The sequence below is a fragment of the Salmo salar genome, chromosome ssa10, assembly GCF_905237065.1.
Source record: "Salmo salar chromosome ssa10, Ssal_v3.1, whole genome shotgun sequence".
In the NCBI taxonomy this organism is placed as follows: Eukaryota; Metazoa; Chordata; class Actinopteri; order Salmoniformes; family Salmonidae; genus Salmo; species Salmo salar.
In genome coordinates, this window is record NC_059451.1 from 32435009 (window position 1) to 32697219 (window position 262211).

Consider the following 262211-nt stretch of genomic DNA (forward strand, 5'->3'; position numbering starts at 1 on the left):
CATGACTGGGAATACAGATATGCATCTGTTGGTCACAGATAACTTTTAAAAAAAAGGTATGGGCGTGGATCAGAAAACCAGTCAGTATCTGGTGTGACCACAATTTGCCTCATGCAGGGGAATGTTCTCCCACTCCTCTTCAATGGCTGTGCGAAGTTTCTGGATATTGGCAGGAACTGGAACATGCTGTCATGCATGTCGATCTGTATATTCAAATTGATAAAATGCAATTGTGTTCGTTGTCCGGAGCTTATTATTTAATATTTTTATTCAACCTTTATTTATACAGGTTTTTCTCATTGAGATATATATATGCATAAACAAACTTCAAATAAACTGCCTGCATCTAGAAAATGCTGATTTAAGACTTTCAGAATAGAGGTTCTCTCAGTTACAATCTGTGTGTCTACCAACAATTTTTGGGAAGCTGTGTATCTTTTATGCACTCCAAACCTTTCACTAATTGCCAAAATTTGGATGGATTATTTACATTTTGTGAAGTTGATTTAAGGTAGTGGTCTGCTTTTAGTTTTCGGTTCATAGCCACACCCAGATTTCAAAGATGTTTAAAAGCCACCCAATCATCCTCCGAACCAGACCCTCTTGCTTTAGCCCACATAGCATTTAATTCCCTTATGATTTTAGTAAACTCATCTGTAAACCAAGGGGTCTCTCTACCCTTAATCCTGAACTTTTTGAAAGGGGCATGCCTATTGCATAAATCCTGGAATGCGTTGTGGAAATAAGAAAAGGCACATAGGCATTAGCACAGTGATCACTTATGTCATTTGCAAAAATACCAGAAGCATTCAAATGATGAGGTGTATTGGTTAAGATCAAATCAAAGAGGATTCCAGAGAATACTTTATATTTAACCTAGTTACACTGTTGTCAATCTGATCGAGATTATAGGAACTGCATAGAATTTTGAGTTGATCAGAACTAGATGTTAATCAATCCTGATTCAGATCACCCATCAAGACAAACTCAGAGTTGACATGCTGCGATAACAATTCGAAAATACAATCCAGAGAGCCAGCAGTAACAGATCTAGGTCTAACAACAAGATTCAACAATATTTAAAGATGAGCCAAGGTTCAAAGACAGATATTCAAATTGCTTAGGTTTAGTAACAGTCAGAACGACCGCCTAGAACTTGTCTTTTACGTACACAGCAACACCACCACCCTTAGATTTACCATCTGCACGAAAAACTTTGTAACCATTTATGCCAATATTTTTGTCTGTAATAGATTTTTTTGAGCCAGCTTTCAGAAAGCATCAATACGTCAGGGTCGGCAGTTTTTATGCATATATTCACAAAATCAAGCTTCAGCAGGAAACTTCTTACATTCATATGCAGAAACTTCAGGCCACTCTAACTACTTAATTTGGCAGGGGTCAAAACGTCAGGACCTGGGTCAGCTGGCACATTTCCAGACAGTAGAAGCAGGAAGATAATGGCAAGTCTAGATCGGGGGTTACAACATTTGGATTTATAGACAGCACTTGAACGACAATCCACAGTCACCAGTCTTTAACGCCACATATTTCAGGATATGTGTAAAGTCCAGAGACATGGTTAAGTACCAAGATAACAGTGCAAGAGTCCGATTTCTCCCATGTTGTTTGGGAGAAATGTTCAGAGTTACATGTGGTCTGCAGCTGTGAGGCCGGTCGACAGTACGTACTGCCAAATGATCTAAAATGAGGTTGGAGGCGGTTTATGGTATCGAAATAAACATTAAATTCTTTGGCAACAGCTCTAGTGGACATTCTTGCAGTCAGCATGCCAATTGCACGCTCCTTCAAAACTTGAGACATCTGTGTTGTATGACAAAACTGCACATTTTAGAGTGACCTTTTATTGTCCCAAGCACAAGGTGCACCTGTGTTATGATCATGCTGTTTAATCAGCTTCTTGATATGCCACACCGGTCAGGTGGATGGATTATCTTGGCAAAGGAGAAATGCTCACTAACAGGGATGGTAACACATCTCTGCACAACTTTTTAGAGAAATAAGCTTTTTGTGCAAATGGAACATTTCTGGGATCTTTTATTTCAGCTCATAAAACATGGGACCAACACTTTACATGTTGAGTTTATATTTTTGTTCAGTGTAAATAACATTCCCACCCTAAGTATCAACAGTCAATCCAGTAGGGGCTGGAAACTATAGAGAGTTTTGATTGTTCAATAGCAACGGAATGTGGCGGAGTGCACAACAAAAGTTGAGAAGGGAGCAACTGCAGCCCACAATTCAGGGTGTTCCTGCATCTGCAGGAACCCCTCTTTATACTTCTATGGCCAATTCTTAAACTATGACTCCAGTACATAGGCGGGAGGCAGGGGCGCTACTCTACAGTAGATGGCGGTAATGCACCATAACATTGGATGCCAACCACAGATAAACCCCACAAAAGAAGAAGAGGCGGGGTATGGGGGGTGATAAGTGCCAGAATTAATCCTTGTGAAGATTCTGATACCTCTCACCACGTCACCTAATGTCTTCCTAGTGCCATAAAATACCGCCATGAATTAACATGGACTGTCAATGGAGACAAGTTTCAAACTGCCGACGCGTTCACGTCATTTTCATGTCACGTGACATGTACGTTAGGTAGACGTAGTGTTCATGTCGTTTAACGTGGCACTGACACGTCACGTGTCAGTTTCCTTGTAAGTTTATTATGAAAGATCATACCATGAATGCATTAAAAACATCTACATGTACATGATTTTGTAAAGATATGATATTGCCAAAGTAATCTAATCAATTTCATTTGTCAATTTAGCTAAAATAGGCCTATCACCTCAAAACAAAAATGATTAGGCTAGTTGATATCGCAGCCAGCGACCATTACTGTGTAGATATGCCTATTTCTCACATCAATACAGACACTAGGGCTTCTTTGTTGGAGGGAGGCCTACTCAGAAATAAGAGGTAGCCTAGGTCTCTAGTGGTGCATTCAAAACAACTCGGAACTCGGCAATCTCTGACTTCCGACTTCAGTGCGTTCAAGAAAACTTTTATTTTTTACGGTCATCCAACTCGGAATTCTAATTAAAAAAACTCTGCCATCTTTCTCTGACCTGAAAATCACTTATGTCAAGATTTGACCTCGTTTTTTCCCCCAGTTCCCCAGATTAACAAACAATCACTGTCACCATGCAATCCTTAGGCTATACATTTCTGTGGAGATGTGTTATGGTTAAAAGCAGGGCTCAAATTGATGGGGTATGTGAGGATAGAGGCCTAACCCTTGTTATAGAGACAGTAAAAAAGCATATGCTACCCCTTGTTTGCTTAGCCTTAGAAAAACAACGGTCCAGATTATATAAAGCGCTCTAGGCTATAACAACGATTAACTCCACGATTATTTCCGCACAGTCTACTAGCCTATTGAAGGTCTTGCTCAGCCTCAACATCACAGGAAAATGTGGTAGGTTTACTAAATGCTCCGCAATTTAGAATATTAGTGGTAGGCTTTGCCTACCACAAAATACCAAAAAGATAGAATCGGTATGGGTCTATGCATAGACCAAACAACTTAACAGATAAAAACGTTTTTATTCAGGAGAATTCCATTGAATCAGGCTATTCATTTCAGTGCAGTTGCGTTCTTACGCATAACTTTAGCCTAAATGGAACCGAAAACACCCCAGCCTGTTTTGATCACAGATCATGATGAACATTTCAGCTGTTTGAAATTGATTTAGCCCACAATCGCCTACAGATTTTATACACATGAAGACCTATATTTAATCTGGATTTGACAAATAATAGCCTGACTAGGATCCTGACTTTTCCCCACGTTATATTTGTTACCAATTAGGTTAAATGTAGTCCTATTAATAAGCTTTTGTTTTCCTATTCATTTGCATAGGCTAACCATTGCGATTAATGTTATTTACCATCTTCTGCTTTTTATGAATAAACATGCATCAGGGTAAAATATAATATAACATTAATGTTACTTACCTTACAGATCAAAGTCAGCTAATTTCCAAATCACGTCTAAAGTGGTTTGAACTATGAAATCTCAACACGAGGTAGAGAAGTCACCTCCCAGACAATCACTGGTACGGCTGATTAGCTGTCCAATGTAAAGTATCTACAATACCGGTCAAAAGGTTTGAGAACACCTACTCATTCAAGGTTTTTTTAAATTTATTTTTACTATTTTCTACATTGTAGAATAATAGTGAAGACATTAAAACTATGAAATAACACATATGGAATCATATAGTAACCAAAAAAGTGTTAGCCATCCCATCTGATTTGGGCTTAGCGGGACTATCATTTGTTTTTCAAAAGGACAATGACCCAACATACCTCCAGGCTGTGTAAGGGCTATTTTACCAAGAAGGAGAGTGATGAGTGCTGCATCAGATGACCTGGCCTCCACAATCTCCTGACTTCAACCCAATTGAGATGGTTAAAGAAAGTCAGACCGCAGAGTGAAGGAAAAGCAGCCAACAAGTGCTCAGCATATGTAGGAACTCCTTCAAGAGTGTTGGAAAAGCATTCCAGGTGAAGCTGGTTGAGAGAATGCCAAGAGTGTGCAAAGCTGTCATCAAGGCAAAGGGTGGCTATTTGAAGAATCTCAAATATATTTGATTTGTTTAACAGTTTTTTGGTTACTACATGATTCCATGTGTTATTCCAATTTGTAAGTAGCTCTGGATAAGAGCGTCTGCTAAATGACGTAAATGTAAAAATGTCTAAGTGTTGATGTCTTCACTATTATTCTACAATGTAGAAAATAGTACAAATAAATAAAAACCCTTGAATGAGTAGGTGTTCTAAAACTTTTGACCGGTAGTGTAGAAAAGTGAACTTAAGTGGGACCACTCTACTACTCTTCTCAAATCACCGTAGTACGCTACTCTCTTCCCCCAATTGGAACCATCGACACGGCTGGCTAGCCTATCTTCAAAGAATCAAACTTCCAGAGCGAGCTCTGTAGTTCTGTTCAGGACTACAAGACGGGTCGCTGGATGCCGGGCGACGATAGAGGAGACAAACAGTAGAAGAGACAGGTGGGTACCCCTTTTGGACAATCAGAGCATTACCAGCGTGCCGCGGAAAGGCCCAAACACCCTTTCCAAGAAGGCCTGGTTCTAACATAAATCCACGAAGAACCAAGGCATTTACACGTAAATACATTCATAGTTTCTTACTCCATAACAGGCGGCGGTTCGTGTGCAAAGTATATGATTACTGTGAGAGTAGTTTCTAAATGTACCAAAGTATTACGTCTCTGTCCCTCTCTCTTTCTCTTTTGTTAACAAGCCGCCATATCGTGTCAATCCGCTAAGGACCTGTTTCCAGTGGTGGAAAAAGTACCCAATTGTCATACTTGAGTAAAAGTATAGATACCTTAATAGAAAGTATCTCAAGTAAAAGTCACCCAGTAAAATACTACTTGAGTAAAAGTCTAAAAGTATTTGGTTTTAAATATACTTAAGTTTCGAAAGTAAATGTAATCACTAAAATATACTTAAGTATCAAAAATAAAAGTATACATCATTTCAAATTCCTTATATTAAGCAAAGCACACTGCACCATTTTCTTGTTAAATGTTTTTACGGATAGCCAGGGGCACACTCCCAACACTCAGACATTATTTACAAAAGATGCATTTCTGTTTAGTGAGTCCGCCAGACCATAGGCAGTAGAGAAAAACTATTTACAACGCTTATTGAGAACGGCCAGTTTCAAATGACGCAACAATCAGCATTTGAGCTGGCCACACTTTTTTCAGAAACGATTTACATGAACACAGTCCTTACAAAGTTATGTCCAGAATGTGAGCAGTTTATTTTTGGATGCAATGTTCAGATATTCACAGAGGTATCTACAGCATAACAATCATCCTAACCGGAAAAATGTAGGCTACATTTGTCCTAGCGCTAACTGAGGAACGATTGACGCAACACAAGCGGTCATATTTTCTAACTCTCGGCTGACATAAACTACAATATTAATTAGCTAATAGCAATTACTATGTATAATTAATCACATCACGGGTGAGCTCACCGTTGATCAAAATAATTGAGTAAAACACTTTCTAGAAATCAAAAGTAATCCGACGATGATTACTTTCAGCGTGCAGTCATGCTTTTTTTTCCTCACAGAAACCAAAGACATTAAGACAAGATGAATTTGGTCTGTTTATAGTATGCATGTTGAAGAGGTGTGTCGTCTACCATCGTTCACATCCCACCATTCACTGCCTGAAGTAAAAAAAAAAAAATTGTGAACCCTTACTCACCTCATTTTGTTATAGCATCTTTGGTCCGACAGACGATTACGTGAAACCCAGAATGCATTGTGTCAACAAACATGGCTCCACACACATGTAATTAGCTTAGCTGGAATTAGCTTAGCTCATCATAATCAGTACAACCTTCAAAAAGTATTTTACACACACACACACTATGTGCCCATTACAATCTATACAAGAATCGGAATGCATGATTTATCATCGGTAATTGAAAAACATGAGAATAATACAGTAAATATATCAATAACTACCACACAAAACATTTTCTGATAGTGATTTATTGATACAAATGACACGTGCAGGCAGTCAATCATGTAACCTCTCACTCCCACTCTGAGCCATTCAGGGTTGTTGTTTATGTATGTAGCTAATGAGCTAAGCTGTAGCATTAGCAATGTCTTTCAAAAGGAGAAATTCTGACAATGCGTGTCAAAGTCAGGAATCAGATTCGGACAGTGAGGAGCTGCCGCCCCCCCCCCAGCCATTGAGAACCCTGAATCTGAGGACCCCTTGACAAAGTTCCAGTTCCCATTGAAGATGCTGGTGGTGATGGAGGCAGACCGACAGTGGATGAAGTACAGGAGTTCTGTGGTAGCTGGAAGGCTGCCAGCCATTTCACCCCTCCTGGCCCTGCTGTTTGCTTTGATGAGTCCCAGTCTGGAGTACAACGCCCCTTGCCATTGCCATCTGAGGCAGAGTGCTTCAAGTTGTTTCTGACAGAGGAGCTGGTGGGAGACATAGTAGAGGAGACCAATCACTATGCCTTGGAGCTATAGGAGAAGAGAGAGCCAGGAGTGGGGGGACAACCACCATTAGTGAAATGTATACCTTCCTGGTGACAGTCCTTCTCATGGGGATAGTAAAGAACTCCCTAAGAGAATACTGGAGCAGAGATCCTATGTTTGCAACTCCCTTCTTTGCCACCCTCTTTTCCCAAGACTGCATTTCATCAACAATGCTACTGCCATCCTAAATGACCCGTTATACAAAATAGGAAATGACAACAGCTGGCAGTAAAGTGGCATGACAAACATGACACCCATGTCCTCTCCACTGTCCATACAGCAACCAAGTCGGCCACAGGGAAGGTGGACCACCTGACGGGAGAGAGAAAGATCAAACCTGACTGCGTGCTTGACTATAACCTCAAAATGGGGGAAGTGGATAAGGAAATACAACAAGCCAATACTTCTCTGATTAGCATTTAGCATTGTTTTACAGAGCTAATAGAAGAATGTAACTAGCTACATAAGCACGATTGAATATAACAACATAAAGGTTATGAAATTAGTAATGTTACCTCGCGTGTCCACGGTTATAAGGAATATATACAAATATATTATGCTCCATACTGAGTGAGCTACAGTAGAAACGATATAACACGACATATAGAAACTATTATAATGTAATAAGGCTTACTTTGATAGAAACACAGTCTGGATTTGAACATGGGTGTCTGTAGTGACGCCTCTAGCACTGAGACGCTGTTCCTTACAGCTGCGCCACTTGGGAGTCATAAGGCCAGAGTAGCTTCAAAATACAACACATGCTAATACTTCTCTGACGCAATTAGCATTGTTTTCCTGAGCTAATAGAAGAATGTAGCTAGCTACCTAAGCGTTGAGTATAACACCATAAAGGTTATAAAATGAGTAACGTTACCTTGCATGTCTGCAGTTATAAGCAATATACACATAAATATTATGCTACAGTAGAAACTATTATAACGTAATAAGGCACTTACTTTGATAGAAACGCACACATCTCCAAAGTTATTATTGGTAACGAAGGCAACAGATGGAAAATGTGAACACGTGTGTGCAGGACGGGAGATGAGCAAATGTCTGCAGACTTGAACTGCACTAACAATTAGGAAGATTTTGGGGAATTTTGTCCGGGTCAGAAATGACAAAAAAAATGAATGAATTAAAAATGACTACTTTTATGTGAATGAATGAGGCAGAACACACCTCAACTCCAACTGTTCTTAGAAAATAAAACTTGTTAGAAAATGATTTTGAAATAGACAAATTGAAAACAGCCTATAAATAAAAACAGGCTGTTTGCCTTGGTTTGAGGGCAGCGCGGATTAAACGTACTGTTGCGTAACAATCACATTCTGGAATGGAGAGAACGTTCTAACATCACGTGCATAAAAAAACTCATGCTGCGGCGACGGTTAGAGATATTTGGAACTCATGCATGAAAGGGTTTAAGTAGTACTTTAAAGTATTTTTACACCACTGCCTTTTCTAATGTATCAAGTGTATATGTTTATCCTGTGTTATCATTTAGTTAACTAGTAAATAAATAATTAAACCAATTTGTGTAGTACTAACTCATAAGTAAGGCTGGGATTTTTGCAGATGCAGGAGGTTACGACTGTTCAGAATGATGATGAGGTTATGATTAATACGTTGACTGTTTTATGGATGTGATAGGTAAAGGCCTTTAGAGTTTAATTTGGGTAACTCTTTAAACAACCACTCTCGTGGTGCCGCAAATCCTAACGAGTTAATTGTTACATGATTAATTTAAATCGGGTAACAATTAGACATAGTTAGTTGATTAGATAAACAACAGTCATCAGATTAATGAAAGTAAAGACAGCTCCATTCCACAGAGGGTTCTACATGGAACCAAAAATACTTCTACCTGGAATTAAAAAGTGTTCTCCTTTGGTGACAGCCAAAGAACCCCGTTGGAACCCCTTTCTCAAAGAGTGTACTCAACAAGTTTAGCCTGTTAAGTTTACACCATTTAATTATGTACTCAAACATCTGCCTGGTATTCCATCACTATCTCCTTTGCCATCTTCTCATGTTTTTTCATGGAACTCCATCCATACACGACTGAAGCATCTTGTTAACATTTCAGGCCTTGGATGGATAATGTTGCAATGGGATGGCCACAGAGGTATGCATGTACAGTCCTTTTCAGTGTGGCGGCAAATTCATTGAATAGGAGAAGAGGATGTTGTTGCTTGTGGAAAGAGAGCAATGTGGGTAGAACAGCTACAGTGACACTGATTGGTTGCTCTGGCTCATCACTTCTTGACTAAAAGAAAGATAGATTTATAAATTAGTTAGACCATGCCATAGTTCAACAGCTGAAAAGCCTTCATTAACATACTCCCAGATATAGCAAGACATTCAGTGTTCACTGAATGAAGTAGCCTACCCATCCCCATTTATAATTTAATTCATCAATGAAATAAATGATACTATAGCACATTCAATTACATTATTATTGTAGACTATAGGCCACTCCTCTACCTACCTTGTACAATACTGTAATCATTGAATGAAGTAGCAAGACATTCAGTATTCACTGAATGAAGTTGCCTACCCAGCCACATTTCCAATTTAATTTATCAATTAGATAAATAAAACAAACACATATAGTTACATTATTGTAGAATAGGCTATTCCTGTATCCACACTATATTAGGATACCATTATGATTTCATTGGTCTTGTCAGGCATGATTTTAAGGTCTTCGATCGAAGTTGTATGTTATACCTCGTTCCCTTCAGTGAAAAGTAGTTCTGCATCCCCCATTCAATTCAGTTTGAGAGTGAATGTGTAGGCCTAGTGACAATTACGTTATTATTGTACACTAGCCTACTCCCCTCTCGACACAGTAAATAATATTGCCTATGTGCTTTTGACAATGCGTTATCAACTCGTTATCAAGAAAAAGTAAAAAAAAATAAACCAAATTTGCCTTAACACAGTAGACCAATTGGATCAAGGACATCTTGGTAATTCTTTTCATTGTCTCTAAGGAAAGTATCTGGGGCAGACACTTGAAAATCGCGTCTGCTGCTTGTAAAAAATAATAATAATAATAATAATAATAATAATAATATCTGTGTCACCACTGAGCTCTCAAATACTGTGCCTGTCTCTCACTCTATGAACTGTCACTGCTATCTGGATTCCTTGGGACGTTCCTACCCTGAACCCTAAACCTTAACCAACACTAAACTTAACCATTTTACATTTATACTTGATTGAGGAATGGACATCCCAAAGATCCTGAAATAGCACGGACCCTTTGGGAAAGCCTATGAACTCCTCTATTTGACTGAAAGCCATGGACACAACTCTGACCACGACTCCATTTTGTTGCTCCCAGCCTATAGACAGAAACTAAAACAGGAAACGGCCGTGCTCAGGTCTGTTCAACGCTGGTCGACCAATCAGATTCCACGCTTCAAGATTGCTTCGATCACGTTGACTGGGATATGCTCCGCATAACGTTGGACAAAAACATTGATGAATACACTGATTTGGTGAGCGAGTTTATTAGCAAGTGCATCGGTGATGTTGTACCCACAGCGACTTAAAACCTTCCCCAACCAGAAACCGTGGATTGATGGCAGCATTCGCGCAAAACTGAAAGTGCAAACCACTGCTTTTAATCAGGGCAAGGCGACCGGAAACATGACCGAATACAAACAGTGTAGCTATTCCCTCCGCAAGGCAATCAAACTAGCTAAGCGTCAGTATAGAGACAAAGTAGAGTCACAATTCAACGGCTCAGTCACGAGAGGTATGTGGCAGGGTCTACAGCCAATCACGGACTACAAAAAGAAAACCAGCCCCGTTGCGGACCACGATGTCTTGCTCCCAGACAAACTAAACAACTTCTTTGCTCGCTTTGAGGACAATACAATGCCACCGACACGGCCCGCTACCAAAACCTGTGGGCTCTCCACTGCAGCCAACGTGAGTAAAACATTTAAACGTGTTAACCCTCACAAGGCTGCCGGCCCAGACGGCATCCCTAGCCGCGTCCTCAGAGCATGCGCAGACCAGCTGGCTGGTGTGTTTACGGACATATTCAATCAATCCTTATCCCAGTCTGCTGTTCCCACATGCTTCAAGAGGGCCACTTTTGTTCCTGTTCCCAAGAAAGCTAAGGTAACTGAACTAAATGACTATCGCCCCATAGCACTCACTTCAGTCATCATGAAGTGCTTTGAGAGACTAGTCAAGGACCATATCACCTCCACCCTACCTGACACCCTAGACCCACTCCAATTTGCTTACTGCCCCAATAGGTCCGCAGACGACACAATCACAATCACACTGCCCTAACCCATCTGGACAAGAGGAATACCAAGAATGCTGTTCATCGACTACAGCTCAGAATTTAAACACCATAGTACCCTCTAAACTCATCATTAAGCTCGAGACCCTGGGTCTACAAAGACCAAAGTCTAGCAACATGTCGGAGGAGATAGCAAAAGCTCAGGTTGCCCAGGCCGGCGGAGATACAATCTTCGGCAAAATCATTCGCAAGGAGATTCCTGCAAAAATATAAATATAAAATATGAGGATCTGCCTTTTTACTGAAGTTGCTGGGAAATGACTAACAACACAGCTCTTAGCTCCCTCTGTAGATGCCTACTGGACAACTTATTTGTATTGCTCTTAAATCTTTTTAATGAATTTTAATCTTAACACTTTGTTCTAGCTAGCAATTTGTGTAGGTAGCTATCAAGTAAACACAATGATGGTCTCGACCCCACCCTGTGCAACTGGGTCCTGGACTTCCTGACGGGCCACCCCCAGGTGGTGAGGGTAGGAAACAACATCTCCACCCCGCTGATCCTCAACACTGGGGCCACACAAGGGTGCGTTCTCAGCCCTCTCCTGTACTCCCTGTTCACCCATGACTGCGTGGCCATGCACGCCTCCAACTCAATCATCAAGTTTGCAGATGACACTACAGTGGTAGGCTTGATTACCAACAACGACAAGACGGCCTACAGGGAGGAGGTGAGGGCCCTCGGAGTGTGGTGTCAGGAAAATAACCTCACACTCAATGTCAACAAAACAAAGGAGATGATCGTGGACTTCAGGAAACAGCAGAGGGAGCACTCCCCTATCCACATCGACGGAACAGTAGTGGAGAAGGTGGAAAGTTTTAAGTTCCTTGGCGTACACATCATGGACAAACTGAAATGGAATGCACCCACACAGACAGCATGGTGAAGAAGGCTCAGCGGCGCCTCTTCAACCTCAGGAGGCTGAAGAAATTTGGCTTGTCACCAAAAACACACAAACTTTTACTGATGCACAATTGAGAGCATCCTGTCGGGCTGTATCACCGCCTGGTACAGCAACTGCTCCGCCCACAACTGTAAGGCTCTCCAGAGGGTAGTGAGGTCTGCACAATGCATCACCGGGGGCAAACTACCTGCCCTCTAGGACACCTACACCACCCGATGTCACAGGAAGGCCAAAAAGATCATCAAGGACAACAACCACCCGAGCCAATGCCTGTTCACCCCGCTATCATCCAGAAGGCGAGGTCAGTACAGGTGTATCAAAGCTGGGAGAGAGAGACTGAAAAACAACTTCTATCTCAAGGCCATCAGACTGCCATCACTAACATTGAGTGACTGCTGCCAACATACTGACTCAAATCTCTAGCCACTTTAATAATTAAAAATTTGATATAATAAATGTATCACTAGCCACTTTAATCAATGCCACTTTATATAATGTTTACATACCCTACATTTCTCATATGTATATACTGTACCATCTACTGCATCTTGCCTATGCCGTTCGGACATCGCTCATCCATATATTTGTATGTACATATTCTTATTCATTCCTTTACACTTGTGTGTATAAGGTAGTTGTTGTGAAATTGTTAGATTACTTGTTAGATATTACTGCATGGTCGGAACTAGAAGCACAAGCATTTTGCTGAACTCGCATTAACATCTGTTAACCATGTGTATGTGACCATTTTTTTTTTTATTTGATTCATTGGTTGTCTGATGTAGACTACTGGGAACTGGTAACAACACAGTCTGTGATTGGCTAACAACATTTAGATCTGTATACAGCGAGATATGATAACATACCATGCCATGAGGTGCTGAGGGAAAGACAGATAACCTATAGATTGGACATAATATTTTCTAGGCAAATAGCGATAACAGAAATACACAAGCCGTAGGCTACACTATAGCTCAAAGTGGCTACTTTGGAATGTCAGCTTGCATGGAAAAAAACTGTACAGTTCTAACATTTATGGTTTAATTAATATAAATATAAAAACTATGCCCCTTATGACTTTCATTGACACGCAGGCGTCACGCAGACGTTAGTAGGGCGTTGGCATGATGACATGTTAGTTACACGCAGGCATTAGTAAGGCATTGGTGTCATGTCATGTCATTCAGTCCCGGGGTCCCGTGTGGCTCAGTTGGTAGAGCATGGTGTTTGCAACGCCAGGGTTGTGGGTTCGATTCCCACGGGGGACCAGTACGGAGAAAAAAATGTATCAAATGTATGCATTCACTACTGTAAATTGCTCTGGATAAGAGCGTCTGCTAAATGACTAAAATGTAAATGTAAAATGTGACATCCACACTGTGGCAGGGTTGCCTACGCTTAATTCTGGCACATATCACCCCCCATAGCAGGGCGACAACAGTAGCTAGCTATAGGTAGTGTCTTTTGCCCATGCCTGTCGGGCACTGTTCTCCCGCAGGAACGCCACAAATTGCGGGCTGCAGTTGCACACTATTGCAAAAGTTCAGCTATCCCCAACTTTGGTCCTGCCCTGTACATGCTCACATCGCCCAATGGTCCCCGCCAAGTCGCTTCCCTCCGCTGAAAATGAATGAGGCTCCGTTGTTTCATCTCCCCCAACGCGTTAAAAGGATCTCTGACAATAATACAAAAAAGTGTTGTGGTGCTGCCACACTTGAATGAAAAGTGCTGTGGCAAATGCTTCCTCGGCACACGTGTTCCGGCTGCCCGGCGTTGAAGTGGCTATTATGTATACAGGTCAGATTAAGAATAATCTGTGAAATAACGCCATAGAAATAGTGATAGGTTCACACGCCATAAACATGTCCAGCGATTCATGGTGATTACTTTAAAGCGGGCAACCCAATTCATGAAATATATTAATAGCCAGTGGCGATTTTAGCATGTAAATCTTGGTGGGGCAAAAAAAAAAAAAGTGCGATGCATGCCAGCAAAGCCACTACACAACACTAAACAATACATGAATTGCACTATAACGGTGACAAACGGTGCCCTCAAACTGTTAGGGTCTACATAAAGCTGTCCAAACAGCAGTCCCAACACCTTACCACTGCTACACCTGGCTTTCAGCGGAGCCTTGTCTGTCAGCGTAACAGTTCATTCAGCCTCATTTACTGCCTTGTAAAAAAACATAGCTGATATGACTGACTTGCTTAAATAAATGTGGTTTCTACTGACATTTGAGATGTACAAACTATGGCATAAGGGTCGACAAGCGGGTAAGAGGCAATACATAATTTCGTTTAAGACAATGAGTGAGCGATGGCGGATGTAGTCAATATAACTATTTGCTCAGCACTTTTGAAATGTACAGCAACGGAATTCAGAACATGGGCCGTTCTTAGTGTACTATTTTCAGTAGCACTGTCAAATGTGTACAAAAAAAGTTTGCAAACAAGCACACACCTGAAAATAGACCAAATTAATAGGGTGAGGCACATGGGCTACAAACAGCTTACTACACAACATACACTTAGTATTACTTTCTTAGCTACAGTATTCATATCTCTCTGGCATCCTACATCATTTATGAAGCAGCATAAGACATTTTTGGACTCACATTGTTGTGATGTGCTTGGACAGGAAAGTGACGCGGCCGTCCTTCGTGTGCAAATTTTGTCATCAAAGTGAAAGATGCCGGATTTCCAATGACGAGCTGAATGACTCTTCAACGCTTATTTTCACAGTCATAGCTCGTTTTTACCGAGTTCCCAGTTGTCTTGAACTCACAGTTAGCCACTGATGCCTTCCAAACCACTCATTGTTGAATTTGCGATTTCCAACCTGTTGCGTAATGTTTCTGTCCAATGGCCGATGAGCACCAATACGTTTTATCTCTAATTTCTCTTCATATGACAAAGATTGAAAATGATTTGACAGTAGATTGCCGACTTGATTCATGGTGATGACTGCTAGCTTGCTAGCTAAGATTTTGAAAGGACGAAGTTGACATGATCAGTCCAATCAAAGCTACAGTGGATATAACGTGATTTGATGTCATTCTCTGTGGCCAATGACCTTGAGCCTTCTTGGATGGGCTCTTCTAATATAACTCTATGGCAGAACCCATGGGGCTAACATTTTCGAGGTCTAACATTAGACAATGGGGTGACATACTGTCCCATGAGTGACAGAAACCTGAGCCAATCATGACAGAAAACTGAGCCAATCAGGCGCAACGCTCTGTATTTTCTGCTGGCCAGCCCCACCACCACAGAAAGCACTGAGCTAGGCTGAAACGCCTCGGCTTTATTAACTCAATTACATGTTGTTTTTTTACATTGTTTGCACACTGATATGTGACACGTATTAATGCCAAAATAACAAGCAAAACAGGCAAGCCCCCCCAAAAAATATATTATTATTATTATTTTTTTTTTCCTAAAATGAATGATGGTTCGCCACTGGAAATAGCACACACAGGGAAGAACAGAAACGTGCCCGCACATTCTTACAGTCAACAAACGAATATAAAGAGCGTCACAGTTTCCCTTCATGTTGTCCTACTCAACCTCAATATTTTAACAGTTACTCTGCTATGCGCTTGTCACAGCAAACTACAAGTCTCACTTATTCAAATTATGGATTTATTGTTGAAAGTAAAATTACCCAAATGAGGACTTTCATCCCGATAAAATAAATGTTTCTTAAAATATTTGAAAGAAAATATTTAGTAATATGATTAGCATGTGCAGGCTACAGTTGCCTATAAATAAATAGATGTGGTTTCTCAGTTGCACGAGCTCATGATAAAAGCCTGCACGAGTGATCGAGCCCATCAACCCTGATATGAATTCCCCACAGACGATGAGCAGACTCCCCTCTGTCAGCTGATGGGAGCCAATCCATGGCCCCTGATCGTCACTAGGTGGGTCTGTGTTTAAAACACAACGCAATGCCCTGATGCCAACGCATTGTCTAACCACTTGAGCCTCGAGTTCAATCCTCTGTCATTGGTGAAAGCGCGCGATGACAATGCACCGCTAGGGGACCACAGTTTACGCACTGGCACCTTCAGTGGGACATCGACTGTGAAGAGCTTCTGTCCACTGGTAACGCGATGGAGAACTCAAGCGTGGTGGTCACGGTTGTTCCAACTGCTGGCCAAACAGAATTCCTCAACTTCACCATGAATGACACCCTCTCCCGACTCTCAGAAAGCTTCTCCGAGGAACTCGCCATGGCAGGATTACGCGTAACGAACGACCCGGTATCTCTGAAAGCCAGCACTCTCAGCACTGCCTTTGCTGCTGGGCTTCGGGCTAAACTGCCGCCGACGGAACCCGCTCACCTGGTGGTTGCCTTTTGGGATTCCCCGCTAAGTCACGGAATCAATGTGTTTGTGGGGATTGTCCTGTGCTTCACCATGCTGGGGCTAGGGTGTACGGTAGACGTTAGCCAGCTTGGGGATCATATCCGCAGACCCATCGGGGTGCTGCTGGCGCTGGTGTGTCAGTTCGTCATCATGCCCCTGGTCGCCTTCCTGCTAGCTTTGGCATTCTCGCTCGACGACGTGGCGGCTATGGCCGTGCTACTGTGTGGCTGCTGTCCAGGAGGAAACCTATCCAACATTATGTCCTTATTAGTGAACGGGGAAATGAATCTCAGGTAACTCAAGAAATTACAACCGAACAAAACTAATTTATCCCACCTTAGACGTGGACTATAAAATGCACTTCAAGTAAAACTATCACAATTTATAGCCCACTTTTAGATGGAAAACTATATCTATAATGATTTATTCAAGATACCTATAACTCCAAGTTTAGGGACAATAAGTACGATATTACTTGGGATCTTCTGCATAGGCCTTTTGGTTGAATTTTACGCAAGAGAATTAGAATGGAATTTTACGCACGGTCATATCTCCAGAATCTACAGCATACTGTTGGGACTTATGGTCCAAATTGCTTTAGCAGCACATCTTGAATTGATTTAAACACATCGCTATTTATTATACAGAAAATGGTGCCATTGCTTGGGGAAATAAGGATCCATCACTTAGGCCTATACTAGCCTATTCGTTAAACGTCAACCATTCTAAAATACTATTCGTGTATACTACTGGTCACTCTGCTTTTACGTTTGGGGTCTCAAATTAAGTTAGTGTGATGTTGTCTTTCACCTTCCTCTCTCCAGCATTATCATGACCATCTCCTCCACGGTCCTAGCACTGGTGCTGATGCCGCTGTGTCTGTGGATATACAGCCGCGCCTGGATCAACACCCCCGTGGTCAACCTGATGCCGTTCGGCGCGATCATCCTCACCCTCTGTAGCACCCTCATACCCATCGGCCTGGGGGTCGTGCTCCGGTACCGCTACAACCGGGCGGCCGACATTGTTTTAAAGGTTACTATTGGGCCGTCTTAAATAACGGTGGGGTATAGAAGAAGGTTTGGATACAGGGTGACTGGGTCAATGTGGTATTGCTTTTTTAGTACTTTTTATATAGCAGGGCCTGCCTAATAGAAATTATTGATGAACTTAGTGTTACGTCATATTTCAAAACTAAACTCTAAAAAGGAAATGGCAATTTAGAATTACATAACTGATTCTAATTCTCACCTTAAGAATGAAATACATGATAAAAATAGTATATATTTTTTTATTAAACGGGGTATTTTTTCTAGTAAAATAAATTACATTTTTTATAATAGTCAGTTGTAGACCTTTTGACTGTGTGTCATCACTAGTGTGACATTGTGCATATTGTGTAATTTTTTATGTCTAGCTTTCTGTTGAGACAAAGTTAACATCAGAGGCAGAGATGCACTGTACTGTCAGGGAGAGCCCTTCCCTTCAGATTAACTTATCTAAAGGAAGCTCAGCCAGGAGAGGGAGAGGCATGGGATGTGTGACAGAATCATAGAACTGGATGAGAAATCCAGAGGGGAAGGGATACATGAAATCAGATAGATTTAAGTGGACCATGCTTACTTGTGGCTTTCCCTTGGTCCTTTATAATATTGGTTCTGTTTGAATATCCTGAAAATGAGTCCATTGTTCCTTCCCTCTCCACCTTCCTAAAACAATCTGGATATAGAGAAGTCCTGTCATAAAACCTGTGTTGACCCCGTGGGGTATGTTTCCCCAGGTGTCCCTGTGGTCTCTGCTGGTGACCCTGGTGATGCTGTTCATCATGACAGGAGCCATGTTGGGGCCAGAGCTGCTGGCCACCATCCCTCCATCTGTCTACGTGGTGGCTGTCCTGATGCCTGCCTGTGGCTACGCTGCAGGCTACGGCCTGGCCACCCTCTTCGATCTCCCGCCCAACATCCGCAGGACCGTGTCACTAGAGACCGGGTGCCAGAACGTGCAGCTCTGCACAGCCATCCTGAAGATGGCCTTCCCACCACAGCTGATGGGGGGCATGTATATGTTCCCTCTGCTCTACGCCCTCTTCCAGGCAGCCGAGGCTGGCATCTTCATCCTGGCCTACCGGATGTACAGGAAAGAGGTTCTACACAAACCAGACACAAACCCACTGGGGGACAATGGGGATATTGGATATAATAGGTTTGAAGATGAAGATATGGGCTTTGACACTTCTTACGGGGCGGTGACCACAAGTGACCCAAATCTCATCATGTTAGAGCCTTGTCCAGATGCTACTCCTGTTTAGTGTGCATGATACAATGATGGCCCACCGTGGGTGATGTCGTGCATACATAATGACATTCAGGTCTGCTTATGACATCTCTATAAAAAATCATTGTCATGTCAGCAATCTTTGACTGCAGGGCAGCTACCCTGTGTGTGTGTGTACGTCTCAGAAAAGAACACTCAAGATTATGGAGGGAGTGAAAGTTACAAAATATAATTGAAGCAAGCATAAGCCATATGACCATGAAAAAATATGAAAAGGTTCATTGAAGTAAAAAATGCCAGTATATCTGAGCTTACTTCAATTTATTGTGTATGAATGAAAATGGCTGTGAAAATGGAAATCATCAAAAATAATCTCTAAATTCATCCACTCTCACATCACAGATGCAGTACAACATTGTTTCACAAAGGTGTCATCATCTCACTTGCTTGTAAAGTGTACCATGATCATCTGATCTATATGATCTAAACATTGTCAATTATTATTTAGCATTCAAAGCAAGTGTTAATGTCCACTTGTTTTTGGTTCTTTTGGTGCCTATGGTTTCAGTTCAAGAGACAAATCATGCAGTACAATCCTTCAACAGAGCCTAATATAACTACTCCATATAACCATATGTACGATGACAAACTGTCTGTAAAATGTACAACTGTGTATATGTTTATCAATGTATATTAAAATAGATAGGAGAAAAAAAATCTACTGACACTTCTGCATTCCGTCATCTTGTGACGTTTCATGTTATTTGCGGCTTCAGAGTGATTGATTTTTGAGGCTAATTAGGAGGACTGCCACACCTGATTACAATGAATGAAATCGTGTGTCGTCAATCTATTTAAATTTGTCAACCAAACCACCCGAGTTGGCTTAGCAAAAATGGCTACATATTTAGATAGGTCAATCGACAACTATTTATATTCTTCCTACAACCCTTACTCTGGCAGGTATCCAAAACCAAAAGGTGTGGGCTGGAGAAACAAAAACGATTTGGCCAACTATGCCGACACAGAGGCGTACATTGATAACCACCATCGCGCGCAATTTAAATTCCTCTTATCCCAAATAAACCCCAATCTTACACCGAGGCTACGGAAAGCAAACACCAAAGACGTCGCGGTGCAGGTCAATCCGAAGAAGGATGTTTCTGTGCAGTGTTCCCTCGGCCCACGGACCCTCATAGCCAGAAAGCGAGACACTTTGCGCAAGAGAAGACAAGAGGAGACCCAGACACCCGGTAGTCCAGGGAGCTCTGTGGGAGGCGTGCGTTACCCTCGCACTCTGGCAGTCTACTCCCCTATCGCGTCTAGGAGACTTGCATCCTTTCTAGAATATGACAAAGTTGAGTCGAGACAAGCACAGACCGGTGACCCACCTGAAACCGTTAAGATTGGGAAAAAGGATGAAGGTGAGAAGTCTGAGGACAAAACAGAAAAGGCAAAAGACGAAAATACTTGGCCACATACAAAAGCTAGTAATACTGACCAATCAGTTATGACCGAGGGCGTCAAAGCCAATCAGGATGGTTCGGAAGTCAAGGCCCGCGTGAGGTTTCAGGTTAGCGCCATACTCTCACACTAGTCACCCTGGCTGAAACAGACCCACACACTTCTTTACATTGACAGTCATTTTGAAGGTGGAAGCTGTGTAGAACGTCGTTGTCAACGTTTAGATGGAACAATATGGAAACTAGACTATTTCCACAATTTCTTTCCCATAGGGGATTTTAGATATATGCTGTTTCACGTAAGCATACCGTGGCGTGACGTTTAGATAACCATGTAAATCTCTTGGCAAGATGATTTATCAATAGTCGCTCTTTTCTAATTCGAAAATGCTAATTACGTCAAAGTTGACGTCATGCAAAACTACAAATCCCTGCCAACTCCTGCATGTCATTTCTAGCTGACACCTTTGGTAACGGGTATAGCGTCAATTTAAAACTTGCACAAGAAAGTTCAGAATTGTACATTTCTAAAGCAATTTAGCCAATTTATTCATTACTACATTTGGCAACCATTAGATGGTTAAGCCAGAGATTCTTACCTTTCCCTCAATTCAGTGGTCTTGTCCAGATCATGGCATCTGTAATTTTTTGCTAGCCACATTAGCAGCTAATTAGCGTTTCATTTTGGGTGTGAATATATTGTCACATTGTCCGAGAGATTTACACCTATCAAAACTGCATGCCAGGGTAAGTCTACACGGCCCTTATTTTAAGTGTTTCTAAAATCCCCTTTGGGGAAAAAACGATTGGAAACATTTCCCTGTTTGACCGCTAGGTTTTATAGGTATTATGACACCTATTGTGGTACTCTATGCCATCCCCAGTTTTTGGAGCAGAAGTATGGGTACTATCACTGCAGAGACTGTAACCTGCGTTGGGAGAGTGCATATGTTTGGTGCGTCCATGGAACGAGCAAGGTATAGTACGCTGGTCTATTCACTCCCTGTACTATGTTATTAATCTGGTAGTGCCTCTAATCAAGTCTTGTCTTTTTCAGGTCTACTTCAAGCAGTTCTGTAGAACATGCCAGAAGTCCTTCAACCCCTACCGTGTTGAGGACATAACCTGTCAGGTAAGAATCTAGGCTTCTGTACTATACATTGTTAAACTGACATACAAACCATAACTTGACACTATAGACTTGGGTCCTCCACTTATCTATATCCACTGTGTCCACAGACTTGCAACAAGGCGCGCTGCATGTGCCAAGTGACCCCACGCCACGTTGACCCCAAACGCCCCCACAGACAGGATCTGTGTGGCAGGTGCAAGGGCAAGAGGCTTTCCTGTGACCTCACCTTCAGTTTCAAATACATAATCTAGCAGGAACCTGCACATTAACCCCTCCCCTCCCCATCACAGCCAACTTAAGTCCTGCAGGAAGTCCTTCGGCGCAGAGAAGCTCTCATGCACATTTAATGAGGCTCTGGGATGTGGGCTAATACTTGAGATTTTTATTTTCTGTTGCCTTTATTTGAGTTACGAAGGAGATTGCACGAAAACACTACTTGATGTTAAATAAAATGGCAATACCCAGCAGTCTACATTCTCTGGCATTCTCTCTCACCAAATGTCTAGGATAACTGATTTGAAATATTGACTACATACTCAAATCAAATTGTCACATGCTTTGTAAACTGGTGTAGACAAAGTGAAAGGCTTACAGGCCCTTCCCAGCAGTGCAAAGGAAAGAAACAAAGTAACTTTGCTATTGATGTGCAGGGGAACAAGGTAATTGATTAAGAAGCACTGCATGAATGTGGACACCTGCTCATTTTAAAATCATGGGTGGTGATGTACTGCACCTTACGGTCAGTTGCCATACCAAGTAATTGTGCAGCCAGTCAAGATGTTCAATGGTAAAGCTGTAGACTTGAGGGCCCATGCCCAAACTTCTCAGCCTCCCGAAGGGATAAAGGCATTGTGGACCGTGAACTTGACACTTTCCTGTAGTCCACGATCAGCTCCTTTGAGTTTGTCCTGGCATGCGGGGACTAAGCACACCGGATGCATTTCCTAACCTCACCACCGGGGAGGGCCTGTCAGGAGATTCAGTCCCAGGGTCCTGAGCTTAGAGAGCTGTAGTCAACAGCATATGTGTTCCTTGGGTCCAGGGTGTCTGTGTTGAGCCATGATCAGCCTTTTAAAGCATTTCATGGCTACAGATGTGGTTTAGATGCTAATCTGACTGTCAGTGGTGCACGCTTGTAGAACGTCTGCCATTAACTAAAATTGCAAATTCAGGCAATGGTCTCTTGAATTGGAACTAAAGCATGGTCTTTGGTTGTAGAGAACTGACAAGCCGTGCCTCTAGGGTAGCTAACTGGACATGACTAGTGACGTCAGAGGCGTATAGGTTCTTTATGCCTGACTTACCAGCCATTATAAACCCATTGCTGAGGAGTGTGAGGTTACTGGAGCTCTGCAGCATGGTTCAAGCTTAACTCTGCTGCCAATGTACTGAATGTAGCCTTTCACGGTACAACTTACTACTCAGTCTGTTGGCTTCTCACCCAAACATGCTGGTGTGGATAGTGTAGCCCTCTATTGTTGTCAGAAAACAATAGAAATTCATATCAGGTTTTTATTTATCCAGAGAGAAGGCTGGTATGTGAGATGACAAAAAAAAAGAAAAGTAATCCAGTAATGCACCTCTACAATTATTTTCCAAGTAAATAATATATCCATTCAAATGCAATAGACAAGTTCTCTCTGTGAGGAATGAGTACAGTGATCGTTTACAATGTGCCATGACAAGTTTCCTGCAACACTTTCAAACATCTAGTTCATGCCCTGCAATTCGGCAGGCAGCAAGCAGTGCCTTTTCAGAAGCAAAAGCACAGCTTTAATGACAGCAGTTTCCCCTCAGAGCACAGGGCCATGGCACACCACCAGTGCAGCTGTGCACCGCTGGGATCTGCTAATATGGACGAACACGGGCCTCAATTTCCCCTCATAAGGCTTTTTAGCGTGACCTGTGCTGGGGTACAGGGCCAACATGGACATCACAGTGGAGAGAAGGAATGCATATGACTGGGCTGGTCCAACAGGAAGCAGAATCTACACTAGCAAGCGCCTTTAACCAGTTCCTCTGACCCCTAAGCACATGAACCGGGCCAGTCTGGGAGATTCTTTAAGTTTGTGTGACAGGATTATAATAGCGGCGTGGGTCATTAGTTACTCAGTATCTGCTCTGGGTTCTCTCTTCTCGCATTAGCTTCATACATCTAATTCAGATTAACAGTGCATTTCACAAAAGTACAAGAAAAAAAAATACTGTTTTTTCACTATACATTTTCTAAAATATATACAGAGTAAAATAAGTTAATGTTTCCATAATGAGTTGTAGCCAGTCTCCACTTCTGTGCAATTATATGCATGTGTGCGTGCGAGTGTGTACAAGAATATATATCTCACACAGCCTAAAGTCTCTACAGGCAGCTACTTATTTGGTTACAGAGTGAGATTCATTAGAAGACCTGTTGAAGATGATGCTCGTCTCCAATGCAAGTCAAACTTAATGCAGGTCAATAAACAGATACATGTATCTTTTTACAGTCCCTGTGGTGAACAGCTCCCCTAGGATTACAATTACATGTTAAATATCCTTACATTTACAACCTAGGATGTTAGCTCTAATAAAAAATAGTACATTTGTCAAAAAAATATTCTTGCAGTGCTTTTCTCTTTCAAGCATGCATTTGAACACTTTTTGTGTGTTTGTTTCTGAATCCTGACAGGGATTGCCTGTCCTCTCACACACCCATCCGGTTTCCTTCCGGACTGACTAAGTCTCTTATGCTCCAACTCTACTGCTATGAGAACACCACATCGTCTCCCTGACCGAACCCCAGGCCCCATCCAGTCTCCTGAAAGGGCCTGAGGCTGCCACTGGCCAATATGGGAGGCCCATCAGGTAATTTCCGCCAAAACGCTTCCAGTTTAGCATTATCATCCTCCTTCCCGGGCCAGTCGTCACATAATACCACGACTTATTGCAGCTGAATTTTGCAAGTTGGCTTATTCTGGGAAAACAGATATTAGCTTGAAGTATTTGATATATGTAATATATATTAATATGAGTCAGTTATTCCCACACATCCTTTAGCCCTTATAGGTGGAGTCTGTTCTGTCCTCCCCTGACACACCTTCCCAGCCTCCAGAGCAGATGGGAACTGTGAGTGGTACGAGGGGTTGCTCTAGTCCAGTCAAGTCCAGGCTTTGTGCCTGAAGCCTTACAGTCCAGTGGTCTGGGGGGCCTGGCAGGCCTGAGCCTGGCTCAGAGCCTCTCTGATCTGCAGGTTGAGCTCCATGAGGCGCCCGTTGGCCTGGGACAGGTCCCTGCTGGGTCCCACCACAGCCAGGCAGCCCGTCTGGCCCAGCGTCTGCTGACGGAAATAGATGTGCAGTAGAGTCTGGACTGCGTCGTCTGACTCGTTCCCAAAGATGTCGTTAGGCCACAGAGACCTAGTGGAGAGGGAGGAGAAGGGCATCAGCGCTGAGGTTTAAGAGCAGATACAGGACTGTAGACTAGACACATGACAAGCCTGTGTAGTCTATACATTGAGGAATAGCTGTGGGATACAAGATATGTTGTTTCTTTACCTGAAGGTTTTGACCTGTGTGAGGGCGGAGCCGAAGTCTCTGGCCCTCAGGGTCTCGATCAGTGATTGGATGGCCGTCTCAGTGCTGGTCTGGGAGGCATCAGACACACCCACATCCTCCTGTCCATCAACCCCAGACTCTGCCTGCTTCAAACAGCTCTCCAGGATTGCCAGCTCCTCTGACATGTTGGTCACCTTGGAGACACACACACACAAAGTTCAGATAACCGCAGAGATAATCTCATGTGTGTTTGTGCACGTCAAAGTCTGTGCAGCAATGCAGTTAGTATTGACGTGTGATTAACTGGAATAGCTGACCCTCTCTGCATGTGAGAAAAGAGTCAAATCTCATTCAGGGATTTAATGAGATTAAAGCCATAAGACAGCAGGGCTAGATAGCAAGGCTACCCCTCAGCAGAACATCCAGGCACTGTGTCAGTGCTTGTCTGTCTGCAAAATTGTGTGTGAGAGAGATAGAAAAAGAGCATATACACAGAGGCATCTTTTAAAATGTTAACATTCAATCTTAAGGACACATTTGTACGTAATCATTTACAATAACAGCTCACGACTTTACAGAACGACTATTGCTGTTACAGTATCTTTAAATTCCAAAACGCATGTGTGTGATATGTACAAGAAATTAGTTTAATTTAGCGTGTGCATTGTCACTGCTGGTTTCCCTGCCAGGGAAGATGGGAGAAATGCAGGCGGCCTCCGTGTCTCTCATGCTTTCCTGAACCAACCTGAAGCCCAATTAAAGAACTCTTCGGGGAAGGGAAAGTAAAATAACAACCCACCATCTCCATCCCTGTGTTGACCTCACACACACGGCATGATGGGTATGACCTGAAAGGCTCCAAGCATGCTTGAGTGGGTGACTTAACAATGTTTCTTTTAGGCTTGTCATTTAAATAAATGACCTAAACTGATTCCTATTACCACAGCTTCTTCTAAAACCACCCAGCTTTAATGTTCCACTACCCATACCCTGTCGAGTAAAGTGTTTGGGTGTAAACCCCCCCCAGCCTCACCTCTGCTTCTCTCTTGATGGTGTCCACACGACTGATGAGCTTACAGTAGGCCTGGAAGAGCAGCAGCAGCTGGAAGTGCAGCTTATAGAGCCTGCGACACAGCTCCAGCTCCTACAGAGAGACCAGAGACGGTCAACACACCTCTCACACACCCACACACTATAGCCACACAGGCCTCTGGGCAGAGCAGATGGATATCCTGGGTTATCAAGAGTGGGAGGAGATGAAATGGTTAAAGAGGCCCAGTGTGGAGTGGAGCGATGGTCCCTACAGAGACCGGATAACCTGACGAGGCCCAGAGCCATAGGTGAGGGTCTAGCTAGCACTATTAACCAGCTATTAACCAACCACAGGCTGCCATCATTAGCCACGGAGGACTGGGTTATATACCGACCATCACTACCTGTCTGTCTGGCCCCCTATGGTTAAGGTACAGTATGTCCAAGCACAGAAATATACTGACCAAATATGTGACTGGAATTATCAAACATTGTCCCTAATCCAGGAAAATATGATGGAAAAATGGGAATTTGAACAGAAATGGGAATGGAGCAATAAGCATGCAAAATGAAGGTAGACTAAACATGGCTTCACAGGTCTCTCTCTCCGTCCTCTCCTCCCCATAACCCAGGGCAACATCCCCCTCAAATCAGGTAGACAACTACTACAATGATTGAGAGATTTTACATCTGCTGTCAAATCAGAAGGGAAGAGGGAGGGGTTAAGAGATTGATTCAGTCAAAGGCGAAGCCAAAAGTAACGCATAAATAACGATGATAAACAGTATGATTTGGGTAGATGTGGACTGTAGCCGAGTTATATGAGAGAGGGGTGGAGACAGAGTGGGAGGGCCCAGGCCGTTGTTGGTTGACGACGGCAACAGGTACATATGGAGAGGGATGAGATGATAAGCGTGTTGTCCGGACATCATGATTATATTAGAGTCTAGAATACTTAGAGAACCACTTACTGCTAGTTTTTCCATTTGCTAAGCAAGAGGGTGAGCAGGTCACAAAAACAACAAACAAAACAGGAAGAGAGAAAGACCAAGAATTAGTGAGCTTTCACATCGCAACTCTGATACAGTGACCTGACAGGAGAGGAGTGGAGGGGTAACAACCACTCCATCCTAACACCTGTTCTCAGGTCAGGGGGGCTCAGTCCCAACAATGGTTCTTAGAGAACACAGCAGTGTAGAAATACAGAGACAGAAAACAAAGAAGGATGTAGACAGAGCGAGAGAAGGGGGACAGAGAATCTGAAGAGAAGAGGGAGGGGGTGATGTAGAAGAGAACGGTGAATGAGTATGTGCTCCTCTGCTTGTCACAGTACAACAGAGCTTTAGTCCGGAATAGCTCCTCTTTCACAGCCAAGTATGTCCTCTGACCTGAAAGAAAGGGGGAGAGGGAGGGGAGCAAGCAGAAATCTATAACCTCCAGCAGTGTGGTCAGAATACTAAACAATATTAGGGGACAGGGGGAGACCACGCAGTTGAGGCACCCGGCTGACCTCAGATCAGCTACAGTGCATTCGGAAAGTATTCAGACCCCTTGACTTTTTCACAATGTGTTACATTACAGCCTTATTCTAAAATTGATTAAATTGTTTCTCCCCCCTCAATCAATCTACAAACAATAACCTATAATGACAAAGCAAAAACTAAGACAAAATATTTTAGCAAATAAATATGACATTTCCATAAGTATTCAGACCCTTTACGCAGTACTTTGTTGCAGCAATTATAGCCTAGAGTCTTCTTGGGTATGACGCTACAAGCTGGCACACCAGTATTTGGGGATTTCCTCCCATTCTTCTCTGCAGATCCTCTCAAGCTCTGTCAGGTTGGATGGGGAGCGTTGCTGCACAGCTATTTTCAGGTCTCTTCAGAGATGTTTGATCGGGTTCAAGTCCGGGCTCTGGTTGGGCTACTCAAGGACATTCAGAGACTTGTCCCGAAGCCACTCCTGTGTCATCTTGGCTGTGTGCTTAGGGTCATTGTCCTGTTCGATGGTGAACCTTTGCCCCAGTCTGAGGCCCTGAGCGCTCTGGAGCAGGTTTTCATCAAGGATCTCTGTACTTTGCTCCGTTCATCTTTCCCTCAATACTGACTAGTCTCCCAGTCCCTGTCACTGAAAAACATCCCTACAGCATGATGCTGCCACCACCATGCTTCACCATAGGGATGGTGCCAGGTTTCCTCCAGACGTGACGCTTAGCATTCAGGCCAAAGATTTCAATCTTGGTTTAATCAGACCAGAGAATCTTGTTGCTCATGATCTGAGAGTCCTTTAGGTGCCTTTTGGCAAACTCCAAGCTGGTTGTCATGTGCCTTTTACTGAGGAGTGGCTTCCATCTGGGCACTCTACCATAAAGGCCTGATTGGTGGAGTGCTGCAGAGATGGTTATCCTTCTGGAAGGTTCTCCCATCTCCACAGAGGAACTCTGGAGCTCTGTCAGAGTGACCATCGTGTTCTTGGTCACCTCCCTGACCAAGGCCCTTCTCCCCCGATTGCTCAGTTTGGCTGGGCTACCAGCTCTAGGAAGAGTCTTGGTGGTTCTAAACTTCTTCCATTTAAGAACGATGGAGTCCACTGTGTTCTTGGGGACCTTCAATGCTGCAGAAATGTTTTGGTACCCTTCCCCAGATCTGTGCCTCGACACAATCCTGTCTCGGAGCTCTACGTACAATTCCTTCAACCTCCTGGCTTGGTTTTTGCTCTGACATGCACTGTCAACTGTGGGACCTTCTATAGACAAGTGTGTGCCTTTCCAAATCATGTCTAATCAATTGAATTTACCACAGGTGGACTCCCATCAAGTTGTAGAAACATCTCAAGGATGATCAATGGAAACAGGATGCACCGGAGCTCAATTTCAAGTCTCATAGCAAAGAGTCTGAATACTTATGTAAATAAGGTATTTCTGTTTTGGATTTTTTTTTACATTTACAAACATTTCTAAAAACCTGTTTTAGCTTCATCACTTAGGAGAATTGTGTGTAGATTGATGAGGGAACCATTTTTAAATACATTTTAGAATAAGGGTGTAACGTAACAAAATGTACATCTACTATGATGAGCTGAAGTAATACTGGCTTTAGGAACAGTGGACAGACCAGGGTTAAGTGGCCAAAGGATGTGTAAGAGACTTTTTGTCTCCTTTGAGGCTCTAATTATGTCAATGAGCTTGTAGGAAATTAAAACATTTTGTTGAGGATGAGGGGATATAAATGTATTTTCTCAAATAAAATGTTTCAATAGGCATGTTCCCATGCTTATCGAGTGTTTGATTGCATTAGAAAAGGCACACATGAAAACAAAACAGACTTTGTAGTCACATTTTTCTACACATGTAACAATGCTGTGTTCAGATGTGTGTGGGTTAGTCATACCTGTGCCTGAGTGTTGGGTCGTTGGTTGCCATCTTTGTCGCCAAACGTCTTCCTGCAGTTCTCCAGCCACTGTGGGCATTGGATAAGGGAGGAAGGGAGTGATTGATAGCAGTCTATGCAAGTCTACTTTTCTTTGAACTGTGTGTGTGTAGGGGTTGGGGGGGTAGATTCAATAAGAGCGCTGTACTTAGCGAATTAAAGAGGGTCTGTTCTAGTGCAGCGGGGCGGAGATCAATCCTCAAGGGACCGCACCAATATCATTCAATTAGCACCCCAGCATCCCCAAGCCCTCTCTGCATCCCTCTCTCTCTCGCAATCACATCTGTCCTCTTTACCCCTTCCTCCCCATCTCTCCTTCCTCCCCTCCTATCCGTCCCTCTAACTGATTTAGGAGCGCCGGGGAATATTTTTAGCCCGTCAGCAGGGGATGTCGCTAGCAATGTGGATGCTAAATCCACTCATTCTCCCTGTGATACAATGGCTGATGAGACACCCAACCCATTTACCTCCTTATGACTCAGTTCATGTGTACTGTTGTGTTCTCTCAGCCTCCTCCTCCCTGATCTGGAGGGGAAATGATGTGTAATCTAGAGCCTTCCTCGCTAGGAATGAGAGGCCATTGAAGTACCACCAGTGGTTTGGTGCAGGGATGGTCTGAGTACAGATATGTGGTATGATCATTAGCCATAATTGGATGGAATAAGGATGTGGGATTGTGTGATCTAGGGCTTCAGGAAACAGTTGGTAAGAGTGTACTGTAGCTAGGGATGAGAGTATGTACTGTATAGCAGCTGTAAATGAGGATGAGATGGAGAGCTCACCTCCTCGGCCGCCTCCCTCTTGCCATTGTAGGTGTCCAGGTGTTCCTGCAACTCCAGCACACTAAACTTCAGAGTCTCCAGCAGTCCACATGAGACCAACTACGACACAAACAGACCCGACAACACATATTCAATAAATATAGTACCTAACTTCCAAGTTGGACCAAACTTTTTTATAACAGTAGCTAGGTTTCTATCCAATTGGTAACAGATTTTCATGCGAATATTCTAAAATCTGCATAAAGAAAATGTGCATTTTCACTCCAGTGGTGTTTCCACCAAACTGATTTGTTGCGTAGAAAAATCAGTCCGTGATGTAGAGCACACAAAATGTAATTTCACACTTAAGTGTATTGTATAAAAATTGAAAGTTCAATGTGTTTCCATCCATTTTAAACTTCACATAGAATTGTGAGATAAAGATCTGTCATTCTCATTCAAAGCAAGTGTAAGAAGTGGTAGATCTGTTCTATGTGCGTTGTTTCTATGCTTTTGTGTCTTTTACTTTCGGTTTTGTACATCAGCTTCAAACAGCTGAAAATACAATATTTTTGGTTATTGAAAATATATTTCACAGTGGTACAATGATTCTCTACACTATACTTGCTTGATTTGTCACAAACTGAAATTAGGCTAACTATTACAGTTTTAGCAACAAGGAAATGGAGGAGCGATTTCTGCATATTCCACCTTTAATTGACCACAAAACAAACTTTTAGCAATGGCCCTCTCAATCTCTGGTTAAATGGAAAAACAGTCCATAAGCGGAGAAGGATCTGGAAAGATTCTACATGAAAGAATGGCCCAGATCCCTTCCAATGTGTTCTCCAATCTTTTAAAGCATTTAAGAAAAAGGTTCAATATCTAGGTTTCCATCCAATTGCAGACTGATTTTCATTACAATATTAAAAATTCTGCTTAAAGAAAATATGCACATTTACCCAGCAGTGTTGTTTCCACCAAACTCGCTTACGTTTTGATGTACCGAATAAAAGTCTCAAGTTCAATGAGTTTCCATCCATTTTCAACTCTGACAGTTTTGTAACAAAAAAAAATTGTCAAGCATTGATCATCAAGTCATCAGAATAAGACCCTTAATATTTATTGGCAAGGGGCATCAATCTCATCACCGTGCACTTTCACCACCCCTGTGAAGTTCATCATAACTTATTTAAACTGTAGCCTGATAAACTACATGGTTTCCCGAGTCGTAGTGGAAGGACCACACAGCATTTCATCGCGTGACAACTTTACTTGGATATGATGGTTTTTATATCAATATTTGCGCATAATGGCGTTCCATCACCATTTCTCACATAATTAATTTGACCCCCAAAAAATATCACAATGTCGAACGAACAAATTCTGTCGGCATTTATAAAATGTTACAGAAACTTAATGTTTCAATCATATTGTGATTAGGGTTGCAAAGGGTCGGAAACTTTCAGGTAAATTTCAAGAATTTCCCGGAACTTTTCCATGGAAGTTAAGCCCTGGAATTTGGGGAATTTCACTTCAATTTATAAAAACAAGTTAGCTTATAAACAGTTAATCTTTTTTGTGGCATACACTTAAGGCAATTCCAGGTCTTGTGGCATATTTTGGTTAAACTATCCCCAATTCAAAGGAATTGCAACCCTCTGCATGCACAGTGCATTCTTCCATCACATGTACAGCTGATTCTCAAGATCTTGCACACTAATGAGATGCTATTGAGCCCACACTATTACACTGTCTGGGCCAAGGGCTACATGCTTTCTGAAAAGTTTTGATTACAATACTGGGTGGGGTAAAGATGATTTCTTTTAAACAGGTGAATAGTAGCCTACAGCAAAGTGTGTTTAAATCATTTCTGCTAGTTAGTTTTTGCTAACATGTGGGTTTTAGCTTGCTTGAGCCTGCTAAATGCGGAGTATTAATTCACCTGTTTCCATACATTTGAAGTCAGAAGTTTACATACACTTAGGTTGGAGTCATTAAAACTAGTTTTTCAACCACTCCACAAATGTCTTATTAACAAACTATAGTTTTGGCAAGTCGGTTAGGACATCTACTTTCTGCATGACAAGTAATTTTTTCCAACAATTGTTTACAGACAGATTATTTCACTTATAACTCACTGTATCACAATTCCAGTGGGTCAGAAGTTTACATACACTAAGTTGACTGTGCCTTTAAACAGCTTGCAAAATTCCAGAAAATTATGTCATGGCTTTAGAAGCTCTGATGGGCTAATTGACATCATTTGAGTCAATTGGAGGTGTACCTGTGAATGTATTTCAAGGCCTACCTTCATACTCAGTGCCTCTTTGCTTGACATCATGGGAAAATCAAAAGAAATCAGCCAAGACCTCAGGAAAAAAATTGTAGACCTCCACAAGTCTGGTTCATCCTTGGGAGAAATTTCCGAAACGCCTGAAGGTACCACGTTCATCTGTACAAACAATAGTTTGCAAGCATAAACACCATGAGACCACGCAGCTGTCCTACCGCTCAGGAAGGAGACACGTTCTGTCTCCTAGAGATGAACATACTTTGGTGCAAAAAGTGCAAATCAATCCCAGAACAACAGCAAAGGACCTTGTGAAGATGCAGGATGAAACAGGTACAAAAGTATCTTTATCCACAGTAAAACAAGTCCTATATCGACATAGCCTGAAAGGCCGCTCAGCAAGGAAGAAGCCACTGCTCCAAAACCGCCATAAAAAAAAGCCAGACTATGGTTTGCAACTGCACATGGGGACAAAGATCATACTTTTTGGAGAAATGTCCTCTGGTCTGATGAAACAAAAATACAACAACTGTTTGGCCATAATGACCATCGTTATGTTTGGAGGAAAAAGGGGGAGGCTTGCAAGCCGAACAACACCATCCCAACCGTGAAGCACAGGGGTGGCAGCATCATGTTGTGGGGGTGCTTTGCTGCAGGAGGGACTCGTGCACTTCACAAAACAGATGGCATCATGAGGCAGGAATATTATGTGGATATATTGAAGCAACATCAAGACATCAGTGAGGAAGTTAAAGCTTGGTCGCAAATGGGTCTTCCAAATGGACAATGACCCCAAGCATACTTCCAAAGTTGTGGTAAAATGGCTTAAGGACAACAAAGTAAAGGTATTGGAGTGGCCATCACAAAGCCCTGACCTCAATCCTATATAAAATTTGTGGGCAGAAGTGGAAAAGCATGTGCAAGCAAGGAGGCCTACAAACCTGACTCAGTTACACCAGCTCTGTCGGAGGAATGGGCCAAAATTCACCCAACGTATTGTGGAAAGCTTGTGGAAGGCTACCCGAAACATTTGACCCAAGTTAAACAATGTAATTGAGTGTATGTAAACTTCTGACCCACTGGGGATGTGATGAAAGAAATACAAACTGAAATAAATCACTCTACTATTATTCTGACATTTCACATTCTTAAAATAAAGTGGTGATCCTAACTGACCTAAGACAGGGAATTTTTACTAGGATTAAATGTCAGGAATTGTGAAAAACGGAATTTAAATGTATTTGGCTAAGGTGTATGTAAACTTCCAACTTCAACTGTACATGTTTTATTTTCAAACATGTATCTTACAAAGGAGTTGTTTAAACTAACTGCTTATCTATTTATTTGTACATGCAATTTAATATATATATTTTTTTACACATTTATTTCCTAATCTTTACAGTAAAATGCCATGGGCACTATCTGATGTGTGGAGACATTTCACTGTAGCTAATGTAGAAGGAACAGCTGTGTACATTTGCAAATACTGTGCCAAGTTATATGTGAAGAATGCAACAAAGACGCAGAATCTGTCCAAGTGCATAAAGTTCCCTCAGTGCTCACAACAAGCAACCTCTGACAAATGTTCCTCTACTTCTATTCAAGGTGAACATGTTGAATCAGACAACTTATCGATAGCAACAGCTCATGGTCCTGGAATCAGAAGTTTTTTTGACTCAATGGAGGAACGTAGTCAGAGAAATGCTGATGAATGTCTTGCTCAAGCTGTGTATGCAACTGGTTCACCTCTGATGCTCACTGGCAATGTGTATTGGAAGAGATTTCTGAATGTTCTTCGCCCAGCATGCACCCCTGCAACCAGACATGCTTTATCTACTCATTTGCTGGATGCAGAGTTCAACAGAGTTCAAGTGAAGGTCAAGCAAATCATAGAGAAAGCAGACTGTATTGCAATCATCTCTGATGGCTGGTCGAATGTTCGTAGGCAAGGAATAATGAACTACATCATCTCCACCCCTCAACCAGTATTCTACAAGAGCACAGACACAAGGGACAACAGACACACCAGTCTCTACATTGCAGATGAGCTGAACAACAGAAGTTATTTGCACTGGTGACAGACAATGCTGCGAACATGAAGGCTGCTTGGTCTAAAGTGGAGGATTCCTACCCTCACATCACACCCATTGGCTGTGCTGCTCATGCATTGAATCTGCTCCTCAAGGACATCGTGGCACTGAAAACAATGGATACACTCTACAAGAGACCCAAGGAAATGGTTAGGTGTGTGAAGGGTCATCAAGTTATAGCAGCAATCTACCTCACCAAGCAAAGTGAGAAGAATAAGAGCACCACATTGAAGCTGCCCAGCAACAACCGTTGGGGTGGTGTTGTCATCATGTTTGACAATCTCCTGGAGGGGAAGGAGTGTGTCCAAAAAAATGGCCATATCACAGTCTGCCGATATGGACCGCACCATCAAGAGGATCTTCCTGGATGATGTATTTTGGGAAAGAGTGGAAAGCAGCCTGAAACCTATAGCATTAGCCATTGCACGGGGATTGAGGGAGACAATGCCATCCTGTCTTATGTTCAGAATCTGCTTGCAGATGTAAGAGAAGAAATCCATACTGCCCTGCCCACTTCACGGTTGCTCCAAGCAGAGGAAACTGCAGTTCTGAAATGCATCAAGACTTTTGCCGAAAGCCCATTCACGCCGCAGCGTACATGTTGGACCCCAAGTATGCTGGCAAGAGCATCCTGTCTGGTGCAGAGATCAACAAGGCCTATGGTGTCATCACCACCGTGTCTTGCCACCTTGGCCTGGATGAGGGCAAGGTTCTTGGCAGTCTGGCGACGTACACTTCCAAGCAAGGGCTTTGGGATGGAGATGCAATATGGCAGTCGTGCCAACATATCTCATCAGCCACCTGGTGGAAGGGACTTTGTGGATCTGAGGCTCTTTCCCCTGTTGCCTCCATCATCCTCCAAATCCCACCAACATCAGCCGCCTCAGAGTGAAACTGGTCCTTGTTTGGGAACACACACACCAAAGCACACAACAGGCTGACCAATACAAGGGTTGAAAAATTGGTGGCCATCTGGGCAAATTTGAGGCTTTTTGAGCCTGACAACGAGCCATCCTCAACAAGGTTGGAAAGTAACAGTGAAGATGAGGCCTCAGAGTCTGATGTTCAAGAGGTGGACATTGAGGAGGTCCAGGGAGAAGAGATGGAAGCCTGAGAGGAAGACAACCAAAGCTTTAGTTTCTAGACTGTCATTTTACAGATGTATGTTGAAAACGTTTTTGGGAGATGTGATGGATCATCCAATATTCCTTTTATTTTCTTTTGTTGTTCAGTGAAATCATCCCAAGTGAAGAGTCGACTCATTTAATTAAAGTTAAATTCATAACTAAATCGATTTTTTTACATTTCTATTGGAAGGATTTAATAATTAGCAATTATGTCTAGTTATGATGAGGTAAAAGGTTTATGCTTCTGTCTCCATACGATATGGTAAATATATCCAATGCAAAAAACATCTACATTTAAATGGTATTAATATAATTTGCATATTTTTCCATTAATTCCCACAGAATGTTTCCACCTCTGAATATTCCCCAAAATGTGCAACCCTAGTTGTGATTATATATATATATTTTTTATGGTATTACTTAACTGTGGATGGAAACATGGTTAGTGCTGTTATCCTCGCAAGGGGAAGGTGCTGAAAACAGGGGATCCAATCATTTTTACTGCCATCTTTGAGATGTTTTTATTTTACTTGTTAAACAAAATCTTTCGCTAAGCAATTGTATAAGTATAAATAATGTTTTTTTAAATGTTGAGCATACAATATAACTCAGTATTCATATTATATATTTTATACAGTATTTTTTGCTCCTCTTTATCAAGGTATCCAATAATTCGGGACCCCACTGTAACATAGAAATGCAGTGAAATAAGGGTTTGTCACAATTTTGGACAAATCCGTCAAGACACGAACCATGAGAAAGGGTTAAAAATTATACGTATACACGTAGATAAACGGCAGAAAAACCGGCAGATTATTATCAATGACATTTCAACAGCTGTTAATAGGTTGTCCACCGCAGGAAATCCTCACCGGTACCCTAGTTTATAGAAAGACCCTTATACTGTCCATCATGCAATATGCATAACATGAAATTGCATGCATAACAAGCATGGCTAATTAATAACTACTGCCATTGCTAAAAATATCTTAACAAGCATGCGACAATTGGCTTTGTCATCGTTCCTTTTGAAACCAGAGAGATGGTGCAATATAATCTTTAGATTATTAAGGAAGTTGTAATCTTTGGGTTGTCAGGGAAGACTCACCGTCTCAGCGTCCAGCAGCACCGTGGGGCACTGGGAGCGTGAGGTCATGACCTCTAGGGAGCTGAGGAACTGGTTCCCCATTCGCTGCAGCCTCTCTCCCAGAAAACGCACTGACGAGTGTGTGATGGCGCCAAACTTCCTCTGCATGCTCTATAGAGAATAACACAATCAACAGAGCAAACACACACACGGCCAATACACAGAGTGTACAAAACATTAACAACATCGTCCTAATATTGACTTGCACCCCATTTGCCCTCAATTCGTCGGGGCATGGACTCTACAAGGTGTCGAAAGCGTTCCACAGGGATGCTGGCCCATGTTGACTCCAATGCATTGGGTGGACCATTGTTGTTACACACAGGAAACTGTTGAGCCTGAAAAACCCCGTTCAAAGGCACTTCAATCTTTTGTCTTGCCCATTCACCTTCTGAATGGCACACATACACAATCCATGTCGACAATTGTCTCAAGGCTTAAAAATCGAACATTTCTCCTCACCTTCACCTACACTGATTGAAGTGGATTTAACAAGTTAAATCAATAAAGGATCATAGCTTTCACCTGGTAAGACTGTCATAGAAAGCTGTTCTTAATGTTTTGTATACACAGTACAAATCATAAAAACACAAAACATAAATAAACACAGAAAACATACACTAAATATATCCCGCTCCTCTCTCACCTTAAATAGTCGGGAGAACACATGGAAGGTGTACACAGCAGAGGACCCATCCGTGTCCGACAACATCTGGTTGACATGGACACGCCAGGCATCCTCCTCGTCCTCATAGGCAACAGGCTGGAATGCTGCCAGGATGGCAGAGAGGAAGGGAGAAGGGGGAGGAGAGGCCTGGATCTCTGGGAAACCATCCTGATCGCCCTCATCTTGACTGAAAACACACAGGATCAGTTTCAGTACTACTGACATACACACACACACACACACAGGATTCACCTCATTCTGAATGTACACACACACCCCCTAGCTCTGGCTACAACCAAAACAACATCACTCTCTCTATACATCGCTCTCATCCTCTCACTGCAGATGTTTTTGCTGCAGTGTTGTTTCAGCAGAGATCTACTGCAGAGCCAGACACATGGTGCTTTACCATCTTAACACATACACACACACACACACACACACACACACACACACACTGATACTCACAGGCCTGTGGGACCAAACAGCCTGATGAAGCAGACAGAGTAGAAGTATCTGATACCTGCGCTGCCGAGCGCTGTGGAGGACACAGTCTTCGTCCTCATCCTCACCTTAACTAGCGCCTCTCTCTCCCTCCCTCTCTCTGCAGCACGGTAACACTGCATCTCTCTGCCAGCCTGCCTAGAACACTGCACTACCGTACCATCCCAAACATGACTAGAGCAGAGCTCTGAGCCCAGAATCTGACACACACATACGCAGCAACACAGAGCAAGGCCCCAACCTCACCGGAGGAAGCTCAACATACAGCCTTCTACTGATTTAAGCTTTCTGCCTAGCACACACATCATACGCACATCATGCAGGCGCAGCAGAGCCCTTTTGTTTTCCGGGGGAGGATCATTTGGAGCACTGCCATTCCCTCTAGCGATCTATCAAACTGCCTGGGTTTTGGAGAGAGGGAACATTCATTTAAGCACGTGTGTGTACTGAATGAACAAGCAAGAAGTGTGTGCACGGTTTCTACATCTCAAGTTGAATACAGTTGATTTGTAGCTGTACTGTGACCAGTGTCCTCTAACCAGAGTTTGCCCACCTTGATGAGTGTGTATATAAAAAGGCAAAGAGAAGCCTGAGCTGGCCCACCTTCAGAGAGATGCCCTCAGCTCCCACCCAGCCCAAATGGGAGTAGAGCCAGTGATGTGGTCACCCATTATAGCAGCTCCAACACACACACACACACACACACACACACACACACACACACACACACCTTTAGCACATAGCAAATATTGTATGTGTCACAGTACCCAGATCCACAACACACACAGGTTGGGAGCACCACAGGGTCAGCCGCAGAGCAATTCCCCGGAGCAGATTAGGGGGTAAAGTGCCTTGCTTAAGGGCACATCGGCAGTAGGTGGCACCTGAAATATTTATGCCAGCATTACTCCAGTTGCTGGCTCACTCCCCACAGATTCCGTTTGTCAATATGGTTGTCCACATGCAAGTATGAACTGAAAACAGGTATGCAAATGTGACCAGAATTTCAATATAGAGACAGGGTCTATGTATACCTGCCAATACGTAATGGATCATTTATACACCTGAAGACATACAAACTGATATCTGACTAGATGCCACAACCACTGCACCTTTGGCCACTGGTACAGGTCCTGGTACAGGTCCTCTGATATTGGAGAGTAAAGTTAGCAGAGTAAAGCAGTCTTACCTGGACATATCAGAGAAGTCGGCCTCCTCCTCCTCACAGCGTTCATCCAGCTCCTTCAGCGCCAGCGTCACATCCTCCTCACACACAGAGCCACAGGGGCTGTCTGGGATGGGGGGCAGCAGGGGCAGGGTCGTAGGGGAGTCCCCCTCCTCACAGAGGGACCCCGGCGGGGTGTCTATGGTCGGCAGGCGAGGGGGGGCCGTGTCCAGGTTGTCATGAGGGTCCTGAGAGTCTGTGAGGTCAAACAGCTCAGGGGGGTCCGGGGGCAGTGCGGGGGCACTGCTGCCAAACCCTGTGTCTGTGCTCACACTGCTGCTCAGCTCGTCTGCCGCAGTCATGCTGACCCCATCCTGCACAACACAGCCAGCAGGAGTTGTTCAGGAGCAGGTTAAAAATATAGTATAAACAGTGGTTCTCAAACCTCTCCTCAGGGACACCCAGGGGTTTCACACTTTTGTTGTAGCCATGAATTAGCTCACCTGATTTACCTATTCAAGGCCTTGCTATATAGTTGACATCAGGTGTGCTAGCTCTGGAATAGATCAAATACATGGACCGGCTGGTGCTCCCCGAGGAGAGGTTTGGACCGGCTGGTGCTCCCCGAGGAGAGGTTTGAGAACCACTGTACTATATAACACTACTCACACAAAATGACTCATTCTCTTGAGACCCTACGGTTGCCACAGCAACAGCCCTTATGAGAATCTCCCTAAGAATATCTACTTAACCTTTATCTATGCCTGAAGTAGAAACATTACTGGCTTCCTCAATATATAACATTAAAGAATACACTATTATTCTTAGCTATAGAAGAGGGAGCGGAGTCTTGGTCAGCATAATTCAAAAGATGGATATTCACCTCACAGTTCATACTCTAAGTTTGTGACTCTCTAGAGAAAGGCAAATCAATAAACAGAAGGGCCAATATCACTCTATGGAGCTGGCCTGCCATTAAGAGAGGCCCTCAGGGTAATAACACACTGACGTGACCAGACGACAGGCTGAGAGCTAAAAGGCCTTCAGATAGATGAGATGTGTTGCACTCTGACGCAGTCCAAGCCGTTTGGATGGATCAAACGACTGAATTATGGATCACAATGAATGACTAGAGTAGTTAAGAAAAAGACTAAACGAGAAGGTTAACTTTGTGAAACAAATCATCATTTTGGTCAATAAAAGGTTTTGACTAGGTTTTGTTTAATCGTAAATTACAATTGTAAGAAACGTAGCAGCTAGCTGCTAAGCACAGTAATACTGGAAACTGTCAAATGTAACAGTTGAACATAAATCCACATCAGTGACTGCGGTGCTGTGTGACAGGGCAGTAATCTGCATTACCCCACAGTGATAGTCATATTACAGGAAACAAGTCAACACTTTTCATGCAAGACACATCCACAGAGGGAGGAGTGGGGAGTGCAGGGGGAGGAGTGGGGAGTGCAGGGGGAGGAGTGGGGAGTGCAGGGGGAGGAGTGGGGAGTACAGGGGGAGGAGTGCGGGAGTGGGGAGGAGTGGGGAGTGCAGGGGGAGGAGTGGGGAGTACAGGGGGAGGAGTGGGGAGTGGGGATACAGGGAGAGGAGTGCAGGAGTACAGGGGGAGGAGTGGGGAGTACAGGGGGAGGAGTGCAGGAGTACAGGGGGAGGAGTGCAGGAGTGGGGAGTACAGGGGGAGGAGTGCAGGAGTGGGGAGTACAGGGGGAGGAGTGCAGGAGTGGGGAGTACAGGGGGAGGAGTGGGGAGTGCAGGAGTGGGGAGTACAGGGGAGGAGTGGGGAGTGCAGGAGTGGGGAGTACAGGGGGAGGAGTGGGGAGTGCAGGAGTGGGGAGTACAGGGGAGGAGTGGGGAGTGCAGGAGTGGGGAGTACAGGGGGAGGAGTGGGGAGTGCAGGAGTGGGGAGTACAGGGGGATCTAGAACATCTAATTGAAAGGACTTGTCTTTCCTCTATTTAAGAGTCTAATGCATTAAGGAGAAGAGAGAGTGTGGCAGGCTGCCAGTGTGTTCCGGTGGCTATTTTACGGAACACTTTTAGGAGTGGGTGGACGTCTGGGCCGTCGTGGAGGGATGAGTAATAGTATTAATGGTTTTATCCGGGGCTCATTACACTAAGACCTGAGCCTGTGATGGAGAGATGTCCTTGGGCTGATATTGAGATGATAGGTATAAGAAGGGACAGGAACGAGCTCATACGGAAGCTCCATTCACATTACTGGGGAAAAGACGGGGTGTTATTTCTCACAGAACGGCCCCCATTGAACATTCCCCGTCTCAGTTTCGTTCACACAATCACCAGGAGTAGGTCTGTATCACTGTGTATGAGACAATCAATTCAAAATGGGCTCTCCGGGGACAAACATGAGCAGCATAAACTATCAATACAAAACCTAGACAGAACTATACATTGTGTGGAAGACTTGTTGAGCAAGAGTGCATCCTCACCATGGTTACACAGGTTAGTAGTGGTAGATAATGGATAATAATTGAAGCTGTTAGTGACTGCATGTTAGTGTGGTTTACCTGATTGTGTTCCCTGGTTAACTGTGCTCACTGGTTTAATCTAATGCATGTTTCTGTGTTGCTTCACAATGCTCTCTAATGGAGTGGACGTAACTAGCTCATACTCACACATGGGTCTGCCACACAGAGTAGGACGCTGGCGTCCAGTGCTCACTAATTTAACAGTGAGTTCAGTTGAGTGTTCAGGTTCCAAATTGAGAGGTGACGTTTCGCCTGACCTGAGGTGAGCATTGACAATCTCTCCCACAATCACACATTTAACCCCACAAACCAGCCAATCAGAGGAGCAAAAGCTAGCCCACCACAGCACCCACACACCCAGAGCAGCACGACAAGTGGAGAGAAAGAGATGGAGACGGAGGGAGATGTGAACAGAGAGAGTGCCCCCTACTGCACACCAGGTACAGCTCTTTCCCTAGAGGCAGACAGAGAGAGGAGGCCGCCGCCAACTGTGTGTGAAACATGAGCGAGACAGAGAGCGCAGCAGAGGTAAAAAGAGGTTTAAAGAGGAGAATAAGGAGCTAGAAAGAGCCGGAGCACCACAATTTTGTTGTCCCGATTGGTCACACCTCAGGCAGCTGGATGGAGTCAGAGCAGGCCATCTCCAGTGCAGGGCTGTTCAGCAGGGCTGTGGTCTCCTCTGACAGGGCACTGCTGGACGACTCCTGGGACTGCTGCAGAGAGTCCACATGATTGGACGTGGCATCATCCATAGCAGAGTCACAGTTCATCTGGAGTGAGGGGAGGGAGAGAGAATAAAAAACATGGTTCAACTTCTCCATTTAGAACTACAGTATCAGTCAAGAGTGGACCAAGCTGTCATCAAGGCAAAGGGTGGCTACTTTGAAGAATCTCAAATATATTTTCATTTGTTTAACACTTTTTTGGTTACTACATGATTCCATGTGTTATTTCATAGTTTTGATGTCTTCACTATTATTCTACAATGTAGAAAAATAGTAAAAAATTAAGAAAAACCCTGGAATGAGTAGGTGTCCGAACCTTTGACTGATACTGTAGATAGTGAATACAAAATGAAACCCCCTAATGAAATATCTCCATATTATCTGGTCCTCTGCATCTCCAGGATATCTGCTGGTGTACTGTTTAGTTTAGAATAACATGTTCTAAAAACATGCTATATTCCAGACATTATTACAATATCTCTTTGTTATTTGATCATTCTGTCCGCAAATGATATGCTGCATGCTCATAGTAGCATTGTTTAAAAGTTAATACAGATATGTCTCTGAAGCTAAACATGTTCAAGTCTTTGGGTCACTAGAGGCATTCTCACTTGCACAGAGCACAATCAAGAGCAGAGGAGAGCATAGACGGCTCTAGAATAACAGCTTGGGAAGACTGCTCTAAAATGGCTAGTCAGCCAAAGCAAAGAGGAGTTTGAGAAAGGCAGCCAGAGGTTTGGGTTATTGGGATCATGCTCACAAAGGAACATGCTGTTAATTTGATGCCAGTTGTAACTTGACTAAATCCGTTTCATTGACATGTCATGCTATGGACTCCTTTCAGTTTCATCTTTATGTAGCTAATCTCCCAGCTATAGTGTATGTGAATGAGTTGTCTGACCTAAACATATCAGTTATAGTGTATGTGAATGAGTCGTCTGACCTAAACATATCAGTTATAGTGTATGTGAATGAGTTTTCTGACCTAAACATATCAGTTATAGTGTACGTGAATGAGTTTTCTGACCTAAACATATCAGTTATAGTGTATGTGAATGAGTTGTCTGACCTAAACATATCAGTTATAGTGTATGTGAATGAGTTGTCTGACCTAAACATATCAGTTATAGTGTACGTGAATGAGTTGTCTGACCTAAACATATCAGTTATAGTGTACGTGAATGAGTTGTCTGACCTAAACATATCAGTTATAGTGTATGTGAATGAGTTGTCTGACCTAAACATATCAGTTATAGTGTATGTGAATGAGTTGTCTGACCTAAACATATCAGTTATAGTGTATGTGAATGAGTTGTCTGACCTAAACATATCAGTTATAGTGTATGTGAATGAGTCGTCTGACCTAAACATATCAGTTATAGTGTACGTGAATGAGTTGTCTGACCTAAACATATCAGTTATAGTGTATGTGAATGAGTTGTCTGACCTAAACATATCAGTTATAGTGTACGTGAATGAGTTGTCTGACCTAAACATATCAGTTATAGTGTATGTGAATGAGTTGTCTGACCTAAACATATCAGTTATAGTGTACGTGAATGAGTTGTCTGACCTAAACATATCAGTTATAGTGTATGTGAATGAGTCGTCTGACCTAAACATATCAGTTATAGTGTATGTGAATGAGTCGTCTGACCTAAACATATCAGTTATAGTGTATGTGAATGAGTTGTCTGACCTAAACATATCAGTTATAGTGTATGTGAATGAGTTTTCTGACCTAAACATATCAGTTATAGTGTATGTGAATGAGTTTTCTGACCTAAACATATCAGTTATAGTGTATGTGAATGAGTTTTCTGACCTAAACATATCAGTTATAGTGTACGTGAATGAGTTGTCTGACCTAAACATATCAGTTATAGTGTATGTGAATGAGTTTTCTGACCTAAACATATCAGTTATAGTGTATGTGAATGAGTTGTCTGACCTAAACATATCAGTTATAGTGTACGTGAATGAGTTGTCTGACCTAAACATATCAGTTATAGTGTATGTGAATGAGTTTTCTGATCTAAACTTATCAGAAACCTGAACTGACTTTCAGTAGTATAGTTTGGGTCTGTACTTTACTTACCTAACAAACAAACTTATGGGGGAAGGGGTACTGGTATGTGGGTAAGGAATAAAATGAGGGTAGCAGGTCTAGGATTGGGGGTGAAATAGTGACCGTTAACAGCGGAAGCAAGTGTCTAGCCCCCGCCCATACCAGGCACAGTAGTAGCTCTGCAGTAGCGCTGCTCAGTGAGCGGGCAGACATGGACACACACACACACACACACACAATGCCAGCGGGCTGTGTGAGGAGCATGGAGCGGGCGGGCGGGGGACAGGGCCACCCTTGTGTTGGGTGAGACTTACTAGGCCAGAGCGGGTGAGAATCTGGCTAGCGCTCAGTACCTCCTCCTCAGACGACTCGTCCGTGTCCTCCTGGTTGGTGAGGTTGAGGCTGGGCGTGCTCCCGGTGTACTGGCACTCCTGCAGGGACGGCGTGTCCCCGTCTCCCTCCCCCTTGTCCATGCTGTCCAGGGAGCGCCGACGCACACCCCAGTTGAAGTTGTCCATGCTCTCCCCCTGTAGGACACCCAAGGAAACAGCAGTCAGATACCAGTAGAACTAATTTAAGTTTGAGATAGCTGAGAAAATGTGGATGAATCACAATAGCACAAGACCAAACACAAGAAAACAACAATGTATGCCACTAACACATGACATCTAAAGAGCTGTGTCTGCAGTAATGGGAAGTGGAGGACATGACACCTATTCTTTCAGGCTGTTTGACCTAATCACTTCACGTGCAGACTACATTGATCATGAACCCAAAAAAAGCATTTGTGGCATGCTTCATTGGCTGTCTGTTTCTAGGCCGACAAAACAGGTGCTTCTACAGGGTGACAACAATCACATGACTGACAGAGGGACAGAGGGACACCAGGGCACTTAGGATGGCAGCTTTAAAAAGCTCTTTCTGGCCCAAAACGTACCTGGAACTCCTTGTGGCGGGGAAAGAGGAAAGGTAACAAGTGGGTTAGAACGACTAGTAGGGACAGTTACAGGACAACATGGAAGAAAAGTCATACCAAGACCAGTACAAACACACAGATGTTAAAACACAAGCTCAGACGTACTTCAGCGCACACACACTGAATGAAACCATTTATTGTCACCAAACAACATGATCCGAAATGATGGTGTAATAGCAGAGAGACTATTGTAAATGATCCTATACAAGACATTAAAAAGTGTGTGAGTACAGATGGCTTCTCCTACTGTACAGTGAATCACCCCTCACCTCAGCATCCTCCAGCTCCACATCCAGGAAATCAAAGTCCTTGAAGACTCCAAACTGCTGCTCACTTCCTGCATCTTCTCCCTGCATATCCTCCTCCCTCACCACCTCCTCCACCGTGGGGATCAGACTGGTCTGCTGGTCACTTGAGTCCAGGTCCTCGTTGGACGAGAACACCACCTAAAACATACACAGAGAAAGATATAACAGTTATGATAAATGCGTTCAATAAACACATGGAGGGATGGCTGGGATATATTCTGTTGACGTAGATCACTAATCACTAGTCATGCTCGCTCACAGTTTGACATGCCAGGTGTCTTACAGAAGGATTCTTGGGAATGCCAGACTCGGGACCACACAGAGAAAGAACGTTCATGAGCTTCTCTCTGGTTCTCCTCTGAAATAAGACGACACAATTAAATATTAACTAACAAATAAAGACATTTAAACATATCAAACCTCATTGTAACATATCTATTGGCTGTAAGTACCTGAGAGAGTTGAGGCCTCTTCCAGCTGACAGGCACCAGGCCATTGGAGTTGGATCCAGAAGAGGTGGAGGATGTGCTCCGGGTCACAGCAATGACCTGCGGCTTCCCATTCCGCCCTGCAGCTGTGCGCTGGTCCCCATACTTATGCCCTATGATGGGCGTCTGGGGGTTAAAGGTTACACCAGTTAATCTAGATTGTACAGATGTGATAATTTTGTTTAAAAAGGTAGGGCTAAAGGTAAAAGGTGAGTGAAAGAAAAATGGAAAGAGTGAAAAATAGAATTTAAAAAAAGAATTGGAGAATGACGAAAAGATGACAAGAGGACAGAGGTCGGGACAGAGCTTTTAAAAATTGTATTTAACAGTATTTTACCATGTTAGTTTCGTTGAAATAAAAACATTTTACAAGGGAGACCTGGCCAAACTAGCAGCACAAAGTTTCATACAAAGACATGTTACAACATAAAACAAAGCACTACAGTTTATAAACACATTGAGCAGGCAAGACTTCACCTCTGAGATGTCGAAGTGGAAGTCCAGCGTCTTGCCGGGTAGCTCTTTAGAGGAGTTGATGAAGATGCGAGTGAAGGCGATCTCTGGGGATCCAGAGGACTCGGAGCTGTAGGAGCGCTGCACCTCGTCTGGCACCACCAGGCTGGCCGACCGAGACACCACCAGCTTCAGGATGTTCTGGGCCTCTTTCCAGTACGGGCTCTGGGGAACACACAGGATCCAAACACAGAGGTGGCGTTGGTTAAATTGTCAATAAGACAGGATTTCATGTTTTTAAAAATGGGTAAAAGCACACCTCCGTTCTAGGGAAGGTTAAATAAAATTTGATTGGTCACAGACATATTCAGCAGATGTTATTGCGGGTGTAGCGAAATGCTTGTGTTCCTGGCTCCAACAGTGCAGTAGTATCTAACAATACATACACATCTAAAAGTAAAAGAATGGAATTAAGAAATATATAAATATTAGATAGAACAATGTCGGAGTGGCATTGACTAAAATACAGAGGAGAATACAGTATATACATATGAGATGAGTAAAGCAATATGTAAACATTATTTAAAACATTAAAGTGACTAGTGTTCCATTATTAAAGTGGCCAGTGATTCCATGTCTACGTATATAGGGCAGCAGCCTCTAAGGTGCAGGGTTAAGTAACCGGGTGGAAGCCGGCTAGTGATGGCTTTTTAACAGTCTGATGGCCTTGAGTTAGAAGCTGTTTTTCAGTTTCTCGGTCCCAGCTTTGATGCACCTGTACTGACCTTGCCTTCTGGATGATAGCGGGGTGAACAGGCAGTGGCTCGGGTGGTTGATGTCCTTGATGATATTTTTGTCCTTCCTGTGACATCGGGTGCTGTAGGTGTCCTGGAGGGCAGGTAGTTTGCCCCCGGGCAGACCGCACCACCCTCTGGAGAGCCCTGCGGTTTTGGGCAGTGCAGTTGCCATACCAGGCGGTGATACAGCCCAACAGGATGCTCTCAATTGTGCATCTGTGAAAGTTTATGAGGGTTTTAGGTGACAAGCCAAATTTCTTCAGTCTCCTGGCGCTGTTGCGCCTTCTTCACCACACTGTCTGTGTGGGTGGACCATTTCAGATCATCAGTGACGTGTACGCCGAGGAACTTAAAACTTTCCACCTTCTCCACTGCGGTCCCGTCGATGTGGATAGGGGGGTGCTCCCTCTGCTGTTTCCTGAAGTCCACGATCAGCTCCTTTGTTTTGTTGATGTTGAGTGAGAGGTTATTTCCTGGCACCACTCTCCCAGGGACCTCACCACCTCATTGTAGGCTGTCTCGTTGTTGTTGGTGATCTGGCCTATGACTGTTGTGTCGTTTGCATACTTGATGATTGAGTTGGAGGCGGGCGTGGCCACGCAGTCATGGGTGAACAGGGAGTACAGGAAGGGGCTGATCATGCACCCTTGTGGGGGCTCTGTGTTGAGGATCAGCGAAGTGGAGGTGTTGTTTCCTACCTTAAGAAATGTATTATCTTTCACCTTAAACTATCCGATTCTAAGCCTATCCACAGATGTGAAGGAACACATTGTCTAGTCAGTGATCCTACTCGGACCAGGTGGCCATCCCTTACAAGCAACCTTGAAAAAACTGAAAAGTCTTTATTCAAACACACACACACTAAAGAAATAATCTACTTGGAGAGAGCTCGTAAAAGGCTCCTCCATAAATAACTGTGGCTGGCTGGCTGCGTCCAAATGGTCTTAGATCCATGACCCGCTTTAATATACTATTCTTTAAGTGCATCACTCTGTAGAGGGAGTCATTCTGGCTTTCTCCCTCACACATTCACACCAAAGGCTCCATCTGCTGAAATGAATGAGCCACGTGACAACCATACGGTGTCAGACAGCTTTATTTCTGTATTGGCCAATCCCCATTTATTATTTTCTCTCTCAATCCTTTTAGAGATGAGAGGCCTTAAGAGCGTCAGAGTGCTGAGCTGAATTGTAAAAAGAGAAACCAGGTCTCACCTGGACATATTTGCTGATGATCTTCATGATCTCCAGGTTGAACTGTTTAACGGGCGCAGCAGACAGGTCAATGTGACTCAGCAGGCTGTAGATGATCTGTAGCAGGGACTGCTGCATGCTGGGTAGGCCCTTCTCCAGCAACTGAGGGTGAGAGGGGAAGGGTTAGGAATAGGCTCTCAACTGCCATCATGGGTTGGACGTTGGACATCTGCTTACCAGCTGATCAGTAACTAACACTGCTGACCTGTCATAATAACAAAAACAAGCTACTGTAAATGTAAATTAACCAGAGGCTCTAGACTGACTATGCAAATAAGTTGGCAGCTTTGACTCTCCTCATTACTTCTATTAAGGCTGGTGTTGCGAGTGCTTACCTCGGCCAGGTATGTGACCAGATTGAAGGTGATCTCAGCAAAGGCGTCATGTAGGTAACGACACACCACGTTGATCCAGTTGGTGCAGTCTCTGGAGTAGCTGTGTGTGCTGTACAGGCTCATCATGTGGGCCAGGTTAGACAGGGTGGCTGACTTCTCCTCGGCACACACCTTGGCTATCTTATCAGCCGTCTCCTTGCAGAACGGAGTGGGGCTGTCAAAGTGCTGGATGAGGTGAGGCAGCAGGCACAGGATGTTTAGAGGAAAACCTACAAGGAGACGGCAACAGACGACATCAGGATCAAGTGAATCTCGATCTCCTGAGCTAACACAGGAAGAGAAACAGGTCTAGACCCATAAGCAAGCCCCAGCAAGTCCTAGGGGGTATTAGCAGCATTTACCAAGCATGAAGCCAGGAACTTGTGCTAGATAAAAAGCAATAAGGTCAATACCTGCTCTCTTACCTGCCACCTGGGAGGGGTCGACCAGTGTGTGGCGGGAGACACTGATGAGCTTGTTGAGCAGGTGGATGGTGAGCTCCTGGGTGGAGGCTGAGGTGAAGCCCTTGAGGAAGAGCTGCAGCAGACCAGGGAAGCTGTACCATTTCAGCTTGGCCTGCACTGTTTCCAGCCTCTCCCTGCTGTCTGTGTTCTCCAGGGGCAGCTGGCCCAGTAGCTTGTTGAGCAGCCGCAGGGCCAGCAGGTACTCAAACTCATAGTCCGACTCCAGGAGGGAGGCTGCTATCCAGAACACCGTGGCCATCAGGTTGGTGGGGTCCACAGGAGGGATGGCCTCCCCCCCAGGACCCCCTCCTCCACCCTCCCGCAATGATGACAAGCTCTGCGTTCGGGCTAGGTTGCCATGGCTGCCACCCAGCCGATCGGCGATATCTAGGGTGTTGCTGCGGCGACGGTCACCCTTGCGTTCGCCCATGAGGCTGGCGCGGAGGGAGTTGCTGCGGGCGTGGCCGTGGGGGTAGTGACCGTGGTGGAACAGACCCCCGCTACTCAGGTTCAGCTGACCCGTGCTCTTCCTATTGGCTGCAAACTTAGCCCCCAGCAGGTGCTCGTGGGCAGAAGCCCTGCAGAATAAGAAATTACAATCTGAGTATTTCACTAGTACTGGGTTTTAGACAGTCTCAAAGATGTGTGTGTTGAGAAAGTGTGAATGCACGATTGTGTTTACTGAGAGAAAGCGTCGAAGAAGGGCATGGATATATCAGATATTGAATTGGTCAGTGCTTACTTTGCCAAGGCAGTGAGGAGGTCATAATTCTTTACGGTGTCAGCGAGAGTGTCAATCCCCGACTCCAGAGTCAACAGCAGCTCGATAACAAAGCCCTGAGACAGAGGAGCAGAGGTCAACCACCCAGACAGATGGACCCCTGATACTGCAGTACCCAGTGGTTGCTGCTTCGTAACGGAGCTGCTGATCCACACTGATCCCAGGTCAGAGTGGCTGATCCCTCTGGAGCATAGTGCCTGTTCAAACTGCGACACTCTGATCTGAGATCAGAAGTTAGTGATAAAAGTAATAGAGCAGACAGCCCAAAGGACATATTTAAAGGTGGTTATCTTGATACAGGTGGGGGTATAGCTCACCTGCGCCTCCTCTCCAGGGTCGCCCACTGTCTCTACAAGACGTGAGAGGACATCAGAGAGCGTGGCGGCTGTGAGGGGTTGTTTGAGAGCCCTGAAGATCTGGAAGGAGCGCCCAGCATAGTGACGAGACGAGCACGACAGAGCAGTCTGCAACGCTACCTCACTGAGCAACTGCTCCAGCTGGAAACCTGATTAACAAACACACACAGATATATTTAATATCAAAATGCAGAGATGTTACAGACACATAAGAACAGAGATATTTCATGCTAATCAACAATGGTGAATAGAAATATATTTTTGTGGAGTGCTAACAAATGTGGACAGGACAGTCAGTCGTTGAAAGACCATACAGTAGAAGAAGATAAGGAACAGCATTAAAAAACACACTGACCTGACTGGGACTGTTTGAAGACTGTCACTACATGTCTGAGGAACACACACAGCTGGTCAGCACTCTTTATGTTGGGGTTCTTGGGCGACACGTCCTCATGGTTCCACAGGGGCCCCCGCTTCCTGCAGGACAAGACAGAATCAGGACAGGAAACTAGGGAAGTCAGACCTATCATCATACAACACATCCAACTCTGATATTCTCATCCCAAATTGTAAAAATAAATTGTATTGGCACACGCAAACACATGCAATTCGAGAAATACCCCATCCTTTCAGACATGGCTGCAAGCGTGAGACCAGATACATGGATTAGATGAAGTTAGTCATGAGGGTACATCACACGAAACAAATAACTGATATATACAGCTATGACACAGACTTCCACATACAGTATAAACAGAATACATCAATTTCCAAGTACATGCAGTCTCGGGTACTCACCTGGAGGTGACAAACTCAATGAGGGCCTTGACCTTCTCATCCTGCTCGGCGATGACGTCCACCTCGTTAATTAGGGTGGGTGTGAGGTGAGGCAGGGGGGTTCCTCCTGTACCCAAGCTGATGCTGGACGAAGTGGAGCTGGAGCTCAGGCCTGAGTCGGTCATAGGAGACGGCTGATAGTCTGGCACAACGTCGCACATTCCTGCATGAATAACACACACACAAGCACATGAGAACAGCGATTCATGGCTGACGAATCGCTATAAACTTGAAATAAACACAAGTCTATGAGATTTCACATAGTGATCTGTGAAGACAGGAGAGCAAATGAGGACATGGATCTCTGCTGCCCCCTCCTGATCTTATTGGGCAATACAGAATTAGGCAAAGGGATATTTCTGCCCTTTAGTTAAGCTACTCAGATCGTTGCAGGGCGCTACTGACCTGTGAGGTTGAAGCCGTGGGGCGGTGGCTTCACCGTCAGCACCTTGGGGTCGTTGTACTCTCGGTTGCGCAGCAGCACAGAGGCCAGGGATTGAACGCTGCTGTTAGTTCCCTGAACGACCAGCAGGTGAAGCAGGAGGCGTTTGCAGTGCTCGTAGACCTCAGGGTGCTGGTGGTCAAACCCTGGTAGGAGAAACAAAGGACTGATATGAAAAACCTATTCCATAAACATTAACACTGGCAAATGAAGAGTTTGTTTTGCCTGCAAATTAAGTGTCTAAGGACAAGTATACATCACTCAAGTTGTAATCAGCCAGCTGTAAAGAGGTTAGTTACCTATGAAGATGGAGTGCAGCAGGAGGTGAAGGTAGGCGCTCCACTCCACTTTGACCCCATGGTCCACTATGAGGTCAGTCAGTAGGATGACAGCTATGTTACACCTGAGATACACCACACCAGAGAGTCAGCTGGGTCAGGGAAGAGGTCATACAGACAGGTCAAGTGGAGGGGGTAGGGGTTACCTGTGAATGGGTACTCCAGGGGTGTTGGTCTCTGGCAGGTAGTCCACCAGAGGGGACCAGCAGCCCCCTGTCGGAGGAAAGGGGAGGGGCTCGGGACGGTTGTGGTCCATCACCTTCAGACGCCAGTTAGCATACAGCGGCATGGAGTCACCTGGAGGAAACAGGGCATTATCACACCTGTGGCAACACAGATGTGTGTAAGTATAAAGCAGAAAGTAGAGTAGTATGGCTGGGTAGAGGGTCTCTTACCCTTCTCCTCCTCATAGGATCCTCCAGAGCTGCTGCTGTAGCGAGACTCCAGTCGGTGGTGCTGACGGTTCAGGTTGCTGTTCAGACCACTGTAGATGTCCAGATGGGTGGAACTGCAGACAACAGAGAGAGACAGCTGTAGTCTCACAGGTCGGTCGGTCTGTATCTGTGTGTGATCTCATACCTGTCGTCCATGTTGGGGTCTTTGTTCTTGCTGCTGTCATGGTGCGCTTCGGGTCCTGGCACCATGGTGTTACTGCTGGAGGTGGTTCCTGTGGACAGAGATGGGGAAAGGCATCTAGGAACTATGGCAACAAGGTTTAGGAAGAACATGACAATGTTATGACATCATACATACAATCCACAAGTCCATGAGGAAGTAGATAGGGGAATAAGTACCCTAGAAACATCAAGCATCTGTGTTTTGTATCACAGGACAGTAGGCTATAAAAAAGAGGAGGTACATGTTTCGAAGACAGTGGACAGTGTGATATATACCTGCTGAGGTGACGGAGGGGATCTTGTAGCTGGAGGTGATGCGGTAGTAGGGAGGGTTGTCCATGTGAGTGACAGCAGAGCTCACTGGGTCTGTCAGGTCCAGCTCACACATCAGCTCCTCCAGCAGCTGCATAGTCTTATCCCTGCCCAGGTACACCACCACCCGCTTCACCTGAGGACACACACACACACACGTTTTAACAAACATTTCAGGTGACTGAATAATTATTGGATATGCGAGGTGTGTGATGAGGGAGAGAGGATAGTGTGTGTAAACTGGACTTACATAGGGCAGGAAGCTGGGCTCACTGTTGACCCCTGACATGCTGATGAGGAAATGCAGGATGATCTTCAGGTTCTTTGGCCAGCTGTCTGCCAGGGTGGTCCACACGTTCTCTATCTCTGACCACGCAAACTCATCCCCGTACTGCATACACAAGAGCAATACAGTTGAAACTCTACCATTTATCAGCAACAGAGTAAATGTCATGTGTGTGGTAGGTTGCGGTCGTACCTTGGCAGTCATGTACATGAGGTTGTTGAGCACCATGGTGGTGGCGTGCGGGGAGCCCCAGCCCTCCCCTCGGAGCCAACGGCGGCTGTTGACCATCATATCACGCTCGTGGGCGTCCTCCTCATCCTCACAGATGGGGGTCTCGTCATGTCGCCGTGGCGATGGCTTTAAGTCCACCAGCTCCACGTTGTTCATCCAGGGCAGGAGGTAGTGCAGCATCACCTGGCGACCACCAGGGTGTGCTGTCTGGATACGCTGGCTCACCTCTGGGGTAGAAAACAGCACCGTCACCACATCAATAACACGTCAAATCTGTACCAAATGCCAAAGATATGGCTACAGACCAGAATCTCAAAAGACAGACCATTCCCCTTATAGAGGACTACTTGAACCAGGATGGCATTTAAGATTAGCCTAATGAGACAGATGACTATGTGACAGTGTGTGATGTGTAACGGTGCAGACCTGAGAAGATGGGCAGGGTGAGCTCTGGGTATGTCCTGGCCAGCTCCTCAGACAGCTGGTAGTAGGAGACGGAGTAGAGGTGTGGCAGCGGGGAGGGAGGGCTCAGGATCCCATCTGTTCTCTGGATCTCCAGTTTATGAGCGTAACGGAAGAGCTTGGGCTCCAAGATCTGGGGAACCACCACACAGAGAAAAATCCCATTAAGTACATACTGGACTAAAACCAGCTGACACAGAGCAGTAAATAAACATGGTGTCCAGGAATGTGTCACACGAACCTGCAGCAGCTGCATGGCCACCTCATAGATATCTCTGGATGAATCAGCCGCCTTGAACAGGATCAGATTCAGTAGCACCACAGTGTCAAACTGGTAATCCCTGTAGACCATACGATATCAATCACATTAGAAGATTATGGATTACAGCATTTCAGTTAACACACAGAAAAACAAACATGCACTATAAAATCGGCGAAATAAATCCGGACGTGCCTGTTGTGAAAGACGTTGGCGATGGCCCTGAAGCAGCCGGAAGCCACGCGCCGTGAGCCAGTGTAGCAGCGGTCCACAGCCCAGAACATCAGGTTACTCTGGTCTGGGTTCAGCTCCAACAGCAGCATCACCGCTTCACAGCCCAACTGGTGCACCTGCAGGGGAAGACCAAGACACCATCAGGGACCATCAGCACAAGCCCTTAATATACACTGCACTCAGTGAGGCACCACAAGAGTCAAGCCATTTCCTTTCCTTCATCCGCACCACTAAATAATTAAACCGTGAAAGTTTTAGTCTTATACTGTTTTACAATCAAATCAGATGAAGGACAGTAGCTGGTAATAAAGGGATAGTTTAAGCGCAGCAGTGAGGCTGCAGTGTATAAGGCCTCTTACTTTCCTGTCCTGAGAGTCCAGGATGTTGTCCAGCCACTTGTAGAGATAACCGTCAGAGGAGAGGCCAACGTTATCAGCCACTGGACCACAGCACAACACTGCAGACATGGCCTACAAGGTAAACACACCCACAGTAGACAAACATTCACCACATCCTGACTCAGACGTGTGTATAGTGTTTAGAGTGCGTGTGAACAGCTGGTTGTACCTTGAGAGCACAGTACTGGTGTCGGTTGATCTGCATGTTGCGGTCACTGTACCGGTCCAGTGGGGTGAACATGATGCTGAAGGGCCCAGCCCAGTGGCTGAACAACATGAACAGACTGTGTCTTAGAGACTGCTGGGGGAAGATGGTCCTCCTCTGGTGCACTGGTGGGAATACACACACACACACACACAGATGTCTAACAAATACCGACAACACACACACATATACAGAATTGTACAGTTTGTAGTATTTGTGTGTAGTACCTGGGACGTTCTGAATGATGTTGGCCACCAGAGCACTGAAGTGGCAACGGATGTCCTTCAGTGTGTCTGAGTCTTTGTCGTTCTCAGCCTCTAGCAGCTGTCTCGTCAGATCCACATACTCCAACAGTACTGAGTTCAGAGAGTGACTCTCCCCGTCCAGACCTCCACTTGCCCTGCACACACAGGGGGTACACGATAGGGGTCAGTAAATTCAAAGATGGAAGGTCCATGATTCTTTACTAGGATACTATACTCTATAACCATATGTAGTTCTATCTCTATTAGGGCATCTGGCATGGTTTCCACTGACGTCTGACTGATGACACCAGCATCAGCCAGCAGCTCAAAGATCCGGACCAGCTGGACCCTCAAGATGTCACGACGCCTGCGTCGCTTCATGTTCTGCAACAGAGAAGAGTCACTACTGAGCAGGGTGAGTGTTGTAGGTAGTACAGTGTTTTGATGTTAGATACATGACTGAGATGTGAGTGGTCAGTGAGCTGCACCCACCTCAGGTCTCCTCTCCAGAGCCTCCTTAATGATGGGGTTCAGTTCCTCTATCAACTCTCTGAAAGACAATAGAAGTTAAACTACTGGGCAAACACTCATACATGCCCACACACACTTACTTACCCATTACATACTGTACCTACTAACCAAATAACCCTAAACTAGGCAATATCAAAATTTGCAAATTCAACCAGGCAACTCAAACAACAAAAAACATGACTACCAGCCACATAGACACAGGGCAGCTCCCTCACCTGAAGGCCACGGGGCTGGTCCTGCCAAACCCCAGGACAAGAGACTCTGTGATGTCCATGCTCTCAGAGCGCATCATCGGGACAACGTGTTTGAACAGGGACGAGGGGGACGGAGTGCCAATAATCTGGATACACACAAAGGTCACAAATCGATATGACAACTCAAATCATTTTTAAATCTATAACTAAAGGAAATAAACATGGCATAGGAATATCATTGACAGCACCGACGTAAAACTTTGCAAAACGTTTACATGTTTGGGAGATAGTTGGTCACTGCGGGGTCATGCCCTCTGACCTTTGAGTCGTAGCTGTAGCCGCTGTCTGGCGTGGACGCCAGCGTCTCAGGCGGGGAGCAGCGGATGGAGCCAGAGGTGGAGGAAGAGGAGGAGTTGGGGGAGGAAGTGGCGGAGCTACAACAGAGGATCAGATAGTTCCTCCACAGGCCCACGTACGAGTCACCACTGCTGCTCAGGCTGTTCAGCTTCTTAGCATTTATAGGGCTGCTGCAGGGGCACAGGTCAAACAATAACAGGCAGGTGGTATTAGAATGTTACTGAAATAATATCCATGTGTGCCACATACACACATTATAAAAGACCGGCAGCAACTGTCGTCTTCACGGGGCTCATATCCATAAACAGCTGAGAGCTAGATCTATTAGAATGATGTTACCCACAATCACACGCCGAGGCTCCAGTGATGGTGTTCACCGTACGATCCCCATAGACCAAACGGTGACATCATCCAGCACTCTAATGAGCAGACTGCAACCACATCCATTCTAAGTGCTTTTTAACGACCTCAAATGTAACACACACACACACACACACACACACACACACACACACACACACACACACACCACATTAACAGAGAAAGGCCTAGAGACATACTTGATATCCACTTGTGGAGAGAGCAGCTGCAGGCGCGTGTAGGCGAACATCCAGGCGTAGTTGAGTGCGGTGGGGCAGTGCTTGGGCAGGTGCTCCTGGCGCAGGTAGCTGGACAGGCTGATGACCCAGGGGTCCTGGCCCTGCGTCACGTGGGCAAACACCCAGATGTGCGATGGGCTGACCACATCAAATTGGTGGCTGATGGGAGATGAGCTCCAGTCTGCCAGCGTCTGCAGGTCGATACCACTGGGGCAGTATAGCAGGTTGGTCTGCAGGGGAGAGGGGAGGGTCAGGGTGTGTGTGCGCTGTATTAAACAACAGCTTTGCCATTCTTACCTGGTCAGCTCCTGTGAGATGGATGAAGCTCTCCAGCACAGAGGCACTTTGTCTGTCCATCACATCTATGGCCAACTCCTCATCTCCCTGAGAGCGACAGACAGAAACCATGAATGTGAGTCTCTTGCACCTAACTTGAGAAACACTGCATCTCATTTTTGTCACTTTTAGATCCCAGTCTATCAGCGAGTTGGTAGTTACCTTGGCGATGCCCAGAGCGGTGTGCAGGGCTCGGACCTCTTTGAGGACATTAACAGCCAGCCTCCGGGTGGCAGGGCGGCAGCTGCACAGCACCACCAGTGCCAGGCCCTCCACCACGTGCAGCACCCCCCACAGAGGAGAGCGTTCCAGGGGCAGAGACGGCCCGCTGCCAGGGCCCTGCTGGAGCACACACACACAGAGTTACTTTCTTACACAAACCCAAGTCAAAATACACAATAACCCAACTACTACAGTACAGAGCAAGGAGTTCCAGACCCTTCCCTGTACAGAGTTAAAAACACACAGAGCAGACCAAAATATAGCAGGACAAAAAGAGATGCTATAGCTATCCACTCTCCACCCACCTTGTTGCTGGTCTGGACTGCCTGCCTCCACTGGCTGATGAGCTGCAGCAGCATCTTGATGGCGTTGTCCAGCAGCGTGGGGTGAATGTCAGTGACCTCACGCACAATGAAGTAGACAAAGCCAGAGAGCACGTCCTCCCTCCACTCTGGGAAGTCCACCATCAGGGCCTGCAGGGTGGTGAAGGCCAGGCCACGCAGCTCCTCGTCCATGTGGATGGTCAGCCTGAGGAGGAGAGCACACAGGGGTCAAACAATCACAGAGCTTTTTAAAGACACAGCTTTTGAAGTCCTTCCTAGTGATGCTGAAAATAAAAGCCCCATTGCTTTGTTCATCAATTAGTCCCAGACAGAGGTGGTGCATGTGAAGGAGTGGGGTCGTTACTTGGCCAGCAGCTCGATCAGGTCCTGTCTGCTCATGCCATCTGGGATCAGCCTGGGGATGGCCGCCACACACGTACGGAATAGATCAATCTTCGGCTTCCTTTCCCCCCTGCAACGCAACACAGTTAAAAAACATGTAAAGGACACTCATGTTATGGGTCACATATGTTTTAAGTCAGAGAGGCACTTACGTGATCATGTCCTCAGGCTCCTTATTGGACATCTGGACGTTGGTCATGCTCATGGAGCGCCCCACCTCCTTGTCCAGGTGACGCAGCATGTTGTCCAGGGCCTTCCTCACTGCTGGGTAGTACAGTGACATGCCTACACACACACACACATTACGCTCACACTACACATTTCACCCTAAAATGACCCACTACCATAAGCTTATTAATTTATTTGAGAAATGAATTTGACAGGGAGAGAGGACAATCAACATCAATGTAAAATTGCCGGAGTTAGCAACAAAGCTAGTCATATCGGAGTGATATAGCCCGTTGTGACGGGAAAGGAGCTCAGAGGTGGTGACCTACCGATGACCTTGGCCTCCTCGTCAGTGAGGGTGGTGGCGAGGAAGATCTTCTTGATCCGCAGGGTGTTTCCTGAGGGCATGATGGCCCCTGTGGTGGGCATGGGCGGCTCCCCGTCTTTCTGCTGCAAACTGTCAGCTATCACCAGGAAGGCCCTCAGGCCAATATTCATCCTCTAAGAGAGACAGCAAGAGAGCATGAGCGAGATAGAGGCAGGAAGGGACGGTCAGAGAATGAAGAGTGCAATCACAATGAGCGTATGATTGGATCATTAATGTCTCTCGGCTATCTCTTACTTCTGGATTGATGGTGAATGTCTTGTGAGATTTGCCCACACACAGGAGGTCATAAATGATCTCCTTCATAGCAAAATCCAGCCTTTCCTGTGAAATGAGCCACAACAAACCAATAATCACTAATCATAGGTAAGACACAAGCCACTACCTGCCGTTTAGAGGAATTATACGGGAATCACTACTCCAGCATGGCCTCATAAGACATACCTGAGCTATAAACTGGATGATCTTGACGAAGATATTGAGGGGCGTGTCACGGGGCACCACGCTACGGGAGCCTTTGGGGAAAAGCGCTGAAACGATGCTAAGCAGCCGGCTGCAGCAAACAGGAGAAGATTCAAGGGTTAAACTGGGATGTTCACCGAGGAGACTGTAGACTAGACCAGTTCTGAGTGTAGATAGAATTCTAATTCTGGTTCTGCTAAAGGAGAGATGTGGGCACTTGCTTTGTTCTATATGGTGATTTAGGTGCTGTCTGGATGACTTTCATTTCACAGTGTCAGTTCATGCAGAGATGGTGTGGAGTGGGCCCACAGCCTGTTCTGTCCGGGCTGGTACTGACCTCTGTGTGACGGTGTTGCTCTCACACTTGATCCTGATGATGTAGACCCACAGCAGTCTGTAGAGTGACTCCAGTGCCACACGGGACATTTTGGGATCTTTGTTCTAAAGGGCCAGAGACAGAAAACTTTCTTCACCCACCTGTCTTCTCACTGTGACAGATTCAAGTCTGGTGTGGGGCATGCCACATAAGCAGGGATCTGACACACAAACCATTCACTTAGATCTACTGTACGGAATTATGCAATTTATACGGCCCGTTTCATTTATAGAGATGTTTGAGATGTCCGAACTGTGATTTGATGAGTCTACTTTAGATCTAAAATAAACTACTGATGTATGAGATTGTTGAAATGACTTAAGCTTGCCAAAAAATACATTTGTTCAAGAGTGACTCTGCCTATGTATAAATGTACAGCATGTTATGCTAGCTGTAGTTTGTGACGCATGTTATGCTACAGTTGAAGTCGGAAGTTTACATACACTTACGTTGGAGTCATTAAAACTCGTTTTTCAACCACTTCACAAATTTCTTGTCAACAAACTATAGTTTTGGCAAGTCGGTTAGGACATCTACTTTGTGCATGACACAAGTAATTTTTCCAAGAATTGTTTAGACAGATTATTTCACTGTATCACAATTCCAGTGGGTTTAATTCCATAAGTTTAGATACACTAAGTTGACTGTGCCTTTTAACAGCTTGGAAAATTACAGAAAATGATGTCATGGCTTTAGAAGCTTCTGATAGGCTAATTGACATCATTTGAGTCAATTTGAGGTGTACCTGTGGATGTATTTCAAGGCCTACCTTCAAACTCAGTGCCTCTTTGCTTGACATCATGGGAAAATCAAAAGAAATCAGCCAAGACCTCAGAATAAAATTCTAGACCTCCACAAGTCTGGTTCATCCTTGGTAGCAATTTCCAAATGCCTGAAGGTACCACGTTAATCTGTACAAACAATAGTACGCAAGTATAAATACCATGGGACCACACAGCCGTCATACCGCTCAGGAAGGAGATGCGTTCTGTCTCCTAGAGATGAACGTACATTGGTGCGAAAAGTACAAATCAATCCCAGAACAGCAGCAAAGGACCTTGTGAAGATGCTGGAGGAAACGGGTACAAAAGCATCTATATCCACAGTAAAACGAGTTCTATATCGACATAACCTGAAAGGCCGTTCAGCAAGGAAGAAGCCACTGCTCCAAAACCGCCATAAAAAAGCCAGACTACGGTTTGCAACTGCACATGGGGACAAAGATCGTACTTTTTGGAGAAATGTCCTCTGGTCTGACGAAACAAAAATAGAACTGTTTGACCATAATGACCATTGTAATGTTTGGAGGAAAAAGGGGGAGGCTTGCAAGCTGAAGAACACCATCCCAACCGTGAAGCATGGGGTGGCAGCATCATGTTGTGGGGGTGCTTTGCTGCAGGAAGGATTGGTGCACTTCACAAAACAGATGGCATCATGAGGTAGGAAAATTATGTGGATATATTGAAGCAACATCTCAAGACATCAGTGAGGAAGTTAAAGCTTGGTCGCAAATGGGTCTTCCAAATGGACAATGACCCCAAGCATACTTCCAAAGTTGTGGCAAAACGGCTTAAGGACAACAAAGTCAAGGTATTGGAATGGCCATCACAAAGCCCTGACCTCAATCCTATGGAAAGTTTGTTGGCTGAACTGAAAAAGCATGTGCGAGCAAGGAGGCCTACAAACCTGACCCAGTTACACCAGGTCTGTCAGGAGGAATGGGCCAAAATTCACCCAACTTATTGTGGGAAGCTTGTGGAAGGCTACCCGAAACATTTGACCCAAGTTAAACAATTGAAAGGCAATGCTACCAAATACTAATTGAGTGTATGTAAACTTCTGACCCACTGGGAATGTGATGAAAGAAATAAAAGCTGAAATAAATCACTCTACTATTATTCTGACATTTCACATTCTTAAAATAAAGTGGTGATCCTAACTGACCTAAGACAGGGAATTTTTACTAGGATTAAATGTCAGGAATTGTGCTAAACTGAGTTTAAATGTATTTGGTTAAGGTGTATGTAAACTTCCCACTTCAACTGTAAGTGTCGTTTGTGATGCATGTTACGCGAGCTGTAGTTTGTGATGCATGCTACGCGAGCTGTAGTTTGTGATGCATGCTACGCGAGCTGTAGTTTGTGATGCATGCTACGCGAGCTGTAGTTTGTGATGCATGCTACGCTAGCTGTAGTTTGTGATGTATGTTACGCTAGCTGTAGTTTGTGATTATGTTACGCTAGCTGTAGTTTGTGATTATGTTACGCTAGCTGTAGTTTGTGATTATGTTACGCTAGCTGTAGTTTGTGATTATGTTACGCTAGCTGTAGTTTGTGATTATGTTACGCTAGCTGTAGTTTGTGATTATGTTACGCTAGCTGTAGTTTGTGATTATGTTACGCTAGCTGTAGTTTGTGATTATGTTATGCTAGCTGTAGTTTGTGATTATGTTATGCTAGCTGTAGTTTTTGATTATGTTATGCTAGCTGTAGTTTTTGATTATGTTATGCTAGCTGTAGTTTTTGATGTTCCAACCTCCAGGGAATGTTTGTACAGCTGAGCATTCCCAAAAATCTGTGACTAAAGGTGCAATTACACAGTGCTGCCCATCAAATCCATGCACACAACATTCGCTCCAATATCAACACAGCTGACAGCCATACAAAGGATTCTTTCTGCAATAACCTTCCCACCCATCAGTGGGCCATGGAGCTGCGAGGGTGCCACACACAGCAGCATGTTAACACCAATGATAAGAGAATTGGGTGTAACTCGGGACTATTACAGCACACAAAATGCTGCAGTACTCTATGGGTCTCCAAAAATAAACTACAAAATCCATTTGGAACGAGTCCTCAGATCTACCAACAACCCATTCCTTGTAACTGGCTTCAAACCCCTCAAGGAGTAAGGTAGGTATCTGAGAATGTGTGTCCGCTTGATGCACCAGCGCGATGCTCTAACCACTACTACAACACACACACACACACACACACACACACACACACACACACACACACACAAAACAGCAAAGCCATAAACCACCGGTAAAGACAAAGCAGCAAAGCACAAGCCAACATTGCATCTCAAAGAAATGTGTGGCTAATAGCCAAGTGTCCAACCACTACTTTCTCTGTAATCTTCACTCAATAAGTTCCACTTTAAGAGGACTATCAGACTCCAGAGCCTCGTTGCCCCTGGCTTAGTAGCTGCATCCTCTCTGACCTCCAGGACGAGGTCAGATGACCTCTTGGATGGTGTCATGCCACCATACAGACACCAGACAAACTCACCTGCAGTGTCTCAATCTGCTTTCGGATGCTGTTGTTAGACGGCATCTGGAGCGAGTGAAAACGTGAGAAAACGACAGGAGACACTGAGTGTGAGGATGTGGGGAGGTAGACATGCAGGTTAAAGAGAACAGAGCGACAAAATATAATAGAAACACAAAAATGACAAGGGCGACAAAAAAATAAACGAACTCCCTCCTAACTGACTTCGATCCACTTGAATCAGTCTCATATTAGACACAGAAGTAAGATGCAAAGTATGAAATGCAAAAGTAACATTGACACATAAAAGAATTCATCAATGTTCTATAAAGACTAATATAGCCCAAATGAAATTGTTTACATTTCAACATACTTTTTGAAAGTGAAGAAATGAAAGATGTGCAATCGAAGGCAAGTGAAATTGACAGGTAAGGGAGAAAACACAAAGCAGGCCAAGGTGAAGCGAGTAAAACGTAAGTAGATCGTGCGAGGACAGGGACAGTGAAAGGAGACCAGGTAGGAAAAATATAACACACAATCTACTAGGCTCAGAAATCTGAGCAGGTACTAGTCTGATACACTGTACCAAAGGTATCATTTTAACCCATTGAGTTTTGATCTCCTTAAGGCACAAAACTGAATGGATTTAAACCAGCATTTGAACTGATCATCAAAACAAGGACAGGGTTAAAATGGCCCAGTGGACAATAAGAGCTAAATCACACACTCAAACAAATCTCCACCAGAATCATGGTTCCACCACAAAAACAAGGGAGCTTACATAAGCACCAAATAGGCTTAGGGGGTTAATTAAAAACTATGGAATCAAAGGGAATCTAATCTCTCACAGGGAATCAAAAGCAACTGAATCACCACATGACTGTGATCAGAGTAAGTTCAACAAAAGAGTCATCATAGAATCACCACCACAAGAGCAAAGGGAATTATAGCTCATGTCCACCATGGAATCAATTCAGAGTTGAGGAGAGAGGAGACATTCACACAACACATCTCGGCTGAATTAGCTTGAGGACGGTACAGGAGAGGAGCATGATTGATTGGCTTGATCGGTTTGTGATTGGTTTGCGGGGGGTTGTCGGACAGGGGAGGAGGAAAATATGATCGTTAAGGCACACCCTTTAAACCAAAAACACCTCATGGAGTTGTGGTGTGCAGGGGATATCTAACGTCTCACTATGACAATTAACAACATACCTGGTGAAGAACATTATGCTAGAGCAGTAAGGTTTCAGTCATAGTAACAGTGATAAATGATACAACTTGGTATGTAATAAACATCTTGAATATTTTTCAAAGGAGGCTCATAGCACTTACTACTGCCTAAAGGATAGTAGATCATCTATTTTCATAATACAGTCTTTAGAAAATTATACTCAATTACATGTCCCACTTTTAAACATTAGGGAATCCACTGGCTTTAAAATATAAAACTAAGTGTCCTATTAAATGTGAAATTGGCATGGAAGTCTGCATTTTCCTTCATAGGCCAGTATACTAGGAGTTAGGTAACTGGTTTAGGTGATTGTGCTGTGTACCTTCAGGTGAGAGAGGCAGTTTGTGAGGAAGATGTGCCAGTTATTGAGGAAGAACAGCTTCTGACTGACACACAGCAGGCACGTCACCAGAGGATACAGAGCCTGAAAGAGAGAACACACGTCAACCACAAAAGAGAGGGGAAGGAAACGAGAGGAGAAAGAGAGAGAAGTGGGAAAGAGGGAGATGGTGTGAGGAGATTAAGAGTTAACAAGTTGATGTCATAAAAAGAGGGAAACGAGACATAGCAGAGAGAAGTGGGAGGGAAGGTCCAGATAATAGTGTGAGAAAAGAGACGTTACCAAAGAGTGCTTCTTTCTGGAGCTAAGGTCAAAGGTTGTCTGGTAGAGCATCTCCACAAAGTTCTTGAGGCACGGCACATTGACTTCATTCTTGACCGCCTGCAGGGAGGGAAGGAGCGAGGAAGGAAGGAAGGTGTCACCACTAAGCTCATTCAATATGTGCGACCGAAATGGTACCCTAATCCCTAAATAGTGCACTACTTTTCACCAGGGGCCATATATAGGGAATCAGGTGCCATTTCAGATGCATCCAATGACATTAGCCAATCGAAGGTGCTTTTTATGGAAGCTAACACAGAGGAATCTCTTATACAGAAAGGCTCTATCCTACTATTAACTTCCCATGTTTTGTGTTGTCGTTTGGGTGGTACTCACAGCAGCAACAGGGATGAGGATCTCAACAAACAGGCCAGCCAATGCATGCTTTATGTCCTTATCCTTCACCTCCAGGAAATACTGGGCACACTCCTGAGGAACACAGACGCATACCAACATGGATGACAACAGTGACACATACAGTGGGGGAAAAAAGTATTTGATCCCCTGCTGATTTTGTACGTTTGCCCACTGACAAAGAAATGACCAGTCTATAATTTTAATCGTAGGTTTATTTGAACAGTGAGAGACAGAATAACAACAAAAAAATCCAGAAAAACATGTCAAAAATTTTATAAATTGATTTGCATTTTAATGAGGGAAATAAGTATTTGACCCCCTCTCAATCAGAAAGATTTGTGGCTCCCAGGTGTCTTTTATACAGGTAACGAGCTGAGATTAGGAGCACACTCTTAAAGGGAGTGCTGTGAAGGACTGAAATCCTGCAGCGCCCGCAAGGTCCCCCTACTCAAGAAAGCACATATACATGCCCGTCTGAAGTTTGCCAATGAACATCTGAATGATTCAGAGGACAACTGGGTGAAAGTGTTGTGGTCAGATGAGACCAAAATGGAGCTCTTTGGCATCAACTCAACTCGCCGTGTTTGGAGGAGGAGGAATGCTGCCTATGACCCCAAGAACACCATCCCCACCATCAAACATGGAGGTGAAATGAAAATGAAATGTATGCATTCACTACTGTAAGTCGCTCTGGATAAGAGCGTCTGTTAAAATGACTAAAATGTAAAAAATGTAAAAATGAAACATTAGGCTTTGGGGGTGTTTCTCTGCTAAGGGGACAGGACAACTTCCCCGCATCAAAGGGACGATGGACGGGGCCATGTACCGTCAAATCTTGGGTGAGAACCTCCTTCCCTCAGCCAGGGCATTGAAAATGGGTCGTGGATGGGTATTCCAGCATGACAATGACCCAAAACACACAGGCCAAGGCAACAAAGGAGTGGCTCAAGAAGAAGCACATTAAGGTCCTGGAGTGGCCTAGCCAGTCTCCAGACCTTAATCCCATAGAAAATCTGTGGAGGGAGCTGAAGGTTCGAGTTGCCAAACGTCAGCCTCGAAACCTTAATGACTCGGAGAAGATCTGCAAAGAGGAGTGGGACAAAATCCCTCCTGAGATGTGTGCAAACATGGTGGCCAACGACAAGAAACGTCTGACCTCTGTGATTGCCAACAAGGGTTTTGCCACCAAGTACTAAGTCATGTTTTGCAGAGGGGTCAAATACTTATTTCCCTCATTAAAATGCAAATCAATTTATAACATTTCTGACATGCTGGACATCTGGATTTTTGTTGTTGTTATTCTGTCTCTCACTGTTCAAATAAACCTACCATTAAAATTATAGACTGATCATTTCTTTGTTAGTGGGCAAACGTACAAAATCAGCAGGGGATCAAATACTTTTTCCCCCCTCACTGTACATAAACAAACCAAATAGACAAAGGGAAAAACAATAGACCATGCAACAGTTTGTCACATATGGGCAGAAACCAACAGACGTAAAGGGAATGTGGTGGCACAAATAAACTACGGCAGAATACCCAACATGTTCCATCAGCATGCTGGGAAATCAGGGCTTGTTGTTGTTGTCATATTGAGTGAGCTTTTTACTGCCGTATTGAGCTTAACGAAAAGGCCTTGCTCCGTTCAGTGCTCTTGGCACAGTGATCTGCTATCTGATCGTTACTCATCTGGCTTTATGAGGCTCTGCTACAGAGAGCTGCTGAGCTCAAACAAAGTGGCTGCAGTAAAACATCCATTCTGGGTGTAGTTCAGCAGAGAGCCATTAAATCCCTATACGCAGCCACTCAGACAATCAGATATACAGTACTGTACAGTCTGGGCATCAAATAGACTAGATACACGCCTGTTGCTTGGACACGTCAGGGTTATATTCACTAAAAATGAGGTTTTGAAACAGGGAGGGACTACCTGAACTTGTCCAATAACAAATGCTTATTGTCTTATTTAGGTACGGTTTGCCAAGGTGTGCTCTACCCAGGATAACTGACCTGCATGAACTGGAAGGAGGCCTCGAAGTCCTCCACGGGGTACATCTTGACCCTGAAGAACTTCATGCCCATGATGAGGCTGATGATGCTCTGGACCACGTAGGGGCTCTGCTCCTTCTGCCTCAGCTCCTTCAGCTCCGTGATGAACTTCTTACGCACCGCCTGGAACCTGGAGACACACACACACATTTTGACTAAGTCTTCCATAAGGAGCGGGCTCGTTTTTAATATATAGTTTAGGAGTAATAGGAGTGACATGTTGAGTTATTTGGACTGTGTTAAGATGACTTGAACTAGGAACAATCTAAGGAGAAAACGCTTACTTTGACTGTGTGAGTACTCCGATGACCTCAGCATACAGGTCTGCGATGATGTGCACATTGCCAGTGTTGGGGCCAGAGCACCTGCCAATCAGAACACATCCATGATCCACTCACACTCAGAAACAGCTCTCATGATTTGTTAACACAGGGTATGAAGACACTGACCGTGAAATATCAGACCTGCTGAGGAGCAGCTGAACAAACAAACCCATTAAAGGTAATATCATCCCAAACAGTGTGATAAAAGTTATGGCCGATCAAACATCCATCTCTGTAAAACCCCAAGCATGTAGCTGCATACTGTAGGGTTGAAGCAGCTGAGTGAAGGTTTACTCAAGTTGTCTAACAAGTGGCGATTGTCTTTTCTTTAAGTGACATTAATATGTGGACAGACCATAAAGTCACACATTGGTCATAAAAAACAGTCTATTCAAACACCCATAAAGTAATGAGTGAATCAACTGCATAGCCAAAAGCCCTCTGGAATATTCTGTGTGCTAGACTATAGTATAGTATGTATATTAATGGTGTGTGTGTTTGTTTACACTCACCCCTCTTTGTGTTTAAAGTGCTTGAATGCCAGGTTCAGAACTTCATGTACTAAAGTATCTGGCACGGGGTGAAGAGGAATCTGTGACGTAAACATGAAAACATCACATCATATTAGGCACATCAACACTTCCTTCATGCTGTCTCTCTCCCTTTACTACCATCCTCCCTGTTGGAGCCAAGGACAACCAAACCCTGAGATCACTGAAGGTTTGTTCTAAGAGAGAGTGGTTTGGATCTGGATAGTCTGGGGTCGGTCTAGATGCTGTAGGTTCAGGATGACAGCTCGGTATGCCTTGGTATGCTGGCATTGCAGTGACAGTGCATGCTGTCCACCACACTGAGGAAGAGGACTCATCTAACAGACCAGACACAGACCAGACAAACAAACAAACAAACAAACAGGCAGAAGTAATGTTACACAGGACTCACCTGTTTTAAAACTTCTACTGAAACTAAACAGAATATGAAATCTATGGCTAAGTCCCTCCGCTCCAATAGGTAGTCTTTATCCCGATGCTGTTCATCCCTAGAGAGAGAGAGAGAGCGTTAGGACAGATTGTGGGAGGTGAGGGGAGGACAGGAGAGAGGGATGAGCAGATTAGGAGGAGTATCGTACCCTTTGGACTTGGTGCTGGAGCGAGGTCTGTACTCATAAGACTCATCCTCAGTGCCACTCTGCCGCCGGTACCAGTCAAAGAGTGTACGCAGCAGGGAGGGCAAACAGTGTTCCGCTACGGAGCTCATAGAGCTTATTAACTGTGAAAAGAACACATACACATTACAATAGCTAGTTATTACAGCTTACAGGTAAAACATCCATCCAGCATCATGAGAATGTACATAAAACATGAACAATACAAACAAATCCTCACCAGAACAATCATCTTAAGCACCAATATTACACACATACTGAGGTTCTATATTTGATGTAAAAGGCTCCACTGTAAGGAGAGATGAGGAGAAAAGAGGATGCAGGGATTGGGAAGAATATCTAGGAAGAAGTGGAGCGGGGGGGGGGACCGAATCACTGGGTGACATACAATAGAGAACAGGATGTATTGATTGGGACTGTAAGTGCGGTGTTTGATGACATGTCGAGCACAGTGAGGTCCTATCCTGTTGAGCGGCTAGCGCTAAACCCGCCATAGCACAGGGCTCTGCAGTGCTATACAGTCAGAATGTGGGCCGACCAACAAACAGGCTCTGTTAGAAACACCTCATCAGCACTTTGATCATCAGAATTGCAACCTCATACTGTGAATGTATTATCTATTAACATCACCTTTGCAGACTAAAAATGGTAGGGGTATATTGCCATAATGCTAGCAATAAATATGTTTCTTCTTCAACTACATGCACCAGAGCAAACAAAAAGTCAAGCTATGCATGTCAAGTGTATAGTTTTTACAGTCAGTCAATCTGCAGTGGGATACAGTAAGTAGTCTTCTACACAATGAATGGCGTGTGTCTGAATTGTATGTGTGTGTTGAAGGACAGTGTGGTGTGCTGAGGGTGCTGGGTAATGGATGCTGGGAGGGAGAGTTATGCAACTGCTCTCTGTGCCCTCCCGGCGCCAGGCGGACAGGCTCCAGCACCCAACACTGATTCACTGCTAAGGATGACACAGCGATTCTGCTCCCGCTCCCTGTATGCTCGTCCTACCGCACTCAGTCACAATGGAGGCAGCAGGATCTATAGCACCATATCCTCATTGGCTTTGTGTTGTGCTGAACAAAGCACTCTGCAGCAGCTCCATTGTTCAGAGTTCTGCAGGCACCAGTCAGAGATGAGGGACGGATGGATGGGCCATTGAGTGGGGATTGATTGGGTGAAGCGGGGGAATTCAACTACTGTATGGATGGGAGGTGGGGGAGAGAGTACATAATAACAATGCATGTGCACACACACACACACACACACACACTAGAACTCACCTGATCAAATTGTGCATCTTCCCCTCTCTGGAGGGATCGGGACAAGAGTTTCTCCTGAGGGAAAGAAAGACAGAAACAGGGCTGTCAGTCAAGTAAGTACTCAATAGAAAAATATAATAGGACCCCTACGTCATTCATATCAGCAGACCAGTGGATGTGGGGCCAGGTGAAACAGGAGAGGAGATAGCTGACCACTGGACAAACACCAACCAGGGAGAGGAAACAAAGGGGTGAGAGACAGAGGAGGTGGCAGCAGAAGAGGGGAGCACTCGGGGAGATGAATAGAGATGAATGGAGAGCTGAATGGAGGGAGAGAGTGGTCCAGAGGGGAGGGGAGGAGGGGTGGCATTTAATGACATGTTTACTCCCCCTTCCAAACACACACCCTCCCAGCAGCCCCTAGCGAGGGCAAGGGATTGTACCTCCCACGGAGTCTTGATATGAGTAAAAAAAAGCTCACTATTCCAAGAAAATAACATCCCCCCATTCTGGGAAATCACACTGGAATGCATGTGTCTCATTTTTCACACCCACACAGGCCTGTGCACATGCGCACACACACACACCCCTCTAAGTTTAAGGAGAAGTCTGTTTACAGAATGAATACAGGCAGTCACTAGAAACATTTGACCTGTAACCTCTTTGGCCTTTAAGCCAAATAATGCTATGTAGCAACCAGGACCTAGGAACTCAGGACAGGGCTAGTGAGCTAATAGCGTTTCATTCCAAATCAACCGCTAGGCTAGCCCCTACAACTTGGCACTTCATGTAGATCTGAAAGGTAATAGCATATGGTAATATTAGTCAGAATATTGCTTACACCTAATCATTTATTTCAGTCAAGTGCCTAGGATTCAGGGCTAGGGGTTGATTTGGTCTTACTTGCGTCCCCCCTGCCTCTCGGATCACAGCAACTCACCAGCGGTTCGGCCATCACCACCTCAATCTTCTTCTCAGCCAGCACAGCAAACTCAGCAAAAAGGCTCTTGATGACAAACTCCCCGGGCTTGAGCTCGGGGTCGATGATGATGCTCGACATGGCGGCGGCGTTGCGCTTCTCCCAAGTCAGGGGGGCCACGGAGGGGGCGCGGCGTCTACTCAGGCTGTTGACAGGGGCTGAGGCTGCAGGGAGGGAGAGAGAGGGAGAGGACCGAGGTCAGATTAGGACTGTCCCCGACAATTTTTTTTATCTTGGTCGACCCGAAAGTAGTCTGTTCTTTCGACCAATCAATTGGTCAAATTTTTTTACTTAATTATTTTTCTATATGTAGACAAACCCTATGTTTTGAATAAAATCAACTATATGTAGGCTACTGAGCTTGTCTGATGATATGCACTGCGATTAAAAATGAACACACAAATTACTAAAGAGGGAGCCAGAAATAAATATAGTCTAACCAGAAGAAATAAACATGTTCCCGACCTTCCTGTTGTTGCTGGCCTTCACATTTTCTGCTGTTACGCTCATGAAGTTAACCGGTAATTCGCTACACCAGTGGTCGACAACCTTTTCCATTTGGAGTGCCAAGTTATTCAACCATTTCTACTGATCTGAGTGTCAGTTATGATTTTCATATGCACATTTTCCTAGAACAGTTTCATTTCATTTATAATAAAGTCTTCATATGATTGATATGATCAGGGTGATTCTCTGATCCACCTCTACACAGACGACACCATTCTGTATACTTCTGGCCCTTCTTTGGACACTGTGTTAACTAACCTCCAGACGAGCTTCAACGCCATGCAACACTCCTTCCATGGCCTCCAACTGCTCTTAAAATGCTAGTAAAACCAAATGCATGCTTTTCAACCGTTAGCTGCCTGCAACAGCCCGCCAGTCCAGCATCACTACCCTGGACGGTTCTGACTTAGAATATGTGGACAACTACAAATACCTAGGTGTCTGGTTAGACTGTAAGCTCTCCTTCCAGACTCATATTAAACATCTCCAATCCAAAATTAAATCTAGAATCGGCTAGCTATTTCGCAACAAACCCTCCTTCACTCACGCCGCCAAACATACCCTAGTAAAACTGACTATCCTACCGATCCTCGATGATGTAATTTACAAAATAGCTTTCAATACTCTACTCAGCAAACTGGATGCAGTCTATCACAGTGCCATCCGTTTTGTTACCAAAGCCCCTTATACCACCCACCACTGCGACCTGTATGCTCTAGTCGGCTGGCCCTCACCACATATTCGTCGCCAGACCCACTAGCTCCAGGTCATCTATAAGTCGATGCTAGGTAAAGCTCTGCCTTATCTCAGCTCACTGGTCACGATAACACCCACTCGTAGCACGCGCTCCAGCAGGTATATCTCACTGAACATCCCAAAAGCCAACACCTCCTTTGGCCGCCTTTCCTTCCAGTTCTCTGCTGCCAATGACTGGAACGAATTACAGAAATCTCTGAAGTTGGCGACATATCTCCCTCACTAACTTTAAACATCCGCTATCTGAGCAGCTAACCGATCGCTGCAGCTGTAAATAGCCCATCCAATCTACCTTCCTCATCCCCATATTGTTTTTATTTACTTTTCTGCTCTTTTGCACACCAGTATTTCTACTTGCACATCATCATCTGCTCATCTATCACTCCAGTGTTAATTTGCTAAACTCTAATTACTTCGCCACTATGGCCTATTTATTACCTTACCTCCTCATGCCATTTGCACACACTGTATATTGACTTTCTTTTTTTCTATTGTGTTATTGACTGTACGCTTGTTTATTCCATGTGTAACTCTGTTGTTGTTTGTGTCGCAGTGCTTTGCTTTATCTTGGCCAGGTCGCAGTTGTAAATGAGAACTTGTTCTCAACTAGCCTACCTGGTTAAATAAAGGTGAAATAAAAAAATAAAATGTCTCAAAATCAATGTCTAAATTAAATTTAAAAGCAACTTTTATTGCAATTGCCAATATGTAAAAAAATCCTACATAAAGCCAACAAATAAAAACATTGCAGCCTGCAGGTAGGAAATATCCTGATGAAAATAAATATCCTGTCAATCACATTGGCTATGCATGGCCTGTCTGCAAGGAACTTGAAAGATCGTATCAACTATTGTATTAACTTGGTCCAGCCTGAAGCTCCTCCGAGCAAACTTGCAACATTGTATAACATATTCTGGGTACTCAAGAGTTTCCCCTTGCCATTGAGCTGCAGACAGACAGCTGTATGCTGTTTTGCACAATGGATAAGAAGAAATCAGGCAGGCCTATTTTATGACGTTTCCACCGGAGCAGAGCATGCAATTTTCTCCCCCTTTCATGCTTAGTGGTAATTGAAAGGGAGAGAGCTGGAAAGGTTTTTCAAATTGACAATAGTTCCTCAATGTAAAAACAGACTTTGTTAACTTACAGTTTGAGGTGAAGAAAACATTTGAGAAGCTCCACGGTGATGGTGAGTTAAGACAATCAGAAATAGTATCAGATCCCCAAATGGACACATTTAGAAGTCTACATTTGCACGGAGGCCAGGTAGACTAGTCCTACTCCTATATGCTTAATCAAGATTGACAGGAGCGCTCAAAACAAACTTTAATCTCCTAAATGGAATGAAATAAACCAAAACTTTTTCCTCACAGTATAGCCTAGGTTGTGCTCTCTGCAAACAACGTGTCCACTCCAACAATGACAACTGTAAGACTGTAATAATAATATATTGAATGCATTAACAGAAATGACCACAACCAAACAAGCATTGTAGATTATAAATGGGAATAAATGGTAAATTGCCTACTGGTGTGCCATCCCCGCAGCCTCAGCAATGGACTAGTCCACTCAGACAGATGTTAATCAGACTTGTCTCGTGTGCCATCATCTTTTACATATATTTGCCACTGCTCCACAAAAAAATTAATCTTGGCCGACCAAGAGCCTCTTGACCAAACAATCGACCTGTGAACTAAATGGGGTCAGCCCTAGGTCAGATGCACTTTGGCTATTCGAACAGTTATAACAGAGACCGTCACAGCCTTAGTCAGAGACCAACCCTCACATGACGAGGTCAGGGGTCAGCTATAATCCAAGCAGATAGAAAAATCAACCTCAAAGAGGAGCTATGCTAGTATGTCAGTTGGTGCACAGTGAAAAAAATGAACACATTCCTAGCCTATACCCTAGTCGTAGCTTGATTTCATTAGCAAATCGCCAAACTAACTGCAAGCCATGAGGACATCTTGAAAATTCTGAGTTGGATAAAAGTTATTTAGCATGGGCCTCACTGGACTACACCCCTAAAACCCACTGAACAGACTAAGAGCAACAATATCATCTCAGATTCACACACAGTTATGTAAAGATGAATATTAAGGTCAGGTGATCACACCACAGCAGAAAGAGAGAAGTGATATACAGTTAAAACACACTCGGCTGGATGCAGAAAGGTGAATCTGTGCACAGAAGCTCTCAATATTTACACAAGCTTCCTGTAACATATACCTAAAGGGGTCAGCATAGAAACTCACCTCAAGAGAGAGGAGTGTGTGCATGTGGGAGCTTGTGGATGGTTGGTACATGCACGTTTAAATAGTGAATATACCCATGGTGTCCATTCGTTAAGCCTTCATTTGATCTGTGCTGATGGTTTCCCTAGAAACAGGTGAAAACAAACAACCACATCATTCAAAACAGAATCCTCTCCTGTGTCCATCAATAAAACATGGAGCAACACTGAACATTCACTGACATACCAGGACAGCTTGTGCCAACACAGACAACCTTTAACACACAAACTGATAGAATACACACAGGATGGTGGGAAAGAAAGCTTCCCATTCTGAAGGTTATAAACAGACCAACGGCCTGTTTGCTGCTGGACTCGAACACAGTCTGCTCTGCCAGGAAAGAGGGGACTCTGGGACGGACAGCCACTCGTCAGCTGACCCCCGACCTTCCTCCTCCCAGGAAACATATTACTGTTTCTTCCTGTAACCATGGGAACACTAATGTGTTCCCAAAACTTCAAACAATAGCAAGGAGTAAAATGGCACGCAGTAAAAATGTAGGAGTTTTTCAGAAGAGGAGGAAAGATGTTAACACCCAGCAACGCCCCCATTTAAACCCTACTGAACAAACAGACACACAGCTTAGGCTTAACTCAGATGGTTGCGTAATAGGCTCGAACTAAAGTGTTTTTGTTTCAGAGTTGGGTGGTATTTTAATTAGCAGCCACACAAGTTAGTCCACTGGTACAGTAACAGCCACAAAGAGCTAGAGGTGGCACCGTTATTAGCAGAACAAACAGAAATTGGACATTTCTAATGGTTCAGCAAGCGCAGCGGCACCGCAGCCAACATAGACACAGTGCTGTATGTAAAAGGATTCAGAGTCGGGGACAGCACAGTGTTGGGGTGAATGGGGGTATAATTTTGGGGTGCATCAGTTGTGCGTAGTTAAAATGTTGTTCTGCAGCACAGAGCCTTTCAAACATTCCCTCTTTGTTTACCGTGTTCCACCAACACCCCCTTTCTCCCCTGATGATGTCACATAGCCAACTCCCTACAGCCAATGACTGTCCTGTGGCCTCAGCCTCCCTCGCTCTTCTCCCTTCACTCTAATTCTCTCCCTCCCCTTCTCGCTCTCCCTCTCGCCTTGGGCCAGCTGGGCTGCTGACTGCCTGGCTCACAGAAATTAGGAACAAACATTGTTGTGCATTTCCACTCAACAACAGGGTGAAGAAAAACATGCAAGGCATCCTTTCCCTGGCCAGGTCTCTGCCCTGCTCTGCCCATCTTCCCCCTCTCTCAATGGGGAGTCATTTGTGACGTGCAACATCTCTCCCTTCTGGGGATAGGCATGGTAATTAGAATATCCGAATGGACGTTAGTATTAGAATACTTGCAAGAATATTCATTTGAGGAAACATAGGCCTATTTTAACAATGAACAGGCTTTGTCTCAAATACAATTATGTGACATTGCTACACACAAGGATACCGTGACATTTAAAATACTTAATTTAATAAAACAACAAAGTTCTGAATGTAGTTATGACGTGTGCCCCATACAATCACACCCCCTATAGCCTCCACAGGTTCCACACCTGGAGCTTGTTGTTGACACTACAGTCAGAGTCTCCATGTGGAGCTTGTTGTTGACACTACAGTCAGAGGCTCCATGTGGAGCTTGTTGTTGACACTACAGTCAGAGGCTCCATGTGGAGCTTGTTGTTGACACTACAGTCAGAGGCTCCATGTGGAGCTTGTTGTTGACACTACAGTCAGAGGCTCCATGTGGAGCTTGTTGTTGACACTACAGTCAGAGGCTCCATGTGGAGCTTGTTGTTGACACTACAGTCAGAGGCTCCATGTGGAGCTTGTTGTTGACACTACAGTCAGAGGCTCCATGTGGAGCTTGTTGTTGACACTACAGTCAGAGGCTCCATGTGGAGCTTGTTGTTGACACTACAGTCAGAGGCTCCATGTGGAGCTTGTTGTTGACACTACAGTCAGAGGCTCCATGTGGAGCAAGGAGAAGTGGGAGATGTAATTAAAAGGACAGAATTAAGTTTGCCAAATGAAAAGCAGGCTACAACAAGCAACCGACGGGTAGGCTGTTTAACATGCCCATCGCACCGTATCTCCCGAGAACAACAGGATAAACAAAGTTAAAAACTATTCCCACCATCCCCCCAAAATGTATTATATTATTTGATTAAGGAATTTCCCCAACTAACCCCATTGCAAACACCAGAGCTGCTTCCACTTGCTGCCTGGCCTGTCAATATACCTACTTACTACTGTACTGAATCCCTCAACACCCCATTCAAATCTGAATGCAAACATGACCTTGTGATGGCAAGTAAACAACTAGGCCCTGCCCAGACTGCCCTGTTATCTTGCTAAGAGGAGGACGTTCTAAAGAGGAACGACTCTGTGGTATGTATCTGCAAGACTAATAAATGTGATGCACCTGCACAAACACTAACCACTCACCTGTTAGCAAGATCATTCTCTACCTTCTAGCCACACACAAAAGCTATGCTTGCATTCATTTGTCAAATTATCAAGCAACAAAAATATTTTCTGTCTCAATAGCTGATAAATGAATGGGCTAAATATTCTGTAGGTACCTACTGAAAGCCCTCCAGCGAGAGTCTAGTAGCTACGGTTCTGTGAGTGGAGATGAACCAGGCCACATGTACTCCATGCCGAGCGTGACAGAGGTCCAGAACTACCACTGCGACAGAGAAGAGCCCATGCCTGCAATTAAAACAGAGCACCCAGTGGGATTACACAACTATTAGAGCCTGTGACTCCACCTCGTCACAGTACAAATAGAGCCCTCCCTAAGGCCTCTCACTTCCGCCCTCAGGACAACCAGGAACAATGGAATGTGTATGTGTTTGACTGCATGAGAGCTAAATGTTTACACTTACAGTACATTTCTAACAACGTGTCTGAACATGTGCAGATTCCAATCCGTGCCTACTGCCCTCATTCAGTTCCAAATAATACAATCCACAAATCAGATACAACACCGCAGTAAATCTGTGCAATTACTCTCACCACACAAGCAAAGTAACATTACTAAAAAGCATTCACAGTGTTTAAAAGGGACATGAATAATTCTGGTGTAACAAGCAGACTGATGGCAGGGTTATCTGTACTGAGGCTAGATTATAAACCTGCCAGTGCCTAGCAGGTTTGATCACAGAGCCATCTTGTTATAATGAGTGTTTTGGCTGAACACTTGTGACTGCAGAGGAGCTGAGGACAGGCTGAGCAGGACAGAGTACACAGGGGGCTGGAACATTCTGGAACATCAAATATAGGGGGAAAAGAATGAAAGAAAAAGGAAGAGAGCGCGGGAGATTAAAGTTTTGGCAGAGTAGCATAGTGACAGTTGCTGAAACTAGGCCTTACTCCTCATTGTTCTTACTGAGAGGTCCAATGACGAAGAGTTGGCAGCCAACAGAGGGGGGACAGAGGGGAGAGGGGGCATTCATTAGAGAAAGAGAGGCAAAGGGAGAAAAAAAATGTTTACCCAACGGTCAGCTTGCTTTTCTACTGATCATTTTACAAGGAGTCAGCAGCTAGCTACTGAGGCAGACTGAATTACCGACCGTTAGAGGTGACCTCTTCAGTTTACAATTAGGGTGCTAGTAGCAGTGTGGCAATCGAAAATAAAGCACCACTAATTTTGCTTGAACATGACACACAACATAAATTAATCGATCAGAAATAGGTTACTAAAATGATAAATTCACTGGGCCACAGATCCTGTGGAAGTATTAGGTAAATATTATGAGACTAAGGCAGAATAGGTTTAGTCATAGTCAAAACGGTCATCACTGTTCCAGAAAACGGACTATTTCCAATGTGTTTATTTCTTGATAATCAAAATAACAGATGTATTGAAGCAAACACACCGCTTCAGTAATGGCCCTCACTGTAACCTTCCAGTAGTCTGGACGATGAGTAAGGTCAAAAGGATGGAGTACAGGCACTCTGATGTGATCTGTGCTGTATACCAATAATAAATGGGAGTCAATGAGAAGACCGATCAATGAGGAAACATTAGCCATCCCAGGGGATGACAGAGAGCGACCGAGATATTTTATTAGTAATAAAATAGTAATAACACCTGTGGGGTGAGGGGCATTCCTCTTACCAAACCACCTGACATTTGTTTTGGAGGTGTTCAGAACAAGGTTAAGGGTAGAGAAAGCTTGTTGGACACTAAGAAAGCTTTGTTGTAGCGCATTTGACACAAAATCCAGGGAGGGGCCAGCTGAGTGTAAGACTATCATCTGCATATAAATGGATGAGAGAGCTTCCTACTGCCTGAGCTATGTTGTTAATGAAAATTGAGAAGAGCGTGGGGCCTAGGATCGAGCCTTGGGGTACTCTCTTGGTGACAGGCAGTGGCTGAGACAGCAGATTTGCTCACTTTATACACTAAACTCTGAGGTAGTTAGTAAACTGACCCCTCAGAGACACCAATACATCCCACGAGAAAGGAATTGTCTACCGTATCAAAAGCTTTGGCCAAGTAAATAAAAATATATGCACAATATTGCTTAGAATCAAGGGCAATGTTGACATCATTGAGGACCTTTTAGGTTGCTGTGACACATCCATAACTGGAGTTAAACCAGAGATACAGACAGAGCGCTACCAAGATACAGACAGAGCGAGAGCCAGAGTAGGGTTTGGCAGTTTCCAGATTTTCATACAGTCTCTGTACCATACAGGGGTATACAGTACTACCAGAAGTGCACATAAGAGGGTAAATGTCTCAACGGATCCAAAAAGTTGGACCCATTCACGAAGTGGACCTGGGGCTTTCCCACCTGGACCCGATATGCATAAATTATTTATTCAAATATAGAGAACTGTTCTGAACAGAGCCGAGGACAACCAACACCGTTCCATATAGACCTGGTCAGCTCCAGACCCGGTCCGATACAAGTGAGGAAAGCAGCAGAAAAGGCATTTGAGCTACTTTATTAACCGGAACTGATAAAGCAGAGAAAGAGATGCTGCTCCAGCAGTCGGGGGAGGGGCCGTACTGTGAGAAAGTGACATGGGGAGCAGGGAGGGAGAGACAGCAACCAAGCCGACTCGCGCTATAGTAGGTTATTTATAAAATATATGTTTACGTAGTACCTGTCTTGACTGCATCAAACCGGGAGAAGCTAGTTAGCCTAGCTAACGTTAGCTAGGCTAACTGAGGCTGCAGTGCACGCGCATTCACATCCTACAGATACAAATAACAACCACTCCATTCAGAATATTAAGTAGGAGCCTACATGTTGGCTGTTAGGCTATAATGACCATCCTTTTCCTTTAACTTTTAATTCCATCTTCCATTGACTAGATCGGTCCTAACTTCAGCCACAAACAGAGGCTCTGACTGTAGCCTATTGCCACTTATTATTGGCCAACAACAACAAGTTACAAGCATCACTCTCATGAAACGTAAGAGCAGCAGCATAAATGACTCTCTCTCACGGTTAGGCATTGGCGATATGCCAGGGGATTTCAAAATACAGACCGTCTGATTTTCAAGATCCCTGTTCCCTGAATTGTTGTGTGCTTAAAAAAAGTATTCACAGATCCACCTGTACCCGGGACCCGAGTGCACCCAGATGCATAATTGTAAATGTCACGGGTTGGATCTGATTGTCACAGGTATGTGTAATTTTAACTGAGTTGTCTGAAGGGCCTGCACAGATCCGAACGTAGCTGCTGTGTGTGAGCGGCTATATTAAACTCTAACATCATCCTCAGCTCTGGCATCTTCCCCAATATTTGGAACCCAGGAATGATCACCCCAATCCACAAAAGTGGACATAAATTTGACCCCAATAACTACTGTGGGATATTCATCAACAGCAACCTTGGGAAAATCCTCTGCATTATCATTAACAGCAGACTCGTACATTTCCTCAGTGAAAACAATGTACTGAGTAAATGTCAAATTGGCCTTTGACCAAATTACCGTACAACAGACCACGTATTTCACCCTGCACAAATTAATTGACAAACAAACCAAAACAAAGGCAAAGTCTTCTCATGCTTTGTTGATTTCAACAAAGCTTTCAACTCAAATTGGCACGAGGGTCTGCTATACAAATTGATGGAAAGTGGTGTTGGGGGAAAAACACATTATAAAATCCATGTACACAAACAAGTGCGAGGTTAAAGTTGGCAAAAAACACATTTCTTTCCACAGGGCCGCAGGGTGAGACAGGGATGCAGCTTAAGGCCCACCCTCTTCAACATATATATCAAAGAATTGGCGAGGGCACTAGAACAGTATGCAGCACCCGGCCTCACCCTACTAGAATCTGAAGTCAAATGTCTACTCTTTACTGATGATCTGGTGCTTCTGTCCCCAACCAAGGAGGGCCGACAGCAGCACCTATATCTTCTGCCCAGAATCTGTCAGACCTGGGCCCTGACAGTAAATCACAGTAAAACAAAAATAATGGTGTTCCAAATAAGGTCCAGTTCCCAGGACCACAAATACAAAAATGTAATCTAGACTCTGTTGCCCTAAAGCACACAAAAAAACTATACATACCTCGGCCTAAAACATCACGGCCACTCCAATACCTTGAATTTGTTGTCCTTAAGCCATTTTGCCACAACTTTGAAAGTATGTTTGGGGTCATTGTCCATTTGGAAGATCCAATTGCGACCAAGCTTTAACTTCCTGACTGAGGTCTTGAGATGTTGCTTCAATATATCCACATATTTTTCCTACCTCATTATGCCATCTATTTTGTGAAGTGCACGAGTCCCTCCTGCAGCAAAGCACCTCCCTCTTTTTCCTCCATACATAACGATGTTCATTTTGGCCAAGGACATTTCTCCAAAAAGTACGATCTTTGTCCCCATGTGCAGTTGCAAACAGTAGTCTGTCTTTTTTATGGCGGTTTTGGAGCAGTAGTTTCTTCCTTGCTTAACGGCCTTTCAGGTTATGTCGATATAGGACTCGTTTTACTGTGGATATCGATACTTTTGTACCCGTTTCCTCCAGCATCTTCACAAGGTCCTTTGCTGTTGTTCTGGGGTTGATTTGCACTTTTCGCACCAAAGTACGTTCATCTCTAGGAGACAGAACGCATCTCCTTCCTGAGCGGTATGACGGCTGCGCGGTCCGATGGTTTTTATACTTGCGTACTATTGTTTATACAGATGAACGCGGTACCTTCAGGCGTTTGGAAATTGCTGATTTCTTTTGATTTTCCCATGATGTTATGCAAAGAGGCACCGGGTTTGAAAGTAGGCCTTGAAATACATCCACAGGTACACCTCCAATTGACTCAAATGATGTCAATTAGCCTATCAGAAGCTTCTAAAGCCATGACATCATTTTCTGGAATTTTCCAAGCTGTTAAAAGGCACAGTCAACTTAGTGTATGTAAACTTCTGACCCACTGGAATTGTGACACAGTGAATTATAAGTGAAATAATCTGTCCGTAAACAATTGTTGGAAAAATGACTTCTGTCATGCACAAAGTAGATGTCCTAACCAACTTGCCAAAACTATAGTTTGTTAACAAGAAATTTGTGAAGTGGTTGAAAAATGAGTTTTAATGACTCCAACGTAAGTGTATGTAAACCTCTGACTTCAACTGTATCTGGGGCAGTGAGAAGAGTGGCAGAACAGGCACAGGCTATGTTCCCAACAACCAATATAGTTCTGTCCAGCATTCTACCATGAAAAGACTTCCCAGGACAGTTGATGGACAATATAAATCAACAGATGACTGTGGACTGTGCCTCACCACCCCACTCTGACATGTCAACACTTATACCATAATGTACATCTTGATCAGGACAGTACCCGGACCCAGCCCATCACAACACACCATGTATCATTCAGACCATCAGCCTACATATGCTGAGGTAACCTCTGGCAAAATACACCAAGAACTAAAAGAGATGGGAGAGGTGTGCCAACTACTGCATCTAATATGCAGACTACTGCTCTAGACAGACCCTAAATTCACACACACACAGTTGACGATTGCACAATCTTATTCCATTCTTATTCATTTGTTTACAACTATTCTTTATTTTATTGGCACTGGTATTATAATAATAAGTAATGGTAAGGGGTGGCAGGTAACCTAGTGGTTAGAGCGTTGGGCCAGTAACCGAACGGTTGCTGGATCGAATCCCTGAGCTGACAAGGTAAAAATCTGTTGTTCTGCCCCTGAACAAGGCAGTTAAGGACGTCATTGTAAATAAGAATTTGTTCTTAACTGACTTGCCTAGTTAAATAAAAGGTTCAATTAAAAAAAGTGTGTGTATAGATTTATTCTTTTTTTTTTCAATGTATTTTACTCAAACCAGTGAATATCACTTATTATAAATGAGATCATTAACTATCAGCTCTCTTCACATTTTGGTTATAAAACAACAAATCCAGAATTGATTAAAAACATCAAGGACATCATAATCCTACTGGAAACATGGTGTGGTGGAGACATAGATACTCAGTGTCCCTCAGGCTATAGAGAAAGTTTACTGCCATTAATCAAACATAAAAATGTTAAACGGGGCCGGGACTCTGATGGAAATATTTGGCATAAGCAAGAAAAAAGGTACTAACCACATTTGGCTAAAACTTAAAGGTACAATCTATTGTGACAATGACGTATACATATATGCAGCTAATTCTCCTCCTTCAGATTCATCATATGATGATCCGTTTTTTGACAATCTCCATACAGAAATCATTCCATTTCAGGCAGAGGGTAAAGTGCTTCTTTGTGGAGATTTCAATGCAAGAACAGGTTCTGAGCCTGACTACACTGATGAGGGAGGTAACCACCACATATTTGGACACCCCTCCTTGTACAGTAGCCCTATTATAAATAATAGAAACAGTCCTGACCAAATACTGAACAAAAATGGGAAGGAGTTAGTGCATCTCTGTCGAGCCTTAGGCCTGTACATGCTTAATGGTAGAATCAGAGGGGACTCTTTAGGTCGGTTTACTTACTGCTCAGCTCTTGGGACAAGTGTAGTCGATTATGCCATCACTGACATCGACCCCTCCTCCATTAGTGCATTCACTGGCAGACCACAGACACCATTGTCAGATCAATGTGTTTCTGAAGAAAATAACCGGCAATACTCAAAGGAAAATAGCCAAATAAACTCTACAACATAAACCAATCGTGCAGATGGGCTCAAAACAGTGCAGAGAGATTCATTGAAACATTGAACTCAAATGAATTGATGAACTCTATACAGTTCTTCGATAACTCACAATACTAAAACAATGAAGCTGTCAATTCAGCTACTCATAACATCAACTGCATATTCAAAAAAGCAGCATCAAAAGCAAATTTGAGAAAACCAAAGAAATGCAACATCAGAAACAAAATGTTTCTGAAAAATGGTTTTACAACGAATGTAAAACAATTAGAAAACACCTAAAACAAATGTCAAATGAAAAACATAAGCAGCAAAACAACCCAGAGCTACGCTATGAATACTCCCAAACAGCATAAACATACACTGAAACGCAAGAAATTGAATTATACCAACAAGACACTAGATGAAATTGAAAACGGAATTGACCAAAATCAGTTATGGGACATGTGGAACAATTTAAGCACGACAAAGCCACAAGAATTAGCCATACAAGATGAAGGAATTTGGAAAACCTATTTTGATAATCTATACAAAAACATCCCACAAAAAGAACAGAACCAATTAGAAATTCAAGAAAATGTAACATCCTTGAATCAGTCATTAAAAACAACCAAAATCCATTAGATTACCCAATAACCCAACAAGAACTAAGCAAAATCTTTGTTTGCTTTATTGACTTTAAAAAAGCATTTGATTCTATTTGGCACGAAGGACTATTCTACAAAATTCTCCAAGCGGGCTTGGTGGTAAGGTGTATGACAAGTGTGCAATAAAAACCAAAAACCAAAGAACAGAATTATTTTCACAACGTCGAGGTGTGATTCAAGGCTGCAGTTTGAGTCCAAATCTTTTAAAAAACCCAGATGTCGGAAACACAAATATCAATTTACCCTGAACAACACCATAATTAAACACACTAAAATGTACTTGTACCTTGGTCTGACCATATATGCATCGGGAAACTTTAATATGGCAGTGAATGCACTCAGAGAAAAAGCCTGCAGAGCATTGTATGCAATAAAAATATTATTTAAAATCAACATCCCAATTAGAATTTGGACCAAAATATCTGACAGTGTAATCCTACCAATAGCTCTTTATGGAAGTGAGGTTTGGGGGCCACTCAGTACACTGGACTTCAAAATGTGGGACAAATATCCTATTGAAGCCCTACATGCAGAATTCTGTCGGAAAATTCTACAAGTCCAGAGAAATACACCAACTAATGCATGTAGGGCAGAATTGGGCCGCTTTCCAGTGGTAATGAAAATAGAGAAAAGATCATAACATTTTTGGCTACATCTAAATTCAAGTCCAAATTCAAGTCTGCAATTTACAGCACTTCAAACCCAAGAGCTGAGCCCAGAAACGAGCCCTCTGTCAGCTGGTGTTGGACCTCACCAACCAAGCTGACACCAGCACTGCTTCAAAAGAAAGAATTTCAATTAACAAAATCATGAACCAATCAAAGGACTCATTAACAACATTGGAAAAACGAAACAAAATCCAAAGCCGACAAAATTGCTGTCTGACCCTAAACAGAGAATATGAATTGGCTGATTATCTCTACTCTGTCAGAGATACGAAGCAGAGACAGATCCTTACCAAGTACAGGCTGAGTGACCACCGATTGGCAATAGAAACCAGCAGACATAAAAAGACATGGCTCCCCAAAGAGGAGTGTGTATGTGGTCACTGCACGACAGAAAAACATGCACTTTCTCCTTTACTGTGAGAAATATTCCTCACCAAGAGATTCCTTATTCAGAGAAATTACTACATTTATTCAAAATGTCAACTTATTAAACCCAGAGGAAAAACTAAAAATACTCATGGGCGAAGGAGCAATGGCTCCTCTTGCAGCCAAATATGTATTGGCCTGAGAGACTGAATAATAACATATGTATAGTAAACAGTAACTTACTTATTATTACTATTATTGTTATTGCTATTACTAGAGAGCGACAGAGCGAGAGCGACAGAGCGAGAGACACAGAAAGAGCGACAGAGACACAGAAAGAGCGACAGAGACACAGAAAGAGCGACAGAGCGCGACAGAGAGAGCGCGAGAGCGAGCGACAGAGCGAGCGCGCCAGAGAGCGACACACAGAGCGAGCGCGCCAGAGAGCGACACACAGAGCGAGCGCGCCAGAGAGCGACACACAGAGCGAGCGCGCCAGAGAGCGACACACAGAGCGAGCGCGCCAGAGAGCGACACAGAGCGAGCGCGCCAGAGAGCGACACAGAGCGAGCGCGAGAGCGACACAGAGAGCGCGAGAGCGACACAGAGTGCGCGACAGAGACACAGAGCGACAGAGAGCGACAGAGAGAGCGAGCGCGTCAGAGACACAGAGAGCGAGCGCGCGAGAGACACAGAGAGCGAGCGCGCGAGAGACACAGAGAGCGAGCGTGCGAGAGACACAGAGAGCGAGCGTGCGAGAGACACAGAGAGCGAGCGCGCGAGAGACAGAGAGCGAGCGCGCGAGAGACACAGAGAGCGAGCGCGCGAGAGACACAGAGAGCGAGCGCGCGAGAGACACAGAGAGCGAGCGCACGAGAGACAGAGAGCGAGCGCGCGAGAGACACAGAGAGCGAGCGCGCGAGAGACACAGAGCGAGCGCGTGAGAGACAGAGCGAGCGTGCGAGAGACACAGAGAGCGAGCGTGCGAGAGACACAGAGAGCGAGCGCGCGAGCGACAGAGAGCGCGACAGAGAGAGCGACAGAGCGAGAGACACAGAAAGAGCGACAGAGAGCGAGAGCGACAGAGCGCGAGCACGACAGAGAGAGCGCGAGAGCGAGCGACAGAGCGAGCGCGCCAGAGAGCGACACACAGAGCGAGCGCGCCAGAGAGCGACACACAGAGCGAGCGCGCCAGAGAGCGACACACAGAGCGAGCGCGCCAGAGAGCGACACACAGAGCGAGCGCGCCAGAGAGCGACACACAGAGCGAGCGCGCCAGAGAGCGACACACAGAGCGAGCGCGCCAGAGAGCGACACAGAGCGAGCGCGCCAGAGAGCGACACAGAAGCGCGAGCGCCAGAGAGCGACACAGAGCAGAGCGCCAGAGAGCGACACAGAGAGCGAGCGCGCCAGAGAGCGACACAGAGGCAGAGCGCGAGAGCGACACAGAGAGCGCGAGAGCGACACAGAGAGCGCGACAGAGACACAGAGAGCGAGCGACGAGAGACAGAAGCGACAGAGAGCGACAGAGAGCACAGAGAGCGACAGAGACACGGAGCGACAGAGAGCGAGCGAAGAGAGACACAGAGAGCGAGCGTGCGAGAGACACAGAGAGCGAGCGCGCGAGAGACACAGAGAGCGAGCGAGCGAGAGACACAGAGAGCGAGCGCGCGAGAGAGCGACAGAGAGAGCGAGCGACAGAGAGAGACAGTAGAGAGAGCGCGAGAAAGAGAGCGACAGAGAGAGCGAGAGAGCGAGAGACAGAGAGAGGGAGAAGAGAGAGACAGAGAGAGGAAGAGAGGGGAGAGAGAGGCAGAGAGAGAGAAAGAGAGAGCCAGTAGAGGGGAGAGAGCCAGTAGAGAGAGGGAAAGAGAGAGCCAGTAGAGAGAGGGAGAAAGAGAGAAGAGAGAGAGGGGAGAAAGAGAGAGCCAGTAGAGAGAGGGGAGAAAGAGAGAGCCAGTAGAGAGAGGGAGAAAGAGAGGCCAGAGAGAGAGGGGAGAAAGAGAGAGCCAGTAGAGAGAGGACAAAGAGAGAGCCAGTAGAGAGAGGGGAGAAAGAGAGAGCCAGTAGAGAGAGGGGAGAAAGAGAGAGCCAGTAGAGAGAGGGGAGAAAGAGAGAGCCAGTAGAGAGAGGGGAGAAAGAGAGAGCCAGTAGAGAGAGGGGAGAAAGAGAGAGCCAGTAGAGAGAGGGGAGAAAGAGAGAGCCAGTAGAGAGAGGGGAGAAAGAGAGAGCCAGTAGAGAGAGGGGAGAAAGAGAGAGCCAGTAGAGAGAGGGGAGAAAGAGAGAGCCAGTAGAGAGAGGGGGAGAAAGAGAGAGCCAGTAGAGAGAGGGGAGAAAGAGAGAGCCAGTAGAGAGAGGGGAGAAAGAGAGAGCCAGTAGAGAGAGGGGAGAAAGAGAGAGCCAGTAGAGAGAGGGGAGAAAGAGAGAGCCAGTAGAGAGAGGGGAGAAAGAGAGAGCCAGTAGAGAGAGGGGAGAAAGAGAGAGCCAGTAGAGAGGGGAGAAAGAGAGAGCCCGCTCCACTCCTACCTGCACATAGATCAAACAAGACCGGATGGGCACACCTGGACCAAACCCCTCCCCCCCATCTGTCTACCACTGTACCTAGACCCTTCCCTACTTCCCCCTTTCTGCTCTGATTAAACCATTGTGTGGCCATCCAAGAGAACAAGCAGTATTAAATGGGTATCATTAATGTATTTATGCGTGTGGTAAATCCACGAGAGTGTGAGGTAGATAAGCGTGTTGTTGGCCAGGTGTGGCATGTAAACATCACGTGCTGGTGTGAGGACTGTCACAAGGGTACTCACAGCTGCCGCTCCACGACTTGAGCAGAGACTTGATGCTGATCTCAAAGAAGAGTGAATCCTGCAGGCTCAGCATGACGCCACTAAGGGTTGTGGGATGTTAAAAAGGGTACCCCAAAAACACACTCCTCTTTCCCAAAACACACACCTCTCGTCCTGAGCCAGAAGCCCAGGTCTACTCTCCAGAGAAGCTGGATATAGGAGTCATGGTGAACAATAGAAAACACCCCAGTCAGCCGCTGTGTGCAGAGAGGCCCTTGGGAAAGTGTCAGGCTGTTAGATGTTTCAGAGTAAAACAGAGACACAGATAAGGAGCCTCACGGCTCTCTAGAGCTGCATTCCATCCAAACGCACGCTGGCGAGCCAATCCACTGAGTCCCTCATCCTGCTCCCAGCAGACACAACACAGAGGTGAATGAACACCGCAGGAAAACTTTCCTCTCAGTGTGAGGGAGGAACGGCAGCAGAGCAGCGACTCTTCTCGTGTCCCAGCCTGCTACTGCTAGCACTGTTGGCTAGTCTCCCTCCGTCGCCCTCTCCCTCTCCATTGGCTCGCGGACAACCCCTCCCTTCTGTAACTAGCTCCTGTTCGCTGACCGATGCTTGCTGACGCCCTCTCTTCAATAGCTGGGTGAGGGGGGCTGGGGTGGAGGTGATGTCATCAAAATGCTGCGAGTGTTCCCTGGATATGGTCCAGCGCGGCTAACATGTCATTAGAGCTGCTTTCGCGCTCCCTCTCCACTGGCCTATCAAAACTACACTTCCTGTTCTCTCCACAGCAATACTGATGCGTCATCCCCGACTGCAGTATGAGGGAGAGGAAGAACCAGAGTGAGGAAGAGAGGGAGGGAGGAACTGGAAGAATGAGGTTGATACATCAGAGCAGCATAGAACCAAAAAGCAACACCTCTATTCAAACTACATTCAGCAGCTTTCCAACAAAACAGGAAATTATTTTTGAACACAAAAAATTAAAAGTTCCATCTATAAAAATGTATTTTGAACACACAGAGTAGTTATTAAAATGTTACTATCATGACAACACTAACGATAAGATAGCAAGATGTCAAGATAGCGAGTAGTATCCCAATATATATCGTATCGGCAGCTAAGTATCGTGATAATATCATATCTTGAGGCCCCTGGCCATTCCCCACCCTCGGTACTACAGTATTCTAAAATGATAAGTATGAGGTTTTGGTGCCGTGATGTTACCATGGCACCGGTATACCATACAACACTAGTAGCTATGCTGCTGGACATGAGGCTCCATACTGGAGCAGTCACCTTTCACCGGCCTGGGGCACAGAACACGGCCACCCAGTCACCTTTCACCGGCCTGGGGCACAGAACACGGCCACCCAGTCACCTTTCACCGGCCTGGGGCAGAACAGCCACACAGTCACCTTTCACCGGCCTGGGGCACAGAACACGGCCACCCAGTCACCTTTCACCGGCCTGGGGCACAGAACACGGCCACCCAGTCACCTTTCACCGGCCTGGCGCACAGAACACGGCCACACGGCCACCCACTGCAGCTGCTGCTCTCATCCACAAAGAGCACTGCATGATGGGTAGGTAGTAAGATACTTAAATCTGTTTGAGTCGACAACAAACTGACACACCCATAGAAGTCATAGGATTACATCATAGTTTTTGTCCAGCAACAGCCATCAGTCAGACACACACACCCACACACACCCACATTACTGGCGACAAACACCCAGTGTGTGTTTGTGTCTCCTTTTAAACCCTGCTTGCAGACTGAAAGCAAACCACATGACATCAACTGACGTGGTCATAGACAGGATTAATTTTGTTCACAAAACATTCCAGAAAAACAGATAAGATTAACACTAACAAAACCTCCGTTTTTCTCAGGTGGTAGCTCTTCTTTCTCTGTCTCTCACAACACAAGTTCAGCAAATCAAACCAGGGCTCAGTATCGTGAACAAACACTCCACAAAGGCCTGCTTTGTCACACCCTGCCTGCCCTACAGTACACTTACCAGGCATTCGTGAGCCTCATGATGGAAGGAGCAGTAAAGTGCACTGAATTACTTTGCCATTTAAACCAATATGCCTACAGTGGGAAGGACAGTTTTTGTGTATTGCTGACCATGATTGACCGCATGTGGCTGTGCCATAATGTGGCCTCGGTCCAAACCCCAACATACTAAGCTCTGCTGCAACTCAGTTTCTCTCTCAGAAGCAACGTTCCTTAACCAAACTCCTAACACACCTGATCATGTGTAGTCTCTCTCTCACACAATCTCTGTTTAGAGTAAACACTGCTCATTCCTTCAGGAACGCAGTACAACATACAACAGGATCAGCTCTCTCAGGTTAGATCAAACAGTACAAACTGTCCAATGCAGAACAGGACATAAAGAGCACTGGGCCCCGAGCAAAAATGTCAATTTAACTAAGCTATGATCGCTTGAAATGTTCACATTATAGCAATCGACTGATACAGGCCTATCTGTACTAGTGCTCAAGGCCCAATTGAAAAAAACCACTGGGTCCAGGTAGAGGCAGGCTCAGTGTTCAGTAGGCGGAGGGATGCCCTGACAGCGGCTGATTGACAGTTGGCCATCCTGACTGGCTCTAATGAGGCCACAGTGAGGACGGAGAATGCATTTCCTGTCCATAGCGTTCTGCACAAAGTGGGGGGGGGGAGAACAACAAATCAATAGGAGCTGTAATTCAATCCCTGACCCCCCCCCGGGCCGCAGAGGTCAATGCATCAGATGAAAAATCAGGCAGCTCTCTGCAGCCCGGCCCAGGCCCTGTCCAGGTCTACCATCCTAGAGCCAGGAGCCTATCAATGCCATTAATAACACCGTTCAGCAGGAACAACATTCATCCCCAATACATCAAGGTAAAAGAGGCAAGGTTCTCATTGATTTTGCTTGAACTCTTTGAGCTAAGCAGTTAGCCAGCTAGCGCTGCAGTATTGTTGTGAGGAGTGTCTTCAATAACATGTCTAATAATGCTCACTAGAAGCATTCAGAACAGACTTCAACCACCGACAGCTCCTTCACACCACTTCAACATATCCTGTCTCTCCTCCACCATGCTGGACCTAGCTTGCCCAGCTTTGACTATCAGGTGCACAGAGCAGAGTCAGGGGAGAGCCACTTTAAGGTCACCACAGCACAGCGAGATCCTCCCTACAATTACTAGCAGAGAGTTGCTGCCAGCCAGCCAATTAAGAATGAAACCTCATCTTCACACACACAGCCCCTCGCTAAGGCAATTTCATTTATCATAACCTCATTTTCACAGGCACTAGCTTCGATATGCTTTATGTTTTCCATTGTCAAGCATTTGATGGGTGAGTTATTTGGGAGTCTAAGAGTTCCAAGTGATTCATAGAACAATTTGTGCCCTCTGCTATGATCCAGTTTTCCCATAAGAGTTGTGCATCAGGCTCTGTGCTGGCTGGCTCAGGTAATTGTTTTTCACTGCTAGTGCCTTGTGTCTGCAGCACTGCTCCCTATCCAACCAGGCTGAAGCAGTCTGTGTAAATTCACTTCACCTGCTGTAGTTCACTAACCAAAATGGACTTTTCTAACTCAAGGTGTCATGTCATAGCTGACACCTCATTCTTTCTGCAGACATCTTTCAACCTTAATAAACCTTTTAAATATTTGCTCCAAATTAAGAGTTCATATTTTACCGTAATACTGTTACCAAACTTCGCATCTACACAGTTCTTCCAGTAAACGTGTTTGTGTCATTTGTGTAAATTGTTTAAAGTAGTCAATGTGCATAGAGTTGGATGGTCGTCAAACTTAGAAATCAATGGTTTTTGTTCAGCATTCATGTTAAAGTAAAGAAATTAGAGTCATAGAGTAATTCTGTTACTGTGGAATGTCCAGATACCAGAGTTAGGCTACAAACTGTATAAAAAGTCACATAATTAGATCAATACCTAACTATTCACATCACATACATCTCCACATACAAAATTACCCCACACGCCAGTGTTTAGTCACATTCATGAACACACCCTAAGTTCAGAGGAAAACCTGCGGCGCCCTTTAACAAAATACGTCTCAGTCAAATCATGCCCTGAAATCAGCTGCACTCACATCCGCCACTGGGTGATGTCATTGTGTGCTTGAATTACAAATGAGAGAGAGAGAGAGAGAGAGAGAGAGAGCAAGAGAGCACCAAATCAAAAAGCCAACGCAGGCAGGGCAGGCCATGGCAGACAAGATGAGAGCCTGAGGGCGTGGCACTGAATCATGTGGAAAGGGTGCGAGGCAGGACCTGTCCCAAACTGCAGAAAGAACAGCTTAAAAAACATTTCAATGTCACTTTCATTCTTTAAGATACACCACAAATCACTCACGCCTTCCTCAACATTACACGCAACATTATCACCTTCCTCAACATCAAAGGACGGTGTTATTTTCAAATACAGCAGAAGGCAGTGTCCTGGTTGAATAGAATGAAATGTTTAATTCAGAAGGGTTTCTCAGAGCCATAATTTGGGAGGGGTGTTCATCTGGGCCACCCACGTTCCACACAGGAAAGCCCCGGAGAAGGGAAGGTGGGTAACCTTCAACCAGGCAAAGTGCAACCCAATCATGTTCCACTGTGCTCTTGGCATGGACATGTTTGTGCAACTCAGTGACTTTGTCAAATCTAACCTGAATAGAGCCACCTCATTGTACTACATTAGGGATGTCAGTATTAACAGTGTTGAGTTCAGTCAGTAAGACACTCATATGTTCACCCCGTCTTGCTACTGCTGCTACAGTGATTAGCTTTTTGTGTCGTCTCGTAGACAAGTAAGCAATCTCTAAACACGTGGGTCAAAACTGCTGTTTCCTGGTGTGTCTGAAGGTAATGCAGTGTGGGACTGTATTAAGGTGTATCAGGCTGTCAGTGTGGACTAGCTGTAATGCTCTTTCAGAGGGACCATTGGTTGGTGAGTTGGTTCAGCCATGTTTCAGGGACTAGCAAACAGAGAGCGAGCCTGTTCTGACAAGCAGGACCGAGGACAAAGCCATGCTGATAGACTGACGAGTCATCACCCTGCTGACGATGGAAACAGGCTGGCACACACACATAACGAGTGGCCTGTTGAGTTCTTGACTATAAACTGAGATTAGACAGGCCCTCCATTTTGAATCCAATAGTAAAGTATTTTTGTGAACATTTATTTAATGGCCCTTGAGAAACAAAAACGTTGTAAAATGCCTATTCCAAGACATACTGGAACATTGGAGCATCAACTCCCCTACCATAGATCACTGCTGACGTGTACTACCTTCAAGCAAAAAACTCCCAACTAGCAACTCATGTTCCATTTCAGAATGTACAACACCACTCAGCAACGTTGTGAAAGCATATTCAACCCTCCTGTTAACTTTCACGGTGTCTTTCAAAACAGAGCTGTCAGGCTGTAATACCATGTGGTCATAGCAGTATGCGTGAGCATGCTGCGTATGTGGATTGTTACTAGTGAAGAGGGAAAGAAATCTATACAGTTAACGTTACATATTAGGATATTATTTGACAATCTATCGTATTGACAATATTGCAATGTTATTTTTGCAGCAATTGGCTGTACCTGCACCAAAAGTCATAGCTTATTTAAAAATAAGATGGAGAACAAGGAGCCAATTTGTTTTCAGCACTTATTTCTATAGCTGATCAAAAGTCATTTTCTCATGGCTCTCTCTTGTCCGTCTGTAGTGGACATATGCTGAGCAATATGTTTGGAACATAAAAACGCAATTAAAAAAAAATAATCACAGTATTGAATCGCAATACATATAGAATCGTGAGAACCGCAATACATAATGTACCGGCACCTGATTATCGTGATAATGTATGGTGAGGTCCTTGGAAATGACCAGCCATAAGTGTCAATGTTCCAGATGCCTCACTACAAGCACACTAATGTTAACTCTCACACACACACACACAAGACAAGTAGCCTTACTTCACCTGAGAGTACAACACACCCTCCACACTATATTCCTGGGGTTATTTCATGTGATCATGTCTCATTGGTATCACGGTAGAAGGTTAGTGCAGCGGGTGACGTTACAGTTTACCTGCTACAAGGCCAAGATTATACTAGTTACTACCAGTGGAGAGCATCACACCTTTTATGGGCTCAACGTTTCACTTTAGTATTTGACACAGTAACAAAATATTCAGCAAGTTGATCGAGTGTTAAGTGTTGACTACAGCACACCACCTCAAGTACTTGCACTACAGAGCTACTCGTTAAACATGAATGTAAATCTCTCTGTAGCCTAGATAAGTATAGGTGAGTCATCGTAAGAGAGTGGGCTCCTCCTGCCCAGTGTCAGCCAGTCGGGTCAGTACCTTTGATGTGGTTGGAGCGGATGGGTCTGGTAGTGGAGTTATTCACCAGACCCTGCTGGTCCTCCTCGGTCGTCTGGCCAATGGCCAGCAGGCGCTTCATCCGCAGCAGACGGGGAGCTGTCTCCCGGGGCAACGCCCCCCCAGACTCCACCGCCCCTACATCCCCCGATATGACAGCCGGGACCAGACTCCTCAGAAACTCCATGTCTGTCAGTATTAACGCTAGCCCACTCAGTCAAACCCCCAGTCCAAATTCACACAGTCAGTCACTGTGTCACCCTGAGCCATTTTCCCACACAGAACAGCTACCTGGCTGTTTTCCACTGACAGCCAGGGTACAGTCACAACCCCTCTGTCTGTCTGCTGCGTAGCTGTACAGTCAGTGATAATCAGGCCTCAGAAGCGACACGATCTGTCTGGCCTATTGAAACTCAGTGCTGAGAAGTACCATCAGTCTGTCGTATCCCCCTACAGTGAATATTCAGAATGGGAGAATCTTCTTGCTCAGCCAGAAACAGTACCTGTCTGCTCACAGAGGGAGAAAGAAAACACATTGCACTCCTGCCCAGCAGTGATGCAATCCGGAGTGGGCGGAGCCAGGCAGGTCAGGGGCGGGACCAGAACATGTTCCATAGGAGAAAATGCACGCCTGGGCCCCCAGCCAATTAAAACCGAGACAACACCGGCCCACCCTGCCTGGGTTTACCTCTCTTAGAAGAGCATGAGGATAGCGAGAGAGAAGGAAGAGAGAAGGTGAATGAAGGTGAAAGTTTAAGGGGTGACTCTACCCTCCGGCCCGTCTGTGTATACCAATAACCCTTATCGCCCAGGGAACTGTGACATACGGTACCAGATATACACTCTCACACTCCAATTACCCATCAAACCCCCTCCCTCCCACAATGCCTTCACTGTCTTATTTTGTATGATGTAGTAAATCTGTGAGATGTAGAGTGAATGAGGGATGTGCTTGTGCCAGACAGGGTGATATTACTGTGCTTTGCTTGGCTGCTCAGCTCGTACCTGAATGACCAAACTCCTCTAAAAACAGAACGCCCACTCTCAAGCTGAGAGAACACACACCAAACTATGCAGTATAGGCTACTAAATATGCATGTGAACATGCATCCAACATAAAAACAAAGCTATATTTGCACTCAATAAAAATTGCCTTAACATGAGTTATGTAGTCCATTTAGAGAGCATTTACTAAGAAAGGCAATTTTCTGCTGATTCATCATCACCATACATATGGTGAGTGCTTTAGTTTAGCCAACAGTGTGAATCGATATGATGGAACCACTCCCTCTGAGCACCCTCTACAAACCTGATTTGAGAACAGCGAACAACCTTAAGTTATCATAGAATCAGAATTCCTCTGTTCTGAGAGCTGTGCAGTAGACCGGAACAGAGACTACTGGTGGAGGTTAACTGAGGACAGCTGTATTTGTGTACAGTAGGCTCTGGGAGGAGGAGTTTAGAGTTCTGGCACAGTAGGAAGTAAAGATAACCTGCAACTCCCCTTACTTTCACCAGCGAAACTGCAACAGGGACTGATGTTACGCAAACAAATATATGCCACCAAACTGATGCAAACCATATCCAATTTAAAAACACTGCAGTTCAGCCACACTGTGTGTGTGTCCAACAGAAAGCTCCCTCTTAGAGGAAGTGCTCGCACCCCTTGCTGCAGCATGTGAACGTGTCAGTGAAATGTAATGTTTCAGTGCCACCCCAGTGTACAGCACATGATGGTGAGAGAGGCAGAAGACTATAAAAATCTAAACAAACCTCAGTCAAAACACTTTTTAACCATTTATTTCTTCCATTTTGGTTTTCAATTACACTCAGTATTAAATAACTAATTTGGCCGTGTAAGCATAAATCAGCAGTGTGGCATGGATACAGACAAATAAAAGACAGTACAGGCCACAACCTGCCCTATGTTTGCAGTCTGTTGCAGCAGCCCTGCCCTCTAGAGGCCAGCCTGCAGAGTGCACTGCCAGCACAAAGAGCACTGTTCAGAGGTGATGAAGAAGCCTTTTTGTGGAGTTTATCCCTCTCAAGGCCCTGTCTATTCCCTTTAAGAAGAGCAACCCCTGCATGGTGAGTGGAAACATGCTGAAATCACACATACCTGGACTTCACAATATCTATGTTGCATTGATGTGACTAGGGATTATGTAAAACAGTATTCTATTGATTTCAGTCCAACCAAGTGATTCATTCACAGAATAATTTAACTCTCAATCCCCACCAAAAACTGGTGACCCAGCCAAAGGGAGTCATGGATTATAGGGATAATTGTGTTTTAATATTGTTGTTCTAATCTAGATAATACTATGTCACCAAAACAGATACACTGCCTTCCTCCACATTTTGTTGTTACAACCTGAATTCAGAATAGGTTTAATTGACCCCCGCCATCTACACACAATACTCCATGATGACAGTGGTTATATTTTTGGTTAAAATGTTAGTACATTTATTGAAAATGAAACAGAAATATCTAATAAGTATTCACACCCCCGAGTCAATACATGTTAGAATCACCTTTGGCAGTGATTACAGCTGTGGGTCTTTCTGGGTAAGTCTCTAAGAGCTCTGTAACTGTTTTAAAGTCAACATTGGCCTCATGGTGAAATCCCTGAGCGGTTTGCTTCCTCTCCGACAACTAGGAAGGTTGCCTGTATCTGTAGTGACTGGGTGTACTGATACACCAATCAAATTGTAATAAATAACTTCACCATGCTCAAAGGGATAATCCATTTCTGCTTCATGTGGAAATGTACTTTTTGTCCAACAGCCACTGTGGGAAGTAGATTTATTTTTTAACTACCAGCCACTCAGAATTTTTAACTAGACAAAATCGTTTTTGCCATAATTACACCAAAAATAAAATGAGCATACTTTGTTTTTAAAACAAAAATAAGTATTACGTGTAAGTAGTAAATGGGGTATATTGCTTAAATTTCATTTTACGTTTGTGACCTGCGTCTATTGACCAATGTATTTAGGTACAATAAGTAAAAACAAACTGTTGATTCTTGATGTTTGTGGAACAAAGTGCCTACCCTGCCAAAAGGCTGTGTGATATTGTATTTCAGGGCTCTACGCTGATTTTAATTATTATTATTTTTTACAAGGAGTACATGACGTGCTCCTAAGTAAAGAAGAACACAAATAAATCTAGAACAATCAAAGTATATGACTAATACTTATTTGAGATGATTTATTTCGATTTTAAGGGATGCTGCAGCCTCCCTAGTGTCTGTGGCTGTGTATGCATCTTATTTATCACGAGTACAGCATACAGATTCTCCACTCAAAATGCTCTGTAAGACAGTGCATGAGCTTCTGCTGCAGCATCTTGTGGTTCTTAAAAGATAACTGAACTCAAAAATACAAGATCAAATCATGACATCAGTGATCTTCATGTCGGAAAGTCAGAGCTCTAGAAAGTGGCCCGAGATTCCGAGTTGGATGACAGTTCACCCAAGTGGTCCGAGTTCCCAGTTGTTTTGAACTCTGCATCAAACAGCAAGGCATGGCAGGCTCCATTAGTGTGTTACACACACACACACACCACTTTCCAATGAGCTGGAGGCCGTATGCATTTTGAAAACATACTTAATTGTTTGAAACCTGAACATTTGAATACATATGGAGGCATGTCTTACCTTGCTTCAAAGTAGCCTATTAGATCTCTTTCTAAATTTCTAACACATTTTAATCTCGGTCACATGAAACCACTCATTTGCAACGCCCTTTTGACAACGGTGTTCTCTCGCTAATTGCATTATGGAACATTTATTTGCATGTAGCCTACTGCCTCGTGTGCATTACTGCGCTTAAATGTGAAGAAATACAGATCCTGCACATAACGGCCATTATGGGCGGGTATTCCAACGTAATCTTCATTTTTTGCTGTTGCCTAAGTTTTAACTTGGACCTATTTGTATGTATACAATCCTTTATGACCATATGTACCTCTGATTAATTATGACTGACTATGCACAAAAGGGCATTTAAATTGTTTCTACACCCACCATGCGTCATGTACATAACCGTCATGCGAGGTGAAATGTGTATATTTGGGGATGTGACAACTCCGTCTGTTTGACCAGATGAAGATCCGTTTCTGATCTAAAGGTTGTCAATAAAGCAGTGAATTAGGAGCGTAAACTGCAGGCCTTCCTGTTCTTTTTAAGAAATAGTTTATCAACATTTTAAGCTAAACGTTCTGATCTGTTGCATCAGACTGACTGATTTTTTACGTGTTTTATTTTTTTATGTAGCCTAGGCCTATTGGTTGTATGAATTCGGGCTCCATCATCCCAAAACTGTCCCAGTGTGTTTGAAATAGGCTATTTATTTCTCGACAAGCTGACCAATAGAATAAGTAGCCTAAACTTTTGTACTAGTAAATTGACATAGGCAAGTGATTTTACTGTTCGTTACTCATCTTGATGGCTGAGGAAAATGTTAAATGTGGACACTTATTCTAACAACCTCAAAGTGCACATCAGAATTCTTAAGGACCCAGGAAGGACCACACATCGTTGCATCCTCGACTTACATGTTCTGTTGATATGAAACCCCATAATGTAAATGTGATTTCTGTCATTCTGAGCAGCGTGGGCGGACACCCTAATCAGGTTACGCATCCAATACATATGGGTCCGGTACATTTCTCAAACGGAAACCCTGGCTTGCCACAACAAAAGGGGTTGAATACTTATTGACTCAAGACATTTCAGCTATCATTTTTTATTATTTTGTAAAAACATAATTCCACTGACATTATGGGGTATTGTGTGTAAGCCAGTGACGAGAGAGAGAGAGAGAGAGAGAGCTGAGTGAACACACAAACACAAATATTTGATTATTGTGGATAGTCAGGTTAATATAAATAGTTTGAAACATTTACATGCTTTCAAGAAGAACGATTTCAATGATAATCCTGTTTATATGGGCACATCTGAAATCAGGCAACTGGTGGGACTTTTGATAAATGCAGAAAATCAGCAATCAAAATAAACGTTCTACCACAGTGACCATATTATTTTTGGAAAGACTTTTTGATTCGGAGTTCAGACATATAAAGTTTGAACGCAAAAAATAAGTTTCTCTGAACTCATTTCACTCGCGCATAAGAAAGTGAGGCTTGTGCCTACCGGTGCTGGCACATGTGCAGATCAAATACACGGCTGGAACACAGGTTCAACTCTTTACATGTCCTATTCATTTAAAAGACTACTTAGAAAACCAGGTGTTTCAATCGGCGTAGGCTTACTTCGATTATGACCTTACACCGATTAAGATATGTAGAGTAAGGTGTTTACATGACTAATGTCATACTCGGCCTTCTGCCATAATCAGTTTAACATCAAATTATTAGTGTGCATGTAAACATACTCCGTGAGATGGTCATCACTGGACCAGGGCAGTGCAATGGCCAGTGGAGGCGGCTGTGGTCCGGAAGGGGCCAGGTCACTGGTGCCGCCCCGTTAGAACAACAGCCTAGCGCAGGAGGCCCAGATCCCAATCAGCCCAGGAATGTGGAAGAGGAAGCTCAGGGAACAATGCGCTCTGGGTACCGCCCCGACGCTGCTCTGGCCCTGTTCTGTTCTCACGCCCCAGAAAAAAGGAAAACTGCCAGAGCTGGGACAAAGAGGCAACGTTCAGACTGTACAGCGACCAAACAGTTACACTTGCAGACAGACACGAGGTCAGTCACTGAGTGGAGTCCTGATGGTGACCCTCCTGTTGTGTGTGAGTGAAGCTGTGCTCCCACGTGACAGAAACCCAGCCAGCTAGTCCACCTGAACTCATCTCAAACAGACAGAGTAGGTCTGGATAAGGACAGAGGCTGTACGCCCTCCCGTGGTCTGGACAAACACTACATGGGTTTAGAAAGGATGTTAGAGTGTTGCGCAGTGAGAAAACATTGTCTGCCATCTGACAGGACACACCTTATTTGACTGTCAGCAGTGCATCCCCTCCCACAACGGCGGCATTTTTCCAATGCCCTTGGCCTTGCCCCTTCACCTGGCTAGCATTGCCCCCTTCAGTTTTTCACAGGTGTGAAAGGACTATGGAGCTTCCTTTTATCCATCATTGCCTCCAAATATCCAGATCTTTCATATCTCTGAACACAGAAGGGGTCATTGAACCCATGCAGTCACCATATTGATAAACAGAGCTCTCCCCTGATTGACAGTTGTGTGGTCCGCCCACAGGCAACATTGTTGTCATTGCTGGGGAATGTGAGAACGTGACCCTGACAAACCCCCGGGTCCCAATCACACACTGTTCGGTCTTGGCCAATCCCCACTCAGAACTGACAAGTGGGCTTCACTTACCAGCTAGAGACCAGAGTACACAGCCCTCAAACTGGTAGATCCATGTGAAAAGAACAAAATGAGGAAAATGTCAGCTCTGCTACATTATGTTGCTGCTTGCTCAAGAACCACTGAACGAGTGCAATCTAGGTCCAAATTATTTTATTGATATGCTGCAGAAACCAATATGTTCCTCTCTGTCCTGCAGAGACATGCCCTTGCATACCTTGCAGTGGGTTTCCATTGCCATCAGACAGGCCTGACAATGCACACTTAGCCTGAAAGGCCCCTTTCAACAAGTTTCACTGATCTATCAAACAGAGAAACATAATACACACAACAAAGGAAAATGATACAAAGAACATAATTCCTTTCTTTGTTTGGTCTATCTAATGTGGTGAAGTGCATCAGTGTCAGACTGAGAAGAAACCGTTCTCATTTCACACAGCTGACAGACAACACCTAGCTAGCTCACAGACTGTAGTCTAGACCACCCCAGTGAGGTTGACAAGAGATTCTCAGGAAGAACTCAAAATGGCTGCCAAACAAAGAGCCCCCAAAAAATTGAAATAGACCTCCATTTCCAATACAGGCTACATACAGTATTAGAAATGCCAGAGGATTAAAAAGCAGCCATAATATTCTTTCCTAGTTCCCACACTGCTTAGCACAGAGCTCCTGTAACAGTTATTTAACAAAACCAGTGCGAACAGCTCCTCATAAGCCAGTGTGACGTTACGTACCTTATACCCATAGAGCAGAGGCTCTACTCGGGCAGTCAGGAAGGAGAGGTCCCACAACTTCAGTGCACAAGAATCTGAAACACAAACCATTCCATTAGTTACCACACCAGTCAATCAATCATGCACTTACAGAGGAAGCATCCCATCATCTCCTATCAGGGCCTAGTCCCTACCATAGTCCCCATCCCTGTGGGATTGGGGTAACCTTTCAGGGACAGTAGCGCATAGGGCCTCCCAGTAACAGTCAAGCTCCACAGGTCAGGATACTGCCAGTGCCCGGGTCGAGCCAGTGCGGTGCTATGCTGGGTCAGTCAATGGCAGAGCCAGGAATAGAACCTCCTCCTGAGTATTGAGCAGAGCAGTAATCTGAAGATTACCCACTCCATCCAAGAGGCAGTTACATAAAAGTGATCAGAGTCATCACAACACCGTACTAACACAGTTTCCATCCAGCAATTATAAACGCTGAAGTGAGTGAGCTCACATTAAAGCACCAGCCCAACTCATATAGGCTGCTACTGTAGTCACATTGTTGCCACCTGTGTCATGTACCCCAGGGTAAAAAGTAAGTTGTACACTCTGTGCAGTATAAAGTGAAACTACAAATACCAGTATACATAAGGCCATCATACAACCTGTTAAAAACAAAAGATGGAATAAGGCACTGAAATAACAGCATGAAACCGTGACAAAGACGAATCAGGACAGCAGAAAAGGGCTGGACATAGCAGCCATCCCAGTGAGATAGATATACAGCGTCATGATCTAACAGAGAGAAGATGAGCAGACCAATGAGTCACTGACCAAACATACCAGTCAGTCAGAGAGAGAGAAAGAGAAATAAGCTGTCCTCTAGGCTGAACAGAGGACAGTGTGAGAACAGGTCAGCACAGACGTTCAATGGAAACAGTTGGAACACCCGTTACGCCACAAAACCACAGCAGTATACAACAGGCAGCAATACAAACACGCCCACGCACAGTTACACACGCACAGTGGAATGATGCCACTTTCTGACAGACAATTGCTTCACACACATACATACTTGTGAATAACAGATCTAACTTCCTGTTACAACTGAAACAGAAACTCCAGAAACAAAATGTGTGACCAGACAAACAAGTGGAGCAGAAAACAAGCCCACGAGGGCCCATTTGACCTCCTAGACTGGAGGCTGTATAGCAACACAGCCAGCAACACAGCCAGCCAGCCGCAGACTAAGCTCCCACTCTATATATAGACCCACAAGCAGCATAAGTAGAGTTAGTCATGCATTTCGCAGGTAAGGAAATAATGACCACGGACATTTACGGAACTAGACACTAGTTGTGAGACGTGCTTAAAATGTTGAACATACTTTTGTGGGTCGAGTAAGAAGCCTGAACAAAGGCCAACACAGTCAGCTGTACCAACCTGAAACAAACACCCCAGGGTTTTCTAGGTCAGACAGGATGCTGATCTCATCTACAGGTGGATAGAAGGTACTGTATCATCCCAAACTCAGTTAATGTTGTCACGATACCAGAATTTTTACTTCGATAGAGATACCAGGTTTAGTATCGCGATACCAAAACTGTACAAAGGTTATAACATAAAAAAAAAAGGAATTAAATTAGCCAAAGAATGGCACTTGATCCAGACAGATAAGCGAATCCACTGCCCTGTTCAATTGTTGGGCATCTGTAGTTCAACAGCGTTACATTTGACATTTTTTTCGTACATTTTTCAGAGACATCCATGTATGCATTAATGAATCAATTACAATTTGTTTTTACCAAACTATATAAACATAAGGGTAATACTTTATTGGAATGGTAAATCTATTGATAAACTGGGTAAATCAAAGCCTCTTCACAATACAGGTGAATGCATATGCAATAGGAGTGTGTGCATGCTAGTGGCCTTCACGGATCCACCTGGACCCAAATACCCGAGACCCGATCCAGCACCCAAGTGGGTTTGAATCCAGAATTCTAAATAACTTCACAGATCTGGGTCGGATCTGATATGATTGTCACGGGTGTGTCTAATTTTAACTGACTTGTCCAGAAGCCCGTGCATTTCCGAACGCGACAGCTGCAGTAGAGAAAGAGAGAGATATTGTATAATTTATGCTGCTGCGGTCTTGCTTTTCACAAGAGTGGAGCGTGGCGTGTTAAGCTTGCTGTTGGCCAATCATAAGCCATCAAAGCGGCAATAGGCTACAGTCATAGAGCCTCGCTCCGTGTGTGGCAAAAGTTAGGCGATATCTAAACCAATGGAAGATGGAATTAAATTGACAACTAAAAGAAGGATAGGCTATAATGACCAACATGTAGGCTCCTACTAAATATATTCTGGAGTTATTTGTAATTGTAGGATCAGAAACCGCATACACTGCAGCCTCAGTTAACCTAGCTAATGTTCCCTAGCTTACCTAGCTTTTCGTACCGGTTTGATGCAGTCCAAGACAGGTATTACGTAATCATATTTGATGATAAATATCCTAGCTATGGCAGCTCACTCAGTACGGCCCCTCCCCAGCCTGCTAGAGCGGCACGTTTGTCCCTCTCGCTCTTTATCACCTGACTAATAAAGTAGCTTAAAAATACATTTTCTGCTGCTTTCCTCAATCGGATCGGACCTGGATCCGACCAGGATTATACGGAACGGGTCTAGTAGTCCTCAGGTCCATTCGGAACCGGTCTCTATATAGAAACAAATATTTATGCTTATCGGGTCCGGGTGGGAAAGCCCCAGGTCCATTTTGGAGCGGGGCTAACTTTCTGGACCCGTGAAGACCTCCAGAGCATGCATTGATTTATTGAGCTTGTTTTAGAGGATTTCTTGGGGCTACACATGACAAACGATCCATTTCCTTCCCATTTGGGACTTATTTTATTGTACTGATCAACAACATTTGCATAGAATAAGCTTATTTTATAAAAGTGCACGCTGTCTCTTTAACCAATAATGATGTCATTCACAAGGCAAGAGGGGGCGGCCTGTTGGAGCCCTATTCAAAGAAAAGAAAATGTCATTTGTCACATGCGCCAAATACAACAGGTGTAGACCTTACAGTGAAATCCGTACTTACAAGCCCTTAACTCTATTTCTTGAACTGCAAAAAATAAAGCAGAAATAAAATCAAAAAGTAAAACAAATTAACAATAGCAGCGAGAACAGTCTATGACTTGGGTGACTGACAATTCTTTTGACCTTCCTCTGACAGTGCCTAGTATAGAGGTCCTGGATGGCAGGAAGCTTGGCCGTAAGATGTACTGGGCCATAAGCACTACCCTCTGTAGCGCCTTAGGGTCGGATGCCGAGCAGTTGCCATACCAGGCCGTGATGCAACCGGTCAGGATGCTCTCGATATTGCATCTGTAGAACTTTTTGAGGCTCTGGGGACCCATGCCAAATCTTTTCAGTTTCCTGAAGGGGAAAAGGTGTTGTCGTGCCGTCTTCACAACTATCTTGGTGTGTTTGGACCATGATAGTTTGTTGGTGATGTAGACACCAAAGGAACTTGAAACTCTTGACCCACTCCACTACAGCCCTGTCGATGTGAATGGGGGGGGGGGTGTTCGGCCCACCTTTTCCTGTAGTCCACAATCAGCTCCTTTGTCTTGCTCACATTGAGGGAGAGGTTACCTTCGCTTTCTTGGGCACAGGGACTATGGTGGTCTGCTTGAAACATGTACTGTACACTACCGTTCACAAGTTTGGGGTCACTTAGAAATGTCCTTATTTTTTAAAGAAAAACACATTTTTTGGCCGTTAAAATAACATCAAGTTGATCAGAAATACATTGTAGACATTGTTAAATGTTGTAAATGACTATTGTAGTTGGAAACGGCAGATTTTTTATGGAATATCTACATAGGCGTACAGAGGCCCATTATCAGCAACCATCACTCCTGTGTTCCAATGGCATGTTGTGTTAGCTAATCCAAGTTTATCATTTTAAAAAGGCTAATTGATCATTACAAAACCCTTTTGCAATTATGTTAGCACAGCTGAAAACTGTTGTTCTGATTAAATAAGCAATACAACTGGCCTTCTTTAGACTAGTTGAGTATCTGGAGCATCAAATCACATTTTATTTGTCACATACACATGTTAGCAGATGTTAATGCGAGTGTAGTGAAATGCTTGTGCTTCTAGTTCCGACAACGCAGTAATATCCAACGAGTAATCTAACCTAACAATTCCACAACAATTACCTTATACACACACACACAAAGTGTAAAGGAATGAATAAGAATATGAACATAAAAAAAATATATGAATGAGTAATGGTATAGAACGGCATAGGCAAGATGAAGTGGATGGTATAGAGTACAGTATATACATATGAGATCAGTAATGTAGGGTATGAAAACATAAAAGTGGCATTTTTTAAAGTGACTAGTGATACATTACATCAAGATGGCAAGATGCAGTAGATGGTATACAGTATATACATACGAGATGAGTAATGTAGGGTATGGAAACATAAGAAGTGGCATTGTTTAAAGTAGCTAGTGATACATTTATTACATACATTTTTCCATTATTAAAGTGGCTGGAGTTGAGTCAGTATGTTGGCAGCAGCCACTCAATGTTAGTGATGGCTGTTCAACAGCCTGATGGCCTTGAGATAAACAGCTTCTTTCAGTCTCTCGGTCCCTGCTTTGATGCACCTGTACTGACCTCGCCTTCTGGATGATAGCAGGGTGAACAGGCAGTGGCTCGGGTGGTTGTTGTCCTTGATGATCTTTTTGGCCTTCCTGTGACATCAGGTGGTGTAGGTGTCCTAGAGAGCAAGTCATTTGCCCCCAATGATGCGTTGTGCAGACCTCACTACCCTCTGGAGAGCCTTACGGTTATGGGCAGAGTTGCCGTACCAGGCAGTGATACAGCCCGACAGGATGCTCTCGATTGTGCAGCTGTAAAAGTTTGTAAGTGTTTTTGATGACAAGCCGAATTTCTTCAGCTTCCTGAGGTTGAAGAGGCGCTGCTGCGCCTTCTTCACCACTCTGTCTGTGTGGTTGGACCTTTTCAGTTTGTCCGTGATGTGTACGCCGAGGAACTTAAAACTTTCTGCCCTGTCCACTACTGTCCCGTCGATGTGGATAGGGGGGTGCTCCCTCTGCCGTTTCCTGAAGTCCACGATCATCTCCTTTGTTTTGTTGACGTTGAGTGTGAGGTTATTTTCCTGACAACACACTCCGAGTTGCCCTCACCTCCTCCCTGTAGGCCGTCTCGTCGATGTTGGTAACTGTAGACCCTGCCACATACCTCTCGTGTCTGAGCCGTTGAACAGCATTCTCACATAGGTATTCCTCTTGTCCAGACTTAGGGCAGTGTGCAGTGTGATTGCGTCGTCTGTGGACCTATTGGGGCGGTAAGCAAATTGGAGTGGGTCTAGGGTGTCAGGTAGGGTGGAGGTGACATGGTCCTTGACTAGTCTCTCAAAGCACTTCATGATGTCGGAAGTGAGTGCTACGGGGCGGTAGTCATTTAGCTTTCTTGGGAACAGGAACAACGGGAACGGGAACAGGCCCTCTTGAAGCATGTGGGGACAGCAGACTGGGATAAGGATTGATTGAATATGTCCGTAAACACACCAGCCAGCTGGTCTGCGCATACTCTGAGGACGTCGTCTGAGCCTGCAGCCTTGCGAGGGTTGACACGTTTAAATGTTTTGCTCACGTCGGCTGCAGTGAAGGAGAGCCCACAGGTTTTGGTAGCGGGGCGCGTCAGTGGCACTGCATTGTCCTCAAAGCGAGCAAATAAGTTGTTTAGTCTGTCTGCAAGACATCCTGGTCCGCAACGGGGCTGGTTTTCTTTTTGTAGTCCATGATTGGCTGTAGACCCTGCCACATACCTCTCGTGTCTGAGCCATTGAATTGCGACTCTACTTTGTCTCTATACTGACGCTTAGCTTGTTTGATTGCCTTGCGGAGGGAATAGCTACACTGTTTGTATACGGTCATGTTTCTGGTCGCCTCGCCCTGATTAAAAGCAGTGGTTCGCGCTTTCAGTTTCACGAGAATGCTGCCATCAATCCACGGTTTCTGATTTGGGAATGTTTTAATAGACGCTGTGGGTACGACATCGCCGATGCACTTAATAATAAACCCACTCACCGAATCAGCGTATTCATCAATGTTGTTGCTTGCCGCAATGCGGAACATATACCAGTCCACGTGATCGAAGCAATCTTGAAGCGTGGAATCCGATTGGTCGGACCAGCGTTGAACAGACCTGAGTGCGGAAGCTTCCCGTTTTAGTTTCTGTCTATAGGCTGGAAGCAACAAAATGGAGTCATGGTCAGCTTTTCCGAAAGGAGGGCGGGGGAGGGCCTTATATGCGTCGCGGAAGTTAGAATAACAATGATCTAGGGTTTTGCCAGCCCTGGTAGCGCAATCGATATGCTGATAGAATTTAGGGAGCCTTGTTGTCAGATTAGCCTTGTTAAAATCCCCAGCTACAATAAATGCAGCCTCAGGATATGTGGTTTCCAGTTTCACATCGAGTCAAATGAAGTTGGTTCAGGGCCATCGATGTGTCTGCTTGGGGGGGATATATGCGGCTGTGATTATAATCGAAGAGAATTCTCTAGGTAGATAATGTGGTCGGCATTTGATTGTGAGGAATTCTAAGTCAGGTGAACAAAAGGACTTGAGTTCCTGTATGTTGTTATGCTCACACCACGTCTCGTTAATCATAAAGCATACACCCCCGCCCTTCTTCTTACCAGAAAGATGCTTGTTTCTGTCGGCGCGATGCGTGAAGAAACCAGCTGCCTGTACCGACTCCGATAGCGTGTCTCGAGTGAGCCATGTTTCCGGGAAACAAAGAACGTTACAGTCTCTGATGTCTCTCTGGAAGGCTACCCTTGCATGGATTTCGTCTACCTTGTTGTCAAGACTGGACATTGGTGAGTAGTACGCTCGGGAGCGGTGCGCGATGTGCCCGTCTACGGAGCCTGACCAGTAGACCGCTCCGTCTGCCCCTCCTACGGCGTCGTTGTTTTGGGTCGCCGGCTGGGATCCGATCCCTTGTCCTGGGTGGTAGTCCAAACAGACGATCCGCTTCGGGAAAGTCGTATTCCTGGTCGTAATGTTGGTGAGTTGACGTTGCTCTTATATCCAATAGTTCCTCCCGACTGTATGTAATAAAACCTAAGATTACCTGGGGTAACAATGTAAGAAATAACACATAAAAACAAAATACTGCATAGTTTCCTAGGAACACGAAGCGAGGCGGCCATCTCTGTCGGCACCGGAAGTTAGCATTTGTGGGTTCGATTACAGGCTCAAAATGGCCAGAAACAAAGAACTTTCTTCTGAAACTCGTCAGTCAATCTTGAAGCGTGGAATCCTGAAAAATGAAGGCTATTCCAATGCGAGATTTTGCCAAGAAACTGAAGATCTCGTATAACGCTGTGTACTACTCCCTTCAGAGAACAGCGCAAACTGTCTCTAACCAGTTTGAGAAACGGACGCCTCACAAGTCCTCAACTGGTAACTTCATTAAATAGTACTCGCAAAACACCAGTCTCAACGTCAACAGTGAGTGATTGCCACAAATAAAATTGTGTTTCAGTATAATTTTTGTTGAAGAAATTAACACTGGCTGATAGATTTGATCTGTGATACACATTCAACAGAAGTACCGAAAGTAACAAATTCTAGTACCGAACCGTTTTTCATGTTCTAGTATCAAAAGTTTTGTGCAACACTAGATCTCAGCATTGGTGCACAGTCACAACTGGGACGAATACAGCAAAAAGGACAAAATAAGAACTAACTACATCTTGTTCACCAGCACCAAATGAAAGGCTTTTCTCCTGCGTAATCACAACCTTCCTATGGAGCAGAACACTAGATTCTCCTGACAGATAAGGCCTTCATGCAACTGCCCTATCAGGGCCACTTGTTTGCGAAAGCTCTTCCTCACAACCAGTTTGATTTCTAAAGAGAGCTCATGTGAAACCTAGTACACAGCCCCTGATAGCTCCAGTCCAAACACACAGGCAGACTCTGTATGAGGTGAGAGAGAGGAACAGAGCTGGCTTTCCTTGGGCCGAGGACCGGGTGGTTTCTTTGGTGAAGTCAGTCCCAAACATCAATTATCCTGCTCCAAACCAGTTCTCCCTACCCAAAGCCAAAAATAATATGCCTCAGCAAGGCCCCATTATAGGCTATTTCTAGATGAACTCAATTCACATTTGTGTATTACAGAACACAGCCTTTGAATGCATCCAAAGACAAAGGATTGCTCATTTCAGGAAAACTATAACTAAAGGATGGGGGCTTGTCTGATGAACAGCTATTTAACCTTTTTTCAAAGTTGCTTAGTGGGAGTAGCTTTACATTTGCCGCCGGATAATGACTGCAGCAGTTCAGGTTAATAATTTAGCACCAAGCAAACAGACACCACCAACCTTCTCAGTTAGGTTTAGCAGATAATTTGACAAGAGATCCAGTCTCACCATCACCAGGCAGGCAAATTAAGGCTGTAATTCAGTTGGTAATAAAAATATAGCCGTATAGTTCACACAGGAAATCCAGGGTTTCCTGTAAGTGCTCTTGATAAGGCAGTAGGTGAAATGTTGAGGTCGTAGATCAGCCAGATGCAGGTGTTACAGAGTCAACAACAAGCAAGGCAAGATAACGATATTTGTGCAGCCGTGAACTCCAAGAAGGTAAACACTGGGAAGCCTCATTTGTTTTACCAGATGGCAGAGGTGCAAAAGAGTCAGTCAGTTGGTCAATACAGGGACAAAGCAGTAAGAGAGGAAAGCGACAACAGTGTCAGTCTGATGGGACAGGAGAAACAGTGAGGCACCAGACTCATTAAGAGAAATGCTAGACTGCACAGCTCTTATAAATCCAACCACCACACTATGCAGTGATAAAGAGTGACCAATGGCCCTCCTCTGGCTTATCCTGAGAAGAGAGACATCCATGGTTTGACAGGGGAACCGCTCAGAGACCAGCTCCATCCCTTCACTCAATGACATTAATGTCTTCCAGGATTAACCCAAAAACACACATTCCCCGGAATTATGCCCTGGGTAATTGCAGATAGATGCCCCTCTGCAATTTAGAAGGATTCCCTGCCGTTCCTATGCAGAGGCCCAGTGGGTGCGTGCACAGCGCAAACACATCTGTACAGCAATCAGAGGCTTATCCCTGCAGGGCGAGGTCGAGAGGATCAGTCAACCACACAGAGACATGTATGGATTGGGGCAGAGAGGGGGGTCCATCACTTTCTTAAATGTGACCACAACAAACCAGCCTCCTGTCCTGACCATGACAGTGATCTAACCCATTTTATTCAACAATTTAACATAAGATGTAAGCATCACCGTCATAATTTTATGCAAGATGTAGTCTAAGCACATAGTCATCTAAATATTGCAATGATAAGCAAAACATGTTTTTTTAAAAAGCTGCTTTAATACTTTGACCCTTACATTGAACACTAGGATGTTACATGTTAACAGTGGAATGGTCAACATTGGCTGACCTGGTGAATGAAAATGTCACACTCAAATTCACCCTTTGCATCTGTCTGCTGGCCGCTGACGTAATGTTATATGTTTACGCAACAACGCAAAAAGCACCAAAGTCCTTGGATCAAGTGGTAACTGATTATTCAGAGCATGTACCCCAAGCTTTTATTATCTTTTTTTTTTTTTTTTTTTCAATGCGCATGTGTTCATCTAAATTGAAAAATGTAGGCGCACAAAGAAATTTAGGAGCACAATGAAAAAGATTTGAGGTAATACAGCTAGAATCCTTTTTCTAGGTGCACTGGTGCTCCTAAATTAATATGCGAGTAAAATGGTCACACTGTAGAGCCCTGACCCATGTGGGAGTGACACACAGACTTTTCTCCAGATGAGAAGTGCATTGCAAAGGCCCCAGGGTCTGAAATAGTTCAGCCCTCTCCACCTCCTGGTTCATTGCAGACTGACCAGATTTCTCTGTGTGTCTGTGTTCCCATTTTACAGCTACAGAAAACAAGAACAAACAGCTACAGAAAACAAGAACAAACTCCTCATTGTGTGTCTATTCTCCCTTTGCTGTACAAACACACCAAAAGAGAGAGGCAGTGGACAGGCTATTGCCAACATATTGTGATTGATCTTTACTGAGCAGTGTGTGTACTGCCACCGTTTTCACAGACGCTGTAAGGATGTGGCCTAATTTAAGAGGGGGACAAAAGCAGCTGCTAAACAGGACAAATGCAATTTGGCCTTTGCCGTAATTACACACAGAATAAAGAGTGCCCAGTAGCAATGAATGTTAGCAATTACAGTGCTGATTGGTGGTTAACTTTAAATCTAGCGCCTACAGAACGAGGTAGAGTGAACAAACACCCAGCAATGATATTTGAGAATCCAATATTTTGGGGGAGAATTCCTTTCCTGGTTGTTGGGCTATATAGGTAATGGAGACAACTTTGGGGTACATTGGCATGACAAAGACAACTAACGTCCAAGTAAGTAAGGTACAGCTGTATAATATGCAAGTGTATATGGATATTTGCTGATTAACCTCACTCAGTAACGTTAGTTGTATCATAGTATTAGACTACCTGCCAAATCAGGTGTAAAGTCAAATCAATGCAGGATCTTTGACCATGCTGTAACTTGCCTCGTCTGTGTAACTGCAGCTTGCCTCCTCAAAAACGAATTTCAGTGGCATAACATTGTGACAGTAACACCTACGACGTAAATCAACGGATAGACACAGTGGCAAAACAAAAGACGCAAGGGGGGTTATATCAAATTATTGGTACTGTACATGAGCCAAGAACAGTTAGCTTGCTAGAATTGCCATTGTGCCGTGTCTTCAATATCGCCAACGTCGTAGCTAGCAAGCGAGTTGGTCACGTTAGATAACTAGCTAGCTAGCCAGCCTAGTTTCCTTTATTAATTGGCTGTCTAGCTAGAGCTGGTTAATGTAAACTAGTTAGCTAACTGACAACAACAACGGTAACATTCATTTGGCTTCCTTAGTGTCCAGTATTTGAGTACTTCTGGGTTTGCCAAATCCTGACATGGTTAGCTAATAACACATAGCTAGCTAGATAGATATCTAACGTTACCCAACTATGCTAGCTAGTATCGAAGCAATTCCATAGCTTATCAATTTGTCCGAAACGGCAAACTACTCGCTACAAAAAGCTAGGTTTGTTAACTTTAATAAATTAGCTATTTGGTGGGACCGAGTATTTCAAATCTCGGCCGAGCTTACCTTTTTTAAACTACGCGTAGCTTGTTTGCTAGCAATCCAACTCCTCTGGCATGCTACAATTATAGCTTTTTCCAACAGTGTCAGTGAAACTTCGCTGGGATCGCAAATTAGATATTTCAGTATGTGTCCTCACCTTCCTTTCCCATCCGTTCTTTTTTTTTTTATAACGCTCTTTAATTTTTTTCCAAAGATCTAAACCCGTCTAATAGCAAATATCCTCTTTGACAGATTGGTAAACAATTTTGTGGTTTGTGTTGTCTGATATGAGCGTACCACTGTCAAAATGTTGGCAATTTGCCCCGCCCTTTGCATTATATGATTGGTTCAAATTGTTTACACCTACATTGTATAAATTATTTTATTTGTTGTTCAGACTCTGGCAATCTTACGCCTCTGCATTGATTGGATGGCGTTCCGATGAGTAGACTGGACGCGGTAAGGTGCTTTTCACATTGACACCTTGATCACACATACAGTGTCCCGCTTCAATCACACCGACAGGGTTATTACGCAAAATGGTATGCAGCATCATCTGGATATGTGTGCAACAAAAGTTCAACATTCACCTTCTGCTACCATTTCTGTCAAGCCATCTAAGCATACAGTTTGATGCATACATTTGATAGGCACTGCAACTGCCTCTGCAATGCAATTGTGCAAGGCAAACGCAGCTTTCCATTGGAAATTAATGTACTTCTGGTGTACCAAAATACAGTAACACTATCGGTGTGATCAAGATCCTCCCCCATCCTCCAAGCCCACCCAACGCCATCCGACCTTAAACTTCAGGACCTTTAATCATATGATTTTTGTAAAGTTCATCTAGGTGAAAATCAGATTTTTTTCAAAATGTGAGACTCTTTAAAAGCTTTGGTCACCGACTCAACAAAAATTATTTGCTCAAACGAGCCCAACTATTTCAATCTGGAGCAAGTGTTGGTCTTGAGGCGTTGTTGTGTCTGGACCGGGCCTGCTAGTTGTTAGAGCCGAGGGTTGCACCGAGGGTCAGGATAAAGATGAGTCTGTGATGGTAGGAGTGACATTTTTTGGAAAAAGTGGGCCCTTGCCTTTTGGCTTATCCATTTGTGGTTTCAGGGTGGTTAAAAACAGAGTTGGCTGCTGTGGAATCAGTGAAGGTAACCAGAAGTGGTCTTGTGATAATTGTTTGTGTTTCTGCTGATCAGAGGGTACAGGCGCTGCACATTAAACAAATGGGGACAAGAGATGCGAGTTGTTTTGCACTCAAGAAAAGGGCACCATTGAAAGGAGTGATTACATGGTAGCGGTAAATGTGAAACTTGACCAACCGAAGGGGAAGATTCCCAGTGTTTGTCATGCACATCGTTTGTTGTGACTTAGACAGGATGGCGTAAGTGGTGAAACAGAAGAGTTGTGTGTTCTTTTGTGTTTTGATGTTGAGCAGTTGCTGGACAAAGTGATGTTAGAGTATTTAAGTTACCCTGTAGGAACCTTTGTGCCGAATACATTACGTTGTTACAGGTGTCAAGCTTATGGGCATGTGGAAGCAGTGTGTAGGAGGTTCCTAGGTGTTAGAAGTGTGCAGAAGGGCATGAGACAAAGGAATGTGTAACATTGGGGAAAGTAGTGGTATGTGTTAATTAAAGGGGTGCCCATGGGGCTGGGGATCAGAAATGTCCAGTGTGAGAGAGGCAGGTTGAGGTTTCCAGGGTTAGAGTAGCACAGAAGTTGTCATATGCTGAGGCAGTGAAGAAAGTAGAGGAAGATGGGGCAAGGGGGAGGGATCCTGAGAGGAGTGGTGTGAGTAGTAGATCTGTACCAGTACAGAGGGATAGGCCAACAAGTGACATATGCTTCAGTAAGATTGGATTTTTTTGTATTTATTGCAATGGTTATTGTAAGTCGCAGAAAATTGAGGTTGTGGTGGCAGCTGCAGAGAAGTATTTGGGTGTACGAGACTTGACGTCAGAAGAGTTACAGGGTGTGTTGATTGGTGGTGTCCCATCGTTTCAGGCTGTTGGCCTGAGGTAGGACTATATATATTTAAATAGTGGTTGGGTGGTGAGTGTGTAGTGTTAGATGTTAGGGTATTTGTTGATTTAGTTGAATTATTTATTTATTTGTTTTCAAGCCATGCATAAAGGAAGTATACTCCAGTCTAGTAGGTGGCAGTAATGCAACATTTATTGGATGTCAACCGCCGTTAAACCTCATCGAAGAAGACTGGGCACGCTTCTTTACGCGTGACGTCTACACTCAGGTTTTGCGTAAGGCAATCGCCTTCTGATTACAACAGCTTCCCTGCTTTGAGGCAGAAAGCTTGGAGGTCATTTTTGAAGTTTCCCCTGTTACACATGCACATAACCTCGAAATAATGGTGTAGCAAATTTTTGGCCGTACCTCAATTTCTTTTCTAGTCATGTCACAAACGTCAATGGGATTCACTGATCTCCAACAACAACAACAAGGGGCTCAGGTACAGTAACTAGCTAGCAGTAGTTAACTAACCGCTAGTTAGCTTTCTGCGGATTAGCTTGCTAGTTAAAGTAAGAGCTTGCCAAACAAACCGTTTTTTCCAAGCTAGCTACAACAGCACTTTCTAGTCGTTAACTCAAACATGAGTAATTAGCAAGTTAATCAAGTAGTACTGTAGTAATACTATCGTCGATAACGCTACTACGCGAGGCAAATTATTTTGCTATCTAACGTTAACTGCTAAAGTTCGCATTTCAACTACTCCACTCACTACAGTACGACTGGCGTGTATGTAGTGCAGTGGAAAAATAGAACACGACAGAGTTGAGTTTAATCTGCTATATATGTTATCTAACTAATTAAAATTGCTACAATTCTGTACCCTGTATAACAGAGTCAAGTTGGGGCACCCTACATTCCCACGGAGGAGGAGAAGAGAGTGTTTCGGGAATGTAACCAAGAGAGCTTCTGGTACAGATGTAAGTCATGTTACAACAAGCTTGTGTTCCAAATAGCACCCTATTCCCAAGCCCTAATCATGACTCTGTTTCATTACATTACACATAAGTAATTGGACGAAGGCGTCTTCTGTACAGGGAGTTTTAAGAGCGTGACGCTCTGTCTAAAAAATTAACACATATTGCTTGCAATATGTTTCTGGAAGCATAAAAGCCAATTTATGCTTGCTCTGGCAATGCAATATGGAAGGTCCATACCAAGCATTTGACGCAATCGCGGTGCCTCCGGAGGTTTGTAGAGGCCAAATCGAGCAGCTACTGCATGCGCTGTGCGTCACAAATGTTGTAACGAAGCAGAGGGCTCTGTATTAGAGCTCTGCTACCCGACTCGACAGGCCCCGATGTTATAAATGGGGGGTTAAGGCTGGGTATCACTGAATTGATCACTAACATTCTGAAGCTGAGCTGCATTTACGGCCTCTGCAGAAGTCAGGGCATTCATACTTGTGCTTTGCGGAGCAGCGCAGAGCTGTTGTGAAAGAAGTTGGTGTTTTTTCAGTAACTCACACCCCCACCTACCATCACCCAATCATGTCAATGCAGAGCTATACAGAGCCTGCTGCATTGTTAAACAATTTTGGAGGTGCACAGCGATGTGGTACGGCACTCAATTTGGACTCTGTATGCATCCGGAGGCTACGCAATTGTCACACCCTCCATACTCAGCCTCCGACCACATTCTTGGATCAAGCATAATTTGGCTTTAAGATCATAACATGGTGTCAGAAGTGCTTAAAACGTCAAATATACTGAACAAAAATATAAACGCAACATGCAACAATTTCAAAGGTTTTGCTGAGTTACAGTTCATATAAGGAAATCAGTCAATTTAAATAAATTAATTAGGCCCTAATCTATCGATTGCACATGACTGGGCATGGGCACATGACTGGGCATGGGCCTATGTCCTCCCAGGCCCCCCCAGCCCACAGGATCCCACATGTGAAGCCGGATGTAGAGGTCCTGGAATACGACTTTCCCGAAGCGGATCCTTTGTTTGGACCACCACCCAGGACATTGGATCTAATCCGGGAGGCATCCCCAAAACAACGTCACCGCAGGAGAGGTAGACGGAGCAGCCTCCTGGTCAGACTTCGAAGGCGTGCACACCACCCACCGCTTCCGAATATATTACTCACCATTGTCCAGTCTCTAGACAACAAGGTGGATGAAATTAGGGCTAGGGTTGCCTTCCAGAGACATCAGAGATTGTAACATTCTTTGTTTCACGGAACCATGGCTCTCTCGGGATATGTTGTCGAAGTCGGTACAGCCGACAGGTTTCTTCATGCTTCGCACCAACAAAAACAAACACCATGATTAACGACTCATGGTGTAATCATAACAACATACAGGAACTCAACTCCTTTTGTTCACCTGACCTAGAATTCCTTACAATCAAATGCCGACCACATTATCTCCCAAAAATTATTTGTCACGGCCGTGTATTACCCCCCCCCCCCCCCAAGCAGATGCCTCCACGGCCCTCAAGGAACTTCATTGGACTCTATGTAAATTGCAAACCATATATCCTGAGGCTGCATGTATTGTAGCTGGAGATTTTAACAAAGCTAATTTGAGAACAAGGCTACCTAAATTCTATCAGCACATTGACTGTAGCACTTGTGCGGGCAATACACTGGACCACTCCTACACTAACTTCCGCAATGCATACAAGGACCTCCCCCGCCCTCACTTCGGCAAATCCGACCACAACTCCATTTTGCTCCTACTGTCCTATAGGCAGAAACTCAAACAGGATATACTTGTAACTAGAACCATTAAACATTGGTCTGATCAATCGTTATCCACGCTTCAAGATTGTTTTGATCACGCGGACTGGGAAATGTTCCGGGAAGCCTCAGAGAATAACATCGATTTATACCCCGACTCGGTGAGTGAGTTTATAAGGAAGTGCATTGGAAATGTTGTATCCACTGTGACTATTAAAACCTACCCTAACCAGGAACCATGGATAGATGGCGGCATTTGCGCAAAACTGAAAGCGTGAACCACTGCATTCAACCATGGAAAGTTGCCTGGGGATATGGCTGAATACAGTGTAGTTATTCCCTCCAAGGAAATCAAACAAGTGAAATGTCAGTTTAGGGACAAAGTGAAGTCACAATTCAACGGCTCAGTCACAAGACGCATGTGGTAGGGTCTACAGGCAATTACGGACTACAAAAAGAAAACCAGCCACGTCACGGACACCGTCTTGCTTCCAGACAAACTAAACACCTTCTTTGCCCTCTTTGAGGATAATACAGTGCCACTGACGCGGCCCGCTACCAAGAACTACTGGCCTCTCCTTCTCCGTGGCCAACGGGAGTAAGACATTTAAACGTGTTAACCCTTGCAGGGCTGCTGGTCCAGACTGCATTCCTAGCCGCGTCCTCAGAGCTTGGACATATTCAATCGCTCCCTATCCCAGTCTGCTGTCCCCACATGCTTCCTGTACCCAAGAAGGCAAAGGTAACTGAACTAAATGACTATCACCCCGTAGCACTCACTTCTGTCATCATGAAGTGCTTTGAGAGACTGGTCAAGGATCATATAACCTTCACCTTACCTGCCACCCTAGACCCACTTCAGTTTGCCAACAGCCCCAACAGGTCCACAGACAATGCAATCGCCTGCACACTGCCCTATCCTCTTCTGGACAAGAGGAATACCTATGTAAGAATGCTGTTCATTGACTACAGCTCAGCATTCAACACCATAGTACCCTCCAAGCTCATTAAGCTTGAGGCCCTGGGTTTCAAACCCGCCCTGTGCAATTGGGTCCTAGACTTCCTGACTGGCGGACCCCAGGTGGTGAAGGTAGGAAACAACATCTCCACTTCGCTGATCCTCAACACTGGTGCACCACATGGGTGCATGCCCCTCCTGTACTCCCTGTTCAGCCATGACTGTGTGGCCATGCACCTAAAACCCTCACTAACTTTTACAGGTGCACAATTGAGAGCATCCTGTCGGGCTGTATCATGGCAACTGCACCACCTCCAACCGCAGGGCTCTCCAGAGGTTGGTGCGGTCTGCACAACGCATCACCGGGGGCAAACTACCTGCCTTCCAGGACACCTACAGCGCCCGATGTCCCAGGAAGGCCAAAAAGATCAAGGACAACAACCACCCGAGCCACTGCCTGTTCACCCTGCTACTGTAACCGGTGTGAAATGGCTAGTTAGTTAACAGTGGTGCGCGCTAATAGCGTTTCAATCAGTGACGTCACTCGCTCTGAGACTTGAAGTAGGGTTTCCCCTTGCGTTGCAAGGGCCGTGGCTTTTGTGGCGCGATGGGTAACGATGCTTCGTGGGTGTCAGTTGTTGATGTGTGCAAGGGTCCCTGGTTCGAGCCCGTGTTGGGGCGAAGAGAGGGACGGAACCTACACAGTTACACTACCATCCAGAAGACGAGGTCCGTACAGGTGCATCAAAGCTGGGACAGAGAGACTGAAAAACAGCTTCTAACGCAAGGCCATCAGATTGTTAAACAGCCATCACTAGCACAGAGAGGCTGCTGCCTACATACAGATTTGAAATCATTGGCCACTTTAATAAATGGATCACTAGTCACTTTAAATAATAGCACTTTAATGTTTACATATATTACATTACTCATGTATATACTGTATTTTATACCATCTATTGCATCTTGCCTATGCCGCTCGGCCATCTCTCATCCATATATTTATATGTACATATTCTTATTCCATCCTTTTACATTTGTGTGTATAAGGTAGTTGTTGTGGAATTGTTAGATTACTTGTTAGATATTACTGCACTGTCGGAACTATAAGCACAAGCATTTCGCTACACTCACATTAACATTTACTAACCATGTGTATGTGACCAATAAAATGTTATTTGATTCAGAAATTACCATTACATCTTTGCCAAAAGCTCTGGGGGTCATTCCTGTAGTCAGTATGCCAATTGCATGCTCCCTTAAATTGAGACAATTTATTGTGTGACAAAACTGCACATTTTAGAGTGGCCTTTTATTGTCCCTAGCACAAGGTGCATTTGTGTATATAAAATGGGAGAGATTATTTCCCCCAAACAGTTGCTTGAGTTTTGTCGGAGTTTAGAGTGACCAAAAGTAGCTAATGGCTCTCTCTTGTCTTTGTTCGTTGAGCAGAGCCAGAGATACTTTTTAAGGATATGGTAATCTCCATTGGAATATACTTTTTATGGAGCTGGTAATCTCCATTGGAATAGTATTAACGCCCATCGTGTACATCGCCCATGCAACGTCAATGGACCGGGCGGTGCACTCTGGGTGATTCTGTGACAAGGAGAGCTCTCCTTCAAGGAGGAAATGGGAGTCAATTAGGCGATAGCTCTTAAAAAAGAAATACAACATTACACATTTTCCCAAGATGTGAAATAATTAACCTGGGATCTGTTTTATTGTATAGCTTTGGAATTGTGACATTACGTACTTTCGAGGAAAATAGACATTTCTCAACTCATACCCTGATTTTGAGAAGGGATTATGTGACGATTAGTTTAGCGACCGTGTGACGCAGCATGACAACATGAACGTGATTGGTCAACAGTCCGTGGGGCATTATGCTTTCCTCCATTCATGGCCCAATGGGATTCCTATCTCCTTTCTCTAATATCTCTGGCAGAGCTGCTCAAGCGCAGTGATCGTGTGACAGAGGGGGACAGTTAATAGTTTTACTAACGGAGGAATTACTTCGTGATTTCGGCTTTTGGGCAGAAGCAATCGGGCCTGTATAGGGCAGGGCCTGAACGTCGCGAGTGTGGCTGAAATAAGTATGAATGCTCTTACTTCTGCGGAGGCAGCATCGCAGTAAATGCTGTACGGCCACTGCAGATGTCGGATTGACCATGCGGAGTCGTTAACGCCTCAAGCCTCGTTTTAAATTACCCATAAATACTAGGATGACATACATTTCAATGGAGACGTCCACAGCGGAGTGAAAGCGCAACGCCCTCTTGCGGTTGAAGTCTCCGTCGCGAGACAGACACTGCATACTTGGACATTTCTTCTGACTTTGCCTCGTCTTCAGTCCAGCCAGTCTGCCAAAGAACAGGGAGTTACCAAAACAGAGGAGATAAATGTGGTTTTCGGTGATGGCTTCATGGTATAGTTGTAGTAACCTGTAAACAATTACCCATAACAATAAGTGAGTACTATTTGAATAGTAATGTTAAATAATACACATAGGCTGTTAAGCTAATTATATTATGACTGTTGCCTCCCGTTTAAGTTTGATGGTAATGACTTTTTTAATGATAATTGTTAGGTGGAGAGGTTGGTAGCTATAATGCTATTTTCAACCTAGCCTAGCTTTTAGCTAGCTATCTGCTCTGCAGTGCAAGCTAGCTTGACTTCGTTAGATAAACAAGTTGGGGAAAAAGTAACTAAACAAAACATTTAACATCTGAAACAATATATTTATCCTGTCTTGAATGAAAAGGTCATTTTGCAATCTCCCAAAATAAATGTGATCTCTGACAAGAGACAGGCTCTCCATCTTGCATTACAAACACTACACTTGTCGGTTCAGTAGCTGGGCAAGACTCCGTGAAGATGACGTACAGTAGGGCGTAATGAAATGCTTCACGATGTGAACGGGTCAACTTTCTAGAAGCATTAGACCAGAACCAAGATACTGTTAGACGTCTAAGTTTGAAAATGTGTTATAAAGAGAAAGCTATTTTGTAGTTTTACATTATGCCCGTTCACAAAAAAAAATCTAATTTCAAATCCATTGCCTTCACAAAAAGGTAGAAAAATAAAACAAATTAAAATAACCATGGTTTTCAAACCACTCAGCATATAGGTCACTGAAGGTAAAATTCCAGCTCATCACTACAGAATTAGGACAACATTTTTCAGCACTAATGTTAAGGGTGCCGCACTAGACAGGTGTGTTCAATATTTCAACTTGTGCCTTGTTGTGGTACAAAGGAAGTACCCACACAGACTCCAACAAGCTAGCATTTAGCGATTTTGAAAAGCGAAGCACATGTGCGTCAAGTATGGAAAATGTGGGCTAGACATCCAGCAAAACAAAATGCATATGCAACTGGTGGACACAGGGTATGACATGCTTACCAGACCACGTTACAAAATAAATGTACACGTTATTCATTCAACTGCTTGCGGGCGTTTGCGTTGCAAGGTACTAAAATCGAACTTGGTTCTATTTTAGACGCTTGATGCGCTGCAAGTCCCGTCTCTCCCATCTACTCATTGGTTTTTACAAGCATATAGCCACATGTGTGATTGAAAGATTAATGAGGTCCACACTAGTTGGTGGCAGTAATGCACCTTAAAACGTCTTAAGGCTAGGGGGCACCATTTTCACTTCCGGATGAAAAGTGTGCCCAAAGTAAACTGCCTGCTACTCAGGCCCAGAAGCTAGGATATGCATATAATTGGTGGATTTGGATAGGAAACACTCTTAACCTCTATGGGCTAGGTGGGACGCTAGCGTGCCACCCGTGGTGCACTCCATCAACAGCAGGTGCATTTCAAGAGCGGCAAATTTGAATCCAAATAAATGTCAAAATTCAAATTTTTCAAAAATACAACTATTTTACACCATTTGAAAGATAAACATCTCCTTAATCTAACCACGTTTTACGATTTCAAAAAGGTTTTACGGCGAAAGCATAAATTTAGAGTATGTTAGGACAGTACATTTACAAGAGTTGTGTGTAATGTTTTGTCAAGTCAAAGACAGGGTCACCAAAACCATAAAACCAGCTAAAATGATGCACTAACCTTTTACAATCTCCATCAGATGACACTCCTAGGACATTGTTAGACAATGCATGCATTTTTAGTTCTATCAAGTTCATATTTATATCCAAAAACAGCGTTTTACTATGGCATTGATGTTGAGGAAATCGTTTCCCTCCAATAACCGGCAGTCAAGTCAGCGTCACAAATTAAATAATTAAAATTAGAAAACATTGGTAAAATATTATATTGTCATTTAAAGAATTATAGATTTACATCTCTTGAACGCAATCAACTTGCCAGATTTAAAAATAACCTTACTGGGAAATCACACTTTGCAATAATCTGAGCACTGCGCCCAGAAAAATACACGTTGCGATACAGACTAGACGTCATGTTGGGGAGATCTAAAATCGAAAATACTATGTAAATAATCCATTACCTTTGATTCTCTTCATCAGATGTCACTTCCAGGTATCACAGGTCCATAACGAATGTAGTTTTGTTCAAAAAAGCTCATCATTTATCTCCAAAAATCTCCGTCTTGTTAGCACATGATCTAAGCCAGCCGGACTTCTCGTCATGAACGAGGGGAAAAAATATATTTCAGTTCGTTCAAACATGTCAAACGTTGTATAGCATAAATCATTAGGGCCTTTTTTAACCAGAACATGAATAATATTCAAGGTGGACGAATGCATACTCTTTTATAACGTATTGGAACGAGGGTACCCAACATGAACTCGCGCGCCAGGTGTCTAATGGGACATCATCGTTCCATGGCTCTTGTTCGGTCAGATCTCCCTCCAGAAGACTCAAAACACTTTGTAAAGGCTGGTGACATCTAGTGGAAGCAATAGGAAGTGCCAAAATATTCCTCAGCCCCTGTGTTTTTCAATGGGATAGGTTTAAAGTCAATACAACACATCAGGTATCCACTTCCTGTCAGAAAATGTCTCAGGGTTTTGCCTGCCAAATGAGTTCTGTTATACTCACAGACACCATTCAAACAGTTTTAGAAACTTTAGGGTGTTTTCTATCCATATATAATAAGTATATGCATATTCTAGTTACTGGGTAGGATTAGTAACCAGATTAAATCGGGTACTTTTTTTTTATCCAGACGTGCAAATGCTGCCCCCTAGCCCTAACAGGTTAAGTTTCTAAATCTGTTTGAATAATGTCTGTGAGTGTAACAGGAACTGATTTGGCAGGTGAAACCCCGAGCACAATCTATCCAGGGATTTTTTTTTTTTTTTTTTTAGGTCAATCTGTTTTCCATTGGTTTTCTATGGTAAGCCCGTTTTAATAGAAATATGCTTGCAGTTCCTATAGCTTCCACTGGATGTCAAGTCTTTAGAAATTGGTTGATGTTTTCCTTAGAGAAATGAAGAAGTACGGCTTTTCAGAACGAGGGTCCAGCCGAGTGGACTCTACTGTTTTGATGCGCGCTCCAGGTCACGCGCTTCACGTTTTTATCCGGTATTGAACACAGTTTATCCCGTCTTAAATTTTATAGATTATTTACGTTTTAAAATACCTAAAGTTGGATTAGGAATGTTGTTTGAAATGTTTGGACAGCGTTTACAGGTAATTTATTAGATATTTTGTAGTCATGCTGGGCGAGTTGGAACCGGTGTTTTTCTGAATCAAACACGCCAAATAAATGGACATTTTGGAGATATAACGACGGAATTAATCGAACAAAAGGACCATTTGTGATGTTTATGGGACATATTGGAGTACCAACAGAAGAAGTTCTTCAAAGGCATGAATTATATGGTTATTTCTGAGTTTTGTGTCGCGCCTGGCGGGTTGAAATATGATTGTCATGTGTTTGTTTGTTTGGGGTGCTGTCCTCAGATAATCGCATGGTTTGCTTTCGCTGTAAAGCTTTTTTGAAATCTGACACGGTGGCTAGATTAACAAGAAGTTAAGCTTTAATTTGGTGTATTGCACTTGTGTATGAAAGTTAAATATTAAACAAAAATTTAATTTCGCGCTCTGCATTTTCACCGGATGTTATCAAATCGATCCCGTTAACGGGATTTGATCCATAAGAATGAAAGATGGTTGCCAATAGCCATATAAAGAAGAATGATCAATGAGAGATTCATCAAAGAAAACAAAACAAACTAGGTTTTCCCTTTTATCTCTGGATTAATTGTCGGAATAGCGAACACATGATTTTGTGTGACTCAAAATGGGTAAAGATTCTACAAAGATCCAGATGGGGGGGGGAAAAAGGACCATATGCATTTCAAGTAAAATAACAACCCAATGTTTATATCTCAGGACAAATTAGCTAGCAACAGCAAGCTAGCTAAATGTCCTTGAATGTTAAATATGTTGGTTTTGTTATTTCAACCTGCGTGTCATGAACGCGTTTATTGGGGATAGACAAAATCAACATGCGCATGATGGTGGATGCACGCGCAGAGCTGGTTTGCCTCATGTAAGGACCTTATCGTTCATATCAGCAATAAATCATTTTCAAAAAACCAAAAAGGTTAAATTGAAGCACACTTTTTTATAGGGTTAGTGTTCCCGAACCGCCATATTTCCATGTTACAGCACTTGTTTACGGAAAACAGACGGAAGACAGAGTGGACTACCTGTGCTTATTTAGCTCTCTGCGTCTCTGAATACGGAAGATGGACGCCACGAAGGTGTTGTCACTGAAAAATACTGTGTGTGCAACTTAAAAACGGTGTACAGGAAGTGAGTGTTTTGCATTTGTGAAATTATTTGAGGGATTTATGTTTCTAGAACCGTACCGCAATTGATAATCGATTGACATTTAGATGGAGTATATGGCTGTTTTGGCTTCCAGAGCCAATTCGCCCATTAAACAGAACATGTAAGGTTGTTGGACTATAAAGAGTAACGTTAGGCTCCTATACTCCAAAATTGGGCTACCTATTCCCTAAATTATAGGACTTGGTCAAAAGGAGCATTTGCACTATAAAGGGAACATTGTGCCATTTGTGACACATATCTGGGGTGTATTCATTACGCTGATTCTGTTGCAAAACATTTCTTAAACAGAAACGAACAGGGCGGGACTTAACTGAATTTCTCCAATAGAAACTCTTGTTTTAGTGTCAATTTTGGGGGGGCTAATCATTACACCCAGGGGTTAAATTGATCCGGGTCCGAGACACAACACCTGTGGTCCAAATGAGAGCCAGGTGGAGCTAAGACCAGGTACCTTTTGTTATTTGAATGATCTAATGAAACATTTTTGTCCAGATGTAATTTTCCACACGTAAGCAATTGCAAAAAAAAATGTAATAGTTTACCTATTTAATTGTTCAGCATGTCACATTCTATGCGAGAAAATAATATTCCTCTTGAGGCCCATTCAAATTACAAGTGCCTTACAGGGAGAGAGATGTGCATGCCCAGTCATTGTAGCCTACAACATAATTATTGCAGTTGCGGGAAACACCTTTTAAGCAGTCTTGATGACCACTGTTAAAAGAGGATCACTGAGTTTTCTAGTGTTACTAGGCTCCACTTATTTCTCAAATCCAAGTAATGAATAAAATGCACTGTTTTAGAACCGGAGTTTTTAGCAGCAGCATGGTTTATACGCTTTCCCGGGTGCCAATGGCATTACGTGCATAGGGACAGTGCTGGCCCTAGCCTTTTGGTGGCACCTCGCGAGCAAAACGTTTTGGTGGCCCCCCTCTTGACGGCTGGGAGAGAGACTTGGTTTTTAAAGAACATTTCCTGCAATTCTACACATTTTGTCATGATTTATGCCATGTTAATCTGATATCAGAGTGAGAATGACTAAATCAATGGGGGCCCACTGGAGGGCAGGGCCCCTGGGCACGTAAAGTTTGTGGACAATAAGACTGGACATTGAATGTTGTCGGTATTCCGCCATGATTACAAGTTTATACTAATTTACCAATAAAAAAAATTTCTTAGCCGACATGGCTAATTGAGTGACTGTCATTGACTGACATAAAAGGAAAAACGGCTGTTGCACAACCAAATTTTGAAATTGCATGTTGTTCATTCTACTACTCTAACTAGCTCCTAAAAAATATATATATACAGAGGCAAGAAGTATGTGAACCCTTTGGAATTACCTGGATTTCTGCATAAATTGGTCATCAAATTTGATCAGATCTTCATCTAAGTCACAAAAGACAAACACAGTGTGCTTAAACTAATAACACACACAAATTATTGTATTTTACTTGTCTATATTGAATACCACATTTAAACATTCAGTGTAGGTTGGAAAAAGTATGTGAACCCCAAGGCTAATTAATGACGTCTCCAAAAGCTAATTGGAGTCAGGAGTCAGCTAACCTGGAGTCCAATCAATGAGGTGAGATTGGAGATGTTGGTTAGAGCTGCTTTGCCCCATAAAAAAACATTTGCAAAATTTGAGTTTGCTCTTCACAAGAAGCATTGCCTGATGTGAACCATGCCTCTAACAAAAGAGATCTCAGACCCAAGATTAAGAATTGTTGACTTGCATAAAGCTGGAAAGGGTTACAAAAGTATCTATAAAAGCCTTGATGTTCATCAGTCCACGGCAAGACAAATTGTCTATAAATGGAGAAAATTCAGCACTGTTGCTACACTCCCTAGGAGTGGCCTTCCTGCAAAGATGACTGCAAGAGCACAGTGCAGAATGCTCAATGAGGTTAAGAAGAATCCTAGACTTTCAGCTAAAGACTTACAGAAATCTCTGGAACATGCTAACATCTCTGTGGATGAGTCTACGATACGTAAAACAGTAAATAAGAATCGTGTTCATGGGAGGACAACAAGGAAGAAGCCACTGCTGTCCAAAAAAACCATTGCTGCACGTCTGAAGTTTGCAAAAGTGCACCTGGATGTTCCACAGCGCTACTGGCAAAATATTCTGTGGACAGATGAAACTACAGTTGAGTTGTTTGGAAGGAACACACAACACTATGTGTGGAGAAAAAAGGGCACAGAACACCAACATCAAACCCTCATCCCAACTGTAAAGTATGGTGGAGGGAGCAACATGGTTTGGGGCTGCTATGCTGCCTCAGGGCCTGGACAGCTTGCTATCATCGACGGAAAAATGAATTACCGAGTTTATCAAGACATTTTGCAGGAGAATGTTATGCTATCTGTGTGAAGACTGTGATATGTGCTTTTTGTCAGTATATATTTAGGCTAGTACATTATATCACCCCCCCAGCTGAGCCTACCAACTACAGACCTTCCAAATCCCAATTTAACCACTGATTACACCCCAGGTCTTACCCCTTCTATTTCTCAATAGATTTCTCATTTACTCAAGTTTGTAGCTACTGAAGTATTATGGGCATGCATTGTTGAAATAAATAGTTATAAGGATGTATTGATTCTGTATGCACTAATGACAACATTATTTATTCACAGCCCTTCCATTAACTGCTGTGGCAGTGTCTGTAGCTCAAGCACTTGTTATGAAAGGTACGTTTTTAATGCTCAGTCCAGTGAGATAGTAATTCAAATATCAGCCTCAAATGCCTTTCATTGGGTTAGAAAGTAAAGTCAATCTCTCCCTTTCAGGAGTCCTTGCACCCTCACCACGATTTGGTTCCCTGCCTAAAGTAGCTAGTAAGTGAAGGCTGAATATGAGGCTTTTCAGTGTCCTGCTGGACTTTAAAATGTGTATGTATATGTACCAGTGTTATGTCTATAGGAATATTCATTTTTGTGTGCGTGGTGTCTATTTTCAGTTGCTGGTCTGTTTGGGTACATTGGCGGGAAGATCTCCTACACAAAGATATGTCAGGAGAAGTTCAAAAATCTGGAGAATTCCCCATTGGGTGAAGCCCTAAGACAAGGACAACGTCATATCCCTCAACAGTTAGTATTGCATCTAATCTCCTTCCCCCATTGTGGTAACTGGTTATTGTTTTGACATCTTACCAAGTTACATTTTCATTGGAACCAGGTTTGCTCCTCAGAACACATCAGAGTTGGGAGATCCTAACCAAGCTTTTTTTGAACAAGCCTCCCAGTCAGTGGCGGAACCTCGCACCCAAGCAGACTCCTTCAGCTACCCTAGTGACTTCTCCTATAGTGATCAGGGTGCTCTGTTGAGCCCTCCCCTCAGTGAGTCTGACCCCACAGGAACTTCAGCTGATGTCAACCAACCAGGTACGGACATCAGGATTTGCATGTTGTTAGACATGGATAATACTCTCTCACTCATCCTTGTTTTATTCACATAACTTTCTTTAAGATGAATGTTATTTAGTTGAAGTAAAGAGAGCATTTGGGAACATTATCTCACTTTTGAATCAGCTGTGGTTGGAATTCTACAGATTTTGTATTGGCCCTAGCTGGATGCCTTGAATGGCAGTTTTCTCTGAAAAGTTTCCTCCCCTCACTGCCTTTTTAGTCCCTCCTTACTTGGATGATGAGACTCCCAAAAAGAGACCAACCCTGTACGAGGACCTACGAAGCAGAAACCGTGAGAACTACGAGGTTACCCTGACCCAAAAGGCAGACATTCTGCTCAAGTCCCCGGCTGAAACACCTGTTCTGAAGAGAGGTGGTGATTCATTCCCCACAGAGATCTGTTGTTATTGGGACTATTTACATATGGTGCTTAGAATGGGAGTATGGTTATTCAGTGTCAACAACAGTGCTCACATACTTGGACATCAGTGTCTTTGGCCAGAACAGGGTGTCTGTATCAAGGAACATGCTAAGATACGCTAACATTTGCTTTTTAGTTTGTAGCAATAATTAGCCATGCAGGCTGCATCACATCCAGCCGTGATTGGGAGTCCCATAGGGTGGCGCACAGTTGGCACGGGTTTGGCCAGGGTAGTCATTGTAAATAAGAATTTGTTCTTAACTGACTTGCCTAGTTAAATAAAATAAAAATAAAAATAAATAAAAATTTAGCCTTTTATAATAGTTGAATTAAACAAACACAATATTCCGGGTGCATCAGTGAACTACATTGCTTAGACATACAGTACCAGTCAAAAGTTTGGACAGACCTACTCATTCAATGGTTTTTCTTTATTTTTACTGTTTTCTACATTGTAGAATAATAGCGAAGACATCAAAACTAAAACATATGGAATCATGAAGTAACCCAAAAAGTGTTAAACAAATCAAAATATATTTTTATATTTGAGATTCTTCAAAGTAGCCACACTTTGCCTTGATCACAGCTTTGCACACGCTTGGCGTTCTCTCAACTAGCTTCACCTGGAATGCTTTTCCAACAGTCTTGAAGGAGTTCCCACATATGCTGAGCACTTGATGGCTGCTTTTCCTTTACTCTGTGGTCCAACTCATCCCAAACCATCTCAATTGGGTTGAGGTCGGGTGATTGTGGAGGCCAGATCATCTGATGCAGCACTCCATCACTCTCCTTCTTTGGTCAAATAGCCCTCAGGCCTGTTGAAAACAAATGATAGTCCCACAAAGCGCAGACCAGATAGATGGCGTATCGCTGCGGAAAGCTGTGGTAGCCATGCCGGTTAAGTGTGCCTTCAATTCTAAATAAATCCCTGACAGTGTCACCAGCAAAGCACCCCTACACCATCACACCACCTCCATGCTTCATGGTGGGAACCACAAGGAGATCATCTGTGCGGAGATCATCTGTTCACCTACTCTGCGTCTCACAAAGACACGGCAGTTGGAACCAAAAATCTCAAATTTGGACTCATCAGACCAAAGGACAGATTTCTACCGGTCTAATGTCCATTGCTCGTGTTTCTTGGTCCAAGCAAGTCGCTCCTTCTTATTGGTGTCATTTAGTAGTGGTTTCTTTGCAGCAATTCAACCATGAAGGCCTAATTTCACGCAGTCTCCTCTGAACAGTTGATGTTGAGATGTGTCTGTTACTTGAACTCTGTGAAGCATTTATTTGGGCTGCCATTTCTGAGGTTAACTCTAATGAACTTATCCTCTGCAGCAGAGGTAACTCTGGGTCTTCCTTTTCTGTGGCGGTCCTCATGAGAGCCAGTTTCATCATAGTGCTTGGTTTTTGCGACTGCACTTGAAGAAACTTTCAAAGTTCTTGACATTTTCCGCATTGACTGACCTTCATGTCTTAAAGTAATGATGGACTGTCGTATCTCTTTGCTTATTTGAGCTGTTCTTGGACTTGGTCTTTTACCAAATAGGGCTATCTTCTGTTACCACCCCTACCTTGTCAGAACACAACTGATTGGCTCAAACACGTTAAGAAGGAAAAATATTACACTAACTTTTAACAAGGCACACCTTTTAATTGAAATGCATTCCAGATGACTACCTCATGAAGCTGGTTAAGATAATGGCTCCCTAGTGGCGCAGCGGTCTAAGGCACTGCATCTCAGTGCTTGAGGTGTCACTACAGACACCTCCAGGCTGTATCACAACCGGCTGTGATTGGGAGTCCCATAGGGCTGTGCTCAATTGGCCCAGCATCGTCTGGGTTTGGCCGGTGTAGGCCGTCATTGTAAATAAGAATTTGTTCTTAACTGACTTGTCGTTAAATAAGTAAAGGTTTTTTTAAATGCCAAGTGTGTGCAAAGCTGTCACCAAGGCAAATGGTGGCTACTTTGAAGAATCTCAAATATAACATATTTTGATGTAACTTTTTTTGGTTACTACATGATTCCGTATGTGTTATTTCGTAGTTTTGATGTCTTCACTATTCTACAATGTAGAAAATAGTACAAATAAAGATAAACTCTGGAATGAGTAGGTGTCCAAACTTTTGACTGGGACTCTGTCTGATTCTCTGTATGGCTATTTTGTCTCCACAGTGAAAAAGAACCAATATGGAGATGCATGGGACGAGTGAAGAGTCTGCTTCAGGGGCCAGTGATCAGCTGCTGTACCAGGAGAAGAAGGCAAGAGGGCACATGTAGTATACACAAGACATCTGCTATTTATGCAATCATGCTATAGAAATATGAAAAACACGTTTGACATTTCCAAAGTCATAAATGTGATAAATGTCAAATCATATATTGCCAAAAGTTTAACATGAATAGCAGCTTTCTAGAATTGTCCAATACAATTGAATGCAGCCAACAAGCTTACCAATAGCTTGTGTATCAGTGGAGGCTGCTGAGGGGAGGACTGCTCATAATAATGGCTGGAATGGAGTCCATGGAATGGTATCAAACACGTCTCCATTCCAGCCATTATTTTGAGCCATCCTCCCATCAGCAGCCTCCGCTGCTATGTTTCCATCCCATCATTTTAGCTATGTAACTGGGTTTTATTCAAATGTAAATGTTGAGTATTACCAGTGAGCTCATACTATTTTGAAGGTTTATCTGTAAATCCTAATTGAATATGTCCGTTTGGTGTTATCTGGACCGTATCTGGTGTCAGGTTATTGCGTTGAGGGTGGCAGATCAGATTATAATGCTCTACGATGTAAAAGCAGAATGTTGAGGGCCTCTTTGAAGACCATCTTAGCACAGGTGGACATCTGAAGGTTTAGTTTGGCAGGGTGTTGTCTCGGTAATAATGGATAGGTCCCCTTGTTTTTTTCACAGCGGTGTCAAAAGTAACATAAAACAAAGGCTGTGTTGACTGAGATGTCCTCCAGGACCAAGCTTACCCAGCTCTCTGGTCTGTTGACTTTTCAGCAAGGTGTGGCGCAGACATACGTATCTCTTCCCTTCTGTTTATGTTTTGTCAAACAACTGTGTTGATTATTAAATCATACCCAAAATGGTTTCGGTGTGCCAGCTGTAGTAATCTCTCATTCATGCTTTATGCTCTATACCAGGGATCATCAACTAGATTCAGCCCCGGGCCAATTATGATTATTTTTTCTTGGGGTGATGGTCAGGGGGCCGGAACATAATTACAAGTAATTTGCAGACTGTAAATTGACTGCAGGAACCCCAAACTGACTAAAACATACTAATTTCAAACCTTGCTTACATTTGTATAAAATCACACATACTGTATCACTATGCGTGGCAATACTTTGGAACTGATTTCCAAAATGTAATTCCCTTGGAGCTGATTTGCTGGTGTTTTTAGTCTTAAGCCCCCCAAAATAATAATGAAATATATCTTTTTTGCTCCAAAAACTTGAGGGGCCAAGTCAAATCACCCACAGGCCGACAGTTGGGGAACCCTGCTTTATACTGTGTGCTAGCTTTGTTTGGTTGACTGACTGACTTACAACCACATGCATGCCAAAGTAGAAGTTGGCCCAAGTGATTTTCACTCAGACTACTTATGACTCAGTCTCATGCAAACCACACACCAATACATGAAATAACACGCCCCCAGGGCCTCTGATCGTTCTGTCTCTGCTGGAGCATGAATTGGAGGGGTGTTAACGTTCATAATTAAAAGAATATGGCACAGCCATCTCAGATCTATTCAACAATGCTGCGCTGGCTGTCCCTCGGCAGTGACTGCTATTCAACAATGCTGCGCTGGCTGTCCCTCGGCAGTGACTGCTATTCAACAATGCTGCGCTGGCTGTCCCTCGGCAGTGACTGCTATTCAACAATGCTGCGCTGGCTGTCCCTCGGCAGTGACTGCTTTTCAACAATGCTGCGCTGGCTGTCCCTCGGCAGTGACTGCTATTCAACAATGCTGCGCTGGCTGTCCCTCGGCAGTGACTGCTATTCAACAATGCTGCGCTGGCTATCCCTCGGCAGTGACTGCATTTCAACAATGCTGCGCTGGCTGTCCCTCGGCAGTGACTGCTATTCAACAATGCTGCGCTGGCTGTCCCTCGGCAGTGACTGCATTTCAACAATGCTGCGCTGGCTGTCCCTCGGCAGTGACTGCTATTCAACAATGCTGCGCTGGCTGTCCCTCGGCAGTGACTGCTATTCAACAATGCTGCGCTGGCTGTCCCTCGGCAGTGACTGCTATTCAACAATGCTGCGCTGGCTGTCCCTCGGCAGTGACTGCTTTTCAACAATGCTGCGCTGGCTGTCCCTCGGCAGTGACTGCTATTCAACAATGCTGCGCTGGCTGTCCCTCGGCAGTGACTGCTATTCAACAATGCTGCGCTGGCTGTCCCTCGGCAGTGACTGCATTTCAACAATGCTGCGCTGGCTGTCCCTCGGCAGTGACTGCTATTCAACAATGCTGCGCTGGCTGTCCCTCGGCAGTGACTGCATTTCAACAATGCTGCGCTGGCTGTCCCTCGGCAGTGACTGCATTTCAACAATGCTGCGCTGGCTGTCCCTCGGCAGTGACTGCTATTCAACAATGCTGCGCTGGCTGTCCCTCGGCAGTGACTGCTACATGGTGTCCTGAATACACACAAACCTCAACACAAATCAACATGGTATTTAACTGAGGTAAATACGCAATCTTTATTTTTGGTAGAACTTTTACAAAATCATTACATCAGTCCATTTGCAATGCATCGCCTGAATTGGACTCCAAGGTGTGTAAAACATACTTGGGGAGAACAGACAAGGATCATTAGAATTGAGTACAAAAACTTTGTGTAGACAGTTTGTGTGTTTTAGCTTTGCACACCCTCTGTTGGTGCAGCAGGGGTTTGCTGTTGCTTACACTCTTCACACACGTGGTGGCAGTGTCTAAAAGAGGCAGAGGAACCTGTTAATGTTAACTCACCAACCGCTTTAGTATAATCTCAGAAACCCATAACTAAAATCTTAAGTGATTACATTAGATGCTATGTTACTTGTCTGTCCGCAAGAGATTAAGCTTTAGTATCACTCACACCAACATGCAATAAATACCATTCTTATGCTAGTGCCTTAACTTGAACCTAAAAGATAACCCACTGGCATGATAAGGTTTAAGCCACATAGCTGGTATCTCCCTGTTACATAATCCCTTCAGAAAAAAGACTACCATGGGCAACAGAAGTGACAAATTCCTCAGCTCTACTCACCTGTGTCCTGGGCCAGAAGCACGCCCTCGAGAACCACGGCCTCCAAATGGGCCGGGTCCAAAACCATATTCAGATTCTGGACCAAAGACGGGCCCAAGTCTCTGGAACTTATTTCTGCAGGTTGGAACATAGGAAGCCTTCCCCACTGCATAACCAAGGACGCCAGCCGCTGAATGGACAAGATCATTGGTCATAACCTGTATTACAGTTTTAACATGTTTAAGTCTAGCTGCCACTTTTGGAATGTCCAAAGGAGCCTATCCCCTTTTTTATTAATCAGTGTTTATCTAGCAACTGCGCATTTACCACTGAGTAGGGAGCAGCAACTGAGTCCAATAGTCCAATTAGCACTGAGGAAGATGTGTAACTAAGTCACCATAGAAACCAGGTTTCCCCAAACACAAGTATTGGAAACACACGTGATAAAACTTGCTGGACAGAACCCTCTACTTCCACTAACGGGCTCACAGCTCACCTGCTAGTTTTGGGAATGGGCCAAGTGTCTTTGATGCACTCCAAACTCCTGCAACAAAATATTATACAGTGCATGTTTGTTTATGATGTTAAACCTGAACCTTGATTTAAACTATGACTAATGTTATGTGAGTGTTTTACCTTTGTAGATGAGCACCCCAGTGACAGCCATGCTTCCCAGAGAGAGGGGAAGAGCTGAGAGGAACATGAGAACAGAGGTTAGTAGTCGTACCAATTTACGGCGGCCGGATTCAATCAAACCTGCACTGCAATAACCCCACACTGAGGACAAATCAACTTGTTCCTGTGGTGCGAAGATATTATTAAAGTCAAAGGGAGTCCTGTTTTTTCCCCACATCACTTAGTTAGAATGTGCAGTAGTGTGACACGGAAACACTTATTTCTAACGGAGTGGGTTTGATTTTCAGCTTTATTTATATCATGCCTTTTCACTGAGCTTCCGCTGTAATGGAGCTCATTAACCCCTCTGGTGACCGATGGTCAAAGAACAAAGCATTGAAAAAAGGTTTAAAGTCCTCTTCCGAAGTAACGCTTTGAATACAGGCCCATCATCAATCGCCAACAGCATACTCAGATGGGGGCAATTTTTAGCTCTGAGACAGGGTTTGGAATGCAGACGGTAGAATTTGATAACGTGCCATAGCCAGGGAAAGGGGCCTGATTAAAGGGCCACTGACTTATATTACTCCTACTAATGGGTTTGCAGTTTACAAAAGATGCACTACCCACCTGGAAATGGTGAGCAAGCCACAGAGGGTCTAGCATCAATGGAATTTCTTTGAGAAATAAACAAGCTTTGTGCAGTGCATGTGTAATTGCTTGGATTAAAAAGTTTAGCGCCCTTGGTCAATACCTCTATACCAGAAGCTCTCTTCCTTGCACTCCTTCCAGATTTGTCTCACGTCGTCTCTGTGGATGTGTCGATCTCCATGTTGACACTGGGACACACCAGACAGGTCAGCGATTAGAGGTCACCCACACCATACAGTTCACTAATCGTGTCCGAGTATTGTGTGTGCGTGTTTCACCTTCTCCCATGGGGTGGCTCCCTCTGCCTTCACTGTTACTGTTTTCTCAAGGGTTTCAGAGCTCATGATGTCAAGTGTCTGAAAGAATCTCTTATATGCTCAAATAATCTGCTCAACTTTTCACTTGGACCTGAATTGCATATGGTCTTCCTTGCTACTCCTTTCACTTTACTCTCGTATTTTCCTCGTCTACAAAGCCTCTCTCACTCCTCCCTTTTTGAGTAAACACTGAAGAGGCCCTGCCCACCAAAAGGCCTGTTGAAAAAGCCTTTAATACAGACACCGGAAAAGCTCTTTCTCTCGCTTGCTCACACACACAAACTCACACACAAGTCAAAGCTGTCCTAATAAAACCTATTTAATGATTATTTATGTTATGACGCAATTGGACAGAATCCTCCATTTCATGAAAATCCCTGAGTCATTCAACTCACCTTTGAACATGTTTCTTTACCCCAGCCAGTGTAAAATCAGCATGATAAATGGATGTTTATACTCTTGTTCTGCATCTGTGAGGTGGGGCAAATATTTATTAATCTAATCACTCTGTGAAAGAGAGTCAACATTCTTTAAATATATAAAATAAGAGCAAGTTATGTGGTCTATAGTGTAATTCATCCTCATTCAAATATCTTAAGTTATTTTGCATATACTAGTGCTCTCTAGTCTCATGTAGTTAGTTGTCTAGTTAAGTGTTTGTCACATGCGCCAAATACAACAGGTGTATTCACCTTACAGTGAAATGCTTACTTACAAGCCCCTAACCAACAACGCAGTTTAAAAAAAGAAATAAAAGTAACAAATTGTTAAAGAGCAGCAGTAAAATAACAATAGCGAGGCTATATACAGGGGGTACTGGTACAGAGTCAATGTGCAGGGGCACCGGTTAGTTGAGGTAATTGAGGTAATATGTACATGTAGGTAGAGTTATTACATCACATGCGCTGAATAATGTTAGAAATAAATTGAGCTTTATTCAATATAATTATGTAATTAGGCTATATAAGCTTTGTGCATGATACAATTATTATGCTTGTCAAATGTTGCAGAAGCATGGGGTACCAGAATAACATTTTAAATTTGAGACAAACTACTAATTGATGGTGCACAAGAAATAAAATCACACCCTACAATACGTTTTCTGTGTAACCAATTGCATTTTAGAACCGACATGTACTGAACAAAAATATAAACGCAACATGTAAAGTGTTGGTTTCATGAGCTGAATTAAAAGATACCAGAAATGTTCCGTATGCACAAAAAGTATATTTCTGTTTAACATCCCTGTTAGTGAGCATTTCTCCTTTGCCAGGATAATCCACCTGACAGGTTTGGCCTATCAAAAGGCTGATTAAACAGCATGATCATTACACAGGTGCACCTGGTGCTGGGGACAAAAGACCACTCTAAAATGTGCACACAACACAATGCCACCGATGTCTCAAGTTTTGAGTGAGCGTGCAATTAGCATGTTGACTGCAGGAATGTTCACCAGAGTTGTTGCCAGAGAATTGAATGTTCATTTCTCTACCATAAGCCTCCTCCATTGTTTTTAGGGAATTTGGCAGTACATCCAATCAGCCTCACAACTGCAGACCAGTGTAACCACGGCAGCTCAGGATCTCCACATCTGGCTTGTTACTTGCAGGATCGTCTGAGACCAGCCACCCAGACAGCTTATGAAAAGGAGTATTTCTGTCTGTAATAAAGCTCTTTTGTGGGAGAAAACTCATTCAGATTGGCTGGGCCTGGCTCCACAGTGGATGGGCCTACTTTATTACAGCCTGGCATGCAATAAACGCTAACCCGGTTCACCCGGTGCATTCATAGAATCATCTCACTGATTATGTAGATCTTTTCCTAGCCAATGAACCACAGCGGTGGGATGGTCTGGTTTGGAACTTTGACCTGTCACGTTCATCCTAAGGAGCTTCTTAATTCTTTGTCTACAGCTGTCCTAAATGACACCAGAGACAGCCTATCATGAAGGATTAGGGGTGCGGCTATTAGGTTCCTCGTCCACCTAAATTATCTGTGGGCATGGTTATGTTGACATGTTCCGCCTACTGGCGGTTCTCGGACTTCACAGACAGTTGTGTATTTATAAAAAATGCTCTCTGATGCGGTAAGTAAGTATAGTTGTGGCTTTTGGTGTATTTTACGCGCAGTAGGATAGGCTCCACGTATTGATAACCGGGTCTGTTGCATATGTCTACTTTTAGATTTGAATGGTTCTATGAACTGTTAATCGAGTGATCGAATAAATGTATGTACAGACTATCTGACTATTGCCTTTCCCAGTGTTGTCTTGGGGCGCAACAAAGGGAGAATTCTGTGTACTGTCATTGCTGGAGGCATTCACATTTTGTTGGAAATTGTTAGGAACGGTAACATTGCCATGGCTCCTATTCTGTTCATTACATCTGCTTAACGTGTCATTATTGTCGAACATTTTATACTGATATTGTGTCGCTTTTTTACGGGTGGGAATGCAGTGCAGTTGCATAGCAAGTAACACTTGGAAAACAATGTTGTGTAAGACTAAATAGGTCAGTTTTCCAAGCAACTGCGGAAAATTACAGAGGATAAATTGTGACGCAGTTCTGTATTTCTGCATGCTGCAATAACTCACTCCGACTGTGCATCATCTACATCAACTGTTCCAAGAGAACGATGAGATATTTGTATGGACTATTCCATAGGATGTAACGCATTTTTGTAACAATATAACATGCATTCATCAGTTGGGGTGAGTAGAGGGTTGTTGAATGAAATTAATTTCCGAGGTCTGGGAATTGTAGTCTAATTCCACTCTCCATTGCCCCGGATATAAGAACCTAAATCCAGGAAATGGACTACAACATCCATGTCTCCATCTACTCTCTAGATACTTTATAAACTCTGCAAGTTGTGCGTCTGTACCTATTTTAGGAAGGCTATATTCATCTAGTGTTTGATGGGGTTCGACATATATATATATATATATATATAAAAACTGGATTCATCCTGCTATTTGTGTGAGCGTTTTCACAAAACTAAGTTGACACTTAGTGAACGTAGATGAGGATAATAAAATATTGGATAAGCGTATGTCCGAGAAGTGTTTAATCAAAATCGACAACCAGTTTTTGGCTGGCAGTCTTTGAACACTTTTATACAATAAATACATGTATGTATTGAATACCATCCACATGTTGGTATTCGGCGGGTAGCCTAGTGGTTAGAGCGTTGAGCCAGTAACCGAGATGTTGCGAGATTGAATCCTCGAGCTGACAACGTAAAAATCTGTCGTTGTGCCCCTGAACAAGGCAGTTAACACACTGTTCCTAGGCCGGCATTGTAAATAAGAATTTGTTCTTAACAGACTTGCCTAGTTAAATAAAAAATTATCAGCCCAGCTAATGATCTGTAGGCCTTTTATCTAGCAGTAGCCTATTGCATTATAGTTCTTCATCATACCACCTTCTTGTTGGTATACTGTGAGAGAAGACTGGTAATATCAGCATAAAAATGCTTTAAAAAAATAGTCATACCCATCCTGATAAAATGCCTTGATTGTGTGCAGTTATGGCTGTTACATAACTATTTAGTTATCCCAGCTGTTGTGATGCAAATGATGGTGAATAAGATGGTTGTACATGCATGCGTTCTCATTCCTATTGGCTGAGTGCAAGAGGTGACTCTGGCTATGACAGAGGGAGCATGATGTAGGCAGGCTGTGGGTAGCAGATGGTGAGCTCTCCCTTCCCTGTGCCTTGGGAAACCTAGTGAATTGACATGTTATGCAGCACGTCATTAAGATGATGTTGTTTCTGTGTGAGCAGCATATTTTTGTTTCATATACTGTTACATGTACTGTTGCATATGTGTTCCATATGTACTGTAGTAGTGTTAAAGTTAGCAATGTACTGATATTGTATTTCTTTTCCTCCCCTATAGATTTTCAGCTGCACACCCATTTGTCTACACTGGCCGGCATTCACAAAATCTACCACACCCTGCACAGGCTGGTAAAAGCATTTTGCCCTCGTATCATTGTGTATTCTTTGTCATATGAGTACCAGTCACCTGTTCCAACTGTTATTTCCAGTTGGACTTACTCTGGCACGACGCAATGGATTTGATCATAGACATTTCCCCTTATCTACATATGAATCCAAGTTATTAATTAGTTATAGATTCATTTTGCATTCCTGGATGGACCCTTAAAGGGTGTGATTCATCCTCTCGGCTCTCCTCCCTCTCTCGCAGTCTGAACTAACAACTGCATCTCTAAAGGTTACAAGCTTGAGGAAATGAGAGAGCAAGCTTCCTGTCCCTACACACCATCCCTCCCCTTGCTCAATGCATGCTAATGTCAGTGCTGCAGTGTGTGTGTGTTTGTTTGTTTGTGTATTTTGGTGGTAGTTGCCTAATATATTTATCCCTCCCCTCAGAACCTGACGGAGGACGTTGGACATAACGGTCACTCCACAGGTACCGACCCTGCCTGCACCTAATGCAGACCCATGTGACACTTATATATCACTCTCTCTATATCACTCTCTATATCTCTCATAATGTGTTTCTCTCAGCCTGCTGCTCCAGAGCCATGCCTCCTAGGAAAAAGAGGAGACCCACTGCTGGAGATGACCTGTCAGCTAAGAAGAGTCGCCAGGACAGGTACTACCATCCTGCTACACCAACGTATGCATCAGTTAGCTAAGTAACTAGACTGTATAGGAGAGGAGTTATATCCAACAGTTTTATTCAGTTTCACTGTTCACTAATCTCTCGTGCACAGACATTTTATCGTAACATCTGTCAAAAGAATGTTGGATTTGATGACTAACGAGCAAAAGTTATGTTGCAGGTTTTTGTAACTGGTTATTTGAACAAATCACGGTTTAGCGGGTGTGCACTTCTTTCCAAATTGGGAAGGGTAGGGTACATTTAACCCATAGCCTTGCCTTTAACTTGCAGAAAGGGGGGTTGGAGTTATGGCCCTGCTTCCGCTCCTCGTAGTAGATTTTTCTCATACATCTTCCCCCCAGAACCTAATTACGCACTAATGTTTTTTCTGGGTTTCAGAGATTACCTGTTCCCTGAAACCGTATGCATGAATGATGACTTGGGTTGCACATTTTGGGGAATATTCAGAGGAGGAAACTTTCCATGGGAGTTAATGGCAATATATGCAAATTAATATTAATGCCATTTAAATGTAGATATTTTTTTGCATTGGATATATTTACCATATCATATGGAGACAGAAACAAACCTTTTACCTTATCATAAGTAGACATAATTGCAAATTATTAAATCCTTCCAATAGAAATGTAATAAACAATTTAGTTATGAATTGATTAAATGAGTTGACTCTTCACTTGGGATGATTTCACTGAACAACAAAAGAAAGGGAATATTGAATGATCCATCACATCTCCTAAAAACATTTTCAACATGCATCTGTAAAATGACAGTCTAGAAACTAAAGCTTTGGTTGTCTTCCTCTCAGGCTTCCATGTCTTTACCCTGGACCTCCTCAATGTCCACCTCTTGAACATCAGACTCTGAGGCCTCATCTTCACTGTCATCTTCCAACCTTGTTGAGGATGGTTCGTTGTCAGGCTCAAAAAGCCTCAAATTTGCCCAGATGGCCACCTATTTTTCAACCCTTGTATTGGTCAGCCTATTGCATGCTTTGGTGTGTGTGTGTTCCCAAACAAGGACCAGTTGCGCTCTGAGGCGGCTGATATTGGTGGGATTTGGAGGATGAGGGAGGCAACAGGGGAAAGAGCCTCAGATCCACAAAATCCCTTCCACCAGGTGGCTGATGAGCTACAGATGAAATCGGATGATTAGATACACTTAGGCTGGAATCATTAAAACTCGTTTTTCAACCACTCCACAAAATTCTTGTTTTGGCAAGTCGGTTAGGACATCTACTTTGTGCATGACACAAGTCATTTTTCCAACAATTGTTAACAGATTATTTCACTTATAATTCACTGTATCACAATTCCAGTGGGCAGAAGTGTACATACACTAAGTTGACTGTGCCTTTAAACAGCTTGGAAAATTCTAGAAAATAATGTCATGACTTTAGAAGCTTCTGATAGGCTAATTGACATCATTTGAATCAATTGGAGGTGTGGATGTATTTCAAAAGAAATCAGCCAAGACCTCAGAAAACAAATTGTATACCTCCACAAGTCTGGTCCATCCTTGGTAGCAATTTCCAAACGCCTGAAGGTACCACGTTCATCTGTACAAACAATAGTACGCAAGTATAAACACCATGGGACCACGCGGCCATCATACCGCTCAGGAAGGAGATGCGTTCTGTCTCCTAGAGATGAACATACTTTGGTGCAAATCAATCCCAGAACAACAGCAAAGGACCTTGTGAAGATGCTGGAGGAAACGGGTACTAAAGCATCTATATCCACAGGAAAACGAGTCCTATATTGACATAACCTGACAGGCCGCTCAGCAAGGAAGAAGCCACTGCTCCAAAACCGCCATTAAAAAAAGCTAGGCTACGGTTTGCAACTGCACATGGGGTCAAAGATCGTACTTTTGACAAAATGTTCTCTGGTCTGATGAAATAAAAATGGAACTGTTTGGCCATAATGCCCATCGTTATGTTTGGAGGAAAAAGGGGGAGGCTTGCAAGCCGAAGAACACCATCCCAACCGTGAAGAACGGGGGTGGCAGCATCATGTTGTGGGGGTGCTTTGCTGCAGGAGGGACTGGTGCACTTCACAAAATAGATGGCATCATGAGGTAAGAAAATTATGTGGATATAATGAAGCAACATCTCAAGACATCAGTCAGGAAATTAAAGCTTGGTCGCAAATGGCTCTTCCAAATGGACAATGACCCCAAGCATACTTCCAAAGTTGTGGCAAAACGGCTTAAGGACAACAAAGTCAAGGTATTGGAGTGGCCATCACAAAGCACTGACCTCAATCCTATAGAAAATGTGTGGGCAGAACTGAAAAAGCATGTGCGAGCAAGGAGGCCTACAAACCTGACTCAGTTACACCAGCTCTGTCCGGAGGAAATAGCCAAAATTCACCCAATTTATTGTGGGAAGCTTGTGGAAGGCTACCTGTAACGTTTGACCAAAGTTAAACAATTTAAAGACAATGCCACCAAATACTAATTTGAGTGTATGTAAACTTCTGACCCACTGGGAATGCGATGAAAGAAATAAAAGCTGAAATAAATTATTCTCTCTACTATTATTCTGACATTTCAGATTCTTATAATAAAGTGGTGATCCTAAGACGGGGAATTTTTATGATGATAAAATGTAAGGAATTATGAAAAACTACGTTTTTAAATGTATTTGGCTAAGGTGTATGTAAACTTCCGACTTCAACTGTATGTTGGCACGACTGCCATATTGCATCTCCATCCCAAAGCCCTTGCTTGGAAGTGTACTTTGCCAGACTGCCAAGAACCTTGCCCTCAGACACGGTAGTGATGACACCATAGGTCTTGTTGATCTCTGCACCAGACAGGATACTCTTGCCAGCATACTTGGGGTCCAACATGTACGCTGCAGCGTGTATGGGCTTCAGGCAGAAGTCTTCACGCTTTTTGATGTATTTCAAAACTGCAGTTTCCTCTGCTTGGAGCAACAGTGAAGTGGGCAGGGCAGTACGGATTTCTTCTCTTACATCTGCAAGCGGAGTCTGAACATCAGACAGGATGGCGTTGTCTCCCTCAATCCGTGCAGTGGGTACTGCTAAAGGTTTCAGGCTGCTTACCACTCTCTCCCAAAATACATAATCCAGGAGGATCCTCTTGATGGGGCTGTCCATATCGGCAGACTTGTGATATGGCCATTTCTTGGTGAGACTCCTTCCCCTCCAGGAGACTGTCAAACATGATGACAACACCACCCTAACGGATGTTGCTGGGCAGCTTCAATATGGTGCTCTTTATTCTTCTCACATTGCTTGGTGAGGTAGATTGCTGCTATAACTTGATGATCCTTCACATACCTAACCATTTCCTTGGCTCTCTTGTAGAGTGTATCCATTGTTTTCAGTGCCATGACATCCTTGAGGAGCATATTCAATGCATGAGCAGCACAACCAATGGGTGTGATGTGAGGGTAGGACTCCTCCATTTTAGACCAATTAGCCTTCATGTTCGCAGCATTGTCTGTCACCAGTGCAAATACCTTCTGTGGTCCAAGGTCATTGACTGCCTTCAGCTCAACTGCAATGTAGAGACCGGTGTGTCTGTTTTCTGTGCTCTTGTAGAATAGTGGTTGAGGGGTGGAGATGATGTAGTTAATTATTCCTTGCCCACAAACATTCAACCACCCATCAGAGATGATTGCAATACAGTCTGCTTTCTCTATGATTTACTTGACCTTCACTTGAACTCTGCATCCAGCAAATGAGTAGATAAAGCATGTCTGGTTGGAGGGGTGTATGCTGGGCGAAGAACATTCAGAAATCTCTTCCAATACACATTGCCAGTGAGCATCAGAGGTGAACCAGCTGCATACACAACTCGAGCAAGACATTCATCAACATTTCTCTGACTACGTTCCTCCATTGAGTCAAAAAAACTTCTGATTCCAGGAGGACCATGAGCTGTTGCTATCGATTAAGGTGTCTTATTCATAATTTTCTCCTCGACTAGAAGGGACTTTTGCCAGAGGCTGCTTGTTGTGAGCGCTGAGGGAGCTTTATGCACTTGGCGATATGATTTTGCATCTTTGTTGTGTTCTTTACGTATGATTTGACTCAGTATTTGCAAATGGTCACAGCTTTTTGTTCTGCATTAGCTGCCGTGAAATGTCTCCACACATCAGATAGTGCCTGTGGCATTTTCCTATAAAGATGAGGGAAAAAATGAGGGAGAAAAAAAACCTAATACAATTCCATGTACAGGTAAATAGTTAAGCAGTTAGATTTAACAACTCCTAATGTAAGAAATGTTTTAAAATGAAACATGTATGGAAACAGGTGAATTAACACTCAGTTAGCAAGCTAAAACCCACATGGTAGCAAAAACGAAGTAACAGAAATTGTTAAATGATTTAAACATTTTGCTGTTGGCTACTATTTACTAGTTAACAAAAAGTCATGTCATATAAAATATACTGCTCCAAAAAATAAAGGGAACACTTAAACAACACATCCTAGATCTGAATGAAAGAAATAATCTTATTAAATACTTTTTTCTTTACATAGTTGAATGTGCTGACAACAAAATCACACAAAAATAATCAATGGAAATCCAATTTATCAACCCATGGAGGTCTGGATTTGGAGTCACACTCAAAACTAAAGTGGAAAACCACACTACAGGCTGATCCAACTTTGATGTAATGTCCTTAAAACAAGTCAAAATGAGGCTCAGTAGTGTGTGTGTGCGGCCTCCACGTGCCTGTATGACCTCCCTACAACACCTGGGCATGCTCCTGGTGAGGTGGCGGATGGTCTCCTGAGGGATCTCCTCCCAGACCTGGACTAAAGCATCCTCCAACTCCTGGACAGTCTGTGGCGTTGGTGGATGGAGCGAGACATGATGTCCCAGATGTGCTCAATTGGATTCAGGTCTGGGGAATGGGCGGGCCAGTCCATAGCATCAATGCCTTCCTCTTGCAGGAACTCCTGACACACTCCAGCCACATGAGGTCTAGCATTGTCTTGCATTAGGAGGAACCCAGGGCCAACCGCACCAGCATATGGTCTCACAAGGGGTCTGAGGATCTCATCTCGGTACCTAATGGCAGTCAGGCTACCTCTGGCGAGCACATGGAGGGCTGTGCGGCACCCCAAAGAAATGCCACCCCACACCATGACTGACCCGCCGCCAAACCGGTCATACTGGAGGATGTTGCAGGCAGCAGAACGTTCTCCACGGCGTCTCCAGACTGTCACGTCTGTCACGTGCTCAGTGTGAACCTGCTTTCTTCTGTGAAGAGCACAGGGCGCCAGTGGCGAATTTGCCAATCTTGTTGTTCTCTGGCAAATGCCAAACGTCCTGCACGGTGTTGGGCTGTAAGCACAACCCCCACCTGTGGACGTCGGGCCCTCATACCACCCTCATGGAGTCTGTTTCTGACCGTTTGAGCAGACACATGCACATTTGTGGCCTGCTGGAGGTCATTTTGCAGGGCTCTGGCAGTGCTTCTCCTGCTCCTCCTTGCACAAAGGCGGAGGTAGCGGTCCTGCTGCTGGGTTGTTGCCCTCCTACGGCCTCCTCCACGTCTCCTGATGTACTGGCCTGTCTCCTGGTAGCGCCTCCATGCTCTGGACACTACGCTGACAGACACAGCAAACCTTCTTGCCACAGCTCGCATTGATGTGCCATCCTGGATGAGCTGCACTACCTGAGCCACTTGTGTGGGTTGTAGACTCCGTCTCATGCTACCACTAGAGTGAAAGCACCTCCAGCATTCAAAAGTGACCAAAACATCAGCCAGGAAGCATAGGAACTGAGAAGTGGTCTGTGGTCCCCACCTGCAGAACCACTCCTTTATAGGCGGTGTCTTGCTAATTGCCTATAATTTCCACCTGTTGTCTATTCCATTTGCACAACAGCATGTGAAATTTATTGTCAATCAGTGTTGCTTCCTAAGTGGACAGTTTGATTTCACAGAAGTGTGATTGACTTGGAGTTACATTGTGTTGTTTAAGTGTTCCCTTTATTTTTTTGAGCAGTGTATATTCACCTCACACAGTATTGTAATCAAAACTTACCAGAAAGCATGTAGCCCTTGGCCCAGACAGTGTAATAGTGTGGGCTCAATAGCATCTCATTAGTGTGCAAGATCTTGAGAATCAGCTGTACATGTGATGGAAGAATGCACTGTGCATGCAGGTGGTTGCAATTCCTTTGAATTGGGGATAGTTTAACCAAAATATGCCACAAGACCTAGAATTGCCTTGTGTATCCCACAAAAAAGGTTCACTGTAATAAGCAAACTTTTTTTTTTTAAATGAATTTAAGCAAAATTCCAGGGCTTAACTTCCATGGAATATTTCAGAAAATTTTCCGGAAGGTTTCTGACCCTTTGCAACCCTAATGATGACAAGTGATTTGTCTCCCTAATGAGTTTGCTGATGTCATTGCCAACTCAGAAATTCAAAAGAGCAGCAAGAGGACTTTTCATCACATAGCTCATCCAATAGGGATTAACAGGATTAACCTTTTTTACATCGTGGTGTGTAATATGCTCCCAGACGGTAGGATTTTAAGTCGCACCTTGTATTCCCAGCACCCGCAGTAATGTGTGAACTATGCTGTGTGCTCTTGTGCCATAGGTTGTCTGAAATTGTCTTTTTCGTATTGCAGTGTTTTTAGAAAACATGAGGCACCACAAATCCGAGAGGAGGAGACCTTCTCCAGTAAAAGATGTCTGGAGTGGTTCTACGAATACGCAGGTGAGACGACAATTGTAGAAAAAATAATATTCCATTTCCTCTATCAGTTTGTGTAAAACACAGACCATAACGGTGTAAATACCTTCTCTGTTACCCTTAGATTGGGCTTTTCATGTCAAAGTTGAATTGTTGTATGAGAAGGCTGTGACTAGGGCCTCATTGATTGTTTCATAAAGGATGTCTCTTGCTTGCTGAAATTTCTGTAGATTAAGGTTTTGTATGTCCCTTGCAGGTGGGTTAGCGTCAGAGAATTATTATGTAGGTACAGTACCAGTCAAAAGTTTGGACACCTACTCATTACAAGGTTTTTTTTATTTTTACTATTTTCTACATTGTAGAATAATAGTGAAGACGTCAACTATGAAATAACACATATGGAATCATGTAGTAACCACAAAAGTGTTACATATTTATTTTAGATTATTCAAATAGCCACAGTTTGGCTTGATTGCACCTGGAATGCTTTTCCAAAAGTCTTGAAGAAGTTCCCATATATGCTGAGCACTTGTTGGCTGCCTTTCCTTCACTCTGCGGTCCAACTCATCCCAAACCATCTCAGTTGGATTGAGGTTGAGTGATTGTGGAGGCCAGGTCATCTGATACAGCACTCCATCACTCTCCTCCTTGGTCAAATAGCCCTTACACAGCCTGGAGGTGTGTTGGGTCATTGTTCTGTTGAAAAAGAATTATAGTCCCACTAAGCGCAAACCAGATGGGATGGGGTATCGCTGCAGAATGCTGTGCAGCCATGCTGGTTACGTGTGCCTTGAATTCTAAATAAATCACTGACAGTGGCACCAGCAAAGCACCATCACACCTCCTCCTCCATGCTTCACGGTGGGAACCACAAGGAGATCATCCATGCGGAGATTATTCACCCGGATGATCTCCTTGTAGTTCCCACCGTGAAGCATGGAGGTGTGATGGTGTGGGCATGCATCTCCAGGCTGTGTAAGGGCTATTTGACCAAGAAGGAGAGTGATGAGTGCTGCATCAGTTGACCTGGCCTCCACAATCACCCGACTTCAACCCATTTGAGATGGTTTGGGATGAGTTGGACCGCAAAGTGAAGGAAAAGCAGCCAACAAGTGCTCAGCATATGTGGGAACTCCTTCAGGACTGTTGGAAGAGCATTCTAGGTGAAGCTGGTTGAGAGAATGCCAAGAGTGTGCAAAGCTACAATGTATTCTACAATGTAGAAAATAGTAAATATAAAGAAAAACCTTTGCGTGTGTAGGTGTGTCCAAACTTTGGATGGGTACAGTATGTATGCATTGTGATTGTCATTTTTGCTGTGATGTTAGAATTGTATGACATCATAACAATGAAGATATCACAACAACTATGATTGGTTATAATAGTGAATGCTTTGACCTCCTGATTATGACATCACACCATGTGAGTAGAGTGTCTGGTTGTGATGTCATACAGTATGTATAATGGCTCTGTGTGTGTCTTTGATAGTCTGTGATGATGTTGTGGGGCCAGAGGGAATGGAGAAGTTCTGTGAAGACATTGGAGTGGAACCTGAAAATGTAAGGATGACTATGCATGTCTATGTAGATGAGTGACATTTATAATCCATCTACATGTGCATGCAAATCATAAATAAAATGTTATTTGTCAAATGCTCTGAATACAACAGGTGTAGACTTTACCGTGAAATGCTTACTTACAAGCCCTTTCACAACAATGCTGAGTTAAAAAGTAAGAAAAATGTGCGAAATGGAAACACAGTAATATAACTATAATGATGCTATATTCAAGTAGTGCCAGTACTGAGTCAATGTGCAGGAGGTAGCTGAGGTAAAAGGTACTAGGCAATCAGGATTTATAATAAACAGAGTATCAGCAGTGTGTGTGGCGTCAATATGCATGCGTGTGTGTGTGTAGGGCAGCCCAGAAATTACTATTTTTATGAACTGTATGCAAGAATTTGCTATATGGTGTTCTAGGAATTCAGGATTCTCTGTGTTGGTCTTGCCAACCCCAATTGTCACACCTCTGAGAAGCAGCGGTTACATCAATCAGATATCAGACCTACATGGAGGTTGACTTTACAGTAATGCTATTGGTCAACAACTCAGGTTTTAGATCCAAACATGATCTAAGTTTAAGTAAAGCTTTTATTCTTCCAAGGGTGCCATCTCCCGGTATCTCCTATCGTCTAACATCACTTTGCATGGCCCAAAACATTAAAACAAAGGCATGAAAAGAAACACACACACACACACACACACACACACACACACACACACACACACACACACACACACACACACACACACACACATTCTTGAATCCAATCATCACAACTCTTCTCTAAATTAACCAGGGGCACCTGTGTCGCTCCTGTTTGAACTATCCGCTGTCTGACGAACAGAATAACAGTTTCTCGTAGCAATAAATCTATAGCACTTACAATACAATAAAACATGTAAAAATTCTTAGGTCTTTATAAACTCTTGAAACAATCAAAATATGACAATTTAATTCACACAGTAATACTAATTTAGTCAATTCAAGTTTCATCTGTCTTCATCTCTCCTGGCTTCAGTGACCCTAGGACTTCTGTGGGATTGTCTCTTCATTGAGATTTCCACAAGGTGTTTTTAATCCTGGCTAGGCCACACATGGTCTGCCATCCAAACAATGTAGTCATGTTGTGCTCCGACATCAGCCATCACTAGTCGCGAGTATCTTCTTCCACTGCGTGTGTGTGTGTGTGTTGGAGTGTCAGTGTAGTGTGTGTGTGTGGGTAGAGTCCAGTGAGTCTGCATAGAGCCAATGCAAGAGAGTCGCTGCAACAAAAAAGGGAGTTAATCAAACAGCTACCTGGACTATTTGCATTAACTGTTCAGCAGTCTTATGACTTGGGGGTAGAAGCTGTTCAGGGTCCTGTTTGTTCCAGACTTGGTGCATCGGTACAGCTTGCCGTGCAGTAGCAGAGAGAACAGTCTATGACTTGGGTGGCTGAAGTCTTTGACAAACTCAAATGTTATTAGTCACATGTGCCGAATACAACAGTTGTAGACCTTAGAGTGAAATGCTTACTTACGACCCCTAACCAACAGTGCAGTTTAAAAAAAATATGGATAAGAATAAGAGATAAAAGTAACACGCAATTAAAGAGCAGCAGTAAAAATGAACAATATATACAGGGTGGTGCCGGTACAGAGTCAATGTGCGGGGGCACCGGTTAGTTGAAGTAGTATGTACATGTAGGTGGAGTTAATTAAAGTGACTATGCATAGATGACAACAGAAAGTGGCAGTGGTGTGGAGAGGGGAGGGGGCAATGCAAATAGTCTCGGTAGCCATTTGACTAGATGTTCAGGAGTCTTATGGCTTGGGGGTAGAAGCTGTTTAGAAGCCTCTTGGACCTAGACTTGGTGCTCCGGTACTGCTTGACGTGCGGTAGCAGAGAGAACAGTCTATGACTAGGGTGGCTGGAGTCTTTGACAATTTTTAGGGCCTTCCTCTGACACCGCCTGGTATAGAGGTCCTGGATGGCAGGAAGCTTGGCCCCAGTGATGTACTGGGCCGTTCGCACTACCCTCTGTAGTTCCTTGCGGTCGGAGGCCGAGCAGTTGCCATACCAGGCAGTGACGCAACCAGTCAGGATGCTCTCGATGGTGCCGCTGTAGAACCTTTTGAGGATCTGAGGACCCATGCCAAATCTTTTCTCCTGTGCTTGAGTTGGGGAAAGCTGTTATTGAAAGATGGCACAAAGATTCAAATTATTCATTGGAAAGTACATTTTTGAAATGTCAAGCATTTCAGTTTATAATAATATGTGAGTGTATGTTTGTGAACAGGTGGTGATGCTGGTTCTGGCCTGGAAGTTAGATGCCCAGAGTATGGGCTACTTCACCCTACAGGAGTGGTTGAATGGCATGGGCTCCCTGCAGTAAGTCTGCTCTCAATTTGTGTTTTTATTACACAGTTGAAGTCCGAAGTTTACATACACTTAGGTTGGAGTCATTAAAACTCATTTTTCAACCACTCCACAAATTTCTTTTTAACAAACTAGAGTTTTGGCAAGTTGGTTAGGACATCTACTTTGTGCAAGTCATTTTTCCAACAATTGTTCACAGACGGATTAATTCACTGTATCACAATTCCAGTGGGTCAGAAGTTTACATACACTAAGTTGACTGTGCCTTTTAAACCGCTTGGCCAATTCCAGAAAATCCATTGGCTTTAGAAGCTTCTGATAGGCTAATTGACATAATTTGAGTCAATTGGAGGTGTACCTGTGGATGTATTTCAAGGCCTACCCTTCAAACTCAGTGCCTCTTTGCTTGACATCATGGTGAAATCAAAAGAAATCAGCCAAGACCTCCACAAGTCTGGTTCATCCTTGGGAGCAATTTCCAAACGCCTGAAGGTACCACGTTCATTTGTACAAACAATAGTTTGCAAGTATAAACACCATGGGACCACGCAGTTGTCATACTGCTCAGGAAGGAAATGCATTCTGTCTCCTAGAGATTAACGTACTTTGGTGCGAAAAGTGCAAATCAATCCCAGAACAACAGCAAAGCACCTTGTGAAGATGCAGAAGGAAACAGGTTCAAAAGTATCTATATCCACAGTAAAACGAGTCCTAAATCGACATAACCTGAAAGGCCGCTCAGCAAGGAAGAAGCCACTGCTCCAAAACCGCCAGAAAAAAGCCAGACCAAAAAAAATGTCCTCTAGTCTGATGAAACAAAAATAGGACAACAAAGTCAAGGTATTGGAGTGGCCATCACAAAGCCCTGACCTCAATCCTATAGAAAATTTGTGGGCAGAACTGAAAAAGTGTGTGTGAGCAAGGAGGCCTACAAACCTGACTCAGTTACACCAGCTCTGTCAGGAGGAATGGCCAAAATGAATCCAACTTATTGTGGGAAGCTTGTGGAAGGCAACCCAAAATGTTTGACCCAAGTTAAACAATTGAAAGGCAATGCTACCAAATACTAATTGAGTGTATGTACATTTCTGACCCACTGGGAATGTGGTGAAAGAAATAAAAGCTGAAATTAATCATTCGTTCTGACATTTCACATTCTTGAAATAAAGTGGTGATCCTAACTGACCTAAGACAGGGAATTTTTACTAGGATTAAATGTCAGGAATTGTGACAAACTAAGTTAAAATGTATTTGGCTAAGGTGTATGTAAACTTCCCACTTAGACTGTACGTATGTTCTGCGTGTGTCTGTCCATATAGTTTATTTCCATTTCTAGCTGTGCAGTGTACAAAATGGTGCTGACCCCAGACTGGGGTTATAGTCTGCCCATATAGTCTACGTTATAGTCAACTGTCTGTTTTATAGTCTACACTCTGACAGCTGGGACTCTAGTCTCTCTAACGTGTCTCTCTGGCGTTGTCAGGTGCGACTCCACAGAGAGGCTGAGGAACTCCCTGGACTACCTGAGGTCTGTCCTAAACAACACCACCAACTTTAAGCTCATTTACAGATACGCCTTCGACTTTGCTCGGGTGAGTGAGGCAAGACCTGATCTGCGGTATTATCACTAGATTTCCTCTGACTGGGATGTTCATTCCCCTTGGATATTTATTTGTTGATATTTAGATTCAACACATGACAGATGATACTTTAAACTTGATCATTTATAGAAATAAACACGAAAATATCTGTGACGTCAGGTATGAAAATATTGCTATCCTGTCAGCTCTCAGCTTTGTATTCATAAGTTTTAAGTGTCAAGATTATTTTCTTGTTTGTCTTGCTTGGCTGAAGTGCTTATCAAGAGTACTGATGGGCTATTTACATAGTCTGGCTTGAAGTAATTGTAAGGCATGTTCCCCTGAAAGCAATTAATTGTGCTTTATAGTGAATGGAAATAGTGCTTGAAGTGAGATCAATACCATTTAATAAACAAAGCACATGGGGTTTGTGTCCTCATGAATTACACAATCATTGACCATTACTAGTAGGCTTACTGTATTAATCACTTACAACTCAATATAAATATTTAACTGTATTTGACCCGGGACCTTAGCGATGTCTGTATATTTTTGACTGTACAGGAAAAGGACCAGAGGAGTTTAGACCTGAACACAGCCAAGTGCATGTTGGGGCTTCTCCTGGGAAAGACTTGGTCACTGTTTCCTGTGTTCAATCAGTTTTTAGAGGTATGGAGTCCAACCTGTGTAACATTCAACTTAATAAAGTGAGGGAACTGTGTGAGAATGTAGTGTTCTTTGTATTGACTGCCTGTCTGTTCATTTATTTAGCAATCTAAGTATAAGGTCATCAACAAAGACCAGTGGTGCAACGTTTTAGAGTTCAGCAGGACAATCAACCTAGACCTCAGTAACTATGACGAGGATGGAGCCTGTGAGTATCCACATGCACACTGACACTAATACACTCATTCTCATAGTGGTACAGCTGATCAATGCCCTAATGTTATCATTCTTTTCTCTAATTTTGTCAGGGCCAGTTTTGTTGGATGAGTTTGTGGAATGGTACAAAGAAAGAGAGATGTTATAGCATCAGGTACACTGCCACAAATGTCAACAAAACAACATAATACGACGACGACGGCTATGAGAAAACAAACTATACAAAATGGGAGAGGTGTCAGTGATGACAAGGGGTGCTTCCAGGTAATGATTGCAGGGGGGTGTAAGGTCCAAAACTGGGTGTAAGCTGCCCTGGCGAGATTGGGATGTAGATTACTTATGGTCACTATGGAGACGCCAACTATCTCCAGATAATGTTCCCTACCCATGTTGCATTGTGGTTAAGCACATGGCAGCCCCTGTGGCGTTGCACCCCCTCGCTGTGTGATAGGATAACTGTTCTCATGAGTGGCTGACGTGGGCTAAATGGTTTTGTGTGAGAGAGAAATTCACTTTTCAACCCTTTGCTCCCGTGAGGAGGAATAAAACAAATGAAATCCCTCCCTTTTGAACAGTTGGTCTTAAGTCTTAAATCAAGGTCATTTTGACCTGGGCACATTTGAATATTGTATATCCGTGCTTTGAACTTGATCTGTGCTTGTCTCTTTATAACCTACAGAACCCATTGTTTTCTATCAGTTTTGTCCTATAGTTGGGTTGAATAGGAATTCTTACAGAAGTACATTGTCAGGCTGAGTGTTACAGTAGTTGTTTTAGCCATGGTCCCTAAAGCTGTTAGAGGTGGATGATGACACCTCCACAGTTTACTATAACAAAGTAATTTGTGCCAGTGATTTGAGCCCCCAGTGGTTTTCATCCCCATGCTCACTATGATACCACCAGCCTGTGCTAAAGCATTTTAGCCCCCTGCGAAGGCTTCAGTTGACCTCATACCACAACTAACCAATCAGCAATGCTGCCTATTAACTCTTACTACAGTGCAGTTGTTAGTGGACTGGCCAGCATTCATGGTTTACGTGACCAATCTATGTTTCTAAGCTGTAGGTTTGTAAGAGTATATATTTTTTTTTTCTCACATTTTTTATGGGGGTTGCTTTAATTGCTCAACACACGCGAGTGAGCGCACACAGTGGTCAGGGATTAGATCAGGATGAAATGAGACTTTTGGGCTTATCATTCAAGAGGTCTCAAAACTATGGACATTGAAGGGTTAGAATTAGACCCCTGTGACGATGCTATGCTTTTGCTAATGTTCTTGTAACACATGTATAAACTTTTGTCAATGGCTGTGATGTGACGCTCAATTGTCATGAGTGAAACGTTGCATGCACGCTCTCCGTCAGAGACGTCTGTGAATGGATGAGATTTTTGAAAACTTGTTTTGTTGTTTTTTTGTACAGGAATTTGTGCTTCATTTGATATCCTCCATGTTGTCTTAACGCTTTATGAAAACCATGATTGTGTATATTCAGAGCTGAAACACACGTAACCTCATTTGAGGATGAGGAGTTCCCTCCTGCATTTGCCAACCCCTCCCCCCATCACACACAGTAAAAAACGACAAAGAACCCCACTGTCAGTCTCAAACGGCCTCCCTGTGGCTCAGTTGGTAGAGCATGGTGTTTGCAACGCCAGGGTTGTGGGTTCGATTCCCACGGGGGGCCAGTACGAGGAAAAAAATAAAAAGGGATGAAATGAATTGAAATGTATGCATTCACTACTGTAAGTCGCTCTGGATAAGAGCGTCTGCTAAATGACGTAAATGTAAATGTAAACAAATGGACATGAACTGAAATTAACATGAGACTGCGTGTGTTGTAAGAATGGTGTCAGATCTTTTGACATGTCAATCATTGATTGGTCAAAACCAGTGGCATCTGATCCACAACTAAAGCATGTACAGTATATGGATCGATTCATGAAGTAGTAAGGTCAGATGAGATCTCCACCTATCAGTGATCCATGATGCTTTGGCTGGCCTGTCCAGTCATCAGTATATTTGTCTATATTAGGTTTTTGGAGATGGAGCTAGTGGCTGGACTGCGCACTAATAATAAGTCTAATTCAGATGGTGTTCAACATTGGTAATGCAGGAGGTTGAACAACCCTGTCCTGACTGTATATGTATGTACAGTATGTATGTGTCTGTTTTCACTGTAACCTACAGTATCTCTATATTAACTTACTGTTGTCATTCATTTTTGCTTTGCCATCTTCCTTTACAGAAAGATTCAAATGTGGTTTGTGATGATGTTCGTTCTGTGTTTTTAAATTGCACAGGATCATGTTTGATTCCGCTACTGTAGGCCTAATGTATTTTTACTATTGCATTACCACAGTAATTACCACGTCATGTGTGCACCTTATTATCCAGGTACCCATAGATCAACTGATATAAAAACATCACAAACACAATATGGGCGAATTTCATTACAGGTTTATGATGCATCGGCCTCCACATAATGTGGAGGCAGTGTCATGAAGAGATTATTTTGTAGCAAAATAGAGGGGAGTAGGGTAGCGAGTGAGTAAAGCAGGTGGATATGAATCTGGGAAATTGGGTTTTAATGGTCCCACCTTTTATTTGCCTTAGTCTGAAATAATTCAGTCACTTAAACAGCTATTTTCATTAAGACAAACATGTCTGGTGTTACACTCATTTACAACAATGTAATAACAGTATAATTCTGTAATTAAAATAAACAAGTTACGTTTTAACAACTTTCATCTGCTGCATTAACTTCTCAGGTGATTTCTTTAATCAGTACAAACAATTACAGTTGTAGCTCTCAAGCTTCACTGCCCTCTTTGTGTGTTTCAAAATGGAGGGTGGAGTTGGAGTAGGTCATATTGAGGTCACCAGAGGTAGAGACCTCACTACACGGGGTGGTCATAATGGTTTCTGAGGTAACGCTCTGATATGGACGAGATATGCCGAATGGTTTAGCAACCACTAACCCCATATAGCTCCTGTCTCCCTGTGTCATGGAGTTACAGCCAAATCCATCCATGGCTCTCATCTGTTGTTCCCTACTCCTCCATCCAGATCCTGCTGCCTCCTCTCCCTCTGGGGATGGTGGAGGTGTTGATGGGGCATCAGGTAGAGCCAGGGGTGGCTGGATGTCTACAACTAAGTGTTTCCTGTGTAGGGGAATTTGGAGTGAATACTCTCCTTTAGGCCTCGCCTCATCTGTGGGGGTGGAGAAAAAGCGTGATGTTTTGTACAATGACAGTTGGGGAGAAGGACTGATTTCTTCAGTAGGGTTACTGTAGTCTGCTCCGGTACCCCTCCCCACCTCGTCTGTGCTGCTGTCTGAGACATCAAAGTTAATATTGAGCGCTCTTATTTGGGAGAAAGAAACATTCATGTCTGTAAAACTTTCCTCTGTGTCCCTTCGTGTTCTCTCTGACAGCGCCTTCACCTTACCAAGCCTTGGCTGATCCCACCGGTCCTCTGCTCCGGTCTTCCTCTCTACCTTATCTGTGGTACTGGCTGAGTTGTTAAAGCTGATATTGAGTGTTCTCCTTGGGGAAAAATAATCTGTGATGTCTTTAGCTGGTTTCATTGTGTGTTCTGGAGTCTCATCTCCACTCTCACAGCTGGAAGAGGATGATTTGGCAGGTGGAGCTTCTTGAGAGGGCTGAATATTCTGATGCCTCCTAAGTCCAGGGATGTAGATTTTAACTGGTGGCTCCTCAGTTCTGACCCTGTCTGAGGAGGTGGTGGAAAGGAGTGATGTTTTGGGCAAAGACATTTGGGGATGAAGCTTGCTGTCTTCATCAAAGTCTCCACCCTTTGTTCTGGTGACACTCTCGTACCTTGTCACAGACTCATGTTGATATTGAGAACTCTCGCTGGAGAAGCCAATATTTAGATCTTTCCTTGGAGAGAAAGATACTTTAGTTGATGTGTCTCCAGATCTGAGAGAGTAATCCCTATATGTGACATCAGGGATCTTAGCTTTCTCTTTTCTTTTTTGGTTCATTGTAGTCTCATCCTCGCTCCCGGTGCTAGAAGAGGATGAACCAGAGGGTGGGGGTGTTCTTGGGGCAGCAGGTGGAGCTTCCTGAGGGGGATGGCTATCCAGACGTCTCCCAAGTGGGGGGACATAGAAGAGTTGAGTTGGAGACTCCTCAGCCATCATCCTGTCTGAAGAGGTGGAGAAAGGGAGGGATGTTTTTGGCAAAGACAGTTGTGGAAGGGGCTTGGTGTATTTCTTAAAGCCTTCATCTTTTGTGCTGATGACAGTCTGGGAGGTGAGACCCAGGCCAGACCACCTTGACTCAGGCTCTGGAGGTGGGTGATAAGAGCTGTCCTTGGCGACGCCGATACTGAGAGCTCTCCTTGGGGCAAAAGAGACATCAATGCCTGCAAGACTGAAAGATGAATCTGGGACCTTCGCTTTCTCCTCTTCTGTTTTTTGATTGATTGTAGTCTCATCCTTACTCTCACTGCTAGAAGAGGGTGAACCTGGGGCAGCAGGTGGAGCTTCCTGAGGGGGCTGAATATCCAGACGCTTACTGAGTCTGAGGTCTCCAACCCTTGTCCCGTCTGAGGGCAATGACTGTTGGGGAAGGGGTTCCTTTGTGCTGATGGCACTATGGGTGGTTAGAGCCAAGACAGTTGACCTTGTCTCAGGCTCTGGTTGATATTTAAAACCTTCCTTGGAGAAGCCAATATTGAGAGCTTTCCTTGGCACCAAAGAGACAGTGTCTCCAAGACTGAGAGATTGATCCCTGTACATGACATCTGGAACTTGAGCTGAATCCTCATCATGCTCCTTGTTCACTGTGTACTTTGTGGGTTCATCCCCACGATCACTTAACCAATCAAAGCACTCCTGTGTTTTCAGAGCACTCTGAACTTCCTGTATCAGTTCACCTACATTCTGGACAATCATCTTCTCCTTCACTACCTCTGTCTCTGGGTTCACAGTGTACACTGTAGGTTCATTCCCACTGTAATTTAGGTTCAGCTCAAGCAGCTTATTATTCTCCCTCTGGTCTTTCACCAGCGGTTCTTCATTCCGAGCTTGTTCATACTCCTTTCTCAACTGATCGTCAAAAGCAGAACCCGAGAGATCTTGACTGCTGGACTGTGCCGATGCACCTCGGATGGAATCAGGGAACTCAAAGCTCTCTCCACTGTCATTCCACAGCTCAGGCTCCATTGGGTTTGGATCTGCCTTGATTGGTTTCCAATCAGTAAAGGGCTCCTCTGTAAATCCAGGGATCTCACCCATGCTGCCGATCTTGATCTGTGGCACATCAACTTGTTTAACCATAGGGAAATCTGAACTCTGCTCAAAGGAGTCATTTTCCTTCTGGAGGGATTGATGCTCCCAGGGATTATTCTGGGTCTTGTGCTTCTCCTCCAGTCTTTGAGCCAAATAGTTTTTGGGCCAGTCCATATCCTGATCCCTATCCGGCCTCTCCTTGTCAGAGTGTGAAGACACGGACGAGCTTCGATATCCCTGCAACTGTTCTGGGTCAGGGATGGGTTCAAACTCCATGCCATGGTGGGTATGGACTGGGTGAGCATCCACTTGTGGTTCACTCAGAGAGACATCAGAGAGTTCTCCACTATGGGTGTCTGTCTCTGAGCTGTCCGGTTGGGAGCTGACAGAGTCCTGTGCTCTGGGCTTCTCATTAGGTGGGTGATGGACCTCAAGGGAGGGGTGTGAGATATCCCTCGCATAAACATTCTCATATGTTGCATCATATTCCCCAGCGAGGTTGTCCTGTCTGCCATTGGCCACAGTATCATAGTATGGAATGCTACTCTGATCCCTTATTTCTGAAGGATGTCCTCTGAATGTCACTCTACTCTCCGTGTGTGTTCCTAGTTCCTCCCGAGCCTCATCTGAATAGGCGTCATTGTCGTAGGAGCCCTGCCCAGCGGAGGAGACCGACTGGGCTGGGGAGGAGCTTTGCTTGGTACGGTTACAGCACCTCTTCCAGAGAGGGTCCAGGAGAGGTCTGGCAAGAGCACCAAGTATAAATGCTAACAGGAAGGTGATGAATACAGAGAGGCAGACAGCCAGGACCAGGTCAGACTGTGTTCTCTGAGAAGCCCTGTGGAGATCTAGAGAGTTCAGGTCTGTCCCTTGACCCTCCCTCTGGAGGCTGCCTACCTCTGTGTTTATCAGCTTCCTCTCCCAGTGTAAACTCCTGGTGCCTCTGCTTTTCCTCTGTGTCTTATGGACATGGATGTTAAATACAGATATATACTGCTCTTCTGGCCCAGACATGCACACGTACAGCCCTGCGTCTTCCTCTGTGATGTCACTGATCAGCAGGCCCGTCTGACTTCCAGAAACTTGTCCATTAGTCGTCCACCATGTTGAATCTAGAACAAATACATCAAGTGTATTACTGTCATAAAGCCAAGCATGATAAAAAAAATTGCATTAAGGATGCTACTTTATTCACATTTATACGATTGATCTGAAATGTAAGTTGTTACAAACAAATTAATATTGGTGTAATGCAACAAGTGAAAGGCAGCAGCTTCCTGTCTGGCTGTGTTACCTTGCTGTGGAGGGCCGCAGGGCAGCAGGATTTCTGTCCCCTCAGTCACTGTCACATCCTGGTGGAGCCCCTCCCTGTTCTCAGCTGTAGAGCAGGTGAGGTCACTGTCCTCCAGGTGTAGCAGGTCTCTACCTGCATGGGTGGAGGGGGAGGAACATACCACCCCCCTCCAGGTCTGCTGCAGGGCCCTGTCCCTGTCGTAGGCCATCCACCTCCTCACGTTCCGCAGGCTACAGTCACACCTCCACCTGTTACCACTCACCTCCACCAGGGCATTCAGGTTACGCAGTGACAGGTAGGCGGATGGAGGGATTGTGGTCAACAGGTTGAAGCTCAGATCCAGGACCTTTGAAGGATGTCATTATGAAAATTATAGGAATGTCAGAAATCTGTTATAGTACTGAGCTCAGGTGAGGTTTGGGTCAGGTGGTAACCGGATAACATGTTGTGATGCAGTAGTTACTATTAATGATTTGTAGTTACCCTGAGCTCCGGGAGGTCCCTGAGGGCATGTGGGTGGAGGTTGGAGATGTGGTTATGCTGCAGGCGAAGCTCTCTCAGATGGGGGAACCTGCAAAGATCTCCAGGTTGCAGACCAGAGATCCTGTTGTGGGAGAGCTGCAGCACCTGCAGGAACTCGCTACCTCCCAGGCCTAGTGGACAGCGCACCAACATAGTCCTCACATTAGTGGCATAATGTCACAGATGACTAGGATGGCACCTGTTTGTCCTCAGTAATGCACAGAGGATGGTAATCATGAGGTGGTTGCCTATATGATCACAGAAGTCCCCTTCTCACCTTTGTACTGTTCTGTATGTGGGCAGTAAGCTGACATGACATTCCTCCCATAGCTTTACAAGCAGGAGACCACCCTGAGATGAATGAATACCTGCCCTTACATGTCCCCGCCTACCTGTCTGGGAAGCCACAGCAACACCTGCTCCCTATACCTGACATGACTGAACTAGGAGGCACTGATAGCGTTTGTTTACCCCCACTATAGGGTTTACTCTAGTGTACATACTGTAGTGTTTACTTCGCCGGGCCATTGTGGTGACATCTGTGTACATTACTACGGTGTGGTGGTAACAAAGACGCAGAGGAATTATTACTACAAGACATTGGGGACGCTGAGTTATTGACAATCAAATGGTTTTGTACTTGGAACAGATTTGTTTTTAATGAATTATATGCTAAACATTGTCCTGGCTAGAGTATAAACAAATGACTAGGGTTGGTTAGCCTGGTGATTTAAGAGCATTTAGCCAGTAACCGAAAGGTTGCTGGTTCAAATCCTGAGATGACTAGGTGAAAAGCCTGCCTATGTGCCATTGAGCAAGGCACTTGCTCCTAATTGCTCCTGTAAGTCGCTCTGGATAAGAATGTCTGCCAAAATGGAACTGTTATGACTGATTCAGGCCAAGGATTTCTGTTGACAGAATTTAGTTTACACTGATTTTCAGTCTCTCCTGCGGTCTCCTCTTTTCACTAGGCTGACACTGCTGAGCTGAAGTGAGGCATTGTGGGTCTGGGCTTCCTTAGAGGAGCGCTAGGAGACTGTGAGCAGAATACCAAGCAGCACGGAGAGGCCTCTGTCTCACAGAGCAACTGCCAACAGTCCTCACAAACCTCAAACAAGGAGAAAACACAATCACCAGTGAATGAACACACCACTAAAAGGTTCAACTCCTCTGATGGAATTGTAAAAAAGCAAGATAATACTACTGTAAAATTATGATTGAGGCATTTTCCTCCTTTAAAACACAATCATTACACTTTTACACCCTCTGATGAACCATTGGAATGTCAGTAAACAGCGTCTACAATTGGCTGAAGATTGTACAATGATTTGTCAAATTCATTTTGTGATTGATTGACTGGGCCAGTTTAATCATTTCCGAGAAGAGCAAAGTCCTAATTATGTTGGATAATCATTCATAAGAGTATGGGTGTTCATGCATGTGCGTGTACAGTGCATTCAGAAAGTATTTAGACCTTGACTTTTTCCACATTTTGTTACGTTAGACTTATTCTAAAATGGATAAAATGTTTTTTTTTCCTGTTCAATCTATACACAATAGCCCATAATGACAAAAATAAAAAATAAAAATTTTGGAAAGTTCTGCAAATGTTATAAAAATAACAATTATCACATTTACATACAGTACCAGTCAAAAGTTAGGACTCATGTACTCATTCCAGGGTTTTTCTTTATTTTTACTATTTTCAACATTGTAGAATAATAGTGAAGACATCAAAACTATGAAATAACACATGGAATCATGTAGTAACCAAAAAAGTGTTATAAAATATATTGTTTATTTGAGATTCTTTAAAGTAGCCACCAATTGCCTTGATGGCAGCTTTGTACACTCTTGGCATTCTCTCAACCAGCTTCATGGGATAGTCACCTGGAATGCATTTAAATTAACAGGTGTGCCTTGTTAAAAGTTTAATAGTGGAATTTCTTTCCTTCTTAATGTGTTTGAGCCAGTTGTGTTCTGACAAGGTAGGGGTGGTAACAGAAGATAGCCCTATTTGGTAAAAGACCAAGTCCATATTATAGCAAGAACAGCTCAAATAAGCAAAGGGAAACAACAGTCCATCATTACTTTAAGACATGAAGGTCAGTCAATGCGGAAAATGTCAAGAACTTTGAAAGTTTCTTCAAGTGCAGTCGCAAAAACCAAGCACTATGATGAAACTGGCTCTCATGAGGACCGTCACAGAAAAGGAAGCCCCAGAGTTACCTCTGCTGCAGAGTATAAGTTCATTAGAGTTACCAGCCTCAGAAATTGCAGCCCAAATAAATGCTTCAGAGTTCAAGTAACAGACACATCTCAACATCAACTGTTTGGTATTGGTATTTTATTAGGATCCCCATTAGCTGTTGCAAAAGCAGCAGCTACTCTTCCTGGGGTCCACACAAAACATAATACAGAATGACATAATACAGAGCATCAATAGACAAAAACAGCTCAAGGACAGAACTACATGCATTTTTAAAAAGGCACACGTAGCCTACATATCAATGTATACACACAAACTATCTAGGTCAAATAGGGGAGAGGCATTGTCGAGGTGTTGCTTTTTCTGTTTTTTTAACTGTTCAGAGGAGACTGCATGAATCAGGCCTTCTCTAGGAAGAGTCTTGGTGGTTCCAAACTTCTTCCATTAAAGAATGATGGAGGCCACTGTGTTCTTGGGGATCTTCAATGCTACAAAACATTTTTGGTACCCTTTCCTAGATCTGTGCCTTGAAACAATCCTGTCTCAGAGCTCTACGGACGATTCCTTCGACCTCATGGCTTGGTTTTTGCTTTGACATGCACTGTCAACTGTGGGACCTTATAACGACAGGTGTGTGCCTTTCCAAATCATGTCCAATCAATTTCATTTACCACAGGTAGACTCCAATCAAGTTGTAGAAATATCTCAAGGATGATCAATGGAAACAGGATGCATCTGAGCTCAATATCGAGTCTCATAGCAAAGGTCTGAATACTTATGTAAATAAGGCACTTGTGTTTTTAATAAATGTATTTTTAATTATCTTTGTCAATATGGGGTATTGTGTGTAGATTGATGAGGATTTAAAAAAAATCAATTTTAGAACAAGACTGTAACATAACAAAATGTGGAAAAAGTCAATGGGTCTGAATACTTTGAATGCACAGGTAACTGCCAAAATAAAGGAAACACCAACATAAAGCGCCTGAATAGGGCATTCAATGCGCCTTGGCAAAGATTCTTCAAGTGCCTGGAACTCTACTGGAGGGAGGTGACACCATTCTTCCACAAGAAATTCCATTAGTTGGTGTTTTGTTAATGGTTATAGAAAAGGTGGGTTCAATTGGGTTGAGATCTGGTGACTGAGCAAAAAACACACACACACACACACACACACACACACACACACACACACACACACACACACCCTTTAAACCTCCTATGCTCCTTTGAGACCCCTTCTTTCAAAGGGACAGAGATCTTCTAGCCATGGTAGGCAAAATGATGGGCAACTGGGCATTTTTATACATGACCCTAAGCATGATGGGATGTTAATTGCTTAATTAACTCAGGAACCACACCTGTGTGGGAGCACTTGCTTTCAATATACTTTGTATCCCTCATTTACTCAAGTGTTTCCATTAATTTGTCAGTTACCTGTATGTGTGTTAGGCAAAGCAACCTGTGATTAGTATAACTACATTTATAGTACAGCGAAGCAATTCCTGACGTGTTAGAGTGTGTGTGTGACTCACCCTCAGGGATCATCTCTAGCTGGTTCCTCTCAGCAGACAGCAGCTGCAGGGCCGGGGCCCAGGATACACATCTTCCTCTGTTGTGTGAGAGGGGTATTCTCCCATGTTTACCCCTCCAGGTCCTCCCCACACACAGAGACAGGTGAGTGATGCTGTTGTGTCCAAGCCATAGATTATTAAGCCCCCAATTTGGCCACGAGGGGGCAAGGGAGTTCAGGAGGTTGTGAGATAGGTCTAGATCATTTATGGTGGAAGGGATGTGTTGTGGGGCTTGGGAAAGGCCAGCGGAGGAACAGTTTAACAGAGGACCTCTCTGACAAAGGCAGGGCTCAGGACAGGTAGGGGGAGTTGGAAAACACTGGAGCCCCTGAATGAGGAGGAGCAGCACTGCAGCACAGAACATCCACTGAGACACGGCCATCACAAACAGCCCTGTGCCCATAGGTAGAACAAAAAGAGAGAACTAATATTAGTGAGTTGTGAGTTTCAACATTAAAGACAATGTATGAACACATACAGTATTGAAGGTAAATTCAATAGATATACCCTAATATACCAAGAGTAACACATTCAACAGCATCCAAATAAAGTCAAAACACACGCATTACTCTCAAATTTAGAAACATGCATTGCAATATTAGCACACGTCATACACACAAATATAAATGAATGCATGAAAAAAACTCCCTCACCCCTCCGTGTCTGCATTGTATACAACCGAAACGAACTCGACATTCAGTCTCTCCCCAGGCCCTTCCAGTACATTGGCAAAGGTAGCAGATTTTTACAACTTTCTCCTGTAGTTTCAGATCAAAGTCTTCAGTGTGTACTGACATGTTGAGTCAGACATGCATTCACAACAATGTCATAAACGTTATGCTGATTCCCTCAATCATTCACATGGCGTGGTTAATGTCTCACCAGGACCTTGTTTTCCTCTCCTTCACAGTTAACCGTGCTGCCAGAAATAACAATGAAAAGGACAACTACGCCCAGCTTGGATTTATTGATAAATAACTGGATCGGAACAGATTTCATGCTATAAAAGTAATCTTGGTTATTTTGCCCCTTTACTGTGTAAAATGTAGTAGACGTAGAATATAGCTAGTACACTGTAAATGTAGTAGACGTAGAATATAGCTAGTATACTGTAAATGTAGTAGACGTAGAATATAGCTAGTACACTGTAAATGTAGTAGACGTAGAATATAGCTAGTACACTGTAAATGTAGTAGACGTAGAATATAGCTAGTACACTGTAAATGCATTGACACTTCCAAGTGGGCATTATGGGATAGGGTACAAATAGGGCAGTTTTCAAACGTGAAAATAAAACTGCAAATCGACAAGAGACAAGAAGCAATACAGATTACAGGTCTTTTCAAACACAGAATATCCCTTTATTTAAACAAACATAAGTTAAATCATTGATATTTTCCAAAAGCTCATTCTCAAGGTTCCATTGGAAAACAATGAATTCCTACATCTATTAAAGCATGGAGTCCATATTGCTGCTTGAGATGATGATCACATTTCTCCAAACACATTGTTACCGTAGAAATCATTTAATACACAATTTAAGCATGTTAGACAAATGCCAATGAGCTCAAAATAGATAAACATCACCCTTGTGGTATTGCCACTTCATGTTATATTGCACAAAATACTCAATAGTATGTTTCAAACCCATGTTAACAAAACATATAATTGAATGGGAATACCACAGAAAAAGACAAAAAAAACAGCTGACTGCATTAATCTGTAGTGTATCTTAGTGTAAGTACACTACATGACCAAAAGTATGTGGAAACCTGCTCTTCGAACATCTCATCCCAAAATCATAGGGATTAATATGGAGTTGGTCCCTCTTTGCTGCTATCACAGCCTCCACTCTTCTGGGGGAGGCTTTCCACTAGATGGTGGAACATTGCTTCAGGGACTTGCTTCCATTCAGCCACAAGAGAATTTGTATGGTTGGGCGATTAAGCATGGCTGGCAGTCGGCATTTCAATTCATCCCAAAGGTGTTCGATGGGGTTGAGGTCAGGGCTCTGTGCAGGCCAGTCAAGTTCTTCCACACCGATCTTGACAAACCATTTCTGTATGGACCTCGCTTTGTGCACGGGGGCATTGTCATTCTGAAACAGGAAAGGGCCTTGCCCAAACTGTTGCCACATAGTTGGAAGCACAGAATTGTCTAGTATGTCATTGTATGCTGTAGCGTTAAGATTTCCCTTCACTGGAACTACGGGGCCAAGCCCGAACCATCAAAAATAGCACCAGACCATTATTCCTCTTCCACCAAACTTTACAGTTGGCACTACACATTCGGGCAGGTAGCGTTCTCCTAGCCTCCGCCAAACCCAGATTCACCAGTCAGACTGCCAGATGGTGAAGTATGATTCAATCACTCCAGAGAACACATTTCCACTGCTCCAAAGTCCAATGGCGGCAAGTTTACACCACTCCAGCCGACGCTTGGCATTGCGCATGGTGATCTTAGTCTTGTGTGCGGCTGGAAACCCATTTCATGAAGCTCCCAAAGAACAGTTATTGTGCAGATGTTGCTTCCAGAGGCAGTTTGTAACTCGATAGTGAGTGTTGCAACTGAGGACAGACTGTTTTTAAGTGCTTCAGCACTCTGCGGTCCTGTTCTGAGCTTGTGTGGCCTACCACTTTGCGGCTGAGCTGTTGTTGCTCCTAGACGTTTCCATTTCACAATAACAGCACTTACAGTTAACCGGGGAAGCTCTAGCAGTTTGACTAACTGACTTGTTGGAAAGGTGGGATCCTATGATGGTGCCATGTTGAAAGTCACTGAGCTCTTCAGTAAGGCCATTCTACTGCCAATGTTTGTCTATGGAAATTGCATGGCTATGTGTTCGATTTTATATACCCGTCAGCAACGGGTGTAGTTGAAATAGCCAAATCCACAAATTTGAAGGGGTGTCCACATACTTTTGTATATATAGTGTATATTCCCTTTTCTGAACATTAGGCAATATATTATAGACACATGGAAATTAATTCCATTTGGCATCATAGCTAAAGACACTCGAATCTCTTCCTTTGTGAAGACACAGAGACAATGTTTGGCACGTACAGGTTGAGGAGGCAGATGTATAGCAATGTAGAGTGCTGAGAGAGTCAACTCATGAAAATCTACACTAGACCTTTAAACAAGCACAGATTATCTCCTGTAATCAGCAATACTGAATGGCTAAAATTAAGTTTCCTATTTCACACACATCCCACTAACTCCAACTCATAACTCCTTAACTAACTTAACTAATCAATAAATAAATATAGTGTCCCACACTATGTGATCAGTGGCTGATGCCTAATACAGGGTGACTTGTATTTGAGTCACACACAGCTGCCAGCGGAAATATAAATGTCAAATAATGATTAGAAATATCCAGAATACTGGTAATACTGGATGGCTTGGTAAAGTGTTGCTTCTGTTGTTACTTCATATAGTCAGAAAAAAACAATGATAATACTTTATCACTTATTTAGATATATTTGGCCAAGTGGATATGCAGACATAAAGACCAACATAAAAAAAGCGTGTTTCTGGGTGTGCTACATTGTGAATGCATATAGAGTATGCACGCTACACCATTCTATGGTATTTCAACACTAGTTGGCCAGACCATCTGTTGACTGTAGGAGAGGATGGATGGTGTAACATCAGTTTGTGTTCCAGTCTCTTTAGTGGGCCTTTCCACACGGGTTGTCTGAGGTCTGGCAGCCCATGTTCTGATACTTCACCTGGACCCGGAACAGAGTGCCGTCTGCACACATACACAGCTTGTACCTCAACAGACCCTCATCGAAATACACATTGGCCCCCACTGAGGAGTTAGGCATGCGAGTGACGCTCACCATCACAGATCCATTCAAAACAATACTGTTCTCCTGCAAAGGGAAATACCTTGTTAACCATATTTGTTAATGGAATACACTACACCATCGACTTTCAAATTGTATACATGTTTTACAAATTTGGTAAGGGGTGACACTCACAGCTCTGAGCTCGATGTCCCCTCCCATCCTGAACTCCACTGTCTTGCCCATGATGAAGACCCCCTCGTTGCCACGGATGATGGCCTTGCTGTCCCCTTTGATGGACAGGTCAGAGGAAGCGTTGCTGGTGATCTGAAAGAGTCATCACTTTTTCTGGGATTTTTCAAAATGTTCATCAATGACAGGAAGAGATTCTAGAATGTATTTGATCTAGAGTAACACACTGCAAGGTCAATCCTACGGTTTAATGACATGTTTTATTAGATAGCTTCTGTAACCCTGGAACATACCCTTTCTGTGGAGGCCTTCTTCACACTGAGTACTTTGACTCCTTTGGGCAGGTGGAACTCGTGGTTTTCAAAGTCTGTGCTGAAGAAGGTGTTCTGAGTGCGGGGGTCAGTGAAGGATATGCCCATGTCACTGGTGATGGACGTCTTCTCTTTCTCAACACTGAGCTTAGTGGAGCCCTGCTGGAACACCACCTGGAACACATATACAAAAAAACAACCTATACATGTAAGAGCTTACAATCTGAGTAGCCCTTTTCTGCAGTCAAATGACCTAGTGGCCTCATGGGTGGAATGTTATTCATATTTTTCATAATTAAAACATTATTTTTAAAAGTCCGTTTTCAGCTGGGTTATGTTTTGCCTAAGTGAGTGTGTTTTGCGTGAGCTCACCGGGTTGTTGTTACCGGTGATAACCAGGTCCTGGTCCTTCCTGCCCCCCACAGTACTCTTGTGCAGTGGGTGGACCACGCCCATGTCTGCCTTCTGCTTGAAACGCAGCAGCCCACTCTCATGAAACTCCATACTGTCACAACCACTGGGCCCGATTCGTATCACCGTCCAGATCACTAGAGTGATCTGATAGTTGGGAAAATATACAGATAGTTGGATATATTGATTTGATTATTGTCATGATCATAACTAGTTATAACATAACCACAACTAACATTATCATGATGCCATGCAAATCAAATCTTATTAGTCACATGCGCCGAATACAACAGGTGTAGTCCTTACAGTGAAATGCTGAATACAACAGATGTAGACTTTACAGTTTTTTTTATTTATTTTTTATTTCACCTTTATTTAACCAGGTAGGCTAGGTGAGAACAAGTTCTCATTTGCAACTGCGACCTGGCCAAGATAAAGCATAGCAATTCGACACATACAACAACACAGAGTTACCCTTAGAATAAACAAAACATACAGTCAATAATACAGTAGGAAAAAAAAGTCTATATACAGTGACTGCAAATGAGGTAAGATAAGGGAGGTAAAGGCAATAAACAGGCCATGGTGGCGAAGTAATTACAATATAGCAATTAAACACTGGAATGGTAGATGTGCAAAAGATGAATATGCAAGTAGAGATACTGGGGTGCAAAGGAGCAAGATAAATGAATACAGTATGGGGATGAGGTAGATAGATGGGCTGTTTACAGATGGGCTATGTACAGGTGCAGTGATCTGTGAGCTGCTCTGACAGCTGGTGCTTAAAGCTAGTGAGGGAGATATGAGTCTCCAGCTTCAATGATTATTGCAGTTCGTTCCAGTCATTGGCAGCAGAGAACTGGAAGGAAAGGCGACCAAAGGACGAATTGGCTTTGGGGGTGACCAGTGAGATATACCTGCTGGAGCGCGTGCTACGAGTGGGTGCTGCTATGGTGACCAGTGAGCTGAGATAAGGCGGGGCTTTACCTAGCAGAGACTTGTAGATAACCTGTAGCCAGTGGGTTTGGCGACGAGTATGAAGCGAGGGCCAACCAATGAGAGCGTACAGGTCGCAGTGGTGGGTAGTGTATGGGGCTTTGGTGACAAAACGGATGGCACTGTGATAGACTGCATCCAATTTGTTGAGTAGAGTGTTGGAGGCAATTTATAGATGACATCGCCGAAGTCGAGGATCGGTAGGATGGTCAGTTTTACGAGGGTATGTTTGGCAGCATGAGTGAAGGATGCTTTGTTGCGATATAGGAAGCCGATTCTAGATTTATTTTGGATTGGAGATGCTTAATGTGAGTCTGGAAGGAGAGTTTACAGTCTAACCAGACACCTAGGTATTTGTAGTTGTCCCGTATTCTAAGTCAGAACCGTCCAGAGTAGTGATGCTGGACGGGCGGGCAGGTGTGGGCAGTGATCGATTGAATAGCATGCATTTAGTTTTACTTGCATTTAAGAGCAGTTGGAGGCCACGGAAGGAGAGTTGTATGGCATTGAAGCTCGTCTGGAGGTTAGTTAACACAGTGTCCAAAGAAGGGCCAGGAGTATACAGAATGGTGTCGTCTGAGCAGAGGTGGATCAGAGAATCACCAGCAGGAAGAGCGACATCATTGATGCATACAGAGAAGAAAGTCGGCCCAAGAATTGAACCCTGTGGCACCCCATACAGACTGCCAGAGGTCTGGACAACAGGCCCCCCGATTTGACACACTGAACTCTATCAGAGAAGGAGTTGGTAAACCAGGCGAGGCAATCATTTGAGAAACCAAGGCTGTCAAGTCTGCCAATAAGAACGTGGTGATTGACAGAGTCGAAAGCCTTGGCCAGGTCAATGAATACGGCTGCATGGTAATGTCTCTTATCGATGGCAGTTTTGATGTCATTTAGGAACTTGAGCGTGGCTGAGGTGCACCCATGACCAGCTCTGAAACCAGATTGCCTAGCGGAGAAGGTACGGTGGGATTCGAAATGGTCGGTAATCTGTTTGTTAACTTGGCTTTCGAAGACCTTAGAAAGACAAGGTAGGATAGATATAGGTCTGTAGCTTTCCAATCTTTGGGAATCTCAGACGATACAAAAGAGAGGTTGAACAGGCTAGTAATAGGGGTTGCAACAATTTCGGCAGATAATTTTAGAAAGAGAGGGTCCAGATTGTCTAGCCCGGCTGATTTGTAGGGGTCCAGATTTTGCAGCTCTTTCAGAACATCAGCTATCTAGATTTGGGTGAAGGAGAAATGGTGGGGGCTTTGGAGGGTTGCTGTGGAGGGTGCCGGGCAGTTGACCGGGGTAGGGGTAGCCAGGTGGAAAGCATGGCCAGCCGTAGAGAATTGCTTATTGAAATTCTCAATTATAGTGGATTTATTGGTGGTAACAGTGTTTCCTAGCCTCAGAGCAGTGGGCAGCTGGGAGGAGGTGCTCTTATTCTCCATGGACTTTACAGTGTCCCAGAACTTTTTTGAGTTTGTACTACAGGATGCAAATATCTGTTTGAAAAAGCTAGCCTTAGCTTTCCTAACTGCCTGTGTATATTTGTTCCTAACTTCCCTGAAAAGTTGCATATCACGGGGGCTAGTCGATGCTAATGCAGAACGCCACAAGATGTTTTTGTGCTGGTCAAGGGCAGACAGGTCTGGAGTGAACCAAGGACTATATCTATTCCTAGTTCTACATTTTTGGAATGGGGCATGCTTATTTAAGATGGTGAAGAAGGCACTTTTAAGGAATAACCAGGCATCATCTACTGACGGGATGTCATTCCAGGATACCCCGGCCAGGTCGATTAGAAAGGCATGCTCGCAGAAGTGTTTTAAGGAGCGTTTGACAGTGATGAGGGGTGGTCGTTTGGTCGCAGACCCATTACGGATGCAAGCAATGAGGCAGTGATCGCTGAGATCTTGATTGAAAACAGCAGAGGTGTATTTGGAGGGTGAGTTAGTTAGGATGATATCTATGAGGGTGCCCGTGTTTATGGATTTGGGGTTGTACCTGGTAGGTTCATTGATAATTTGTGTGAGATTGAGGGCATCAAGCTTAGATTGTAGGATAGCCGGGGTGTTAAGCATGTCCCAGTTTAGGTATCCTAGTAGCACGAGCTCAGAAGATAGATGGGGGGCAATCAATTCACATATGGTGTCGAGGGCACAGCTTGGGGCAGAGGGTGGTCTATAGCAAGCGGCAACAGTGAGAGACGTGTTTCTGGAAAGGTGAATTTTTAGAAGTAGAAGCTCGAATTGTTTGGTTACAGACTTGGATAGTAATACAGAACTCTGCAGGCTATCTCTGCAGTAGATTGCAACACCACCCCCTTTGGCAGTTCTATCTTGGTGGAAAATGTTATAGTTAGGGATGGAGATTTCAGGGTTTTTGGTGGTTTTCCTAAGCCAGGATTCAGACACGGCTAAGACATCCGGGTTGGCAGAGTGTGCTAAAGCAGTGAGTAAAACAAACTTAGGGAGTAGGCTTCTAATGTTAACATGCATGAAACCAAGGCTTTTACGGTTACAGAAGTCAACAAATGAGAGCACCTGGGGAGTGGGAGTGGAGCTAGGCACTGCAGGACCTGGTTTAACCTCTACATCACCAGAGGAAGAGAGGAGAAGTAGGATAAGGGTACGGCTAAAGGCTATACGAACTGGCCGTCTAGCACGTTCGGAACCGAGAGTAAAAGGAGCAGGTTTCTGGGCATGATAGCATAGATTCAAGGCATAGTGTACAGACAAAGGTAAGGTAGGATGTGAGTACATTGGAGGTAAACCTAGGCATTGAGTAATGATGAGAGAGATATAGTCTCTAGATACGTTTAAACCAGGTGATGTCATCGCATATGTAGGAGGTGGAACAACATGGTTGGTTAAGGCATATTGAGCAGGGCTAGAGGCTCTACAGTGAAATAAGAGAGTAATCACTAACCAGGACAGTAATGGACGAGGCATATTGATATTAGAGAGAGGCATGCGTAGCCAAGTGAAATGCTTACTTACAAGCCCCTAACCAACAATGCAGTTTAAAAAATACAAATAAGAAATAAAAGGAACAAGTAATTAAAGGGCAGCAGTAAAACAACAATAGCGAGACTTTATACAGGGGGTACCGGTACAGAGTCAATATGCAGGGGCACCGGTTACTCAAGGTAATTGAGGTAAAATGTACATGTAGGTAGAGTTATTAAAGTGACTATGCATAGATAATAACAGAGAATAGCAGTGGTGTAAAAGAGGGGGAGGGGGGGTGGGCAATGCAAATAGTCTGGGTAGCCATTTGATTAGATGTTCAGGAGTTTTATGGCTTGGGGGTAGAAGCTGTTTAGAAGCCTCATGGTGCTCTGGTACCGCTTGCCATGCGGTAGCAGAGAGAACAGTCTATGACTAGGGTGGCTGGAGTCTTTGACAATTTTTAGGGCTTTCCTCTGACACCGCCTGGTATAGAGGTCCTGGATGGCAGGAAGCTTGGCCCCAGTGATGTACTGGGCCGTACGCACTACCCTCTGTAGTGCCTTGCGGTCAGAGGCCGAGCAGTTGCCATACCAGGCAGTGATGCAACCAGTCAGGATGCTCTCGATGGTGCAGCTGTAGAACCTTTTGAGGATCTGAGGACCCATGCCAAAACTTTTCAGTCTCCTGAGGGGGAATAGGTTTTGTCATGCCCTCTTCACGACTGTCTTGGTGTGCTAGGACCATGTTCGTTTGTTGGTGATGTGGACACCAAGGAACTTGAAGCTCTCAACCTGCTCCACTACAGCCTTGTCGATGAGAATGGGGGTGTGCTTGGTCCTCCTTCTCCTGTAGTCCACAATCATCTCCTTTGTCTTGGATCATGATTAGGGAGAGGTTGTTGTCCTGGCAACACACGGCCAGGTCTCTGACCTCCCCCCTATTGGCTGTCTCGTCGTTGTCAGTGATCAGGCCTACCACTGTTGTGTCATCGGCAAACTTAATGATGGTGTTGGAGTCGTGCCTGGCCGTGCAGTCATGAGTGAACAGGGAGTACAGGAGGGGACTGAGCACACACCCCTGAGGGGCCCCTGTGTTGAGGATCAGCATGGCGGATGTGTTGTTACCTACCCTTACCACCTGGGGGACGGCCCGTCGGGAAGTCCAGGATCCAGTTGCAGAGGGAGGTGTTTAGTCCCAGGGTCCTTAGCTTATTGATGAGCTTTGAGGGCACTATGGTGTTGAACACTGAGCTGTAGTCAATGAATAGTATTCTCACATAGGTGTTCCTTTTGTCCAGGTGAGAAAGGGCAGTGTGGAGTGCAATAGAGATTGCATCATCTGTGGATCTGTTAGGGCAGTATGCAAATTGGATTGGGTCTAGGGTTTCTGGGATGACGGTGTTGATGTGAGCCATGACCACCCTTTCAAAGCACTTCATGGCTACAGACGTGAGTGCTACGGGTCAGTAGTCATTTAGGCAGGCTACCTTAGTGTTCTTGCGCACAGGGACTATGGTGGTCTGCTTAGAACATGTTGATATTACAGACTTGGAGCTTAGCATCTGCTTCATCTGACCACTTTTTTATTGACCAAGTCACTGCTGCTTCCTGCTTTAATTTTTGCTTGTAAGCAGGAATCAGGAGGATAGAATTATGGTCAGATTTGCCAAAGGGAGGGTCGAGGGAGTGCTTTGTATGCATCTCTGTGTGTGGAGTAAAGGTGGTCTAGAGTTTTTTTCCCTCTGGTTGCACATTTAACATGCTGATAGAAATTTGGTAAAACTGATTTAAGTTTCCCTGCATTAAAGTCCCCGCCACCAGGAGAGCCACCTCTGGATGAGTGTTTTCCTGTTTGTTTATAGCGGAATACAGCTCATTGAGTGCGGTCTTAATGCCAGCATCGGTATGTGGTGGTATGTAGACAGCAACGGAAAATACAGATTAAAACTCTCTCGGTAGATAGTGTGGTCTACAGTTTATCATGAGATACTCTGCCTCAGGCAAGCAACACCTCGAGACTTCCTTAGATATCCTGCACCAGCTGTTGTTTACAAATATACATAGTTCAGCCCCGTTGTCTTACCAGACGGCGCCGTTCTATCCTGCCGATACAGCGTATAACTAGCCAGCTGTATGTTGATAATGTTGCCATTCAGCTACGACTCCGTGAAGCATAAGATATTTCCGTTTTTAACCTCTCTAGGGTCGGTGGGACGAAATCGTCCCACCTACGTAACAGCCAGTGGAATCCTGTGGCGCGTTATTCAAATACCTTAGAAATGCTATTACTTCAATTTCTCAAACATATGACTATTTTACACCATTTTAAAGACAAGACTCTCGTTAATCTAACCACACTGTCCGATTTCAAAAAGGCTTTACAACGAAAGCAAAACATTACATTATGTCAGCAGAGTACCCAGCCAGAAATAATCAGACACCCATTTTTCAAGCTAGCATATAATGTCACCAACACCCAAACCACAGCTAAATGCAGCACTAACCTTTGATGATCTTCATCAGATGACACACCTAGGACATTATGTTATACAATACATGCATGTTTTGTTCAATCAAGTTCATATTTATATCAAAACCCAGCTTTTTACATTAGCATGTGACGTTCAGAACTAGCATAGGTTCCGGTGAATTTACTAAATTACTCACGATAAACGTTCACAAAAAACATAAAAATTATTTTAAGAATTATAGATACAGAACTCCTCTATGCACTCGCTATGTCCGATTTTAAAATAGCTTTTCAGTGAAAGCACATTTTGCAATATTCTAAGTAGATAGGCCGGCATCACAGGGCTAGCTATTTAGACACCCACCAAGTTTAGCCCTCACCAAAGTCAGATTTACTATAAGAAAAATGTTATTACCTTTGCTGTTCTTTGTCAGAATGCACTCCCAGGACTTCTACTTCAATAACAAATGTTGGTTTGGTTCAAAATAATCCATAGTTATGTTCAAATATCCTCTGTTTTGTTTGTGCGTTCAAGACACTATCCGAAGTGTAAAGAAGGGTGACGCGCACGACGCGTTTCGTGACAAAAAAAATCGAAATATTCCATTACCGTACTTCGAAGCATGTCAACCGCTGTTTAAAATAAATTTTTATGCCATTTTTCTCGTAAAAAAGCGATAATATTCCGACCGGGAATCTGTGTTTTAGTACAAAGAGAGAGAAAATAAAAACATGGGGTCGCCTCGTGCACGCGCCTCAGTCTCATAGTACTCTGACCGACCACTATCCAAACGCGCTAATGTTTTTCAGCCAGGGGCTGCCTCGACATCATTCAGCTTTTTCCCGGGTTCTGAGAGCCTATGGGAGCCGTAGGAAGTGTCACGTTACAGCAAAGATCCTAAGTTTTCAATAAAAAGAGTCAAGAAGCTCAAGGAATGGTCAGAGAGGGCACTTCCTGTACAGAATCTTCTCAGGTTTTTGCCTGCCATATGAGTTCTGTTATACTCACAGACACCATTCAAACAGTTTTAGAAACTTTAGGGTGTTTTCTACCCAAAGCCAATAATTATATGCATATTCTAGTTTCTGGGCAGTAGTAATAACCAGATTAAATCGGGTACGTTTTTTATCCGGCCGTGTAAATACTGCCCCCTAGCCCTAACAGGTTAATGTCCCGTTGGTAGTTAAATCTTCCTCGTAGGTCGTCGATTTTATTTTCCAATGATTGCATGTTAGCTAGTAGAACGGAAGGCAGTGGGGGTTTATTCGATCGCCTACAGAGTCTCAGAAGGCAGCCCGACCTCCGTCCTCTTTTTCTCAGTCTTCTCTTCATGCAAATGACAGGGATTTGGGCCTATTCCCGGGAAAGCAGTATGTCCTTCATGTTGGGCTCGTCGTACTCGTTGAAGGGAAAAAATGCTTCTGCCAGTTCGTGGTGAGAAATCGTAGTTCTGATGTCCAGAATATATTTTCGGTCATAAGAGACAGTAGCAGCAACATTATGTAGAGAATAAGTAAAAAAATAAGTTACAAACAACCAAACAAAAAAACACATTCGGTTAGGAGCACATAAAACGTCAGCCATCTTCTCCGGCGCCATGCTACTAGCCTGAGTTAAAAGTGAATTCAGATACACAAGGATGATTACATAATGCAGAGGAGCTTTGTGTATAATCGGGCACTCACAATGAGGTTGATGAGTGCCAGCAGGAAGAGCAGGATGATGATGCAGACAGCCATGTTGCCCTTGCGTCCTCTCAGGCCTGTCTTGTGCAGGCGCTCCTCCTCTATGGGCACATAGCCTGCCTTGAAGTTGCTGTTGTGCTCCTTGTTGGTGGTCCGCCGTTCGATGGCCTTCTCCCTCATAGACCTCTTCACAGGCCCGTTGGAACTCTCCTTCAACAGACACAACAGTAAACATCAGTATAAAGGCTCAGGTGTAAAGTGTGTAGATGCTGTGACATCTACACACCACTTTTTGGGTGGTCCCCATTAATCAAAACATGGACTTCACTGTGTGAGACGAAACGTGAAGAGAGTTCTAGCTATCACACTGAAACTTCAGTACCACATGTTATTGTATTCCACTCTGCAGTCTAGTTAATCTAGTTGATACATTGTAACAACCCAATTGACAGTCTATTTAACTACCACATGTAGTTACAACGTAACAAATGTATATCTCAGTACAGAGAAACAGAACCATATATTGTAACACTGAAACTACCACATTGTATTTAATTAGCGTTTACGCAGGCTTCGCTGGATAGACAGAATGCTCTAAAGAATGCACGCAATTAAACACCCGAGTCTCTCTTTCTGTGTGCAATGACTAAAAATAAATCACACGTATTTTCCCGTAACAAATGTGAATATGTCCATATTCAACTCAGATTAAAAGATAACTTCATGCTTTGGGATAATACAACCAGTTGAAACTGACCAATGCCGCGGAAAACTGCGCCAATCAACCGTTATTTCGAGCGATAGCCTATCATAAAAACATTATAAAGGGCTTGGGAAGAGTAAAACCGTATGGATACTCCGCAACCGCTTTACAACGTCCGACTGAAATGAATCCTTTCAAATGAGTTCGTATTGATGAAGATGCTTAAATCTAAACCCCAGACGTTTGAAAAGCAAACCGTGAATGTGAAATGTAGAAAAACAAGAATGTCTTAAGCTATTGAAAACAGACCTGCTCAGACGCCATGTTGACCCTCCCTTTTCTACTGCCGTTGACAGCTCGGGAGTCGGGAAAGACAGTGGAGGAGACCACTTCATCCAAATGAATAAAATAAGATATATCTGTCCAGTTTTAATACGTGCGAATAGTTTTTTATTAGTGTACTAATTATATGAGCAAAAACATAAAATAATGCTAAATTGGAGGTATTTGTATCAAAATGTCCCATAGCTGGATCACTGTAGCCGACAGTTGTCCGTGTTTATCACAGATGGTTCATTCCTGGCTAAACCAGCCAATAGAAAAGGCCAGCAGCAGGATTCCAAAATAGGAAAGTCCACATAAATCATCCATTCATATTTTTTCCATAGATAACTTGCAGGCGGGGCTTCCGAATAGACTGTCCACCAATTACTTGTTGAAGTTTGTTGAAGTTATAATAATAATATTAACGTTAGAAAATTATAATTTATCCAAATGTTAAAATGGCCACTTCATTAGTTTTATTTTCGTTAGACTATTACCTATGTGGACAAAAAGAGACGTGTAAGTTATTGGCCTAAAATTCATTAGGGAAATTTGTCTACGCTCCACTGTTTTTTCCTGGGCTTGACACAGGAACGTGTGTGTGACAGTATGACATTACAATGGTCTCGTTTACATCACAGACAGCCGACTACACCTGTATCATAAAGGAGCTAACTGTAGAAGCACCTCTGTTTGTGGGCTATCCTAACTACCTCTTTCTCGGGAATAACCAGACTATCACTGAAAACAATGCCAGCTTTAACAAACATTCTCACTCTATATTATGAGTAAAAAAGCGTTGCCACAACTGAGGTGGCGCTTGGCACCCGTTGTAACGAAGGTGGACAAAACGCCAAGGGCAAGAATTTTTACAACTGGTCTAAAAATGGAGCCCGCGCCTGTCACCGGCGCTCTCGCCCAATATTAAATCCCACTGTTGTCCAGGAGCGTTAAACCTTTCAGGATTTTAGGGAGTGGAGCAGACATGGCCGACTCGCTAAGGAAGCGAGTGAACACATCTTTCTTCAGCGTTATGCAGGACAAACTTGAGTCCTGGTACAAGGACTACCATGTAAGTCATAAATAATTTATTTCTACCCTACATCTGTTGGCTGAAAAGGAACCAACTAGGCCTTTATAAGGCTAAAGTTGGTATTTATATGTAAATGAATAGTTGTCTAAATAATAGTAGTCTGTAAGAAATATGATATTGGTGTGGAATTCCATAGCCGATTGAATGAATCACTTGTGTTCAATCAAATGTTTTCTGCCCTTGATCATTTGTTTCGTCTAGTTTGGCTGCTTTTCACAAGGGGGGGCAGTGCCCCTGTGACAACAATTTTGGACCCCCTTGTGGCCCCCCCTAAATGTGGAGTATGAAATAATTTTTACATTACTAATTTTTGCTATCATTCTTTTTTTACATCCGTTATTAGACAGTGGCAGCGCGGAACACTAATGATTATGAACATGGTCTTTTGCCTGCTAATGCCTGCAATGCAGTGAAGAAAACGATATGACAACAATAACGTCTAATGTAACTGGCCCCTCTAACAGTACAACTGGCCCCAGCTTGCCCCCCCCCCAGTTGAAATGGTCTAGAACCGCCACTGCTGATTGGACCAATGCATTATCACATACTTCAGAGACCAGCTAGTGCATTTGACTCACTGGAAGTCACAGACAAGTAATTTTATATGCACATATCATGGATTCGATATGATATAATAAAGATAATCACTAATCAATCAGCCATGTGAAGTCTCCTAAATTGACCCCACAGCTGAGATTACATTAAAAGCTAGAATCCTTAGTTGCTACATCTATTTTTGGACTTATAAATTAATGATCTATACCCCACTGATTCACGAACAATATAAAAGCCTCATGTACTTAGTTCAACTGTCAGACACACCCCATCAGAACCCAAAATATAAGCTTGTTTTACTCCAATGTTTGTAAACAATGTAAATGTAAACATGGTTAAAACTATCATTTTGATATAATGGATGGTCAGTCCTTACATCCATATCTCTGTCTATGAATTTGAGAGTGGTTGTTACATTTCTCCAGGCCCATCCCTCAGCTTTTTACCAAAAGAGGTGGGGCGACCGCTTTGTTATTGTTTCAATTAAGGACTAGCTTTAAATTGTATGTCCAGTTTGTGTTGGTTCATTATTCTCAACCCTGTTTGCCACCTTCCTAGGTCATCTCCTGTGACAAGAATCTGAACAGGTGCTGTGAGTTGGTGGAGCTCACCTCCAAGATACAGGGACAACTATTCACCATCCTCAACCTCACTGCTATAGAGGGTATGTGTCTAAGCTTCTTCTCAAAACTCTCCTCTCTTTTGCCTTACCCAAACAATTGTCTAATAATGCCTCTTTTTCTTTTGAGTTAGGTGGTCACTATGCAGGAGTGGACGTGCTCAAATCACATCTTCTGCCATGGCTGGGGACCTGCTTCTCCATGGCAACCTCCTCTGTCACAAACAACATCAGCCTCAACCTCATCCAGGTGAAATTATCTGTATTCTGTTATGGTTGTACAGAGATTAAATTATTTGTTAAGTACAAATTATTTCTATTTAGTTATTTGTTATATTATATTCTGTTCTGTCACATATTGTGATTAAGACAGCGATAGTCAAGGCTAAATGCTGTGTGTTGTCATGCAGGAGTCTGTGAAGAAGGAGTGGAAGATCAGGGCGCTGTCTGCTCCCACAAGAACGACATGCAGAAGATGGACACTCAGCTGTGCTCCACTTTCCTGCAGCTGGAGTCCCTCAAACAGGAGTAAATCTGCACTAAACAAACAATATTAGTTATTAATCCATACAATGGACCTACTCATTTAAATCCAATCAAATAAGTCTACACCAGGTAACGTATGACTAACTTTCTGGTCTAAGTTTTATTTACTTACTGGTATGTTAAATGGGTTTACAGACTGGCGGATACTCATCTGCAACTGGACGACACCATAAACATGTCAGCCACAACTCTGCTGGTCACAGAGGATGAGATACTACAGCTGAAAGCATAGTGAGTGATACTGTACATACTGTAATAAATCAAATGTTATTGGTCACGTACACATGATTAGCAGGTGTTGTTGCGAGTGTAGCAAAATGCTTGTGCTTCTAGTTCCGACAATGCAGCAATATCTAACATGTCATCTAACAATTCCACAACAAATACCTAATACACACAAATCTAAGTAAAGGAATGGAATAAATACAGTTTAGTACAATTTTCATGTGAGTATTATTTGTCCTCTTTGGCTTATTGATGTGTATGTTCTGAGGTTATTATTGTGTGTATCTGTGTGTCAGATTGCGTGCGGCCCGTGACCAGGTGGAGACCTATAAGAGGAAGCTGAATGTTCTGGATGACTCTGAGAGGCAGGGGCGTCTGCTGAGGGATGAGGTGTCTTTCCTCACAGCAGAGAAGAGCATGCTGCAAGAGAGGTGAGCAGGACACACACACATACACACAGTAAATCTCATATCCATTTCTCTCCTCCCACATGATGGCCCACAATGTGCTGAAAATTCTGTATTTTTTTACTTTCCTCTTTTCAATGATATTTTGAACACGTTTCTCTCCGTTCCTCTCCTTTGTATCTCTGTCAGGTTGGTGACGAGTCGTTCCACCAGCCCCCTGCCCAGACATAGCCACCACTCCAGCCCCCTGCCCAGACATAGCCACCACTCCAGCCCCCTGCCCAGACATAGCCACCACTCCAGCCCCCTGAGGACTGAGTCTCCCACCCGGGCCCAGCTCAACAACTCGTCCCGCCACGTACGGCTCGTGTCCCGATTCAGTGACCCGTATGCTGTGGAGCGCCTGGAGGCCCAGAGCCTGCTGAGACGCTACATAGACGTGTGTGTGTGTGTCAGGAGGCCTTCCAGGCAGCCAAGCTGGCCTACCACCAGTTCAAGCTGCGTGTGAGGAAGACCCTGTCTCCCTGGGGCCAGACGTCCTGGAGGAGTCAGTGGTGGATTACATCGTCAAGAACCTGGACCTCTACGATGTGCAGGCCAGTGTTAATGTATGGGCTACACTTTTCTCTCTTACTGATATGTCTGACATATTACAAAAACCTGTGGATTCCAGTCACCTTTACATTCCAATTTCTAGAGTCTCATGCACTGTAGTTCATTGAGTGTTTGTTATTAGGAGGTGTGTGTCTGAGTGTATTGTAATGTTCCCTCTCCCAGGACGTGATCAACGCCATGAATGTGAACCCACGGATTTCCTTCTCTCCGGAGGTGGACCTCTCTCCGGAGGTGGACATGCAGACACTGGCCTCTCCTCTGGACTTGGCCTTAACCAGCGACCCAGAACTCTACAGTGACAACACGTCAGTCTGCATCCATTGACTTCATGAAGTAACAATAACAAGATGAGATATATAATTCCTATCCCTACCACTTGATGTCACCCTTGTCGTATATTTACACTCCCTTCTCTCTCTCTCTCTCTCTCTGTCTCTCTGTCTCTCTGTCTCTCTGTCTCTCTGTCTCTCTCTCTCTCTCTCTCTCTCTCTCTCTCTCTCTCTCTCTCTCTCTCTCTCTCTCTCTCTCTCTCTCTCTCTCTCTCTCTCTCTCTCTCTCTCTGTGTGTGTGTGTCAGGTATCATCATAGCTATGACTCTGAGTTTACTGCTCCTCTGGTGGTGTACCATGTGTGGCCAGCGCTGGTGGAGGGGGACAGTGTCATAGTGAAGGGAGAGGCCGTCACCAGGAGAGGAGCTCTGGTACTAATACACCTTCATTCCCTAGAAAAGAACTGTAGAATCATAGACCTTGCTTTAGCAATTACCACATGATCACAATACATGATTCATGTGGTTTCTCTGCTGTCTTCCAGTGGCGGAGCAGAAGCAGGAGCTACAGTCCTGTTTGCTCTCACTCTGGCAGCCCCACACGCACTCTCCTAAGTTACTCGGACGACTGAGACCTAACACCTTAAAAGAATGTCAATAGCAACAAACCCTTTGGAAGGTCGTTTAGATATGATTTACTGTCATTCTTTGGAACAGCCCAGTGTTTTTATGATGCAAGAAAATAGCAGCTGGGAAAGCTGTACATGTGTGATTTAGTGTTTACCTTTCTCTTGGCACCAAAATACATACATGCATATCCTGAGCCCTTGGGGTAAGTACGAAAACGCCAGTAACTCCTAGATGTAGTATTAGTGAGAGAGAGTAAATAAACCTCAAATCCAAAGATGCAAGAAATGCTCAGTGTACCAGACAGCTTTTTTCTCCCTTCCATCTCTCTCTCTTTCCCTCCTCATCTCTCTCTCTTTCCCTCCTCATCTCTCTCTCTTTCCCTCCTCATCTCTCTGTCTCCCTCCTCATCTCTCTGTCTCCCTCCACATCTCTCTGTCTCCCTCCACATCTCTCTCTCCCTCCACATCTCTCTCCCTCCCTCCCCATCTCTCTCTCTCTCCCTCCCTCCCCATCTCTCTCTCTCTCTCCCTCCCTCCCCATCTCTCTCTCTCCCTCCCTCCCCATCTCTCTCTCTCTCTCCCTCCCCATCTCTCTCTCTACCTCCCCATCTCTCTCAGGCCTTTAGCCACAGCAGAAGCCCCTCTGCTGGACGTCTCTCAGCCAGTTGCCTATAAACTCTGACTGACCACTGATCTATGAAAGGAAAGGAGAACACACTTCACATCTATTTAATCTTTGCAACAAAGTCTGATTTTGAACTTTAATGGACTGAATCCTGTCTTCATTGTCAGTTGAGATTACTTGAGATTCCTCTAGTCGTGGACATTGCTCCAGAGTTTACAGTATACTGCAGGGAAGGTCAATGTTACCATGACAGTATCCAGAGAGGGTGCTGCAACACTACTATGTATAGGTGTAAACTGTGTATAAACTGTGTATAAACTGTGTGTAAACTGTGTGTAAACTGTGTGTAAACTGTGTGTGTGTCTTATTATTTTAGTGGTTCTTAAGTTCTTAACTCGACATTAAGACCTGCACAGTAGCACTTTCCAAGACACTTAGTTTAGATGTAATCTCTGACCTTGAACCTTGATAGACCTAGGTTATAAGGACCTCTCTTTCTGAATTCCTTTGATTGTAAGTCTCGACCTGCTTATCAACAGTGTGGATATGTTGGTGGAATGTTTTTTAAAGTCAATGATTTTCTTGTAAGACACATGCTGCTAAAGTTCAATCAGAACTTTTCAACAAAAACCAGAGAGATTTGGTATTGCTGAGAATAATGATTTAGCATGCAGTTTGTAAAGTAATCAGTTGCTGTGTGTGTTTATTGTTGTTGGTGTTGTGATATTTGGAAGGATACAATTGGAAGGATTTGGAGCGATATATTTGATCAAAAGTGATGCACAAAATCTTCTGAAACTTGAAATGGTTGACTTGAGAAAATATTATTTTTGTTCTAAGGATGTTGCTTACTATATACACACAATCCCAAAACAACATGCATTTAGGAAAATCACTATTTTGAAACATGTCTTTGGCAGCTGGAATCATTGTATATTATTTCATTTAGCCCCAAACAGTGTTTGAGTGTTGTGTGTGCTAAATTTAGTGGTAAACAAAACAGATTTGAGCTTAAATATCTTTGCGTTTGTCACTGAGTACAGAATACAAAATGTATTTTACTGTAAAGTATGTACTATATGTTAACTATAAAGTAGGCTATGGACAGGTCCATTTGGGGATGGGAGGAGGACATCCTGTGTGGCAAATGATCCCATTAACAATGTGGTTTTGGATTGTTCATGATGTGGGTGGCTGTTCAATGTTGTTCCATGTCCCTGCCGGAGTCTGGAGACCAAGCAGAGACAGGCCAACAGGGAACATACCAAACAAGTTACTGAGATGCACTGTTTAGAAAGACTGATTCACTGACCATGAGGACAAATACAAATAAAACTGCCGTTGCCAGGGTATCACATAACCTCCCCCAGCCATGGCCGTACGTACAGTACAGAGACTACAGCAATGTAATTACAGAATGGCTCAGGAGTCAAGCCGACAGGAAAATTAGAAAGCACTGTTTGGTATAATGCATGCAGACCGTGCTATGAATTCATAAGCATCAACCTTTTATTTTCAGCATGAAAGCCCTACTCTATTTTACTCATGCTGTACTTTGTGTTCTCAAAGAACACTGGTCGAAGTTATTCTTATTGCAGGGAACTTTTTGGACAGCAATGTTCTTCCCTCTCTCCCGATTATAGCAAATTACCCTTCCATCACCCTTTACATTACCAGTGCCCCCCGTAGTGTATGAAAGAAAAAACGGTCCTGTTCCCTATGGGTGAGTTAGAGTTGTCAATTGAAGGTATGCTCCACCATTCCAAAGGGTTAGAGTTTCATCAGGGTGTTGATCTCAGTGGATCTGCACTGATGATAAAAGCTGAGAGTTCCGGTAGTACTGCACACAAGTAAGACATTAGAGGGCACTGTTGTTCTACTGTAGAGGCTAGACTCTGCAAGGGAAAATAGTGGCTCCAGAAAGAACAAGGTTTTCTCTAGAGCCAAAAATACTGTAGGTTTCTGACTTGTTAAAAGAAAAAAGGACATTTGGGCCTGTCCTTGGACTCTCAAAGTCACTGCACCTCAGGAACTTTGAGCAAGACTAAGTGTGAATGTCTGTGTAATTAAAGTAGGGCCTAAACTATTACTCTCCATCAAGAGACCCAGAGCCATGGAGAGAGGAACGGGGAGAAGGAAAAGACAAGAGCAAGTATTGAGGATAAGAGTCTCCAACCATGCTGAAGAGTGTGTACTTGCAGCGCACATGTGTGATTTAATGTGTGTGCGGGTGTATGTATGTGTCTTTGTGTGTACATATGAATGCACTTATTAAGCACAATCTCAGTGGTGATGCCAGCCTCGTGATGATCTGGCATTCACAGTCCCTAATTACCACAGTCTAATTAGCCTTCCCTCTCCTCAGGCCTTGCCCAGTCCTGCCCTGCTCCCCTCACAAGCCAAACACATGACACAATTGGCTGTTTAAACGCTCTCCAGTGCACACAATTGGACCCCTGCTTCACAGAGCAGACACCAAGCTGAAACAGGCATTGGGCCTACCTCCACCCTCCAGGGCCTGTTTGTTGATTTAACAGCACTGTTGATGATAGCTGCTCGCTGGTCCCAGCGCTTGTTTGGCAATGAGATGCCTGTAAGTTAATGAGATGTTGTCCTTGTTTGTTGATTAGATTCTAAGAGTTCTATGTTCCTGGGTTGTAATTGTTGTTTGTTGATTAGAATTGCCTCCCTTTCAGTGTGAGTAGATGTTGTTTGGAGATTAGACGGTGGTGTTGTGGCTGCAGTGATTGTGCTCATAGATCAGAGGATGTGGATTCACTTTCTTCTGGTTAGAGTGTAACTGTTGCTGTATTCACAAAACAATCCAAAAAGTCTCCAGGGTGCACTATGTTCACTTCACCCAAATGATTGACATGAGAGCAACTAGAAACGTAGCATCAGTGTCTAATACAGATGGATGTGTGTAGATTGTGTGACATGGGTTTTGACATGACGGTGAAACAGTAAGACATAAACAAACACTCCTGATATATTATGTCAGGGGTTATGTCAGGAGCAATCAGGCCGTTTGAAAAGTCCTCTCACATGAACTGAGATATCCTCATTTAACCCATGTGTTAGTGAACTGCTGAATCCTGGGGACCAGGGTAATTCTGTATGTATGGAAAAACCCTGTGTGTTCTGGAACGTGCAGAAACCCTCTGTCCCTCCCTCCAGGATGTCATGGAAACTACAGCCTTTTTACCTCACCGCATTCCCACACTGAGCGTGTCCTTTCTGACCTAGCTGGCCTGGTCCAATCAGCTGTTACCATGGCGTAAATGGGACTGGGTCTACAGAGGCTGTGCTGCTGGTCCACCACACAAGTGAGAGCTGAGAGCTCTCCTTCTCTGAGCTGGGGGAATGTTTACACAGGTGTGCTGTGGTCAGCTGTGGTCATGGAAGGGTTAAGCACAGAGCTCAGCAGCCCTGAGGGGACAGATGTGTGAGAGAGGGGGTCTCTACTGGGGACCATAACAACACTCTCCCCTAGGGAGAGCCAAGTCCATCTGAACATGATCATACCGCACACTATATTTACTGTATGGTATGTATGAAATCACATGCTATAACACAGAGGCATGCACATATACAGTGGCAAGAAAAAGTATGTGAACCCTCTGGAATTACCTGGATTTCTGCATAAATTGGTCATCAAATTTGATCTGATCTTCGTCTAAGTCACAACAATAGACAAACATAGTGTGCTTAAACTAATAACGCACAAATTATTGTATTTTTCTTGTCTATATTGAATCCATCATATAAACATTCACAGTGTAGGTTGGAAAAAGTATTTGAACGCCAAGGCTAATGACTTCTCCTAAAGCTAATTGGAGTCAAGAGTCCACTAACCTGGAGTCCAATAAATGAAACGAGATTGGAGATGTTGGTTAGAGCTGCCTTGCCCTATAAAAAACTAAACAAGAATGGTGTTCATGGGAGGACAACAAGGAAGAAGCCACTGCTGTCCAAAAAAAACATTGCTGCACGTCTGAAGTTTGCAAAAGTGCACCTGGATGTTCCACAGCGCTACTGACAAAATATTCTGTAGACAGATGAAACTACAGTTGAGTTGTTTGGAAGGAACACACAACACTATGTGTGGAGAGAAAAAGACACAGAACACCAACATCAACACCTCATCCCAACTGTAAAGTATGGTGGAGGGAGCATCATGGTTTGGTGTTGCTTTGCTGCCTCAGGGCCTGGACAGCTTGCTATCATCGACGGAAAAATGAATTCCCAAGTTTATCAAGACATTTTGCAGGAGAATGTTAGGCTATCTGTCCGCCAATTGAAGCTCAACAGAAGTTGGGTGATGCAACAGGACAACGAGCCAAAACACAGACGTAAATCAATAACAGAATGGCTTCAACAGAAGAAAATATGCCTTCTGTAGTGGCCCAGTCAGAGTCCTGACCTCAACCCGATTTGAGATGCTGTGGCATGACCTCAAGAGCAGTTCACACCAAGAATATTGCTGAACTCTAACAGTTTTGTAAAGAGGAATGGTCCAAAATTCCTCCTGACAGTTGTGCAGGTCTGATCCGCAACCACAGAAAACGTTTGGTTGAGGTTATTGCTGCCAAAGGAGGGTCAACCATTTATTAAATCCAAGGGTCCACATACTTTTCCCACCCTGCACTGTGAATGTTTACACGGTGTGTCAAATAAATACATGAAAACATATAATTGTTTGTGTGTTATTAGTTTAAGCAGACTGTGTTTGTCTCTTGTAGTGACCTAGATGAAGATCAGATCAAATGGTATGACCAATTTATGGGGGTTAAAGGTTCACATAATTTTTCTTGCCACTGTACATTACTTCTCTCTTTTTCTCTCTCTCTCTCTCTGGTCTTTGTGGTTTCCTGTCTCCACCTCATCCTCCACCTCATCTTGTTCCATACCTGGGACTTGTCCAGTAGAATGTGTAATAACTCCTATCATGGTGCAGATTGACTTTTCTGAAATTCTTTATGGCTGACGGGAACAGAGGAGCTGACACCTGTGCTGGTAAACCTAGAAACTTAGAAAAAGTGGGAGATTTTATTCTTTGCTATTTACATTTGAATTTGGTGGACATTATATATAATCTGAAACCTTATGAGTCATTTTGCTTTCTAAGAGAGAGAAATCCGTGGAGAAGCTGCCTGGGGAAGGAAGGGGAGGCAGAACAAAACAGAACCCATCTGTTACTCCTGTTTGGTCACCTGGGATTTATTTCCCTGGTCACAGGTCACATGTGATCTATTGCTCTAGTTACAGGTGTGTTTTTCCTGGGCCCAGGCTGAACCTTTGAGGTCAGATAGTTCCCCCTCTTCCTGCCCTCTTGTGGCTCTACATGTGACAAAACCATTCAGGCCTGCTGCTGTCATCTGCATTAAAAACCATCAAAGTGTCCCAGAGATCTACACTTTTTATAGGCCCTCAAATCACAGACTAATGGACACTTCTGAAACGCTTCCTGAATTTAAAGACTTAGGGCGTCATTCAATCCTTGTCGCGTAAGTTCAGCATTACAGGTTGATTGAAATTGAATGGCAATATTCCTGCGTTAGTGGAGACTGCATTAACGGTAAACACTGCATAGTCAGGAAAAAACAAGATGGGACTACTGTGTCTTGTTGAACCAGGGTGAAAACATGGATGAGCAGCTGTAGAGAGAAGTGAGACATTCATTCACAGCCCTAGTTGGAGGAACTCTGTTATTGTTGGACCTCCTCCTGGGTAGATCCAGAGATGAGTCCAAATTGGGCCAGTTCAGTCTCAGAGCTCTGTTTCAACATCGATGGAGAGTATGATGCTTCCTCTCATTCGCCCAGGGCCATTTTCAGTGGGTTGTATTCAGTTCTGGCCAGCCCTGAGGTTCTCTCTCTCCTACAAGTGAAGGTCTGAGTGAGTACCCACCTTGGCCCGGCCGCTGGCCCCCAGCTCCAGGCTGCAGCCTGCCAGATGAATAGGGGAACATTAATAGGGTCGTATATCACTGCACATGATGACACGGTTACGGGTGGCTGGACCACAGTGCATAAATCAAAGAGAATATGAAAATGGAGGAAAAAAGAGAGGGAGGGAGGTGGAAGGCAGAGGAAGGAAAGGGCATGAGAAAGAAGTGCAAGAAATTCAACTTAAAACCAAAAAGATCTAGAGGAAAAGTTTCAGACTTGACTCGCAAGACTGAACAAAAGCAAGGCTTTGTGTGTTTCTACTGTTAAGAACAGTTCCCAATTCCCAATCAACAACACTTTCTGAACATGGGAGCTTGTAATATGCTCACTCTAGAGATGATTACACATTGCATTATATCCAAAGTTGTATTACATTATACTTTCTCACAGACAAACTTTATTAAACTGTTGATAGGGTTGTGGATATTGGTCCAGGTGAAACAGACGGGGGCAGTGATCCATAGCTGTGGTGATGAGTGGCCAGAGAGGCAGGGTGTGGCAGGTTTACTCTGTACTTTGATGGAGTAATGCCTCACTGGCGGAGTCAGTCAGGAAACCCCTGGACGCTCAGAGAGACTCTGGGTCTGTGTGGTCCTGGAGGGCCATAAAAACACATCTGGACCAGAGCAGGACACAGTGACCACTGCACAGGAGGGACCTGTTTATGACACCAGGGACCAGGACAGGCAGAGAGGGAGAGTTATGAGAGGTATGATTGGAGAGTGTATGTTAGAAAGATATAGCGCATGTGCAGTATATGTGTGTACCTTTATTCAAACATAGTACAGTTTGTTGGAGTATAAAGTGTGTGGGAGTGGATGTAGTGTATCTCTCTATTTCCCAGTTGGACAGTGGTGAAATGACCCAGGGCCTTAGACTCTGCTGAGTCTGTGAGGTCAGTGTGAGGTTGTTAGCTTGATTAACGGCCGTCCAGACTTCCGGACCCTGAAGAGGGCAGTTCGAACAACCGTGACACAACATCACCTCCGTAGCTCCGCTCCAGACGTCAGAGACTGGCTGGACCACTGCCAGCGATTCCATGGCCAAACACTTCCTTCCACTCTTCTCTCTGAAGATCAACCTACCTCACATCAACTAGGCTTTATTCATATTTTTGGCCTCTGCATCTCCCTCTGCAGAGATTTGTCAATGTTTCTTTCCACCCCCTGTTTTGTTGTAGCACATCTGGAATTTCACAAGCAACGATGACCAATGAAAGTGACTCAGTTGAGTAGCCTCAATACGTTTGATCAAAAGAAAGGCCTGTCTTTTAAAACATGGAGGCATAAGATCAATGTTTGGCCCGCTGGAGCGCAGGTTTCATAAGATGATGTCATCAACTAGCATGGGTGACTGGTTAGTGCCACCAGAGTGCCAATCAAAGCTCTCAGTAACCAAGTCTTTGAAACAATAAGCTTGGCTGACTTTCAGGGCTCAGAATACAGAGAGCATAATGGCTCTACTAGCCTGTTCAAACAGTCATATAATCATTTGAATAAAAATTTTCCTCTTAAATGTTCTTAAAAGCACATCGACACATGAGGGGCCCAGGAGTGAGGTGAATTGGTTCATGTTTTTCACAGACTAGCGTTTCACACATCGTTAAAGCCGTGAAGGCTGCCATGATCATTTCTCTCTGAAGGAGTGCAGAATCAGCTCGGTTCAAATATTTTTTCATAGCAGTGTCGTGCCAGTTCCAAACGGAAATGGAAAAAGTGTTCTGTTTTTCTGATTAACAAAAAATATAGGTGTATGTTGTAACCTTCAAACTAAATGAACGAGCTACCCCAACAGCCAACAGCTTGGCCAACAGCTCCGCACGTCCCCGCAGCTACTTGCCCAAGCCTCCCCAGCTTCTTCTTCACCCAAATCCAGATAGCAGATGTTCTGAAAGAGCTGCAAAACCTGGACCCGTACAAATCAGCTGGGCTAGACAATCTGGACCCTCTCTTTCTAAAATTATCTGCCGCCATTGTTGCAACCCCTATTACCAGTCTGTTCAACCTCTCTTTCGTATCGTCCGAGATCCCTAAAGATTGGAAAGCTGCCGCGGTCATCCCCCTCTTCAAAGGGGGTGACCCTCTAGACCCAAACTGTTATAGACCTATATCCATCCTGCCCTGCCTTTTTAAAGTCTTCGAAAGCCAAGTTAATAAACAGATCACTGACCATTTCGAATCCCACCGTACCTTCTCCGCTGTGCAATCCAGTTTCCGAGCTGGTCACAGGTGCACCTCAGCCACGCTCAAGGTACTAAACGATATCATAACCGCCATCAATAAAAGACAGTACTGTGCAGCCGTCTTCATCGACCTGGCCAAGGCTTTCGACTCTGTAAATCACCGTATTCTTATTGACAGACTCAACAGCCTTGGTTTCTCAAATGACTGCCTCGCCTGATTCACCAACTACTTCTCAGACAGAGTTCAGTGTGTCAAATCGGAGGGCCTGTTGTCCGGACCTCTGGCAGTCTCTATGGGGGTACCACAGGGTTCAATTCTCGGGCCGACTCTCTTCTCTGTATATATCAACGATGTCGCTCTTGCTGCGGGTGATTCCCTGATCCACCTCTATGCAGACAACACCATTCTGTATACATCTGGCCCTTCTTTGGACACTGTGTTAACTAACCTCCAAACGAGCTTCAATGCCATACAACACTCCTTCCGTGGCCTCCAACTGCTCTTAAACGCTAGTAAAACTAAATGCATGCTTTTCAACCGTTCGCTGCCCGCACCCGCCCACCCGACTAGCATCACTACTCTGGACGGTTCTGACTTAGAATATGTGGACAACTACAAATACCTAGGTGTCTGGCTAGACTGTAAACTATCCTTCTAGACTCATATTAAACATCAATCCAAAATAAATCTAGAATCGGCTTCCTATTTTGCAACAAAGCCGCCTTTACTCACGCTGCCAAACATACCCTCGTAAAACTGACTATCCTACCGATCCTTGACTTCGGCGATGTAATTTACAAAATAGCCTCCAACACTCAACTCAGCAAACTGGATGCAGTCTATCACAGTGCCATCCGTTTTGTCACCAAAGCCCCATATACCACCCACCACTGCAACCTGTATGCTCTAGTCGGCTGGCCCTCACTACCTATTCGTCGCCAAACCCACTGGCTCCAGGTCATCTATAAGTCTATGCTAGGTAAAGCTCTGCCTTATCTCAGCTCACTGGTCACGATAACAACACCCACCCGTAGCACGCGCTCCAGCAGGTATATCTCACTGGTCATTCCCAAAGCCAACACCTCCTTTGGCCGCCTTTCCTTCCAGTTCTCTGCTGCCAATGACTGGAACAAATTGCAAAAATCGCTGAAGCTGGAGACTTATATTTCCCTCACTAACTTTAAACATCAGCTATCTGAGCAGCTAACTGATCGCTGCAGCTGTACATAGCCCATCTGTAAATAGCCCATCCAATCTACCTTCCTCATCCCCATATTGTTTTTATTTACTTTTCTGCTCTTTTGCACACCAGTATTTGTACTTGCACATCATCATCTGCACATCTATCACTTCAGTGTTAATTTGCTAAATTGTAATTACTTCGCTACAATGGCCTATTTATTGCCTTACCTCCTCACGCCATTTGCACACACTGTATATAGACTTTCTTTTTTTCTATTGTGTTATTGACTGTACGCTTGTTTATTCCATGTGTAACTCTGTGTTGTTGTTTGTGTCGCACTGCTTTGCTTTATCTTGGCCAGGTCGCAGTTGTAATTGAGAACTTGTTCTCAACTGGCCTACCTGGTTAAATAAAGGTGAAATTTAAAAAAATATTAAAAGGGAGCAAAAATATTTAACTTCAATGAACAATCCGGTTCTCTTCACAGGTGGTCTGAGCTGCAGAGTCTACAGCAACAGAGTCAGGAACTAGCCAGGTACAGAACCAGAGCCATCTACGGAGCAGTGAGCTCTGGCCTATGTGCTTCAGACCAGGAAGCCCCGTCTGCCTGGACTCTGGAATGTAACTTATAAAAAAACATCTGGGTGATTTGTTTAATGACTATAGCAGCCATCCATTACGGAGCAGCTCTGGGTAGAATGCAGTTTGTGCAGGTGTTTCCCAGTGTTACTGCACCCTGGAGACTTGTTACATCGAAGCCTGATTTGATACTCTCACGGAAACCGGCAATTAAAAAACGGTGCCAATCCCACGTCCGACTGGCCCTAACTCAAGGCGTAACAGCTCCACCCCACAGCTAGAGGTAGGGAGGGAGAGAGAGGGGAAGAGAGGGAGGGCTACATCTGGGAGTCTGATGTTTGTCGTAGGGAGTATGTGTGGATCTGAGCGATGGAGTAACTGTGGCCTCACTGGGGACATGTGTAACACACCATGTCACATTCAATAGATAGAAAGTCTTTAAAGCTGTGGTTTGGCCTGGTCTAATGCTAAAACAAAATACTCTATGGAGCAGCTGCTAAAGATCTTATACTGACTCAGTTGCACACTAGCTTTCTCTCAAATACGCACACAAGCACACACATTTACACACTGATACACACAAAAGTACTACAATGAGCACTTCATGGTGACCTTATAAAACAAGCAAAATATATGAATTAATTGGCTATATTAAAAGTTATGTTTTGAGAGCAGAAATAAATGAAGAGCCATTCTTTCCACCCACACAACCAAAGTAAAGAGAAGGACTGGCACAAGCAGAGAGAACATATGTTGTACATACTACATCTACCGATATGAGTGGCAGCTTTGCTTATTGCTGTTTTAGCCTCAACAATGTTTTTAATAATAGAACAAAAATATTCCACTTTCAAGAGCAATTTGGTTTTTTTCCTATGTGCATGGTGAAGGATTTGAAAGAGTACATGTGAACAATGTGATGTGCTGTGATGTTAATCCTTTTGCTGTGGTTTTCAATGCTAATTTCAGGATTGTGGTCTCTCTGGTCTCAGGCATGCTCCTTGTTGTTTTACTATGCTCTGTCACCAAGATGCGGAGTTGTGAGAATAACCTCCATTGTGCTGTTTGTGGGTTCATGGAGCTTTGATACGTGCCAACCAAAAAAAGAAAGAAAGAAAGAAAGAAAGAAAGAAAGAAAGAGAGAGAGAGAGAGAGAGAGAGAGAGAGAGAGAGAGAGAGACCCCCAGGCTGCCATGGGAGACAGGGGCCCATCTGTCTGATTATTTCTGTTGGATTCTAAAGCTCTAGAGCGTTCGGGGATGTTTGAGGGAGCATTCAAGGAGGGTTGAGGGAGCCCTGAGGACATGTTTTGGGAGCCTGCCCAACTTTAGGGTCCCTAAGAACACAAATTGTAGAATCTGTGCCAATATTCACTTTCATCTCTCAGGACTCTGAATTCACAATAAATGAGCAGACATAACCACTGGATGGCAGTGTGGCCACATACAACTGTATCTGTCTACCGTCACACAGCTTCTTTAGTCTTTCCAGTAGACCTAAACTAAGTGTCTACATTCAGTGTCAGCAAGATGACAGAAATATACAGTAATCCTAGAACAGTCATTACTAAACATACAGTAATCCTAGAACAGTCATTACTATTTCATTATGTGAGCATGCTTGACTGCTTTTGTTGTTGTAATGAAATAGTAATGACTGTTCTAGGATTACTGTATGTTTAGTAATGACTGTTCTAGGATTACTGTATGTTTAGTAATGACTGTTCTAGGATTACTGTATGTTTAGTAATGACTGTTCTAGGATTACTGTATGTTTAGTAATGACTGTTCTAGGATTACTGTGTGTTTAGTAATGACTGTTCTAGGATTACTGTATGGTTTGTAATGACTGTTCTAGGATTACTGTATGTTTAGTAATGACTGTTCTAGGATTACTGTATGGTTTGTAATGACTGTTCTAGGATTACTGTATGTTTAGTAATGACTGTTCTAGGATTACTGTGTGTTTAGTAATGACTGTTCTAGGATTACTGTATGTTTAGTAATGACTGTTCTAGGATTACTGTATGTTTAGTAATGACTGTTCTAGGATTACTGTATGGTTTGTAATGACTGTTCTAGGATTACTGTATGGTTTGTAATGACTGTTCTAGGATTACTGTATGTTTAGTAATGACTGTTCTAGGATTACTGTATGGTTTGTAATGACTGTTCTAGGATTACTGTATGTTTAGTAATGACTGTTCTAGGATTACTGTGTGGTCTCAATCAAATGATCCATAGCCTATAGGCTATAGACGACCAAGTGCATGCTAGGAGAAGAACAGAGCAAAGTTACATTTCTAAGACAGCTGATGGGATGGTGTAAATACAACTAGGCTGCATTGCACAATGGAATGGATATTCCAACCCTGAGTGAACCCCTGCCTGCTTTTCTCTGCTCTTCACTTTTTGTGTGTGCTGCCTAACCAATGGTTGTGCTGTGTAGGCCTACCGTGGCAGTTCAGGAGGAGAGTCAAAGGCTTCTTCTGAAAATAATTTTGTATTAAGCCTACTCTAAAAACTGCGTGTGGACTATCCTATAGCCTATATTCTGCAGTTTCAGAAGGAGATCGCGACAATTATGTATTTATCAGAGTCACTGACATCACAATAAACCAGATTCAAGGAAATTACATTTTAGTGCCGAAACTTTAAGCAGCAACTGCTGCACAATCAGTCGGAAAAGGACAGCTCATGGTGCTGAAAGTAGGAAAAATTGAGTCGGCATAAATTATTTCAACCTTCATTGTAATTAGATGTTACTAACAACAAGAAGGCTTTGTGTTCGAGACTATTTTTTCATATTTACGAAAGGCCTACCTTTTTGACAGATGAAATTAGGCTATAGGCTGTTACATTGCTGTGTTGTGTTGCAACACAGGATATATCTATAGATTTGTTGATCAATTCCTCCAACCACCATGCACTTTTTAAATAGCCTACCTCCATGTCAGTGAAGGGCGGTTGATTTAAAACCAAGACTCAAATTAAGAGGGCATAAGAGGGTATGACATAGGCCTATCTTGTTACCTTAATAAAACATTTTTTTTTTTATAGAAAGTGATCTATAACAGCACTTTGGTCCGCAGTGCTTTATGCTCGATACAAGCCGTACAATACCCAGGAAAGACGTGACTGTCACGGGTGTCGTAGGGTGTAGACCAAGACGCAGCGGGAAAATATATACTCATCTTCTTTTTTATTTGGATAAGAAGGGAAACACGTATACAAAACAAAAACAAACTGGACAGTCTTGTCAGGCACACAGCTAAACAAGCACAATCTCCCACAAATGAACAGGTGAAAACAGGCGACCTAAGTATGACTCTCAATCAGCAACAACGATGTACAGCTGTTCCTGATTGAGAGCCACACCAGGCCAACACAGAAATACAACACTAGACCAGCCCCCTAGAAATACAATACAAGAACATACCCAACAACCCGGAACACCTAAATCAAACACCCCATCTTACATAAATACATATCTAATAAACCCCGAACCACTTAAATCAAATACCCTTTCTACATAGATACACCACTAAACCCAGAAACACTCTACACAAAATAACCATCTATATAAACACATAACCAAAAACATGAACAACAAATACCCTCTGCCACGTCCTGACCAAACTACAATAACAAATAGGCCCTTTACTGGTCAGGACGTGACAGTGACTCCGATGCATATGGGAATATAATTTGTTCGTTTCTTTGACATTCAGAAACCGAGCTACAACCTATAGCCAAGGAGACATTCAGTTTATGTACAATAGAAGATGTTTAAACCCAGAGCTTTTAGGGAAACACCTGTGACCTCTAGTTCAGTTAAGCCTGGGACGAAGAGTAGTCCGTAGTTAAAGCTCACCGTTTTTCTACGTTATTGGGTCTAAACTGTCTGGGGTGGAAAGGTAGGCCTAATTTTTGAAAGTTCCATGCTCAGATTCCTAACGATGTCTCAGATTTTATTATTTGCAAACAGGGACAGTTTCGTTGCAAACAAGACACACTGATAAAATGAACACATACTGTACGCTTATCTCTCTGTCCATTCTTAGCCTGTAATTCGGTCATTTGTATGGTATAAAAAATATTCTGCTAATGTGTAAAATGACATGCAATGCTTTTACTATAAAGGAGATCGTTCCACCCCTACTCGTGTCCTTGGTGGTCTTGTGTTCTATCACAGTTTCTTAAACTGTGTATCTAAGGCTCTGGTCTGTCCAAGAAGTGAGGGGAAACATTTGATTTACTATTTTGGGTTTAGGGGAGGGTCACTTTTTTCCTCCAGATTTCAGTGAGGGTTTATGTAAGATATTTTGCTGAAGGGGGGGTCCGATTTTCTCCTCTTATTCTAAATCAAGTTAACTCCCTACACTCTTCTATTTGATCCTTCATCATCATCCCTTTCACTTGTTAATATTTCTATGAAAATATTCCTAAATACTTTTGTATTGGTGTAGCTACTCATGAAAAGTTTATTTCAGCACTATTAAAACCATTTTCTGCCATCAACTGACCAAATCGCCTTCTAGTGGCCTCATGGGTGGAATGTCATTTCCTAATTAATAAACATCATTTAAACAAACAGCTGAAAATCCTGTTTCTATGTCAAAACGGCGTTGTTATATTTCAGTCAGCGCCCTAAAATAACATGTATATAAAGTGTAATATTGGGATACAAACTCATAATGTAATACATGTCAACACTATACTGACTAGGTGGCTTATTTTTTTAATGCCTTAACCATGTGTATACTTTTGTTTAAAAGTAGATTTGTTTAAGACTACCAAGAAACACTTTGTGACCCTGATTTAGCCCACTGTAGTAAGGACTTTTCACTACCTGAGTTGCCCTGCGATGTACAGTACAGCAAAAAGCCAACTTCTACAGAGAACAAACTTTTTTTTGTTTGTATTTTTCCCCCTCTTTCTCCTAAACACAAACCAACATACACAAACATTACAGTTGCCTACCACACAGCTGCAAAACTCCACACAGTGCGGGATGATACATCTTTCCCCTGTGTGTACCTGAGCGGAAGTCCCCTGGGGAACTGAGATTGTACTGTTCATCCCTCCCTCCCTCCCTCCCTCCCTCCCTCCCTCCCTCCCTCCCTCCCTCCCTCCCTCCTCTATCTGCTGAACTCATTCCAGAGTCTGGACAGGACTTCATAGGGGGGGTCATTATACCACAGTACACTGATATTAGTACTGCCCCCAGCACTGCCTCCACGCACTCCATCCACTCAAGAGTCATAAAGCTGTCTACTTCTGTTTTATGTCAGTGAGGAGAGGCTAGTGGCTAGCCCGACAGACCCCATCAGAGAAAGTCTGGACCTAGATTGCAGTCATAAATACAGCCATGAATTCTATTTTGAAGTTATGTTACAGTATTACATACTCCAAGTCAAACTGGTGCAGTTTAGAGAGCTGACATTTGTTATATACGTTTATTTGACTCATAAATCCATGTGTTGTGAGAGAACATTGCCTGATGTAGCATAATGCCTAAAGTAACAGTGGACTTCACACTTGAACTTGTTAATGGCTGAGCTGGGAAATGGGCGTTGTGGTTGATGTACTCTGCTTTGTTCCCCTCTCTCTCACTGGGGCACTTAAGCCAACACAACAATGTTTGGGGAGCTCTGTGACTTGTGTCCTGCCATGAGCCCCTCCACTCTGCGCCTCGTCCCGACATCTCGTCCCCAGCAGGGACAGGAAGATAAATATTTCTGCTGGGATGAAACGGGGGGAGTGTGAGGGAATGTGGATGGCAGGAAAGCTACGGTGACTTCCTCTGACCCAGACCGACTTCACAGCAATGGTGGTTGTGATCAATGGCTTTGTTTGACTGAGGCACTGACCTAACCTGGTGACTTGGAGGGGCGGGGGGTGGACGACTGGACAGGGTCTCTCTGTGGTGGAGAGGGGGTGGGAGGTCACCCTTCCAGAGGAAAGGCTTTTTAATTTAGTGTACGTGGCCTAAGATTGAGTTGCATCCCTGTTGAGCGTGAAAAACCCAGCAGAATTGCAGTTCTTGACACAAACCAGTGAGCCTGGCAACAACTACCATACCCCATTCAAAGGCACTTAAATATGTTGTCTTGCCCATTCACCTTCTGAATGGAACACATACACAATCCATGTCTCAATTGTCTCAAGGCTTCAAAATCCTTATTTAACCTGTCTCCCCCTTAATCTACACTGATTGAAGAGGATTTAATAAATCACATCAATAAGGGATCATTGCTTTCACCTGGATCCACCTAGTCAGTCTGTCATGGAAAGAGCAGGTATTCATAATGTTTTGTACACTCAGTGTACATTTGTCATTGCAATCATGAAATGCTTAGCTGCAGCAGCCCTTCCCCAGTGTGTGTACAGTACTTGTGTGTATCTCTAAGATAGATGAATTGTTCAGTACTTGTGTGTATCTCTAAGATAGATGAATTGTACAGTACTTGTGTGTGTCTCTAAGATAGATGAATTGTTCAGTACTTGTGTCTATCTCTAAGATAGATGAATTGTACAGTACTTGTGTGTATCTCTAAGATAGATGAATTGTACAGTACTTGTGTGTATCTCTAAGATAGATGAATTGTACAGTACTTGTGTGTATCTCTAAGATAGATGAATTGTACAGTACTTGTGTGCTCATATGGAACATGCTTCCAGACATGCGGCAGTGTGCATGCATGTGTGTGTGTCACACATTTTCCTCTCCCACAGTGTTCATACCTCTGCTTTCCTTTGTGAGAATGCATGACTCGTGATTCTTGATAACCATTAATCCATGAATGTTATTCCTCCAGTTCAGTGTTTCAGCACAGTGTGTCTACAGCTGCCTGTTCCAGACCACTTAAAGTGCACAAAGCCTAACACGTGTTGTGTCCATGTAACTTCACATTCACATGACTCAATGCACTATATCACTTAAAGCAGTGGTTCCCAACATTTTCCGGCTTACTGTACCATCAACTGAACTTTGCCCCTGAAGTACCTCCTCATGCGCATTTTACCAGTAGGCCTATGATCTCATGAGTCTTCTCAAGTACTCCCTGTGGATAGGCCAGGTACCCCCAGGGTCCGAGTACCCCTGGTTGGGAACCACTGACTTAGAGTACACAGTTGATGTCGGAAGATTACATACACCTTAGCCAAATGCATTTAAACTCAGCTTTTCACAATTCCGGACATTTAATCCTAGTAACAATTCCCTGTCTTAGGTCAGTTAGGATCACCATTTTATTTCAAGAATGTGAAATGTCAGAATCATAGTAGAGAGAATGATTTATTTCAGCTTTTATTTCTTTCATCACATTCCCAGTGGGTCAGAAGTTAACATACACTCAATTAGTATTTGGTAGCATTGCCTTTAAATTGTTTAACTTGGGTCAAACGTGTCGAGTAGCCGTCCACAAGCTTCCCACAATAAGTTGGGTGAATTTTGGCCATTCCTCCTGACAGAGCTGGTGTAACTGAGTCAGGTTTGTAGGCCTCATTGCTCGCACACACTTTTTCAGTTCTGCCCACACATTTTCTATAGGATTGAGGTCAGGGCTTTGTGATGGCCACTCCAATACCTTGACTTTGTTGTCCTTAAGCCATTTTGCCACAACTTTGGAAGTATGCTTTTGGTCATTATCCATTTGGAAAACCCATTTGCGACCAAGCTTTAACTTCCTGACTGATGTCTTGAAATGTTGCTTCAATATATCCACATCATTTTCCTACCTCATGTTGCCATCTATTTTGTGAAGTGCACCAGTCCCTCCTACAGAAAACACCCCCACAACATGATGCTGCCACCCCCGTGCTTCACGGTTGGGATGGTGTTCTTCGGCTTGCAAGCGTCCCCCTTTTTCCTCCAAAGATAAAGATGGTCATTATGGCCAAACAGTTCTATTTTTGTTTCATCAGACCAGAGGATATTTCTCCAAAAAGTATGATCTTTGTCCCCATGTGCAGTTGCAAACCATAGTCTGGCTTTTTTATGGCGGTTTTGGAGCAATGGCTTCTTTCTTGCTGAGTGGCCTTTCAGGTTATGTTGATATAGGACTTGTTTACTGTGGATATAGATACTTTTGCACCTGTTTCCTCCAGCATCTTCACAAGGTCCTTTGCTGTTGTTCTGGGATTGATTTGCACTTTTTGCATCAAAGTACGTTCATCTCTAGGAGACAGAATGCGTCTCCTTCCTGAGCAGTATGATGGCTACGTGGTCCCATGGGTGTTTATTCTTGCGTACTCTTGTTTGTACAGATGAACGTGGTACCTTCAGGCGTTTGGAAAATGCTCCCAAGGATGAACCAGACTTGTGGAGGTCTACAATTATTTTTCCGAGGTCTTGGCTGATTTCTTTTGATTTTCCCATGATGTCAGTTTGAAGGTAGGCCTTGAAATACATCCACAGGTACACCTCCAATTGACTCAAATGATGTCAATTAGCCTATCAGAAGCTTCTAAAGCCATGACATCATTTTCTGGAATTTTCCAAGCTGTTTAAAGGCACAGTCAACTTAGTGTATGTAAACTTCTGACCTACTAGAATTGTGATACAGTGAATTATAAGTGACATAATCTGTCTGTAAACAATTGTTTGAAAAATTACTTGTGTCATGCACAAAGTAGATGTCCTAACCGACTTGCCAAAACTATAGTTTGTTAACAAGAAATTTGTGGAGTGGTTGAAAAACGAGTTTTAATGACTCCAACGTAAGTGTATGTAAACTTCCGACTTCAACTGTACATAAACATAATTGGTATGATCTATATAGGGCCCACTTTGTGATCATATAATGCCTAAACCCAATTTGTCCTTCATCAACATCTTTGCCTCTGCGTCCGATGTTGCCATAGCAACCCACGTGCCCTCCTTTCATAGCAATTGCTGAACCGTTACAATCCTCAGAAATAAAGGAATCCATCTTACAAAGGTTTTTCCCCATCTGAATCATTCATTTTCTGAATAGCACAGTGAAACCTTGTTCTTCTCCCTGCACATACCTAGCACACACAGTCACAATTATGGATGATTGTATTAATAATAAGTGTCTCCCTTTTAATTGCTTCCTATATTCTGCTGATCTGCCTCTAAGACTACATTTATTTTCTGCCAATGAAAGATGGAAATGTCTCAGCCAAAGCCTGTTGAGCCGCTTTCATAGTGTATGTTTAGGATTTCACAGACTAGTGCTGAGTGACTAACAAAATTTATATTTTTCCATTTTTTAAACAACTAATTGACCAATATCAGTTCAATAATTTGAATTCCATTTTTTTTGTGAGCTCAGTGCAGTTTCTCTAGAGATAAATCAGATCAAGACAGAACTGTGCGATGTAGTAGAGAGTTGTAGTTTCCAACAGGCCAATATTCTACATAGTTTAGTCTAGAAAATCTTGTAATTAACTACAATGAACATAATTCACTGCGCGCCTACTTGTCCAGTCTGTGTGGGGCAGACACGGAGAGGGAGAGAAGAGACAGAAGACACATCAACCAATCAGTCAAATGTATTTATAAAGCCCTTTTTACATCAGCCGATGTCAAAGTGCTGTACAGAAAACCAGCCTAAAACCCCAAACAGCAAGCAATGCAGACGTAGAAGCACGGTGGCTAGGAAAAACTCCCTAGAAAGGCAAGAACCTAGGAAGAAACTTAGAGAGGAACCAGGCTCTGAGGGGTGGCCAGTCCTCTTCTGGCTGTGCTGGGTGGAGATTATAACAGAACATAGCCAAGATGTTCTAACGTTCATAGATCACCAGCAGGGTCTAATAATAATAATAATCACAGTGGTTGTAGAGGATGTAACAGGCCAGCACCTCAGGAGTAAATGTCAGTTTACATGATCGAGAGGGATGGAGAGCAGTTGCTTCGCGAGGTATCTCTACCTGAAAATACATGATCGTAGTTGGTAATCACCAGTCATAAAAGTATGCCTTATTTACTTTGAAGAAATACTAAAATTGTGATTTTTTTCAGACAGCATAGGCAGCAGCTCTATAGAGATGAGATGATGAGTCGATAGAGATGCGATTATTTTTACATTAAAGTAAAGTAATGTGAATAAATGATGATTAATAAGTGATAAGCAGTATTAGGCAGTCACTACCATCATGGGACTTTTATTCATTGCTTTATTCTGTGTTGTTACAGCATTCAACTCACATAATGCAAACTGCACGAATCCCTCAACACTAGGAGAGACACACTCATCCAACCACAGCAGACTATATCTGACAGCATGGTTTAGCTCCAGACCTATAACCTGCTCATGGAGGGTCACAATTACTAACTGGGATTGCTGGTCTAGAAGGCCTCTGAAAGGCACACAGACCCTGGTCTTAGAATACAACCGTGTTAACAGGACTCAGAGGGATGGTTAGGAAAGTTAGAAGAATGGAAAGTGCTGAACAGCTTTCTCAGGTTGCAGCAGTGATGACAGCAAATGGCCATTGGAGGGCAATCAAACCTAAAAAAGAAAGACATCCCTTGAGTGAATGGACCATCTTTGCCTTGAATTATCAGTGATGAATAAAGCTGCACCAAAAAGCAGTGCATGTAATTGTCTAATGTCAGATAGCGTGACAAACTGTTTGCAGTGATTCAGCCAACCTTCTCACTAGAGAACCTTTGCCAGGTTGGAGAGTACAGGGAGAGCTGAGGATAACTGGAAGGTGGTGGAATTTGTTCCAGATGATAAGTATGCTGTGCAACTCAGAGGTATTATACCTGGTCTCATCACAGCATGAAAAGGCACATTTAAAGGTTGAACATTCCAGTGCACAGTTCTGAAAAAAAACATTTTCTGGAAATTTGCGGGCAAGTGTCTACCATATACGGCCCTGCACATGTCCTGTATATTTGTATTTGTATTTATTATGGATCCCCATTAGCTCAGCTACTCTTCCTAGGGTCCGGCAGAATTAAGGTAGTTATACAATTTTAAAAACATTACAATACATTCATTACAGAACTCACAACACAATGTGTGCCCTCAGGCCCATATTCCACTACCACATATCTAAACTCAGCAAAAAAAGAAACGTCCCTTTTTCAGGACCCTGTCTTTCAAAGATAATTTGTAAAAATCTAAATAACTTCTCAGATCTTCATTGTAAAGGGTTTAAACACTGTTTCCCATGCTTGTTCAATGAACCATAAACAATTAATGAACATGCACCTGTGGAACGGTCATTAAGACACTAACAGCTTATAGACGGTAGGCAATTAAGGTCACAGTTATGCAAACTTAGGACACTAAAGGGGCCTTTCTATTGACTCTGAAAAACACCAAAAGAAAGATGCCCAGGGTCCCTGTTCATCTGCGTGAAGGTGCCTTAGGCATACTGCAAGGAGGCATGAGGACTGCAGATGTGGCCAGGGCAATAAATTGCAATGTCCGTACTGTGAGACGCCTAAGACAGAGCTACAGGGAGACAGGACGGACAGCTGATCGTCCTCGCAGTGGCAGACCACGTGTAACAACACCTGCACAGGATCGGTACATCCGAACATCCCACCTGCGGGACAGGTATAGGATGGCAACAACAACTACCCTCCAGAACGACAATGTCACCAGCCGTACTGCTTGTTCTGTGCATTATTTCCTGCAAGACAGGAATGTCAGTGCACTGCCATGGCCAGCGAAGAGCCTGAATCTCAATCCCATTGAGCACGTCTGGGACCTGTTGGATCGGAGGGTGAGGGCTAGGGCCATTCCCACCAGAAATGTCCGGGAACTTGCAGGTACCTTGGTGGAAGAATGTGGTAACATCTCACAGCAAGACCTGGCAAATCTGGTGCAGTCCATGAGGAGGAGATGCACTGCTGTACTTAATGCAGCTGGTGGCCACACCAGATACTGACTGTTGCTTTGATTTTGACCCCCGCTTTATTCAGGGGCACATTATTCCATTTCTGTTAGTCACGTCTGTGGAACTTGTTCAGTTTATGTCTCAGTTGTTGAATCTTGTTATGCTCATACGAATATTTACACGTTAAGTTTGCTGAAAATAAACACAGTTGACAGTGAGAGGAAGTTTCTTTTTTTGCTGAGTTTACAACACAAAATCCATGTGTACGTGTGTATATAGTGTGTATGTTATCATGTGTGTGTATACGCATGTGTCTGTGCCTACGTTTGTGTTACTTCACAGTCCCCGCTGTTCCATAAGGTGTATTTTTACCTGCTTTTTAAATCTGATTCTACTGCTTGCATCAGTTACCTGATGTGGAATAGAGTTCCATGTCATCATGGCTCTATGTAGTTCTGTGCGCCTCCATAGTCTGTTCTGGACTTGGGGACTGTGAAGAGACCTCTGGTGGCATGTCTTGTGGGGTATGCATGGGTGTCTGAGCTGTGTGCTAGTATTTTTAAACAGACAGCTCGGTACCTTCAGCTTGACAACACCTCTTACAAAAACACATCAATCTCTCTTCCACTTTGAGCCATTAGAGATTGACATGTATGTCATTAGTGTTAGCTCTCTGTGTACTTTTAAGGGATAACCGTGCTGCCCTGTTTTGAGCCAACTGCAAATTTCCCAAGTCCCTCTTTGTGGCACCTGACCAGTAGTCCAGGTGCGACAAAACCAGGCCCTGTAAGATCTGCCTTGTTGATAGTGTTGTTAAGAATGCAGAGCAGCGCTTTATAAAATGGACAGACTTCTCCCCATCTGATAACAGACCACTTTTGTGCGTCGACATGCACTGGCATGTATACAGTGGGGGAAAAAAGTATTTGATCCCATGCTGATACTTTTTTCCCCCACTGTAGTGTTGAGGGGTCCATGGGATCTAGGTTGTTTTGATGAATACTCCCCTGCCATGATCCGTGTGGCTCTCCAAGTAGCTCTGGTCCCTCTCCAAGCGGCACTGTAGTTCTTGACAAAGGATAGAGAGCACCTCACTCTGGAAGTAGGAGAGGGCTTGACAAACCACACTGGTTTGCCATTTGCAGGCCATACTCCTCATCGCTCATCAGGTCAACATTAACTCCAGTCCAAATGTCTCTCATCTTCTGCAAGCACTCTGGACCGTGCCTCCAGAAGCAAAAAACAAAGAAAACAATAGAACACAGTAAACAAATGCATCAGTCTCATGTCATGCATATTCATATAATTAAAGTCTGAACTTTACTTTAAAGCCCCACCAACCCCAGATTGAGAGATATTAAAGTGGAATTCTAACCTTTGACATATATCACTCTGACCTTGATGGTAGTTCCCTCCCAAAATGTTTGATATCTTGTGAAATTACTGAGATTATTGGTATTATTGGACTATTGTGAAAACAATAGTTGAATTCCATCCACCTGGTTGAAACGGGCTTCCCTTGCCTTTGGCTCTGTGCACTGGATGTATCACCCACAAACACCTACCCAAAGGTCATTATAATCAAACAAGATATGCAAATTGTGCATGTGATACTGGCAATGTACAGAGCTACAGGCATGTGGACTAGAGTAGGACACAGATTTTTTGCCAAAATGTGTACCTAGCTCATGAATACTGTTATTTTCTGTAAAACAGTCAATGCAGTTCTGATACAGAGGCATTTAGTGTTACGACAAAGTACAGCAATCAGTGATTAATAATGGAACTTTGGGGGCAATAGCAGCCACTCTACACCAGAGTCTGTTTTCATTCTACTCTTCTAGACTCATATATACAGTATAACTTGAAACATATAATAGGGCCATGTATGCACTTTGTATTCCAAAGACCAGGAGTAATACAAGAATAATAAACCTAGTGTTACACAGAAGCTACCTGTACAAGCAAATTATGAAAGAGGCCTGTGTATTAAATGGGAGAAAACAAACATGAACAACTAGCTAACAACAACATTCACTAGTTTGTAGCACCTAGCGTTGATCTAGCTAACTTTAGCAGACCGTAAGATAGACTTTTCATGAAAAGTAAACTTAGAAAATACATAGAATTTGATTGGTTCAAATGAGCACATCTAAATACACTTAATTTGATCCTTGCTTAAAAAAAAAAAAAGATATAACAGAAATAAAAATCACCTGAGATACCATCTTGTTTTACATACAAAGTTAGATAGCTTAGCTAGCCCACTCATTTTCACTCGGTCAAAACACTTACATTATAATTACATTATAATTATATTATTACATTATAATTATAATGTACATTATAATGCACAATTGGGAATTTACTATCCCAGAAATTCATATATCCCATATCACACAAGTGTTCGGGGATGTGTGGGAGTGTGCAGGAAGGCATAGAAAATTCCCACCCACAACCGTGCACCTCAAATATCATGTTAATATATCAGATCCGATCTCACCCAGAAATTCTGCTTTTCATGCAGTGCATAATTTCAGCTCCAATGTCTGGCAATGCCCAGGAATATAAATCCAATTAAACTGCCTGCTATTTTTAAACCTCTGTCCTAAGAGCGACAAGGAATCCCTGGGCTTGTTTTGGTTCTGATATGAATGTCCCTAAAATAGAATTGACTAAGCACCAAAGACTCTAGTGCCTCTGAATTAGGGAAGATAATCACACTGTATTATGTCATCCAGTGCATCCATTTCCAAGCAACTTCACTAATGGACATTTTACAAAGTGCATCAGCAAAAACTTTTATTTGTTTGGCCAGATCAAATTACTGTAAACGTTCAGTTTCATAAGTCTACCTCACAACTCAAGCAAGTATTTCTCTGGTGTTTGGGGGGTCAGCACTGGGACAAATAGCATGTCACCTGTGTGTTATCTTTAATGTTGTTCAGTACTCCTTGGTATTGCAAAATAAATGCAGATACACCATAAGGACCTGTTACACCTAATCTGCAACATTTCAATTACAGTTCTCTGCTGTTCTCTTTAAAAATAGATCTGACAATTTTAGATAATGATGCATAATAGCCTACTTATCCCAGGGGACCTTTAAAAAAAGATATGCTCGCTTCCTACTCTTAGGAACTGCACATTTTGTTTGTTGCCATAACATGTTCTGGGAAGAGGTTGCTTCTGGGATTAGTTTGTTCCAAGAAATTAAATGTATTATTCTGCTTTGAAGGTTGTATATTTATCCTTATGTCTATTTGTGAGGAAGAACACTTAAATTATATTATTTTAGCAGAGCAACTTAGAGGAACAATTAGGGTTAAGTGCCTTGCTCAAGGGAACATCGACTGATTTTTCACTTAGTTGACCAAATCAAACTTAGTCACATGCGCCGAATACAACAGGTATTTCACCTTACAGTGAAATGCTTACTTACGAGCCCCTAACCAACAATGCAGTTTCAAAAAATACAGATAAGAATAAGAGATAAAAGTAACAAGTAATTAAAGAGCAGCAGTATACTAACAATAGGGAGACTATATACAGGGGGCTACTGATACAGAGTCATGTGCCGGGGCACCGATGACTTGAGGTAGCATGTACATGTAGGTAGAGTTATTAAAGTGACTATGCATAGATGACAAAAGAGAGTAGCAGTGGTGTAAAGGGGGGAGGGGGGCAATGCAAATAGTCTGGGTAGCCATTTGACTAGATGTTCAGGAGTCTTATGGCTTGGTGGCAGAAGCTGTTTAGAAGCCTCTTGGACCTAGACTTGGCGCTCCGGTACCACTTGCCGTGCGGTAGCAGAGAGAAGAGTCTATGACTAGGGTGGCTGGAGTATTTGACAATTTTTAGGGCCTTCCTCTGACACCACCTGGTATAGAGGTACTGGATGGCAGCAAGCTTGGCCCCAGTGATGTCCTGGGCCGTTTGCATTACCCTCTGTAGTTCCTTGCGGTCGGAGGCCGAGCAGTTGCCATACCAGGCAGTGATGCAACCAGTCAGGATGCTCTCGATGGTGCAGCTGTAGAATCTTTTGAGCATCTGAGGACCCATGCCTTAGACCATGTTAGTTTGGTGGTCTTTGACACCAAGTAACGTGAAGCTCTCAACCTGCTCCACTGCAGTCCTGGCATGATCATGTTGAGGGAGAGGTTGTTGTCCTGGCAACACACGGCCAGGTCACTGACCTCCTCCCTGTAGGCTGTCTCGTTGTTGCCGGTGATCAGGCCTACCACTTTTGTGTCATCGGCAAATGTAATGATGGTGTTGGAGTCATGCCTGGCCGTGCAGTCATGAGTGAACAGGGAGTACAGGAGGGGACTGAGCACGCACCCCTGAGGGGCCCCTGTGTTGAGGATCAGCGTGGCGGATGTGTTGTTACCTACCCTTAACAGCTGGGGGCGGCCCGTCACGAAGTCCAGGATCCAGTTGCAGAGGGAGGTGTTTAGTCCCAGGGTCCTTAGCTTAGTGATGAGCTTTGTGGGCACTATGGTGTTGAATGCTGAGCTGTAGTCAATGAATAGCATCCTCACATAGGTGTTCCTTTTGTCCAGGTGGGAAAGGGCAGTGTGGAGTGCAATAGAGATTGCATCATCTGTGGATCTGTTGGGGCGGTATGCAAATTGCAGTGGGTCTAGGGTTTCTGGGATGACGGTGTTGATGTGAGCCATGACCACCCTTTCAAAGCACTTCATGGCTACAGACGTGAGTGCTACGGGTCAGTAGTCATTTAGGCAGGTTACCTTAGTGTTCTTGGGCAAAAAACATGTTGGTATTACAGACTCGGACAGGGAGAGGTTGAAAATGTCAGTGAAGACACTTGTCAGTTGGTCAGCGCATGCTCGCGGTACACGTCCTGGTAATCCGTTTGGCCCTGCGGCCTTGTGAATGTTGACCTGTTGAAAGGTCTTACTCACATCAGCTGCGGAGAGCGTTTTCCCGGGAACAGCTGGTGCTCTCATGCATGATTCAGTGTTACTTGCCTCGAAGCGAGCATTGAAGTAGTTTAGCTCGTCTGGTAGGCTTGTGTCACTGGGAAGCTCTCGGCTGTGCTTCCCTTTGTAGTCTGTAATGGTTTGCAAGCCCTGCCACATCTGATGAGCGTCAGAGCCGGTGTAGTACGATTCGATCTTAGTAATCCTTTCGGTTACTGGGTCAACGCTCTTAACCACTAATCTACCTACTGCCTATTTGTGAGAAAGGTCCAGTGTCAGTGTGATGCTTTTCAATGAAACAGCAGCGTCATCTGCTAGCCTTCCTATGGTGTTCATTGTGGGTAGTTTTGCTCTGATTGTCCATACAATGCATTCGGAAAGTATTCAGACCCCTTGACTTTTTCCACATTTTGTTGCAATACAGCCTTATTTTAAAAATGTTCCCCCTCATCAATCTCTACAAAATACCCCATAATAACAAATCAAATACAGGTTTTAGAAATGTTTTTCATATATTTGAAATATTCCATTTACATAAGTATTCAGACCCTTTACTCAGTACTTTGTTGAAGGGAAAGGGGGATACTTAGTCAGTTGTACAACTGAATGGCTTCAACTGAAATGTGTCTTCCGCATTTAACCCAACCCCTCTGAATCAGAAAGGTGCGGGGGGCTGACTTAATCAACATCCATGTCTTCGGCACCCAGGGAACAGTAGATGTGGGTTAACTGCCTTGCTCAGGGGCAGAACGACAGATTTTTACCTTGTCAGCTCAGGGATTCGGTCCAGCAACCTTTCGATTACTGGCCCAATGCTCTAACCACTAGGCTACCTGCCCCTTTGGCAGCAACTCCAGCCTCGAGATTTCTTGCGTATGACGCTACAAGATTGCCATACCTGTATTTCTCCCATTCTTCTCTGCAGTTCCTCTCAAGCTCAGTCAGGTTGGATGAGGAGCATTGTTGCACAGCTATACCTCTCTGACCAAGGCCCTTCTCCCCCGATCGCTCAGTTTGGCCAGGCGGCCAGCTCTAGGAAGAGTCTTGGTGGTTCCAAACTTCTTCCATTTTAGAATGATGGAGGCCACGGTGTTCTTGCGGACCTTCAATGCTGCAGAAATTATTTGCTACTCTTCCCCAGATCTGTGCCTTGACACAATCCTGTCTCGGAGCTCTACAGACAATTCCTTCGACCTCATGGCTTTGGTTTTTGCTCTGACATGCACTGTCAATTTATCTTATATAGACAGGTGTGTGCCTTTCCAAATCATGTCCAATCAAATGAATTTACCACAGGTGGACTCCAATCAAGGTGTAGAAACATCTCAAGGACGATCAATGGAAACAGGATGCACAAGTCTCATAGCAAAGGGTCTGAATACTTATGTAAATAAGGTATTTCTGTCCAAAAAATAATTTTCACTTTGTCATTATGGGGTACTGTGTGTAGATTGATGAGGGAAAAAAATGCATCACTTACCAGATTCATTACCGGATTTATGTAATTATTATAGGGATTTATGTAATTATTTAATCGGTTATTTAATGGCGTTATTTAATTAGTGACATGTTTCTTGCCCTTTTGACATTCATCATTAGCATCATTTTGCTGCTACAAAGCTAATTATGCAGATAATTATTATAATTATGTGTAATTACAATAATACGGCAGATGCAGAGACACTCAGGGCTGTAATCATGATGAGGCAGAACCTCTGACCTCACTAACTATGATCCCAGATCAGATCTGGCCTGGTTAGGCACCATGTTCTGGCTGTTTTCACTGATTTCAGATAACTTGCACTACTGTGCCCTAATAATGCCCACAGAGACAAACGGACAGAAGGATGGACAGACGGACGGACATACACGTTTACACAGTCATTCCACATAACTATACACACATACTGTACCCACCCACATTGTTGTCTGTGGCCCTTGAGGAGCACATAACTCGAATTGCTCCAGGGTTGCCGTTGATAATAGCAGACCCTGGCAGTGACTCCACTCTCCGAGGGTGTCTCAAGGAGAGTTGGGATAAGCAAAAAACACATTTCCAATTCACACATGCGTATTAATACACACTTGTACATGTGTGAAATAGGACAAATTCTTCTTCTTATTATTATGTGTTGAGCTAAAGAAGCCTGGCTTGCCTACTAGCCCTCTGTACTGCATTGTTGGGCGCAGTGTGCTAGCAACTAGAATACACAGTCGGCTGTCAGAGTGCATTCACTTGATCTGCAGGGAGGGAGGGAGAGAGAGAGAGAGGAGAGGATAAGAGAGGGAAGATTCAGTAACAGGAGAGAGAGAGGGTGGAGAAGGGGAGAACAGAGAGGAGTGGGTGAGGATGAGTAAAGAGAGACACTATATATCCAAAAGTATGTGGACTCTCCTTCAAATTAGTGGATTCGGGTATTTCAGCCACACCTGTTGCTGATAGGTGTATAAAATTGAGCACACAGCCATGCAATCGCCATAGACAAACATTGGCAGTAGAACGGCCTTACTGAAGAGCTCAGTGACTTTCAACGTGGCACCATCATAGGATGCCACCTTTCCAACAAGTCAGTCAAATTTCCACCCTGCTAGTGTGGCCCTGGTCAACTGTAAGTGCTGAAGCGCGTAAAAATGGTCTGTCCTTGGTTGTAACACTCACTACCGAGTTCCAAACTGCCTCTGGAAGCAACGGCAGCACCATCATTTTTCATCACTCCAGAGTTGGCTGGAGGGGTGTAGAGCTCGCCGCCATTGGACTCTGGAGTGATGAATCACACTTCACCCTCTGGCAGTCCGACAGACGAATCTGGGTTTGGCGGTTGCCAGGAGAACGCTACTTGCCACAAATAATTGTTGGTTAAAGGCTGTAAGTAAGCATTTCCAGGTAAGGTCTACTACACCTGTTGGCGCATGTGACAAATAAAGTTTGATTTGATTTGCATAGTGCCAACTGTAACGTTTGGTAGTTTAGGAATAATGGTCTGGGGCTGTTTTTCATGGTTTGGGCTTGGCCCCTTAGTTCCAGTGAAGGGAAATCTTAACGCTACAGCATACAATGACATTCTAGATGATTCTGTGCTTCCAATAATGTGGCAACAGTTTGGGCAAGGCCTTTTCCTGTTTCAGCATGACAATGGCCCGGTGCACAAAGCGAGGTCCATACAGAAATGGTTATTCGAGATCGGTGTGGAAGAACTTGACTGGCCTGCACAGATCCCTGACCTCAACCCTATCGAACACCTTTGGGATGAATCGGAAGAAAGACTGTGAGCCAGGCCTAATCGCCCAACATCAGTGCCCAACCTCACTAATGCTCTTGTTGCTGAATAGAAGCAAGTCCCGCAGCAAAGTTCCAACATCAGTGCCCAACCTCACTAATGCTCTTGTTGCTGAATAGAAGCAAGTCCCGCAGCAAAGTTCCAACATCAGTGGAAAGTCTCCCAGAAGAGTGGAGGCTGCTGTAGCAGCAAAGGGGGACCAACTCCTTATTAATGCCCATGATTTTAGAACGAGATGTTCGGCGAACAGGTGTCCACATACTTTTGGTCATGTAGCATACGAGTCTTCCAGCATGTCAGAATTGTTTTTCTGTGGGAGAGAATTAACTCAAAGCTGGAGATGATTAGGAGGGTAACTCAATGTCAGAGCTGAGGAAGGAGTCACAGAGTTTACCAACACTGACACACACAAAACAAATACAAGTCTCTGCACACTCAAAAACACAGACAAATGTCCACACGTGCACAAACATACTGCACATTCCCACAGCCAGGCACGTGCACACAGACACACACATATAATACTATAACCCTTGAAACAATCACAATGGCAAACATTGAATAGCATTTTTCTGATGCAAATGCTTCCCCAACGTGAAGACTATCTGCTAGAACTCATGACGTATTGACTTTAGAATCTACAAGATGTGCTGTCGGGTCAGAACTTCTCTGCAGGCTTCACTAAGCACATTCCAATATGAATAAAACAAAGGCATTCCTTCCTCCTCTCCTTTGTGACTGCTGTAATACAGAGCAGATGAAGGAAGGAGAGGATAAAGCAAGGTGTCTAATAGTACTGGAACATTGTCTTTCTCTGTGTCCCCCCCACAGGCTGTTGTCCAGTTTGTTGTGTTCTGTGATGCTGCGTTCATGCACACCCTGCCTGGTAAACATGATGTGACAGAGGAACTGACAAGATTGACAACAAGGGAATGAACTGTGTGTGTGTGTGTGTGACTAAGGGGTAAAGGAAAACAAGGACTGTGGAGAATGTGAGAGAACTGGGGTGAACAGAGGTAATGAGGAAAAGGAGAAGTGGGTAAAGGAGGAGAAGAGGACAAAGGGAGAATGAGTAGCTGGTGAGGGGGTTGAGAACACAAATACAAAGAACATGACTAACAGAATCTTTGAAAAGCCCAGTGCCTCAGTTAATAAAGTATTTTTATTGAACAGAGGAAAGGGAAATCCAATAAATACTCAGACTGTGGTTCTCATGAAAGAATATCACTAGTAAAGTGCACTTTCAGTTTACAAACAATTCATTAGAATTGCGAGTTATCTAGTGCCTGGATCTCCCTTTAACTTCTACTCTTATCAAACCAAGCTATAACAGTACTTCTCCATCTCCAGGTACAACACCAGAGTCCAACCGGAGTCGTGTTATAGATTGATAAGACCACATTGAGTGCATTGACAGAGCTCTTGAGAGAGATGCGTTTAGACAGGTAGCCCAATTCTGATTTTCTTTTCAATAATTGGTCTGAACAAGAGCTGATTTGATTGGTCAAAAGACCAATTTGTGGAAAAATTATCAGAATTGGGCTGCCTGTTTAAAGTTAGCATAACGGTGTGTGCAGAACAATAATTGGAAGATTAGCACACACAATATCTCTACTCATCATAACCCATTTAAAATTCCTCAAACAGTGCTGGCTAGTGTCCTCATCTACCATGGTTCTTTTAAGCCTGTAATGAACAAAACCTCAATGTGACTGACTGATTGTGTCTCATCGATTGTGTTACTATTGTGTGATTATGTGATTGACTGACTGATTGGTTTATTGTAAAGCAGCATCATATTACTAAACATAGTTTGTTTTTAAGTAACTACTCTCTTAGTGCTTTAGCTCCTAGGTTTTAAAAAATATATTTCCTATATATTTTATCAGTCTTCTATACATAATGTATATATACACTTGTATCTTAGCAGGGAAAATAGTGTTCTGTTACAGTTCTTTTCCAGTTTTGCAAGGTCATTATAGACTCCAGTTTGGCACATATTACTAATCATCGACTTCATCAGTTATACTAACAGAAGGAGATAGGCAGTTATGCACTCTCGCACACATTACATAAAATGCTGACTCACATAATAAGGAGAGGGCACTGAAACACACACATAACAACCCAAATCATCTCTATTTAACACTTAGCGAGATGCATTTGAGTCGGTATTCTTCCAGTATCACAGTGAATTCGAGTGCCACAGGACAGTGAGCAGCATTGCTTCTTCATATACCTCTATATGGACCTTTGATATGGTTATAGTCTACAGTACATGGTCCTAACCTTATGGGATGGTAAACCACATGTCTCTATGAACCACTGGTCACCTTAACACAACTTGTCAGTGTCTGCCAGGCACAGCTCTGAGTAAACAACATTGGTTCCAAGTCAAGTACCTAACAATGGGGGGGACAACTATGCAAAATAACAAGGTGTTACAAGAACACATGTAAAGACACCAATATTTCAACATAGGAATGACTAATATTAATATTCAGACTATGGTGTAGCTGCAGAAGAATAAACATCATACCAACATTATGTTGACCGCTGCCCCATAATGCACCTAGCAAAAGAGTTCCACTTCCTTTGATCATCTCACACAGATACACACTACCGACTGGGAGGAGACTAGCTGGTAGCAAAGCATACCAACATTTAATATCAACATCTATATTTTCTTCAAAGGGAAGTCGACATCTTATCAGCTCACTTGACCTCCTATTGCACCAATCTCACTGTGAGAAACACTCCTTTTCATGATACCTGACAACTGTGGATTATCTGGTTCTTCCGACAGGGTCCAGCTATCCACATACTTCAAAGTAAAGCTACTAAAGATGCTGTCTACCCCATAGAGCTCTGTATGTATATTACCTACACCAGTGTTTCTCAACTCCGGTCCTCCAGTACCCCCAACAGTACACATTTTAATTGTAGCCCCGGACAAGCACACCTGATTCAACTTGTCAACTAATCATCAAGACCTCAATGAGTTCAATCAGGAATATTTGTCCAGGGATATAACAAAAATGTGTACCATTGGGTGGTACTCGAGGACTGGAGTTGGGAAACACTGACCTACTGGACTCAGCGAGGGGGAGATGTTACATACACAACAAGACAAGATGGAGTCTGGATGGGTCAAGCCCTGAGACACAATCTCCTCCACCTACCAGAACAGTCAACATTATAACATTAGAAATAAATAAAGAGCAATAAATAGCGTTTTACAAAACAGGGATTAGACAGAAACCAAACTAATCTACAGACTAGTAGAGATGTAGTTTGTGTCAGTGAGTGACTATGTTCTAGAGTGGGGGCTGGATCATAACATGGTTATAACTTGGGAGAGGAGCATTAGGGCCTGGGCCAGTCTCTATGTTAGAGGACGGGAGCAGCAGACAGAGAGCTACATGCATCCTAGTCTTCTGTAGGACTACAATATCTCAGCATTACAATTAATCGGTTTGGCTTGGTCACAACTCAAGTCAACTTGAATCTACACCAGCTCAAACAATGAACACTGAAACATGCAGTTCAGCGACACCAGATGCATAGACCCTCTTTAAACTAGTTTATATCTCTCCCTAAAACTTCCATTCAATCCCAGCTCTAGCCATTCCCCAGGTAGAAGACATCTATGGGCTGGACATTGTAAATATAAGGTCACGGGATATCCCTACTAAAAGTATTTATGAACTTATGACATTGCGTGAAAATAGACATACTATACAGATATACAAATAATACAATCTTTCCAATAGCAGTCTGTACCTGTACCAGTCCAGCCAGCTTTTTATGCCAGGCAGACCCAGGGAGAGTGACCCATGGTGGGTCTTCAGACCTCCAGACCTGGCCCCATGCGGAGACAAAAGGGCATCACACACCAGCCTGTTGTAGCTTCTTTATGTTTCCTGCTCCTTGTTGTTGTGACTGTTTGTTTTTGTTGTTGTTTTTGTTGTTGTTGTTCTAAAGTGCTGTCCAGATGTTGAAGGACAAAAAGCAGTTTACACAGTCTTCCCATCATGCTGAACGCAGGGAGGGCGAGAAGGGGGTTATGGGAAATGAAGTCCAGGCAAACCCAGGGAAGGCAGTGGGACAGGGAATGGCGTTGGCACACGACTCAGAGAGGGGTCAGGGTCAGAGTTCCAATCCTTCTCTCTCTCTGGCTGGGTGTTTATTCCAGTTACTCCCTGGACTGATAGAAGAGGATGTATCCAGACTCTGAGTTCTTGGAGATGTCTGACGTCAACCCATAGAACTCTTCGATGGCCTGGGCATCGATTTTCTGAGCAAACCAGAGAGTGAGACAACAAATGATGAAACATTCTGTATGAGCCATATAAACAGGTCTGATGGCCAACAAACATCGGTAATTGATAGTTAATCAACATAAACACATTTAGCATCTCCTGGCTTCCACACACAGCCTACAAGCCACTGATGCAGACCTTTGGAACATCTACATTTTAAAAGTCTAATAAAACCATGTAATATAGCCAACACCTTCACATTACATTCATTATTTACATTAGACAGGTCTAAAGAAGCATGATATGAAGAAAATGTATTATATTTCAGAAGAATAGAATAGCATACTCTTCATTGTCCTTATGTTAGGTCCTGATCTGGCTATGCCATATGGCTGTGGGCTACACTAGTTAATTTAGCAGACAAGATTTGCTTAGAACGTTGTGGCATTATTTTATAGTATGACGAATACAATTGAACAAAGCTGAATAAAATAGAAAGGACATTTTCTCCAAACGATTTGAGGGAGTGCGCACATGCAGCTATTCTGTGTTGAGTGGATAAAATAGATATTTTTTTCTTAATTTAGAGTTAATAATGTAACATTAGTTGTTCTACAAATGTTGGGCTATATGTTTGGATTTTTAATACATTGTAAAGCTGCATGATGCGACTCTAATGATGATTTGAAAAAGGCATGAGCTCTGGCATGAGCTCCGCTTTGTTTTTTGCGCAGGCTGTACACACTTCGTCAGTCTCTCATTCACAATTACAATCTGACAAGCACTTGATAATGCCTCGAACTTCCTGGCGGAATCCCCTTTGTGTGGCCGTAATGCCCCCCCAAAAAATCCATGCCTTTTGCAGCCAGTGGCCGTTGTGCCCTTGGGCTGAATATAATAATTATAATTCCCATCTCCCGGAGTGCTGCGTGCTCCCAAGCACCTCTCACTCACATGTCTCTCCATCACGTGATCGGGTCTTTCTCACAGGCTACAAGTGAAGACAGACACGTCAGGGACGCAACTGCGCGTATCCTTATCCAATTCCGAGGTGCATATTGAAGATATTGGAAGAACTGTCCACATTTACTTTTCGTCAGCCAACAAGATGAGTAGGCCTAACGAACAGCAAAAGCACTAGCCTATGTCAATCTACTTTCCCCATAGTACAAAAGTAGACCTATTTTATTCAGTGCGAGAAATAAATAATCCAAACATAGTCTGGGACAGTAGTGAGATGCGATAGATCCCAAATGAATATACCCACTAGCATCAACAAAAAAGTTTTTATGCAATGAGGCTGACGTAACAGATGAGAACGTTTAGCTTAAAATGTTGATACGGCAGTAAGTGCGAACCTTCCATTAGTGGGAAAACACCATTATCAAAAGTGACCGCAAATGTGATTATGCATGTAATGCTTTTATTAGGTGCATTTTTATGGTGAAAATTATCTTCCCCAAACTTGAAACTCACACGCTGCTTATGTATACCAGTTAGGCTCTACACCCCTTGTAAAGTGGATTAAGGTGCTTAACTTTAAGAAGTTATTTGGCCACTTTAGTTGTGATACCAACCATATCAAAAGATATAGGCCTATGGGTTAGTCTACATGAGGTGTGCGACAATGATACGAAAAAGTCACACAAAAAAAGGCATTGTTTCTTGTCTTACGCTGGGCATCATTCAGTGATAGTATATAATTCACAAGTGATAGGCTAATATTGTCATCCATCAGACTATTCTTAATTTAATTTTGTCTTCACATATACTAAATAATATGTGTGAAATTTGTTTTGATTTAGGGGAAGGGGAAAAAAATAAATGTTGTCTATGCACTTAAATAGCGAATAGAGGACGCTTTTCCCATGGTTAATTTTCATGCCAGCCAGGTAGGCTAGACTGCTGCTGAAAATATAAGCAATGTGCTTAATATTTAAAAAAAATATGAATAAATATAGTAGGCCTAGCCTATAGAAAGCTAATGGGATCCTCCTCTTTTTAGTAGAGGCCATCGCTCTAATTTTCTCAAGCAATTGCATAGCCTATAGAAATGTTGAGCAACATGAGCTCATGGGCTCTCATGAAGAGTTTGATTAGATTTTCAAATTAATTTACATTAATGTCAGAGTGATTAGAGGGACTGAGTACCAGGCAGTTAGCATGTCTGGTAGGCTACTAATGACCATCAGCAGCATCAGAGCTTGGAGAAGCCGAATTACCGTGACTAAACGGTCACGTGGAATTTGACTGCCTTCATGCCCGCCGGTGTGGCGGTAATACAGTCACCATAACAGCCATAACTGAGACACACACCTCCACGATGTCATCATCAAACAGCAGCCAGAAGCCATGACTCTTCACTATGGTGATGTAGTGTCCTCTGTTGGGTCCACTGAGGAAGAAAGAAGCGGAAGTGGTGATATGAGAATAATATGGTGTCTATAGGTACAGTACATTTCAGTTTGGATACAATGTCTTGTGTGTGTGTGTGGCCTACCTGCCACAGTGGACGACCACAGCGACCAGGTCGTACATGCGGTCGAGGTTGACAGAGTCTCCAGAGGTGTTGAAGAGGCGTAGTTCCAGAGGGAAGACAACGCGATAGGACAGTTTGGTGTATCGGTGCAGCTGCTCCATGTACTTAAATCGCTTCAGGTGCAGGGCCAGGATCATAGGCAGCTTCTTCACACGCATCCTATAGGGACACACAAAGGAGTTATACACAGACTGACACACACACACACACACAGACAAGACACAGACAGACAGACAGACAGACAGACAGACAGACAGACAGACAGACAGACAGACAGACAGACAGACAGACAGACAGACAGACAGACAGACAGACAGACAGACAGACAGACCGTTTCTGGGCCTCCTGCTTGCTGCAGCATGTCTCACAGTAGTATTTGTATTCACTGCACAAGGTCTCTGTGTTACTGAAGTCCCTAGGGAACACAACACACACAGAGGGGACTGCGTCAGTCAGGCTGATACACAGAGTAGAGGATGCTCTATCTACAGCAAGGTTGGCAAGTGTACAATAGTTCTAGTTGAGAAAGGTAACAGGTACAGTGCCTTCAGAAAGTGTTCACACCACTTGACTTTTTCCACATTTGTTGTGTTGCAGCCTGAATTGAAAATGTATTAAATATATTTTTTTGTCACTGGCCTTCACACAACACCCCATAATGTCAAAGTGAAATTATGTTTTTCTAATTTTTTACAAATTAATAAAAAATGAAAAGCTGAAATGTCTTGAGTCAATAAGTATTCAACCCCTTTGTTATGGAAAGCCTAAATAAGTACAGGAGTAAAAATGTGCTTAACAAGTCACTCAATAAGTTGCATGGACTCTGTGTGCAATAATAGTGTTTAACATGTTTTTTGAATGACTACCTCATCTCTGTACCCCACACATTCAGATCATTGCAAGGTCCCTCAATCGAGCAGTGAATTTCAAACACAGACTCAACCACAAAGACCAGGGATGTTCTCCAATGCCTCACAAAGAAGAACACATATTGGTAGATGAGTCCAAATAAATAAAAGCAGAAACTGAATATCCCTTTGAGTATGGTGAAGTTATTACACTTTAGATGGTGAATCAATATATCCAGTCAGTTCAACGATACAGACGTCCTTCCTAACTCAGTTGCCGGAGAGGACGGAAACCGTTCAGGGATTTCACCATGAGGCCAATAGTGACTTTAAAACAGTTAAAGAGTTTAATGGCTGTGATAGGAGAAAACTGAGGATGGGTCAACAACATTGTAGTTACTCCACAATACTAACCTAATTGACAGAGTAAAAAGAAGGAAGCCTGTACAGAATACAAATACTCCAAAGCATGCATCCTGGTTGCAACAAGGCACTAAGGTAATACTGCTAAAAATGTGGCAAAGCAATTCAGTTTTTTTCCTGAATACAAAGTGTTATGTTTGGCAAATCCAATAAAACACAATGCTGAGGACCACTCCCCATATTTTCAAGCAGAGTGTTGGCTGCATCATGTTATGGATATGCTTGTAATCGTTATGGACTGGGGAGTTTTTCAGGATAAAAATAAACTGAAATAGCTAAGCACAGGCAAAATCCTTGAGGAAAACCTGGTTCAATCTGCTCGCTGGGAGATGAATTCACCTTTCAGCTGGACAATAACCTAAAACCCAAATCTAGACTGGACTTGCTTACCAAGAAGCCAGTGAATGTTCCTGAGTGGCCGAGTTACAGTTTTGACTTAAATCTGCTTGAAAATCTATGGCAAGACATGAAAATAATTGTATAGCAATAATCAACACAACCAATTTCACAGAACTTGAAGAATTTTGAAAATAATAAAATGGGCAAATATTTTACAATCCAGGTGTGCAAAGCTCTTAGAGACTTACCCAGAAAGACTCACAGCTGTAATCACTGCCAACGTTGATTCTAACATGTATTGACACACACAGGGGGTTGAATACTTATGTAATCAAGATACACTGAGTGTACAAAACATTAGGAACACCTTCCTAATATTGAGTTGCACCCCCCTTTGCCCTCAGAACAGCCTCAATTCGTCGGGGCATGGACTACCAGGTGTCGAAAGCGTTCCACAGGGATGCTGGCCCATGTTGACTATAATGCTTCTCACAGTTGTGTCAAGTTGGCTGGATGTCCCTTGGGTGGTGGACCATTCTTGATACACACTGGAAACTGTTGAGCGTGAAATACTAAGCAGCGTTGCAGTTCTTGACACATTCAAACCGGTGCGCCTGGCACCTAATACCATAACTTGTTCAAAGGCACTTCAATCTTTTGTCTTGCCCATTCACCCTCTGAAGGGGACACATACACAATCAATGTCTTCTTCTTCTTCTTATTATTATTCTGTGGATTTTTATGGCAACTTTAAGATGCATTACTGCCAACAACTGGACTGGAGAGTGGACCAGAGACAGGGAAGGTCTAAATCCTGCCCAATATTCTTGTGTCCCTAAGGAAACGAAATAGATCATTAAATACTACATCCCCTGAAGATTTCCCCAGCAGTTCACTTAATCTTGGTTCTTCAACCCCAAATCTAATAACAATCGCTTCTTTTCCCTCCCATATTTCTGTCACTGAAATAGAATGTGTTCCACTGTCTCCTACTAACAATGATCACACCTCCCAGGTCAATGTTTCCCCACCAATTTCAATGTACTATTGAGCCTTGTGACTACACTTTCCTCCCTTCTCTCTCAGCCTGAGGACCTCCCTGACCCCACCTTTTCCTGAATCTTATACAGGCATCTTCCTTTGGCCAGCAGCATACCACCCTGCATCCCCCTGCTGGCTTGCTTCTGAAGCTAAGCAGGGTTGGTTGTGGTTGGTCCCTGGATGGGAGACCAGATGCTGCTGGAAGTGGTGTTGGAGGGCCAGTAGGAGGCACTCTTTTCTCTGGTCTAAAAAAATATCCTTATGCCCCAAAGCAGTGATTGGGGACATTGCCCTGTGTAGGGTGCCATCTTTCAGATGGGATGTTAAACGGGTGTCCTGACTTTCTGTGGTCACTAAAGATCCCATGGCACCGGGTGTTAACCCTGGTGTCCTGGCTAAATTCCCAATCTGGCCCTCATACGGTCACCTAACCATCCCCAGCTTACAATTGGCTTATTCATCCCCCCTCCTCTTCCCTGTAACTATTCCCCAGGTCGTTGCTGTAAATGAGAATGTCTTCTCAGCCAGATTACCTGGTAAAATAAAAAAATCCTTACTTTTCCACAACTCTTGCCATTTGTTTTTAACCACTATTTTCATCAATCCCTTGGCTTCTGCTTTACTGATTGACAATTCCAACATTAGGATGTTCAAGAGCCTGCTTGGCAATAACATCCACCTCCTCATTCCCCTCTACTCGCACATGAGCTGGTACCCAGAGGAACATCACAAATACACCCTATCTGTCTCACCCTATACAAGCACAGCAAAACCTCATACAATACATCCTGTCTACCATGAGATACAAAATAATTTGAGCTCATCAGTGCTGCACAGGAGTCAAGAGCAGATGACTACCCTGTCTGGTCTCACCTCCTCCACCCACTCTGCAGCCAGGAGTAAGGCCATCAACTCCATTGTGTAAACAGATAAATGATCTGTTGCTCTTTTGTCACTGCCACCTTAAAGCCAGGAACACTAAAAGCTGCACCTGTCCTCCCTGTTTAATGTTCCTTAGACACATCTGTGAATATATTCAAGAAAGCATAGTACAGTGTTCCTAAAATGTTCACTTACAACTGAATCTACTCCTTCCTCAACATCTTTTACCCTCTCAAGCAACCCTAGATCTATCACTGGCTGAGGGAGACACCAGGGTGGGATAGCAGGAAGAACCACAGAGGGGCTAAACTCCCTCCCAAACAACCCCATCTCTATCGCCATGCCATTGCCGATCCACTCAAAACTTGTATTCAGATTTAGTTCATGTTCTCAGCAATCTAGGAGTACCTTTTTAGTAGGATGTGTAACCATGTGTCCTTTTAGATTTACCCAATATGTCATGGTTAGCTGTTGTCTTCTTAACTTTAATGGCATCTCTCCCAACTCTACGTGAATTCCTGCCACTCGGGAGGCCGTGAGTGCCGACAACATATTCTTAGGACTTGGGCCTAGACAATCCACATCTCAATTGTCTCAAGGCTTAAAAATCCTTCTTTAACCCGTCTCCTCCCCTTCATCTACACTGATTGCAGTGGATTTAACAGGTGACATTAATAAGAGATCATTGCTTTCACCTGGTCACTCTGTCGTGGAAAAATCAGGTGTTCCAAATATTTTGTATACTCCCAGTGTCTATTAGTGTTGAATTTTTTATATATATATATTTTTTTACAAATATTTGAATTTTTCTTCCACTGACATTTGAGTATTTTGTGTAGATCGTTTACAAAAAATGACAATTAAATCAATTTTAATCTCACCTTGTAACACAACAAAATGTGGAAAAAAATTCAAGGGGTGTGAGTACTTTCCTAAGGCACTGTAAATATTACCTGAGACAGTGTGTTATTGATGTATTCTGCTCTACGTCCACAGAAAGATCCAGAAAGTCCTCATCTTTGCTGCTGACCTGCCACATACACAGAGACAGGGAGGGAGACAGACAGAGAGATGAGATGAATCAGTGCACTGGCCTCTTCATGGGCTGAAAGGCACTGATGCTGCCCTGCTCCGAGACCAGCTCACACGCTGGCACACGAGATGAGAGAGCGGGTCTCTTTGATGTGTTGTGATAGGGTTGTAAGGATGTATCAGTGAGAAGCTGAGTGCCTGTAGCGTGATGAAGACGATTGTTAGGGGCCAATCTCTGCCTTCCGCTCTGAGAGTGGCATAATGGGAGGCCGGTGACACAGCCTTTGGGGGCTGTGTGGAGGATCTCTGTCAGAGCTCAGCTCACAATCTCCTCATCTCCTCCTTCATTACAGACAGAGCTAATCCCTCTGTGGGACGCAGGGAGGGAGGACAGGGACAACACTCACAGGGACTCAGAGGAACAGATGGATTGGTAGGGTACTGACAAAGCATTACCAACACTGCTGAGGAAGGGTCTTGGGGGTTGAGTAAAAAAGCAAGACACACATGTTTGTGGACTGTAAGGAAAATGGGTCCATAAAGTATTCTTACATAAGTATTTATGTCTCACATGACTTGGTGGAATTAGGACCACTATCAGAGAACATAAAACCCACTACCACAGAAACAACGGCCCTGATGGACTCACCGTCTCACAGTTGAGGCAGCGCGTCTCATTGGTCAACGTGCCCTGGAAGATGTCATGCACCCAGGTGGGCTCCGTGGTCTTGTTCTCGAGCTCGGTCTCCGTGGTGATGGCCGTTCCGTTGTTCTTCAGGCGTCCGTTCTGCTTCTCCTGCTTCTTCTCCTCCAGCAGGATGTCTGCCACCGTGTTCAGCTTCTTCTCCTCCAGCAGGATGTCTGCCACCGTGTTCAGCAGGTAGTTGAGGAACTCATGGGCGTCCTGCTGCATGTAGTTATCAAACAGGTCTGTAGGGGGAGACACAGGACAGGGGCTGTTAGGGCAACACTTGGAGGGTCTGTGTGGAGAGGTGGTCAGTCAGTCGACAGTCGTGTTCAAGGTGAATCAGGGCACATTGATGCACATGGACACACATAAAGCAGATACGTGTGTGAAAAGTGAAAGTGGAGAGAGAGAGAATGTGAAAGTGAGAATGAAAGAGAGAAGGCAGCTGACCAGTCCCTAGTCCACACAGAGATGTTCATTGTTCATTCATAGAGAGAGCTTCCTGGAGTCAGACTACTGAGAACAATCTCCCTCTATTCCAGGTCCATGCTCTGAATGACCTTACCGCCACCACAACATGCACCTGCCCTTCACCCGACAGTGACAACCACCTGACAAAAACACTTCCACTGCCCCTCTAGCCCTATCCCTACCCTCAGCTCAAAACATGCCTATCTGAGCTGAGAACTTGATTCAAGGCAACTGGTCTCAGCAGTCTTGACTTACTACCAACACCAATCATATGGCAGGTTTAAGCTATATAACATGGTAGCTATGATGGTATAACACCATAGTCCTCTAGTTGATTTGTCCCTAGGCTCAGCCCTCTCCCAGTCAGTCCAGAGCAGACAGTGATTGTATTTGGGTTTGGTGTAGTCTATCTCACCATTCTCCTTGCGCAGGCGTGAGATGAACTTCTTGGGCGGGATGACTCCCACCTTTTTCTTCTGGGTGGTGATGCTGTGGAAGAGGTCTGCCAGACACGTGAGCAGGTTCTCCTTCTTCTTCTGCTGGGCCTTGTAGGCCAGCACGTTCTCCCGGAAGGGCCGGCAGAAGTACAGGGCCTGAAGCACCGAGTTACAGTAACAAGTGTTCCCAAACTGAGGGTCCACCCCGGCAGGGACAAACAGAAAGAGAGAGGGGTGAGATTCTTATGAGTGTGTTTGAGGAACGGTAAACTTAAGATTGTAAACATGGAGAAAAGATGCAAACAGCATGACCACCAGCTCAAACAGAGACTGTTTGTATACACAAGGAGAGATGCTTTGTGTTCTTACTAGGGATGCAAAATTCCAGGAACTTTCAACAAATTCCATGGTTTTCCAGAAATCCTGGTTTGAGGATTCCGGATTTCCTGCTTATTCCCTTCCGATGCTGGGAATCCTCCAACCGAGATTTCAGGAAAAACTGGGAAGTTATTGGAAGTTCCAGGAATTTTGCAAACCTAGTTCTTAGACCTAAAAAGTATATAAGAGCCAGATAGATGAATGAATATAAAGCAGCCAAACTCTGCTTTGAGTATCAACAATATCCATCTGAAGGGTTGGCAAACAAACTAGTTGGTAACAGAAGCTCCTCAAAGATTTATTTTCTTGCTAACTGAAATAATATAACAGTGAAACAGACAAAACAACCTGCTTCTAATACAAAGCGTCAACACCAATCACCTGTCCAATGGGAAACATAACTCAGTAGTGACCTAGTGGACAGCTTGTTCTAAAAAGGACGCCAGTGTTCATAATGATCATCCAGAAGGTGACCGAGTGAATGACACTTACGTTGACCAATCCAAAGTAGTGTTCGTTGATTGGGAACTGCTCCGGACCAATGTCTTTCTCCAGAGCAGAGGCATTGGTGCCCTAAGGGAGACCAGAGAGAGAACACAAGTTCTAATGTGCACTGTCAAACATCCTTATTATGCATTAAATAGGCTACACATCATCATCTGGAGAGTCCCACTCACACGTGTCTGTTCTATCTCCTGCAAGTCATCTTGGCAACTATATAGCAGGGAACTGACAAACCAAAACCTCTTTATAGAAAGGTCACATGCTGCACATGTCTATGTTTCATATAATAGCCTAACCTTTGCTTCAGATAAATGTCTAGATTATTTTTGACATTGACTGGCAGTCGACTCCAGCCTTTTATGGCTTTCATAAAGCTCGCAGTTTCCCATCACAAACACAAACCTTCCTTATTCATATTACTGGAAGTCAGGAATCCTTTGGTTTCATCGTCTGAGAAACTCAGTACCAACCTCTTAACTTGGGGGGGGGGATAAGTAGGCCTATTACAATGTAAAGATTCAAGAGCATTTAACATTCTCAGAGTGTAGAGACAGGCCACTTATCTCCTGACAGAGCCCATTGACTAACCAGAGCTCAGAGAGGTTCCAGATGAAGCCGTAGCTTTGTTGAGAGACTTCTGCTAAAGTTGCTTTAGTCTTTAAATCACTGTCATTTTCTCTCAGTCAAAGCAGAACAGAATACTTTGCTTTGTTGTCTCTGATATTCGTTTCGACTGAGTTCTCAAGCTTCACTTTCTCATACACGTTCGCACACACGCGCGCGCGCGCACACACACACACACACACACACACACACACACACACACACACACACACACACACACATATCCCCAAAGATACATTAAGTGTTTTATCAAACTAGACAACATACACTTGCTTGTCTCATCTAAATAATAGTGTTCAATCAAAGCATACAAACATTAGTACAAAGGAGAAAAACAACAAAGACCAGATGATAACAATATAGGTCCCTTCATCACTAATCAAATGCTCTGTGTCACAATAACACTACTGAACTTCAAAACTTGACACTTTCCTCAAGTTTTTAATCTTTATCAACTGCCAGATTCAATAAACACATTCCATTTTGTGGCGGTGATGTTAGTAAAAAAAGGTAACACTTTACATTATTGTCCTTATTAATGTGTAGACTAAATATTCATGCCCAGTGTAACAACTAGGAGTATTATAATTACTTGTTACATTGTACTTAGGCCTAATTACACAGTTATAAGGGCACACGAATGTAAAGTGTGATATAGGGACCTTCTAGATCACGTGTGAAACTAATTCCAGAGAGGGCAGATTGCCTGGGGGTTTTGCTCCACCCTTGTACTTGATTGATGATTCATTCAAGATAGAGCTACATTTCCGAAATGATGGAACCTTCCGCACCCTTTGCATCCCCGTCAAGCAAGGACCGGTGGATTGATTGCTACAGCCGATCAGCTCGAGCCCCCAGGAGCAAATCGACCATGACCCTCTCTCATCGTCATTACACAAGGTTCCCAACAGTGACTGCAGCAGGCAATATAGCGCTTTGGCTACTTACCATATTACAAATGGAGGCGATATTTCTGACAGTCATTTAGTTTACAGGGTCCCCCTCACCGTCATATTTATAAAATAAAAATGTTTCAAATGCAGGACGATACTGATTCATCTAATTCGCAGCCGCAGCTAGAGGCCAGACTTCAACCCCACTACCCAGGCGTAAAAAACAGGCAATGAATGTTTGGACCAGAGACCAATCAGCACGGAATAAAAAATAAAGCAACATTTAACGCTGTTTTCACTTTATTATCGCAGACTACTACCGTATAATTTATCTAAAATAACAGATGAGTGAATAGTAAACACACGAAGTTGCGTCAGGTTGATAGCAACGGATTACAAACACTGAGCTATAATATGAACGATTACAACAAGCAGCTACGTAAGGCAATGTACAACCCGCCCATCACAATTGAACTACTACCCCATTGCAAGCGATTGGAGCCCTCTGCTGTTTGATTGGCATAACAGACAGACTAATCGGATTGGGTTTGCATGAAGCAATGGATTTTGGGAGTTGTAGTGGACAGTTAGCACTAGTGGACAGTCGAGAACTAGTGGACAGTCACTGATTCATCATTTACTTGCTCCAAATATTCACGTCACATTTTACACCAACGTTTGGACGGACATATGATGAAACTAAAGTCTGATTTTGCTCGCGTTATACTGGTTTGAAAGTTAATTTACAGACATATTTGCCATGAATGTTGCCTGTGTCTTTGAGAAACTATAGGAGACCCATAATTTTCTAGCAGTGTTGCCATGTTCGCGGTTCTCTGACACATTGTGCCACTTTGAAAACGATGTCGCGGGTAAAAATCTATAGGTCACCAGTAGCGGGTATTTTGGCTATTTCTAAGTTGCACCGCAGCCGCCATGTCGTTTTTCTTTAAAAAAGTACACATTTAACTGACCTGCTGCTTACTGTGAAGCAGGCTGTTGGAGACTCCTATGGTAGGTACACCTACAGCTCATCCCTTGGCAGTAGTACTGTATATTACTTGATCACTGACCTCAACCCAGAGTCTCTCAGAGGGTTCACAGTCAGCCCACAAACACCTCTATCAGATCACAGCAAAATCACAGTCTACCTGAACAGAGCAATTCTCAATCATGAGGCATCAAAGCCTAAGGAACTGTACAATATTAAGAAATGCTATAGATGGAAGGAAAGTACTGTAAAAACCTACAATGTTTTTGGGGGCAACAACAAATTCAATCCCTTTTATACAACTTCCTGGACAAAACATTTCACTGTAATAGTGAAGGTGTAAACTTGGCAGTAGAAAGCCTAAACAGTATATTTGACCTTTCAGCTTCCCTATCAAATCTAAACATTTCATGCAGACAACCTAAGAAAATGAACAACAATGACAAATGGTTTGATGAAGAATGCAAAAACCTAAGAAAGAAATTGAGAAACCTGTCCAACCAAAAACATAGAGACCCAGAAAACCTGAGTCTACGCCTTCACTATGGTGAATCACTAAAACAATACAGAAATACACTACGGAAAAAGAAGGGACAGCACGTCAAAAATCAGCTCGATGTAATTGAAGAATACATACAGTGGCTTGCGAAAGTATTCATCCCCCTTGGCATTTTTCCTATTTTGTTGCCTTACAACCTGGAATTAAAATAGTTTTTTGGGGGGGATTGTATCATTTGATTTACACAACATGCCTACCACTTTGAAGATGCAAAATATTTTTTATTGTGAAACAAGAAACAAGACAAAAAAACTAAACTTGAGCGTGCATAACTATTCATCCCCCCCAAAGTCAATACTTTGTAGAGCCACCTTTTTGCAGCAATTACAGCTGCAAGTCTCTATAAGCTTGGTACATCTAGCCACTGGGATTTTCCCCCATTCTTCAAGACAAAACTGCTCCAGATCCTTCAAGTTGAATGGGTTCCTGCTGGTGTACAGCAATATTTAAGTCATACCACAGATTCTCAATTGGATTGAGGTCTGGGCTTTGACTAGACCATTCCAAGACATTTCAATGTTTCCCCTTAGACCACTCGAGTGTTGCTTTAGCAGTATGCTTAGCGTCATTGTCCTGCTGGAAGGTGAACCTCCGTCCCAGTCTCAAATCTCTGGAAGACTGAAACAGGTTTCCCTCAAGAATTTCCTTGTATTTTGCGCCATCCATCATTCCTTCAATTCTGACCAGTTTACCAGTCCCTGCCGATGGAAAAACATCCCCACAGCATGATGCTGCCACCACCATGCTTCACTGTGGAGATGGTGTTCTTGGGGTGATACATTACATTACATTACATTTAAGTCATTTAGCAGACGCTCTTATCCAGAGCGACTTACAAATTGGTGCATTCACCTTATGATATCCAGTGGAACAACCACTTTACAATAGTGCATCTAAATCTTTTAAGGGGGGGGTTAGAAGGATTACTTTATCCTATCCTAGGTATTCCTTAAAGAGGTGGGGTTTCAGGTGTCTCCGGAAGGTGGTGATTGACTCCGCTGTCCTGGCGTCGTGAGGGAGCTTGTTCCACCATTTCGGTGCCAGAGCAGCGAACAGTTTTGACTGGGCTGAGCGGGAACTGTGCTTCCTCAGAGGTAGGGGGGCCAGCAGGCCAGAGGTGGATGAACGCAGTGCCCTTGTTTGGGTGTAGGGCCTGATCAGAGCCTGAAGGTATGGAGGTGCCGTTCCCTTCACAGCTCCGTAGGCAATCACGTGATGAGAGGTGTTGGGTTTGGGCCAGACATAGCGTTTTCCTTGATGGCCAAAAAGCTCAATTTTAGTCTCATCTGACCAGAGTACCTTCTTCCATATGTTTGGGGAGTCTCCCACATGTCTTTTGGCGAACATCAAACGTGTTTGCTTATTTTTTTCTTTAAGCAATGGCTTTTTTCTGGTTACTCTTCCGTAAAGCCCAGCTCTGTGGAGTATACGGCTTAAAGTGGTCCTATGGACAGATACTCCAACCTTCGCTGTGGAGCTTTGCAGCTCCTTCAGGGTTATCTTTGGTCTCTTTGTTGCCTCTCCGGTTAATGCCCTCCTTGCCTGGTCCATGAGTTTTGGTGGGCGGCCCTCTCTTGGCAGGTTTGTTGTGGTGCCATATTCTTTCAATTTTTTAATAACGGATTTAATGGTGCTCCGTGGGATGTTCAAAGTTTCAAATATTTTTTTGTAACCCAACCCTGATCTGTACTTCTCCACAACTTTGTCCCTGACCTGTTTGGAGAGCTCGTTGGTCTTCATGGTGCCGCTTGCTTGGTGGTGCCCCTTGCTTAGTGGTGTTAAAGACTCTGGGGCCTTTCAGAACAGGTGTATATATACTGTGATCATGTGACAGATCATGCAACACTTAAATTGCACAGAGGTGGACTTTATTTAACTAATTATGTGACTTTTGAAGGTAATTGGTTGCACCAGATCTTATTTAGGGGCTTCATAGCAAAGGGGGTGAATACATATGCACTCACCACTTTTCGAAATTTTTTGAAATAAGTTTTTTTTTTAAAATTTCACTTCACCAATTTGGACTATTTTGTGTATGTCCATTACATGAAATCCAAATAAAAATCAATTTAAATTACAGGATGTAATGCAACAAAATAGTAAAAACGCCAAGGGGATGAATACTTTTGTAAGGCACTGTAGAATCGAACCACTTCTGGGAAGATTGGAACACACTAAACAAACAACAGCACAAATAGTTATCTATCCAATCTTTTTGGCTCCATAACAAAGAACAAACAGCAAAAACATATACATGATCAATTACAAATCTTAGAATCAGCTATTAAAGACTACCAGAACCCACTGGATTCTCCAAATACATTGAATGAACTACAGGACAAAATACAAACCGTCCAACCAAAAAAGGCCTGTGGTGTTGATGGTATCTGACATGAAATGATAAAATATACAGACCACAAATTCCAATTGGCTATACTTAAACTCTTTAGCATCATCCTCAGCTCTGGTATCTTCCCCAATATTTGGAACCAATGACTGATAACCCCAATCCACAAAAGTCGAGACAAATTCTGACCCCAATAACTACCGTGTGATATGCGTCAACAGCAGCCTTGGGAAAATCCTCTGCATTATCATTAACAGCAGACTTGTACATTTCCTCAGTGAAAACAATGTACTGAGCAAATGTCAAATTGGCTTTTTACCAAATTACCGTACGACAGACAATGTATTCACCCTGCATACACTAATTGACAAACAAACAAACCAAAACAAAGGCAAAGTCTTCTCATGCTTTGTTGACTTCAAAAAAGCTTTTGACTCAATTTGGCATGAGGGTCTGCTATAAAATTGATGGAAAGTGGTGTTGGGGGAAAAACAAACGACATTATAAAATCTATGTACACAAACAACAAGTGTGCGGTTTAAATAGGCAAAAAACATACATTTCTTTCTACAGGGCTGTGGGGTGAGACAGGGATGCAGCTTAAACCCCACCCTCTTCAATATATATATATCAACAAATTGGCGAGGACACTAGAACAGTCTGCAGCACCCGGCCTCACCCTACTAGAATCTGAAGTCAAATGTCTACTCTTTACTGATGATCTGGTGCTTCTGTCCCCAACCAAGGAGGGCCGACAGCAGCACCTAGATCTTCTGCCCAGAATCTGTCAGACCTGGGCCCTGACAGTAAATCTCAGTAAGACAAAAATAATGGTGTTCCATAAAAGGTCCATTTGCCAGGACCACAAATACAAATTCCTTCTAGACGCCATTGCCCTAGAGCAGGTATTCCCAAACTGAGGTACACGTTTTATTCACATTTTCAAACAGTCCATTTGTATTTTCTAACGGGGCTATACATTTGGTTAATTTTTGTTTCTCGCCTGAGTAGCCTCGTTTCACTGCCAAAAATAAAATGAAACCGTCTCGTGTTCAGCGAAATCATAACACAACATCAAATACAGGTAGCCAAGTCAAATAATTAACATTCAATCAGATTAATAATTTCTCTCTCGCGAGAATTCCACTAACGGTCTGTATGTAGCCAAACGTAGCTGCTGCTGATGTTGGTATCTGTACTGATGGTGCCAAAGCCATGACAGGAAGACATAGTGAGTGGTAACACGCATGCAAGCAGTTGCTCCCGACGCCACTTGGGTACACTGCAGCATCCAACGAGAGACTCTTGCTGCCATGAGAATGCCTGACAGCTTGAAAGACATTTTGGACACTACAGTGAAAATGGTTAACTTTGTTAAAGCAAGTCCCCTGAACTCTCATGTATTTTCTGCACTATGCAATGATATGGCCAGCGACCATGCAATACTTTGCCCCTTGGTTATCAAGGGGCAAAGTATTGACACGTTTTTTTTTAATTGAGAGACGAGATTAAAGTTTTCTTTATTGACCATAATTTTCACTTGTCTGACCGCTTGCATGATGACGAGTTTCTCACACGACTGGCCTATCTGCGTGATGTTTTTTCTTGCCTGAATGATCTGAATCTAGGATTACAGGGACTCTCCGCAACTATATTCAATGTGCGAGACAAAATTGAGGCTATGATTAAGAAGTATCCAGCCTTGGCAAATCACGCTGTTAAGACACTGATGCCCTTTGCAACCATATACATACAGTTGAAGTCGGAAGTTTACATACACTTAGGTTGGAGTCATTAAAACTCATTTTTCAAGCACTCCACAAATTTCGTGTTAACAAACTATAGTTTTGGTAAGTCAGGTAGGACATCTACTTTGTGTATGACACAAGTAATTTTTCCAACAATTGTTTACAGACAGATTATTTCACTTATAATTCACTGTATCATAATTCCATTTGGTCAGAAGTCTATGTACTGTACACTAAGTTGACTGTGTCTTTAAACAGCTTGGAAAATTCCAGAAAATGATGTCATGGCTTTAGAAGCTTTTGCTAATTGACATCATTTGAGTCAATTGGAGGTGTACCTGTGGATGTATTTCAAGGCCTACTTTCAAACTCAGTGCTTCTTTGCTTGACATCATGGGAAAATCAAAAGAAATCAGCCAAGACCTCAGAAAAAAATGTATAGTCTTGTTCATCCTTGAGAACAATTTCCAAACGCCTAAAGGCACCACGTTCATCTGTACAAACAATAGTATGCAAGTATAAACACCATGGGACCACGCAGCCGTCATACCACTGTGGCAGGAGACGCGTTCTGTCTCCGAGAGATTTACGTACATTGGTGCGAAAAGTGCAAATCAATCCCAGAAGAACAGCAAAGGACCTTGTGAAGATGCTGGAGGAAACAGGTAAAAAAGCATCTATATCCACAGTAAAACGAGTCCTATATCGACATAACCTGAAAGGCCACTCAGCAAGGAAGAAGCCACTGCTCCAAAACCGCCATAAAAAAGCCAGACTATGGTTTGCAACTGCACATGGGGACAAAGATCGTACATTTTGGAGAAATGTCCTCTGGTCAGATGAAACAAAAATATAACAACTGTTTGGCCATAATGACCATCATTATGTTTGGAGGAAAAAGGGTGACGCTTGCAAGCTGAAGAAAACCATCCCAACCTTGAAGCACGGGGGTGGCAGCATCATGTTGTGGGGGTGCTTTACTTACCTATTGTTCACCTAACACCTTTTTTGCACTATTGGTTAGAGCCTGTAAGTAAGCATTTCACTGTAAGGTCTCTCTGTTGTATTCGGCGCGCGTGACAAATAAACTTTGATTTGATTTGATTTGCTGCAGGAGGGACTGGTGCACTTCATAAAATAGATGGCATCATGAAATAGGAAAATTATGTGGATATATTGAAGCAACATCTCAAGACATCAGTCAGGATGTTAAAGCTTGGTTGCAAATGTGTCTTCCAAATGGATAATGACCCAAAGCATACTTCCAAAATTGTGGCAAAATGGCTTAAGGACAACAAATTCAAGGTATTGGAGTGGCCATCACAAAGCCCTAACTTCAATCCTATAGAACATTTGTGGGCAGAACTGAAAAAGCATGTGCGAGCAAGGAGGCCTACAAACCTGACTCAGTTTCACCAGCTCTGTCAGGAGAAATGGGCCAAAATTCACCCAACTTATTGTGGGAAGCTTGAGGAAGGCTACCTGAAACGTTTGACCCAAGTTAAACAATTTAAAGGCAATGCTACCAAATACTAATTGAATGTATGTAAACTTCTGACCCATTGGGAATGTGATGAAAAAAATAAAAGCTGAAATAAATAATTCTCTCTACTATTATTCTGACATTTCACATTCTTAAAATAAACGGGAGATCCTAACTGACCTAAGACAGGGAATTTTACTAGGATTAAATGTCAGGAATTGTGAAAAACTGAGTAAAAATGTATTTGGCTAAGGTGTGTGTAAACTTCCAACTTCAAATGAATGTGAGAGTGGATTCCCGGCCCTCAGTAGTATGAAAACGAAATACAGGCACAGACTTATTTAAGACAGACTCTCTTCAATACAATCCAACATTGCAGAGTTATGTGCATCCTTTCAAGCACACCATTCTCATTAACCTGTGGTGAGTTATTCACAATTTTCGATGAACAAATAAGGTTTTATATGTAAGATGGTTAAATAAAGAGCAAAATTAATAATTATTTTTATATTATTATTTGTGCCCTGGTCCGATAAGAGCTCTTTGTCACTTCCCACGAGCCGGGTTGTGACAAAAACTCACACTCATTCTTATGTTTAATAAATCATATACATTAGTGTATGTGTGGCAGGTTTACAATACCAATACCTGTAAACCTGTAAACAGGTTTATAGTACCAGGGTCAATGCTGACCTTGGTACTTGAGGGGGTACGCATCTGGAGGTTGAATGTTTAAGGGTTACCGGACTATAAAAAGTTTGGGAACCACTGCACTAGAGCACACAAAAATATATTAATATCTTAGCCAAAACATCAGCGCCACATGTAACTTCCACAAAGCTGTGAACAATCTGTGAGACAATGCAAAAAGGGCCTTCTATGCCATCAAAAGGAACATACATTTTACATACCAATTAGGATCTGGCTAAAAATACTTTAATCAGTTATAGAACCCATTGCCCTTTAATGGTTGTGAGGTCTGGGTCCGCTCACCAACCAAGAATTCACAAAATGGGACAAACACCAAATTGAGAGACTGCATGCAGAATTCAGCAAAAATATCCTCCATGTACAACATAAAACACCAAATAATGGATGCAGAGCAGAATTAGGCCGAAACCCGTTAATTATCAAAATCCAGAAAAGAGGCGTTCACTTCTACAACCACCTAAAAGGAAGTGATTCCCAAACCTTCCATAACAAAGCCATCACCTACAGAGAGATGAACCTGGAGAAGAGTCCCCTGAGCAAGCTGGTCCCGGGGCTCTGTTCACAAACAGACCCAACAGAGCCCCAGGAAAGCAACACAATTAGACCCAACCAAATCATGAGAAAACATAAAGATAATTGGAAAGAATTTACAAAAAACAGAGCAAACTACAATGCTATTTGGCTCTAAACAGAGAGTACCACAGTACCAGAATACCTGACCACTGTGACTGACCCAAAATTAAGTAAAACTTTGACTATGTACAGACTCAATGAGCATAGCCTTGCTATTGAGAAAGGTCGCCATAGGCAGACCTGGCTCTCAAGAGAAGACAGGCTATGTGCACACTGCCCACAAAATGAGGTGGAACTGAGCTGCACTTCCTAACCTCCTGCCAAATGTATGACCATATTAGAGACACATATTTCCCCCTCATTACACAGACCCATAAATAATTGGGTGAAATCTATTGGGTGAAATACCAGTGTGCAGCAGTGTGACTTTTTATTGTTTATTACACTTTTGTTTATCCAGGTCAGTGGAGGCTGCTTAGGGGAGGACGGCTCATAATAATGGCTGGAACAGCGCAAATGGAATGGCATCAAACACCTGGAAACTATGAGATTGATGTATATGATACCATTCCACTGATTCCAGCCATTACCACGAGCCTATCCTGCCCAATTAAGGTGCCACCAACCTCCTCTGTGTGTGTGTGTGTGTGTGTGTGTGTGTGTGTGTGTGTGTGTGTGTGTGTGTGTGTGTGTGTGTGTGTGTGTGTGTGTGTGTGTGTGTGTATTGAGCACTACAGTTATTGGCTGAGTCACGAGAGCTAGAGGAGGGAGAGCAGCATGCACTCACGGGGTGACAACTTTTTACCAGTTGTAGGTCGGCTATTTAGATTGTTATTATGAAGACGCCTATTCCCAGACCTTTTAACATAAAACATGTTAATACGCTAGAACTGATGCACATCAATAAATAATGTAGACAAAAGCACTGAAAATGACTTTGGGAGCACTAGAGCGCATTACATTAGGGGGTTTAAACTGCATTCTAATGTTGAGTTCTTGGGTCTCGGGGGCTGCCCAAGTGGACATGTGAAATGGAAGTTATGCAACTCCCTCGCGTGGTTCTTTTTATGGGGAAAAGTTCTCAATGAAACTGACATTAGGCTAAATGTGGAGAATTATACATTTGCCTCTGTTGGCCATCAAGTAGCCTATTAATGTATATTCCGTTGTACGCTTCCAGTTGGTACAATACATATGTTGAAATGACGATATCACTAGAGTCATTGCAAATCGATTTGTGTGAATTGTGTAGCCTTCCGAGAGCTGACAAAGCAAATAACCTATAACTTCAGTTTGTTGTTGTAGCCTTGTGTTATTATGAAAGCATTAGATTAACGGTAACAGTAGTCAGATTAGGCTACAGGTAAAACTAATTCTGAAAAATAAACACTGGCTGTTGTTGACAAGCATTTTGAGTTCATATACACATTATTGTTTAATTCAGTGATTAACATTATGACGCCATCCACAGTAGCCTATTCCAGCAGGCTATTGGGATACACAAGCACTTCTTATTCAAAATCGTCTCGATATTCATATTGAATAAATTAGTCTGTTAATTTGAACTAAGCAAGCTGCTTAGCCTCCTGACTGGTTGCATAACTGCCTGGTATGGCAATTGCTCGGCCTCTGACCGCAAGGCACTACAGAGGGTAGTGCTTAAGGCCCAGTACATCACTGGGGCTAAGCTGCCTGCCACATCCAGGACATCTACACCAGGCGGTGTCAGAGGAAGGCCCTAAAAATTGTCAAAGACCCCAGACACCCCAGTCATAGACTGTTCTCTCTACTACCGCATGGCAAACGGTAGTGCCAAGTCTAGGACAAAAAGGCTTCTCAACAGTTTTTACCCCCAAGCCATAAGACTCCTGAACAGGTAACCAAATGGCTACCTGGACTATTTGCATTGTGTGCCCCCCCCCCCCCAACCCCTCTTTTATGCTGCTGCTACTCTCTGTTTATCATATATGCATAGTCACTTTAACTATACACTCACGTACATACTACCTTAATTGGCCCGACCAACCACTGCTCCCGCACATTGGCTAACCGGGCTATCTGCATTGTTGCTTAATCTGCATAATTGTCGGAGTAGAGGACCTTGTGCATTTCAGGTAAAATAACAACTCAATGTTTATATCCCAGGACAAATTAGCTAGCAACAGCAAGCTAGCTAAATAGGACAAATGAGCTAGTTTAATGCTTTTCATTTTACTTTTTTTTTTAAACATTTTTATTCATTTAGCAGACGCTCTTATCCAGAGCGACTTACAGTAGTGAATGCATACATTTCATACATTTTTTTCCATACTGATTCCCCGTGGGAATCGAAGCCACAATCCTGGCGTTGCAAACACCATGCTCTACCAACTGAGTCCTTTCCCCAAATTAATATAATTGGTTCAGAGTTTGTTTTGATATTTTAACCTGCGTGTCGTGATCGCGTTTTGTGCGGGGGGACAAAATACATTTATGCACGATGGCGCACGCGCACAGCCGGTTTGGGTTCTGTGACAGCGAAAAGGGAAGCATGGTGGGAATTTTGCTCTACTATTGGTAGAGGGACTGACATTTGTGCGGTTTGGAAAATGTTTAAAAAAATTATGGGAAAGGGAAAAATGCTGGAATTCCAGTGCGGGTAGAAGGAAACGTCACAGCTGTACCAAGTAAAGAAAAGGCAAATGTCCTAGGTGGTGCATTTGCAGCAGTTCATAGATATGAGCACCTGTGTGATGAGAGTAAGAGACGTAGGGAAAAGTTAAAGGAGGATGGAGCTGTTTTAAAGAAAAAGGGGAGTCAGGAGAAGCTATGGATGCAGTTTTCTATGTTTGAGATGACAAGGACGTTGACGGGCTGCGGGCGGAATGCTCCTGGAGAAGATGGGGTGTGTTATGTGATGTTTAAGCATGCACGGAACAGTGTGTTAGAAGCAGTGTTAGGGTTGTATAATAAGGTGTGGAAGACTGGGGTGATACTGTTACGCCCCTGAAAAAGGGGAGAAATAATCACGAGAGTGATACGGTATTATTTCCTCAATGAGAACTTTTACTGCAATGAGGAAAAGACCGCGGTTTCCCCGGGAACTTGGGTGGAGACCAGAGCAATCGATCTCAGGCTCATAGATTAAGAGCATTTAGTAGATCACAGATTAACACTTTTACCCTTAAATTAGGCACCACAAAATAAAGTAATCAATATAACGTTTACACATTCCTCTCACAATTCTTACCCTTTGTACGCTTGACGGATTTGAACTTTTTAACACAATTATATGAATGTTATCAATCTCTATCAACTAATACTGAATGCATGATCTTTTTAACCTTAGATGTTTTAAGATCCTCACATACTATGAACTTACTAATACTTTTTAATGTATAACAGGCTATGAGTATTTCCTTTAACCTGTCACAATACCTGCTGGGTGGAAACATGCAGTGGTGTTGCTGTTTGTAACACCAGGCAAAGGCCCCTTTAGGACAGGCAGTTATAGGTGCTGATATCCAACATGTGTAAGTCAATGGAAAAGATGATAGTGAGTAGGACAATATATTTCTTGGAAGTTAGGGGTTTGATGAGCGTAGCACAGAGTGGTTCAGGAGAGGGAGTTCTGCCATGGATGCCCTGGTGACATTTAGTACAGAGATAGCCAAGGCCCTGACAATAAGAGGTGATGAGTGTTGTGTATTTTGACATTGAGAAAGCTTACGATGTGGAGGGAAGGTTTGTTGATCAAGTTGAGTGCATTGGGCATGATCAAGTCATGCTGGTGAGGGTGGGGTCAGAAATTGTCAATGTGGTTTGAAGTGGACAATGGTACTCCTCAGGGAAGTGTGGTTAGTGCAGCGTTGTTGATGATAGATGACATTTAAGGAGGTGAGACAAGGAGAGGGTGTGGCCTTATGCTGATGGTGGGGCTGTATGGAAGAGAGGTGGGAATGTGAAATATGTGATGAGGAAGATGCAAAAAGCTGTGGAAGATTGGTCTCTAACATGGTGGTTTAGGATGTCTGTGGACAAGTTCTGCTTTATGGTGTTTTCTAGTAGGAAGGTTAAAGATGTTAGGCTGCAAATATATGGTCAGGATATAGGTCTGCTAGGTGGTCAAATATACGGTCAAGATATAGGTCTACTAGGTGGTCAAATATACAGTCAGGATATAGGTCTGCTAGGTGGTCAAATATACAGTCAGGATATAGGTCTGCTAGGTGGTCAAATATACAGTCAGGATATAGATCTGCTAGGTGGTCAAATATACAGTCAGGATATAGGTCTGCTAGGTGGTCAAATATACAGTCAGGATATAGATCTGCTAGTTGGTCAAATATACAGTCAGGATATAGATCTGCTAGGTGGTCAAATATACAGTCAGGATATAGGTCTGCTAGGTGGTCAAATATACAGTCAGGATATAGATCTGCTAGTTGGTCAGATATACAGTCAGGATATAGATCTGCTAGGTGGTCAAATATACAGTCAGGATATAGGTCTGCTAGGTGGTCAAATATACAGTCAGGATATAGATCTGCTAGGTGGTCAAATATACAGTCAGGATATAGGTCTGCTAGGTGGTCAAATATACAGTCAGGATATAGATCTGCTAGGTGGTCAGATATACAGTCAGGATATAGGTCTGCTAGGTGGTCAAATATACAGTCAGGATATAGGTCTGCTAGGTGGTCAAATATACAGTCAGGATATAGATCTGCTAGGTGGTCAAATATACAGTCAGGATATAGATCTGCTAGGTGGTCAAATATATACGGTCAGGATATAGATCTGCTAGGTGGTCAAATATACAGTCAGGATATAGATCTGCTAGGTGGTAAAATATACGGTCAGGATATAGGTCTGCTAGGTGGTCAAATATACAGTCAGGATATAGGTCTGCTAGGTGGTCAAATATACACTCAGGATATAGGTCTGCTAGGTGGTCAAATATACAGTCAGGATATAGATCTGCTAGGTGGTCAAATATACAGTCAGGATATAGATCTGCTAGGTGGTCAAATATACAGTCAGGATATAGATCTGCTAGGTGGTCAAATATACAGTCAGGATATAGATCTGCTAGTTGGTCAAATATACAGTCAGGATATAGATCTGCTAGGTGGTCAAATATACAGTCAGGATATAGATCTGCTAGGTGGTCAAATATACAGTCAGGATATAGATCTGCTAGGTGGTCAAATATACAGTCAGGATATAGATCTGCTAGGTGGTCAAATATACAGTCAGGATATAGATCTGCTAGGTGGTCAAATATACAGTCAGGATATAGATCTGCTAGGTGGTCAAATATACAGTCAGGATATAGATCTGCTAGGTGGTCAAATATACAGTCAGGATATAGATCTGCTAGTTGGTCAAATATACAGTCAGGATATAGATCTGCTAGGTGGTCAAATATACAGTCAGGATATAGGTCTGCTAGGTGGTCAAATATACGGTCAGGATATAGATCTGCTAGTTGGTTGCTGCTTAAAGTCCACAGGACATTCACAGTATTAGGCAAGACTGCCTTCTCTTCTTGTGCACCAGATGCTTGGAATAGTCTACAATCCATGCTTCATCTAGATATGTTAGTGCCACTGAATGAATTTAAAATATTGATGGAAGACTCTGTTATAGAGGAGTTTAAATGCTTTTTTTAGGCTTGATCATGCTGTATTGTATGTTTTAATTCTGTAATGTATTGATTTTTGCTGCCATGGCCAGGTCTCCCTTGAAAAAGAGACACAGGGTCTCAACGGGCTTTTCCTGGTTAAATAAATAAAAAAATAGGTAGGGTGTCTGAGTTTAAGTATTTAGGTAGGTGAGATGAGAGGCTTACATGGAAGAGACATGTTGAGTATATTGAAATGAAGTTCAGGAAGGTGCTGAACTTCATGAGGGCGGTGGCAGGATATGATTGGGGTCGGATAGACAAACACTGTTGTTTATGTATCAGGCATTGATCAGGTCATTTTAGGATTATGGGTGGGTATATGGTATATGATTATGGGTATATGGATCGACAGCCAAAATGGTACTACAGCGCCTGGACAGGATACAGTCAAGGGCCCTGAGATTGTGTGTGGGTGCCTTCAGGACGGAGCCTGTTGAGACATTGCAGGTGTATAGTGGGGCTTTTTCCGAAACCAAGTGTAGATGTGGATATGATTGAGGGTAGGAGAGAATGGGGTGAGGACTTGAGACGGTGTGTGGAGAGATTTTAAGGATATATACAGATGGTTCAAAGGATCCAGTCAGCAGTAGGGTGGGGGCAGGGGTGTATATCCCAGATTTTGTTAGAGCATGTAAGCGGTTAAATGATAATGTGTCAGTGTATGCAGCCGAGTTGATGGCCATGATTATAGATTTGAGATGGGCGTAGGAGGTGAAACCACTCGGTGGGGATCTGCTCTGATTGGGCTGCAGTGTTAAGTAATGTGAAGACGGGCAGGTCGGATCGGGGAGACTTGTTTGTGGAGATGATGGTGCTGTTAATGGGACTGGAGAGGATGGGAATGGGGGTAAGCTTTTGCTAGGTTCCCTCCCATGTGGGTGTGGAGGGTAATGAGAAGGCTGATGTGGAGGCTAAGAGTGCTGTGAGAAGAGAGGGGGTAGATATTCAGGTCCTGTTGGGCCGCAGGGAAGTCAAGTCCTTGATCCGGGCGAAAGGGCTCTATCTTTGGCAAAGGGAGTGGGATGCTAGTAGTAAGGGGAGGCAATTTTATTGTGTGCACCGGTCAGTTAGGGAAGAGGCAGGGAGTATGGGATGTACGAGAGAGGAAGTTGTGTGGAGTAGACTACGGTTTGGGCACTCAGGTTTGAATGCGATGTTGTGGATGATAGAGAGACATGAAACAGGTCTGTATGATGAGTGTTTAGTGAAGGAAACGATGGAGCCTGTTTTGATATTTTGTGAAATGTATGATGTTGATAGGGAGAGATTGTGTGACGGGGTTTGGGTGATGTAGTGGGGGGAGGAAAGTGGAGGGAAGTGGTGTTTAGCGATCTGTTTCACTTTCTTAAAGGAGCAGGACTCATGAAGAGAATTTAATGTAGGTAGGCCTTGACTGGCCTTATGCTCCTGTACAGTATATGGCGGTGTATGCACCTTAAAAGTTGGATGCAATCCACCAACCCAATGCCGAAGAAGAAGTTTCAGAACTGTGAGAAGAAGGGTAGCTAGTTGAAGCAGATGAATTAGGCATAAGCAAATATTTGATTTCGTTAGTCATTACGGCCATATCTGCAAATGTCACAGCCTTCCCTGTGGCTCAGTTGGTAGAGCATGGTGTGTGCAATGCCAGGGTTGTGGGTTTGATTCCCACGGGGGGCCAGTACAAAAAAAATGCATGAAATGTATGCATTCATTACTGTCGCTCTGGATAAGAGTGTCTGTGAAATGACTAAAATGTAAAATGTTTCAGTCAATGGGTGCCGCGGTGTCATGATATGCTTGTCTGCTGGATCCTGTTATCAGCGATTTTCCCCAGCTGTGCTGTGCACGACACGTGAACTGCTACAATGTTGCAAGCCTTCAGCTGGTTGACCCTTTATTTATACAGTCTATGTCAATGGGTTGACCACACAGTAGAATGACTTTGACCTGTCAGTGTCAGTGTGCATTCATTCAGCACAGTTACTAGTCAATTATGGCCCAGCCCAGGTACGCATGAGATATTGACTAAGTTCTGGTTGCAATGTCAAGTATTTGATTTTTCTCAGCAGTATGGCATAACCAATCCCATGTTTTACAGTCACGTGGTGTCTAGTCATACAATTTCATGTGATGTAGGTATTGCTGACAACACAACAAAAACCTTCTTTGCCCATTTAAGACCCGATGTGTCGTAAATAGTGAACACGGGGTAGAGCAGTTATTTCATAAACCTGTAGTGAAGACCACATCCTCTCTGCAGATCCTGTCAGGAAGAACACAATTTGATATTTGCCATACAGCTGAACGTATTCATAAGTGGTGCTTAAAAGTTCAAGATGTGTTCTGACAGCTTTCTGTCTCTACTCACTGAGGCACATACCAAATACAAAGGGACAGAGGATGGCTTGTGCAAGTGGTCATGTGAAAGACCTTGTGAGGTGAGTATGGCCATGACAAGTGACTTGAGTCCCACTCCGATTAAGACAGCCCCCCACACCTCTCTGATTCAGAGGGGTCGGGTTAAATGCAGAAGACACATTTCAGTTAAATACATTCAGTTGGACAACTGACTAAGTATCCCCCTTTCCCTTTCCCTCTTTCCCTACTAGTGCCTGTTCCACAAGTGGCCATATCTGAGGGACAGAGCAACCCTCTCTTCAACCTTGGTCAGGGGCTCCACCCCTGGCTCTGGACCTGTTGAGAGGAACACACTCGTCTGAAGGACAGCATACACACCTAAAATGGCTGTGAAGGATGTGCACTACTGCACCTTGCCCTTTGACAATCGTAACAGATCTAGGAACCAACCATTGATGATTGGATTTATGCTAAGACATCTTAATTTTGTACTCTTTCTAAAACAGGTGCCCTGATGTTTTTGGATTGGAGAAATTAATGGTTGGAATAGACTGATGTCACCAGACAGGTATCTCGTTTTAACCTCATTTAACCAAAAAAGTAATGCCTTTTCCCCCCATTTAAGACTTGAAATGTCCTAAATGATGAACATAGGGGGTAAGGCAGTTCTCTCATAAACCTGAGGTGAAGGCCAAATCCTCTCTGCGGACCATTATTTTGACATATTGTGCTTCGTCTTAATAAGTCATAGCTGGAACATTGTCTTTGTGTATACAATACAACGGGTGGGTCTAATCCTGAATGCTGATTGGTTAAAAACACATTCCAGCTGGTGTCTATTCCGATAAATCTATGACATTAAAATGCCTATTTAATCTGTTCCATTTGACTGCGCAATCCACTGTCTCATCAGCCCAGGCAGGGAAGTTATAAACCTGATCTCCACTATAAAATGCATCTAGACATTATCTCACATTTATTTTAGACTGACATTTAGTTTAACAGCAGATATTTTGTATAAACCTTACTGTCTGTCTCTCTGACATTTGCAACACTGTTTCAATATTCAAATTCGATCTCCATGTAGGGGTCGGGACAAGAGAGAGAGGCAGGCAGCATTTCTCAGCAAGTCGAAATCATGAATCAGTTGGCATAATTTTTTGGGATATATACAAAGAAATGTGAATTGAAAAAATATAAAATGAAACTAAGTGCAGGTGGTTTGCAGTCTTTTCAGCTTCAGTTTGAAGTTATTGTTTTAGCTGTGTTGTTGGCTAGCTCCTCTGAACAACAGTGTCCTAACAAGAGAGCACATTTTCTATGCCAGGCGAAATCATGCCTCATTAGCTCATTGTTATGGATGTATCCAAATAAATGTCACTAGAAAACAGCTTAAACAAATGCAGCTACTGTTGTTATTTTGTCTGCACTGTTTGACGTGACTGTAAGTTAGCCATAGTTGACTAGCTAGGAAGCAAGGGACAAGAACGTTGCCAGCCAGTATGGCAATGGAACATTTAGAACGAACGACTGGGTCGCGTCCATAGATACAGAACAAAAAGACTGAACGACTGGGTCGCGTCCATAGATACAGAACAAAAAGACTGAAGGACTGGGTTGTGTCTCTGGGAACCGAACCAATTAGAACTGTCACGCCCTGATCTGTTTCACCTGTTCTTGTGATTGTCTCCACCTCCTCCAGATGTCGCTTATTTTCCCCAGTGTATTTATCCCTGTGTTTCCTGTCTCTCTGTGCCAGTTCGTCTTGTATGTTTTCAAGTCAACCAGCGTGTTTTCCCGTGCTCCTGTTTTCTATTCTCTTTTTCTAGTCTTCCCAGTTTTGACCCTTGCCTGTTTTTTCTGGACTCCGTACCCGCCTGCCTGACCCTTCTGCCTGCCCTAACATCGAGCCTGTCTGCCGCTCTTTACCTCTTGGACTCAGAATCTGGTTTTGACCTTTTGCCTGTCCACAACCATTCTCTTGCCTACTCCTTTTGGATTAATAATAAACTACAAAGACTCTAACCATCTGCCTCCTGTGTCTGCATCTGTGTCTCGCCTTGTGCCCTAATAAGAATGAATGACCAGCCGGCTTAGGTAGCATGGTTTGCCGGTGTTGTGCCGAAAAGCAACCCCCCTTTCGTGTGAACTCGAACGCACTCAACTCTTCATTGCTGCGACTTGCTTGCTAGTTGAGATTTCTGATCATGTTTGGCTGCGTTTCATTACATTTTTTTATGTCGGTTTGATAGCGGGGGAGGCACTAGTAATGTCTGCAGTTTTTGGTTTAGCTATTTGTTTCAAGTGTATTAGTCTATAAATAAATCTCTTTGCCAAAATTCGGCATCTCTCCCATGTCTTATTCGACTAGTAGTTGTTCTGAAATGTTTATTGCTTGCCTACATTTTACTCCCTCCTCTATGTTTAATATAACACAGATACATTAAGTATTAATTTCGGTTGCCTATCCTGACGTGAAGTTTGTTCAATAGAAAGTATTTGACTCTAGCCACAAAATTAAGGAAATTAGAAGGGGGGGGGGATTTTGGCAAGGCTATTTTATTAGACTCTATTCACAAAAGGAAGTGGTTATTTCAGCAATAATAGTTTTCAGAGCCCTCGACTGTTCTCTCTACCTATCCCTCAAGCCTCCATCCCATCCTGCTTTTCCCTCTTATGGGTTTTCCTACATTTTTTTAACACTTTTTCTGTTTTAGTTTTTAAGAATGTAGGTGCAGTAGTAATAATAACAATAATAAATCAAACATTTGTACTCTGGGTGAAAAAGAAAGTTCAAATATATAAGTCAACATGAGTGCATATCCATCATCACAGTAAACTGTTATAATAATTGAAAAAAAAATAAGAAAAAATAAATAAATGTATAATAAACAAAACTATGACTGATTTGACTACTTCAACTCACACCCTCCTGGAATCCCTGCATTCCATGAAGAATCCCCTCCCCAATAGGTACCTTCGCCCTCAATAGGACACCCCCAGCACCTCCACCATCCCCATCAACCTCCCTCCACACCTCAACCACAAAACACAATAATGATGATAATAATAATAGAAATTAAAATTTAAAAAATATATACCAAGATATACAGTTGAAGTCGGAAGTTTACATACACCTTAGCCAAATGCATTTAAACTCAGTTTTTCATAATTCCTGACATTTAATCCTAAAAGTTCCCTGTCTTAGGTCAGTTAGGATCACCACTTTCTTTTAAGAATGTGAAATGTCAGAATAATAGTAGAGAGAATGATTTATTTCAGCTTTTATTTCTTTCATCACATTCCCAGTGGGTCAGAAGTTTACATTCACTCAATTAGTATTTGGTAGCATTGCCTTTAAATTGTTTAACTTGGGTCAAACGTTTCGGGTAGCCTTCCACAAGCTTCCCACAATAAGTTGGGTGAATTTTGGCCCATTTCTCCTGACAGAGCTGGTGAAACTGAGTCAGGTTTCTAGGCCTCCTTGCTCGCACATGCTTTTTCAGTTCTGCCCACAAATTTTCTATAGGATGAGGTCAGGGCTTTGTGAAGGCCACTCAAATACCTTGACTTTGTTGTTCTTAAGCCATTTTGCCACAACTTTGGAAGTATGCTTGGGGTCATTGTCCATTTGGAAGACCCATTTTTGACCAAGCTTTAAATTCCTGACTGATGTCTTGAGATGTTGCTTCAATATATCCACATAATTTTCCTGCCTCATGATGCTATCTATTTTGTGAAGTGCACCAGTCCCTCCTGCAGCAAAACACACCCACAACATGATGCTGCCACCCCCGTGCTTCACGGTTGGGATGGTGTTCTTCGGCTTGCAAGCCTTACCCTTTTACCTCCAAACATAACGATGGTCATTATGGCCAAACAGTTGTATTTTTGTTTCATCAGACCAGAGGACATTTCTCCAAAAAGTACGATCTTTGTCCGCATGTGCAGTTGCAAACTGTAGTCTGGCGTTTTTATGGTGGTTTTGGAGCAGTGACTTTTTCCTTGCTGAGCGGCCTTTCAGGTTGTCGATATAGGACTCGTTTTACTGTGGATATAGATGCATTTTTACCTGTTTCCTCCAGCATCTTCACAAGGTCCTTTGCTGTTGTTCTGTGATTGATTTGCACTTTTTGCACCAAAGTACGTTCATCTCTAGGAGACAGAACGCGTCTCCTTCAAGAGCGGCATGATGGCTGCGTGGTCCCATGGTGTTTATACTTGAGTACTATTGTTTGTAAAGATGAATTTGGTGCCTTCAGGCGTTTGAAAATTTCTCCCAAGGATGAACCAGACTTGTGGAGGTCAACAATTTATTCTCTGAGGTCTTGGTTGATTTCTTTTGATTTTCCCATGATGTCAAGCAAAGAGGCACAGAGTTTGAAGGTAGGCCTTGAAATACATCCACAGGTACATCTCTAATTGACTCAAATTATATCAATTAGCCTATCAGAAGCTTCTAAAGCCATGACATAATTTTCTGGAATTTTCCAAGCTGTTTAAAGGCACAGTCAACTTAGTGTACGTAAACCTCTGACCCACTGGAATTGTGAAATAATAAGTGAAATAATCTGTCTGTAAACAATTGTTGGAAAAATGACTATTCACAAAGTAGATGTCCTAACCGACTTACCAAAGCTTTAGTTTGTTAACAAGAAATTTGTGGAATGGTTGAAAAAGTAGTTTTAAAGACTCCAACGTAAGTGTATGTAAACTTCCGACTTCAACTGTATGTACATATCGGTAGGGGTAAAGTGACTAGGCAACAGGATAGATAATAGACAGCTGTAGCAGCAGCGTATGTGGAGCAGTAGCAGCAGCATATGTGGTGAGCGTGAACGTGTGTGTTGGGGTGTCAGTGTAAGTATCTGTGAGTGTGACAACTGTGTGTGCATAGAGTCAGTGCAAGAGAGTACGTAAAAAAAAGTGTAACTGCAGGTAGTCTGTGTAGCCATTTGCATAGCTATTTAGCAGCCTTGTTATAGCTTTGGGGTAGAAGCTGTTCAGGGTCCTGTTGGTTCCAAACTTGGTGCACTGGTACCGCTTGCGGTGCGGTAGCAGAGAGAACAGTCTATGACTTGGGTGGCTGGAGTCTTTGACTTTGATTTTTGGGCCTTCCTCTGACACTGCCTGGTATAAAGGTCCTGGATGACAGGGAGGTGGGCCCCAGTCTGGTTATTAAATGGGTAAATAGTTATATAATAATAGGCTCTAAAACACTCTGGTGACAAACAAACTTGTTTCCAATCTTCCACATGGCTGGGAGAACCTATTAAAGTAAGTAAATACATTTCTAAAATGTAAAAAACTACTATGTATTATTAGCTAACTAGCTACAGTGCAGGCTAACTCAAATGAGCTGCTAATGTGGCTAGTTAGCTATCTAGCCAACTTTACATACTGTATATGTAAGGACCGATGCTGGAGTAGAGAAGCAGGTACGGGGAGTCAAACATTGAATCGGAACAGACATGGAACAAGACAGGAACAGTGTCAGCACACGGGAATACAAGGACATATGACAATCAATGCTGAAGCAGGGAACAGAACGGGAGAACAGACAGATATAGGGGAGATAATGACCGAGGTCATTGAGTCCAGGTGAGTCCAATAATCGCTGATGTGCGTGACGGGGGGAAGGATGGTGGCAGGAGTGTGTAATGCTGGGGAGCCAGAGCGGGAGCAGGCGTGATAATATAGATAGCTAGCTAAGTTAATTAAATATCACCAGCTACCTAACTTCATATTATTCCAAATGCATTTGTAAGGAGCTAGCTAACAGCCATGGAGGAGGGTGAAAGGATAGCAGCCCCAACTGTCAAAGTGAGAGAGTAGGCTATTCTGGATAGGGCAAGTACTTTTGTGTAGTTCCAGTCCCTAGAAGTGAGGACGGATATAATATTATCATAATTTTCAGTGCAGTCTAGTTTAAGTATAATGAAGTCTGTTTCTTGTGAGGTTTTCTGTCCGCAGATACAGAGAGCTGTGAAAGCCTGTCTGCAGATTAAGAGGTCACAATGAAGAGCAGTGGTTCTCAGTCCTGGTCCGGGGGACTCAAAGTGGTGCACATTTTTATTTTTACCTTAGCACTGCACAGCTGTTTCAAATGATCAACTCATCATCAAGCTTCAAGTGGTATTTGTGATGTTATCCTTGATATGATCCTGCTATTGTCACATGCTACACATGCACGTGTGTGTGCACATGCATCTATCAACCCAATGTTATCATGATTTGTTATAAGGGATATTATACTTTAGTAATCCACAATGACCTGGTGATGTAAAAGTCTAATAATGACATTATCTTCCATATTCCTACAGATACCTTGTCACTGAAGATTTCCTTCAAAACAATTGCCTACAGTTACTGTGTAGGTCACTGCAAGGTTGGGTGACCAGGGCCATCTGGGACTGCCTCCTGGAGGAATTCAGCCGTGTGAATGAGAAAGGGGATACCTAGTCAGTTGTACAACTGAATGCCTTCAACTGAAATGTGTCTTCCTCATTTAACCCAACCCCTCTGAATCAGAGAGGTGTGGGGGGCTGCCTTAATCGACATCCACGTCTTTGGCACCCGGGGAACATAACTTCATGAGGATGGACACGAGGACCAGGAGGGGATCTGCAGCTCGCAGGATGTTTCAAGGATGGGGTCCAACAACGCAGTAAGAGAGGCAATCTGTCTGCGGGAGATCTTCACCTCCTACCTCTTCAAAGAGGGTGCTGTTCCCTGGCAACACCATAGACTACACTATGCACAACCAAAGGCTCTTTTTAGAGCCATCCACATTGCAATAAGAGTATTCTTCCATTTACTGAGCTATGTCAACTGCAGTTATTCAATTCCTAGTTTCTCTCCCTTTGATTTCTACTTCTCAGGTGAGGGTGCTGTTTAGGTAAGGGTGTGATGTCTGTACAAAAACAAAACAGGCTATTTAAGTCACCCATATTGAAAAAATGTAGAACAATTAGACACCCTATAACCCACACTTAAACACATGTATCAATCTGATTGATGGATTGTGTTGTGTAGTAAGCAGACTCAGGTGTATAACTGTGGCTCCTTCCACCTTCAAAGAATCGGCAAGAGGGTAAACCATGGAGAATAGTAAGACACTTCATTATTTCTATAACTACGGTATATTGTTTGTCCTCGTGTGTTTGTGCATGTTTTTCAGTATAAAGTACTCTGCAGGCACTTAGTGTGGTGTGGACACCAGGTGAGGCCAGACACACAGATTCCTGTTGAACACTGTCTCTTTAACTAACTTATTTTCTCAATAATGGTCTCTCTCCTTCACTTCAACCCTCTCTCCCCTTCTCCCTAAATCCTCTAGGTTATAGTATATCAGCTGTGTCGGTGAACCCCTCCCGCATCTGAACTGACTACATAGAGGGCACAGCATGATCAGAGGTCACTTGGTCGGGTCAACAGGAAGTATTATTAAAGAGATGCTTTACATTGAAATACAGATAGAGATGCAGTAGTCCCAGAGTTAATGATTCAAGGTCAGTTTTTCATTTCACCCCCTGATGATTGATGACTGACAGTGTTAGAATAAAGAAACAACACAAGGCTTAAACATGCTCTCTCTTTCTCCATCTGTCTCTCGTCTGCAGGTATGTTTTGATGTGAGAGAGGATGCCAACCCCCAGTCCCGTCATCGCCACCTCACCCGCTCTTAAGATAACCTTTGGGCCGACTGGGAGCCCAAGGCTGGTTAGGAGGCACCACTTAGAAACACTATGTAATTGTGATGAACTGAGATAATATTAGGGTAGCACAGTGATTCGTTAATCATATGCTGCCTTCCCTGCTCCTATGTTCTTACCTCTTTCCCTTTCTGTTTTTTACACCTCTCTCATTACCTCTTTCTCCCTCTGTTTTTATAATGCACAACAGATGTGCATTGAACTACAGATTGAACTTGTATCTATAATATTACAATTATAATATGTATAATGCATGTATTATGTATTTTTAACACTTGGAAAATAAACGTTCACATTCTCTACTGGTTGAAATTAAGTCTCTCATTTGATGAAATACTACACCTATCCTGTGTTTATCAGATCAATGCAGATGAAGGAAATTAGATATTGAGATGAACCAGTTTTAGAGTATTTACATGATGCATGTGAAGTGTAGTGTACTGTTTTTTTTAATTCTATTTCTGTATATATGAATTACAAATCAGACTTTAACTAAATCATTAATCATGTTTCTAGTCTATTGCATAGTTACAATGTGTAACCATTGATGTCCCAGGACCAAGACTGGTAAACACTTTTGAAGTGTATAATTGTAATACATACATGCAGACACAGCATCATTCAAAGACTGGAATGTAATACTCCTGGTACTGGATATGACAAAAAAATTATCTCAAAGACATTCATACCTGGACCACACCTTTATTTGCCAAGGTAGAGTACATGATCAGTGAATATATTAAATGTACAGCCTACAGTGTGGGGATCTCATGCATGGTAATAACTACATGTATATACGACTTGCATCCTTGGCACAAAGTTATATTCTACTCAATCCATAGGCTTCATTTATGTCATTCAGACAGTTTTGAAGTTGATACAACTGGCTATGATAGCTGAGGTTCATAGCTAGGTTCTGAACTAATATGTATACCAAACGTTTTAGGGTCCATACACAGATCGGCTAGATAGCTAGCTACACATCCATTGGCATACAGGTATTTTTATCCTCCACTGCACAATAAGCAAGAAAATAGTTAGCAAGCTACGTTACTTCATCTATCTGCATTGCATGGCACATATCAGTAAGACAAGCTTACAAAATTGAACATTCAATTTGCAGTAAATGCTTTAGGTAGCTAGATTATTTACATCCACTGTTTCACAAGACAACAGCCTGGTTTGCTGGTTGTTTCAGGAGTCCCTAAAACATTAAACAACCAGAATTACAATTTCATACTCATGTCACAACACCAATAAAGCTAGCCAGCTAACGTTAGCTGGCTGTTAGCTAGTCAGCTAGCTTGCTAAATCGCGATTTTCATAAATGAACTTTATGACAAAAACATTTGCATAATGGTGTCTCTTTTTTAATGAAAAAAATAAATACAAATTTAGGGGTGGATCAGCTTAATATTGCGGAAAGAATATTGCTTCCATCAATGTAATTGTCTGCATCATTTCCAATCCCCCATGTATTTTTGGGGTAAATATATATACCCATACAAGCATGCATACATATACACATACATACACATACCTATATACATACTTTTTGAAAGAATATACCTTTATTATTATTCCCCGCAAACCCTACCACCGATCCCCCAATTGGAGTAAACTAATAAACACTTCGGCTTTTACCTTCAATTTATTCATCTTATACACTATTTTACAATAGTTATTTTTTGTTTGTTTTTAGTCCTTCCTCTGTTTCTGATGTCCATCCAGTTTGATTTCTGTTTGTAACTGTGCTATTTCACAAAAGTTCTGAACCTATATACATTTTACAGACCCCGTATGTTTTACATTGTTTATCTTATTAGTCCCACCCTTCAGCTCCATTCAACCCCTCCCATCTATCTCTCAACATCATCCATTTCGGATTTCTATTTGCCATATATTTTTCAACTGTGCTGTGATGCTTCACAAAACAATTGAACCTTTCTATTCTCATAGCTTCAACAGATTGTAAATTAAAAATATTTTTTTTTGCTAAAATAATTATTATATTATTGATTGATTGAATATGGCTTTTCAAATCACCCAGTATTGCAATCTGCAGCATTAATAATTTCTGCCCTCCGAATTCATATTCGTTATATAAATAGGCCCTTTTAATTTTATCTGGCTTGCCGTTACAAATAAAATTGAATATTTTTTGTTCATATAATTTAAAAAGCAGGTCACTAGGTGTAGGCAAAACCATAAGCAAATAGGTAAACTGTGATATGATTAAAGAGTTAATCAGGGTGATTTTTCCACAAATAGACAGGTATTTTCCTTTCCAGGGTAGCAAGAGCTTATCTATTTTTGCTAACTTTCTATAAAAATGTATTGGAGTGAGATCATTTCTTTCTTTTGGGATTTGTATACCGAGTATGTCCACATCTCCGTCAGACCATTTAATTGGTAAACTACATGGTAATGTAAAATTTGCTTTTTTTTGTGATCCAATAAGTAATAATTTACGTATCATAATTTGGTTTTAATCCAGAGAGGATAGCAAAAGTATCTAGATCCTCTATGAGGCCGTGGAGAGACTCTAATTGTGGTTTTAAAAGAAAACATGAATCATCAGCGTACAATGACACCTTAGTTTTTAAGCCACAGATTTCTAATCCCTTAATATTATTGTTTGATCTAATCTTAACAGCTAACATTTCGATGGCAATAATAAATAAATATGCCGATAGTGGACAACCTTGTTTTACTCCTCTAGATAGTTTAAAACTTTCAGAGATGTAGCCATTATTTACTATTTTACACCTAGAGTTACTATACATAACTTTAACCCATTTTATAAGAGATTCCCCAAAATTGAAATATTCTAGGCATTTATATATAAACTCCAGTCGTACTTTATCAAAAGCCTTTTCAAAATCAGCTATGAAAATCAGGCCTATTTCATAGTATTCTATTGTTTCCAGTACTGTCTTATATTATCTCCAATGTATCGTCCATGTAAAAAACCTGTCTGATTAGGATGAATAATATCTCACAAGACTTTTTTAATTCTATGCGCCAAGCATTTTGCTAGGATTTTTGCATCACAACACTGAAGTGTAAGAGGTCTCCAACTTTTTAAATGGACTGGATCTTTATATATACCATTTGGGTCCTGTTTCAGTAATAATGATATCAGACCTTGTTGCGTGTCTGATAATCTACCATTTATATAGGAGTGGTTAAAATACGCTAATATGAGTATATCAAAAAAGGTTTTGTATACTTCCACTGGTATGCCATCCAGCCCTGGAATTTTCCCATCCTTAAAGGCCCCAATTGCATCAAGCAGTTCCTCCTCTGTAATTTGAGTCTTTCTGTACAGATGTTAATTTTACATTATTATTAGGAAAAAAATTCATACAATTAGTTTCAGTTAGTGGAGATGGAGGAGCCTGAAACGAAAACATATTCTTAAAGTACTTTACTTCCTCTTTCAAAATAAAATTTGGTGAATCATGCGTGACTCCATCATTTGTAACAAGTTTTATTACATTTTTTTTGGTAGCATTTCTATATTGAAGATTGAAAAATAATTTGGTGCATTTTTCCCCATATTCCATCCGGTTTGCTTAATTTTTTATACTATATTACACTGGATCTTTCTTGAATAAGTTCCTCCATTTCTTTCTGTTTTTCCTCTAACTTATTCTGTGCCTCTATGGTACCGTTTTTATTCTATATATCTGTACTGTTAGTCCTTCAATTTCCTTTGTTAAAATGGACTCTTTTGATCTAAAATGCTTTTGTTTTATAGATGAGTGTCACGTCCTGACCAGCAGATGGAGCTGTTGTTGTAGTTTTGGGGTCAGGACGTGGCAGTCTTGTGTTCTGTGTTGGTCTTGTGACTCCTGATCAGGAACAGCTGGGGATCGTTGTTCCTGATTGGGAGTCATATATGTAGGAGTATGTTTGTCACTTGGTTTGGTGGGTAGTTGATTTTGCACTGCTGTATGTAAGTACTTAGCCTGTAAAACTGTCGGTCTGTCGTTCTCTTTTGTTTATTGTTTTTCCCGTGTTCACGTTTATTTAATAAATTATCATGATGAACACGCAACCTGCTGCACCTTGGTCCATTTCCACAGAAGACAGCCGTTACAGAACTACCCACCACCAAAGGACCAAGCAGCAGAAGAGGAGGAAGCCACAGGAGAGAAAAAGGGAACAATGGACATGGGAGGACGTCCTGGACGGCAAGGGAGCCTACACCTGGGAAGAGATCCTGGCCGGAAGGGATCGCCTCCCATGGGAACAGGTGGAGGCACTCAGGAGAGTGGAGGCAGCTGGACAGAGGAACCATCGGGAGAGTTACGCTGGAACACGGTTGGCTAGGAAACCCGAGAGGCAGCCCCAAGATTTTTTTTGGGGGGGGCACACGGGTAGCTTGGCCAGGCCAGGGAAGAGCCGTAAGCCAGCTACCCGTGACTACAGGGAGGTGCGTACGAGGTGGAGGGCGTCATGTTACGCTGAGGTGCGCACCATCTCGCCTATACGGACGCACAGCCCAGTGCGCCCAGTACCAGCGCCCGCAGGTGCCAGGGCAAGGGGAGCATCGAGCCGGAAGGGGTGATGCCAACCCTGCACTCAAGACCGCCAGTGCGCCCTTTCGGTCCGGTGTTTCCCGCTAGACACACTAGCATGGAGGTGCGTGTCTCCAGGCTGGTACGTCCAATACCTGCCCCACGCATCAGGAGTCAACAGTCGTCGGAGCTGCCCGCCAGTCAACAGTCGTCGGAGCTGCCCGCCAGTCAACAGTCGTCGGAGCTGCCCGCCAGTCAACAGTCGTCGGAGCTGCCCGCCAGTCAACAGTCGTCGGAGCTGCCCGCCAGTCAACAGTCGCCGGAGTGGCCGGACTGCGCTGAACTGCCGGAGTGGTCGGACTGCGCTGAACTGCCGGAGTGGCCGGACTGCGCTGAACTGCCGGAGTGGCCGGACTGCCCTGAACTGCCGGAGTGGCGGACTGCCCTGAACTGCCGGAGTGGCGGACTGCCCTGAACTGCCGGAGTGGCCGGACTGCCCTGAACTGCCGGAGTGGCCGGACTGCCCTGTACTGCCGGAGTGGCCGGACTGCCCTGTTCTGCCGGAGTGGCCGGACTGCCCTGTTCTGCCGGAGTGGCCGGACTGCCCTGTTCTGCCGGAGTGGCCGGACTGCCCTGTTCTGCCGGAGTGGCCGGACTGCCCTGTTCTGCGGAGTGGCCGGACTGCCCTGTTCTGCCGGAGTGGCCGGACTGCCCTGTTCTGCCGGAGTGGCCGGACTGCCCTGTTCTGCCGGAGTGGCCGGACTGCCCTGTTCTGCCAGAGTGGCCGGACTGCCCTGTTCTGCCAGAGTGGCCGGACTGCCCTGTTCTGCCAGAGTGGCCGGACTGCCCTGTTCTGCCAGAGTGGCCGGACTGCCCTGTTCTGCCAGAGTGGCCGGACTGCCCTGTTCTGCCAGAGTGGCCGGACTGCCCGGTTCTGCCAGAGGTGCCCGCCTGCCCTGATCTGCCAGGGTGCCCGGCCTGTCAGGATCAGCCCGGGGGGTCCTCCTGCCCTTCGGTCCAGCCCGAGTGGTCCTCCTGCCCTCCGGTCCAGCCCGAGTGGTCCTCCTGCCCTCCGGTCCAGCCCGAGTGGCCCGCATGCCTTCCGGCCCAGCCCGAGTGGCCCGCATGCCTTCCGGCCCAGCCCGAGTGGCCCGCATGCCTTCCGGCCCAGCCCGAGTGGCCCGCATGCCTTCCGGCCCAGCCCGAGGGGCCCGCATGCCTTCCGGCCCAGCCCGAGGGGCCCGCATGCCTTCCGGCCCAGCCCGAGGGGCCCGCATGCCTTCCGGCCCAGCCCGAGGGGCCCGCATGCCTTCCGGCCCAGCCCGAGGGGCCCGCATGCCTTCCGGCCCAGCCCGAGGGGCCCGCAGCCCCGGCCCAGCCCGAGGGGCCCTCCTGCCCCGGCCCAGCCCGAGGGGCCCTCCTGCCCCGGCCCAGCCCGAGGGGCCCTCCTGCCCCCGGCCCAGCCCGAGGGGCCCTCCCCAGCCGAGGGGCCCTCCTGTCCCCCGGCCCAGCCCGAGGGGCCCTCCTGTCCCCCGGCCCAGCCCGAGGGGCCCTCCTGTCCTCCGGCCCGGCTCGAGGGGTCCGTCTGCCTGGCGCAGCTATCGGCTCCACCGAAGTGGGCGACGCCGAGGGTGGAGCAGGGTCCACGTCCTGCACCGGAGCCACCTCCAGGATAGGTGGGTTGGGGAGGGAGGGTGTAGCACAGTGCCGTCGTTGACGGCAGCCACCCTCCCTTCCCTCCCTTATTGTTTAGGGGTTATTGTTTATGGGTTTTGTTGGGGATTTTGTTTGTTGGTGTTTTTTTCGTTGTTAGGTGCATTCCGGGGTCTGCACCTTGAGGGGGGGTACTGTCACGTCCTGACCAGCAGATGGAGCTGTTGTTGTAGTTTTGGGGTCAGGACGTGGCAGTCTTGTGTTCTGTGTTGGTCTTGTGACTCCTGATCAGGAACAGCTGGGGATCGTTGTTCCTGATTGGGAGTCATATATGTAGGAGTATGTTTGTCACTTGGTTTGGTGGGTAGTTGATTTTGCACTGCTGTATGTAAGTACTTAGCCTGTAAAACTGTCGGTCTGTCGTTCTCTTTTGTTTATTGTTTTTCCCGTGTTCACGTTTATTTAATAAATTATCATGATGAACACGCAACCTGCTGCACCTTGGTCCATTTCCACAGAAGACAGCCGTTACAATGAGTACTGAATTGCATGGCCTCTAAAGGCACACTTAAAAGTGTCCCATACAATAAGGGGATCTGCTGTACCTATGTTATGTCTGAAAAAGTCAGTTATAAATTCTTCTGTCCTAGTTCTAAACAATTTATCATCTAGTAGGCTTTGATTAAATTTCCAATATCCTCGCCCACGTGGAAATTCTGTAAGAGTAATATATATGCCAATTATGTGATGATCCGACCACATTCTGTCCCCTATCAACACTTTTTAAACTTTTGGTGCCATAGAGAATACCATAAGAAAGTAGTCAAGACGACTAGCTTGATTAAGCCTCCGCCATATATATCTCACTAGGTCAGTGTATTTAAGTCTCCATATATCCACTAATTCCAATATATCCATGACATTTCTGATTTCCTTAAATGCCTGAGGGTGATAGTTTGTAGTGTGATTTCCTTTCCGGTCCATAGAGGTATTTAAGACCGTATTAAAATTTCCCACCATAATAATAGAGTCTAGTGTTGCTTGTAGAGTTGATCAATTCTTATATACATTTTCAAAGAAGCTTGGATCATCATTATTTGGACCGTATAGGTTAATAAACCATATCTGTTTATTGTCCAATAACATATTTAAAATAATCCATCTACCTTGATAATCTGTTTGGACAATTTGCACATTTGGATCAAAATTACTGTTAATTAAAACCATCACCCCTTTTGAATTTCTTTGCCCATGGGAGAAATATATTTTGCCCCCCCAGTTCTTTTTCCACAAAACGGAATCTAAAATTGTTGAATGGGTTTCCTGTAAACAATAGATATTATATTCATTCTCTTTTAACCAGGTAAATACTGATCGTCTTTTCTTATTATCTGCTAGGCCATTACAATTGTAACTGGCTATACTTATTTCACCACGTACCATAATGAGACACAACTTTAAATTCTATTTATGAAAATATGTTTGTAAACATACCATTAAAAAGTAACATGATGATTGAGTGTCTATATAGCTGTACCATATTATTTGCATTTCTACTAAGTAAACCTCCAATTGGTCGCTACTATTCCACCCGCTAAAAGCCTTCCTCATCCCTAGTTGGGTTGTCATCTCAATGCCCGGCAGACCACCCCCGATCCCCCGTATCCCATAGCCCTGAACAGACTGGGATCCATCCTTCAAAAAGAGCACACAGTGCCATTTACCGAATTTGAAGTAAATCAATTGCCAAATGCATTTCCATCGCCCTCACCTCGATTTGTATTATATATAGCTGGGAATCATCCTCTATTGTCCCTAACATCTTTTACTCCTTTGCAACAGTTGTGGGATACACACATACACCCACACAAACTCAACCCTTTCCCCCCACACAACCATAAGCTCACATTCTCAACAGTTGCACCATCCCAGAGCCCAACTCAAGAAAGGTCTTGATTTACAAATGCATTTACAGTTGCAGCTGCATTAGAAGGCCTGCAAGACCGCGCAAAAAAAGGGCAGAAATTGAGAGATTTTATTAACCATTGCCACATCCTAGATGATGGAGGTCAAATGTACACCTTTTCCCTGAAACACACACAATACGGTCACCCGTATTGACCATATTCCCAAGCATCTCCATGCAGTCAGACTTTTGATTTTGTGCCACCAGGGTCACAATAATATACCCCCTCTCTGAATGTCCGAGTGTGACCCCCTCCCCATGGGTTACTGCAGCTAGTGTTGCCAGCACTCCCACTGCCT

At 43.6% G+C, this 262211-nt stretch overlaps 10 protein-coding genes, 1 long non-coding RNA gene, 1 other non-coding gene and 1 pseudogene across 45 annotated transcripts; 7 read left to right on the top strand and 6 right to left on the bottom strand.

The window, feature by feature from the left end:
* The first annotated feature begins 16277 nt into the window (after positions 1-16277).
* slc10a4 (solute carrier family 10 member 4) lies at positions 16278-18998 on the top strand. The gene is made up of 3 exons (XM_045687667.1): positions 16278-16983; positions 17515-17725; positions 18471-18998. The coding sequence occupies exons 1-3, from the start codon at positions 16436-16438 to the stop codon at positions 18996-18998; spliced, it is 1287 nt and encodes a 428-aa protein (XP_045543623.1). The 5' UTR covers positions 16278-16435.
* Positions 18999-19793: 795 nt separating this feature from the next.
* On the top strand, positions 19794-22648 carry LOC106560258 (zygote arrest protein 1). Of its 2 annotated transcripts, none has more exons than XM_014122963.2 (4): positions 19794-20537; positions 21312-21404; positions 21485-21559; positions 21667-22648. In XM_014122963.2, the coding sequence occupies exons 1-4, from the start codon at positions 19794-19796 to the stop codon at positions 21808-21810; spliced, it is 1056 nt and encodes a 351-aa protein (XP_013978438.1). In that variant the 3' UTR covers positions 21811-22648. The 2 variants fall into 2 exon arrangements, with proteins under 2 accessions (XP_013978438.1, XP_045543625.1); XM_045687669.1 differs by having other exon boundaries at positions 20087-20388.
* A 409-nt stretch (positions 22649-23057) lies between these two features.
* fryl (furry homolog, like) lies at positions 23058-113511 on the bottom strand. Of its 29 annotated transcripts, none has more exons than XM_014122953.2 (67): positions 113215-113511; positions 101975-102048; positions 77502-77627; positions 74893-75016; positions 71336-71538; positions 70417-70470; positions 69099-69238; positions 68912-69008; positions 68482-68561; positions 67931-68011; positions 67608-67776; positions 65577-65669; positions 65202-65300; positions 64902-65003; positions 63367-63411; positions 60035-60138; positions 59680-59788; positions 59473-59559; positions 59180-59351; positions 58835-58967; positions 58645-58752; positions 58263-58485; positions 57898-58077; positions 57697-57783; positions 57361-57629; positions 56763-56970; positions 56465-56589; positions 56211-56268; positions 56011-56102; positions 55701-55873; positions 55438-55598; positions 55230-55340; positions 54832-54986; positions 54619-54718; positions 54342-54510; positions 53877-54142; positions 53649-53789; positions 53363-53534; positions 53049-53136; positions 52865-52977; positions 52616-52766; positions 52431-52534; positions 52095-52277; positions 51651-51852; positions 51208-51329; positions 50814-51001; positions 50458-50552; positions 49665-50293; positions 49213-49481; positions 48839-48979; positions 46852-47052; positions 46339-46500; positions 46146-46244; positions 45848-46024; positions 45540-45548; positions 44917-45129; positions 42418-42579; positions 39334-39683; positions 38459-38545; positions 37620-37827; positions 36935-37084; positions 30338-30436; positions 29517-29585; positions 27096-27113; positions 26126-26236; positions 25093-25286; positions 23058-24954 (listed from the first exon to the last, which is right to left on the bottom strand). In XM_014122953.2, exons 5-67 carry the CDS (start codon positions 71453-71455, stop codon positions 24723-24725), a joined length of 9309 nt encoding a protein of 3102 aa, XP_013978428.2. In that variant the 5' UTR covers positions 71456-71538; positions 74893-75016; positions 77502-77627; positions 101975-102048; positions 113215-113511; the 3' UTR covers positions 23058-24722. The 29 variants fall into 29 exon arrangements, with proteins under 29 accessions (XP_013978428.2, XP_013978427.2, XP_045543620.1 ...); XM_014122952.2 differs by having other exon boundaries at positions 77498-77627; XM_045687664.1 differs by having other exon boundaries at positions 77498-77627; positions 113348-113500.
* LOC123724401 (uncharacterized) lies at positions 42586-44910 on the bottom strand. The gene is made up of 2 exons (XM_045687668.1): positions 43478-44910; positions 42586-43435 (listed from the first exon to the last, which is right to left on the bottom strand). The coding sequence occupies exons 1-2, from the start codon at positions 44533-44535 to the stop codon at positions 43387-43389; spliced, it is 1107 nt and encodes a 368-aa protein (XP_045543624.1). The 5' UTR covers positions 44536-44910; the 3' UTR covers positions 42586-43386.
* Positions 113512-115423: 1912 nt separating the features above from the next.
* ociad1 (OCIA domain containing 1) lies at positions 115424-132609 on the top strand. 2 transcript variants are annotated; one of them, XM_014122966.2, is made up of 9 exons: positions 115424-115669; positions 116063-116147; positions 128316-128369; positions 128469-128516; positions 128639-128768; positions 128857-129062; positions 129307-129459; positions 131684-131770; positions 132428-132609. In XM_014122966.2, the coding sequence occupies exons 1-8, from the start codon at positions 115613-115615 to the stop codon at positions 131719-131721; spliced, it is 771 nt and encodes a 256-aa protein (XP_013978441.1). In that variant the 5' UTR covers positions 115424-115612; the 3' UTR covers positions 131722-131770; positions 132428-132609. The 2 variants fall into 2 exon arrangements, with proteins under 2 accessions (XP_013978441.1, XP_013978442.1); XM_014122967.2 differs by lacking the exon at positions 129307-129459.
* A 1580-nt stretch (positions 132610-134189) lies between these two features.
* Positions 134190-136489, bottom strand: ociad2 (OCIA domain containing 2). The gene is made up of 6 exons (NM_001141504.2): positions 136299-136489; positions 136124-136208; positions 135391-135444; positions 135251-135298; positions 134776-134944; positions 134190-134455 (listed from the first exon to the last, which is right to left on the bottom strand). The coding sequence occupies exons 1-6, from the start codon at positions 136362-136364 to the stop codon at positions 134380-134382; spliced, it is 498 nt and encodes a 165-aa protein (NP_001134976.1). The 5' UTR covers positions 136365-136489; the 3' UTR covers positions 134190-134379.
* Positions 134941-156807, top strand: dcun1d4 (DCN1, defective in cullin neddylation 1, domain containing 4 (S. cerevisiae)). 3 transcript variants are annotated; one of them, XM_014122970.2, is made up of 11 exons: positions 134941-135467; positions 140238-140308; positions 140735-140774; positions 140873-140960; positions 147612-147700; positions 149165-149235; positions 151518-151609; positions 153081-153189; positions 153742-153846; positions 153949-154051; positions 154152-156807. In XM_014122970.2, the coding sequence occupies exons 4-11, from the start codon at positions 140890-140892 to the stop codon at positions 154205-154207; spliced, it is 696 nt and encodes a 231-aa protein (XP_013978445.1). In that variant the 5' UTR covers positions 134941-135467; positions 140238-140308; positions 140735-140774; positions 140873-140889; the 3' UTR covers positions 154208-156807. The 3 variants fall into 3 exon arrangements, with proteins under 3 accessions (XP_013978445.1, XP_013978443.1, XP_013978444.1); XM_014122968.2 differs by lacking the exon at positions 134941-135467 and adding an exon at positions 138320-138423; XM_014122969.2 differs by lacking the exon at positions 134941-135467 and adding an exon at positions 138440-138495.
* trnaa-ugc (transfer RNA alanine (anticodon UGC)) lies at positions 155670-155744 on the top strand. The gene has a single exon. It is a non-coding gene; the product is annotated as a tRNA-Ala (tRNA).
* On the bottom strand, positions 156629-165804 carry lrrc66 (leucine rich repeat containing 66). Its single transcript, XM_014122965.2, has 5 exons — positions 165570-165804; positions 164878-165309; positions 161095-161264; positions 160612-160957; positions 156629-160429 (listed from the first exon to the last, which is right to left on the bottom strand). The coding sequence occupies exons 1-5, from the start codon at positions 165610-165612 to the stop codon at positions 156870-156872; spliced, it is 4551 nt and encodes a 1516-aa protein (XP_013978440.2). The 5' UTR covers positions 165613-165804; the 3' UTR covers positions 156629-156869.
* LOC106560262 (uncharacterized) lies at positions 164534-166342 on the top strand. Its single transcript, XR_001318565.2, has 3 exons — positions 164534-164614; positions 164884-165019; positions 165827-166342. It is a non-coding gene; the product is annotated as an uncharacterized lncRNA (long non-coding RNA).
* A 1522-nt stretch (positions 166343-167864) lies between these two features.
* On the bottom strand, positions 167865-179012 carry sgcb (sarcoglycan, beta (dystrophin-associated glycoprotein)). Of its 2 annotated transcripts, none has more exons than XM_014122973.2 (6): positions 178733-179012; positions 177721-177930; positions 169586-169771; positions 169196-169387; positions 168906-169037; positions 167865-168797 (listed from the first exon to the last, which is right to left on the bottom strand). In XM_014122973.2, the coding sequence occupies exons 1-6, from the start codon at positions 178745-178747 to the stop codon at positions 168591-168593; spliced, it is 942 nt and encodes a 313-aa protein (XP_013978448.1). In that variant the 5' UTR covers positions 178748-179012; the 3' UTR covers positions 167865-168590. The 2 variants fall into 2 exon arrangements, with proteins under 2 accessions (XP_013978448.1, XP_045543627.1); XM_045687671.1 differs by having other exon boundaries at positions 178478-178746.
* A 135-nt stretch (positions 179013-179147) lies between these two features.
* LOC106560264 (mitochondria-eating protein-like) lies at positions 179148-184126 on the top strand (annotated as a pseudogene).
* A 31288-nt stretch (positions 184127-215414) lies between these two features.
* LOC106560265 (ubiquitin carboxyl-terminal hydrolase 46) lies at positions 215415-230092 on the bottom strand. Its single transcript, XM_014122974.2, has 9 exons — positions 229688-230092; positions 228104-228184; positions 227212-227425; positions 226287-226567; positions 225559-225635; positions 221404-221487; positions 221034-221231; positions 220850-220928; positions 215415-218568 (listed from the first exon to the last, which is right to left on the bottom strand). The coding sequence occupies exons 1-9, from the start codon at positions 229721-229723 to the stop codon at positions 218467-218469; spliced, it is 1152 nt and encodes a 383-aa protein (XP_013978449.1). The 5' UTR covers positions 229724-230092; the 3' UTR covers positions 215415-218466.
* Positions 230093-262211: the final 32119 nt, after the last annotated feature.

What these genes read in the sequence shown, in the direction of transcription:
- slc10a4 (XM_045687667.1), top strand. Translation starts at nt 16,436, where the DNA reads ATGGAGAACTCAAGCGTGGTGGTCACGGTTGTTCCAACTGCTGGCCAA. An exon ending in AACGGGGAAATGAATCTCAG is followed by an intron (nt 16,984 to 17,514) that starts GTAACTCAAGAA and finishes TCCTCTCTCCAG; the next exon opens with CATTATCATGACCATCTCCT. An exon ending in CGGCCGACATTGTTTTAAAG is followed by an intron (nt 17,726 to 18,470) that starts GTTACTATTGGG and finishes ATGTTTCCCCAG; the next exon opens with GTGTCCCTGTGGTCTCTGCT.
- LOC106560265 (XM_014122974.2), bottom strand. Translation starts at nt 229,723, where the DNA reads ATGACTGTCAGAAATATCGCCTCCATTTGTAATATG. An exon ending in TCGCCTCCATTTGTAATATG is followed by an intron (nt 228,185 to 229,687) that starts GTAAGTAGCCAA and finishes GGTCTCCCTTAG; the next exon opens with GGCACCAATGCCTCTGCTCT. An exon ending in GTGGTCGTCCACTGTGGCAG is followed by an intron (nt 220,929 to 221,033) that starts GTAGGCCACACA and finishes TTTCTTCCTCAG; the next exon opens with TGGACCCAACAGAGGACACT.
- sgcb (XM_014122973.2), bottom strand. An exon ending in TCACCGGTAACAACAACCCG is followed by an intron (nt 169,388 to 169,585) that starts GTGAGCTCACGC and finishes TATGTGTTCCAG; the next exon opens with GTGGTGTTCCAGCAGGGCTC. An exon ending in AGAAGGCCTCCACAGAAAGG is followed by an intron (nt 169,038 to 169,195) that starts GTATGTTCCAGG and finishes TGACTCTTTCAG; the next exon opens with ATCACCAGCAACGCTTCCTC.
- ociad1 (XM_014122966.2), top strand. Translation starts at nt 115,613, where the DNA reads ATGTCACAAACGTCAATGGGATTCACTGATCTCCAACAACAACAACAA. An exon ending in AGAGAGCTTCTGGTACAGAT is followed by an intron (nt 116,148 to 128,315) that starts GTAAGTCATGTT and finishes ATTTATTCACAG; the next exon opens with CCCTTCCATTAACTGCTGTG. An exon ending in AACACCTGTTCTGAAGAGAG is followed by an intron (nt 129,460 to 131,683) that starts GTGGTGATTCAT and finishes TTGTCTCCACAG; the next exon opens with TGAAAAAGAACCAATATGGA.
- lrrc66 (XM_014122965.2), bottom strand. Translation starts at nt 165,612, where the DNA reads ATGTCGAGTTCGTTTCGGTTGTATACAATGCAGACACGGAGGG. An exon ending in GGGACCTCCCGGAGCTCAGG is followed by an intron (nt 160,958 to 161,094) that starts GTAACTACAAAT and finishes CATCCTTCAAAG; the next exon opens with GTCCTGGATCTGAGCTTCAA. An exon ending in CTGCGGCCCTCCACAGCAAG is followed by an intron (nt 160,430 to 160,611) that starts GTAACACAGCCA and finishes TATTTGTTCTAG; the next exon opens with ATTCAACATGGTGGACGACT.
- LOC123724401 (XM_045687668.1), bottom strand. Translation starts at nt 44,535, where the DNA reads ATGTTTAGGTCAGACAACTCATTCACGTACACTATAACTGATATGTTT. An exon ending in ACTATAACTGATATGTTTAG is followed by an intron (nt 43,436 to 43,477) that starts GTCAGACGACTC and finishes TGATATGTTTAG; the next exon opens with GTCAGACAACTCATTCACAT.
- fryl (XM_014122934.2), bottom strand. Translation starts at nt 95,092, where the DNA reads ATGGAGTTTCTGAGGAGTCTGGTCCCGGCTGTCATATCGGGGGATGTA. An exon ending in CACTTTAAACACAAAGAGGG is followed by an intron (nt 68,012 to 68,481) that starts GTGAGTGTAAAC and finishes TCTGATTGGCAG; the next exon opens with GTGCTCTGGCCCCAACACTG. An exon ending in CATCATTCAGAACGTCCCAG is followed by an intron (nt 55,599 to 55,700) that starts GTACTACACACA and finishes TATTCCCACCAG; the next exon opens with TGCACCAGAGGAGGACCATC.
- LOC106560258 (XM_014122963.2), top strand. Translation starts at nt 19,794, where the DNA reads ATGAAATCGTGTGTCGTCAATCTATTTAAATTTGTCAACCAAACCACC. An exon ending in AGGCCCGCGTGAGGTTTCAG is followed by an intron (nt 20,538 to 21,311) that starts GTTAGCGCCATA and finishes TGCCATCCCCAG; the next exon opens with TTTTTGGAGCAGAAGTATGG. An exon ending in GCGTCCATGGAACGAGCAAG is followed by an intron (nt 21,405 to 21,484) that starts GTATAGTACGCT and finishes TGTCTTTTTCAG; the next exon opens with GTCTACTTCAAGCAGTTCTG.
- dcun1d4 (XM_014122970.2), top strand. Translation starts at nt 140,890, where the DNA reads ATGCCTCCTAGGAAAAAGAGGAGACCCACTGCTGGAGATGACCTGTCA. An exon ending in TTGGAGTGGAACCTGAAAAT is followed by an intron (nt 149,236 to 151,517) that starts GTAAGGATGACT and finishes GTTTGTGAACAG; the next exon opens with GTGGTGATGCTGGTTCTGGC. An exon ending in CTATGACGAGGATGGAGCCT is followed by an intron (nt 154,052 to 154,151) that starts GTGAGTATCCAC and finishes TAATTTTGTCAG; the next exon opens with GGCCAGTTTTGTTGGATGAG.
- ociad2 (NM_001141504.2), bottom strand. Translation starts at nt 136,364, where the DNA reads ATGAGCTCTGAAACCCTTGAGAAAACAGTAACAGTGAAGGCAGAGGGA. An exon ending in AGAGAGCTTCTGGTATAGAG is followed by an intron (nt 135,445 to 136,123) that starts GTATTGACCAAG and finishes TGTTCCTCTCAG; the next exon opens with CTCTTCCCCTCTCTCTGGGA. An exon ending in CCCATTCCCAAAACTAGCAG is followed by an intron (nt 134,945 to 135,250) that starts GTGAGCTGTGAG and finishes TTGTCCATTCAG; the next exon opens with CGGCTGGCGTCCTTGGTTAT.